General features: G+C 38.2%; 1 protein-coding gene, 1 long non-coding RNA gene and 1 other non-coding gene across 5 annotated transcripts; 2 read left to right on the top strand and 1 right to left on the bottom strand.

Moving 5' to 3' along the window:
* The first annotated feature begins 38,574 nt into the window (after positions 1 to 38,574).
* On the top strand, positions 38,575 to 39,513 carry LOC122910360. Its single transcript, XR_006385218.1, has 3 exons — positions 38,575 to 38,602; positions 38,843 to 39,109; positions 39,222 to 39,513. It is a non-coding gene; the product is annotated as an uncharacterized LOC122910360 (long non-coding RNA).
* A 29,702-nt stretch (positions 39,514 to 69,215) lies between these two features.
* NRIP1 (nuclear receptor interacting protein 1) lies at positions 69,216 to 169,309 on the top strand. 3 transcript variants are annotated; one of them, XM_044251106.1, is made up of 4 exons: positions 69,216 to 69,481; positions 89,092 to 89,172; positions 118,608 to 118,716; positions 161,972 to 169,309. In XM_044251106.1, exon 4 carries the CDS (start codon positions 162,323 to 162,325, stop codon positions 165,791 to 165,793), a length of 3,471 nt encoding a protein of 1,156 aa, XP_044107041.1. In that variant the 5' UTR covers positions 69,216 to 69,481; positions 89,092 to 89,172; positions 118,608 to 118,716; positions 161,972 to 162,322; the 3' UTR covers positions 165,794 to 169,309. The 3 variants fall into 3 exon arrangements, with proteins under 3 accessions (XP_044107041.1, XP_044107039.1, XP_044107042.1); XM_044251104.1 differs by lacking the exon at positions 69,216 to 69,481 and adding an exon at positions 70,361 to 70,515; XM_044251107.1 differs by lacking the exons at positions 69,216 to 69,481; positions 118,608 to 118,716 and adding an exon at positions 70,361 to 70,515.
* Positions 111,655 to 111,761, bottom strand: LOC122910982. The gene has a single exon (XR_006385331.1). It is a non-coding gene; the product is annotated as a U6 spliceosomal RNA (small nuclear RNA).
* Positions 169,310 to 288,358: the final 119,049 nt, after the last annotated feature.

Consider the following 288,358-nt stretch of genomic DNA (forward strand, 5'->3'; position numbering starts at 1 on the left):
CCAGGGCTAGCTCCTCTGTGTCCCCTCGTCTCAACTGATATGTCATCTTGACCATATAACCCAAGGAGCCATCTAGGCCTTCTCTGCATAGTATATGTGCCATCTCTCTGGTTTTTTGTTCATAGGCTGTTTCCCTCTAAGCTCAGCTTCATGAGAACAGGAGCTTATCTGTCTCAGTCAGCACCCCATCTGTGATATTTAGAATGGTGTCTACCCTTCATCAGTTTTTGTTGAATGTCAGAATTAGGGAACCTGGTGAGGGCTTGGGATCCAAATCTTACAGGAACTTTTTAGATATGCACAATGGGGCCACAACACATATACTCCCATCATCTTCAGTCATTGCAAGAGCCATCTGCTACCGCCAAAACCCCCTAGTCCCTTTCCTCCATTTTGATTGTCTCTCCTTATTTCTACCTGTCTCACAGAGAATGGTTGAGAAAATATGAGAGTGGTCTGAACATTCCCCCACCAAAGTAAACTTCGGGATAAGGATGGCACATATTATATCTAGAGGTCTTTGGGTTTTTAAGGAATAAATGGCAGCATATGAATATTAAAGTACTGGAGTTCCTTTAAATTGAAATTTTCATTTTTATTTATCTGTTTGTTAACTATACAACATTGCCACCCCAGCAAAATCCTGTTGCGGCAAAAAGAAGACCAATAGCTCCCTCCCTCCTTCCCTTGAAATTTGTTAAAATGGCATTTCCCTTGGGTTGCATTTCCTGAGACCTGTGCAAAAACATCTCCTCCCAAGATAGAAAGCAATGCACAGCTGTAGGCTTGGGAAGCATAATGCTGTGCTCGGAATATCAGATTTTTAAATCAACCAAAGCTGGAAAAGAGATTAAGAGTTAAGGCTGAAAGTCTGTCTTTAATGTGCTCTATTATGCACCAGGCATTACAGTTAATATGTCCCTTCAGATTTTGATGACCTACTTTTCTGGGCTTACAGATGTGGCAACACACATTAAGGATAGCGGTTCAGCAAAGATTACATATTTCTTTGCTTCCATTGATTGACCTCATACCCCGAATGTTATGGTGCTGTTTTGGTGTGTGTGTGAGAAGGAAAGAGGGGGGTAGTGAAGAAATGGTGAAAGGAAGAGAGCAAGACAAATAATTCTGTACTTTTATGTCCCCATAAATAATACAGCATCAAAAGGGGGAAGCAAAGATAGGCTTTTTAGAAATTGTCCCCTGCGTCTCACCATACATCCATCTTTGGCTGTTTTTCAATATTTTAGAAATATTTCCTCTTTAACTGCATTTGAAGTTTCTCATGGAGGTCTTTATTTTTCCTTTGGCCAGAATTTGCAAACTGGCAGTAATTATTCAGTTGGTCCTCATAGACATGTTTCATTTGGTTCCACCTTGCTTAATTTTTCCTTTTTTACTTAATGGATACACTTTTAGGTAGATAAATATACACTCTCATTCCAGCAGATTCCGGCACTCACTACTCCCTGGCCTCTGGCTGCTTCACACATTTACTTTCCAGATGGTCCTGCACCCCAGTGTAAGGGACCGTGATCTAGTCTATAACTGGTTCACATATGCACCTTGGAACATCTAACTCTATTTGCCTCCATATAGAAGTGCCAGACTGTTTACTTTGTTGTTCCTATTAAGTAAGAATATGACTCATAGATATGGCAACCTTATTTTTCACTGCCCAATCAGGACTTCTCCTGATTTATGAATTTAGGTAGTGGAAAAATCTTCCAAATTTAAAATTCAAATCACAATTAGATTTAATAACATCTTGTCTTTTTTCCAGAAAAGATTGAGGATGGCTATTCATGGTAGTTGTCAAGATCCATGATGAAGTGCTTTTATTTAAAAGCATCAGATAACCTAAAGTCTGGATTATCTTGGAAATTCCTGCCCACATTGATACCGCGTGCCTGGCAGAAGGCGGGCATGAAAGGCTGCTGTTTTATGGAATTTGTTAGAAATGCGGTTTCAAAGTAGGAGACAGATGTTCCATTTTCAAAGCTTTTGACACTATTGATAGACGGAAGATTTCACACTGGGCCAGGCAAGACTGGGAATCCATGCAGCAGAGATCAGCATACATCTGGTTCCAAAGTGAGGCTCACTGAGCAGAGGAGCCCACAAGAGATGATTCTTAGTAGAAAGTGCCAAGTGGAAAAGAGAAAAGCAGGTGGAGAAGGCGGAGCAGGTGTCGAGGCCTCTGTGGTAACAACTACCAGCCAGAGCAGAGTCAGCAGTGACTTGCACGGACAGGAAGAAGAGGAGGTGCATTTGGAAGAGCCAGAAGATTCTGAAGAAAAGCGCAATTCCCTTTCTCTGGAGTCCAGTTATTTTCTCTTTTTCTATTTTCTATTTTTTATTTTCTATTTTTCTTTTTCCACATCCAATTCATTCACTCCCCAATTCAAAGCTCAGGAGATGTTGGGATATACATTTTAAGTCAAGCCAGGTCCAAACCATCATCACCTCTCATCTGACCTTTGCGAGAGGCTATCAGCTACTCTTCTCCAACAGCAGCTAGAGATTGTTTTTTAAGAAAGAAAATAGAATCACATCACACCTTTCCTTACAACTCTTTAATGGATTCTTCATGTTCTTGTGATAAAGCACCATACTTTTCACCTGCTCTTTGAGATCCTTATGATGAGCTTTCTACCCCAGGGTTTCTCCATGTTGGCTTTATTGACATTTTTAGCTGAATAATTCCTTGCTGGGAGGTTGTCCTCTACATTGTAAGATGTTTAGCATCATTCTTGGCCTCTACCTACTGGATGCTAGTAGAGTTACCTACCCCCAGTTGTGACAACCAAAAATATCACCAAACATGTCCAAATATCTTACCCTGAAGTGATCTTTCTGGACCATGCCCTGACTCTGTTTGAATTCTGCATCACTTCCCCAATGCCTCTGAAATACCACCACCCCTCTCCTCTTCTCCAGCCATACCATCTTTCTCCCATCTCTTCAAATGCATTCTCCATCATGTTTTGTCACTTTGCTCTACCATGACAAACAACACAGAGTAGGAGGCTTAAAAAACAGGCACTTATTTCTCAGAGCCTGAAGGGTGGGACATACAAGGTCAAGGTGCCAGCCAATATGTTTCCTGATGAAAGCTCTCATCCTGGCATGCAGATAGCTACCTTCTCTCTGCATCCTCATAGGGAGGAGAGAGAGAGACAGAGAGAGAGCTCTGCTTTCTCTTCCACTTCTTAAGGACCCTAATCCCATCACTGGAGCCCCCTGCTCTCATGATCTCATCTAATCTTAATTATCTCACAAAGATCCCACCTCCCAACCATTGAGGGCTAGGACTTTAATGTATGAATATTTGGGTGACACATTCAGTCCATAGCACACCGTTTTCCATTTTCCGTTTTCCATTTCCATTTTCCATTGTTTTCTATTCCTCTACCCCCAACTTTGGACCATCCAATTCCTACTCATCCTTCCAGGTAGACTCTTTTCTGATCCCAGTACTTAGTTTCCCTACCCCCAAATCTCATGTATTTTCACAATACCTGTTATTCGCATGTGGTTTATCACCATTAAAATTGCTTTTTTAATTAATTCCCCCTGTTATTCTTTCTGCCCTGAAAGTTTCATCAGAATAGCAGCCATATTTGCACAGCTCACAACAGCTCCTAGCACAGAGCCTGCTGCAAGGCATTCCCAAATAAACAATGAAAGATAAAAAAACAATAAGTAAAGATGAAATATTAAAAGGCAGTAGGCTCAAAGAGGGATATAATCACATGTAAGCCCCGAAGCTGCCCACTTGGGGATTCTTTGGTAGATGGTGTTATAATATATAATAATGGCTTTGCCTACAGTAATAATAATAGCTAACATTGATTGAGTGCTTAATTTATGCCAGGTGCTGCACTATGTATTTATTGTATCAATGAGTCCTTAAAATCATCTGACAAAGTAATTGCTATTAGCATCCCCATCTTACAAAGAGGTTAAGTAAATTGGCTAGGGTCACATAGCTACGAAGGGGCAGAGCCAGAATTCAAACACCAGCAGTTAGACCCAAAGGCTGTTATTCTACCCCCCTATGCTATACTGCCTGCCATGAGTTAGGGAGCAGGGAGTTCAATACCTAGCACTTCCTCAAACTGTATGATAAGAGATTGTTTTAATTGTGCCCCAGGTCTACAGGTCTATATTCTCAAGAACAAGGCTAAAGAAATCATTCAAAGCAGAACACTAATTGCTGATGAATTCTTCTCAGTACCATTTGGAAGATGACAGCTGGGAAGAAAGATATTAGGGGAGAGACAAGGGAATAAGGAAGTCAAAGACTGTCTTCCCACCATATCATATCCATTTCAAGTTTCATTTTAATTATCAGACTTCTCTTAGAATTTATAAACCTATTAGTCACACGTACCTTGGTATGAATAATCTTGAGCCCATAAAAAGAAAACTATCTTCTGAAACTATGTGTATGTGTGGGTGCATGAAGGATGGGACTATAATAACTATGGGCCCTGGGGTCCTTCAGTGCAGGGTAGAGGTGAGGGGAATGACTCAGAGAAGAGTTTGTGAAACCATAAGCTTTGCTAAGTCTACTAAACACATGGTTCCAGAAAAGTAGGTGGGAGCAGGGCACTGGATCTGAAGTGGGAGGGGTGCCAAAAGTAATTGCTACCCACTTTGCAATTACTCCCAGGGCCCAGAAGCTGAGAAAAATCATCCTGAGGTCTACCTTTGGCACTGTAAGTCTGCAATAGAGTTTTCATGAATAATTCACTTTGCCAAAGTAGAAGTAACCAGAGTTTGTAGTTCACTTTCCTTCCATTAATTTAATCTATGACTTTCATTTTGTCTCTCTGTAAAAACAAAAGGGATACTAATATTTAGCTGTGAGCCAGGAAAGTGATTTATTAGGTAGCACTTATAAATCATTATTCATGGCACACTAATAATCTTGCAAAAATCTTTTCAAAATAAGATTTTTACTGAGAAACCATTCGGGAGAAAAACAGGAATTCTATAATTCTAGTCGACTGAATTTGTTTCTTCTACAGTTAAAATTTCAACTACCCAAACTTGAGGCATGTACTCAAGTGCCAGGGACGGCTCAAAGTATAAAGTCCATCTGTCTAATGGAGGTTTGGCCTATCAATCAAATTTGTCATTACTTGGATTAAGTTGTTGAGATGAGCAGCTTTTTGGAAAAGAAGGAAGATGGAAATGCCATAACAAATTATGGTAAATTATAGGGATTGGGGATAAATGACCCCATACCAGTAGAAATCCAAGATCTTGTTATTTGGACTCTCTTTAGGACTGATAGAAAGAAAATATTCTTTCAAATGCGTCCCTTTGGCATCCTCCTGAGGCACCCGCTCTTGTCATCATGATGCCATCCCGGGGCACTGGCTATCAATGCCCTCACGACTAATTACAAACTTGCATAACAGCAATGTTAGAGGGCTCAGAGTCCTTTCCCTCTGAAAGCAGGACTTCTGGCTCCACATGTGGGGCTTGGTGCTATCAAGCTAAGCTAATTCTACCACATAGACACAGGCTATTTTTGAGCAAAGCCAACTCCAGTGCCTCTCTATAGTGGGAACAGGGGCTGACCTTGGCTGACCCTGGATGGCCTGGACATCATGGCTTCTCTTGGGAAGTTATGTCATGCAGTTCAGAAAAACAATGTGGAGTGTCGCCTGCACAGTGCATGGTGCCGGATGACCGTTAAAAGTCTAGAACCTTTCCAGAAAGGCATTTTCAGGGGAGCAAAACTCTTGACATTTTTTTTTTCCTTCCTCTTTTCTCCCTCTCTCAGAAGAACAGAAGAGGGTGGTGAGATGTACGAAATGGCAAAAGTGGTTTTGAAGGGGCGGGGGTGTGGGAGGTTGGTTGAGCCTGGCAGTGGGTAGTATGGAGGCACGGATTGCATGGAGCACTGGGTGTGGTGCATTAACAATGAATTCTGGTACACTGAAAAGAAATTTAAAAAATTAAAAAATTTTTTAAAAAAGCTTAATTTCATACATTTTGAACTTGGCATAATCACATGTCTACATTAGGGAAAAATGTAAGCAAAATAATGTTACTGGTATATGTTGTGATTTCTTTCAAAATTAAATATTGTCTTGAAATTTTCATTTATAATTAAAGTAACTTGTAATTTTTTAAAGTTAAAAAAAAAAAAAGTGGTCCTAGGCTTATGCACAATGTAAGCACACTGATCTCCTTAAAGACAAGTTTAGGTACTTGTTTAGTTATTTGGGAAAGTCCTATGTGTCTCTATGTGTGAAATCAACCTTTCTAAGATTAGGAGCCTCTTGAAGGGAAGGGAGTTTCATGCCTAAGTGTGTATGTCTATCTCTCCGGGTCAACATTTAACATGTAAATCTAAATTATTTTACACCCAGGAAGCAAAAGGAAAACAATGTAATTTAGAAACATTTTGCATAAACACATGATTATCAGACTTTCCTGAAAAGTATGTGCCATTTTTCCATGAAGGACAAAGTATAACAGGAAAGAAATGACAAAAGAAAGTAATGAGCTATCACACAATTATTCTTCCTTCTTTCCTTCGGTGAGGTAGAAAAGTTACTCTGCAGCTCTGTCCCAGACCACTAACCCGCCTCATTCCAGGGGCCCATAGAAATCGCTTCCATGCTGCCTGGGGAAGAAATTTAGCAGGCTACTAGCTGTTCTTCCAAATATGTTTGGAAATTCACGGGTCCTGTCCTCCTTAGTTGCTTCACTCTCTCCTTACACCTGCTAACGTAAGCAGAGTGCGGGCTGCAAAGATGACCAGAAAATCTTGAAGTCAGAATGAAAATGCAAGTTCCTCACTTTATTTTTTTTATGTCATCTGTTTATTGTGGAAAGTAAAACTAAGTTATGTTCCTTATAGTTTTAAATAATAGTGAAAAATAATGGTTTTAAAAAAAAACTTTTCAACTTCAACAAATTTGTTAAGACTATTGAGACACTAAATGAATATCAGGACTAGGGTGATTATTTCCTAATTGTTTTGAGCCTGGTGGATTTTCATTATGGATGAAAACAGGTTCAACAATTTTGTTGCATGTGTTGTCCTCATGATATAATTAATTCTCTGTATTGTATTAAATTCTCTGTATTGTAAAATTATTGTATGTCATTCAACAAAAAGAATGGAGCCCCTACTTTGTGTCCTGAACCATGTGAAGCATGGAATGAAATCTGATTTAAAATAAAACACGGTTCCTACTTTCCATGAGCTTCAACTCTGATTCCAGAGAAAAGACATGAATAAATATATGCCTTTTACAAATGTTGTAAGAAACACAGTGACAGGAATGTTACGGAAGTTAAAAAAAGAATACTTTTCCAGCAGCAGCATCGCAGAAAAGTCTTCAGAGAAAATAGCATTTAATACTAAAGCATAAAATAATATTTTGCTCAAGAACTGATTTGTATATGTCTTACTTCCTCAGCTACACTGTAATCTTCTTGTGGCTAGACAGTGGATATTAAGCTTGCTTTTATTTTACTTGTTTATTTTTTTAAGATTTTATTCATTAATCTGAGAGGGAGAAAGAGAGAGAGAGCACAACCAGGGGGAGGAGCTGAGGGAGAGGCCGAAGCAGGCTCCTCACAGCGGGTTGGGTCCTGGGACTCTGGGATCATGACCCTGAGCGGAAGGCAGATGCCCAACAGACTGAGCCACACGGGCACCTCTATACCTGCTTTTCAAAAAACTCTCCATCTTTTATTCTTTTAGCAAGAATCAGCTGCCTAGGAGGACTTTCAGAAATAATTGGTTTTGATATTTACTAAATGGTAAGACAAGAGTCAGAACAAGGGCCCAAAATGACCACTGTACCTTCTAGCTGCTAGCTAGAATTCTAGCTTCTAGATTCCAACAGCTTTAAGTGGCAGATAGTCTAGTTCCGTTCTTTTGTATTATAACTTGGGAAAACTGGATTCTAGTTCTCACTTTTCTACTGGCTTAATCTAAGAAGTGGATCAGCATTCAATGATATCACCTGAAAATGAGCCCACTAGCATCTTGAAGGTTTAATAAGTATCATTTTATGACATAAAAGAACTGTAAGGTTATTGGAAAGACATTGTACAAATACAAGATGCCATTATTACGACCACAACTTGTGTGTGATGTTAAGTTCATTCTTGACAATAGCACAGAGATTTCTTTAGAAGTATGTCATTGCTTTAATTTTTTATTTCACTTTTATGTTTCATTTGGCTCATCTTTTTGAAGTCATTTTCCTTGTTTAAATAGTTTTGTATTGTACCTTTTCTCTCAAACTGGTTTTATTTTGATGGATTTTGCTTCCCGGGAGGAAGCTGAATATGGAAAAACCTAAGAATCATTGAGCTGCTAATAATAATTATCCTCTGCCCTTTTAAAGCCTCTTTTATCTGAGGATATCAAAGGACTTTTCAAACCGGTATCTATAATTACCTTCATCACACAAAAGACTCTGCCAGTGAGGCTGAATGACTTACAGGAGGTTGACAAAGGCAAAAAGCAGAACCCCAAATCCCCTTCCCATTTCCTTCTTTCCTGTCTCCCAGACTTCAAGACCCTTAGGGAAAACTGAGATCCAGTGTAGGCTCTAAGGAGATCCAGGGAGAAAGGGAGCGAGTCTTCATGATACATAGCTCTAATGAAGACCTAAAACTGCGACCCTCTGATGGCTCATAACCTAAGAACATATGAACACAAGTGGCAAGACACCAGTTCAACAGGAAACCAGTGGAGGGAGAGGTTACTTCGGGGCATAGAGGCTAAGAAATGTTAGTCAAGTGGAATTTCAGCCGACCTACCCCAGTGGCCCCTTCTCCACCCTAGTTTGCCTTTGCAATGTTCCTTCTCCCCTGGATTAAAAAAAATAATAATAACTAAAAAAATAGAGTTTATGCTTGGTAGAGGGCAGGGGTTCACTTTTCCCTCAGCAGGCCAAGTTGAGAGCTAGCAGAAATGAATTTCTGGGTTCTCCTTAAGGGTATAATTTAGCCACAGTGTTCGGTAAGATTTAAAGTGCTTTCACAATTGACCATCCGTTCTTTATAACGTTCAGATTTTCTTTCTGTGTTCTATTTGCAGATAGAGTGACATATCTCAAACTGGCAAAGTTCCCCTAAGAATGGGAAAAATGAGTAACGTGAACAGGGGTTGATTAAACATGGGGTCTCAGAACTGGTGGAAGGTCTGGCGCTGACTGATGGCTCTGGGGCCTCCCTACTAAATGGCAAACTAGGGACCATAAAAGAGATAATATAGCGAGGAGCTTCAGCCATCAGGTTATTCTAAAAATGGAGTGGGGCATTTTACACCATGGAGAGAAGGGCACTGGTCGTTATCTGGATATTGCTAATATGTCCCCTAGAACCTAACTGGAATAATTTTTTACTATTAATTTGAACAAGAGTGCCGAGACGCTTTATACGTATAATAAAGCTAATTTCTACATTTAATAGAGACAATTTTATTTTTTAACATTAGTGGAATCAGCATCTTATTAAATTTTAGAAGTGAATAAAACTTTTATAACTTCAGGATTTCTTTCTGGGATCTATTTGGTGATTAAGATGCTCTCATTTCAGGGCACCTGGGTGGCTCAGTGGGTTAAGCCGCTGCCTACAGCTCGGGTCATGATCTCAGGGTCCTGGGATCAAGTCCCGCATCGGGCTCTCTGCTCAGCGGGGGGCCTGCTTACCTTTCTCTCTCTCTATCTCTCTGCCTGCCTCTCTGCCTGCTTGTGATCTCTCTCTGTCAAATAAATAAATAAAATCTTTTAAAAAAAAAAAAAGATGCTCTCATTTCAATCCCTTTAGATTAGACGGAATCGGTGGTGCCATTTGTCTCTTAGACATATCTCAAGTATTCTGGAAATGGAGAATTCCCACAGTAAACTGTTTCATACAATAAATTCATTTTTATATTTGCTCTTATATTATAGCCAAATGCTAATGGTTGGTATTTTCCCGATCAATGAGAAATTGATGATGCTTGATTTCAGGGAAACAGTGGCTATTCCTTATGAAGCATTTACTATATGCCTAGTCTTGGGTTAAACTGCATCCAGTGTCATTTAATCCTTAAAACAGCAACATAAGGTAGACCCTAGTACTATTTGCATTTTACAGATGAGGAAATAGAGGCTTAGAAATTTAAGTCATTTGATCAATGTCCCACAGCTCTTAGGAGACTTAGCTGTCATTAAAACCCAGGTCCCAGGGACTCCAAACGCACTCTTCCGTAGACTCCAACTTTAACCTGTTTCGTAATTGATTCTTAAATTTCTAGTTCTCTGACCTTCACTGTGTCTGGCTAAGCCATCACAGACCATGTGCCATTACTATCTGCTCAAACATCTTCCGCCAGAATGTTGACATATCTATATTTGATCAAGTTGGAAACACCAAAGATCCGTACCCCCGTACCTCACGCCTTATTCGGCTTTAAGAACGCTCTGGATACAGCTTTCAACCTTAATGATTGTAATATTCTCTCGAAAAGAGATGACCTTACCAAGTGTCATTTCTTGGTAAATAAAGCTCTGCTGCTGTTGACTTTTGATTCATCATCACACTGATATCTAGTGTCAGTCCAGAGTGCTGGGACGAGGCCGTGGTCTTGAGCTCTTATAAAGGGAAACAGGTGGCTGGTCACATTGGACATAGTCCCTTTGGCAGAGGTGGGGGAACTGCAACTAGTAGTTAGCATTTTAATTGACGCTGGTGTTTGCAAAACCGCTTTTCTCTTTAAAATTCTTTTCCAATGAGGGGAAACCAAAATAGAAAGTATTTGAACTTCTTCTTGTGTCATGAACGTTTAGCTCCTTCAGAAGACAAGACTTTCTTTGCCTCAAGTGTAGCATTCACAGGCTCCCCGAGCTAACACTCAGTCATCGCCACCAATACACGCCAGTGCTTCACATATCGGGGAGAGTCCATGTTTTCTGTCAACTTTTTTTTTTTTTCCCAATTTATTTATTTTCAGAAAAACAGTATTCATTATTTTTTCACCACACCCAGTGCTCCATGCAAGCTGTGCCCTCTATAATACCCACCACCTGGTACCCCAACCTCCCACCCCCCTGCCACTTCAAACCCCTCAGATTGTTTTTCAGAGTCCATAGTCTTTCATGGTGGGAAGGGAGGTAGCATTATGGACATTGGGGAGGGTATGTGCTTTTGGGTAAATTGGAAGGGGAGATGAACCATGAAAGACTATGGTTTCTGTCAACTTTTTAAACAACTTCCCCACAATCACCGACACTCTCCAAATAGAATCTGCTGACTTCAATGGCCGGGTCAGTGTTACAGAGTGACTCATTGCCGGAGAGAACAAACAAGCTCAACAAAAGCTACTTCAAGATGTAAATCCTGCTTCCTTATTGCCTGTGAAAGCTAGAGTTTTCACCAAATAGAAGGAGAAAGTCTGTGTTTGGGGGTTCCTGCTGTCTCAGATATCCCTGGGCCTCCAGAAATATACACACCCTCTAACAACTCTTCCCCTCCCCTTCCTCTCCCAACTCCTAGAGTGCACCAGATGCATTCAGTTCCTCAGTGAAAATACTCCTGAACCTGATCCAGTCCGGCTCCAACCCACGCCACTTCCCAGAAGCTAGCCTTGCCAAGGTCTCCAGTAACACGCTCACTGCCAAAACCCAATGGCACTTCTCCATCTTGATGCTCCTTGACCTATGTACAGAATTTGACACTGCTGATAACCAATTACACAACTCTCTCTTCTTGGCTTCTGGGCCTCTTTCCTCATTTAGTCTGCCTCTCAACTCATCTGCTTTGGAGACCCTTCACCCCCCACCCCACCCCCAGCTCCCACTTGCCACGGGGCTACCCCACTGTTTCATGTACAGTGCCTCGCTGATGGCAAAGGCAAGGCTTTATTCATGCCGGAACCCCGGGGGCCTAGGCAGTGCTTGCAAAATTGCATGGGAGCAAAAAGAAATGTTTGTGGAATGAATGCATGTATCTCCTAGATCAGTCTTCATATTCGCTTCTGTCTTGGGTGCCGCGTCTGGCCGTAAGACAAGTTGCATGACCAATCTATACTAAACAGAAATATATGGCATGTCTATAACTTTTCCCACGCCCAACATCCATGTGTCAGTAGAGAACACCGATACAAAGCTCCCAAATAGAACTCCTCACTGACTGTTGGTTGTTTTTCAATTCTATTTCCAGTTCCTAATTAAATCTGCTTTTTCAGTCATGACATTTTCTGAATCTGATTTGCCTTCTTTTCAACTCTTCCAATGGATTTTTTTTACCGAATAAATTTTAAAAAGGACTCTGTGTTCAACTGGCATTTGTATAGTAACTACTTGCTCTAATGTATTGCAAAGAGCAGCCAATTATTATTTGTTGAGTGATGGCCACACGAACCACTGGATTATGTGTGCTGTTTCTCAATTTCATCATTAAGGTGGTCCAGACAAGTGAATTAGCTGTTCCATTGTCTGTTTATTTTAGTCATTTAAATGACCAAATTGTATTATCTCAGAGATGATATAATCAAAGTAAAGCAATTTGTTATTTCAATGAAAAATAAGAATTTAATCCTATAAGCTGTTAATTTCATTTTATGGCTAATATGTAATCCTTTACTCCTGCTTAGGTAACCATAGACTCATCTCTCCAGAATCCCCAATTATATTTCTTTCCTTCTTTCTTTCCTCTTTAGTTCTTCTGATGAACTTAACTTTTTCACCTGTCATTTTGATTTCACTAGACTTTTCTGAGACCGTACAATTTTTTTAATTTGTTCTGTAAATTATGTGTAAGATGCTCTTGCTCAGTTGTGAAGTCTTTCATTCTATTTCTTTTAATATCTTACTGTTTTCTCTCTTCTTGTATACCCTGTGATTGAACCACATCATGTGTCTCTTTTCATTTATATCTTCTCCCACTGCATGGATGATGGATGGATGGATAGGTAGATAAACACATACTTAGAGAGAGAGATCAACAAATTCACATCTTACAGATATTAAAGAATTGTTCAATACAATCAGCTAGCACTAAACCCTTACTTTCTAATGACAGATATTTTCTTTTATCCCCTTATTATAAGCAAATCTGTTCTACCTTTCTTGTGGATCAAGGCATTTATGTTTGAACATCGTTGTATTTGTGGTTTTTAGAGTTGTCTCTCCTTTCATATATTCTGTTTTATTTTCATTGTCTCTGATTAAAAACTCTAAAGGGAAGATCTGATATTTATTAAGCATATCCTTAACAGTTTCCAACATTGCAATATGAGGATATAGGTGATTAAAACGTGATTTATGTCTACTAGCAAATGATCGTGTCTGTGTTTAAAACTATTAGGCATCTGAAACTACAAAAATCAATTAATTCTTTCTTCTTTCACCAGTATATTCACTCAACCTTGCTAGCTGGAATATGTAATAAAAATGGACCCTTTACATTATTCGATGGATCTTGTTAGATCAATAGTATTTCTTATTTAGTAAAATGTGATGTCTCATGATTTTTCATAGCAATCTGTATAATTGGACGGGATTCACTTTGATTAACATCAAAGAGTGGTAAGTGATACAAGGCACCATAATGAAATATAAGAGAAGTCTCTGTTGATAATTCTAATCCATCTGAGTTTCCAAAATAGATAATTTTAGGAAACTAAAGAGAGGATCCTTTCAAGTTTCCTGATGGTTATCATTTTTTCTAGTCAATTCTGCTGCTATAAACCATGTACATCCCCAATGTCTTTCTCTGCTTGTTATAGCCACACTCTTTGGCCCAACATTTTATATCTTCAATAAAATATAAATGAGCAACAGCTTCCTGCTAACCACAAATTCCCCTTCTTGTTTTGCTTTGTCTAAATGTTCTTCTTGAATGCCCAAAGGACTTTCTCTTCCTGCTTGGCACAATCCGAAATCAGTTTGAATCATATTATCCTCACAACCAGTGTACCTGCATTACGATTCCAAGGGTAATTTGTGTCCTTTAACCATAGTGTGCTTATCATCAATGCTTCAAGGGACTACAATCTGGCCTTGATCTTGCTCAGTTTACTAAGGCTACTTGGGGGTAGAGTGATTCATGAGTACAATACTGATTTTATTCCTATGACAACTCAGAAATCTATTTCTCAACCAAGGCAGTTATTTTTAACAGTTTTTTTTTTTATTAAATCACATTTATAAGACAATGTTGATACCAAAGTGTGCATCCATTTTCTCCATCAAGTTCAAAACAAAGAGTTCTTTTAACATCTCTCCTTGAACTTCAGTTCTGACCTAAATCTTCAGCCCTTGAGCATCAGCTAAGAATCTCGTTCTGCCTTTGTGTGTTTTTTTAAGTGTGTGTGTGTCTCTTTTTTAATGTCTCATTAAAAGATTAAGCTGTACTATTATTAGTTGAAATAAATGGGTAGACTTTGTCTTGCTTACTGCTCATCCATGTTTTTATCTTCTTCTGGCCAGATTACCTTAATGCTGGGTCACTTGTTCTGCCAAAAAGACTGATTATAGACCTTTGATTTGTGCAAAATTCCCACTGTTTTCCAGGTGTGGTACAGAGACACTCAACCATTCTTGAGCTGTCATAGCGTTCCTATACTTTTTCGTGCATAAACCGACCTACTTTAAGAAATTATTTATGACCTTACAAGTTTGTGTTTGTAGCCAACTATTTTCCAAGTTTATTTCTGGACACTAACCTGGAATCTATCCTGGAATCTATCCAATGACTTCCAGCTCGAAGTCATTGTTACAAGTACCCTGAAGATAGTTAACATTCTCCTCAATTCTTTGAAATTCCTGGTGAACAATATCTTCCCTTGAGTGAAATCTACGTGAACCTCAAACAAGTAACGACAGGGTAGAAAAGTTGTCAAAGTCCTAATCTTACATTTGTGGAAAAAATATGATTTTATGAATTCTACTTTTTGTATGTTAAATTCAGTGAAGTCAGTTTTAATGTGACAACAATACCTCAGAAATGGAGATTTTCATCCAAATTGTGTAAGTCAGCAAGTTGCAGTCACATAAGTTTGGAGGCAGGGGTTTTCTCAAGATGCCAATTCTAGTTCTCACCACCTTATCTAAAAGCTTAGATCTCAAAAGACTTAGAGCTCTAGATCAAGTCTTGACACTCTAACTCACTGGATGACACGAGGGAAGGCAGCAAAACTTCTTATGACTCAGTTCCCTTTCTGTAAAATTGGAGGATTAGATTAGAGCAGCAACTGTCAGTTCCATCTGTCCCGATGGGTCAGAGTAGAGCATTCTAGTTCTAGCGCCAGGTAGGACAGGACCAAAGCCCCAGCCTACATCTTCCAGCATGAGCTGCTGTAGCAGGAGGGAGTCGTGGCACAAAAGTGTTAACCACCATGTGTGCCATGGGAGATGGAGAAGGTTGAGAACACATGAAGCAGAAAATCTCTAAGACACCCTTAGAGGATATAAATTTTCCTACCCAAAGTGAGTCATTGGAATAAAAATAACAATAATAACATTTGTTTTTTTATTTTTTTAATAACAACATTTTTCAGGAGACTGAGATTCTGAAAATTAAACCTATGTATATGTGGTCTATGCCACATAAGAAAATACTACAACTTTGAGGAGACGTGATTATAAAACTCTGCAGATGAAATAATATAAAAAATATTGTCACATAGACCACTTTCACATAAAGGCAGTAGAACAGTGGACTATTGAGACATTCTACTTTGCCAGAGCACAGCCCCTGACTAGTGAAAGCAACACCCATTCTAGTGAAGGAGGCAGACATGTTTTCAAACTATTAAAATGCATGCCCTGCATGAGGTTGAGACTAACCTCACACAGGGGCCAAGGGAGTCACCTGAAAAGGATCTTGGAGCATGAGTCCATTAGGAAAAAAAGGTGGGATGGGATATCCCAGAAAAAGATATAGATTGCACAAAGGGGCTGTTATGTTTAAAGAAAGATGAAAAGTACCCTGAACCTGGAGAATTAGAAGGGTGGGGGTACCATCAAAATAAAGATTGAAGACATGGGTAGAAAGTAGGTTCTTACAGAATAAACTAAGGGGTCGGATTTTATGTAACAGGAATTCTTGGCAATGTTTGTTTCTACAGTATTTATTTTTTTAAATTCACTTATTTTTCTTTTCTAAATGACTACACCTGCCTTCTAAGGAAAGAGGCGGTAATCAAATGGAGAGCCATTTTCTCTGTGCCTTGATGGGCTTAACTGAGCAAGTCGGATGAGCTTTAATGTCCCTGAGGTTTGGGAAAGGGGTAGCTGAATTACTCTGAAAAATGGAAGGAGAAGAATTTGGAGTTATTTGATAAGAAAGAGACTAGAAACAGAGAAATGAAGGAAAGGGAAAACCCAACAAGACAGAGAAAAACAAACAAAACACAGCTTCATAAACATGTTAGTAAATATCCACCACATAAGGGGAAATGAAGGATATTTTAGGAGCGATTAGTTCCCTGCTCCATTTGAAATGACTTGTATTGCGAATGTTTAGTCCACTCCTCAAACTTTCTCCCAGATCTCTAAGTTCATCAAACCTGTATTACGTTAAGTATTTATTGTTTGTGAAAATCAAGGGGTAGGCTGAGTTAGTGACACATATATGACACGTGCCACAAACTGAGGCTGAGATGACTTGCAAATTTAACCCCTGTGGGCATATGGTAAACCCTTGGAAACCCTTTTGATCCAGCAGCCATGGAACTGGGGAAGATGAAGATTTTTGTCCATTTTTACCTATAAGTCAAGTGCAGGGGCAGGGGTAGTAGAGGTCCACCTAATCTCTGCTCATAGTCGGTTTCTCAGTAGAAGAGTGGCATGGCCAAGTTCACTGTTAAGAGATAATTCTGCAGTATGCAAATGGGCAGAGACTATGCAATCTGGGGCCGTGAGATAGTACATCAAGAGGTAGTCCGGATACCGAAGCAATAGAAAATGGCATTTAAAGCAAAAGTACGTGCCTGTGGGTGTCCCCAGGTATCCAGCTTGATAGATCTGGGAAATGGTATTTGCTATAGGGAATCTAGAAGGGCACGGGGTGGGAGGGAGGTGATGAATTAGATTGAGAATATGCTTGACTTTGAATTGACTGTGATAGAGTTAATTAGAAATGCCCATTAGGAGATTGTGTATACACCTAAAGTGAGATCGTACTCCTAGTATTTGATTTAGCAACAATGAAACACAGACAGGGCACTTATTCCCTCTTACTGAGTTATGTGGTTCTCTCCCTCCTTCCTTCCTTCATTCCTTCTTACCTGCCTTCCTCACTCCCTCCTCCCCTCCATTCTTCTCTCCTACTTCCCTCCCTATTCACTCAGAAAACAATTAAAGAAAATAAACACTCTGTCACTTGCAACTTTTCCTAAATCACCATTTATAAAAATTATTTTGCACATTAATTTATTTAAAATTTGACGAAAACATTTGCTCACGTACATATTAAATGAGTTGTTAAGGTTTGATATGGTGAGACCTATTATTTTCATTTTTTTAGGTTACTATTGTTCTTATTAAAAGAATATTGTTCCTGTCATAAATATTTTATATACATCATATTTCCTGGATTCTTTCTGTCTTAATGGGAAAATTATTCTTAAAGCTATTCCTTTATCCATTTCTATCTATTAACATTAATTTAATTTCCTAAAACTGTCTTCTCATTTTCCTATTATTCTTTCTATTTGCTCCTCTCATGTGAATGCTTTCCTATGTCCTCTGACTTTGAACTACCTAAATGTAAATGACTGATTGGATCATGTCACTATGCATTTATGAAGCTTTAATTACTTTTTGGCTCTGTTATAGTCATCTTAGAGTTGTTATATAAATGCTCCATGAGAATCATTTAAAATTCAATTTATTAAGCCAGCCATTTTTCCACAGTTAGAGCAAAAAAGAAAAGCGTGTTAGAACCATTGTCAAAGTGGTTTGAAACCAGCATAATCACTGCTTTTTCTTTAAGTAACAAAAGAATACACTTTATCAACATATTTCAAGTAGAATAGAAAACATCTGAATCTGTAAAAAGCAGTTAGAAATCATTTTTAATTATCTTTTTATGAATTAGGATAAGTTTGAAGATGTGATTTTGTACATATGACATATACTTAGCAAGATAAGAAAATCATGATACTTTAAAAAGTGTGATGCTTGTAAAAATACTAATTTTTGGTGGAAAGAGCGAAAATATATGCAAAAAGTGGTGACTAATGAGGATTAAACTTTATTAAGTAACAATAAAATACTGTCACTCCACTAATAATTAAATACTTACTGGTGTTTCTATTACCTCCACAGAGAGTTGACTTTTAAACACTATACCTCACTTTTTTTAGAAAAAAATTCCTTTAGATGTATTCCTAAGGATGTACTCCAAACATTTATAATACTAACAACTTACACTGATTTTTTTTTCAAACCTGAGAGTACCTAGGGCCTATTATAATACTTGTATCTATTTAGACCTCTAATTAAAATGAGTTTCTTTTACCATGTAGTTGATACAAAAATTGGACAAAGGATAATTGAGATAAATTATCATCATGTAGATTTTAAAGTATATTTATTCTGGAAAAAAATACATTTGAAAATGATAGTCACTACATAGAATTTATCCAATTATATCTTAAAAATAACTAAATTTGAATATCATTTGCTTGCATTCTGTATTTCTTCTGAAGAACTTCAGGTATTTTGTTATATGCATAATATACATCAGTAAGTACTTACTTAGACAATAGATAATCACAGAATACTCAGAGATAAAAATAATGGAAGTGGTTATTCCCATTAAAAAGAATCCTCAAGAAATTCTCACACAAACCCAGCCGTAGAACTAAGAAAAATAACAATACAATAGTCCGGTGTCGTTATCCATGCCTAAAACCACACTATTTTCAAAAGTTTCACCGTGTATGCATAAAGGATATCTAAAATTTCCTCTAAAGTCTTACCATTTGTCTAGGGGTGAATAAATTCTCCAGAATGCAGTCGAAGGCCTTATAACTAGTACCTCTTCCATAAACCCTTCATGAAAAGGTCACTGCCATTCAAGCTCACCTTTCTTTTCCCTTATATATTTATATGTGTCACTCAACGCCCTTCCTCCTGCTTGGAAAGCCATCAAGAACTTTTATCTTAGGAGTCAGTTGCCAGTTCTGTTTAATGAACCAGTCAGCAGGATTCTCGACAGCCATGAGGATAAGCCTGTCTGTGCCCTTTTTTTCTCAGACTAAGAATGGCATTACCTCAAAAGCTGGCCATTGGGAAATAGCCTTAGAACTAGTTAGGCAGCCTCAAAGCCTACCTGGACAGCCTATTCCTGGGTGTACATCCGTTCTGTTTTAATTCTATAGGTCTACTGACTCTTAAATGGGTTTATCAAGGCAATAAGGAATCACTGAAAACTCCTCCTTTTTCATTGTCTATTCTCGGACCCAGATGTGGAGACTGGAGATGTTAACATGTTTTGGTTAGCCTTCCAAACAGAAGACATAAATGCACAGAGCTTTCTGGCATCTACTGCTTCGGTACTCTTCCATCCCCGCCCCCACAATATTATCATATTTGGCAAGATGGGGCTCAATTCCACTTAAGAGGATGGAATTAAACAGTCAGTTGGTCTAATGCTTGGAACCTGCATACTCTTAGAAGCACAGTTAAATTTAATCAGATATTAGGCCATAAAATTAATAGTTCTACATTTGGAACTAAAACAGATTTTTGAGTTTCATTTGACATCTTAAGAGTGAGTTGAGATAAATACGTAGTACAACACCAGGCCCATTAAATCAAAATATGTAATAGTCCTATTTTATATTTTAAGGCTTTACAGTGGTACAAATTGCTAAGCTATATTTCAATTTTAGTACATTTGCATACTGTGTACAAAATAATAGGAAACAAGGTAAAGAAAGCAGTGTGGGCATTTGGAATATGGGAAGAAGTGATGATGGCACAAATAAAGTTTACTGCTAACGAATTAAAGGAAATAGATGGAGAGTGTAGTTGACGGCGTGGTGCATCTTTTTGGAGCTCAATCATCCCTTAAACTGTAATGGGCAATTTCAGACTTTCAATATCAACTTTCCAACAAATGAAATGTGCATGTATTCAAATAGGCTAAACCTTGATTTTTCCTAGATAAGTTAACCATATTGTAGATTATCAACTTTGAACTCTAGAATTAATTCTTTATCTTCCTGCTCAGCAATTTCCTTGATAGTCACATATGTTTTGGAAGGGCTGTCCCTATTCAACAACTGCCCCCACCCTGCCAAAGGCTTTCTATCTTCGGTCCTACCCCCAAATACAACTTTTGCTTCCTTTTGCAGTTTCACATATTTTAGAAAAATAACTGCAAATTTCTGAATCAAAATAATTTTAAAATTAGATTGTTAAACTCTTAAAATCCTTTCTTGCTAATTTTGATAAACACAAAATTGAAGCTAGTTTGTTCTTAACAATTTTTAGTACAATTCCCAATTTCATGAGTCAGCATAGGACATTTACTCAATCACCAGTCATGCCTTTTATAGAGGAAAGGGCAATTGTATTTTCAATCATCTATCGAAATAGTAGATATCTGTATCACTGCTTTCCTCCTCAAATATGGTGGGACTGTCAACATGAACTTTTCTCTTTTTTACATCTTGGCAATTTTCTGGAGCAATGTAACTTTACCTTACATTTTTCTGCATTCTTTCTCCAAAGAATTTTTGGTTTTATTTCTGTATTTTGTTTTTATTTTGTTGGTTTTTGTTTTGTTTTGTATTCCTTTGTAATTGTGTATAAAATTACCATTATTGTTAAGGAAAGAGGGTAAGAAGACAATACAGGAGTTTTATCTTCACTTTGAAGACAGAAAACTTTGGTTTCCCCAGCATATAAAAGATGCAGAGTAGGGGCAACTGAATGACTCAGTGGGTTAAAGCCTCTGCCTTTAGCTCAGGTCATGATCCCAGGGTCCTGGGATGGAGCCCCGCATCGGGCTCTCTGCTTGGCGGGGAGCCTGCTTCCTCCTCTCTCTCTGCCTGCCTCTCTGCCTACTTGTGATCTCTGTCTGTCAAATAAATAAATAAAATATTTTAAAAAAAAGATGCAGAGTATGGAGTGTATAATTATTTATTTTGTAGTATGTATGGAACGAACACCAACCTCTCTATTGAGTGCTGCCCTTGACCCTGTACCAATAGACATTTACATAATCTCTTTTTAATTTAATTCTAACAATAACTCTATCAGGTAATTTCCTGAGTTTTAAAAAATATATGTATATTTATCAAGTAAAGAAAAAAGTTAACAAATATTAAATAGAGAGTAAAATGTCTTTCACTGTTGCCATTTTAATGAAATTTATCTTAATTTACCATTTTAATGACTTTTCTTCCTTTGTTTATTTAATGAATGAATGGATATATAATTCTTATGCAGTTCTGGTGACTTAGTAATTATATATATTAACTCTTCACATTTCCTGAACATTGTAAGTATAACCTACTTTTGCATTATTATATTATTGGCATATATAGTTAAAAACTGAGTGTGCTTTGCTAAGAAGTGGACCTACCATAATTAACTGTTTTTCATGGATTTTAAGTTGTTACTAATTTTTCACTATTACAGGTATTTTTAGAATAAAAAGTTTTTGTCATAAAGTTTCGTTTATTTGTTGCTGTTGTTTGTATTTAGGAATTTTTCTTAGCATAAATTATCAATAACAAAATGAATCAGAACAGGAGTAGTACAAAATGCTAAAAAAATAAAACAGTAATTAAATTTTATATTTGCATTTTAAAAGAACAGAAACAATTACAAATACTAGTTTTACAAATACTACTAGTAAAACTGTTACTCTCTTACTCTCATATGCTACTGGTGGTAACTCCAAGTGGCACAAACAACTCTTTGGAAAACAATCTGATACGTAACTTTTATTTTTTTTATTTATTTATTTTTTTAAGATTTTACTTATTTATTTGACAGAGAGAGATCACAAGTAGACAGAGAGGCAGGCAGAGAGAGAGAGAAGCAGGCTCCCTGCTGAGCAGAGAGCCCGATGCGGGACTCGATCCCAGGACCCTGAGATCATGACCTGAGCCGAAGGCAGCGGCTTAACCCACTGAGCCACCCAGGCGCCCCTGATACGTGACTTTTTAAATCCAATGAGCTAGCGTTACATTCTTGGGAGTCTCCCTGAATAAAATAGTGCAAAAGAGGGAAATATATCTAGCACAACAATGATCATTGCAGCTTTGCTGATTTCTTTATTAGTCCTAATCTGGTGAATGAAAATTACTCCTTTATTATTATAGGAACAATGCGTATTCATGGTGAATGATTTATGCAGTACATAAGAACAAAACATACTCTCCAGTCCCATTCCCTAGAGGCAACTGTTCCTAACAAGCTCTTATCTACCTCTGAATTTTTTTTTTATGTAAACACAGATTTCTTTTTACACAGGTCACACCATACAAATTGCTCTTTAATTTGTTATTCTCGATTACCATAGTATTCCATTTCAGTACGTACAGATCCAACACATTCTTTTGAATGGCTAAATAGTTTTCCATTGTATGGTTGTACTATATTTTGTGTATCTAGTACTCATTTTCGGTTGTATGCATTTTTCTCTATTATAGAATGTTACAGAAAAATATCCTTTTATATAAATCTTTCCACATTTATAAGTATAATTGTAGGACCTTCTTAGCGGTAGAATGGCTAACTGGAGGGTATACGCATTTTAATGTTAGGTAGATTATTACCTAATTGCCCTCCAGAATTAATCACATTTCCAACAACAGATTTTGATAATGCCCTTTCCTCATAGCCCTTGTAACACTGGGTATTTTCAAACCTTTAAACTTTTGCCAACATGATAGCTCTTCATTTTATCCACAAGCATTTGTGCTCAGTAAAGCACCTGGAAGGAACTCAGTAGAAGACATACTACGGGTTACAAGGAGACAAGCAATATAGCAGCAGGTAATACATACATCATGAAATCACACAGTCAAAAAAGTTTGAGTCTTAAGAGTTTTTGGAGGTGATATGGTTCAAATTTCTCATCTATTGTTGAAAACTTGTATCTCATTAACTTCAACACACACACACACATACCCACACACACCCTCTCCCTCTGTCCTTGGGGGATGGCAAACCATTTCAAAACATTTATGTTCATCTCACTGGTGAGAAAACTAAGATCCAAAGAGAAAAAGCTTTCCAGTATCACACAACCATTTCTAGATAAAGCAGGAGCTAAAATAAGACTCCACTACAGGTACAATGTTATTTCCAAGGCAACATGCAAGTATAATGTGTAATGTAGCTTTATATACAATGTAGACAATGGCACAATAAAGCCTGTTGATTTGTCATTTTATCAGTGGAAATCTAACTAGCACAGTAATTAATGAACATCTGAGAAAAAACTAACTTTGTCTTCTTTAGTTTTTAGATTTCATGTGTTTAGTGTTAAATGTATTTTTTTCCAATTATTTGAAATTAATCATAGATGCATGTTAGATTTGGAAACCAGAATGTGAATTTCCAAAGTAATCCCTAACTTTCCCAGATGCAAAATATTTATTGCAAAATTCTGAAAGAAAGAGGCAGAGAGGGGAAAGAAAGTTCTGATTAGGTCTGATGTGAACAGGGTACATAATGTTATGTGTCTTCTGTATTCCCATTTTTTATTACAATATGAGCATTTTCTCAGGTCATTAAATATTCTTTGAATACTTAATTGTAATGCCTATAAAGACATTTTTAATTTATTAAATTCCCTTTTAGGTTACTTTCATTTCTTTATATCACAAGTAATACTGCAAAGAATAACCTTATATATAACCTTTTGTACATAATATAATGACTATTTTAACAAACATTCATAGAAATGGGTTTTTTGAGCCCATGCATATAAAAGCTTTTAAATGTTCAAATGGTTTTCCTAAAAGGCTAATCCCAATTACAATACCTATCAAGAGTGTGTTAGCATGTTTGTTTCACTTCACTCTTCTGAACATTGAGCATTGTCATTACATTGAAAGATTTTTGAAAGGGACTATGGATAATAATATTATAAATCTTCCCATCCCACCCTCCTCCCCATTTTCCAAACTTTATACTTTGTTATTTTATTCTCATATTTAAATGGATTACTTTGGTTAGGCATAGGAGACCAAGATGAACAACAATTTGACAGGTCCTGGAAACTAGAGCAGGAGATCAGTGAGGGAAACTATCAGTTCAATGACAGACTTCAGAGGAGGAAGAATTCAGGTTGGCAAATTCAGGCAAATTCAGAGGAGGAAGAATTCAGGTCGGCAAACAGAAGACAAGGTTGCAGTATAGAAACAGGAGACGCTCAAACAGAGACCCAGAGTTTCAAATGAGCAAAACACCCTCTAAGAACAACTGTTTTGATAAGCTGGATTAAATCAGGTAGGGCCCATTTGATTCTAAAATCGCCTCGGTGGTTTTCTCCTTTAACTCATATTAACTGGATCTCTTTGAGTGGTCACCACCTCCTCCCTCAAAATTATGGAATTAAATATTATCAAGAAAGTGAACAAGAATGAAATAGGTAACTGGTTTAATTTCCAAAACCATATTTCCTATGGCAGGAGACCTCCCGCTCTCTGCAGACCTGTGGTTTGATGAGAATTCTCACAGCCCATTACGCTAGGCCTGCTGATCTCAAGAAAACCCAGCATACTTGAGCTTTCTCAATTTGTTTTTCTGCATTCTTCATCAACACACCACTAGGCAGAATCCTCCCTAGGTTATAGAATCTGAGCTGACAGTTTTCAATTTGGAGCTTCCAATAAAATTCTTTTGCTAAATATATGTTTTTTCTCGGTGAACAGAGGGAAGAGAAGATTTTGTAAGCCTGTTTTTAGAGATTATGTCTTAATTAGCTATCTCAAGTATAGAGTACCCCCCCATCCATCTGTAAACTAGTATTCAAATCTGACCACCTCATTATGTTCAAACAATTAGATTAAAAAATGAAAGATAAAAGGCAACCATCTGGATATCTGATCTACCACCCAAAGTCAGAGTCCTAAAAACACTCTGGGTTTACATTCAGTTTCCTCTTAGGTATTTATTCATGCATTTTTGCATTTTTAAAGACCATGTCCAGAAAGGATCTGTGGCTTTGCACAGTTGGGTTCCCAAGAAGCCCTATTTTACGCCAGAGACACAACAGCCTTTTTCTCACTTCTCAGAATGTAGTGGGATACCCAAGTGTTCACAGAGCCTTTATTTATAATAACCCTAAATTGAAAGTAGACAGAATGTCCTTCAGTGAGTTAGTGGCTAAACAAAGTCTGATATACCCATACAATGGACTACTACTCAGCAACATAAAGGAACAAACTACTGATAAGCCCAGCAGCTTGGATGGGTCTTAAGGGGATCCTGATGAGTGAAAAAAGCCAATCTCAAAAAGGTTGCATACCATAGATTTCCACTTATGGAAAATTCTCGAAATGAGAAAACTATAGAAAAAAAGGACAGACCAGTGGTTACCAGGGAAGAGATGGGGGTGAGGCTTTAAAGAGAAAGCATAAGGGAGAGTCTTTGTGATGAAGAATGCTTCTACACCCTGACTGTGGCAGTGGTTACATAGATCTTTACATGGGGGAAAATCACATAGAACTACATACACACACCCCTTAGCCCATGTAAAAATTGGTAAAAACTGAGTAAGGACTGTAGTGTACTTACTAGAATGATACCACTGTCAGGTTCTGGTTTTCATATTCTACGACAGGCATTCAAGATGTCGCCACTGTGGGCCACTGGTGGAAGGTTCACAGTACTCTATGTACTCTTTTGCAACTTCTTGTAATCTATAATTAAGCCAAAGTTAAAAGTGTTTTTTGAGAAAGCATCCAAGTTATCCTCCGCTGAGACCATTAGTGCCCTGCCTCACCCTTTGAACTCTAACCCTCTGACCCCCACCAGGAAAGTCTTTCTTGGCTCTCCCGATTAGGCTTGTCTCCCAGTGTTACATGTTCTCATGGCTCTTCATAGTTCTTCTTCGGGCCTACCTATTAAATGGCTATTTATAATAATTCCATCAGTGTAACTGACCTAGGGCTTAATACCTGCCTTACACAGACTATTCATTTTTTAAAGGCACTTGGTTCACTACTGTGTCTTTAGTATTGAATATATTCCTTAAAACGCTGTAGGTGCTTAGTCAATACTTGTGGAAAACAAGAAACGAGAATGACACAGCCCATGAGCAAGCATTTCTGTAAGTCACAGCTGGGGAATTTCAGTCCGAGCATGAAGATGAGATCATGGGGAAAGTCAGTACATAGCTAATAGGTAGTTCATCACATTTTATACAGATGTCTGGTACCACAGATTATAAATATTAATGCACACCATGCAAAACAGTCAGTTCATTTAGAACCAATCGAATATGATTATTTGATTATTTCCATCTTGTTGGGAAGAACATTTTTTTTTTAAAGATTTTATTTATTTATTTGTCAGAGAGAGAGAGGGAGAGAGAGCGAGCACAGGCAGACAGAGAGGCAGGCAGAGGGAGAAGCAGGCTCCCTGCCGAGCAAGGAGCCCGATGTGGGACTCGATCCCAGGACGCCGAGATCACGACCCAAGCCGAAGGCACCTGCTCAACCAACTGAGCCACCCAGGCATCCCGGGAAGAACATTTTGACTATTTTATTTGCCACTGGTAAAATCCAGTCTCCACCCCTAGTCTATGTCCTCTGGGGTATATTCCCTACAAAATACGCTAGAATAATCCCGATGATGAGGACATTCCTACCTTTCAGTGGCTTGCAAAGCTATTCCTGTCCCTAAGGCCTCAAGAAAACATCAAGGATATAATGATCACTGACACTCTGATCCCTCTTTCTCCTATCTCCATCTCCTAACATTGAGCACTTCCTTTCTCTCAACTCAAGTAATCCCATTCCTTCATACCATCTTCTAGCTATTAAATACCTTATTTAAATTATTCAATAAATATTAAATACCTTCTAGCCATTAAATAGTGTGGAATGCACATGTACACACTCTCCCGCCAAATCTCAGTATTCATGTCAACTCCTAGGAGGAAAGAATCAGACTACAATGATGAGAGTGATAAGCAAACAGAAAGCTCTGGAACAGTAAAGATATTTTTGAACCGAGGCAGTGGTTCTCTAATCCAACTTACTGTCATCCATTCCACCTCGGATGCCACAAAGACAGAGATTGCGAAGGGAGCATGGCAGCTCGTTTCTGAAAGTTTCCCAACCCTTGGGGTATAAATCAAAGAGAACGTGCAAGAGACATCTGGACATACAAAACTTTGCAGTGCTAGTCTGTGTGTTCTGGAAGCAAGTACATCAAGAGACTTCTGTGAGATCTCAGTGTCTTTCACAAGATGAGTTCTGAGCTACACAGTGAGGATAGGCAAGCTGCAGAAACCAGATGCCGAATAGCACCGAGAAAATTCTGTGGGAAGTCGAGGAAATATTTCTAAGATAAGTTCTTATGTAAGAAAACTTGAGTTTACTTCCTTGGTGGTTTGGTTCAGTGTAGCTAGATGACAATGGCCATTAAGTACTGCTGCTTTGTCTGACAATATTTTAACATCATAAATTGAGCATTTTGTGATGTTTATTTGGTTTGTTTGCAGAAACTATACAACACTTCTGTTGTCAGTTACTTGAGTTATCATTTCAGACAGTAATAGAACCAGGTAAAGCCTAAGTCTAGAGTAATGATATTGTTGATTAACATAGGGAAGAAAAAATAAAAACAAATTTGCTAATTAGAATTTTCCAGAAAACTTTTTTTGTCCAGAATAACAAATTGACTTTTACATTTCATTTCTCACTTGACATTTTTCTTTTGAATGACACAAGGATTACATTTGAAATTATTGCCATGCACTGACCCGTAGTGGTAGCAAATTATGGAGAAAGGAATAGACCATGTTCTACTCTTTTGTTTTCTGATTTCCTTTAGGTGAAAATCTCTTCACTCTAATTTGAAACCATGCAAATTAATCTCTTTTCAAGTATAAACCACCCATCTGTCCGTTTTGTTCTCCCTGAAGTCATTTTGGAATTCACTATTGAAAATAATTAATATCTTTAACCTACGTAATAAGTACATAGGGAAGAAAATGAGTGTAGGACACATAAAGAAAATGAAAACATCAACATTTATTCTCCCGCATTCATGACACTCATTATCAGAACCAGAAAATTATCACAGCAATAAGAAAAATATAGACTCCAACAGGCAAACGAATTGTGCACCAAAAAATTTTATTTGCAACTAGGTCGTTTAGAGCATTAACACCTATAATAGAAATTAAGTTCTACATCATAGCTAGAACCCTCAGGCATTCTATGTATGACAATATGGTCCATCTGTTTAGTCCGGAACTATAGGAACCATCATCAGGAAAGGGCCCCAGGACGAATAAGAAAAGAGAAGGAAGAGAGAATGGAAAAGGAAATGTTTATTCCCCCGTCTGGTATAGATCCAAGCACATTTTTTAATTAATGAAGTTCACTTTTGGTCTCCTCCTACTTGTGGCATCTTCCCCACATTTTGGTTATTTTAGTTTCCAGTATCCAGGCACTTGCACCCCCTGAGATCCACATTGTAGAAATCTAGAGATATTTGACCCCATGAACCATCTTCTCCATGGTAAATATTTCCCCATCAGTTCACAAAAGGGTCCACTCGTTCGGTTAGGTTGTTTATGATGAAAAACAAACTAGGTTAATGTTTGGCATACATTAGGTGATTAAAACATATTTGTTGAATGAATAAATGAGGGATAGTTGGTATTAACACCACGCGAAGGAGAAATTTCTAAATTAGAGAAAATCTCTATCTGCATTGGTTTGGAGTTCTTAGCTTTGCTGGAATTCATCCATAATGAATTTTGTCGTTACTGCATTGTAAGGAACTGATATAAAAAGTTATTCTTTTATCCATAGTTTCATATGGGTAGAATATTGTATTCTGTTACTCATAGTGGCTTTCTCAAATTCTCTTAAAATAATAATGGTAACAATAATGCTAAGCAATACACATGGCTCTTAGAGTGTGCCAGGAGCTTTGCTAAGTGCTTCTCATATCTAAATATATTTCATCCTCTCATTAACCCTAAGGGCATGCACTATTATTATTCCCACATTAGAGATGAGCAAACTACACAGTTTATGAGTCCAAGCTCACTGGCTACCTTAATGTTAGTTCAAGAAGGGAAATATCAAAATACATATAAAATCCACAGCTCTTCTGTCGAGCCAGCAGGCTCATATTTGAGCTCTGAGCTCCTGTGCCATCCTTGGGGTGGTCTGGTCTCCTTTCTTGTTTACCATTATTCATGCCAGATTTAAAAGCTCCTAAGGGCACCTGGGTGGCTCAGTCTGTTAGGCGTCTGCTTTCAGCTCGGGTCCTGATCCCAGGGTCCTGGGATCAAGTCCCACATCAAGTTCTCTACTTGATGAGAGCTTCTCCCTCTCGCCTTCCTCCCTGCTTGTGATCTCTCTCTCTCCCCATCTCAAATAAATAAATAAATAAATAAAATCTTTTTTTAAAATTCCTTATTGAGAAGGGATCATCCCGGATAAATGGGCTACCTTCCATTTGTCAGCGGCAGTGGTTGCATCCTCGCCATACACTGACGATGCCGGTGACGACAGGAAGAAAAGAGAAAAGAAGTGAGAGCGTGCAAACGGGGCCGCTTTTGTCCCACTTTGTAGATTCCATAACACGTTTCTAACACTAGAGACGGAATCAACAACTTTTAACCTCCAAGGCTGATAATTGATTTAGGATAATTTCCTTTTTTTTTTTTTTTTAAGATTTTATTTATTTATTTGACAGACAGAGATCACAAGTAGGCAGAGAGGCAGGCAGAGAAAGAGAGGAGGAAGCAGGCTCCCTGCTGAGCAGAGAGCCCGATGCGGGACTCAATCCCAGGACTCTGGGATCATGACCTGAGCCGAAGGCAGAGGCTTTAACCCACTGAGCCACACAGGCATCTGGATAATTTCCTTTTTAAGTGACATTTTTAATATTGCTGATTTTTGTATCATCAACACAAGCAGTTGGTATGATGACTCTAGTTAAGTTTATTCCTTATCAGTTATATTCCCCCTTCTTGAACTAGCATTGAGGTAGCTAGTGAGCTTGGACTTACAGACCATCAAAGCAAAATTCGAACTTGTTTCTCCCTCTGTGCCTCACCCGGCCCATGTTCTCTCTCTCTCTCTTTCTCTCTCAAATAAATCAATAAGCTCTTTTAAAAAGGGGGAAGGGGGTGATGGCAAAAAAAAAGAAAGAAAGAAAGAAACAAAACAAAACAAAACCAAAATCACTCGTCTAGTAATTTTGGAACCTAGACTATCTGTTGGTTCATTAATTAGCTTCAGTGTCTGCTACCTGATACTTTTCTCAAGTCACAACTCAATTTCATATCACGCTTTTTCCCCTCTGAGAACTGCATGCCAACTTACTGATTTTCTTTCTAGAGTATAATTTTTTCGGCCATGAAATAAATTAACTTGTGGATTTTTAAAAGAATCCCAAAAGGCAACAACAAACAAAAGCATATATATTCATAGGAAGAATAACAGCCTTGCATAGTACTGTGTGAACTCGAATTCACAGAACTAAAGAACATGAGACACTGCTTAATTCCTCCCTGGATTTAGAACCTTGAGCCTGCAGGCACACACTCTCGAGTTATCCAGATACTAGACGGATCGTCCGCTTGGATTGTATAATCATATCTCCGTTTTCCCTCTTCGCCGATATAGTAGGAAAACCAAAAACCATCAAAAAATAGGATGTAGCCATTCTCTTTAGCTTTAGAAAATACAGCGTATGAAGTTTACTGAAACATTTTCTAAGATGAAAATGGGAAAGAAAAAGCAATGCTAGAAAAGAAGGAAAATTGTGTACTGCCCATTTTCCACTACCTTTTACCTCTTAGTAGCTGAGAAATGACACGGAGTGCATCTTAAATCCAAAGACTGAGCCTCTCATAGTACACCAAACCACTCATAGTACAATATGCATATTTGGCATCTAGTTGATGATTTAAATCAGTAGAGATGCATAATATAGATGAGTCCACTGGCTATCGGTCTGGATGTTTATCATCTGGAAATTGGTACCACCTCCAATTCATCTGGTCTATAGAAAAACAAAGAATTAGACCCTTTAGTCAAGTGGATGCTAACATGATGGGTTATTCTACCTTATTTACTCTCTGGACTACCTTATGTACCTCTCTATTCTACCTTACTTACTCTCTGGATCCTTGAGCCTTTCTTTGATGGTGCTTAGCTGGCAGAACTTCTGCGTCAGTATTCCGAGCATCAATATTTATCGAACACCCACTGCAGCAAATGAAGAAGGTGCAGAAGATTAATCTAACTATGAACTGATCACAGGAAATGACTTCTATGGCTTCTGCGGAGGGACTTAAACAACAAATCCATGAGTTCAGTTTGTTTTCTTTGTCAAGTGTGGGATACAAACTTCTCCCAGCTAAGGTTTTTGATAAATCAATTCTGTGCTTCTCTACCTCAAAATGACCATGGCATGCATCTTCCGTTTCAATGAATGAGTCTTTGGTATTGTTTCAATGTTGAAACTGTTTCATGATTAAGCAGTGAAATGCTTTTGGCTGCTGAGGTCATCTATGGTGAGTCCTGTGGTGGGTCTTTTGCTTGTTGTTTAATCCAAAGAGGAATAATGAACCACTTGCTTCTAAAGAGGAATTATAAAATAAATAGAATTTAAACATCAAATCGGAATTTTTTTGTGTCATGAAATTAAAGTTGAATTTGGAAAAAGTTTACCTTGAACCAATACATCAGACCTTTAAATAGGTTTAAATAGGATGTTAGAACAAGTCACTGAGTTTTTACTGCTGCCCTGCGGGCTGCAGAACCAAGCTGTCAGCCTGGACTTTGATCCGGCCCCTTGGGGACTCATATTCTAAATGTTTGACCATTAGTGTGGAGTTTGAGATTTGAAGCAAAGCACTGTAAATGAAAGTCACGAACTGTGGGCGCTGGAAAAGAGATGTATTTTCTGAGGTAATGACTTTTTAAAGTTTTTGTTTTGGTTTGGTTTTCATTTTTGTTGTTACCGCTTCTACCATAAAAGTGAAAACAAATATTATTTCCTTTCAAGACAATGAGTAATTTAGCCTCTTACTTTGGAAATTCTGACACTAATGTGCTGTGTTAAAACAAACGTTTTAGTACTCAAAAGACTCCAAAGAGTGCTAAGTAAAATATGAGTGGTTTATGGGAATTCATAAATTCTACACTAATTACAAAGAAACAGCCCAACTTTTGAATGACAGTGTTTATAATGTTGACTGAGAGACAGAGCAAATCCTTTATTCCTGTCTTTTGTGTTTTAATTTGTAGGTGGGATTATAAAAAGTAAACTGGGCAATTTAGAAATACCCAAAAGATTATTTTTCTGACTTTTTTCCCTTCTTAGTGTTTCTATACTTAACCCATAAAATAGAAAAGATTAGTGTGAAAAGTTACACCAAAGATAACGGTGTAAAAGCCTCTCTAAATTGATACTCATAAAATTCATTTCTTTGGCTGCTATGTAATTTGTAAAACATTTCCAATGGTGTCTTGGGCCAGTCTCTTCAGTATTTGATCTAATGGAAGGCACTGGAAAGATATCTGATCTTGCACAAGCCAGCAGTTTAGGCCCACAGCAAGAGAGTGCATAACGAGAGTGGGTAACGTGTGTGGCAGTTTTGTAAGTGAGCACTGGTGTTTGCAAAGTGGGGGTTGGAGAAGGGGCAGGCCTGAGAGCGGGCCTCAGCCTATGGTTGTCTGGTCTGGGGAGGCAGAGGGCATTCTGCCAAGGGTGTGGGTAGAAGTGAAAGCCCATCCAGATTTCATTCCCCAAGTGACAGCCCAGACCACAGTGCTTTTTTCTAAGTTATACACCCAGAGGGGCCCCTTTTCTCTGAATGGTCTGCCCAGAGGTCTGAAGTGGTGCCTTTAATAATATACACACGAAGGTGTTCTAGCAGCTGTGACTTTGGCTGGTTCCGAATGACCACTTCTATTAGAAACAATTCAAAATGCCTGTTATGAAAATGACAATGGCTCTTTTTTTTCATTTCAAATACAGCACATTTTACTTATTATGGAAAATTAAAATATTCTGTTTAGGCTTACAACGTACTTGAGTCTATTACAGATTGTTCATATGAAATACTGAAAACAACAAATATAATCAAATAGGAACTAAATGTAACTTTAAAACCTTTAGGTAAGTCTATAACTTGTTGTTTTAAAAGGTTCCTGGTAAGGGTGCCCAGGTGGCTCAGCCCATTTATCGGCAGTCTGCCTTTGCCTTGGGTCATGATCCTGGAGTCTTGGGATTGAGTCCCACATCAGACTCCCTGCTCAGCGGGGAGCCTGTTTCTCCCTCTGCTCCTCCCCCTGCTCATGCTCTCTCTCTTTCTCCTCTCTCAAGTAAATAAATAAAATCTTAAAAAAAAAGAAAAGAAAAAAAGGTTACTGTTAGGGGCACCTGATTGGTTCTGTCCATTAAGGGCCTGCCTTCGCCTCAAGTCACAATCTCAGGATGCTGGGATCCAGCCCCGTGTTGGGACCCTGCCCAGCAGAGAGCCTGCTTCTCCCTCTCCCCCCGCTCATGCTCTCTCTCTCTTTCAAATAAATAAATAAATGAAGTCTTAAAAAGAAAAAGAAAAAAAAAGGCTACTGTTAGGAGAGTTTGTAATTTGTTATTTTAAAAGATTACTGTTAGGAGGAGAAAAGGCTACTAGTAACCAGGGAAGTAGTTAAGAATAAAATCACAAGAGTCAGGCCTGGATTCGTATCCTGACATCACCTTTTCTGCTGGCTTGTCACCTAGGGCAAGGAACATTGCTGCCTAAGCCTGTTTTCTTACGCAAAAATGGAACTGACGGTAGTACCCAACTCACAGAGATATTGTAAACATAATCCATAGAAAGCCCTCCACAGGGCACCTGTTGGGCACACATCAAGCACTGACTAAAATGCTGACTGGAAGGAGGAGGAGGAACAGGCAAGGTGGCAGACAGAATTTCTAAAAGTCTCAGAAGATGTCCTACCTGCTCCTTAGTCTCCAGAAACTACGAATTTGAGAAGTTATCAAATTACATGATTATGTTATATTATAGGGGTGCAGTTGGCTCTAAGAAAGGGAGATTGCCCAGGGGATCTTGATCCAGTCCTATGCAACCCTATAGGCAGCAAGCTTTCTCCAAATGGTGGCAGAAGAGAACACCACAGAAACCCAAGCAGGAGAAGGTCTCAGGACCCCACTGTTGGCTCTGAGAGGAAGGGGGCCATCCCAGAAGAAAGGCAGAGTTTTCTGTAGGTAAACAGAGCCGTTCCCTGCTGACAGCCAGCAATGAAATGGCCACATCAGTCCTACAACCAGAGGAATAGGGTATGCCAACTTGAATGGGTTTGGAGGTAAATTCTTTCCTAGAGGCTCCACAATACTGCCCAGTCAGGCCAAGGCCCTGATTTCAGCCTTGTGAGACTCTGAGCACAGAGCCCGGCTATGTCCACATGTTTGCTGACCTTCACAACTGAGAGATAAGTGTGTGTTGTGTGAAGCTGTGAAGATCGTGGCAATTTGTTACACAACAACAGAAAATATAGGCAGTCAAGAAGTGGCTCGACGTCAGGAAAAGGCACCGGTTCTCATGGCTAAGGTGAATTTCCAAAAAGAAAAGGCATTTTTGTGTTTGTTTAGAGATATATCTTATGGGAGAACTTTATTTTATTTTATTTTATTTGGAGAATTTTAATCAATAACTGAAAGTACTGAGGAGTAACATTTTTATTTGATTTTCCTAATAGCATACAAAAGTGATCTACGGTAAAAAATCAAATGTCAACCTTTCCAAGAGTATATAACAGTACTAGCTGGGCCAACAAGGAAAACAAATAAAGAGATACCTCTAGAAATAATTTTCAAAGTGAATGTATGGGGTAAAATCCTCACTCTGAATCCCCTAGGAAAAAAATCAACTATTTTGCATTCATATATTGCTTGTATGGGCCAAAAATGTTAAAAGATAGAGTAGATTAAAAAAAAAAAATCACATTAGGATAGTACCAAGGATATTACTACTCAAGAGCCTCTCAATGCAGTGAACAGTGAATATTTTGGTTTGCCTAGTATTTTTTTTCCTTTGGGGAAACTGCCCATCTTCCTGCTGGGTTGGTTCACAAGGGGCTGTCTCTTTCTCGCAAGGGAGGAACTTGCTTCATGCTAGCCAATCAGAAGACCCCAAAGGGCACATATTAATTTCTGTGCATAATGACTGAGGCAGAGTTGTTCATAGCACCCAGCACCGACCATCAGGGAACCAACCAGAGAAAAAAAGGAAACACAAACCAACAGTAAATACCGCTCGCCTCTGTAGGTAAAGATCGGCTGTATCCTCTATCAAATTCTTGCTTATCCAACCAGTACTTTATCAAAGTTCTCTTCTCATCTCTTTATTTCTTCCTGCAACTTTTTTAGGATTTTACTCTGCGATTATGATCTTGCCTTCTTTTGAAGCTGCAAAAGGACAGGAAAAAGAGGAAAGGTGTATTATTTTTTGTATTGCCATTTTTCAGAGGTGGGTAGTTGGGGAGCGCTAACTTGGGTATTATGTGTGGGTATCCTGCACAAAGATGATTTCTGCATCTCATTCCCAGAGAATTCAAACTGGCTAGGCCACCCTTTTACCTGCTAAGTGAAGTCTCTTCAAACTACATATATTCCAGGAAGCAAAAGCTTGGGGTTCAGCATCTCTCTGTGATTTGGTCACAAGTGAGGTGACTCGTTAATTTGGCGAATTGCTGTTTGAGCTTATTTTCAGTCGAGCTTCTGCTGAGAGAAGAAAGAACAAGCAGGCGAGCAGAGAACATACTATATGCATCACTGAAACTTATTGCTTATCTCTATTGCATTTGAGTAAATGCTCTTTTTTCTGCTGCTGCCAAGTAAGTCATCATATTTTAGTTCTGCACTGAATCCCTCAGCAGGAGACTAGATTTGAATAGATCCAGAGTGCAGGAAATAAAAGAATGCACATTTTGGCTCAAACACTCCTCTCCCCAGCCTTTCCCCCACTGCCTTCATTGGTCCCTTGCATGATCCATACTCATCCATGTGAAATGTTGTATAGAAGCAATAGTGACGTGTTGTGTAAAAGTGTTACTCGAATTGAAATAGATCATTGTTAAATTCTTCTGATTAAGAAAACACATGCTCAGGACGCCTGGGTGGTTCAGGCCGTTAAGCATCTGCCTTCAGCTCAGGTCATGATCCCAGGGTCAAGTCCCACATCTGGCTCCTTGCTCAGCGGGGAGCCTGTTTCTCCCTCTGCCTGCTGCTCCCCCTGCTTGTGTGCTCTCTCTCTCTGACAAACAAATAAAGTCTCAAACAAAACAAAACAAAACACATGTTCATTGTGAAAAGAAATACAGCAATGCATAGAAAAGAGATTTACCTGAAGTTCCTCCTCTCAGAGGTGCATTCACGTTTCAGCGACTAACACATAACATCTCTGTTTATTATACCTTCCTGTATCCTATTATGTAAATATGGTCATAGTCCTAGGATTCTCCGAATTCCACGAGCCACTTATTTTTAATGGAAATATAATCGACATGTACTATTCTATTAGCTTCATGTGTACGACAATGTGATTTGACATTGGTATACGCTACAAATGATCATCGCAATAAGTCTAGGTACCATCTGTCACCATACAAAGTTAATACAATATTATTGAATATATCTCCCACGCTGTACATTGCAACCCCATGACTTCTTTATTTTATAACTGGGTATTTGTATCTCTTGATTTCCTTCACCCATTTCACCCCTCAACCCACTTCCCTTCTGGCAACCACCATTCTGTTCTCTGTATCTTCCAGTCTGAAATTTGTTTCATTTTATTTGTTTTATTTTTGTAGATTCCACTTATAAGTGAAATTATGAGGTATTGTCTTTCTCTATTTGATGGATTTCACTTGGACAGCTTTATATTTTATCCATTATTTACCTCCCCTCTATTTCTTTCCTCTTTCCACACCTTTCTGCAATCATATACAAATACATTACATATTTTACTCCAAAATGGACTCCTATGTCACCTACTTTTCTGTATCTGGCTTTTCGCACCTAGCCACACATTGCTGAAATCCTTCAAGGATGACTAGGATAAAATTAATTTGTTTTTTGTTAATGATTGTGCAATAAACCCTAGTATGAATGTCCTGCAATTTATTCAATTATTCACCTCTTTCTGAGTATTCAGATTGTTTCCAGTTTTGTTGCTCTCACAAATAATGATGCAATAGGCAACTTTAAAAAAAATATTTTATTTATTTATTTGAGAGAGAGACAGTGAAAGAGAGAGAGAGAAAGCATGAGCAGAGGGAGTGGGAGAAGAAACGGCAGACTCCCCGCTAAACAGGGACCCCGATGTGGGGCTGCATCCCAGGACTCCAAGATCATAACCTGAGCCCAAGGCAGACGCTTTACCTACTGAGCCACCCAGGCACCCGCAACAGGCATCTTTACATAGTTGGTGTTTTTGGTTTTATGGAGTAGTGTCTCCCAGGAGGATCGCTGAGCCAGAAAAATGTACGGGTATGTGCACACAGACGTAGATTTGATGCTAAGCGATATTGACAAAGTGCCTCCCAGGATAGCCTGAAAAGTTCACACATCTGTAGGAATGTACAAGGATGGCTTTCCCCACAAGCCACTGGCCACCTGGACCTAAAGCATTTGTATTTACAACTTGATGAACGAGGAGTGAGACCTCATTGCTACTTTATCTATAGGAACTACTGAGGTCGACAAAATGTATTTTACTCCTATTTTTACTGGCCATTTAGGGTGTTCTACTCTGTAAAATGCCTACTCATTTCCTTTGCCCATCCCTGGGCTGCCTTTATTTTACATAACCATGAAAAATCGCAGTGAGTGTGACTTGAAAAACTTGAAGGATACTGTGATCCTCCGGTTTTTCTTTCCCAAGGTTACCCCATGTCCTCATCTCTCCTTACATATGGCACAGTTGGCCAACTGCAGTCTCTTTAGCCATGTTTACTCTTTCTCTGAGAGTCCCGAGAACCTCCTACTGGGATAGCTTGTTTGGGTTCTCCTTGGCTTTGGAGGATACTATTCTATAGCACTTGTCATGAATTAATTATGACAATTATAGCTTTGGAGGGGAGAAAATATTAATTTGCTTTTTTAAAGCAACATCTTATTCCTTCTTTATCCAGGTATCTATTTATAGCTCAGTGTAAAAATCACATCTTTCCCTCAACTCCTTGAATAAGCTGTGAGTATTTCCTTAATACATTCTTGGCCTGGCCCTGGATGGGGCGGGGGGCAGGGTGGTCTTAGCTTGGGTTATTTGAAAAAAAAAAAAAAATGCTGTGTGAGGACAGCGCATGACCCAGTTCTTTACATTTATTCCAGGTCACTGGTAACCAGATGAATTCTAGTTGTGCAGGAAGGTTAGTATTTGTGGAGACGTGCGTTATGCTTCGGGTCTGTAGCTTTGTTTGAAAGCATTAAGTTTCTCAGCGAAGTAGGTGAAAGCTTGAGGGTTAGTGGGCAACAGAAATACGTGTATATTTAGCTCTGTTTGTTCTGGCAAACCTCAGAGAGCAGATTGGCTATCCCGGCTCCTCCTAATGTGTGGCCAGACTTTACCTACGCCTCTGATCCTATTTGAATTTGAATTTATCCATCAGATGCCTCGTTCTCCTCACTTTATCCAAGGGAGCCCTCCTGAAAGACCTGACAGAGTGGCTGATAAATCTTCCGTCTAAATGGCAGATTCCAAACAATAGAGCCAACCCAAGTACGTCAGAGCCGGAAATATAATATGCCCTCTCGTTCTCGGTGCTCTCTTGTAAAAGATGGTACACACATATGCTGACAGCGGAGTGACTTTTAAGAAACTTGGAGCTCTGCATGAGGAAGAAAATGAGGCTCTGGGCTTCCTCCCAGTTGCTCAGGTATGCCACTGAGTCACACAGCAGTTGGCACGCCTGGCGACAGGCCACGTGCGGCCCCTGAATTGTGAAGCTCTCCTAATTTACTCATAAATCTTGATTTTTCTCGAAGCAGTTCTTTCCCTTGAAGGATCTTTTAATTACCATCCTCTGGACTAACCAACCAAGCTGCAACACCCTGAAAGCAGCTGAGAGAGTCTTCCTTCCACGACCGTCAAGTGCAGCCTCAGCACGTTTCTCTGCCTATGGAAGCAGTTTCTGTCAGCCGCTTCCTGCCAAAGCCCTGCGCTGAATGGAGGATGTTGTTTCTGATGCCACTTCATGATCCCAAAGAACAGAAAACTTTAAAGGGAATATCTTCAGAACTGAAAATTGTATGTAAAATAAAAACAGCAGCTACCAGGGGAGCTTTGGGTTAATATCTTTTCCTTGTGAGAGGGCTTCTTTTCTTCTCTAGCATGCTAGGATGTTTCTCTAGGGAAAGTCATGTGTGAGGAAGCAAGAGTGGATTTTCCTTTTTCTAGCTCTACTCCAGCTGGGCCCCTGCTAAGTCAAGGCATAATACCACTGTAAATGGCAGAATGATAAAGTAGCATTGTCCAATATTCAACTTCAGCTCACTGACACCCTACACTAACCATCTGAGCAACAACGACGTCGCTGCTAAACACAGATAAATGCAGAAAGCATTTGTAGATGGATTTAGATTATGTGTTTTTTCCGTGTTTTTGGTCAGTACACAAGGTTCGTACAAAGCCACACTGTCTCCCAAGGAGAGGTAGTCAGCCAGATACCGTCCAAGTTTCATCTCCATTAAAAATTTGCCCCAGTCGCTTCTAGGTTTAAGCTTGGTGAAAGGTTGTGATTACAGTTTGTAATAAGATGAGTCATTGCACCAAACTTAGTCATGAAATAGTAGAGCTAGAAGAGGCTTGTAGATGAGATCCAATTTTTTTGTCTGTCTCCACGTTAAGTTAATGAAACCATCTATGGCTCCATTTTCCAAAGCGCATTTTATGAAACCAAAGCCAAGATATACACTCTGCCAAAAAGAAAATCTTTGAAGGGAGACAAAGAAAGATTCTGGAAAACATGGAGATTCACAATAAATATTATAATATTAAAAGCTTAACTATGACCTTCAATACAGAAAGTGATTCAACTTCGTTTTACCTAGTGAGTCTCAAACAGATTTGACCATAGAACATTCTTTCTCACATGACCCGTTAACACACTGTGGAACCACTCTTACACAAAAATAACACTTTGAATCATGTTGATCAAATGATTGCAATTGCCAGAGGTTCTCCAGAGAAAATTTTAAACTTTCCTTCAGAGAGTTATGTCATTCTCTCAGAAATATTCTGCATTCTTGATTTCAAGAGAAATCTTCTTTTTGGTAAATTGGCAAGGATATTAAGAAAATGGGGATCACTAGCTCCAACTGTTGAGTGGGAAGGACAGTGCTATTACTCCACTCCCCACTATTGTTATAGAGTGAAGAACACTTGAGTTTCCCTTCCTGAAAAGAAACACCAAAGAAGGACACTTTCTATCTCTCTATCTATTTTTACGGTGTTCCTTCTAGGTAAGATTAGGGCAAATCACTGTTCTTGCCTTGCCTGATCTCTTGGTTCTCTCTTTCCCTTGAACTACATGTGAGGTTGATTGTAAACAACCATCGACCTGCGGGTAAGTATCTTGCTTTGTAGACCCAGTGCTTTCCTTGCCTGGGCCTTGAGTAAAGATTCATGGAGTTGAACACTGGAAATAGCACAGTGAATGGAGGAAAGAAAGTAGGCAAAGTCATAGAACTGTACTTGGGTCTCAGCCCCAAGCCACAATCCCCAGCTCAAGAAACCATGACTGTTAAGAGTAGGAAAGCTGACTTTACCCTTGAATTCTTACCTGGTTGCTTGTGTCTGTTCTCAATTTGGTTCTGGAAACTTGAAAACCGGAAGTGAGGAGGAAAAGAATTCGTTGGCACCCTCCATCCCCAACACCTATTATCCTTATAATACCCTTTCTTCAGTTGGAAATGATTATGAGGTCACCCTGCAGCAATTTCTTCTCCAGCTCAAATAATTCCAAGTTCTTTTCCCTTTTGTTCCCCATAGGTCCATTTGCCAACACTAATTATTTTTGTTGCTCTTCTCTGGTTCATTTCCAACTTTCGCAATCACTTAAAAAGTATAGAGCCCCAAATGGGACAAAGACTTCTGTGACTCTGGCTTAGTCTGGGCTTCTAGACGGCGTGTGGGCCACCGCAGCATTTTATGCTTTGTGGTGTATGCAAGTGTATCCCCACATCATCTTAGCTTTCTTAGCAACAGACTGGCAGCAATGGCCCCATTCTGTGGCTTTACTATAATTTACATTTGTTTATTGTGAAGTTGATTAACAACTATGATATTATGACAGTGGTACCGTAAGCATTTCTGACTCTGTATCAATATTGTTCATTTTTTCTAAGTGCTTCACGTTATATACTATTCCTAGGGGATCCTAGTGGGTTTCTTTATAACTCTATCTCAAAAAGATTAAGTTTGTTTTGACTTTTCCTGGTGCTTGAGGCTAGGAAATTTTCTCATTCATTTTAAAATCTCCAAAATATTTAGTCAAATTTATGAACAGCCATTCTAATCCTACATTTGTTACTCAATTTCTATATACTACATCGGTTTGTTAATGCACACTTAACATTAAGATCTCTCCATATGTAATGTAAGAAAAACTTTCTAGCTTTACAGTTCACAGATTGCTTTCACGATACATATTCTCCTTTATTCATTTGCTAACCAATATTTATTGACAGTGTATCAGGAATTGAGTTGGGTACTAATGGGATAAAGGTGAATATGATTTTATTTTATGTCCACTCTTGCCACTGTTATTCAACATAGTCCTAGAAGTCCTAGCAACAGTAACCAGACAACAAAAAGAAATAAATAGTATTCAAGTTGACAAAGAAGTCAAGGTATTCAAACTGGCAATGAAGAAGTCAAACTTTCTTTGTAGATGACATGATATTTTATATGAAAAACCCAAAAGACTCCACCCCCAAACTACTAGAACTCATACAACAATTCAGTAATGTGGCAGGATACAAAATCATTGTACAAAAATCAGTTGCTTTCTTATACACTAACAATGAAAATACAGAAAGGGAAATTAGAGAATCGATTCCATTTATTATAGCACCAAGAACCATAAAATACCTGAGAATAAACCTAACCAAAGAGGTAAAGGTTCTGTCCTCGAGGAACTACAGAACACTCATGAATGAAATTGAAGAAGACACAAAAAGATGGAAAAGCATTCCATGCTCATGGATTGGAAGAATAAACATTGTTAAAATGTCTATACTGACTAGAGCAATCTGTACTTTCAATACCATCCCAATCAAAATTCCACTGGCATTTTTCAAAATGCTGGAACAAACAATCCCAAAATTTTTGTAGAACCAGAAGAGACCCTGAGTTGCTAAGAAAATGTTGAGGAAGAAAAACAAAACTGGGGGCAACACGTTGCCTGATTTCAAGCTTTACTACAAAGCTGTGATCACCAAGACAGCATGGGACTGGCACAAAACCAGATACATAGACCAGTGGAACAGAGTAGAGAGTCCAGATATGGACCCTCAACTCTATGGTCAAGTAATCTTTGAGAAAGCAGGAAGAAATACACAGTGGAAAAGACCTCTTCAATAAATGGTGCTGGGAAATTGGACAGCGATGTGTAGAAGAATGAAACTCGACCATTTTCTTACATCATACACAAAGATAAACTCAAAGTAGATAAAAGACCCCAACACGAGGCAGGAATCTATCAAAATCCTAGAGGAGAACATAAGCAGTAACCTCTTCGACATTGGCCATAGCAACTTCTTTCAAGATACGTCTCCAAAGGCCAAGGAAACAAAAGCGAAAATGAACTTTTGGGACTTCATCAAGATCAAAAACTTCTGCACAACAAAGAAACAGTCAACCAAACAAAGAGGCAATCCAGGGAAAGGGAGAGCTATTCAGAAATGACACTACAGACAAAGGGCTGAATATGATGTTATAACTGACCTCAGGAGGCTCACAGTCTTTGGGTGCAATGGGAACAACTCTGTGCCAAATGGTAAGTACACGGGGAAGGAGGCAGTGCTTTTTCACAAGGGGTGGGTGGAGGATTTGCAGACTGGCAGATTGGCAGGGAAGGAGACCCTGAATGAGATTCAATATACCACAGGGTCAATATATCACAGTACAGTACAGGAGGGTTGGGGGGAGTGGGGGGAGTGGGTAGAGGGAAAGCTAAAACCAGAAAATAAGCACAGATTTTGAAGGTCTTTATCAACTGAGCATTAACTCCGTAGCTGGGGTCTGTATCATCATCAGTTTTACAGATGACAAACTTGCGGGCCAGAGAGACACACAAATCGGATGTTAGAAGAAAGATAATTTCCGGTCCTTTGACTCCTGGACCAAATCTCTTTTACATGACACATCTGTTACAAAAGTGAAGGGAAGACTGCAAAGTATTTACAATTTGGTGGCCAATTTTTCCCCAAAGTTTGTTTTTTATGGTAGAAATTAAACCATGTTTATGGTAGGACATTTGCAAAGTAAAATGAATGAAGAATAAGTAAAAATCCTAGGTAACAACATTTCAAAATATCTCCTCTCTCATACACACACACACACACACACATGCATATATATGTATATGTATTTTATAAAATTGAAACTGATAGGTATATAGTATCTTGTTTCCTGCTCTTTTCCTTGAACTAAAGTCTATGGTAAATATTTACCTCTTGCAAATAAATATGCTTCCATACTATGATTTTTAAGGATCACAGAAGATTCCATTTATGGATCTAATATTCCATTTATGGAATATTCCATAAATATTCCATTTATGGATCTAATGGCACCAGTCTGTCCATTTCACTACTGTGGGACATTTAAGCAGTTTCTAATAGTTTGTATTATGAATAACATTTCCATGAGCAACGTGTTCACACTTCTGATTTTTTTCTTTAAGATAAGGAATCACTAGGTCAGAAAGGCTAGGGCTTTGAAGGCACTTGACACTTACCTGGCAATTTGTCCCAATTTGCCATCCCACTAGAGATGAGCAAAATGCCAGTTTCATTGCCAACACTGTGCAGAAGACAAACAACTTCTTTTTGCAACAAATGGCTTTTGTATTTGATTCTTTACGAACTTTAGAGGACATGTATCTCAGCTGTAACAGGTTTAAGAATAGTACGTTTGTTAGGGCCCTGAGGCAGGGAGTAGACATGGGAGCGACAACTGTATGCACTCTCCCAACCACATTTGCTTTTAATGACAAGAGCCCTTCTATTTCCGGCCATCCTGGACTACTGTGGGAGATGTCCACCTGGCAGATCATACAGAGGCCAAAGTCTGTGCCATTCACACCTTGCTTGTGACAAAAAGGGTCAGCCTGTAAGCCTTCTCCAGTCCTGAGAAGAGGAGCACTTGTCATAGGGCCCGGGGCGAGCAGCAGGAAGTTCTCCTTCTGGGAAGGCTGCACCACCAGAGGCTGGACGCTGAAAAAAAGTGCCCTGCCAGCATCCTGTGGCTATCCGCGCACTCGGCCCTCCCAGGGAGGAAATTGCTCCCTTTATGGGCAATTTCCCAAGCCATCCAGTCAGGCTCACTGGCCAGCCCCACACCACCCACTGAGTCTTTTCTGTTCCCACTTCCCTACCTGCCTTCCAACCCAAAACACTTTAGTCTCCTCTCCATGACATTTTACAGAAAAGTATTGAGATTAATAAAGCAAATGCTCTTCTCGCCACCTCCCCAATGTAACAAATATGTTCACTTTGCCAAATGTGCTTCCTCTGTCGTTTTCTTTCCAAGAAATAGAATGTTATACCACTCCTCATGCTATTCCCTTTCCTCCCCCTTCCTCAGAGATAACCACAAGCTTAAGGTGGTGTGGATCCTTCTATAAACCAGGTAAATCCAAGGAAATCGCCAATTCTTCTTCATTTTTCTGGGTCAACCAGATTTTTTCTCATTTACATATTTGAAGGCACTGAGTTGGGCACTAAAGAGAAAAGAACTGTTTATTTGGAAGAGAAGAGTTGTTTTCTTACATGGATATGGAGCCATCACAATGAAATGACAGGAAGGAAGCTCCTCCACTGGCCTCAGTCATGATCATGGTCAGGAAAACAATAGAGCCGTTAAACATAAAAATATGAACATCAGGGTGTAAATAGTTAGTTGAGGTAGAAGCCTGATCAGAGATGCAAACTTGGAACAGTATTCAAAAAGGAAATAAGTTCTTTTTTTTTTTTTTTTTTTAAGATTTTATTTATTTAATTGACACAGAGAGACATGGCGAGAGAGGGAACACAAGCAGGGGTGCGGGACAGGGAGAAGCAGGCTTTCTGCTGAGCAGGGAGCCTGATGGGAGGCTGGATCCCAGGACTCTGGGACCATGACCTGAGCCGAAGGCAGATGCTTAACAACTGAGCCACCCAGGGTCCCCAAGGAAATAAATTCTGAATGAACACTTTAATGTTCAATAGCAAAGAGATATATAAACAAAATATGGTCAATATTTTGATGATATATTATACAGGCTATAAAACCTTGTTTTTGAAGATGACTTAATAAAGATAGGGACATGCGCATGACCATACTGAAATTTTAACAAGGAATAAAAAAGGAAAAATGTAAAGCGTATACATAGTACTATGTATATAGGCGTATACATAATCATCTATGCAATTAGAATCATGGATAGAGAGAGAGATAGGACAGATAACAACCATTTTGTTTGTATTTGCATGTATATGTGTTTATGCTTACATGTTAGAAAAAAGACTAGGATGAAAGTGAATTAAAATGTTAATGTTTGAGTGATGGGATTACAAGTAAATTTTGGTTTTCTTTTTCTTTTCGCAAATTTTCTTTAGAGTTGTATAGGTATTTCTTTACCTAATGTATGTGTATGTCTGTGTGTGCATGTAAGAAAACAATGAGATTAGAGATAGGTTGAACTTCATTCAATAGGAAAGACATTTTTGGATTCCTCTGGCCATCTTCAAAGAAACCAACCTGACAGCTCTGCTCCACTGTGTTCAGTCATGAAAGCTAGAGAAATGTTAATAAATTTAAATGAATGGATGCAAAGTGGACCTCTGTTTTGGGTTTATGTGAAGGAAAACCTATTTGTAAAAACAAAAACAAAAACAAAAAAAAAACAAAACCCAATTTTGTGATTTCAGTGTTCTTTTCATTCAGTCAGGTTGAATAAGTTACCAATGTGATCAACTAAGCATAACTGAATCACCAAGATAAAAAAAAAAGAAAAAGAAAGAGATTCGACTAAAAATAATTGATCCAATAGCCACATGTAGACACAGAATCAATTTCAGGGTCAAGATAATAAGAAAACAAGGTAAACACTTGTTTTATAAAACTTACTCAAATATGCTTAGGAACAATAATAGATAATCATGATTTTCGATACAGCGAGTACTCTTTTTAAACTATTTGTTTATAATGCTTGAGGACAGACAATATGCTTTTATAGTTTTCATTGTGACAGCTTTTCCAATGTTGGATTCTTTGCTTTTGGATGGTTGTGGACTGCCAATCACTTCTAAGCCTTCGGCATCCCTTCCTTCTTTCCTCCCTCACTACACAAACCACTAGGAATCTCAGCTGACTCAGGAATGCCCTGTTCTCAAAGAATTTTCTGTGAAGAGGGGAGAAGCTATTATCCCACATTTCTTCACTTTATTGTTGTTGAAATAATTTTTGCTCAGAAAAATTTAATTTCTGACTCCTTTCAATGAGAGACCAGACCAGCTAAAACTGAGTGGAAAGAGTTATTCCTAAAATGGAACTTAGGCTGAAAGTCAGAATAAAAGAGATCTCACCTTGGGTGCAAATGAAAATGTCTCAAGAGATGAACACACATAAACACATTGTCATCCACTAACATTATTATCAGGCATTAGCGTGCATTAATAAAAGCATAGTGTCTTAGGGGTGAAAAGGGAGTTAGACATTATCTAATTCAAGTCCTCCCTCATTTTTTATATAAGAAAACTAAAGCCAAAAAAAAAAAAAAAAAAAGTGACCTGTTCAGATTGTAGCCAGTGTTTCCCAAATCTCAATGTACTTAAAAAAAAAAAAAAAGTTAAAATTTCTTCCAGATAGTTCCATGTGGTCATCTTTTGGTTCTGGTTGCACACTGTCTTAATCCTGGGCAGCTGGCAACAGCAGAAGCTTCATCACATAAACCATCAGGGCTTAGTGGCATAGTTGCCTCTTTGAAAGCACCTCTGACCTGGGGACCTTCTGCTCATCCAGACCACACTGCAACTGACCAAGACAATTTAGTGTGGACATCAGGTGAATCTAATGATGTCAAAAAGAGAGAGAGAGAGACCACTTAAAAGCCCATTGCTTTCAGAAGGGCTTCTTTAATACTAGAGTCCACTATAAAACTGGTGATTATTGTATGTCATTATAGGAGGCCAATTTTTATGTGAAAGATCTATTTTGTTGATTAAATGAAATTCTTTTTAGTGCCATTGGGTCACACATAACATATGTCCAGTCAATTATTTTAGGAGTAGTTGAAGATTTCTCTTTTCACAGTAATAGTTTTTTTGGCAATCAATAGAGCTTTGAAGAACCATTTTTCTTGATAATGACCTAGATCTTTTTTACAGGAGTTTCCCCCCGCCCCAAGACGGATAGAACTGGGTCATGGGAAAGGTGGATCATACATGCTTTATTGTAATGTTTTCAGTAAGATCGATGATTTTGCATTCTAAAAGAATGGCACAAAAATAATAGTTTTTGGTAAGTTGGAATAACTAAAAACAAATGTGGGTTTGAGTTGACAGATGTCAAATAAAAATATTGACAGTAAAGAAATAGCCAATTTTTTTCCAGGAAATCTCATCTCTTTTTATCCTACTTAGATCAATAAGACAAATTTAAGCTATATGATGGTCAATAATTTAGCCAGGTAGAAGAATCTATATTAGATATTTGGGAATTGACTTTCAGATTTAATTCTGACACACTGATTTTCTGTGGAACAGTCATTTAACTTTTAATTGCTTCACAAATAAACTATTAGGTTTTAGATATCATTTGTATTTGTGAAAAAAACTTGCATGCTGTCTAAAGGAAATACTTGCTTTTTGTTTGTTTGTTTTTTGTTTTTAGATTTTATTTATTTATTTGAGAAAGAGCGTGAGGAGGAGCACCAGAGGGAGAGAGAGAATCCCAAGCAGGGTCCACACCCAGCATGGATGTGGGTGCAGGGCTCAAGTTCATGACCCTGAGATCATGACCTAAGCCGAAATCAAGAGTTGGAGGTTTAAGCGACTGGGCCAACCAAGTGCCCCAGAAACACTTGTGTTTATATATGGTTGTTTGCTTCCAGTTTCCACTCAGATTAGGATTAGAAATTCAAGGGGTCTGTTGACCTGCTCTTTAGTGACACGTGCAGTTTTACACTGAATAGTGTTTTCTCCTGGAAGGGTTAAAACACTAGTACTGAAAGGCTTAACTGAAGACCCCTTTTTGATATAAACAACGCTTCTATTGACAATGTGGTTAAACATCTCTGCCATTCTTGTCTGAGCACCATTTACCCATTCTGTTCATGACCAGGGAACCCTGTGGACTTACCCTTTCTCCCTCTTTCCTATTCTCCAAGCAAGATTCTTGAAGCTAGAGCTCATCTTCATGCCTGGTACCTGTAGACTGTGGCACTAAAGGACAAAACTTAAAGGTTAAAGAGTGCCTTCTGGCTGCAGTGAAGACGGAAGCAGGCCGGGACTTCATTCATACCTTCATCACACCTTAAGTGAAGAGGACAGACAGATATACTCTGTCCCATGGATTCAGATCTACAAGGGACCCACATCTGATTCTAATCCTGATATACTCAGAGGGATCGAATAATGGCTTTACCCTGCAATGATCCAGTGGACCCAGCAATTTTCCTTAAAAAAAAAAAAAAGAAGAAGAAGCTATTCCTATAGGATTAGGCAATGCCATGAGACCTCAAATTTGGGGAATTTGGTAACACAAACTGGTCATCAGAAACTATTTTGTGCAGCTGCTCCTGCCCATCAAACAGGTTTTTTTTTTTTTTTTTAGCAAGCACTTTCTCTTTGTTCATATTCAAAGATATATAGATAAAGACACGTAATAAAAGTTCATTATACTCCATGGCACCCGTTCTGGAAAATAACAGAAAAGTTGTGGGGTTTTTTTTTCCATCTACATCGGCCATAGCCTACATGAAATTCCCTTTTGAGACCCTTACCTATACTTGAATCATTTGCATGGGAGTTGGGGGTCACCTAACTCCATCTGAATCCAGCATCTGCAGACTGAACCCCTCGATCTGAGAGGATGACAAATGGAAGATGGTTTTCAAACTTCTGGATGCATTGTGATTCCATTAAGTGTTCCAAGAGTTGAGTCTAAGGATTCTGGACCAAAGCAAATTATAAATACTGTCATTTGTTGTATATCAGGAAGCTCCTTTTCACCCTTTCCTAACTAACTGGGACTATTCTAAACATAGTGTGAATAGACCATCTTGGCATCGATACCAGTAACATACTGAGAGATTGGAAAATGAAATTTGTACAACTCTACAAATATTACTAATCATAGAGGAAAAGGACAGTCAAGGATATCCACTAATTCCTATGATTTTCTAGATACAAACAGTGGTTCAAGCCCTACCTTTTCATTCGGACCATCCCAACAAGACCTTCTCGGGAACTGAAACAGGTAATCTGACCCATGGAAAAGCCTTCAGCATTCCAACAGTTGGAAAATGACCCTTCTCCTGACACTGTGAGCAAAGTTCCTTCCACCTTGAGCAAAGCTGGTGCTACAAGAGCATCCTTTCAGGAGAAATCTTAGTGCCCACATCTCTAGAAACTTGGTCCTTCCTGAAATCCCTACTGCTTACGGAACAGGAAATTCTGGCAATCAATGCCAAGTTTGAGCCAGGTCTCCAAGACAAACGATGACAAGTCATCTAAACACTGCGGCCAAGAAAAGCCAAGGCAACCAGAGTAGACAGGGGACATGGCTGTGTTCTTTAAACCTCAACCAGCCCATTGTCTAAATCTTGGGCAGTCGGCACCAGCAGACACAAGCAGACACAAGGTCACACAATACAGCAGGGTAGAGAAGAGCAGACAACTCTCTGAGAAGTCCTCTGACCTGAGGACCTTCAGACCATACTGTAACTAACCAAGACAATTCAGTTGGGACAGCATACAGATGCCTGATCATGTCAGTGTCTAATCAAGGTACTAGCCAGAGTCTTTCCCAGATTTTACAGGATCCCTATTATCTTAAAAAAGTGGCAGCATATCCCAGCAGAACCATTAACAATAGCACCTTCTTCTAGGCATGTCCTGGATCCCTGCCTAAATCCTGATCTATTGCTCTGCTCTTTGTCTATCTGGATCCATTTTCCAGCTTCAGTATCTGTGACCCTTATCATTTGGCAACTGGCCTTTGGCATTTGGGGCTTTAGTTTTCTTCCTGTTGTACAAACATGAGAGAAAGAAGCAAAAAGAAAAAATAAGAATTCCACCTTTCCTTTCAGAGATAAATACTGAAATACCATTTTCATACTATATCCTTACACACACATGCCTACACACATGCTAATTATGCATAGATACGCACATATGAGATCCTACAGGAACAATCTGTTTCCCAGTGCCTGTCGCACAATAGACCACTCTGCGAACATGAGCTATTGTTTGCATATTTGATTTTTAACTTGCTTACATTACTCAGCAACATGTAATGAAGATTCTCCATGTCAATCCATGTTTTTTTTACATGACTTTTAATAAATACAGAAGACGCACCATAATTTAATCCTCTATTGTTGGACACAAGTTGTTCACATTATTTTTTTCCTAGTATAAACACAGCTACAATAAACATTAGCCCATTTAAATTTTTATATTCTGGGATAAATTCCTAACAATGGAATTGCTGGGCCAAAGAATTTGCACAGTTAAAACCTTTCATATGAAATGATAAACTTGCCTGCAGAAGACAAGCTTATACCGGTTTATGCTCTCCCAACAGTAGCATATCCAGAATGGTAATTCATTTATTCATTCTTTTGTTCAACAAATGAATTTCATGAACTACAATAAATGCAACAGATACTTTGGGACCAAACACACAAGGACCGTGCTCTCCTGGGTATGCAGGGCGGGGCGGGGGTGGGGTGGGGGTGGGGGGAACGGACATTAAATAAATATCACAATGATCAATTATAAAGTTTAAAAGTACCATGCCTGTAAAAAATAAGTTTCTATTAGATGTGTATTGGTTATATTTTGATGCATAACAAATTACCCCAAACTATAGTGGTTTAAAACAACAAACGTTTATTATCTTACAGTTTTCGTGGGTCAGGAATCTGGTTACAACCTAGCTGTATCCTCTGAAGAGATTTAGTACGTAGATTTGAGAAGATGACAGGGCAGGTCTTAGTGAAAGATTAAATGTAAATGAAGCAGAGAAATAAATCAGAAAATATTCCCAAGTTTCTGGTCTCAGCAACTGACTATAGAAAATTTAGGTTTCATTGTTACTATTTTATTGTTCTTCTTATTTGCTTCTTCAATAGAGACAAAGTATTTTCTCATTTGCTTCTCCTTTTGCATTTCTTTTTATGTGTTCACTCACGAGAGGGCGTGTTTTGGTTTAATTGTTTTATGCCTACTGTCATAGCAGTCTTCCAAATGGTAGACTTTGTATTAGAAACATGGTCTTTAAGATCTTCTTTTTTTATTAATTATTTTTATTAACATATAATGTATTGCTTGCCCCAGGGGTACAGGTCTGTGAATCATCAGGCTTACACACTTCACAGTACTCACATACCCTCCCCAGTGTCCATAACCAAACCACCCACTCCCCACTTCTGCCCCCAGCGGCCCTTAGTTTGTTTTGTGAGATTAAGAGTCTCTTTTGGTTTGTCTCCCTCCCGATCCCATCCTGTAGTCTAAGATCTTTTTAGTAATTTAACTATTATAAGCCTTCAACATAAGAAGCGAAAAAGTAAGATGCATAACTGTGTGTTCATAAGTGGGTATATAATAAATTTATGTTCCTAGAGGTATCTATGTTTGTAAAGGTTTAGGTTGTCTATAGTAGAATACATAAGAAACTGGAAATAGTGGTTTTTTCTGGAGAGAACTGGATAGCTGAGGGACAGAGAGAGAGACTTATGTTCCCCGTATACTTTGCCTGCCTGTGGACTTTAGTTCCTTATGCTGGCATTACCAGTTTTAAAATATTCTACTTAAAGTCAATAGATATATAAGATAGTTTTGCTGAAGTAAATAGGGGACAGACTTCAAGAACCATTCTTTTGTCACCTCATATCTGTTTTACCAAATGAACAAGATATCCACAGGCCTCCAGGAGAATTCATTTTCAAATACACTGGTTCAAAAACATGGGTTGTATCACTGTAAGAATTGAATGTAAAGCCATTCTTGGTGTATGGTAGCCAGTAACCTGAGACCATTAGTAACAATAGTATTTTGCTCTGGGTATCATTGTCTCCTGTGCATTATCTTCACCAGGTATCAATTATCTTAACACTCACTATTGAGCTTGTGCATTATCTAGACTCTTTGATTCACATCCTTAGGTCCTCTGCCACCTGCCTCTTAATCATTTTCCTGCTCATTAACAGCTCCAGTGGGCATGGTCGTAAAGGGGAGGCAAAACTCGAATAAATTTATTTGTTATTGTTAATTGCTCGTATAAAAGACTTTATGAGGAAAAGGTTGACTTTGGTGATTAAAATTAGATGTTTTGAAAATTTTAATTTTTTTAAATTCTTGATTCTTTGACATCCATACATTCTACTTACTACTAATTACTGGTTTTCCTCTTCTGCTACTAAAAAGTATTATCTGCATAAAAGACTCTTCAGCTGCTTACTGGACGTTCATTCTTTCATTCATTCATTCACATTCCAACATTTATCCGCACACTGGGCAGTATAGAATGAAGTTGCAAATACAATAGCAGGTGTTGAAATGAGCTGTGTCAGGCTGGTAATTGAAGAAATCAGCAACAGAACATAAGAATGCCGTAAAAAGACAAAGTGAAATAGTATGGGCCGATTTAAGATGAATATAGAAAGGCCAGATGTGAGATGACTTTTCAGAAACACACAGCCCCACAGAAAACAGAGACCACCTATTTAACGTGCTTATTATTAATTTTTTTAAAGATTTTATTTATTTATTTGACAGAGAGAAATCACAAGTAGATGGAGAGGCAGGCAGAGAGAGAGAGAGAAACAGGCTCCACGCTGAGCAGAGAGCCTGATGCGGGACTCGATCCCAGGACCCTGAGATCATGACCTGAGCCGAAGGCAGTGGCTTAACCACTGAACCACCCAGGCGCCCTTTACGTGCTTATGAAAAGAATGGGAAAAAGACATGGAAATGGAACAAAATCTAAAGATAAGGGTAGAACAGATAACTGAAAGGGCACTCCAGGAGCCATGACTTGTTTAGTAGGGGCCCAATATCTGTTCTTTCTATTCTGATAACTGTTTCCAATTTATCTGAAAATCTGTTCTTGGCCACTAGACTCAGTTCTTATGGTCTCTGATGAAAAAATGTTCCCTTGACTACAGAACCAACAGGCCACCTGGAGCTGGCCAGTTAAAACATCATATTTCTTTGACAACAGTAATTGGTTTCCAAAGATGCCACGGCCCGCCTCAGAGCCCATGATGCCGATTTGGGTGAATTTTTGTTGCCCTTTGGAGGAATCAGATTTGTCTCTTTGTGTTGGGCTAGGAATTGGGAAATTTAAAGTCAGGAAATGTTTCCACAATCTTTTTTTTTTTTTTTTTTCTGCCAGTGAAGCTCAGAATAAAGCTGTAGATGAAGCAAACACACCAAAAGTTCAGACCCCCATCCTGCTGAGGACAGAGGCAAATCCAGACCAGCAGGATGCCCCGTGAGCTATTGCCTAAACCAGCGCCACCTGAATCCACCTGATCTTGGCTTCCCAGTTACATCAGCTAATTAATTCAAGTTTACCTCTGCCCTTACAGTAGTTTGGACTGAGTTTCCATTGCACAGAAAAGAGCCCTAAATAATAGGTTTTACTCATATAAGGCACTGAGGGAAAGAAAGATGATTCATTTTTGCCTGGCTAATTAGTAGTTTACAGGTAGGGGTCCTGTCTCTATGGAGATAACTTGCCATTCACGCACTAGAAAGACCCAACCCAGGTCTAGCAGAGCCATAGGGAGCAGGCTTTTCTACTGGACAATAGGCTAGGGGTTTCCCTTTCAGAAATTGAGACAGTGGTAGACCCCAATACGGGATCGCTGAGATAATATCTGACAGTGGCTTACCTAAAATTTTGTAATAGGAAATATTGACCTGTGAAAGAATGAGGTTCTGAGACTGAATAAAAAGGTGGCTAAGATTGGGGAGCAAAGAAATGGAACAGTGAAGTTCAGAGTAGAAATGTGGGAAATGCGCCTCCGGCTCAGGGCGTGATCCTGGAGTCCCGGGATCGAGTCCCACATCAGGCTCCCAGCTCCATGGGGAGTCTGCTTCGCTCTCTGACCTTCTCCTCGCTCATTCTCTCTCTCACTGTCTCTCTCTCTCAAATAAATAAAATAAAATCTTAAAAAAAAAAAAATTAAAAAAAAAAAAAAAAAGAAATGTGGGAAATGCAAAATTATTTCCATCCCTAATATAATGGAAATCTCTCTGGAGCTGGCAGTGAAACGGATGCCTGGAAAACATGGTCAGTTTCACCGTGACATTGAAACTTGCTGAATTGAAACCCTTTGCTGCCATCACACTTTGAAATCATCATCCTAGACTTGAACTTTTGGGAAAAGTTGAATAAGATCAAAAACTCTGAGTCACTTCTGGGATAGCTCGATGCCAGGAAGTGATGACCTCCTCGGAATAATGGGACAGTGACATCAGTTTACAGTGGGTCACTAGGTATTATGCAGGGTGGCAAGTTTTTGTGCGCTCTCCAGTAATATGCTTCTTGCATGAAATATGAAGCCAGAGCTCTAATTCTAACAATGTTATAAACAAACCTATGCAATTAAAGCCTGGTGCATGACTGGAAGCAGAGATAAGCTAATAAGATTATAAACCGACTAAATAGATCCTGAAGCCATATGATGACATCATGAAATTTTAGAAGATACAGCTGGCTTCCAGTGATATTTTTGCAGTTGAAAATATGTAGCATCTGGTCTTTCGTTTATCATTCTTTGCTGAAGTAGTTGTCATCTTGGGTTTCCTTTTATCATGTAGATGTGTTAAGGTTAAAAATAAAGTTGGAAGATTTTGATAGAAAATTCTGTATCATTTCAAGGAAAAATTAAGCAAAAATTAATTACTGTTTCATAAATGAGCTGTAAAGATGGGCAGTGTCCTGAGCCTTTGCACATGCATTAAGCTTCTTTGTACTGTTGGAACACCATCAACCTAGAGAATGATTGTCTCTCATGCAACTGTAGAATGTTTCATCATTCCTTCCCGTATGTTTTCAGTATAGAGAGGTAGTATAATATCCTGGGCGTAGGTTTTTTTGGTTCAAATCCCAATTCGTCATTTATTAGCTGTGTGACTTTGAACAAATTATTGGATCTGTCAAGTTCAAGTTTACTCCTCTATAAAATAGGAATAATAGTGTTACTAAATGACACAACATTTGTAAAGTATTCCGCAGCATGTCCAACATATATGTCTCAAATAAATATTAATTATGATTAGTCGTTCACTTAACAAATATTTATCGAGGACTAAATATGGGCCAGGCCCTATGCTAATCCCTGGGAATCCTCAGCCAAGAAAAGAGAAATGGTTTCTTAACAATTAACTTGTGTGTAGGGATCATCTCTGACATTTTAATCTTCTGAAACCTAACTGCTCCATTCTCTGACCCTGGACTAAGAAGATCTTTGAGAAGCTATGTTTCTGACATCCAGTGTTGGAGATGAAAAAGGATCTATCTGGAGAAACAATGTTAATGTTTTATTATAGGCACCTCTATAATAAAAGAGAATGTGTCCTATAATTACATGCTCTTATCAAAAATTTAATTCTAGGTGGTAGCCAGGATGGGAGTGGACACCTGGAAACACATTGCCACATCCAAGTCTGCTCCTGACGGACAAACCTGAGGCCGGTCACACTGACTTCTCCTCTGCTTTCACTTCTGTTACCTCTCTTCTGCTTCTGCAACTCCTGCCACTGGTATGCCTGCTGGCAAGTTTTCCTTTGCTGCAGGCCCTATCTCCTCTGCCACATGTCCTGTCATCTCCATTGAACAACTTTCGACATTGCCTCTGTGGACACGGCCTCTGGTCGCTCCCAGATCTGACGGGGCCCCTGCCTTTCAGAAGCTCACAGTCTAACATGGTGTAGGGCATTTGAAAATTCAACCATATTCAAGCCTAGATGAACTAAGTCCTAACAAAGTAGTTGAAGAAACATTATAAAGAAAGGCAAGTTTTATGAAGAGAGTGGCATTTGAGCTGACTCTGGCTTTTGATGGACAAAAAAATAAAAGGAAGACCATCTCAGCCTACGGTAATGGCATAAGCTTCTAAAAAGGTCATCACTTTGCTGTTCTTTTAATAGTACAAAAACCCAAAACCAGTGAAGGCTTTCAACACGATGATCTAATCACTTATATCTTCTGGAAGGGCATATTTAGGTCAGTTTTTCCAAGTATACATGTGTGAATGATGCCTCTGGTTTTGCAGGATGCCAGAGGAAACAGGAAGATAGCTGTTTTTGTTTTACTTTTGTCCACTAGCTTCTTGCCTGATAACATACTGCAAGTGATAGATGTTAACACTGAGTCCGTTTTAATGTGTGGGTGCTGGGGAGTGATGAGTACTGGGATGTGTACACACATGCACATACATACATAAAATGGAAAATAATAATTCGAAAACAAAAACCCTTTGAATTTTTAAACAAGTAGTCCAATTTCTATGAAACAATAGTAAGTGGTGGGCTGCTGGGTGCTTCAGTTGGTTAAGCATCTGCATTCAGCTCAGGTCACGATCTTAGGGTGCTGGGATAGAGTCCTGAACGGATCTCCCTGTTCAGCGGAGAAACTGCTTTACCCTCTGTCCTTCCCCCTTGCTCGTGATCTCAATCTCTCTCTCTCTCTCAAATGAATAAATAAAATCTTTAAAAAATAAGAAAAATTAAATTAAAAGACAGTAAATAGTGATAATATAGAGTATTTTTATTTTCTACTAGTATTAACTGCTGGCTTTATTTTGTTTCACATACTGGAAGTATTGTAACTATCATAGGCTAATTCAAAAAGCATATCCAGAGTATCTGAACATTAATTACCAGCTCTTTTTGTGATGACTTGATTAATATCGCTAATCCTCATTACTCACCTGAGACTGAGAATCATGATACCTTTGATCCATGAGATATACAGAAACAGGATATGACTAAATGAGACACAGTTCAGGCTTGTGGTATTTAGATATGTCAATGAAAAACCTCCAATGCCATCCCAATACAGTTTCTTATCTCTCCTCACCAGAGTAGAAGACAATAGAGCGTGAGAAATGCATATGCCCAGGTTTTAACAAAAAGCCCATTACCATATTAGACTTAGCTGTGCTCAGTTAACTCTGAAGGATCAAAACAGAGGCAAATGATCCAATGAGTGCACTTTATTGCCGAATGTTGTCCAAATTAAAGAGATTATTTTAGCAAATGTTTCATTAGTGTTTGACTTAACAGACAAACCACTATTTTCCCTCTGAGCATGTTTTAATCAAAATGGAGAAGCCAGCAGATGCCGTCTGATAGTTTTCAAACGTATATCAAAATTTCTCCCACCATCAAACACATTTCAAGTTCCTTTAAAGGTGATATTAAGAATGCTTATGCCCAAATTATATAGCTCAGTTCACTTCAGAGCTTCCTTGCTATTTTATGTCGATTCTCTTCCACACATCATTCAAACAGGATTAAATTATATATGCTTTACACATACAATGTGTTGAAGTAGTGAGAGTCAGCCTAGCTTCCTGAAAAGATTAATTAAGTGCATCAGCTCTTCCCTAGATAAAAAGAACCTATAAGTTTGGTTCTTTCATGCAGGATCGAGCTACTTCCCCACAAAATGGATTGGAAAAAAGTGTTGATCACAGGTAGGGCCATCCTAAAATTAGAATGTCTCATTCACATTATGTAATTGAGGAAATTTGAAAAAGCCTAACTAGCAGAAGACCAATGCTCAAGAGACACAAGGTATGCAATAACACTTTAGGAACTATCAAGTAATACCGTATGTCTTTGATTCTGTGTCATATAATATTGATTCATCATTTGATGTCTAACATCTCTGAAATGGTGAGGTATCTTACACTCATTGTCTGGGGGTGTCAATTGCCAGTACATCTGGGTCAAAACATGCTAAGGGAATGTCAGCAGCTTGGGGAAAAAATCCCAGAGATAGTCATGGAACTCTCTTTTAAGAAATGCTACAGAGCAAATGCTTCTTGGTGGCCCAGAAGATTAAGTTGTGTTTAAAAAAAACAAAACAAAATATAGACAGCAATGATTGAGTCAAAAAAGGATCCTTGACAGACAGACTCAGGGTGAAAATGTTTTAGGAATACTTCAAAGAATGTATTTCACTTATATTGTCCCTTAACTTGTGCATAAAAGTGATAAAATATTTTAAAAATGTATTAAGTGTAAAAGCATTCCTACAATACGTGTAAAATTAAAAATTTATGGGATGAAGAGGCATCATGTCATTGTTTGATTGAAATTTTCTTTCTTAATAGTACATGAAGCAATTGATGGTGTGTTAGAAAGTTGGTACATAAATACAGAATGTTACTATGTATTTGTAGTGAGTTGGAAAAAGGTCATGTACTGACACCAAAAGTAAGGTTGGTGCATTTCATAACTTTGTTTGAGGAAGAGATCAGGGAAATAACAACAACCACTACTACAAAGAGACCTGGAAAGTTCTGATGTGCATGCAAGCCATCTGGGTATTGGAAAAGCAAATTTTAGCTCCCGGGAGGAATCTGAATCTGCTTGAAATTGATAAAATACCAATCTAGTCCTATGTTAACACGTTGACAATCAATGAAAATTGCTGGAAGCATAATAACATCTGCAAAATGTGTTTTGATGACAAGGTATTATAGTAAGTAGCTTTTACAAAAAGCTAATCAGTGATGGCCATGAGAAAAAAAAAACACATTGGTAAATTCATCATTTATGATATAGTTCAGTAATTTCTTCCTTAAAGGAAGAAACCCTTCCTTAAACTCCTGAAATACAAACCAATGCCTCCTTCCCCAGTAACACCCATCTTAATCACATCTTTATAAAAGAATATACCAAACTAAATATTAGCTCTCTCCTCAAATTGGTACCTTAAAGCAAGTAACCATAGTGTGTTCATCTGGTATCCAGAGAACTTGATATAATGTACTACAGGGTACTTAGTGGGCAATCAATACATAATTGGTGAAAGAATGAATATGTTTAATGTATTTTGTGTATAAGATTCACAGGCATTAATTTGTAGGCAGACAGTTTGTAAATAAGATTAATGATGCTGTTACAATATTACAAGTCTTAATTTATGTGGTATAAAAGATAATGACTGTACTACAAATATTAGTTTATTGATCTACTGCACCCATCTTATCCTTCTAGTTTTACTTGCTCTATTCACAGGCTTGGGAACGTCAATCTCATATTTTTTTTCCCAAAGATTTTATTTATCTATTTATTTGAAAGAGAGAGATAATGAGCAGGAGGGAGGGGAGAGGGAAGGAGAAGCAGACTCCCACTGAGCAGGAAGTCCAATGCAAGGCTTGATTCCAGGACCCTGGGATCATGACCTGAACCAAAGGCAGACATTTAACCAACTCAGCCACCCAGGCTTCCCAATCCCTTGTATTAAGTTAAATTTCCCTCACTTCCATTCATGGCTATAGCTGATTAGACTAAAGGTAGATACTTGTCCATAAAAGTAGTCCATTGCCTGGCCAATAGTCAATCAAATTTTCTCTTTGGAGAGTTGGACCAACAGACCGTCTGAACAAGTGGAGAATGAAGATGCATTAGTGGAGCACCATGATGAAGTTCTATGGTCTTCTGAGGGCTAGTGGGGCAACATTTTTTTAGATTCTTTGTGTTTTGTCCCTCAGAGCTTCCTTTCTTTTCAAGTTAACTGGTATGTTTCTCTTCCTTAAAACCAAAGACACCCTATCCAAGTGCAGGTACACTTTTTGTATCCCATCAAGATCAAGATCTAGTATACTGGTTAACACAGGTTGGCAAGCTTTCCAAGAGCTGGACTACAATGAAACATAATTAATGTAAAATGTACCCCAACTTAATGATCCTTGGATGAATTATTGTTTATTTTACCGTCTGAAGTATTTGGTATGCCTCAGAAAGTTTGGGTCTTGCTCCCTACCAGAAATAACCCTTTGGCCGTGCTATCGAATGACACACTAAATACCACTCTAACTTCTTTCTAGCATGCTTTCCTGGATACTAGAGACTAGAATGCTGAATGTTTCATACATTTCTCAGGCTCAGGTGAAGCTAGAGTTTCACATGTAACCTGGTTTCTGCCAGCCAGAGGATGCACCCAGATGAGACATGAGAGGTAGGTATAAACATGGTAAGCAGAATGTATAGGGCTGTTTTAGCAAGTCAGGTGGCTGAGTGTTTAGTTCTTCGATAGAGCCGCAATGGTGGTTCTAATCCTTAGTCTGTATCTTCATTAGTTTTTTAAGTGGCAGGTGGTGGATGGAGTTTCTACTTGGCTGTTCCCATTATGCAGCTGGACCCTCCTCCTATGCATCATGGAAGCTCAGTTCCTGGATCCAAGCCTGATTCCTGGGTCCCAACAGAATTTCGTAAAATTATCTATTATATAATAGATAATTTTGCTGCTTAAGCTAGCAAGAGTTGATTCTGTTTTCTGAAACCAAGAACCATGGCCTCTGTAGTAATTGGTACCAGAAATGAGATGCCACAAAATACAAATAACACTGATTTAGTTAAAGCAGTTGGATAGTGAGTGGTGAGGGTCTAATTTTAAGGTGCTCACCAAAGATTTGCTTAACCTGTCACTTCTTTACCTTAAAAACCAGTCTATTTGCTGACTGAGGCTAAAATGTTAAAAGAAATAACAAAACAAATCTGTAGTGTTGGTAGGGGTTAGTTCATTTTTGCTATTTTTAGCAAAATCTAATGCATTAGATGAACTCAGACTAGAACCAAACCTTCTTGAAGCAGAGGTGGAAGAAAGCAAAGATTTACTAAGAGAGGTAGTCCCTGCCTTTGCATGCTAATGCCACCGATGAAGAGTCCATTGATTCGGGCCATGTAGTGTTGAAAAAGTCATCTGCCTCTGTACCTGACCTTGAAGATGTTTTAAGCTGTGGCCATGAACCTACAGTCTTAGCAAGAGGTAAAACTCTTGCTTTGTCGTAAAGCAGCAGTAGTATTGCTGGCAGTAGGTGATGAATTGTATTGCTTCCCCAACTAAGACTATTATTTCAGATGCTCTCAAGGTAACCACCATTAATTTAAGGGCCAAAGGGATGGGTAGAGTACAGAGCCTAGTAAATAAAAGAGGAGCATCTACAGGCTGAAAAACCATGTCTAGACAAGACTTTTGGTTGGCTATGGTAGTTTATACATAGAACAGAATGGAAGTAAATCAAGTCTATTCAACGTTTGAAGAAATTATCTTCCCAACTTGGTTTATAATAGTCTGTGGTTGTTAAAACTTGAAAACAATCTATGCCCCAGTATTTTAAAGTTCATGTGGTCTCAAGAAGGGCAATCTCCCCTGTGTCCACCTCATATGTATTTATTGAGGAAAATTGGCAAGAAGGAACCTCTAGAGGCAGATCCAGGAGCAGCAGGAGATAAAACATGAAGGGAAACATTCAAGAGAAAGAACCAGGAACTGTCAGGTTGGCCAACCAAGGAACTCCCTGAGGTGCAGGGCAGGGAGTCCTGGCTATTCCTGCTTAGTAGGTTTTGATAATTATATGGAATAATGACTAATGTTTCTCATTCTCCCTTTTCAAAATGGACAGGATTATTGCAATAATCCATTCCTTTTCCAAAACTTAAACGTGCTGATAGCTGAAAACATGTCTTTAACACTAAAGGTTTTAAAGGTTGCCAGCCTACAGGGAGTCACATCTGGGATCCTCGGAGAGGGCTGCATATCATCCAGAAATCTTAGGCAGTAGATCTGAGGAAGTCTCAGAAAAAAGACTTGTGTTTGATTGCCTGGAAGAGACAGTGAGACTGCTGAGCCTCTGAAAACAAAGGTGTATATACTGGTTTAGAAAACCAAAGAGGCATACCATGACAGAAAATGCTAATAGCCTGCTGCCTTGGCTTTAAGCTATGCCCACAAATTATTTGATACCCTTCCCTTCAGGATGACTTTCCTTTTAAGAGTGGAATTAATTTAGTGACTTACCTGGAATTAATGCAATAAAATGGAAGTACTCTGTGTGAATTGGGCGACCAGGTCACAAAGGACATTGTGACTTCATCATTGCTCTCTCTGGGGGGAGTTAGCAGCCACATCGTCAGGATACTCAAGCTCATGTAGCAAGGACCCAAGGTCTCTTGCCAACAGCCATGTGAGGAACTGAGGCTTCCTGCCAAAAGCCTTGTGAAGGAGCCTTCTTGAAATTGGATACTCCAGCTCCAGGCAAGCCTTCAGATGATTGCAGAACCTGCCAATATCCTGATTGCAGCCACATGAGAGACCTTGTATCAGAATGATCTGGCTAAGCTGTTCCTGAATTTTATACCTACCAGAAACCATGAGATAATAGTGTTTCTTGTTTTAAGCTACTAATTTTTGTGGCAGCTTGTTATGCAGCATGAGATATCTAATACACCCGCTCAATATGGAGTCTCATCTTCTTAGAAACAAAACCTTGATTTTCTCTGAGAATTGTTCCTAACTAAAACACTATATACCCCCATACTCTTTCTGGATACTTCCAGTGAAATGCTAGTAGAAGTTATTGGATGGTCCTTTCAGGAAAACTCCTTAAAAAGGTGGTAGGTCATCCACATTCTTTCTGCCAGAAATGCAGACTTGATGACTGGAGCTGCAGCAACCAATCAACATCATGAGGCAATCTTTAGGGTGAAAGCCAAGAAAGAGCCAAAAGTAACAGAATAGAAGCAATCTGGATGCTTCAAGATGATAGCATCATCAAACCAGTCCCAGAAATGCCTTTGTGGGTTTTTTTTTGTTTTTTTTTGTTTTTTTTTTTTTTTACATTGGAAGGAAATTAAACTTTTATCTTGGTTTAGTTGCTGTTAGTGTTTACCTCTACACTAGCAACCAAATGTAGTTACTAGATGAAGGAACTTAGAATTAGATTTCTTGGATATGACTATTAGGGAAATATAATACAGTGAACTACCTAATAAGAATAATCATTTAGCTTTGTAGGAATAGTTATTACTATAAATTACTGAGTTATGTATATCATATAAGCCAGCTTTGTGGGACATGAGCAGTATAATGTAGTTTATCCAGAATCCTCTTCCTAAGTCACCTCTAGAATTCAGTATTAGTGTTGCTGAAAGACGACACACACACACACACATACACACTTAATATAGTGCACACTAAATTACTGACACTTGACCTGATAAAACCTATCCTTCTGTACTGTGTCATTGAAGAATTGTAAAGCAGCCAGAGTTAATTTCCAATGTGTAGTGTTTTGGTTTTATAGATACATTATTTTGCTAATTTCTGGCAAATCATAACCAGCAAAAATAATTTTGAGTCGTAACATTTTTTAAACATTTAGACTTTATTGTTTGATACATGTCAAAGTTTTATTTTCAAAATGAGAAGATAGAAAGGTTCTTTTGTGTTGATTTTTTTTAATATATGATAGCTTTATTTAGATGTAATTCATATACCATAGAACTCATCCACTTAAAGTGTATAACTCAATGGTTTTTGGAATATTCGGAGTTGTACAAACATCACCACAATTTTAGAACACACTTGTCACTACAAAAAGATATCCTATGCCCATTACCCAGTCAATCCCCATTTCTTCCCAAACCCTGCCTCTGTCCTAGGTAATCACTATTCTACTCTCCATCTCTATAGATGTGCATATTATGAACATCTCATATAAATGTGATTACACACTATGCGGTCTTTTGGCACTAACTTCTTTTATTCAGCATAATCTCTCCGAGTTCTTTCATACTGTAGCATGTGTCAGCTTATTCCCTTTTTATTGCTCAGTAGTATTTCATTGTAAGGATAGACCACATTTCCAAATCCATTCATCAGTTGATGGATATTTGCCTTTGTTTCTCTTTTTTTTTATGTTATAAAGAGTACCGCTGTGTACATTCATATACACAAGTTGTTTTGTGGAGATAGAGTTTTCATTTCTTCAGGGAATCTACTTAGGGGTAGAATTGATGGGTCACACGGTAACTATATTTAACCTTTTGAGGAACTGCCAGACTCTCAAAGTTAGCCACGACACTTTAGATTTTCATCAACAATGTAGGAGGGTTCCAATTACTCCACATCCTCCCCAACACTTGTTTTTAACTGTTTTGTTTTGTTTCATTTGTTTATGGACATTCTTAGCAAGTGTGAAGTGGTAAAACATTGTAGTTTGGATTTGCATTTCCCTAGTGACGACTGCCAAGGAGCATCTCTCCATGTGCTTAACTTATATCTTTGGAAAAATGTCTATTCAGAGCCTTTGTTCATTTTAAAATATTGAATAATAGTCTTTTTATTATTGAGTTGTAAGAGTTATACATTCTAGACACAAGTCCCTTATCAGATATATGATTTGCAATTTTTTCTCTCATTCTGTGAGTTGTCATTTCATTTTCTTTATAGTGTCCATTGAAGTACCAAAGATTTTAATTTTATTTAAGTCCAATACACCTACTTTCTCTTTCGACGTTTGTGCTTTTGGTACCATATCTAAGAAGGTTTTGCTTAACTAAGATCATGAAGCTGCTGGCACACAATCATTTTCAGACTTTTTTTTTTAAGATCCAGTTTTCAGGGTTCATTTCAGTGTAGAAATTGAGTGCCCTGGTTTTGCCAGTCCATGGCATTCAAGCCCCACCAAAAGTACAAAGGCTCCAATGTCATTACGGAAAACTTCACAGTAGCCTGCAGACAGATGTCTGAACATCTTCATCTGAGCCCTGTAGACCTTTCCAGTACCCAAGGCTCTGTGGCACAACCTTACCACCGGCTTCAGGCAGGTGACTGCCTCAAACAAGGCTGGTCTGGATTTTAGAGTCCACAAGTAACTAACTGGGCATGGAGGAACTGAAAAGCAAAACCTGGGCTTGCACAGAACGTGCTTGACGGTAACTTGCACAGAGGTAGTTCACAGAAGACTTCTTTAAAGCTTATTCAACCCCAAATTTATAGTGTTTTATTTCTGCCATAAAGCCAGTTTATGTTTACAGTCCACCACCAGAGTTAATAGAAATAGCAGTAGTTGTAACTACTGTATGGTTAATGAAGACACAGTACATAAAACGTAAACTTTGCTGATTTTCTAATTGGCATAAAAGCCTAGATACAAGAAAGTGGTTTTTATAACACAGTATAGTTAAACACCAGTAATCAACACAAATAAAATGTTAAATTTAATAAGACTTAGATTTTTCATCCTATGAGTTTTTTTTAAAGATTTTATTTATTCATTGAGAGAGAGACAGAAAGAGCACAAGCCGGGGGAGAGGCAGAGGGAGAAGAAGAGGGAGAAGCAGACTCCCCGCCCAGCTGGGAGCCAGACACCAGACTTGATCCCAGGACCTGGAGATCACAATTCCAGGACCTAGAGCTCATGACTTGAGCAGAAAGCAGGTGCTTAATCTTCTGAGCCACTTAGGCGCCCCTAAGAGATTTCTTTTAATTGTATTGTTAAATATTTCTTGTGTCCTCTAGAGCTGTTCTGTCCAGTACAGCAGCCATTAGTTGCACATGACTTTTAAACACTTGAATATGACTTATTCAAATTGAGATGTCCATTGGATTTTGAAAATGTAGCGAGAATAATGAAAAATTCTAAGAAATAATGTTTATGTTGTGCATACATTAAAATAATATTTTAATATATTGGGTTAGAATTACTTCCACCTATTTCTTTGTATTTTTTTAAATGTGGCTACTAAAAAACTTAAAAGTCTATATGAAGCTCACATTTGTGTTTCAATTTATATTTTTATTGGGCCGTGCTTTCTCTGGAGGCTAAGGAGATCATAACAGTGTAGCTACACTGCAGTCCCATCACTAAACATTTTTGTCGGTTGTCATAGTTTGTTAGTCACTAATTCATAGTGTATAATGTAGATTCAATACCCCTCAATGTATATTTTTGTTTTCTTTATACCTCTCTCGTGTCCAACAGTCTTTTCTCATTTCCTGAGAATCCGTTTCTTACTTAGCCTATGTGGCAAATTTTACCTTTTAATAGTTTGAGGAAGCATTATCTTCTCTGTAAAAATGTTCCCTAAACTCCCTCCTCCCACACCTGTACCCCAGGTGGAGCTAAACACTGTCCACTGGGCCAGAACAGAATCTTGCCCAGTATCTACTGAATTCTGCTTTTTGGGCACAGGGATAGGTGATGGAGAGATACCAGTGTGAACCAGAGGGATATGGACCCTGACTCTGCCAGCAGTGCTTGCATTTAGAATGGGGTACAGTCACAAGATGGTGTGAAAAGATGCTAATAACAGCGGAGATTAGGGAGCACCTCATAAACATACCCTTCCCAGACTATTTCTCTGTGATGGATAATCATATTAAGTCTGAACTATGAATGTCTGAGGCCATAGGAACCCTGGGTTTATAAAAATACTTTTGTGTTTAAGTATATAAACTGAAGGGCATCTTTTTCATATCACAATTGGTGAAAATGAGTGTTGTCTTCAAAATACAAATTACTGAATAGGCATTCTGATATTATATATATGCCCCGTATCACTGCAATGACTCTCTTAGCCAGGAAACTTAGGTATTGATTTTTCAAAAACAAAGAACAACAAAGGAGCCTCATCACAATTAGCATGATTAAGTAAAAATGAATTCCACAAAAGGTGCTCAATTTACTTTCACTAAGGCACTATCAAAAAAGAGTTCAGGATTTCAGTGATTGGATTTTTGGGGGGTATAGAAGATGGATTAATAAGAGGTGAGCACCTTTGTTAAGTCATCTGACAAATGGTTGTAGACTTTAACACTAGCGTTGGAGGGCAGGACCGATACTCTGCTGGTTGGGTCAACTGTGTAACCTCACTTATTAGAAGGCTGTTTGTCTACAAGCCTCAGTGATCCAAAACCCAGTTAAGAAGCAAAAACAATGCTTTTCAAAGCAACATTTGAGTGGTCTGAATAGTTGTCCCAAAGTCTATGCATTGAGGTTGATGTGTCTTACTCCTTGGTGAGCACATCAGCTTCTTACATAAGATCTATTTAGTTTTACTGTACGGAATTGTGGGAAGTGAAGTTACCTAGATTCCCAGTCTGCACCAGACTAGAAGCTGCTGGTCAGAAGAGGAGGAAAATACCAGAGGCAGGCATGCTGTAGCAATAGAGAATAAGGGCAACAGATCCTCAGTTAGTGAAGGGGAAGAGAGAAACTACAAAAGGTAGAACAAATCATGAAGTCATAGCATTCTAGAGTCCTTTAGCGCAGCCATTGATAGCTTATGCACCTCCTGGGAGCATCTCTTAACACGTGGGAAGAAGCCTGATACAGAAGAGAAAATTGATGTATTTGTTGAATCCACTACAACCTACCACAATAAACACTTTTAATATAATTAACCCTGACTTTTTAAGAAAAAGCCAAATAAAAGAAAGAGAGAAAGAAATCCAATAAACTGCTTAAAGAAAAAAAAAATATATATAACCCATTTTAGAAAATCTTTGTATAATACTTAACAGTTTTTTTTTTTAAAAGAAGTTTGACTTTTAAAGGGCCAGATTCCAATTCTGCTGATCATCACTTAATTGGAACAGTTTGTTTTGCATCAATCCTGGATAAATGATATACTATGGAACAGAAGGTTTTACTAAGTTGCCTTGAACAGATTTCACACTGGTATATACACACAATAAGCCATCATATGAAGTTTAAACAATATAAGATGGCAACAGATTGCACAGTTGAGTCACTAAGGTAATGTAAAATAATTGTTCTAAAATGCACTATCACCATTAAGCAAACTATTTTTACAATGGGCCCAGCACGGTGCTAGGTGGTGGATTTATTAAGCATATTAACCATGGCTTTCATTATTAAGACTTGAAAGTATTACAGAACTTTCATTCATATTTTTAAAGGTTAAATGAGATTTTAAATGTACAATATAGTCATTACATAACAGGCACAGAATACTGTTTCATGACTAGGATAGTGAGTTTTGGGGTTTTTTGGGGGGGGTGTTAAGTGCACCAGCAACTCTATTTTCAAATGTTATAGAATTCTTAAGGATTCGGACACCTCCATGTAAGAATGGAGTGCCTCACCCACGCATTTGTTTGTGTAATAAGTGTTTTAACACGGGCATGCCATTTCTGAGTTAAGGGTGAGGCTAAGCCGTACTTCAGCGTTTTTATATCAAGCAAAAACAATTTCAGCAACAGCACTCATTTCCCCTGGTAATTTTTTTTTTCATGGCGAGTTACTAAATGCTAGATGCTAGAGTCAAAAAGAAACCTGACATCTGGGGAGGTGTTGAAGGGGTGTTAATAGTTCTAGTTAGATGTTTGGGGGAGCATTGAGGATAGGATTTTTAAAACAGCAAATGCAAGGTCGGGGGGGGGGGTCCGGGGGGTGTGGATTATGGTTTCGTAGGACTCTCTTCCCTCTCCACTTTCTCTCGCCACCAATCCATATGCCCCCCAGTTTAGAGGCGGGTGCAGCGAGATTAAGCTGCAGGAAACCGAGAGGCTCCACAGCGCTGCCGCCTCGGCCTCGTGATGTAATTGTTATTTCTTATTCGGAGACAGAACCGAGGAGAGCTGCCGAAGAAGTGGCAGCCCTGCTCTTTTTTGCCTCGTCTGGTAGGGTCACATTCTTCCCGGCCTGATGTCGATTTGCCGACTGACTCCGCCGGAGACTTCGCAGTGACAAAGCAGCTGAAGACAAACCCTGCTTCTGGGTCCTACGTCCGTCCAAGGAGCTGAACGGGGCACTCCTCAGGTCTCCTCCCCACTGTTCCTCTCCGAGTCACTCCACATTTATTCCCGGGCGCCAGCTACGCGCTAAGGCGTGGGGTCAAAGTGACCTGGAGTTAGTGCCCGTGCCCCCCCAAGATCAAAGCAGGACACATACATTGCAAGGTGGTGGAAGCTGGGGGTGGGTGACAAGGAGCCGAGGGAACGCGCGTCTTGGGGGCGGGGGTCCGGTTGGGAGGGGGACGCCGAGGCGCCAGCACCCCGGCGGGACCTGGGCGTCCCGGCCCCCCAGGCTGTGTCCCAAACGCGAGCCCTCGGCCTGGGTGACGAGAACGAGCCCCCGGGGCCCGGGAGGAGCTGTCCAGGCGCCTCCGGCGGTCAGGGGCGGCTGGACAGAGCCGGGAGCCGAGGGGGCCGGCTCGGGCGCGTGGAGCACCCACCTCTCCCGGCCGCCGCGGTCCTCCCGCCGCCTCGGGGGCCCTGCAGCCCCCGCCCGGCCATCCGGAGGGCGGGCAAGGAGGAAAACAGCAAAACCGGGGGGCGTGGGGGGGGTGCTCCTCAGCGCCCGGGATCCGCGGGGACCCGAGCGGCTTCCTCCAGCCCCGGTGACAATGGGAGGGAGGGGGAAAAAAGGGTTAAGAAACTTGGCTGAAGAGCTGAATGGCGTGGAGCGGCGAGGGGAGGGACTGGGCCGCGGCGGACTCGGCGGCGGAGGGAGGAGCGCGGCTGCGGGCGGGCGGCGAGCGAGGCGCTCAAAGTCAGCCTCGCAGACATTGCAGCAGAGCCCCGAACTCGGGAGGCGGCGGCGGCGGCGGCGGCGGCGGTGGAGGAGGAGGAGGAGGAGGAGGAGGCGGCGGCCGAGGCGGAGGGACGACCCGGCCCCGAGCCCTCCCGCCCGCCCGCGCACGCCCGCCGGTGGCCCCGCGGCCGCCCCTGCGCTTGGCAGCGCCGCCGACCTGAGGGAAGAGCTCGCCGGGGCGCCGGGGAGGACGGGGCGGCGGGGCGCCTTCGCGGAGGGAGACTGACGGAGCCCGAGGCTCGGAGCCGCGGCGGCCTCGGGTGAGTGGCGGCCGCGGCCGGGGGCTCCGGGAGCGGCCGCGGGCGCCGCCGGAAACGGCCCGGGAGCGCGGCCCGCGGCGGCGGCGGCGGCGGCGGGCAGGGCCGCGGGGGCGTCGGGGCCGCGGGGATGGCGCGGCCGCCGGCGGGAGCGAACGCGGACGACTGGGTGGGCTCGGCGGCGGGCAGGAAGCGTTTCCGGGGACGTTGCGCCCCTCCTGCCGGGTCCGAACCTTCCCGGGCACTCGGGGGGCCCGGGCAGCCGGGCCGGCAAGTTGTGGAGTTGGCCCCGGGCTCACCGGCCGGTCTGTGGCAGTCCTGGGCCGAGGGGCCGCCGCCGCGTGTCCCCTGAGGCGGGCCGGGCACGGGTGGCCCGGCCCGGGTCGCGCCCCCGCTCGGCTGCCCCCTCGGCCCGGAGTCCGGGCGCTTCTGGCCGCGCAGCTCTCGGTCCTGCTGCCCGGGGCGACCTGGGCGGCGCCGGGCGCTGCTACCCGCCTCTCGCCCGGTGCCTCCCGGCTCCGCGCTCGCCGGATTCCGGGTCGAGAAAAGTGAACAGGACAGGGGACAGCTCTCCGGGCCCCCCCACCCGACCCCCAAGCCTGGCCGATCGGTCCTTGTCCTCCCCCCGCACTCCCCCACGTTCCCCGAGAGCGAGGCTCTTTGGACCCGAGGCCTCAACCATCACTTTCAACCCCCGAGCCCGGAGCGGGGCTCACGTTTGGGGTGAGCCCCGTGGAGGTCCTGGGAGGCTTCTTTTCTCTCCTCTTACATCTCTGCCCTCCTTACTACTAGCGAATATTGTTTTATGAACGGTTTCCCTGGAAGTAGTCTACAGACCCTCCCATCCTTTCCAAAGTAGTTTCCAAATTTTAACCAAGAGTTGGTGTTCAGTCTGGAGGAACAAAGGAATCAACTGTGTCTCAGAGGCGAGCAAGCCCGGACTCTGACACATGTTGATCTCTGAAGCATTGCAGGCGGTTCTACCTTCTATCTCATGAGTGATTTAATGGGTTTCTGAAGATAGTCAAAGAACAGAATGATAAGTACTTTTGCGTTCAGTTTCTTAATAGGACATCTTATTTTAGACAAAAATTAAGACGTTCCTACCTGCAAGGACTTCTCACTCAGTCGGTGGAACTAAGTTGGAGTTTGTCTCCGGTCATGTAAATGATTAAATTGTGAGATGGTCCGGGGCTGAAAAACTGTCTTTAGAGGGAGAAAGACTGTGTATAGGTGTCCAAAGTGAAAATAGGTGTTGGGATATATACCATGAATGCTCTTTACATTTGGGGGAGGGGAGTGGGATTTGTGAAGCAGAGGGCTTTGGTAACTCATTCTTTAAAGCTGTGAATCGCCTTGAACCTACTTATTAGTGAATCATAGGTTTAGCAAGTGGGTGCATCTTCCCGATGGATTATTCAGTGTTTAATCACCGGTTTGCCACCTTCGTGGAAGAGGCCCTGCAATGAGTGGACTTTTTAACCACATCTAGTGCTTCCATTGCCTGGCACCTAACTAGGCTGCTGCCTGGAGTATGTTGAAATGTTTTTCAACTTAGAAATAAGTTGCTTTGGTTCTGCTCGGGGGTTCAGTGATGTTGAGTGGGTTTAGCTGGTTCCGATCATAAGGCTTCATCACCAGTAGCAACTTTTCTCTGTCTGGAATTAGTTCCTAGAGACAAAGAACAATCAGTCAATGAAACAGCTGTGGGATTGTTTCTCTAGTCCACTTCATTCACTCTGGTGGGGAAACACCTCCTTCCACACCTACCCCTGAAAGTGCCCTATGAGTAAATGCGTATTAAAAAAAAAAAAAAAAAAAAAAAAGGTCTGCTCATTGTTAGTTTTACTCAAGTGAGATCTCTGCAGTGCTTTTGAAGCAATTGAAAACCTTGTTTAATGTCTGCGGGAAAACTTGACTTAGATCCATATATTGCATTTGCCTCCAAAACTCTGTAGAACTTGGAGTTTACTAATTGAAACATCCTAAAAGATTGTGGGTCTGTAAGAAAGAAGTGCCTGTAGAAGAGGCTAAAGGGTCCTCTGACTCTTGCAGTTTTAAGAGCAAAACATCATGATAAAAAATAACCTATACCACCACCTAGAGTCTGTTTGTTAGTTTATTGCTCCTGAAGTTTGCTTAAATTGACATGTCTCTTGTGGTTCCAGTAGGGCCAAAAAATGATGAAGAAGTGCTAGCTTTCAAAAGGCCATCCGAGAGAACAATTATTTGTGTAATAAATAACAAGTGCCAATTTAAATTATCCATGGTGCCTTTAGAAGTGAAAATTATGACATATCCAGTTGAGTGGCTATTCTCCAAAAGGTACTAATTCAAAAGAATTTAAAACAGGGAATTTTCAGTTTGTGCTCCAAGTTTGCTCTCTGATGGCTTCGCGACTTTTCTGCATTATTAACCAGAAAGTCAAGAAATGTTACAGATTAAATGTCATTAGGACTTTCTGAGGTCTATTTCAAACAGAGGCAATGATAAAAATATAAAGGAGTGTTAAAAACGCCAGAAATTCTGGAGATTCACAAGGTAAGAGAGAGTGTAGGCAAAGTAGACTGAGGGTTCAGAGCTGTTAAAAGTAAATCAGTGTGAAGTAAAGTGGTAATCTGTCTTGCTGGTAGTTTCTACTTGGTAAAGCAATCTGTTAAATGGGAGACCTGGGGATGGCAGCTTTAGTGCCATGTGGCTTATCACATTGTCTGGAGGAAGTAACGTTCCTTCTTTAAATGGTGTAACCTGAGAGAAAGATGGCCTCCAAGATCTTTAATTAAGTACCCGTTGAACAGAGAGAACTAGAGCACTGTATTAATTCTGTCAAACATCACTATTTTAGAACATTGAGGACAACTAAAAATGAATTAACTCATATCTGAAAGCAGAGTTTTATGGAAGGTGACAGATGAGGCAAAATATGTCAATCTAATGGAACAAGTAGGGAGATAAGAAGATATGTCATCCTTGGCTCTCTAGAAAGATGAGAGGGAAGAAGGTTATTATTAATTGTACAGATTTCCTTGCAAACCAATAATAGGCGGCAATGATACAGCCAGGTGATGTTAAATCAAAGTGGCTTAGGATATGTGATGCTAAAGGGATGAGACTTTAATTTTAAGACTTGCAGATTGTAAGACATTTGAAAGTTCGTATTTTAAGTGTTATTTTGGAAAAGTAGTTTTATGTATCAGGTTAAAAGATAATTCTGCCAAAATAAGTTCAAAACATCCAATTTTCATCAAGAAAGTGTTGTTCAGCTTAAACTGTGATAGGATCAGTTTTGTTTTTCAGACTTGAGATTGCCAGATACCATTAGTTTTTAGAGTGTAGGTTAATAAAGAAGAATTCTTGTTTATCTGTCAGTGCTACACCTCTCTCTCTCTTGCTCTCGCCTCTCCTGCCCCCTTTTCTAAAGTAAACAGCTTCTACATTTTGGGATGTGTTCTTTCATGAAAATGCCCTCATTTGTAGCTTCCCTTCTCAGCTATGGTGAGGGGCAGTTTCTGTACTCATGTGCTTTTTCCATATGCCCCTTCAGGAGGCTCATACACCATCTGGGTGCATTTTATTTTGTTTTAATACTGATTTACTGTTCTGTGGGTGAAGACAAGGGAAAGAAGCATTTGCTCTTTTAACAAAGCCCCTGTACCCACATCTTCCAACTGAGGAAATATTTTTATGAAAAGTGTATTGATCACCAAAAAGCACATTGATTACTATTGAAAAGTCAAACATTCTCAACAGAATAGGGCAGGGGGAGGGACCTCAGGATAATACACTTGAATCCCTGAACTGAATTGTTCAAGATTCATTTCCTTAAGTTGCTGTCTGGAGGGTAATGAACAAACTCATTCTGTAGTATTTAGACACCAGAATAATCACCGAAATGTAATAGGATGGTCACTAAGACTTGAAAAGGTAGAATCAGGAGAGTCAGATGATGGAGCAGACCAGTGGAATGGGACTGAGGATTATGTCCAGAGGTTGGACTGAACAAAAAGTAAATGGAGGAGAGAGATCTTGTTTCCGTATCCTGTTTGCATCTGATGCTGAAGCAGGGACATGAATTGCTGATGGTAATGGATTCCCTTTTATGAGGGCAGCAATATTATATAAATAGTGGTTGTTTGGAGGGGGAAAATGACAAATTCCCCATCTGTGCCTGTGCACACTTTGCTTTTGAGTGTCTCTTAAATCTACCTAAGTTGGAAGATGAAAACTGGGTACCAGGATAGAACCAGGACTTACAGTTTGTTTGGAAGAAAATGAATTCATATTAGATCACCTTCTCTTTATTCTTTTTTAAGAACTTGTGTTTTAAGAACTTGTGTTTTCTAAGGGTATTCCTGAACATGGAAGAGAGTGCTGCATTTGGGAAGTGAACTAGGGACTTCCTTTATAGTATTGCTGAAGAAGATTACTCGATGTCAATTACTACAGAAAGAATGTTTCCTTTAGGCACATTATCAGGGGCAAGGGAAAACTGCAAATAAGAGACATCTGAAGTCTTATCAGGGTTTCTTCACACATTATGTTATAAATGCCCATCTGTTGTTTTTTTGTTCCTTGAAATTTAACATTCAATTTGATGGATATTGAATATTTAGGATTCTAAAAATTAGAGGTCATTTAGAACAGACCTTTCCTTTCACTTTACTACAGTCATGAAGGGCAGTTTTAATTTTTCATAATAAATACAGCTACTGAGATAACATTATACTAACTGTTGCCATTATAATAGTACATTCTCTGCACCAAGAACCTTGAAATTCAAATGGATTCCTGCACTATATGGCAAATATTACAGATAAAGCATTACAAACCTTGTGGTATTTTAGGGTGTCAGTACATCCGAAACAACGTAATTTTTTTTTTTAAGTTCATAGAACATTGAGAAGATCAGAAAAGAGGGAAACGTGATACATTTTACCACCGTATTTGCATTTTGTTAAAATTAATACCTGAGACTATGCTAGGGATAACATTTCGCCTAGAACTCTAGGAGCAATAGAATGAGAGAGAGATTTAAAGAATTCATTAGGAGATTGGCAACTCAAAAATGTAGTTATGAAAAAAAAGGACCACTATACTATATTTACTAAGTAGTATTAAGATTTTTTTCTTATTGTCTTTACCAGATTTTAAGATAGATTCTTCCTGAAGATATGGATAACTACCTGATTTGGATAATTCATCTGATTTGTTTTTTGGTTGAAATAAATTCAAGGATAATTCCAGAATATGTTGAACTTCAGCAATATGTTGAAACCAAAGTTTCAAATATGTTGAAACTTTAGGAGGATGCTTGTGACATCCATCCGTCCATCCATCCATCCTTCTGCCCTTCTTCTCTCTCTCCCTCTTCCCCTCCCCAGCTTTCTCCATCCACCTGTCCTCTTACCCACCCTTCCTTCTGTTTTACCTTCCTCTTTTAATAAATGAGACTGGTGGAGGGGGGAGCATTTTGTTAAGAAATTTGGAAATAGAATTTCTTCTCTGACAGGGTTAATAGTTGTGTTTGAAATTCAGAGCTAGCATGTTACACTCTCCCCAGGAAATTTTTTGACTTGGTGTACCTCAGGGAATAAAAACTCTAAATTAAAACCTATCTTGCCTCTTTAACTTTGTGTCATTTAGCAAAAATGTCTTTAAGGATGAAAGGAAGAGACCCTTATTTGCCTTAAATTCCAGGTCACTCTGTGACTAAGCCTAGTGCTTCAAGAAATATTAAACTAGAAGTCTGCTGGGAACTTGAGTCATCAGCTTAAGATACCACTAAGACCAGGACAACTCTTACTGACCTGATGCTGGTGTTGATTCAGGGCTTTGGTGGAATGGACGGAGTCTCTTGCCCTTGGACTTCTAATTAAGAGAGTCTTTTTTCAGTCACATGTTAAGTGACAGGGCTGATTTTCAAATCTGTAATTTGGTGATGAATTGAGGACAGATCAGGAACTAAGGAATTAGGAGCGTCTCTTGTTATTGGGATGCTTTATTTTACCTGTACCAGCAATGTGAGGTTACTGGGTGAAAAGTCAGGTGATTAGTTTTAGATAGATAAGAGGAATGCTTAAGTCACATAGTGGTTACACTAGCTTCTCTTTGTAGTTGTGGGCTTTTAATTGTTGAATTTGCCCGTACTGTGTATAACGTGTGAACATCTTAAATATGTTACCGTATTTTAAAAAGTCGGATGATAATTTAGCATTGCAGTAGTTAGGAAATCATGTTTATATGCAGTCTTAAAGTGAAAATAGTATTATAATTGTGTTGATTTAATAACATAATGTAGATAAGAGTACTTGCATGTGACAGAACATAATCAAAATTTGAGAATTAGAAGTTTGAGATAAAAAATTTCTCGGGGGCCTGGGTGGCTCAGTGGGTTAAAGCCTCTGCCTTCGGCTCGGGTCATGATCTCAGGGTCCTGGGATGGAGCCCCACATCGGGCTCTCTGCTCAGCGGGGAGCCTGCATCCTCCCCTAGCCCCCGACCCCCGCCTGCCTCTGCCTACTTGTGCTCTCTGTCAAATCAATAAATAAAATCTTTTTTAAAAAAAGGGTTTTATCTTTTAAGGGATCTCTTCAGAATTTGAGAGACAGGAAGTCTTTAAGGGATTGTAACTGGTTTTTGAAAAGCATATTTTCTTAGATTTTTTTTGATTCTTGAATTTATGAATTTATAGTAATCTACAACAGAGTGGTGGATGTATACACTAGAAAAAAAAAAAAACAGATTAAGGGAAGGAGGGTAGATAGAAGAAGGGGACGAACACCAAGAAAAAGTACTAGAAAACCTGTGAAACCCTCCCAGATAGGATATAATAAGAAACATCCTCAAAGGAATTAATCACAGTTTCACTTTTTTTCCTGTAAAAGGAGTATTTGCACAATGGATCATGTAGGCTCAAGTTTGATTTTTGAAAAATTAATTTTTAAGTATTTGTTATGTTATCCCAAATATTCTTTTTCAAACTTAGGATCTGCTACTAAAACAATGTATGATACAGATAATGGGAAAGTCCTTTTGTTTCTCTGGGTAACATCATTAGATTATAGAGCAAGGGAGATTCATTTGACTTCTAAGTTCTGGAATTCTGGTTCTATATATCGATGTATGCTGTTGTCAGTAAACAGTAAAGATTTCAAGCCTATGGTTTTAACAGGAGTAGACAAGGGGAAAAACTTGAAATAGAGAAAAGCTACCTTTTTTTGCATTGTCCTTTTTTATTAGGAGAAAGATCAGGAAAAGGAAGAGGATTGGGGGGGCACCTGCTTTGGCCAGGCAGTGAGCTGGCCCCTTTACAGTTCCATGTGGTATAAAGGTATCATTTTCTCTACTTACAGAGATAAACCTAATCTGAAAAATTCTTGAGGTCACACACCTAATTTCATTGATAATGATTTGCTTTATCATGAGAATATGCCATCTTTATAAGAGAAAACCAGTCTCTATTTGATTTCTAGAATGCCATCAACGATCCTGCTCCCAAACTTGATAGCCGGAGAACTCAAGGAGCACATCCAGTCCACCCAGCCTGGATTCTCAAAAACCAGTCCTAGGAGGAAGTTATTTCCGGTTGATAATTCTGCAGGAGTTATTGTTAATTCTCTGGAGAACTAATGCCCCATTCCCTGTGCTTACCTGAAAACTGTAAGCACCAAGGGCAACCATGCAAGCTCTTTTCCCTCCTCAAATGCTAACCCTTGGAAAGTATACCACAGAGTTACTATAATGTTCTTTGAAGCAGAGAAAGCAACTATGTTTCTCGATATAATTCATTAGAACACCTTGTCATGGTCTTAATCCCGATATTCCCAAGACTAATTATGTTTGTCTACTTCAAGGAGCAGTTGCCACAAATTCAGACCCGGAGCTCTTCCTGGTTGAAAAGTTAAAATTCTTGACTATAACGGTTCTTGACATGAATTTTGTTTCATTGCCCTATCTTCATCCACAATAATTTATTTTAAAGACTACGTTATACTAATAAACTAGGCTCTTTGATACAAAGAGGAAATTAATAATATGTTTGTGAATTTACCAGAAGGAAGCAGAAATAGATGAGTATTTGGCTTCATTTGGGAGTAGACTATTGTCAGGAAAGAGATTTTTGATTTTAGGGAAGTTTGTGGCATATATTATATTTTTAAGTGTACATTAGACATGTTTTTTTATTGTTGAGGTCATGAGAAATGTAGTCCTAAACCTCTTTACCTCTTTTTACTTACCTCATTTAAAATTTATGGAATTTTGAACCCAAAAGAGTCAAGCTGAGGGGGTGCCTTGGTGGCTCAGTGGGTTAAAACCTCTGCCTTCGGGGCACCTGGGTGGCTCAGTGGGTTAAGCCGCTGCCTTCGGCTCAGGTCATGATCTCAGGGTCCTGGGATCGAGTCCCGCATCAGGCTCTCTGCTCAGCAGGGAGCCTGCTTCCCCCTCTCTCTCTCTGCCTGCCTCTCCATCCACTTGTGATTTCTCTCTGTCAAATAAATGAATAAAATCTTTAAAAAAAAAAAAAAAACCACTGCCTTCGGCTCAGGTCATGATCCCAGGGTCCTGGGATGAAGCCCCACATCAGCCTCTCTTCTTGGCAGGGAGCCTGCTTCCCTTCCTCTCTCTCTGTCTGCTTCTCTGCCTACTTGTGATCTCTGTCTGTCAAATGAATAAATAAAATTTTTAAAAAAAGAAAAAAAAAAAAGAAAAAGCCCGACTGGTTCCCTCTACATTAAAAGTTACAGTCAAATTCAAACAACATTGGAGACACAAGGATGAGTAATAACGCTCATATACATAATATTTTCTAGTGTGCTTTGGATTTTGAATTGCCAAGTAAATGTTGGATAAACAAATGGGTTTCTATAAAACCTGTGAAAGAATGTTTTACTATGATGTTTTATTAAGAGGATGTATTGTATTTGGCCAGGTAAGAAAGAAACTACATAAGCGAACTATTGGAGGGGGGCAAACTTTCTAGGGTTCAGATGCATATTTACATATTTCCCTAACCCATGCCTTTAAAAAAAATTTGATTGAAATAGACTGAATCTCCATGAGGCCAGGGATTGAAGACAGAAATTTTGTATTCACCATCTGGTTCTTTCCCAATATCCAGATGTTTGGTGGTGTTGACGCAAAACTCAAAGAATTGCATTGTTTACTTTGTTAATAAAACATTGCTCTTACCTATCCTAGTAATTATTGACTGACCCGAATCAACGTCATATTTTCCTCTTCCTGTTTTGTTTTGTTTGGTTTTCAGCTTTTACGAGTTGAAGTAATTTCATAGAATCCTTAGATTTTCAGATGGGAAGGGAATTCGATAAAACCTAAGGATGCTCCAGGTTTAAGTATATTTGTCCTAGAGGTATTTTGTCCTTCCCATTTTCAAACAAGTTGGTTTTATAGAGGCATCATAATGGAAAAGCACATAGGATAGGTGGTTGGTATAAACTATAAATCAAATAGTAGTAAATGCTACTGTTTAGCCCTTACACTTTGATCTTCCTTTCTCTCTCTCTCTCTTTGTTTCCTCTTCTTCCTGTTTTCCCTTTTGTTTTCTCAATTTCTAACTTGTCCTTGTTTTGTTTTGTTTTGTTTTTTCTTTTTTCTTTATTGCCAGGGTATACCTGTGATGCAATGGGGTAAAATTACTTGCTTATCTTCCAACATTGTTGTTAATGCTACGATATATGGAAATGTGGAATCACTATATTGTACACCTGAAAATAAGATTACACTGTATGTTGACTAACTGGAATTTAAATAAAAACTGGAAAAAAATAAAATAAAATATCCAAAACAGTTGCTTGTATTTTACAGAGGAGGAAATTGAACCCCTGAGAATTTTAGTAAATTTTAAAACTCATCCAGACAGCAGGGGTGCCTGGGTGGCTCAGTGGATTAAGCCTCTACCTTCAGCCCAGGTCTTGATCTCAGGGTCCTGGGATCGGATCGAGCCCCACATCAGACTCTCTGCTCAGCAGTGAGCCTGCTTCCCCACCCTCTCTCTCTCTACCTGCCTCTCTGCCTACTTGTAATCTCTCTCTGTCAAATAAATAAATGAAAATCTAATAAATAAATAAATAAATAAATAAATAAATAAAATAAGGAATCCTGAGCCCCTTTAAAAAACAAAACAAAACTCATACGGATAGCAGTTGAGTAAACCCAGGATAAGAAATCAAGTCTTAATTTATTTCACACTTTGTTTTATTAAGGCAGTCTCAGCAAGAGGGCTATGTACCAGGTGTTAAGAAGTAGTTATTAATCTTTGGTGATGGATCTAGCAGTAAAGTCCAAGCTGACCTCATGATAATCAGAAAGACGGTCTTGAGAAGCACAGTGAGGCAGAGCCAGCTACACCCGCCCCCCCCCACCCCCTACGTCTTTGTAGCCTATTTTCTTCTCCTGGGACTGAAATCTGGTCTTCAGAACAGTCTTATGATTCATGTATTCTAGTAGTTGGAATGTTACTTTCTGGGCTGAGAATTTAAAACAAGTTTTACAGGGGAGCTATGCATCTATTCATGCAGCAGCTTTGTTCCTACATGTTATATACATTTTGAGTTCTACTTAAAAACCAGTAGGGAAACTTCTCTTTGTAGGTTAACAGAGCCAGGTGCCTTTAGTTGACTAGTGGGATCAAAATACTCACAGGTCAGCTCTGGTTATTACTGAAGAGTCATGTTCTAAAATCATCAGTGCAGATAGTTGGGTGTCTCAGTTCAATTGGGAATATAAGGTAAGGTTATGGCCCCTGTTTCAGTGCTCTCCTATGAAAAGGTAACAAGATGAGAGGGCACTGTGTGGACGAAGGTGGTGATGCCCTGAGCCAAGTGTGTCTAGATCCACCCTTCTAGAATGAGAGCAAGAGAAAAAACCTAAGGGTAGCCCAGACTGACCACATTTTAATCCTGGTGAAACAGATTGCGAAGGAATATTCTCACTCCTGGGACAGTGGGCAAGAGTGTGTAGATGCTCACTACAGTCCCCAGGCCTCCAGTAAGATCAGATTTGTCTCTCACAGTTCTCTGTACTCCTTCCTGATTGTAATAGTCCCACTTGTTTAGTGTTTGTGTTTCTCAGTAGACCCTAAGCTCTGTGAATAGGGGCTTTTCATCAGTTGTACTTTTGGTACTGTAGGTGCCTGGCACAGAGAAGGCTCTTATAAACATTTGTTGAAATGGACCGTACCAATCCCAGTTACTGGTAAAATCTGGCTTTGGGGGGGGGGTCAGGAATGGAGTCTTTATGTATTTATATATAACGGCAGCTAATTATTATCTGTAGCTAATTCGTAGTAGCTACTGTTCTACAGGTTTTTTTTTTTTCTTTAGACTATTTAACTTAGGACTTCTGAAAGGGATAATATTTCTTCCTTAAAATTTATCATCATCTTTCTAGGCATATTAATTATGAAGAAAAATGTGAAACTATTGGTGACATTATAATTACTTGGCACTTAAAATTCCTTTATAATGCTAGGTTTCTTAAAAAATACACAAATGACAATATATTAGAAAACACATTTAGCGAAACCTTTGGGGGAACATTTAATTATTTTTTAAGGAAACAAAATTTTTTATAGAGCCTTATAGATAGTCTCCTTAGGTTATGGTAATGGTAAAAACCACCAGCTTGACATATTTAATCGCATTGGATTTGACTGGTTGGGAAGATGGAGGCATTTTGAAATCTCATGTCTAGAATTAATTTTGGTGCTAATTAATCTAAAAGTTAGAGGCCATCAAGAATCATTTGATGATTCAAACCTACTAAGTTGGAGGACTTACGTAGTATATGAAGCCCCTTTGCTGTTGTTTTAACTAGTAACTGCTCTTCTCTGGAGGTGAATCTTCTGTTAGAACACTGCTATGTTCAACTAGATTAATAATGCTAAGGTAGAGAAGAAATTTATTTTAAAATGGAGCTCAGGAATTTCTAAACTAGTCATTTTCAAATGCAAAAGGAAATGTATAGATTATCAGGGATATATATATTTACAACACTGAGATTTCACAAATGCTCTTAAAATAACTTTAATCCAGTTTCTTGCTTTGTGAAGACAAAGTGTTTTTACTAAACTTCAAGCATGCTTGGAAGGGACGTCTTCTCTCATGGCTCGTATATATATTTTTTTATGTCACATGCTTATAAATCATAGTAAAAAAGATATGCAGGCCACTGGACGATTGTCCAAAGTAAGAGGGTAGAAAAGTTATCACATTTACTAATTATGTGATATATTCTACTTTGTGCTTTCAACATTGTTTTATCCTGATTAACTGAAGTATGTTTGCCTTTCATTGTTCCTTAATGTCAGTCGATATGTTAAGAGAATGCATGAATTCTATACATTGGTATAAATCTTCCAAAGTAGGATTCCTCAACAAAGACCCAAACTTAATCTCTATGTTCATAAACTGACTCTTGTAACTAAGACATGATGTGTCGTTTGAATTAACAGCATTTTCCTTTGCAGTAAAAAGGGTGAATAAGATTCTGAATCATTATTTCGCTGGTAATTTTCTCTGCTACCAGTGTTTGTTTTAGTTCTGACTACTCATCCATCCATGTATGTTACATTTTATACATTCTCATATGCCTTCTGATCATGCCAAGTGACACTTTCCTTTGAAGGTGTCATTCTAATAGCATGAACACATCTACTTGGAGTTTTAAACTCTGATGCCGTGTTTTCTTACACCTTAACACATAATAAATTGTCATTGGATTTAGTCATCATTTTAGTACAACACTCGTCTTTCTGTTAAAAATTATGGTATGTTCCAATTAAAGGCATATTACCTTCACCTGTAAGGTTCCGATGGAATGACAGCATTAACTAATACTGGAAATAGGTAAAGTGGGCTTTGGACAGTCAACAATAAGGACAAAATTAAAATCTGATGATTAATCTTCTGAGAATTGAAAATTAATATGCATTTTTTCACAAGAATCCCAGATGAAATCCAAAATCTGTTCTCTGTTACTGATCTTTACATTGTTTTCATGTGTTACAGGGAGAGTAGTAAGAAAGTTTTCTAGCGGGACGAAGAGAATGGGCGAGCAATAGTAACACACATTACTATATGCTACAAGTACCCCAGTGATGACAGCATGTTAGTTTGGACTATATCTGATTTGATTTTACACTGAATTTTTTTTCACTGTAAACAAAAAACAAGGTTTTTTTTGGTCTATATATTTTGAAATTCTGATAGATGTGAACAGAAATCCATATACATATGGGTGTAAAAAAGAGGTATTTTCAAAAGATATCCAGCTATGAATTCATCTGCTGGGGAGAAGTTGTGAGTTGTAATTGCTTAGTGTGGCTTAAGTCCTTTTCTCTGTTGAATACTTCAATGAAGCATCAGGAAAGAAAGAAAAAATTGTATTCATACGTATTGCCTTATATTCGAGTGTCGCAGAAGCTAGCCATTCTTGATGACCATTGTTAACCTTTAAAAAGAAGAAAAGAAATAGGGCGGGGATAGAAAGTTCTGTGTGCGTGGGGAAATTATTTCTGAGGTCCGTTCACGTGCCCACATATTTTGCTTTAGGCCAGTTTGTGCAGTTCGACATGTGTAGTGCATTCTAGAGAATGGGGAACGATCCACATTTGTGGTGAAAATATTAGTATCCCTAACATGCTATCAGTTGGTTTAACTATTAATCAGAGATACGGTGGAGAATAAAGGATTAGAGCCAGAAACAGGTTTCAGTATGGCTCAGCTGAAACTATGAAAGGGACGAGCCATTTAAAGTTCTTCCGAACTCAGTTGGTAAAATAAGGGGGTTGGGCTGGAATCCTAATTTGGTTCTTCTCAACTCCGTAAGAGTCAGTATCACTTCAAAAACGAGGTTTTACTGTTGCATGCGTGGAGTAACGGTGCATAGAACTAAGGGCTGGGAGGGTGTCCCTTATGATTTTTTGAGCTTGGCATTTAATATTTTACAGCAAAGTTTTTAGCTTAACATAATTGAACTTGTACTAGATAGGGTTAATAGGCTAGAACAAAAGGTCAAAGCATAAGGCATTAGGCTTAATTAAGGGAGAGCAGGAGTGGCAGGAGTATGTGACAGTTAAATGGGTTTCCCACAGACTAATGTCGGTTACAGTCCAACCATGCCTCAACTTAAGTGGGTTATTTTGTGCAAAGGGCAGCAGTGATTAGCAGTTTGACATGCCAGACACTTCTGGCCAATCCCATCTGTTTTAGAGGTTAAAAAAGCACACCTTTATGAGCTGATGGATTGATTTGTGTGCCCGTCTGGTAAAGATTAGAAGTCCAAGGCCAATGCAGTAAATGTCAGTTATGGAATATTGTACTTTCTCCGTTGGCTCATTGTTTTAACCGTCAACTGTTTTATAATGGTGGATTACTGCTGTTTATGGAGGTGGATGCAGGCTGGGTGGGGGAACAGGTGAGAGAGGAAGAAAAATATTTCCTAGACAGAATGTGAATGCACATATTCTTAGCAGGTGTTTCGAATGGAGATACGGCGTATTCTAGGCAGATTTGATTTTTATGGAGTGTTTTTGGCCTGTTCCTTCCAGTTTAAGTCACGTTGTGCTTTTCTGAGTGTTATCTGAACAACCCTGTCAGTCCAGGATTTAATTTTACATGCACAATTGTTAAGTTTCTTTATCTAGGTAACTCTTTTTCTGACACATGTGTAGTTTATCTCTGGATCATTATATATACTCAAAAGTGTAATATTTTGTTCATTAACCTCCTGGGGAAGAAGAAAGAAAAAAGTAAAGAGAAAATGGAAAGAGGCATACACACACTTGAACACGCGTGCACACTTGCTTGGTGGGTAGGATTTACTAGGCTCACCTGAGATTGATGCTGTTAAAATAAGTGTATCTAAACCTGGAGTCGGACTTAACTTCTTTCTTCGAGAGCTGGAGGAGTGATGCCGTTAATACAGTTCGTTTTCAGTTCAAGGTTGTAGCCCATTTAAAGATACACAAAGGCTAGTTTGTGGCTATAAAAATTGGCTTTAACGTGTTCTGATATCCAAGGAAAGGAAAATCCCAAATCTGTGTGGATGGAATAGAACTTCGGATGTTGTGATTATAATCAGTGAGCTGCAGGAACATAAGGCACTCCTTCAGTCACTTGGGTAGACAGAGAGAAGTGTTTCAGAAATAACAAAAAGTTGTCATCTTAACAGGGAATTAATATTGTCAACCTGAGATTTGAGTTTAAGTAAAAATGTGACCAAGAAAAAAAAATGTGACCAAGAACACTGGAAATAATATTGGAAGATTCTGATCGGCCTCCATGTTCTTATCCTTGTCAAAGGATATGAACCATGAATTGCCTGTTACATAGTTATACATATTATGTATATTATGTTAGACCCTGAGTTGCTTCTTACAGAAGAAAATTTATCCAAAGAAGAAGTGACCACTGAAAGTTATATGTGGATCATAATAGTAACTAGTACCTTTAGAAATACCTGTATGCATTAATTTTATTAGTAAGCTATTCCAAAGTGAATTGGCTTAACTTACAGAAAAAAAAATGAGATATTTTATTTCTCATTTAAAAAGAATAAAAATGACATTATGGTATTGGAGTTTATTTAGGAATATAGTGCTTAAATAAATATGTATTTATCCTGTGTTCTTTGTGGAGTAGCATCGGTTGAAACTATTTGGATCTAACACAGATTTACATGAAAAAAGTCTTGCCCTTCTGTGAAGGTAGAGAAGAAGGTGAAGAGACATTTTATAATAAGGTTGTTTCTCTTTCACTAACTCAGTTTTAATTACAAAACATTGGCTTGGGGAGTATAAAAGTACGTGGTTAGTTAGTTAATGAAATGTGGGAGGTTTATCTAATTTAATGGACAGAAACTTTTTTTTTTTTTTTAAGCCAGAGAAAGAGAGAGAGAGAGAGAGAGGAGGTGGGGAGGGGCAGAGGGAGAGAGAGAATCCCAAGCAGGCTCCTAGTCCGGTGCGGAGCCCAACATGGGGCTCCATCTTACAGCCCCAAGATCACGACCTGAGCCCAAACCACGAGCTGAACATTTAACTGACTGAGCCACCCAGGCAACCCTGGATAGGAATTACTTAAATGAGTATTCCAGTGATGTTATGTTAAACATAAAACAAATATCTGATACTACATTTTTAAGGTACCCCCGAGATCCTATCTTCATTTCCTTCTCTTTTCTCCAGTAAATTCAAGTGCCAATATTATCTAGTTTGTATTAGAATTTTACAAAACTAAAGGGAAATATTTTTTTGGTTACCTTGTTTTTGTGTGGTTTGGTATATTCTGAAGTTTTCAAAGATATGCCTTGGCTTATAATCTGTGGTAATCAATTTCTGTCTGTTGTATTTCCCTCCTTTTACTAATACTGTACTACTGATTTTGAGACATTTAAAATCTGCTTCTCTAAGCAAAATAATTGAATGTATGCTTGTTTAGGTTATAAAAAGAGAAAGCAGAAACTCTTAATATACTTAAGATCCTGTGTTTGCAGTTCTTGTCATAAAAATTGTTTTAACTTTGTAACCTGAATTTTAGTTGTTAGAAATTTCATGAGAGAATGGAAAAAATAATAGCTCTGTTTCATCTTTTGGTTTTAAATGCTGGTGAATTCTGCTTTACCTCTACTCAGGCAGATTGATTTTAACAAGCAAGCCATAATATATGATGAACTTATTCTAATATATATTCTTAGTATATCTATGTATTTATAGTTATAAAATCAGTGTGCATATGTGTGATATGTTTCAAAAAGAGAACTCTGCACCTGTTGATTGCATTAAGCATTTGGTATCTTTTAATGAGGAGGGAGAAGGTGCTATCACTCTAAGCGGATCATTCCTCCTCAGTAAATTGTATACATTTTACTTTTTTGTATTCTGTGACCTTGCAGTCAGTGACTTCAGCCCAGAATAGTTTCAAAGTCATGTAAATGAATGCAATTAAGGTATTGCTTATCATCTTACATAGTTCAGATGAAACCTTATTGGATAGAGAGATTGTTTGCTTTATGAGGAAGGTCAAAATAAGGTTAAATTTTATTACATAAAATGATTTGGTAATGTTTTTATTTAGCTGCTGAAAAGTAATGTCCTAATAGGAAATGATAATGCTCTTTTTTCTTTTTTCTTTAAACCCCTGGGAGGTCTTTTCAGGGTTTTTGTTTGTTTGTTTGTTATCTGTCTCTAACAGTTATAATTCTATTTTAAGATGATACCAACTGTCTACTTCTAAAATTTTGGGAACATTCTGCCCTTAGTTATGATTCTGGGTATCTTTGACTCATACATGTAGGTGACATTTCCTGCTGCTGATGGAGGGTTGCTTAGGAGCCGCTGATGTATGTGCGTAGAGAATTTGTGTTCATGTGCAATTACCAGGCCAGTTGGTGCAGGACCTCGGACAGCAGGATTGGAGTCCTAGTTCAGAAAGGGGATCTGCCACCCTACTAGGCTGATTGTCTGTAAGGGAAGGGAGAGCATTAATATAGATACTAGAAGAGTTTTGCTGATGAAGGATTGTGTGTGCATGTGTGAGTGAAGTAATTAAAAGGCAAGTATTCCTCATTGTAGTTGGCTCATATAATTACCCTCTTTCTTTCATGGTATTATTTTTACTTCAGCATGGTATATTATTGAGGAAGTCTCGAAGATCCACCGATTGGTGGAGCCGGTCAGCTCTGGGCCTTGCACCGTGTTAGGTGTTGGAGGACTCAAAGATGAATGAGGGGTTCACAGTCACAGTGAGAGTGAGAAGAAGCACGATGCCCAGAAAGTGCTCTGGAAGCATAATGGTCAAAGAGCCTGCTTGGGTAGGGTGTTGAGAAAGCATTACTCAAAGAAATCTGATACCTCTATGTGGTTTTAGGGTAACTACAGACACTGGTAAAATAAAGTAATGATGGAAAGTAGCTACTGTATTTTCGGAAGTTGAAGTTGCCATAGTGGGATCAGGGTGTCTGCGTCTCGCCTTCCTTAGGACCAACTAACTTCACTGTCCATTAGCCTGTTGATCAATATAAAGTCCCCTCAGCTACTGCAGTATTAAAGTACAGCCTGTGTCTCTTGATGGTCAGAAAGTCTTCACCCGCTCCTCTATTCCTGAGGGTATAAACTTGCCCGCACGTTGATGTCATTCTGTATCTAGAAGGCTTCTAAATCTCAGCCTAGCATTTTTTGTTCCTAGTGGTCTAGAGAGAAAGAGAGAGGAAGAAAAGAGGTGTTTCAACTCAGTATTGATTACAGAATACTCCTAGTAGCTTTTCTCTCAGAATTCCTCTTCATTAACTTCTCACCTTGAGAATAGGTAATAGTGTTTATGTAGTATAAAGACAGTGTATTTTGGTAAATGATTTTGTAAGCAGATTGTTATCAGATACGGTCAACAGCTATGCCCGAGGAAAGCATGTAAAATGAAAAATATTTTTTATCTTACATCTTTTTTGCTATTTTTTGAGATAATTCATTTTAGTCAATGATTAACATTTCATTGTAAAACATACCATTGAAATTCTTTGAGATAAGAGGCACTTGAAGTAATATTTATTTTTCTTAATTTTCAGGGAGTTTCTGGACTGTGAGCTATTTCAGACCTCTGTTCTCAGGACCCATTATTTTAACAGTCAGGAGACACACATCGGAAGGTATTGTATTTTGTCTGTTGCTCCATTTAAAAAAAAAAAAATAGAGTTAAGCCTTTCCAATTATAGAAAGAATATTATGTTGCATTTTGTTCTTTGTTTTTAAGTTTCAAATATTGATTAACTAGTTGTCTGATGTTTGTAACAGAGGAGAGGGATATATTTCAGTGTTGGTAATTCTGAATTTTGTGTAAGTCAGTAAAAAAAAGCTGCTTTGGGGGGCTGGCTGGTTAGCACAGTTCATTAAGCATCCCGCTCTTGATTTCCACTGAGGTCGTGATCTCAGGGTCATGAGATCAAGCCCCTCGTGGGGCTCCTCACTCAGCAGGGAATCTGCTTGAGATTCTCTCCCTCTACCCACCCCCACTCTCTCTTTTTCTCTCTCTAAAATAAATAAATAAATCTTGTTTAAAAATCTGGCTTAGTGGGATGCCTGGATGGCTCAGTCGGTTAGCATCTGCCTTCAGCTCAGGTCACGATACTAGGGTCCTGGGATTGAGCCCCACGTCAGGCTCCCTGCTCCGTGGGGAGCCTCCTTCTCCCTCTGCCTGCTATTCCCTCTGCTTGCTCTCGCTCTCTCTTTCTTTCTCTCTCTGACAAATAAATAAATAAAATCCCCCCCCCTCAAAAAAAAATCTGGCTTAGATAGAAACAGTGTTGCCTATTTTAAGCACCTGAAGTATTTACATTTTACCTTTTTTCATACAGGACTATTTTAAAGAATGTTTTCATTTGAAAATGAGATATTGAAGGCACTTATTTATCTAAGGCAGTATGGAATAGACATTAAATTAATCAGGCAGGGCTAAAGTCCTTCCTGCCTCTGACAACTCCACCTTGTAGTATAGGGATCAGCTGCTGTCTACATTTCTGCCAGTCTTTCATCAGGATCCCTGGACACCTGACTCTGCCTCTGTCCATCTGCTAAGTTCCCTATCTGCGTTATCACGTGGTTAGATCAGTGTTGCATAATAATTCATCTGCTTGCAAAGCCTGAGTCTCAGACATGTAATGTATTACTAGGAAGGAAGGAACTTACCTGTTTTATGTTTTTGTCTTTTGTGACCCCAAGACCCCATGTGATTGCACTAAAATCGACTAAAGTCAGTGGTGAAGACAGTTCCCTTTAGCCTTATCCAAAGTTTCCTTCTTAATATCCACCTTTAAACCTCCCCTAAGTTTTGTGTTTTCCTAAACTTGCCTGCTTTCTTGCTTGGAATAGAAATATTTAATAAAATAATGTATTTCTTGAAGTTGTAGTGAATAAGCCAACTTCTTTGAATACATATTTTCTTTATTAATTGGATATTTATTATTTATATTCACATGAGATAATACAGAAATCAGTGTCACAGAGTTTCTTAATCATTTGTCAAACCACATGAATTACTAGGACTGATTACATTTACAGTATTTTATGTTTCCTAGTACAATATATTGAACTTTTAAAGTAGTAACTTTATGTGTTTAAAATTCTTCACCATTGGCAAAGAGACATTTTCTCCTTCCTCTTGTCAGTTATGAGAGGGAGAGTAAAAGTGAGTAAGAAATTTAAATAAGTACATTAGGACTATAAAAGAAATTGTAAGTGAACCCCAAATGTTAACTTTAATTTTGACTATTACCAGTGAAAGAAATGATATGATCAGAAGCTCTGGATTTTGTGACATCTAGTTACCTTTTTATTTTGGGGGAGGGGTTACTAGTATTTATTATTTTTAAATTTAATTTTATTATAGTACTGGTATAATTAACACACAGTGTTATAGTAATTTCACATATACAATGCAGTGATTCAGCAATTCCATACATCACCCCATGTTTAACACGAGTGCACTCCCTAATCCCCATCACGTATTTCGCCCATCCCCCACCCAGTTCTCCTCTGGTAACCATCAGTTTATTTTCTATAGTTAAGAGTCTGTTTTTTGGCTTGTCCCTCTCTCTCTTTTTTCCTTACTTGTTTGTTTTGTTCTTAAATTCCACATATGAGTGAAATCATACGGTATTTGTCTTTCTCTGACTGAGTTATTTCACTTAACATTATACTCTCTAGCTCATCCATGCCATTGCAAATAGCAAGATTTCATTCTTTTTTAATAGCTGAATAATATTCCAGTATATATTATTTTATATATATATGTACAGACATGTGTTCCTCTGTATATATATGGCAGTTCTATTTTCAACTTTTTGAGGAACCACCACACTGTTTTCCACAGTGGCCGTACCATTTGCATTCAGTGAATACCATTTGCACTCACCAACAGTGAAAGAGAGTTTCTTTTTCTCTACATCCTCCCCAACACTTGGAGTTTCTTGTGTTTTGTTTTCAGCCATTCTGACAGGTATGAGGTGATACCTCTTTGCAGCTTGGATTTTGCATTTCCTGATGATGACTGATGTTGAACATCTTTTCGTGTGTGTTGGCTATCAGGATGTCTTCTTTAGGGAAATGTCTTAAAAATGCCCATTTTTAATCAGATTACTTGCTTTTGGGGTGTTGTATACTTCTTTATATGTTTTGGACGCTAACCCTGTATTGGATATGTCTTTGCAAGTATCTTCTCCCATTCACTAGGTCGCCTTTTAGTTTTGTTGATTGTTTCCTTCACTGTTGCAGAAGCTTTTCATTTTGATGTCCCAGTAGTTTATTTTGCTTCTGTTTCTCTTGCCTCAGGAGACCTATCTAGAAAAATATTGCTATGGACGATGTCACAGATCTTATTGCCTTTGCTGTCTTCTAGGACTTTTATGGTTTCAGGTCTCACATTTAGGTCTTTAATCCATTTTGAGTCTGTTTTTGTGTGTGGTGTAAGAAAGTGGTCCAGTATCATTGTTTTGCATGTAGCTGTCCAGTTTTCCCAAGCACCATATGTTGAAGAGACTGTCTTTTTCCCATTACATATTCTTGCCTCCTTTGTCAAGGATTAATTGACCATATGATTGTGGGTTTATATCTGGGCTCTCTATTTTGTGCCATTGATCTGTGTGTCTGTTTTTGTGTTAATACCAGACTGTTTTGATGACTACACCTTTGTACTGTAACTTGAAGTGTGGGTTTATAATACCTCCAGCTGTACTTTTCTTTTGCAAAATTGCTTTGGCTGTTCGGGGTCTTTTGTACAAATTTTAGGATTTTGTGGGGGTACCAGGTGGCTCAGTTGGTTAAGTATCTGCTTTTGGCTCAGGTTATGATCTCAGGGTCCTGGGATCGAGCCCCACGTTGGACTCCCGGCTTAGCGGGGAGCCTGCTTCTCCCACTGCCAATCCCCAGGCTTCTGCTCTATCTCTCTCTCTAAAATAAATAAATAAAATCTTTTTAAAAAATTTAGGATTTTTTTTTCAAGTTCTGTGAAAAACACTGTTGGTATTTTGATTGGGATTGCATTAATGGTATAGATTGCTTGGGGGTAATTTAAACCTTTTAACAGTATTTGTTCTTCTCATTCATGGAAAGTTATCTTTTTAAATTGAAGATAAGAATGTACTATTACAATTAAATATTTGAAACAGACATTCAGATAGTTCATTAGTTATACAGATGCTTGTTACACTTTTCAAGTCATGAATTATCCATTTGTGAAAGTTTATCATTAATCTCAAAATTAAGAGGATGTTTGAATAAAGTTGAACTGGTTATGATATTTTATTAAAAATGCAAATAAATTCATTTTAGTTGTAGGATTAAGTAAATTCAGAATAAGAATGTAAATTCAAAATAGGAATTGGTTTTAAGTAATTCTTTTGAAACTAATGATACTTAAGACCCTTTAAAAAAAAGTTACTTTTAAAAAACAAAACAAAACAACTTTTTACCAAGGTATAACTTCATGTAGTCAAATAGGCACTCTTACTTTTTTTTCTTGTTACACATAAGCATACCCTGCATAACTAACACCCTACTTCAGAAGGTTGTCTTTCCCAGTCAATACTACCTCTACTCAACAGAAACAAATCTATGGCATTTTTGCCGTGTGTTTGTTTTGCCTGTTTTTGACCTTCTTATGGCTGGAATCACGTAATACGAACTCTTGTGTCGGAGCTTTTCATCAGCATCTTGTCTCTGAGCGTCATCGTGTGTGTGTCCTGTGTTTCCCCAGTTGTCTGGATTCCGTTGTGTGATCACACCACTGTTTCTCCTTTCCACTCACTTTAGATGAACATTGAAGAGCTTTCCAGTTTGGGGCTACAAATAAGGCAGCCATGAATTTTTTTTTTTAGATCATTTGGTAGGAATAAGCGTTCCTGTATGCACAGGAGCCGAACTGCTGAATTGTGGAGCATGTGTTTGTCTGACTTTAGTAGAATGCAGACTTGGAGTGCTCTTTGGGATATTTTGGGATATTTGGGAAATGTCAATCAGTGTATCTTTTTGTAATGACAGATTATACTGTGATACAGACTTATTTTTCTCCAATTTTGTGCAAACTCCAAAGTTGTTTTTTTTTTTTTAGGAGGAATGAAATTTTTCCCATCTATTAAAAAGAGGTTGCCTGTTTTCTGATGCCATTATGGCATGTATTTGATCTATGAAACTTAGATCTCTCCTAACCCTACTGAAGGAAAATAGGACGTAAAACCCTCCCATATATATTTACTACTGTGGAAATACTGAAATTTTAAATGAAATCAGACATTTTATACATGAAGCTTTTATCTTATTCTTGAATTTTGGGATACCTCTTGAATATCTAAAATAATACACTCTACAGTCACAAAAACTTACCTTAGCATTTGTGATGAATATTTCTTTCTACTTTTATCTGTGTTGTGTTCATCTTTTTGGTGATCTAAAGTGAAATTATTCATTCTAGAACATAAGTACTTGAGAAAATTTTTGTCAGGTCTTTTTCTCAGTCTTGAGAGCACTGATGTTCATTCAAAAAAAGTATAATGTAAGCTACACATGTGATTTTAAATTACCCAGCAGGCACATTAAAAAAGGAAAAAGAAACTGATCATTTAATAAAATATTTTATTTAACCCAGTATCAGCAAAATATATTTCATTGCGTAATTAATATAAAATTATGAGATATCTTACATTTATTTTCATATAGTAGGCTTTTGAAATTCAGTGTATATTTTCACTTATGTCATTTCTCAGTTAAAACTAGTCATCTTTCCTCTACATTGTTAGAGCTTGGAGTTGAGGCCACTGCCTGGCCAGTGAACTTGCAAGTGTGGGTAGTACTACACGAGGAGGGGCAAATCTTTTGCTCACAAGGGGCTCTGTTTGGCCCAGTCAATGAATGTTATAGTAATTCTTACTGCAAGTGTGTGTGCCTGTAAATATATATAAAAGTAAAATTGAAAATTAAAATTGAAACGATTTTGAAAAGGCAAACTAGTCCCTTTTCAGGTGCTTCATAGCCACATGTATCTAGTGGCTATCATATTGGACAGCACAGCTATAGAATTACATCTTGGGTTTTTAAAAGACAAGGCTTCAGTCAAATTCATATCTAGTTATCCCTTAGGGGCGCTAGGTGGCACAGTCGCTTTAGCGGCCCACTCTGGGTTTGGGCTCAGCTCGTGATTTCAGGCTCCTGAGATCGAGCCCCGCGTTGGGCTCCACAGCCAGTGAGGAGACGCTTCAGATTCTCTCTCTTTCTGACCTTCCTGCTCGTGCTGTCAGAAGCTAATATACCATCATTGAGTGGGTCTCAAACTGCCTGTTTTTCCTTCAGTGTTGAAATAATTAACATTTTCTTTGGTTGAACATCAGATAAAGCAATCCGCCCATGTTTAGGGAACATGTATGAAAAATACATATCTTTAGACCGCAGAATCGAAATCTGTAACAGCAGATGAGTCCTAGCTTCCATCTTACTCTAGGTTATGTGATGGATAGAATTTTAATCTTATTGTATGTTTCTTTTTTCCTTTATTTATTTTTTTTTTTTTAAAGCATGGCTGGTTCAATTTGAATGTGATAAAACTGAGCGATGTAATTCCACTATCTCCCGCATAAAATAGGGCAGTTAAAAAAAGGTTATATTTATACATATTGGTGTACCTGTGACTTTCATCAGTTAGGATATTTAAAGGTTACCTACATTATGAGGGTTAATTAATGTTTCTTCATGCATATATTTGCCAAGTAGGATAAATCAAAACATATGCTACCTCATATGAACTTAGGTCGAATTTTACTACCAAATTGCCTTGCTTTAAGCTTTTTTAGTGTTCAGAATGTGGATAAGGTTCTATTGACCTTTGAATATGGTCACATGTGGAGTTGTTGTGAGGGATAGGGCTCCTTGAGCAATACTGGCCGTAATTGTATATGTTACCTGTTATTTTGGATTCTAGATCTGAGGTAGCCAGTTTACAGTTCTACTCACTAACTTTTTTTTTTTTTTTTTTTAAGAGTACTTAACCTCTTCCTTTATAAAAGAAATCAACTTTACTTTTTTGACATCCAGTTCTAACAGTACAGTATTGGCTGCTTTTTAAAGATGAAAATCATCCTTCTGTTGAAAATCCCTCATCTTGGTTGTAGTAAAATTTAAAGTTCTGTCTTTGCTGACCAGGCCATCACATCTTCTTAATTAGGCCTTACCTGGCGACCACTCCACCCTGAGTGGAGGCCTTCCCTCTTTCCTTTCTCCACTTTTCTTTTTCCGCAGCACTTATTACATTTAAAATTACCAACATAAAATTTTTTTAAATTATTGTTTATTGATTATTTTCCTCTTCTAAAGTGAAAGCTCCCCAAGGGCAGGAATCTTTTTATGTTGTGTTCATCACTAATATGTATGAAAGAAGCAAGAATAATGCCGGGTTTCGATTGGTACAGCTACTATGGAGCAGTGTGGAGCTTACTCAAAAAATAAAGAACTACTGTCTGATCCAGAGTCCTACTCCTGGGCATATATCCAAAGAAATTGAAATCAGGAGATTGAAGAGCTGTCTGCACTCCTGTGTACATTGCGGAAGTGTTCACAGTAACCGAAACATGAAAGCAACCCAGAGGTCCGTCGGCATGTGAATGCATCAAAGAAAATGCAGTATTTCCATTCCTTAAAAAAGAAGGAAATCCTGTCATTTGTGACAACATGGATGAACCTAAAGGACATTACCTTAAGTAAAATAAGCTAACCAGAAGCACAAATACTGCACGATCTCGCTTCGGTGAGGACTCCAAAAAGTCAGACTCACAGAAGCAAAGAATAGAATGGGGGTTACCAGGAATTGGGAGGAAGAGGGAACTGAGGTTTTGGTCAAAAGGTGTAAACCTTAAATTACGCAAGAGGAATAAATCCTAGGGATCTGCTGTATAGCACAGCACCTGTAGTTAGCAATACTGTATTTTATACATAAAAATTTGCTAAGAGGTAGGTCTTATGTTAAGTGGGCAAAAAGAGGTCAGAAAGAAACTTCTCAAGGTGTTGGATATATTTATGGCATTGCCTGTGGCGGTGATTTCATGAGTGTGTGATTACTTCCAAATTCATCAAGTTGTATAGCATTTTGTATATCAGTTATACTTTTAAAAACTGTTGTTGCTTGATGACAGGGATTTAGAAGGAGCTCATAAATATTTATTGACTAAGTATTTCTTGAATGTGTGGACAAACTACACTTTTTTTCCACTCCTGGAAATTTGCCTTTAGGAATTTTCTGGGGGCAGGGAATATTTAAAGCAAGAAAAAAACAAAGATCTTCAGTTGTATATATAATAATTTATTTTGATAATTTGAATTCGTCAAAAATAGTTTATTCATCCAACTGATACATGTATTACGCCTCTGAAAGGTAACAAGTAAATTATTATGGCCAAGTAATTTATCTTTTGGGTATTTATATGTGTATTTTTCCATTTGGGTCATAAAAATAATGTTGGTAATCAGTTAAAGAAATATATTTATAAGATACTTCTTCTTGTGAAATATAGAGACACACTTTGTATTTTGGCATCTTAAAATTAGTATGAATCAAATAGACTTTGATAGTTTTTAAGAAATAATTTATATGTAACAAAGTATAGATTACTTTTCAACTTAGACGTTTTCTTTTCTTTTCTTTTTTTTTTAGTAGACGTTTTCTACTTGTAGTTTTTAAAGTTTTATATTTAGGTCACCTACAATAAATATCTTTAAAATAGTACAAAAATGTAATCAAAGACTTACATTAACAAGTGGTGTATCCTACCTTAAATACATTGAAAGGAGTTGTTATAAGTGGTTTTTCCAGAATGGTGAATGGTATGGTATGTGATTATATCTCAGTAAGGCTGTAAAAGATGTAAAAAATATTTTAAAAATTTTAAAATTAAAAGAAGTTTTTTTTTTCCAAAGTAGAATAGGTAACTTTATGTGATAATTTAAGCAGTTTTTCTTGCAAGTCTGTTTACAAGTGTTTGGTTTTATTTTATGCCTTTATTTATCAACCCATGATCTATCTGACCATTTCAATAGTCATTTTTATGAGAACAGGAAGAATTATAAGTTTTGGTTTATTTCTTTCTCCTTCCACTGCCGTTCTCCAAATTCAAGCATTCATACTTCCTGCTTGCGAGACAGTTACTGCTGTCGCTTTCTAACTGGTCTTTTTGCCTTTTCTTTTTTATTATTCAACCCATTCTACATACTGTAGGAGAGTAAACCTCTCAGAAGAAAGTATTAATAACTCTGAACAAAGGCCTTTGCCTAACAAGATAAAGGCCAAGTTCTATTTTTATCTGGCTCCTACTTCTTATCCCAACATTGTATTCCATTTGCCTGGGCCTCAGAGACATTAACCGCACATTTCTTCTGCGTTGTCTTGTGATCTCTGCTCATTTTCTTTTACCAAAAAACTCTACCTGTCCTGTGATTTGAATAATCACCCTGAAGTGCCCTCTTCTGTTCTCCCTTAGTAGTTGATGAGTACCTTTCACACTGCATTTATTTTATTCGTCTCTTCTGCAACATTGTAAACTTCTGAGGGGAAGGGATCATATGTTTTATAAGTCTGCGATTCATAAAGCACCCAGCTTCAAGCCCTGTGTGTATGGGATGATAAAACGTTGATGAGGTTGATGAGACAGCAGCTCGAGGGTGTATCCTGGAGCTTTAGATACAGTTAAGAAAAGGATACACATTCATCATGTACGGTGCGTAAGGTGCAACAATTTTTACATGTGGCTCGTGTGAAGATTTTACATGTGGTTAGAAATTTGTAGGTTCCAAAGTATGATCTAAGCATTTGTGATAGTTCTCAAACTGTGTTTTGTGGACTTTAAGTTTCTTTGTCTTCATGTAAAATACATAGAATGTTGTTTTAACGTTCCTTACCTGACTAATGACAAGATTGATTTGGTATGTTAGCTTGAATGTTTACTGTAATAAGTCTCTTTACCATTCATCTGAAACAACAAAGAAAATAGAGATGCCTTTGGGAAAGTAATAAATTACCTGTGTGGTGAATGCAACAATTTGAGAGATGAATGAATTTGAAAGTTTTGTTAACAACTTCCCAGAATTGATCTTTAAGTCATTATATTGAATTACATGGAGTAAAAAAAATTTTTGAAGGGCATCATCTCACAGATTTCCATAAGTTTCTCAAAGGTGACCCCATCCCTGCCAATTCTATTTCCTAGGAGTATTTAAAATTAAATAGCTTACCAGGCTAGTAGACGTTCTAAATGGGACTGAAATCAGAATGATGACTTTTTTTTTTTTAAATGGGGATATAGTTCTGGTGCTCAGAACAGCATCTAGAAATGGAGTAAGTTTCTGATTTTTCAGGCATTTCTTTTTTTCTACCCCCTCCCCAAAAAAAAATCTGGATATCATGTATATCTGGGTTATAGCTGTGGAATTAATTCAAAGAAAGAGATAGGTTGAGGTTCCAGGGAGGAAACGGTTTTATAGAACCAGCATCTTGAACCATGAATACAGTCACCACCGTAGACCCTGAAAATAGGTTCCCGTATGGTCTTGTGTTTATGGGATTATGGTTTCTAAATCCTCCTTACTCGTGGTAAAATGTGATGTGCAATTTGGATACTGTTCTTTTGGCAACTGAATAGGTTTGAGAAGTTAACCTTACAGGCCATCCCGGTATATTTTAGGTGGTTAGTATACAAAGCCTTTACTTATTATCTAGGTCATAATAGAAAATAGCCTTTAATTTTTTAATGGTGCTTAAATATTTGATCCTTCAGTCTTTTTTTGTTTGTTTGTTTGTTTGTTTTGTTTTTGTTTTTTATATTGCAGACAAAAATTTTGAAGGAAAGTCCAAGTGTTTACCCTAATAGAAATGGATAAAGCCTGACAGTGAATGGCTGTGAATTCTGGACAGTGAATGTTAAATGTTACTTTGACAAGTGTATTAAAAATATGTGCACGGGGTTTGTATTAATACTGAGTCCATGCTAATTTGCTATTTTCACAATAATTTCAGTAAATAAGAAATAGATAAATAACACTTTCATTTTATTTAAGTACTTCCATGGGTTTCTATTAAGGGTGAATAGTATTTGTTGGAAAGTTGCATATAATTTAAACCTAGTCTGGTGACCACAGAATGCTATTTTCTTAGTTTTTAAGTCTTAGTGTAACTTGAGAGAAGGCAGAAGTAGCTGTTTCTTTGTCATATGTATATATATATATAAAACCAAAGGATAGACAGTTGACCTTTGAACATGGAGGTTAAGGGTACCAGTCCCTGCAGAATCGAAAATCTGTGTGTAATTTTGAGTCCCCAAAACTTAACTGCTAATAGCCTACTGTTTACTGGAAGCCTTCCTGATAACTGTGAACAGCTATGTGTGTTACATACTGTAGTCTTATTCTTAATTTTCTTGTATTTTTAGGCTACATGGTTCTTCCATTTTTTCAAATTGTTGCAGATCTCCAAAAAATTTTCCAATATATTTACTGAAAGACAGTGGAGCTACACAGTTCAAACTTGTTCAAGGGTCAGTGGCGTTCCTTTTACTCCTTGTGCAGATCCCAAGAGTAGTCCTGTCATGGCCACAGTTTAATACAGTGACATGAAAAATGCTGGTCTTAGAGTCGCAGGTTTGACGTTTGAGCTGTAGCTCACCAAAGAGACTGTTTAACTTGAGTCTCAAGTTTCCCTATCTGTAAAATAAGGACATAACCTACATCAGAGGAATATTATGCAAAAAGTAAAGGAGAAAGTAAGTTTGTTGTCACCCGGTGAAATGTTCTAGAAAGATAATGTTTTATTGACAAGACTGTTAATTCTGTATATTCCAAAAGAATTAAAATAGGTTTTTGGATGACTACTGTTTTACTCAATAGCACACCCTTCTAAATTAGGACCTCTCTTCCACACATTATGCATTCTTCTTTTTTTGCTTCTCTTCCACTTGAGGAGTTTTCACAAACCCTGCTCCACGCTTTTGGACGCCTTTCAAGTTTGAACCCGTTACCATCTGCCACCTACTGACCCACTTCTCTCTGCTTCCTTCAACTGTGCTCTCCCCATACGCACTTGCTTATTTTTGGTGGGTGATTAAATTGGCCTTCATTTGATTTTTCCAAAGATCTAGATTAATACAGGGTTATAAACAGCAGCTCCCGAATGTGTGTGAACTGTAAGGCAAGGTAGAGAGGGGCCCGTAAGTAATAATACTCTTTTCTCCCCCTCAGGAAGACAGTTGTCAGAGAAAACAATGGATAAAACCCCAAACGGACTTGTTTTCCCTTTTGTTGTGTAGCACTTAGAGGTTTGTAAAATGATTTCTGCCTGCATATCCAGGTTAAAAAGTTTTCAGTATAAAGTATTAGTTTGTAAAGTGACTCACCACGTATGCAGGCACTTCAAAACGCGTGCCCTTAACTACTATTTGAATTTTTATAGGTTTGTAGTTTTGCTGACTGCAAGAAAATAAAAGGCCTAGTGCCAGTTTTTACTGGGTCAAGATTTATTTTAATGTATCAACATTTCCTCAACGTTTTGAAACTTTAAAAAGTCCTAGAGATTTTCCTGCAAAAAGGCTTCACAGACTTTATTCCAATAAGGAAAATTCAGGGTACTTATGCCATGGTAGTAACAAAAGCAGTATATTTGGTAAATTTGTTTACAGAAATTGCCAGACTATCCTAGAGATGTATTTTTGTTTAAAGAGGAAAGGACTAGTAATTACATTTGTACAGCTCCAGGCAGAGGAAATTTGACCTGTGATTTAAAAACATACTGTTGGTCTTTCATGAAATGATCAGCAGATGGGTTGACCAAGGCAATGGGTCTGACACTGTGGAGGCTTCCTTCGGTCGCGGTTTGTTCGATGTGTTACAGGAGCGCACTGACTGAATTTGAATCCCAGGTCTACCCCATAACTGTTCATGACTTTGGGCAAGTCACTCCATGGCTCTGAAGCCTTAGTTTCTTCATCTGTCAAGTTGAATAGTATCTGTTTTATAGATAATGATTAAGTGAGATAATATGTGACTTAGTATGATTGTTAAAAAACAAAAACAAAAACTGGCATCTGTTTGCCATCTAGTTAATAAAAGTTCATTATAATGGCTGGGATTCAACCCTCCAAATAGTAGTTTTAAAAACTTGCATTTCTGGGGCACCTGAGTGGCTCAGTTGGTTAAGCCACTGCCTTTGGCTCAGGTCATGATCCTGGAGTCTCAGGATTGAGTCCCACATCGGACTCCCAGCTCCACGGGGAGTCTACTTCTCCTTCTGACCGTCTCCTCTCTCATGCTCTCTCTCACTCTCTCTATCAAATAAATAAAATCTTAAAAAAAACAAAAAAAAAAACAAAAACTTGCCTCTCTAACGGGTATACTTTTAGTTCGCCCATGTGGCTCAGTCAGTTAAGTATTTGACTCTTGATTTCGGCTCAGGGTCATGAGATCAAGCCCTTTGTGGGGCTCCGGCTTAGTGTGGAGTCTCTGACCGAGATCCTCTGCCTCTCCTTCTGCCCTTCCCCCATCCGCTGTCTCAAATAAATAAATAAAATCTTAAAAAAAAAAAAAAGTACACGTACCATGATGGGCACTGAGTGATGTATAGAATTGTTGAATGACTATGTTGTACACCTGAAACTAATATAACACTATGTTAACTATATTGGAATTTTAAAAACTTGCTTAAAAAACCTTGCATTGCATGTTGAGAGTCAATAAAGTATGGAAATATATTTAAGATTTCTTTAAAATCTTTAGGAAGCCATGTTAGAGTCAAAACAGTGTTTATGGGGTGCCTGGGTGGCTCAGTGGGTTAAGCCTCTGCCTTCAGCTCAGGTCATGATCTCAGGGTCCTGGGATCGAGCCCTACATCGGGCTCTCTGCTGAGTGGGGACTCTGCTTCCTCCCCCCTCTCTCTCTCTCTGTCTGCCTCTCTGCCTACTTGTGATCTCTCTCTCTCTGTCAAATAAATAAATAAAATCTTAAAAAAAAAACTGTTTATAACTAATAGACTGAATTTGTCGTTTTGGATAAGTGTGAATCCTGACTCTTGACACCTGCTTTGTTGACTTTGGACTAACCATCTTACCTCCTAAGGCTCAGTTTTCTCATCTGTAAAATGGGGATAACTCAGTAGGGCTGGTTTTGAGAATTGAAAGACTAAAACCATGGAAAGCACTTAATGTTGTTCTTGGCACAGTAAGTTTTAGTTATTGCTAGTCCATAGATACCCTTTAAACATGGCCTTTAGTACTTGTGAGAAGTATAGGCTACATTTTTTTGATGTAACAGTTAATGTTGGAATTTTGGAATTGATACTTTTTTTTTCCATTTGTATAATGCTTATCTAGTTGACCTAAGATAAAATACTAAAATATTTTGAATCTCCTATTGTCCAGATAGCACTTAATTTATATTTGGAAAAACACATTTTTATATATCATCTACTGTGGTCGGAATGTTTATTTTCCCCTCAAAATTCATATGTTGAAATCCTAATTCCCAAAAAGATGGCATTAGGAGGTAGAACATGGTGCTTAGATCATGAAGGTGGAACCCTCACAGTGGGATGAGTTTCCATATAAAAAAGGCCTGAGAGAGATCCCTTTCTCTTTCTGCCATCTTTGGTATAGTGAAAAGATGGCCATCTCTGCACCAGAAGGTGGATTCTCCCTGGATACCATATCTGCATGTACCAGGATCCTAGACTTACCAGCCACCACTGTGAGAAATCAGTTTTTGTTGTTGATAAGCCACCCAGTCCATGGTACTCTTGTTATAATCACAGCCTGAATGGACTAAGACAGTATCCATTTTTTTGAACAATTTTATGGCTCTGTACTTTTAATCCAGTCTTTAATCATGTTTCTGCTTTCCTTCCTGCGTCATTGCCTGAGAGTGACCCAAAGGAGAGGCAGGGAAAGCAGGAGGAGGCAATGTCAGTAGATGGTCAGCCTTACCTTGATCAGATGTACTCGCAGGACTAAAGCCCTCAGCTAAATTGATTCATGTATACTTTTTGAAGTATTACCAATAGAATAATTTTTATTGCCTTTTTACTATTGTGGAATATGTGGAGAAGATTTTAAAGGAAATCTCTACTTTTCCCACCATCCTTCAGTGATTTTTTTCAGAGCCATGATTTCATCCAGTAGTTTTTCCAAGTGGCAGCTAATCAAAGATTGGCAATTAAATAGTTACCATAGGGGCCCCTGGGTGGCTCAGTGGGTTAACGCCTCTGCCTTCAGCTCAGTTCATGATCCCAGGGTCCTGGGATCAAGCCCTGAATCAAGCTCTCTGTTCTGCGGGGAGCCTGCTTCCCTCTCTCTTTCTGCCTGCCTCTCTGCCTACTTGTGTCTCTGTCAAATCTCTGTCAAATAAGTAAATAAAATCTTGAAAAAAATAGTTACCATATATTATAGTCATTATATTAAGTATAGAGTTAAGTTTATCCTATATAAAGTTAATTTTTTTTTAATCTTCTGTTTGGTGCCCTTTTTGTTTAAAGGAAGTTGTTTAATGGCATAGGGATTTTACTTTTGTAGGAATTTTCTAAGTTTATAAGACCTTAACAAGGAAACACTATAGTTCAGTAGGTTCTTACAGTGAGAACTTGAAAGAGAGTTTTGGATAGATAAAACTTTGGCTTTGTTACCAATGATTTGTCTTTGAGTTAAAAACCAAAACCTGATGACTGTTAGCCATTGCACTCAAACCATTACTGAATCACCAGATCCCCCTTCCCTGTAAATCTACAATTACTTCATGGATAAAAGGGTCCCCCAGCTGCCGTCCAGTGTGTGTACACACACAAAGGAAGTGTAATTATTTATGTTTAATTCATCATGTCCTGATTTTGTGTGGCCTTGAGACCTCTCACATCCCTCCTTACCACCTAACTTCCTCTCTTTCTCCTTCCTTTTCTTCCTTCCTTTGGATGAGTACTGATAGTTCTGCAGAACCTGGTTAGGCAGATAGTGGTTTAGAGCACAATTCCCTATTTAAATTATTTCAAAGTTCTATATTTAGATTGCCTTTGCTTTGGTCATATGTTTCTTTTCAACTCTTCATTAAGAACGCACTGTTTATAAATTAAATTCCTGTGAGAAAATATGACTCATATTGAGAGATCTTGTTTTATTGTCATATGACATGTTCGGTAGGCATGCAGCATAAAAAAGGCGAAAAACACCTGACATCCATCTTCATTTTATTTGATTAACACATTGCAGGAAACTGTGGCTATTTAAAAACTTTTTCTTTCTGTGTTAATTAAAATACAAGTAATTAAAGACCTAACTAAAATAACTTAAATAATGAGGGATAAATATCCTACCAAACATGAAGTTTAAAATACAGGTACCTAATTAATTGTCATAATAGTGTGATCAGGAATGCACATGCTATTTTCCATTTTTCTACTCTGTTGTCTTGAATGTTCTGGCGATCTTTGGTTACGAGGTAGACATTTTTTCTATACTACTTTTTTTTTTTTTAAGTGAGAAAAACATTTTCTAGTAAACCCCATTGGCCATAATTGCCTCATATATCTGTGCCTAAACTCCTGACTGGCAGAGTAAACATTACTTGTCATGGTGGCTTGACCTAATCAGGATTCAGTTCCTAAGAGGAAGAGAGTGAGTGTTCTGCCAGCAAGTGAGAAGGGGAAGGTATGTCTTTGAGAGGGCTGTCACGGTAGATGATACAGCTAGGGAAGTTCATAGTTCTGTTAATTCTACAGGCTTCCTTATGGGATCACAAAATATAGACAGGTTGCCTTGATTCATTCAATGTATGTTTATTGAGTATCTACTGTATTCTAGTTATTCTCTGTCCTAAGAATAGAGCAGTGACCAAAAAGGGGAAAAAATCACTGCCCCTTTGAAGCTTACATTTTACTGATGAAACAGACAAAGAGTATACAACTGTTCAACTTCCTATGAACTGTGCTGAGAAAAAGCTGAACCAGAGAAGGGAGCTTGGAAGGTTTGTGGCAGGGATGTATGAAATTTTAGATTATGTCCAGGGAACCTTTCACTCAGAAGATGATTTAAGTAAAGGCTGAGTCAAAGTGGTACATACAGCTCTCTGAGGAGGAGTATTCTAGTCAAAGCCCCTGTGGGTGAATGAGAGAGAGTCACAGGAAGTGAGGTCAGAGTGAGGTGCACTAGATGGTTTTGAGCCGAATCACTTTGGCGGTTGTGTTAAGGAGAGCAAAGGGCATTAGAAACAGAAGTGGGGAAAAACCAATCAGGAAGCTGTTGTAATAATCCAGAAGAAATGATGGTGACTTGAATGGGGACAGTGAGAAATAGTTGGATTTTAGATATTTCCAAGGCAAAGACTACAGAATTTGCTGACGAATTGGATGTGGCTTGTGAGGAGAGGACAGGCATCTAGGATGCCAGCCAGGTTTTTAGAATGGAGTTGATATTATCTGAGATTAGAAGGAACAGGCACTTGGTCATTGACATGTTAAATCTGAGATGTCAGATAAACAATTTATAGATGTCAGATGGAGATGTCAAATAAACAGTTGGATATGTACATATTTTTTAAAGATGGTTCAATATATTTTTAATAGGGTAACATTGGTCATTAATATAAATAGGGAATGTCTTTTAAAAGAATATAAATTTAAAAACAGAAACCATAAGAGAGTAAGGAAACAGAGAAGTAAAGTGTATATGGGGAGGGATATTTTATGTTCTGTTGACCAAATATAGGGAGATACTGGAAGGAATCTTAGGATAGACCAATGGGGGGAAAATTTATGCACTGAGCATTTATTTAGTGCCCAATATATTCTAGTTTCAGAAATTGCACAAGAAATATATTTATTCTTTCAACCAGTACCTCATTCCTGAAGCCCCAACCTTTGTCAAAAATACGCATGAAAAGTAAAATGCACCACAAGGACCAGTGGTGTGCATGGGTTTAGTTTTTGCTTGTTCCCTTTATAACATGATGCAACATTTTCTCTAAAGGACGTCTGTTAACCAAGAAGCTATGGTCCCCGTCCCAATTTCCTCAGTATTGTGCAAACTATAGGTAAGACTCAGGCATAATATTCAGTTGTGATCCAAGCCAGGAAAAAGAATTGCTATTATGTACACACACACACACACACACACAGTATATATATATATAATGTATCAGGATGAGTGGCTTTTCTTTTGAAGAGGAATTAGTCCAAGATGCCCTTTAACCAGATTTTCAGTCTGTGTGTATCACATAAAGTGCTGAGAAGCACCTTATAAAATACCTTTTATATTATAGATAATAAATATTTAGATAGGAAATTTGATTTAGAGCATCATTAACATTTCTAACTTATTTTTAAACTTTTAAAAACACTATGCTGCATGAAGTAAGTGTTGCTTGATAATACGTGCCTTACCTCTAATGCAAGGTTGTTGAGGAAATTGAATTATCATGGGTTTTGTCAGATCAAAGTATTGTATAATGAGTATAAGGAATTGTTTATTGGGCAAACAAATTTTGCTCTTTAAGGTGGGTTAGGCTTTTCTCATCACACTTTTGGCCAATCAGAATGAGTATATAACCATTAGCCTATAAGACCAATGAGGGGAAATGCTTAGGATTAGAGGGGAAATACTGTCTAGTCAGAACCTGAAGTATATTGAATTACTTCGGTTTGCCTCTTTCTCATGTTAAGTAATTTTTGCAACGTGACCATCTCCCATGAAAGAGTTCTGCAGATTTGCAGTAATTAAGCAAGCATTTATGCTAGTTTTGAGACCAAATTGACAGTAGATATGAATTAGCCTCATTCTTTGGTTGACCGAGCTCTAAGTTTTTATCTACAAATCTACCTTCCATTTCCGTGGAGTGTATCTCTTTATATGCTCCTTTGCTTTTGTTTTTGAAGAGGAGATTTAGGAAAATCTGTTCCCCAGCAGTTTAGCATTTGTTCATGTGTGCAAGTTAAGATGCTTACCTAAACAATATTTTTATCAAAGTAAAACTCTGTTTTGCTATAGCATGGCAGCTTATTTTTTATTATGCAATCAGGAATATATTTATATTTTAAAGCATAATACTGAAATGATCTACCAAGAGTCCACCAGCTGACATGGAACCAGAACTTGACTAATAAAGTATACATCTACCAGCATATGCCTCTTCTTCCCTGTGGCGCTGCCCTTACTGCCCTCCCTGACCCCCTGATCCCCCAATCATTCTTCAAGTTTGTGTTTATCATTTACTTTTTAATAATACTGCTTTTATCACATGGGTCTTTAAGTAATATGCTATTTAGTTTTACTTTTTTTTTAAAGCTTTATAAAAATGGTAGCATTCTGCATTAGCATTCTGCATCTTCTGAGACTTGCTTTTGTTCTTTGTGTTTTTTTTGAAATTTATTATCATATGTAGTTTGTAGTTCATTTATTTCACTGCTGAGTAATACTTCATTGTATGAATGTATTTATTTTCTTGTTGGTAGATATCTGGATTGTTGTTGCTGTTGGGTATTTTTGTTTGCCTGTTTCTGGGCAACTCTATATTGAGTTTGATGTGTATCTGTATGTTGATACAGATATGTTTTTGCTATTAAAAGCATTGCTAATGTCTGCGTTCTTTTATATGTGTTCTGGAGCACATGTGTAAGACTCTAGGATACATACCTGGGAGTAGAGGTGTAGAGAATTATGAGCATTATATGAGTATATTAATCAATTATGCAAATTAATGCCAGTTGTTTAACATATCATTAGGCCAGTTTAAATACCACCAATAACAACCAGAAGGTCCCAGTGAACCAGATCATTGCCAAACCTTGGAAATCTCAGGCTGCTTAACTTTTCTGAATATAGTAGCTACAAAATGACATCTTACTATTTTGCTTTTCTGTGATTGCCAGTGAGATTGAACATCTTTTTATGTGGTTACTCAACATTGGTATTTTTCTTTCATGAATTTCTCATTTATGTCTTTTGTCCATTACATACTCAAAACTATGCATTAAATATATTTATTTTTAAAATTTTAAAAATTTTTAAATAACACAATGAGGAGGAAAAATTTTCCCCAACCAATTTTTCCCCAACCAATCACCCATTCAGGGTGATTGAGGGGTGATGAGGCATCACCCCTGAATAAATGAGTGTATATTTCCTACAAACAAGGACATCATCCTATAAGCCACAATAAAGCCATCAAAATCAGGAAATTAACATTGATGCATTACTACCATCTAATCCTCAGATCTCATTCAATTTTCACAAGTAGTCCCAATAATGTCCTTTATAGCAAAAGGATCTAGTTCAGAAGCACAGCTTGCATTTTACTTGTCACATCTTTTCAGTCTCCTTCAATCTGGAACAGTTCTTCAGTCTTTGTTTGACTTTGAAGACCTTGGCACTTTTTAAGACTCTGCTGTATAAGCCACTTATTTTGTAGAATGTCTCTTCCTTTAGGTTCAGCTGCTGATTCCTAATGATTACGTGCAAGTTAATGTATATTTGCAGGAATATCACGGATGTTACGCTGTGTCTTCTCTTTGTATCTTGTCAGGTGACACACGATTTTCATTGTGACCCATTACTGTGTATGTTAACTTGATTACTTGATTAAGATGGTGTCTGCCATGTTTCTCTACTGTGAAATTACTCATTTTTTCTCTGTGTTTAATAATTGTTTTGTGCAGAGGTCCTTTAAAACTAAGTGACTGTCTCCTTCCCCATCAAGCTATCATTTAATTAATTAATTTGTATCAGTATGAGTTCATGATTCTGTCTTTTATTCAGTGAGCTCTGATCAGTAACTGTTGTTCCTTATTTTGATGCTCCCCTTGCCCCGATTTAGCGAGAGGGATTCCTTTAAAGTTGGCTTCTGTGTTCTTTTGACATGTCATTCATCAATCATGCTGCTACTACCAATTTCATTCCTACACGAGAGTTTAGTCACATTTTTCCCCTTTCTTTTTTTATATCCCCTTCTCTAACACTAAGAAACTTGCCTATCATTAGCCTAAATGTGTTTACTTAATTTGACCAGTTCCACTGGGTGTCCTCAGTCTGCCATATCCATCGCACCCTCCTGCCCAAATTCTCTTTAAGCTTAGAAGACCCTTCATGTGGAGGCCCCCTTCACCCTGTTTGGATTCCTGCATTCCTACATGCACCGCACAGTGCATCTTTTTATTGGCACCCTCCTGCCCCTGATCAGTCACTCACATCTGCTGTTAGATCACTGGTGGGCAGGTCCTGCTCCAACCCACACCGCTTTGCCAAAGCTTGGACTCTGACTCCCACACCTCACTTTTCCCTCCATTCCAGCATGGTACCAGCTTCATCCTGCTCAGACTCTCACATCCCTAATCAGGGATATGTTTTTGTATTTTTGCCTATTTTTATTTTTATTTTAAAGATTTTATTTATTTATTTATTTATTTATTTAAGTGAGAGGGAGACACTGCACCTGAGCATGAGCAGAGGGAGAAGCATCAGGAGAGGGAGAGAATCTCAAGCAAACGCCCAGCTGAGCCAGAAGCCCTACACAGGGCTTTCTCTGGTGACCCTGAGATCATGACCTGAGCTATAGTCAAGAGTCGGAAGGCTTAACCAACAGAGCTGCCCGGGCACCCTTACATTTTGCCTAATTTTTTTTTTTTTTAATTTTTATTTTTTAAAGCTTTTTTTTTTTTGAAGATTTTATTTATTTATTTGACAGAGAGATCTCAAGTAGGCAGAGAGGCAGGCAGAGAGAGAGAGGGAAACAGATTTCCAGCTGAGCAGAGAGCCCGATGCGGGGCTTGATCCCAAGACCCTGAGATCATGGCCTGAGCCGATGGCAGAGACTTTTGCCTATTTTTAAATAAAATGTTATAGGATACACACACGTGTGCACACACACATATTCCAGGCACCGTAATTATTTTTTTTTTAGGCAATGTGCTTTGTGGTATTGTAGTTAATCTTTTTTTAATTTTTCCTTGTTGTGTCTGTTGATGAATGGAAGTTTTTAATTATAATGTACTTGAATTTATTAATCATATGCTTTATAGTTAGCCCTATTCTGTGTCTTAAGTTTTAAATCTTCCGTACTCTGAATTCAGAAAGGTAGACTCATGTTTTTTTCAAAAATATTAAGGGCTTGTATTCTCAACTTAAAATTTTAATCCCTCTTGAATTTATTTTTTACATGTTGTGTGGGAGGGATTCAATTTCTTTTTATCCCCCAAATGAATAACCAATTCTTTCAGCACTGTTGACTGATTCCTTCTTCCTTCAGTGATCTGCAGTGTTGTGACTTTTGTCAAATATCAACTCATAAAACCTTTTGAATTTCAATCGGCATTGCATTAAAATCAGTTGAATTTGGGGGGAATTTTTCATTTTATGATACTGAATCTTTCTTTGATGAATATGGTATGTCCTCCTGTTTATTAGGTCATATTTAATGTCTTCAGATAAATTTTCAAGTTAACTTTTATTCTTTAGGTACATTTTATTGTTGGATATTTTTTAAATGTTATTTTCTGTTTGTTACTGGTGAGTAAAAGTGCAGTTGATTTTTTTTTTTTTTAAGTGTGGTTTTGTTTGTTTTTGTTTGCAAGATTTTATTTGTTTATTTGACAGAGAGAGAGAATGAGCACAAGCAGGGGGAGGGACAGGAGAGGGAGAAGCAGGCTCCCCACTGAACAAGGAGCCCGATGTGGGACTAGATCCTAGGACCCTGGGATCATGACCTGAGCTGAAGGCACTTAACCGACTGAGCCACCCAGGTGCCTGCAGCTGATTTTTTTTTTTTCTTTTTTTCAGAAAGATCACAGTAGGCAGAGAGAGAGGGAAGCAGGCTCCCCGCTGAGTGGAGAGCCCGATGTGGGACTCAATCCCAGGACCCTGAGATCATGAGCCGAAGGCAGCGGCTTAACCCACTGAGCCACCCAGGTGCCCCTGCAGCTGATTTTTTTAAAAATGATTTATATTTAGCCACAGTGAACTGAACACTAACATACCTGTTTAGATAAATGTTAGACATGCTCAAAAGAAAGTAAGATTAGAAGCCTAGATTTTTACTCTGAAATTACTTTTGATATTTTAATAAATCGTACATTAACAATCATCGTTTTTTTAAATATGGAACGCTTCACGAATTTGCGTGTCATCCTTGTGCAGTGACCATGCTGTTCTTCTCTATATTGTTCCACCTTTAGCATATATGCTGTCTAAGTGAGCATAGTAATCATCTGTTTGAATAGATTTTATTGAGATACAGTTCACATACAATAAAATTCACCCATTTAAAAGTGCTCTTTATAGTCACACGTGTACGCAGCATCACTACCATCTAATTTTTGAATATTTTCATGATCCTAAAAAGAAACCCTATACCCATGGTCAGTCACTCCCTGTTCTTATCCTTCCCCACTCCCAGCTCTGAGGCAGCTACGAATCTATTTTCTCTTTCTGAATTTGCCTGTCCTGGACGTTTTACATAAATGGAATCATACGGTACATGTTTTTTTGTGACTGGTTTCTTTCACTCAGTGTAATAATTTCCAAGGTTCATCTGTGTTGTAGCTTGTATCAGTACTTCATCCTTTTTGTGGTTGGATAATACTTTCTTGCTGAATGTATCCCATTTTGCTTACCCATTCATCTGTTGAGAGACACCTAGACTGTTTCGAGTTTTTGGCTGTCATGAATAATGCAATTATGAGCCTGCATATACAGATTTTTATAAGGACATAAGCTTTCATTTCTCTTCTATTTATACCTAGGGGTTAGACTTTCTGGGTCATATGGTCATTCTGTATTTAACTTTTAAGGAACTGCCAAACTGGTTCTCCTTAGCAGTTGTACCATTTTTCCCTTGCACCAGCCATAGATGAGAGAGGTGAATAGTCGCCTTGAAACTACTTTTGCATTCTCTAAAGAGGAGTTGCTATACATTAGGCTTATCTTTAATTGTGATTATTATTTTAAATAATGGGAGAAATAGCAATTTATTTTAACATCAGATTCATTCTCATAAATGAATTAAAATTCATTTTAAATGAATTGAGAAACACTCATTTATGATTCTATTTAGAATATATCCTTTTAATTTTTTATAGCCTTATTGAGGTGTCGTTTACGTACTATACAGTTTACCCTTCCTTAGCATTCAGCATGATGATGTGCAACCATCACCACAGTCCAGTTGTAGAACATTTCCCTCACTCCAAAGGGGTCCTTCATGCTTGTTGCAGTCAATTTCTGTCCCCTTCTCCTGTCCCAGGATATGATCTACTTTCTCCCTAATTAATTTTGGCTTTAGACATTTTACATATAAATGGAATCATATAAATATGTCTTTATATCTAGCTTCCTTCACTAAGCATTACGTTTCTTAGTTTTATCCTTGTTGCATGAATTATTAATTCCTTTCTGGGGTATTTTTTGTTTGTTTATTTGTTTGTTTGTTACTACTTTTTGCTTATCCCTTTACCAGTTGATGGATATTTGGGTCGTTTACAGTTTTTGGCTGTTATGATTGATACTGCTATGACCATTTACATACAGTGACATATGTTATCATTTCTCTTGGTTAGATACCCAGGAGTGAAATTGCTGGGTCATGTGGTTAAGTATATGAATAGGCTGTTGAGAAACGGCCAAACTGTTTTCCAAAGTGGCCGTGCCATTTTATATTCTCATCAGCAATGTATGAGGGTTGCAATTTCTTCCTATCCTCCCAAACTTTGAATTTTTCAATTTTAAAGATAATTATGGCTATTCTAGTGCGTTGTGTAGTGGAATATCATTGTGGTTTTATTTGTATTTCTCTATTAGGTAATGATGATGAGCACCTTTTTATATGTTTACTTAAATATTAATGCATCTTTGGTGAAATACCTTCATAACTTTAGCCCATTTTAAAAAATTGTTTTATTTTCTTATTCTTCAGGTCTGAGGGTTTTAATATGTTAGACACCATTTCTTTATCATTTGTATGATTTGCACATATTTTCTCTTATTTCGGGGCTTGTCTTTTACCCAAATTATGACTTTTGAAGAATTTGATGAAATCTAACTTTTCCATTTTTCTTGTTCATTTTTTAATATTGCGTCTTTGTTGTCATGTTTAGAACTCTTTCCCTAACTTAAGGTTACAAGCTTTTTTCTATGCCTCCTAGAATTTTTCAAGTTTTAGTTCTATAGTTCCCGCGGTGGTCCATTTTAAGTTATTTTTTTGTATATTGTGAAAGATTGACACTTGTCTATTTTTGCATGTGATTCTTGACCTGTCCCAGCATCATTTGTTGAAATGACTATGAATGTGAGAGCTTATTCTGGGCTCTGTCCAATTTCATTATCTGTATGTCTGTCTTTATGCCAAAATCACACTGTGTGGTTTTTATAGCTTTATAAAGGTTTGAAGTTAGGTAATGTAAGTCCTAAAGCTTTAATCTTCTTTTTCAGAATTGTTTTGGATATTCTAAATCCTTATTTAGATTTTATATATGTCTATATATGATATATAAGATATTTTATATATATATGTGTGTGCATGTATATAAATATATCTTTCATATATATCTTAGAGTCAATTTCATGTGTATCTTAGAATCAGTTTCTACCAAAAAAAAGCTATGGTGGTATTTTGATGATGAACAGTATGGAGAGACTTGCCATCTTTTTTTTTTTTTTTTTTTTTGCTAAGAATGTTTTAATTTTTTTTAATTTTAATTCCAGAATAGTTAACATACATGTTATATTAGTTTCAAGTGAACAATGTAGTGATTCAACAATTCCATACATCACCCCATGCTGATCACGACAAACGCACTTCTTAATCCCCATGCCCCCCGCTCTGGCAACCATCAGTTTGTTCTTTGTAAGAAAGACAAACAAGAAAGACTCTGTTAAGAGTCTTTTCTTGGCTTGTTCGACTCTCTCTTTTTTTTTTCTTACTTGTTTGTTTTGTTTCTTAAATTCCACATAGGAGTGAAATCGTATGGTATCTGTCTTTCTCTGACTTATTTCACTTAACATTATACTGTGTAGCTCATCCATATCTTTTCAAACGGCAAGATTTCATTCTTTTTTATGACTGAATAATATTCCATTATATGGAATTCCATTATATTTTATATGTAGATATATAGATTTATATATTGCAGCCTGTCTAAACTTTCTTAGTAGCTTTTTTGTAGACTTCCTAGAATTATCTCATAGAAGATAACGTTGCCTGCAAAGAGTTTTAACCCCCCCCCCATAATTTATGTGTCTTTCTCTTCCTGGTCTTACTGCAGTGAGTAAACTTTCTGGTCCAATGGTGAATAGTGGTGTCTAGAGCAGGCCTCTTGTCCTTTTACCAGGATTATAGGGCAGTAGGATAGAGCATTCAGTCTCTCACCATGAACTATGGTGTTAGTTGAAGATGTTTGTCTCAGAAAGGAAGGGTTGTTTTCACTCTGAAACAATCAATTATGTAATATATCTTATTACTAGAACAAAAGGAGAGGAGCCTCTTAAGTACCTCAGTAGATGCAGATAAAAGAAAATCAGGGAAACAGAAAACAAAATAAAGAGTTTAAACAAAAGAAGAGGTAGAGGGGAAGCTACTTTATGTAAAGTGATGTGGACAAGCTCCTCTGAGGAAATGACATTAAAACTGATTATCTAGACAACCTGAAGGTCCTAATCAGGCAAAGAGAACATACATGAAGGGTAGTTCAGCATCTGGCATTGTTCTTGTCTTATTCACTTTGTAATTCCAACACCAAGCACAGTGCCTAGCCCCTTACAATTTGTTCAGCTTAACAGATAGTTGAGTGTCTTGCTTTCTTAGCCTCACATTCATTTTGCCGTATCTGTCATTAAATATTATTTGAAATTATGTATTTTGATGATCACATAATATTCTATGGAAATACTAAATTTCTATAATTATAACAGTTACTTAAATGCTTTCTTATTCATAGAAATGCTTCCTATCTTCATGATCCCAAACTTCTGGGAAATATAGTTCCACTGACTTGTATTTAAGACTGATTTACTCATTTATTAATATAAAACAGTCTTAAGATATTAATCTGTGAGAGTAGTTTCTTTAATATTACCTTTTGCCGACTTTTATTTAAGTATTCTTTTAATTTATCTTTCATGTGATCGTGTTGGCTCAAAAGGGTTAAATAGTGCTTTAATAGAAACTAGCCATTAAACTGTTGTAGAATGTGGCAAAATATCAGACACCAATTTTGGGCTCTGGGTATTTTTCTCTTTACATAGAAAGTATAGACTCGTGAACTTCATATACCATTGCCAAGTGTTTTGTACTGCCTGAACTGAGACCACTGTAGGTGGGTTACGCGAGAGAAAAGTCAGATGTCTCTTCCAGAGAACTGCCAAGGCCCCATTTTTGTTGCAAGTAAAATATACCAGAGTTTGAATTCCACTTTAAGCTTTTACTGGTATTTTGATTTGGGGCCATTTAAACTCAGGTTCCTCATCTATAAAGTGGGGTTGATGATAGTCACCTCATTAGGTCGTTTTAAAGATCATGTATATAACCTGATACACATGAAACACTAGCATGTCTGATACACACTAAGCACCCAGAAAACAAGGCTACCATTAATTACCTTTTAAGTCTCTGGTAGTCGTGGGCGTGTTGGTAGGAATGCTAGCTATAAGGGTTCCTAATGCTTCAAGGCCTCATTAGCAGATGCTAACCAGCTTGTTAATGTTGTGCCTCTGAAGATGGTTACTGATATTTTTGTGAGGAGTTGATCATTTTCTTCACTGAGTATACTTGGAGTCATCTGGAGACTGTTTCTTGTCTGCACGTGTCCTCAAAAAGATTTGGCCCCAGAGGTGGTATTTTAAAATACCATTAAGTTAGATCTTTTGACCTCTTGTAAGTCAATGTTTGTAGCATTCATAAATTTATGTATATAGTTATGGTTACTTTCTTTTACCCACTTTAAAATAAAAGGTAATACATTTTCTTTATTTTTCAAGAAGGAAAGAATTGCAACTGAAAAATAAACAATTAAATTCTACTAGAATTTCAGAGCTTTAGTAAATAATGTTGACAAGGGGCAAGATGGGGTTGCCAGGGTATAGCGTCTGAAGTTGGGCCCTGGGGATTTAGGAAATCCCTAAGGCCCCCAGCAGATGCTAATAGGAATACTAATATGATTGCAAACGTGGTTATTTTTAAATTCACATATAAATCACTGCCTTCTAGTTATAAATAATCAGAAGTGATTGTTCCCTGTTTCTCTTAGAATTCCTATCAGAATTTATAGTCAAGGTTCAGTTTAAATCCAAGATTTGTAATTTTGGGACATGACACTTGATTGGCCTTGCTCAGTTGTCTGTTTTCCCTCTGTAAAATGGGATCATGCCTTCTCTGCTCGTTTCACTGAGTGACGAAGATCAAATGAGGTCATGCCCATGAAAGCGCTTTGTAAAGCACGTAGCTTACTAATTATTACTCCAGTTTTTCCTGTCAGACCTGCCCTTTTCTCACGACTGTTTGGTAGGTCACTGGTGGAGGTGACATGATAGCTCAGAGCTCTGTAATGGGCACAGCTCTGAGGAGTCTTTTACTCGTGTAGGGAGTGGACAGTTGTAGGCTGTTGGTATTTTTATCCTTTAATTCATTTTATTTTACCAAAGTAATGTGTGTTTATTATAAAGAAAAAAGAAACTAGGGACTATAAATCAGCAAAAAGGAAAAATAAAAATTACCTCTAAATGCAGAAATAATTGCTACATTTATTTTCATATATGTTGAAAACAAATTCAGCTATACTGAACATAGTGCTCGGTTTCCTATTTTTATCACTCAGTGTATGTTTTATGGAATGATAGCCTATATTTTTTTATATAATATATTAGTGGCTACATAGTATCCTACCATGTAATATGCCAGAATTTATTAAACGTGTCCCAAATTTGTTATTTTACATTTAATGGCTGTTTTCTTTCTTTTTTTTTTTTTACTATTAGAAATAATGTATATTGTCACATCCTTATGGCTGAATACTTCTATATGTCCTCGTTTTTTTTTTCTCATTATGATAAATCCTAGACTTGGCATTGCTACACAAAGGGGCATACAACATTTGAGGAAATTTAATATTTTGTAGCTTTATTAAGTCATAATTGACATCTAATAAACTGCACATGTTTAAAGTTTAAAGCTTGATCAGTTTTGAATGTGTATACACCCATGTCCAACACAGTTAAGGTAATGTCCTTTTGTAATCCTTCCTTCCTGCACCATCCCACCCCTGGATCCCCAGATAACCACTGAAACATTTTCTTTCCCTGTGGATTACTTTGCATTTTCTACAGTTTTATGCAAATGGAATTACAAACTGTGTATTCCTTTTTGTCTGGCTTCTTGCACTCAGCATACTTATTTTGAAACTCATCCGTGCTGTTGTTTATATCAATCGTGCATCCTTTTTTGTTGCTGAGTAGTAAATATCCCATTGTATGGGTATACCATAATTCATTTACCTACTGAAAGGCATTTGAGTTATTCCCAGTTTTTGACTTTTTAAAATAAAGCTGCTTTGGAGATTGGTGTGCAAGTCTGTCTCTGGACGTAAGGCATTTGATATTTATTACAAATTTTGTGCTAGAAGGTTACATAGGGAGTATTTTGTAACAGAAAAAGCTTAATATGAACATCTATTTTTCCTTTTTCCTTTTTAGTTTTCTTTTTTCTTTCTTTCCTTTTTTTTTTTTTTTGAAATATACCTTTGGGAGGATTTAGAATTTTTAGATGTAACTTAATTGGAATAATTTGACAGAAATTTGAAATTAACAGAGGTTAACAAGCACAAGCTAGCAACTGTAAACCTTACTCACAGTTGCCTTGAAACATCTACTTCGATCAAATGTATTCTCTAAAAAGCAAAAGTTACGTAGTTTCCCTTAATGAATGATCCCTATTTCATAAAACTATATTCCTCTGTTAAATGACTACTTCTACATTGAACTTGAACAGAAAATATACTGGGAAAAGTTTACAGAACTCCACAAAAAATATTCCAGAATCTGGTTTTCCTTTTCCTCAGGTGCACACTAGACCGGAGGAGAAACGGGGAATTTAAAGTTTCCAGATGACACCAGAGCTCCTTTTCAACAGCCTTCTCCATTTCCTTTCTCAGAAAGTAGAGACAGATGGTGAGAATATTCTTCCTGACTTCTTAAGGCTTATTTAATCATGGTGATTTTAATATATTTTGGAGAATCCTTTCTTAGTGATAAATTAGCTTGTAATCACCAGATTTATGTTTTGTGTTTTATCTGCGCAAATTATTTCATTAGGCACAACGTGGTTTGAAACAAATAAACAAAAAAGTCGATATTGAATAAGATACAATCCTAAGGAACTTACTGAGAAAGGATAAGTAGAGATAAATTTAATCAAGTAGTAGAAAGAGCTTAAATGCCATAAGAAAGACAAAAAAAAATATTCTATAGAATTCAAAGTAGTAGATTACTTGTGGAGTGGGGGATTGAGAAGCTTGAAATTAGAAATAGTGTTTGTGTTGATACTTTGTTTTTACCAAAAAACAGAGAAAATGAACAGTTAATATAAAACCCGAAATAGCAATCTGATTTCAGATAAAAAGTTAATTATTGTTTTGAGGAAAAATAGAAGCATGCTTGGTTATTGTGGGATTATTATAGTCTAAGTCAATGATTACTTTTTGAATTAGGTAAAATGGTTACCTCTTATAAGGCAAATAGTATATTAGCGTTTTTGAGAAGCGATAAAATGGTCTGATTAAATTAACACAAGTAAGTGGACAGCACAACAGAAAGAGATGGGTGAGTGGCTAATTCTATGTGGATTAACACTCCTGTTATCTAGTAGAGCTAGAACCTAAATGAATTTGTCATATCTTAAGCTCTTGGACTTTGTGCTGCTTACGCCTGTGCAGAGAAGTGCTCCAAATAAACTGGGAAAGGACACAGAGATTAATTATTGTGCTCATCATTAGTTGTGAAGAGTTCACTTTCAATTAGCTAGCTGAAAACTCTTGTTAGAAGAAAGCAGATAGGATATCCTGAACTTCATGGTGTTTTAATGGACCCTGATGTTTCTAAAGGAGAATGGCAACTTTGAATCAAATTTGTTCCTTATCTAAGGTGTCATATGGTTGGCACAGTGATAATACAAATTTCTTTTTCTCTACTATTCTGATTATATTCAGAAAACCTAGTAATTAAGTTATTTAAGCATTCTACTTCTTTCTTATTTTAATACTGTTTATTCTTGTAGTTTAAGCAAGAAAATCTTTAAAACATTTACTTAATAAAAATTACAGTTACTCATAATTATTTGGTTGCTCGTCATTCGTCACATACTCACATACTGGTTTTTTTCCCCTAAATCAAGATTTTAAATCAGCCAGACTTTTATTTGTTCAATGCTGAGTTCTTTCATTCAGGTATAATTATGTGTTAATGACTGATAGTCTGAAATCTATTTTTTATTTGATGAGCTAAGTTGCTACTGCACCCCAGTTCCCAACTTTTAATTTCATTAAAATGAAAATCATAATCATGCGTATTCTTGTGACCCGCAAGATACAATTAGTTTGTTGTTGTTATTTGTCAACGCCTTTGTTGTACCAAGTAACTACCACCACTTTGCCAGTTGGATAAATAAATCATAGATAGCCAGCTGAGAAATTTACTTAGCCAATAAGTTGTCCTTGAAAAATGGTCAGATTTAGATCTTTCTCCCAGATAGAAAAGACAGATTATTTAGAATGTACAATGAATAGTTTGGAAAGCATATACAAATGAGCTATTTGTGATAATCATTTATGTATATTTAAATTTTTTTCAAGATTTGAAAAGGAATATGTTAAGTATATGTTTTCCAAATTGTGTTTTGAATGAGACTCCATGGTCAAATAAATTTGGGAGAAGTTGTCATTATATAAAATATCTTTTCAGTAGGCATTCCATGAGCCAGCCTTTGAATTCTCAGTTTCCAAAAGGAGGGCCTTATTTAGACTAGTATTTGATAGAAAAGCATTTGAAGACTCTGAATTAATATATTCCATGAGGTTTTACTATGGTTTGTCTGTCATACAGCTACACTCCAAGAACGGGTACTTTTTTTTTTTTTTTTTTAATGGAAGAGAGAGAAGGTAGGGGAGAGAAGGGAGAGGGAGAGAGAGAGAATCTCAAGCAGACTTCTCACTGAGCTCAGGAGCTTTATACGGGGCTCAGTCTCACGACCCTGAGATCATGACCTGAGCCAAAATCAAGAGTTGGATGCTTAACCTGCTGAGCCACCCAGGCGCCCCAGTACATCATGTTTTTTAAGTAGAGTAATGTCCTGAATGAGAGGCCAAGGAGGGTGATTAGGAAAAAAGGAGAAGAATTGGATTAAATGAATATCGCAAACCATAAAAAGCATGAAGTATTTATAAAGCTTCTCAGTGCCTTAAGCGAGATCTCCTTTGCTCCCTTGTCAGCTCCTTCTTTTGAACAAAAAAAGTAATCATCCCACATAACTAATAAAATAAAATCACCTTTTTTTGTTTTTTAGAACTCCATATACTTTCTGTGCTCTGTTTATTTCAGAGTGCAGCATTTGTTAGCTGATTTTGGCAAATACTGATAATATTAAAAACAGTGACTGTCTCAGGTAGAATTAGATAGTTGGCCATAAATCAATTTACCTTAAATACTTGAATATACTCATTTTCTCACTAAGTGGAATTTTTATTGCTATATCTCATGAGTTCTCACTGGGAAGAGTTCTTTAATGTATATATTTTTTCCTAGTCCGATTACATTGGTGATAGCTATTTCAATGCACATAACTATTTCAAAACAGTTTTAAGTGCTAGAACTTTTCTATCAGTTATAGAAGTATCTGTATGAAAAGACAATGGCCATTACTCAGTTGGTTCTAACAGAATAGGTCACCAGTAAAGTGACCTATTTTAGTAGGTGGTAAAGTGAGTCTAATCATCTCCATGAAATGCTTTCCCCAAACTTTATAAAACATTTCTTAAAGTCATGTTTTTAATTTAAGAAATAATACTTTGAGAGGCACCTGGGTGGCTCAGTCAATTAAGAATCTGGCTCTTGATCTTAGCTCAGGTCTTGATCTCAGGGTCATGAGTTCAAGCCCCATCTCCACACCCAGCATGGAGCCTACTTGAGAAAACAAAAAACAGGGGCGCCTGGATGGCTCAATGGGTTGAAGCCTCTGCCTTCTGCTAGCTTGGGTCGTGATCCCAGGATCTTGGGATGGAGCCCCACATTGGGCTCTCTGCTCAGCAGGGAGCCTGCTTCCTCCTCTCTCTCTGCCTACTTGTGATCTCTTCTGTCACATAAATAATAAAACCTTTAAAAAAAAACAAAACAAAAAAAGAAAGAAAGAAAGAAAGAAGGAAATAATACTTTGAAAAAGTGTGTTTATGCAAGGTAATCAGTGAAGACCGTGGTACTGGTGAAACCAAGATCAATCCAGAATCTAGGTGTGTTATTTTAGTTGGAATTAATTCCCATAAACTAAGCTATCTTTCTCAGCTGATGTTTCCCTGGCTTTGTGGACAACCTGGGCAAGAAAATTTGGGTGATGGCCTCAAATGAAGTATTGATTTCCAGCATTGCTTCTACCTACTCTTTAGTTTCCTTTCCCACAGCCAGCATCTTGTCTCAGTGCGTACCTCATCTGGGTTGCTTGTGCTGGAAGCCTGCTTACTTATGCCTTGTCTCCACAGCTACCACATTTTCCTAAAACTTCCAATTTGCTTCTGTTACTTCTGTGATAAAATAATTCAGTGATCCCAGTAATATAATGACCATAGGAAAGTGACAGGCCTTCCTTAATCCTATTTCACTGTTACAATGGGAACTGTTAATATAATTAATATTTTGCTGAAATTGATGTCATTAAAGAATTGGCTTTTTTAAAGTCTTTTACTTAGTACCTTAGTTGATACAACCAACATCATTTTGAGAGGAAAATTCCCCACTACACCAAGCCTCCATGTCAACTCAGATTTTTTTTCTCTCCCATGAAAATTTTCAAATGAAATAATTAAAATAATTTTAAAATGTCTTGGTAAGAGTGTCCATTCACTTTCTCTTCTTATTCACACTCTGGTTTTTCTCACTTAAAATAATTGTAGTGAACCTGATTCTCTCCTTGATTCTCTGCGATGTTTGCCCTCCAACCACACGGCCTGAGGTTTGCACTTTGAAGTTAGTGTGATGCTAACAGTACAGCTTATGCATGTTATTTAGATAACCAGAATTTCCTCATTCTAGATCAGAGATATACTACATATACTAGAGTAATTTTCAAACCCCATTTATTTATTTAGTTAGTTAGTTATTTGCATTTACTTATAGAAAGATTATTAATAGGGCACCTGTGTGGTTCAGCTGATTGTGTCTGACTCTTCTTGATTTCAGCTCAGGTCATGATCTCAGGATTTTGAGATCGAGCCCCAGGACAGGCTCCTGCACTGGGCATGGAGCTTTGCCCAACATTCTCTCCCACCTTCTCCCTCTCCCCGCCCTCTTCCTGCCCTGCCCTATATGAGCATATCCTCTCTTTTTCTAAGCAAAATAGATTATGAAACTTTTATCTCCAGTTGTCCTGCCTCCATCCCATCATCCTGCATCTTGTTCTCTAAGGTTCTCAAAATACCTATGGCGAAGGACCAGTTTTTGTTTACACTCCATTTTTTTTTTTTTTTTAACAAATTACTGTTCTTGTATTTTTTTAAAAAGCCACTATCTAGGACAGATTGGAAATGAAAAAAAAAAGGCCTACAAATTTACAAGTCCAAATTTTTCATCATTGACTTCAACTGATATCACATTACATTATCGAATTCTAGAACGTGTCTTCATTACTCACAATTTCTGTGCCTTGAACAGAGGTCCGTTGTCCGTTACTGGAAACTTAAAGTCTCTAAAACGTGTGTGTGCTGTTCCTCTTCCCGCTGGGACCCACGCACCTCCCCCTGCTTGAAGAGTGCTCTTTAACTTCTGTTCCATTTGGCAAAGCTTGATTTTTGCTAGTCAGTTCATGCCACCTCCGTGGCAGAGTGCCTTCACTAACAAACGTGTTGCCTGCCTGTCTTCCTCCCAAGAATTTGCCCTTCCATGCTCTTTTGGCTTTGCGCAGGCCTTTTCTTATACTAGCATCTCACTGGGTTGTGGATTACATTTTTCCTGACAGGGTGAGCCTACCAAGGGCTCGTTTGTTACTTAGTTATCCTTCCGTCTTCAGCCCTCGGCACACACCAGCTTATTTATAAATATTTGTGGATTTGTTATTCTGGCGTGGTGGATTCAGAAGAGTAGTAACCGTGCGTCCCTAGCTTACTAATTTTCTTTTTTAAAGGTCATTTTTTTCTTCCCCCTACTCAGCTCTCCGAGACGTTTCTGCATAGAGAACAGTACTTATCTGGCATAGTTATAGCATAAATTCTTGAAAATTAGAAAGTAGAGATTTTGTTTGAACATTGAAACCAAGATGGAAGTTCTTAACTTTATTAGAGTAGACTAGCAGCCGCTCTTAAACTTTTCCCTTCAGCACCCCTTCAATCTCTTAAATTATTGAGGACCCAAGAGAGCTTTTCTTTATGGGGGTCATATCAACCAATATTTTACCATACTAGAAATTAAAACTGAGAAAATTTGTAAAGCACAAGAATATACAAGGCTATACTCCATGAGCCATTAACACATTAGCCATGACACGTCTCATGGCCTCTGGACAACACCGTTGCACAGTCATGAGAGAGAGAGACAAAATGGGTATCAGATTAGGTTTTGACCTCATGCACCTCCTAAATGGATCGTGGCGACTCTGGGGATCCCTGGACCACGGTTTAAGAACTGCTTTATAGGAATTTACTGTCTAATTGCCTACAGAATATTCTGTATTTTTACTTCAATAATGTATCATAGCTTTTGCATTTGTAGGTTAATAAGTTGTGTGGGGTTTTTTTAGTTTTTTGGTTTGTTTGTTTTTTGTTTAGTATCTACAAGTCTTAACATAGTACCCACCCCCATATTAATATCTAGACATCCAGTGTGCTGGAAACTTATTACCGGTAGGGTGGAGATGCTCAGTCAAGAAGTCATTTTGTTTGTAGATACTTGGGAAGGTCATTTCTAGTTGTGCCCTCTCACTATACTGGCTTTCAATTGCTAGACCTTTTTATGACTTGTGAATCTCCAAATATATCTCCTGTGATGATGATTCTTCCTCCGGAGGGTTTGGAGACTTGGTCATTTCTTAAGGAGTTGACATAGTAAAGTTTGCTTCTTCTTCAGGGAAGTGAGAAGTACTCCCTTCAGAATCTTTCTTCTCTCCTTTGTTTGACCTTCCCCTCCACTTGCCTCAACCTGATCCCTGATGCTGGCTTTCCTTTTCTGAGAGTACAGTCTGCTCTCTGGCAGATAGTTTCTTGGCCCTGGTGACTCCTGTTCTTTTTTACTCCCTACCCTCTTACCTTGGCTGGTACTCTGTTAAATTCTTTCTGAGGTCTTAGCAGGACAGTCAGTCTCCAGAGTATTTGACGACTCTCTTCAAATTGCATGGGTACTGGGTCTTCCCAGAGAGTTCTGGGATTTCTCTGTCAGCTGCCTCGGAATACCAAGATGGCTGCTAGTTGAGAACTAATTCCCTAACAACTCAATATTCTTTTTACTAATAGGCTTTTTATTGTGTAATGGTGTGATGGTGTGAACTATAATTTAGGGACTTATTATAAGTGACACACTAGAAGCACAAAGCTGATAGAATGTTGGGGACTTTTTATTTTTTAATTCTGAGTTCTAAACATAGTACATACTCAATAAATGTTTGCAGAGTTAATTTTGTGCTCATTAGTGTTGATGAAATGCTTCATAATATGGTAGCCTCATCAACCACGTTATGATTTAAGCCAGACATCTCTGTCTTATACCCCAGGGAGATACGCCTTCACACTATTCTGAAAAGGTACATATTGCTGCCTTCATAAACAACAATCCCTACCTGATACTTAATGAAGATTATGGTTTGAAATGTACAAAATTCAAATCTCAATGAATTCTGATTCTGACTGTTCCCTAAATACCTCTATAGGAGTTCTTAGTTATCATGAAACTTTGTACAAATCATGTCAACAAGATGATTTACAAATGTGGGCTTCAGATACAATAATTATTTTCATTATTTTTTGACTTAATGAATTTGCTATTAAAAATACCCTTTTTTACAGCACTATTTATGTCCTATAAATTGCTTTCTAAATATTCAGACCAGCCTTTATTTATTTTTCAGTTAATCTTTTTCTTCAGCATTCCTGCCCCTGTCATATTTTGACCATATTTTCTTCTCTACACGAATTCATCCCAATTTCTCCCCTCCAAGCCATCAACGACTCTACAACTTCTGTTTTTGTTTTTGGCATGCATTTAATCATACCATTGCCTGTAAACCTTCCACTGCCCACCAGATAAAGGCTAGCTCCTTGGCATGGCCTTGATTCAAAGTCCTTGGTCCCAATTGCATTTTCAGCCTAATCTCTAGTCACACTGGACCACCCCCTTCCTGTATCACACTCAGCTCTTCCCTGCCTATTTATGTAACCCAGAGTGGCGCCTTTCTCTTCTCCCTGGCCAGACCTTCCTGGTTTTTTAATGATCACAGACCATCACCTAGGGCACACGTATCTGTGAACGGAAAACCTAGTTACTGCTCACTCTGCATCCTTAGAGGTTTTTTTTTTGTGTTTTTTTTTTGTTTTTTTTTTTTTTTTTTTTTTTAGCACCAAGTTTCTAGCTGAAGCATTTAGCACAGTGTGTGTGTGTGTATATATATATACTCTTTTCTCCCTTTGCACAGGTACTAAAGAAATTCACATGTATGGTTCACTTTCATGCGTTATCTACTTACCTAGGTACTGCTTTACCCTTTTCCTGTCCCAGTCAGGAAAGCCTATCAGAATTCAAGTTAGTGGGAGTGCCTGGGTGGCTCAATGGGTTAAAGCCTCTGCCTTCAGCTTAGGTCCCGATCCTAGGGTCCTGGGATAGAGCCCTACATCGGGCTCTCTGCTCAGCAGGGAGCATGCTTCCCCCTCTCTCTGCCTGCCTCTTTGCCTACTTGTGATCTCTCTCTCTGTGTCAAATAAATAAATAAAATCTTTAAAAAAAAGAAAAAAAGAATTCAAGTTAGTGAAAGTGTCCTGTTACTCAGCATAATCTTCAGTTTACTTAGTCTTTTTCTTTTTTGAAGGGCATGATTTGAAACCTATTGAACCTTAACAAATTCTGTACCTTTTACTAAATGCTCTTTACAACGAATTATGATATACCTTATATCTGATGATGACAAATAGACATGTTACAGGTGCAGAGATACATAAAATGCAGTATCTTAAAATCAGTGTTACAGTGTTTGTTCCCTTAGACTATTGGGAGCATAGCTACTAAATTAAACTTTGAGAGCATTTCCAGGGAAGACTCACACCCTGTGCTGGCATTGATACTGATTTTTTGTAACAAGCCTGACATTGCTTTGTTTAAAGTATGTTCATTTTCACTGTTCTGATTTCTTCCTTTTAGCAGTGTATCCATCATGTTAGATACAAGAAATTTGTAAATGTATGATGTAATTTTCTTTACCTGTTGTAATTTTAGTGAGCTATATGTAATACGTATGAAGCTTGCAACTTAACCAGCTAGAACCTTATTCTTTAAAAAAAAAAAAGAAAGAAAATTCTAGAGATTAACGTTGATGGAAATACTTCCTTACTCTTAACCTATGACTGTTCTGCAAATCTAAGAGCAAACAAACAGAGCTTTAAGTTTTACATTCACTACACTAAAATACAGGCAAGAAGAAAATTGACCCAAATTCTTAAATAAGTGCAGTGGGGAGGTTTAGTTTTGAGGGCTAATAGCTGCCCCATCCTTTGTGATTGCTTGCTTACATAATTTGTTATGAAAGAATGCTTCTAGGTAAACCATATCTCCAGAAAGCTTGTGATTTGTTCTGTTCTGCTCGGGAAGGGTTAAGAGGAGACAACATCCTGTCAAAGACCTTGTTTTTAATTTTGCCTCTCACACTGGCACAGATCCTGCTAAGAGCAGCCCAGATTAGTTCGGAAAACCTTTGAAGAGATTTAAGATGTCCTTCAGCCAGTTTGAAGGTTTTTGTCTTGCAAATCCAGTACAAGGGCGCCTGCAGGCATCTCGACCCTTGCTGTGCCGCTGATGCAGCTCAAGGTCACACTAACCCGCCCTGTGACATTCAACAACAAAAAAAAATTATGCGGTGAAACTGCTTCAGCGTTTAGCCAACCAACAACTTCCTTTAGTGAGGAACTGAAGAAGAAGTCTTTTTTTTCCCCCCTCTTTTTCTTTTTTTGGGGACTCTGTGAATTTTTTGCTGTAGGAAATAATCCCGGATTTATGGTGTGTGTGATGACAAGGTCATTTCTTAATTAGAACACATGTAAAGAACAAAGCTAAATGGCTTCAAAACAGCTTTGTAGTTGATGGAGAGGATTTAAATTATTTAAAGAGATAGTCACCCATGTATGATGGAAGCTGAATTCTAAAGGCATTAACTCCTTCATTCCAGTCTACTTGCCATTTCTTTCTTTGAATTCTTACGTTTGACTTGAGAAGGTTGCCTTCTGCACTAAAGCAAATGTGTAAATGCCCACTTTTTAACAAGGTGAAATGTAATTTACGAATCAAATTCTTGGGTAAACTTTTAATGGAGAAGTTTTCTTCCCATGACAATTCTCTCCTGGGAATTTTATCCAATGACTTGATTTAGGAGCGAGGAATTATGAACTTTTCCCTCTGGCAACCGTGATTTATTTATAATGTGTTGGAGGGGATGAGCGAAGGGCTTTTTATTGCCTCACCTTGTCTCCCTCACTTTTGCCCATTTGTGATTTAGAATTCTAGTTGAGCAATTGGTCCCTGCTTCTTTAGAAATCATAGCACAGATCATTCAGGTTTCTCAACTCAAAGAATCAGTATGGGAAGTTACATGCTTTTTCCTAAGGGAAAGAAAAAAAAAACAGTGTCCGTTTAAAGTGGACTTTCAGAAAGTTGTTTCTAAACATACAGAACTTTTTTAAGGCACAACGACACCATGTCCATGAACACTGAGCCATACTGGATTCCCTCTCCTTTGTGGGGCTTGTTTGCCCATTTTGTTCCTCCTTGGTTGCCTTGCAGTGTGAAGTAGCAAAGACATTCTTTGGAGAGATCCAAGTGAATTAGCTTCCTATGCTTGGGACTTAATGCATATCACACCTAATGCAGAATAAGCCGAGTAATTTATAGTTGGTTTTTTAGATACATATCCTACACAGAAGCACACACTGCAATTACTTCTCTGTACACAGAATCACACCCTGTACAGAAATTTAACATCGGCGTTATGATAGCCACATCACAGTTTTCTCAGAATTCATACCCGGTTACTCTCTTGGAGACATTTCCCTGTGAGTGTGATTAAAGTAGAATCAGGGCAAGTACTAGGTGAAGAGGGATGATGTTTTGAGGGTGATTATTTGAACTGATATTTTAGATTTTGTGGGCCACACTTAAATTTAAGTTTGAGGCAATAGCGTGACATTGTTTAAGAACAACTTAGAGTTAACTAGACTTACTGTTCTGAAGGATTTTCTTCTAGTCAAGAAACAGTTTCTTTGGGTCTTCCCTGAAAAGTAAGAAGGTATGTGTTCTTTGAGGTTCTGGGTATTTTAAAGGATTTTAGGTTTACAGAAAGAAAAAGCTAGAGGGAAAATCTATATGCAAGAAGATGGTCCGTGTGATTCTTCGCGTCCCTGCCCTTGCCCGGAGTCTGCTGTGCCCTTATGTCATGTATGACCCAGGCTCACCTGCTAGTAATTTCTAATTCACTGTCCTAATTCATCGATTTGTTATCACTAATTGTTCTTCATTTACTTCTGTGTAGTTTCCAGTACCTAAAGGGTTGAAAGGTTGCTGTAATTGGCACCCGCAGCTGCTCTTTCTTTTGACAGGGGATAATTTTGCAGCCTATGCTTTGTGTGACAGCTGCCTAATTGGGCATTCTCCCCTTGTAGCAAGCCTGCCTCCTCCAGCCTCCCTGCTGACAAATGGTGGTGGATTATAGATGAGGACACGCTGACCCATTCGACCTTGCTGAGACAGCGGGGAGGGGCCTCCTGCTACTTGAGGGAAGCTTTAGGTCATTTAGAGGACAAGGTCATGAGCCAGGTGGGGAAATGACATGATATCACATGACAGTAGCCTGATGACATGGTCAGTGTGTCAAGGACAAATGCATCAGTATTGATGAAACATTATTGCAAACATTATTGCAATACTTCATTGAAGGCCCTAGTATTTCTTAATTGTTCCTGCTGCCTTTTTTTTTTTTTTTTAAGAAAAGTGTGCAGAATAGGACATGTTTTCTAGCAGTGTTAAAGTGTTTGTGTACATGAAAATAGATGTGGTTTAGGAAGCCTCCTGTTAAGTTTCTTTGATTATCTAGAGTGTTTTGTCCCTAATTATTGCTTCATTTGCAGCCCCTCGACTGTCAGTACTTTTGAGGAGTTTTTTGAAAATTAAGGCAGGCAAATTAAAACGGTAATATGTGTTGTTAAAAAAATATTTATCAACTACTGTTATCACCCTACTCAGTGATTGGCTTACCTTTCCACATTTTGGATAAAAGAAGAATAAGCCAAGTAAAAATGCCCCATAGAAAGGAACCTCAGTGTTTTGAATTTAGGAGCTCAAAATTACCACTATGATACTACCATAATTATAAAGTTTTCTTAAAAATGTTTTCTAAATAATTTTGAGACCTGTAAAAAAAATTTTTTAAATAGCTTGTGATTATACTTTGTATGAAAACTTTAAGATAAATGAAAATCTTTTGAACATCTCTTCACTGTTGGTAATGCACATACTTTTCTTGAAGGAGTAGACATGAGCTATTACTTTTTAGTGCAAAATGCTAAGAATCTTTGCTGAGTCCGTTAACCCTGTGTTAATACTTGAAAGTATAAATCCGTGTAAACTGTATTGAATAGTCCAATTTAGAAAAATGCCATGTTTAAAAAACTGAACAGTATAATGCAGAGAATACTGATCATGATTCTCATTTCTGGAAAAACGTAATTATTGTTGGATACTGTTGCATCTAAGCCCCCAGTCCAACAGGAGGTAATTTTATGCTCCTGAAATTTAAAAAAAAGAAAAGAAAAGAAAAGAAAAGAAACTATCAGTGGTAAAGTGTGCTGAATTAGTTCACTGAAGTAGACACATCTGTATTTTCATGGCATGTGCATGGGTGGGTGTGCGTGTGTGCGTGTGTGTGTGTGTGTGTGTTTCATTTTGACTGTGCTGTGCATGTGTTAGCTGCTCTCAAACCCTGACTCAAGCTTGGTGGAGGTTTAATCCTGTGCCCTTGTACACGTAGACTTGATTAGTAGTTGTGGTTATCTCAGCAGAAGACATACCGCCCTCCTCCTAGTATTGGTCGGGACCCGGGCATTGGGGAGTCAAGGCAAAGGAGAAAGAAAAGAGATTTTACATTAGTATTCTATGAAAGCCTTACTGTCTGCAGAACAAATTGATTGCTCCGGTGTACCTGTGCTTGGCACCACTGCTGTGAAGGAAAGGTAGGGTTGTAATCTGTTTTATTGTATTACATATTGTGACACTCCAGGAATATTTAACATGCGCTCTTTCTGTGGCACGTGCTTTAAGTGTAAGTAAAGAAAAAGGAAATAAATGAATGGAAAGTATGCAAGAACAGTGGGCTACAGCTTTGTTTACTTCCATCCATGAGAGTTCATTCGAGTAAGATAATTTTGCTGAAAGCGTCACGAGGAACAAACCCTGATTGATAACGAAACCCTGTAAAGTGTTCTGAGGCACTAATCTGCTTCACTGCTTGAAACATGTCAGGCAGAGATGAAATTCAAGCGAATATTGTAAGATTTTAACCACAAAACGAATGGGAGAAGTCATGGAGAACCTAGTTGGTTTAGGAAATGATTTTTAATTATTTTCAGTATATTACCTTGTTAAAGGTCCTACATAACGTGCTGCAGAGAATAAGAAAAGAGATTTTCATTTAAAAAAAAAGAGGTAATCACGGTACAGCTTTAACTATATTAAGTAAATTAAGAAATGTTTTATTTACTTTATTCTTTTACTGATTTCATTCATTTATATGAACATTGGACTGTTTGATTCTGTTGTAGGAAATTGAAACATTTTTTCAGGGTTTGTTTATTTTTTTCAATTATGTGACTGTCAGATAATTATAGTGTAAAATTTAGGGTTGTTTGGTATGAATTCAATAAATGTTTTAATATTTCACAAAATGGTTGAAATATCTGTGATTGGAATTTGACCCCTTGCCATTTTCAGGCATTCTTGATATGTTGTGGCTGTACTTTTGAGGTTACGTATAAATCTGTACTGTGAAGGGGAGAGGAGGAATTCCTCTTGTCTGAGCCTCTTGCCACATGTGAACTGCAAGTGCCCTCTGCCTCCTCTGTCCCCATCCTGATCCTTCGATTAGAATCAGAACCTTGATTTCGGTCAGAGGGGAAGCAGAATAGCTCACAGATGAAAGGAAAGTTGTTTTCCATTGTTTACTACAACATTCCTGAAATTAGTATATAGCTTCACAGTTTTTAGGTTGCATTTCACTTCCATTTAAATGTGTAATTGTTCTGCATATACTAATTTTAGTTTTATATCACAAAAACATCCTGATATAGAAGATCAGAGGTCTTGGACATTGGTCTAGACTTGCTCTCAGAGACTTTTATAGATAATGGGTGAATGGAGAAATATTTTTAAGCATTTGTTAAATAACAAATACAAATATACCAAATCCTGATGTGGTTAAAATGTAAGGCTTTATTACCCATGAAGGGAAGGGCTGCTTTCAAAGAACTTTTAAACTTGATGGCAAATTAAGACTACTAGAGATGTTTTCAGATGAATATAAGTCATCCAAATGATTACTGCTATACTCTTATATACTTAGTTTTGTAGTTGTTTTCCTATTGAAAAAATGTAAATTTAGATAACGTCGAGGAAAAATAAACCATGGCACTAAGAACCAGAATATTTTCCAGAATAAAACATCTTTTAAACTTTCTCTAGTTCTAATTTTAAAGATTTTATTTATTTATTTGACAGAGAGAGGTCACAAGCAGGCAGAGAGGCAGGCAGAGAGAGAGAGGAGGAAGCAGGCTCCCCGCCGAGCAGAGAGCCCGATGCGGGACTCGATCCCAGGACCCTGAGATCATGACCTGAGCCGAAGGCAGCGGCTTAACCCACTGAGCCACCCAGGCACCCCCTCTCTAGTTCTAATTTTAGTTTTTAGTTTTGTAATTACTTCACAAACTCTGAAAATTTTGGAATCTTTCACCTTCTCAAAAGAAATTCATGGCATGTGTATGTATAATGTCCAGCCAGCTCAGAATGAGAAGATAGAGAAGGGAATACCAAATAAAAGAAACTGGTATTTATTTTTTCTTTTCTTTTTGTTGTTGTTCTTCCCTTCTTTTGGTGGAGTGGGAGGTTGGTTTTTTGTTTATCAAAGTACCTGAAATTCTTATTGTATCTGGCACATAATAACTGCTCAGTAAATATTTCTTGGTCAAATGAAAAAAAGAGTGCTTAACCAATCCATCCCCCGCCCCAGCACACACACTTTAGTTCTTCCTCTCCTGTCTATTTGCGGTTCAGTTTTTGCAGTGCGGACTAGAATGAGTGCTTAGCATCAGCTTCTCTTCTGAAAGTGTTGATATTTAAAGAGAAGAGAAGCCTTCTCTTCTCTCTGTGTTGAAGGAGTAGGGACTCATTGTTCTAGAACCAACCTAGGGATCGTGTTTATAGAATTATCTGACGGTCAGAGTAATTCAAGTGACTGCTTTATCTTGTTCTTCCTCTGAACACAGGACAAGAAAGTACGAAAATCAGAACTGATCCGTGATGTTGAATTTTTTAAAACTATGAAACCTGTTTCTTATTTAGATTCATTTTGTGAATCTAGGTACATTATGCTTATTAATCAATATCAACAAATTATGTTGAACATCCAAGGAAACTGCATGTTAACTTGGGCCAGAGATTTCTAGGTACATGAAACATATGGAGAAGACAAGCGTTTGGCACGTTATCATGACTATTAATTTAGGTCATAAAATAAAAGTCATTCATGAGGACCACTTTGAATATGTGGGTGACAATTCTCTAAGCTCAGTTAATGAGTTAATGTTTTCATTAGTTGGTATCCATTAGCCCAGCTTAGACCAGAGTTTTTGAGTTCTAAGAACCTTAGAAATCAGTTAATATAAAGCGTACATTTAACAAATGAGAAATCTTATAGCCACAACAAAATTGAATTCATTTCCAAATAGGATATAAATTAAAGCAAACTGATATATCATTTTATACACACACAGTTGTGGATTGCTCCCAATGAATGAGGACCCCCTATATTTTTATACCAGAGTGAGAAAATATTGATATCACTCAAAAAGACATTAAAAACTAGGGAGAAAATCTTTATATAAAATTATAGTGTCTATAGTAGAATAAATCTGTGAAAGGTACAGTCTCAAACACGTAATGTCTGTTGGTATTTAATAATTTATGGCAGTGTTTTCCTTAATAGTGTAATAATGGCTGAGCAGAGAAAGAGAACAGCTAACAGAGACTCTTGTTGGGTAATAGGAACCTCCAAGATGGAGATCCCAGCCACGCATGGCCTCCTTGAAGCATAATTAAATGCTGAATTGACAAGTTTGAGAAATATTCTGATTGTTCTTGGAAATATCGGACTCGTGGGGATGGAGTTAGGGTGTGCACATCGGTCCCAGCAGTACATGTCAGATGAGTATCCAAGTCATAGAATGAGAAAGTCTGTCCAAAATGCGTGCCTGATAGGAGTAGACTCGCCTTCATCTACCTGTGCTGAGATTTATAACCTCATTTTATTTTTAGCAGAGAAATAAGTGAGGAACTAGAGAACTGATGGGAAACCAAATTGGTCAAACATGGAAGTAGTGGAAAACTAGTAGGCATTGGAGGTGTGGTTTGAGGACTTTGCTGTCTCATGCTTAAAATTCAAGTTTATATAAAGCTGACAAGTCAGAGGAATTGCAATAAACTGTTTCTAAGCCTCTCTCCCGTAAGTGGGGGTGGCGGGGGGGGTGGGGTGGGGAATCTCCATTCTTAGCTCTTTGATTCAACAGTTGGGCAGAGCAAAGTTTACCAGCAAACTGTTTCACATCTCTAAACCTCAGTTTGCCCATCTTCAAAATGGGCATTATTAAATATCTACCTTTTGAGGTTACTACAATGAAATGAAAGGACTCGTGAATAGTGCTTGGACCATTATATAATTATTTGATCATTTTTTTGTGTATAGGGGCTTGTGTGTCTCAACATAAGACAGCCTTGCCCTGTGAAGATGTATCCTTTATGCTACTATTGATAACAGAGGCCCTGACAAGATAACCATAATACAATGGGATAGAACTTTTGGCTATTTTAAAATAAATGATACAGTGTTTTCTATGCATTATAGTGAAGCTATATAAATACTCTTATTCCCATTTTTTTTTAACCTGTCCACTTAGTGTCAGATTTCAATATTAAAAAAAAAAAGGTCTGTAATTTTATATTATTCCCTCTCAAAAATACATACTGGTTAGTTATGTGGTATTTATTTGCATTGGCTGTATTAAAATATGTATTAAAAACTGCATAATTTTCAATGACCACCTTCCAATGTAACAGTGTAAAATGCTGAAGTAAATCATGGATCTCAGTTTAGAATTACAGTAAATAATTTAGAAAATGAGAAGCTAGAGGAGATAAAGTTTAATTTGGTTCAATCTTAGCTAAAAAGTTTAGTGTTCTTCCAGTGACACTTGTAGTTTCCACACTTTTCTTTTCTCCCTTTAGTTGTAGGGTCTACCTAGCAATTTTAAGGCTTTTGTAGATCTTTAGAAGATCTAAGTGTACCAACATGAATGCTAAATAAATTGCATTTAACACGATACTTTCTCTGGAAGGCACAGAGAAGAGAAATATTAGAAATACTTCATGATCGATCTGAGTTTAAAATTTAACTTTTTCATTAGGTAGTACTTATAATTTTAAACAAAGTGATTATTTCTTTTGACCTTTATAAAATCATAAAAATCAAAGAATTTCTTAGTGATACTTTTTAAAAACGTCTTTACTTGTCTTACATGATAAATTATTTAAGTGATTGTATATGTATTTTTTTTTGTATATGTATTTCTTATGCTGCAATTTGTTATTCAGTATGAGAGTTGTGTGGTCAGAGCGAAACTAAGAATATGTATAGATCCCCGCTTACTCAGCAAAAATTCAGTGTCTCCGACATGCCTGTGGCAAACAGAATAAAACTAATCCTTGTCCTCCTGGAATAATAATTACAGCATAGTGGTCAAAGACAGGCGTTAAACAAATATTTAAAAAGCAAGGAAAAGCAAGCAAGAAAAAAAAATTACAGAATGAGAGAAATCTTAAGACAACTGTGTTTTCTGGGTACTTTGCTAGGGCGTGAAGCCGTTGGAAGGAGAGGGGACACACAGACTGAGTTGGGGAAGGCGGCAAAGGAGCTGTCAAAGGAAGAGCCTTCTAGGAGAAGGGAACTCATGAAGCGGGGGCGGGGAAAACTGCCTGTTCTGGCACCAAAGGAAGTCCATGTAGCTCAAGTGATGCTGTCCCGTATGGTAGCTGCGAGCCACACAGGCTTTGTCGAAATGGAGATGCGCTCCAAGTGTAAAATATATGCTAATTTAGAAGACTCGGTGTGATGAAAAGTATATAAAATAGCTTAAGAATTTTTTATTGGTATCAAAATATTTGGGGTATATTGGGTTAATAAAATTTATTCAGGTTGGCTCTACCTTTTTTTTAACTTTTTAAAAGGTATGGCTACTAAAAAAATTTAAATTACATTTTTGGTTCTCGTTATGTTTCTGTTGGACAGCGGCTTAGTAGGGTGTAATGAACAAGGAACTAAATGGCTTGAAATAAAATTGGTTCGATTCACCAGAGCCAGGTTATATGGGGCCTTGCGGACCACAGAGAGGAATTCAGACTTGATTTGAAGTGAAATAGGAAACCATTATGGGTTTTTAGCCAAGGGGATTTACCTTTCACAAAGAGCATTGGCTCCAACGTGGAGAATGTATTGGAGGGGAGCCAATTAGGAAGCTCCTACAGTAGGACACACACACACAGCTAATGCAGTTATCACAACAGCTGTCAGATAATGTTATATAAGAAGTCGTGTCTGTCATCGTAAGTGAGTTTCTCAGTCCTTCTGATGGCATTTAGAAAGCTGTAGATGTAGACATGGGTTTAGGTTTATATGTGTAAGAATTTTCTTTTCTCCGTGTTCATGGAATATTAAAATCCTTACAGAATTAAATCTCTGCCAGCTTCCCAGAGCACTGTAATTCATGGAAACGGTAATACCTCCAATCACATATAGCTTTAAAGATTTTTAAGAGTTTTGACAAACCTGAAACATTTCTTAGTACTTTGGGGTTCAAGGAATTACTTGCTGATATGGTGGAGGCTACTGACATCGTGGATGGGGCAGTCTGCCTGTGCAGCCTCGGATCTCAGGCTTAAGAAGCTTCATCAGACTGGACGGCCTTGAATCCTCCAAACCATTCTCCTGGTAGAGCTTGTTCTCCCTCTTGTGCAAAAAGACGCCGGAGACTTAGAGTAATTAAGCAAGCTGCCAAGGTTAGAGGGTAGTAAGTAAGTTTCTGGCCTGAACCTCCGATCATTCAGATAGGGGCTGGGATTTCCTCTTATCTGATTGCTCCTTTTCTGCAGTGTGTGTGTACGTGTGTGTGTGTGTGTGTGTGTGTGAATGTGAGTTCGATTCATCATTTGTTTTGTTTTTTTTTTTTTTTTTGGCTCATAAGCTGCATTTGTAGGACCACTGTTCAACTTACATAATAACATGGGAATGATTCATAACTTTGGCTTTTTACTGTTATTCTGTGATGGTACAGATTTTAGATTATTTTTCATAGTTTTGAAAAAAATGTAAGACATGTCAATATAGTTTGGGGTTTTAGTCATTGTTTTTTGGGTTTGGCGGGGTTTTTTTGTTTTTTTTTTGTTTGTTTGTTTGTTTGTTTTTTGCCTAATTTTGGGGAAAGAATACAGTTTATTTACCACAGAATCTGCTTCCACTTATGAGTACTTACAGGATACCAGCCACAATACTATGTACTTTGCTTGTTTTATGTCATTAAATCCTTTTTACAGCCTTATTTAATAGGTAACATTATTCCCAGAATCCCAGAAAAGTGACTTTCTGAACTAAGATTCAAAGCCCAAATTCTTACCTTCGGTATGTTACCCATTTTTTACGTATATTTGAAACAATCATCTTCTCAGTATCCCTGTTACGAAGCATTTACACTGTCAACAGTATTTTTCACTGTAAAAAGCAAAGGTCAATTAAACTTAAGTTTGTAAAAATCACAGTTCTTGGGGCACCTGGGTGGCTCAGTCAGTTAAGTGTCTGCCCTCATTCAGGTCACAGTCCTGGAGTCCTGGAGTCCTGGAGTTGATCTCCCCTTCAGGCTTGATGTGCTTCTCCCTCTGCTGCTCCCTCTGCTTATGGTTCCTCTCTCTCTCTCTCTCTCAAATAAATAAAATTTTTTTTTAATCTCATTTCTTTAGAAAATTGAAGTTGATGCAGGTGTTATCACTGAAAAGGCTGATACTTTTCAGTAAACTAAAGGTTTTATTTCCTTTAATTAAATGAAAATGGGGGGAGCAGTTAAGGCAGCACTTAAGTTTTCCCTGTACAGCATAAAAATCTAGCAGTTTGCTTTTAATGGATGATCTTACAGAGAATAGGATAGTGGAGTCAGTAGGCCCAAAACGTGATTAAGTGATTTCCTATCACTTAACATACCAAGTCACAGTAAATACATGTTATATAGTTCTACTTTAGATTTCAGATTCTGTTAGTTAGCTATGTCTTATTTTATAAAAGGTTGTTGAAAATACTTGAGTATCCAAAACATTTACAGTATAGTACTAACTTACTTTAGTTTCCACTATATTGATTGGTTTTGGAAAGGACAGTTTTTGCCTAACTAATATAAAATTATGTTAAAACAATTACATAAATTATCAGCAGTATCTACTAGAGAGATAAGTAGCACAAAGAAGGAAACTACGTTAACATTTCTTCAGGACTCGCTGTGTTGGATGTTATGTTTTACATTACTCAGTCTTCACAACTGTCCCTTTCGATGGGTTGATACCCTACATATTAAACTGAGGTGCAGACAGATTTACCCACAGTTGCAGAGCTGGTGGGTGAGCCCCAGTGCCCTTGTGTTTGAAGCTCGCAGTATGTTTTATAAATGAAAACTGGGAGGAATTTTTGATGATACGAATTGTTTGAAGATGTAAAACAAGCTCTTTCCAAAGTGAACTGCGGAGAATCTCTTAAATTTTCTTCATTTTAAAGGATTGGCATTGAAAGCTTTTGCGATTAAAGTGGTATCTAGTCCTGTGAGTAGCCAAGACAGCGTAACAGTTCATGGAGTTTAGTTTCTCAGTCCTAATTTTTTGTTGTTACTCGTCTCCATTTTTGTTGGTTCTGTCCAACCATCTTTTGTCCCCAGGCCCATCACAGATAATGCAAAAGTATAAAGACTTCATAATGCAAAACACAGAGGTGATCTTCTGCCATTGTAGAAGTGTTTTTCCTGTTGACATTTCTTTTAGCAACTAAAAACTGGTATTGAACAGATTTGAAGGAGGTTTAATCATTTTTTTCCCTTTTCAGTCATAATTGTGTACTAAGAAGATTTGACTAGTAGCAACTATCTGATGACCGTTTTTCTTGACTGTGTAGTTAAAAGTAGAAATTCAGGGCACATTCTTACTCAGTTTTGTGCCAGTATGCAGGTTTTAATGTATAATTTTGTTCTTCGATTTTGCTGGTTATACACAACTGCATTTAGCCCCTTTATTCTGACATGTGTTCCAACCAGTTTTACTTCATAATGTTTATACTCTTGAATAATACAGTTAGAACCAAAATATGGTTCAATTTGGGGACTTTTTTTTAATACATCGTAGCTATTTTTAGTATATTGAAGGGTCCCCCTCCCCTTCCCTTTCCTGCTTTGTGTCATTCTTCTAGAATTCTGAAAGGAATACTCTTAGTATTCCTATAGTGCATACCTCTTGAAAGGGTGAAGGGGGCACTGTACTTAGGAAGACAACTTTGGTAACTATTTTATAGCAAACCCGTGTCTGCGGTTAGACTTTTTTTTTTTTTTTTTTTTGGAAACACTGAGTCTTTTCTTTTAAAAGTTTGAATGGCATTCTCTTATGTAAATGGGTACAGAAACTTATCAGCCATTTCTGTGAGTAGATTTTAAACCACTGTCCTCACTCAAGCTGAATTTGTAAGTTAAATTGTTTAAGTGTTAACCTTGCCTCTGGAATTTATTTCCAAAATAGACTGAGTCTCTTTCGGTACAGTAGTGCATTCAGACTAGAGGAGAAAGCATTTGTTAGAGAAACAGGGGAAAGCAAGGGAGAGGAGGAAAAATTCTTGAAGGAAACGAATCCTGGATGCGGTTTCTTACCATCTCAGATGTTAATGGACAATATTTATAGTTTCTTCCACTTTAATACTGGGAATATTTTTGGCTAATCTTTCTCACATGCCTGGGTTCTAGAGTGTGTTGTGGGGAGAGTGAAAGGAGTAATGCATGCCATGTTTACTCTGGTTATGATATACATGGAAGAGTACATTACCTTTTTATTCTAGTCACTTTCTGAAAATTTGGTATCCTTTATGCAAGTATTTGTATTTCCTTTTGAAATCCAGGGTAATTATCTCTAAAGCTCAACTGCAAAACAATTGGAGTGACCCTTAGAAAAGTCTCCCTTTTGTGAGTAAGAAGGAAGATGAAAGAAGGCATTTGATGCCGTCTAGAGTAGGAACACATAGATACTTACCCCCGGAAAGGAGCATCAGTCCTAAAAGATGGAGAAGAGAAAGAAAGGCAGAATGATGGGGCTTAGCTGTACTAAGAACATTCTCAAGGAGGGCTTTAAAATAAGAAGCTAAAATAGCTAGAGCCGAGGGAGATGAGATAGAATCTTAAACCCGATCTTGTTGAGCCTTCTCGTTTTAAATGAGTAGAGTGAGGCACAAAGAGATAAAAACACGAGGTCACTTTTCCCCCCCTTCAGTATCCATTGTAGCTCCAGAGTTCCAGGAATTGGTCCCGATGGCCAAATTCAGTATCTTCCGCAGTTGATCGTGCCCTGGTCCTGTTAACAGGAAGAGGCATTCTACGTGATGTGCAGGAAGGAATCGAGGGAGAAGTAGTCGGAGAACTGTCACAGAGGAACCTTCTGCCTCTTTTCTTATTTATCCCACCACGGAGTAATCGTTCTTTCTGACTCTTCCTTTGGACAGTTAATGCCAAAACATTTTTGGCCGAGGCTGTAATCTAGGATCAGGAGCCACCAAAGTTTATTTAAGAATTGGAGGCAGGTGGATATCCATTAGTTGATGGCAGCCGATGAAACAAGAGAAGCATCTGCAGCCCTTAGGTGCAGCCTGGGCTTGCCTGAGCCAGGGTAACCCAGCTTCCCAGCCAGTCTTCACTAACGAAGCTTGACTACAGGCACTACCCAGTGTGAGGCTGCCCACTGTTAGATGCCGTACCCATGCCCTGTTAGAAATAGGGGCATATTTTTCTAGAGATGGTAGAGGTTAGCTGACTCGAGATCCCCTCATCTAATATTTTGCTATCGAGCCCTCTGAGCAAGAACCATCTGGTCTTTATTTGCTTGCCAACTTCAAAATAACCCATCTACCCACCCTTCGTGCTTGATTCTACTTTAGGAATTCATTTTCCATATCCACTCACACAATACAGCTTGAATACAAGTGTCTTCCTTAAGATTTTATCACCTTTGTCTGATTCCTACTGTAATTCCCTGGCACAGACCCTTACCTTTCAATTAAGAGAAAATACCCAGATTGTATATTGGGTTAAAGACATTCCCTCTAAGCTTGCCCTTTTTTTTTTTTTTTTTTTTCCCTTCCAAACATTCGTTTTCAATGCCTTAAAAGGTTCAGGGGCCATCATCTAGGGCTTGGACAACCCTAGTCTTAGTCATAGTTAGGCATTAATATCTGCAGTGTTAACTATGAATAACCCACCCTGTCCCACTCCCACATCCAGTCCCCAGCATAGAGAATGGGACTTTACCGTGAACACCAGGAACCATTGTCGCTGTGAATACCAGCAACATTGATGAGTGAAACAAGTAAAATTAATTTAAGACTTGAGAATTAAGCCTTAGGCTAGTGGTGATAGAACCAGGATTTGAACCGACTTGATGGATGTGAATCTGACCTTGAGGTCTTAGGACCTGCTCTTGAGGTTAATAGTCCAGATTTGTTGTCATCTTCGCAAAATTACAAAGTAGAAGAAGTCGGGATTGTGGAGAAGGAAATGGGCTACCTGTGTTCTTTCATGGTTCCCTTTTTTCTTGATTGAAAGGAAGACCAATATTCTGTTGCCTGTGAAAAGAACAGTGAGTCTTTATTTCCTTTCCAGTGGCCATGTTTTAGATGAATTGCTTTCATTTCGAATATGAGAAGTCAACTTTAATGTCAGAAAATTTCAGTCCCCTTTGCTCACGCACATGTACGCACACACACAATATGTAATTTCACGTGGATTCAATAACTTCAGAGTCAGTTAAACTGCTTGGCGGATATGAAAATATTTATCAACTTTCAAATTGAATAGAGTGGAGAGAAAATGATAAAACAAATTAAACTGTAAAGTTCTTCAACATCAGTAAGTTTCACACAGCTGCAGGGATAACTCGACGAAAGGACATGTTCAGCCAGATGGCCTGCGCTGGCCTCCTTCCCATTCCCGCAAAAGATATGTTATTCACTCCCAGGGTAACTCAGGGAAAGAGCTGATTATGGAATTAAAACAACCAATGTCCAATTAACCCCTGTTTTGGTCAATGTTTCCTACACAGTTTGGATAATTGGCATACTTTAGTTCCGTCAAGGGAGGCAGCTGGTTTATTGGTGAGTTCAAGCTCCTGGGAATAAGGAATTTGAAATTCTGTTATCAGCTCTGCCCCTACAAACTAAGTATGACCTCGGACAACTTACTTACCTCTTCATGTCATCACATTTCCCCATTTGAGAATTGGAGATACATGTTGCTCTCAGACCATCCAGAGGTGAAGGCACTGTAGGAAAAGTAAGGGAGAGTGTTGATACATTGCAGATAAGACTGTCAATAAAATGGTACAGTAGTAGGGGCGCCTGGGTGGCTCAGTGGGTTAAGCCTCTGCCTTCGGCTCAGGTCATGATCTCAGGGTCCTGGGATCGAGCCCTGCATCGGGCTCCCTGCTCAGCAGGGCACCTGCTTCCCTTCCTCTCTCTCTCTGCCTACTTGTGATCTCTGTCTGTCAAATAAATAAATAAAATCTTTAAAAAAAAAAAAAAGGTACAGTAGTATTATGTAGTATTATTATAATATTATGAGGTTGCTGTAGTTGCACAGAACAGAGGCCCACTCAACTCATGTACGGAGGCTTCACTAGAGACATGCAGTAAGTTCAGGAACCCAGCGACAGGAGTGCGTTGCACCTCCTTGAAACTAGAAAGCCATTCAACAACTCCTGACTGTCCCTTCTTTCTTCCTTTTGCCTTCCTCGTCGTTGCTTCTCTGTATGTGCCTCCTTCATTCCTCTTTTCAGCATACTGATGCCTCCCTATTGTCATCTCTGTGTTGTGGCCTCATTAAAGCAACCCAAAATGAAGGTTTTCCATCTCACTGAATTTCCCATCCCAAGAGAAGAAATGAATCAATCCAGTTTAGGCAGGTTCCGAACCTCCCCACATTTCCCTGTGCCCTGGGGACTGGGAACAGATACAATTTACGAAAAAGATCTAGGGAAGAAAGAAATGATCGCTATCTTTTGTACCTAAACTTACTCTTTGGTTTATGGAAACATGTCTTATAAAATATTAGAAAATTAAGGAATAAATTAGCTAGGTTATTCAATTATTTTATAGATCCAAGCATTTTTTTTAAGTTTTCCAGGATATATAGAGAATATGTTAAAGCATTCAACAGATAATTTTTTTTTTAAAGATTTTTTTTTTTAATTTTATTTATTTGAGAGAGAGAGACAGTGAGAGAGAGAATGAGCGAGGAGAAGGTCAGAGAGCGAAGCAGACTCCCCATGGAGCTGGGAGCCTGATGTGGGACTCGATCCCGGGACTCCAGGATCACGCCCTGAGCCGGAGGCAGTCGTTTAACCAACTGCGCCACCCAGGCGTCCCTCAACAGATAATTTTGAGTGTCTCTAATCTATTAGGCACAGGATACAAACACAAAAGACAATCTCAGTTCTCAAGGAACTTTATGCGGTGATGGGCAAATGAAATTTTTCTTCTTTTTTGCAAAGATCTGGTGCTACAGCCATGACGAATAGAATAGTTAATATTAAAAAATACCAGATGTTGGGGTGCCTGGGTGGCTCAGTGGGTTAAGCCTCTGCCTTCGGCTCAGGTCAATCTCAGGGTCCTGGGATTGAGGAGCCTGCTTCCCCATCTCTCTCTCTCTTTCTCTGCCTGCCTCTCTGCCTGCTTGTGATTCCTCTCTGTCAAATAAATGAATAAAATCTTTTAAAAAAAAAAAAGATGTTATACTAAAGTGTTTTACGTACATATGTCATTTAAGACAACAGCTTCATGAATGTTGGGAACCTCACACCAGCTTTATGAGGTAGATTCTGTGATTCCTGTTTTCCAACTAAAGAATCTGAGCCCCAGGATGGATAGGTGACCGACCAGAGTCACCTGCTGATGAATGACAGAGTCAGGAATCCACAGAATTCTCTGAAACACTGTGCTTTGTGGCCCTTCTAATAAAAACCAAGAGACAGGACAATAGAGACAAGATTTTGGAGTAGAAAAAGTAATCCAAAGTTTTCAGAGTGCTGTAAATGTATTTGCCTTACCAAAATGTTTCCAAATTCACTTAAGCTCTACTGGATGGCAGTTTCACATGCTAATAAGAAAGGCTAGAACCAACTTGGGTTTGGATGAGCTACTTAATGGCCTGTTTAACCACTCACTCAATTGCTCTTAGCTTTACTACCTTTGTTCGTTAAAATGTGAATGAGGATAATATACTATTAACCAACCCCGTAAGAAGAAATGAAGGAAATATATCTTGGTATTTCATTGGAGGAGGAGATGTGGCTTAAAGCACTTGGGGAAAATCAGGGTCTTTTTAATTTAGAGTAAACAGCAAAGGAATCCACAGTTTGTAGCAGAAAGCCCCCAGGAGCTTTTTAGACACTGCTTTGGCCAGCCAGGAATATGTAAAGAATTGTATTTTTGGAGCATCTGGGTAGCTCGGTCAGTTAAGCGGTCAGTTAAGCGTCTGCTCAGGTCATGGTGTCTGGGTCCTGGGATTGAGGCCTGCATTGGGCTCCGTGCCCAGCAGGAAGCCTGCTTTTCTCTCTCCCACTCCCCTGCTTGTGTTCCCTCTCTCGCTGTGTCTCTCTCTGTCAAATAAATAAATAAAATATTAAAAAAAAAAAAAAAAGACTTGAATCTTTATAGCACCCACCACAGACTGGAGCCCGAGAACTTTTGTCTTCTTTTGTTTGTCTTTTTTGTTAGACTCCTGTCAACAATGAAATTTTAACTCTCTTACCTAGAACTTAATGAAGTGCTAGATTTAGTGGAATATGGCAGTTCTTTTCTCGGGTCTGAAGGATAATTGCAGGCCTAGCCCAGTTTTCTGAGGCCTCTAAAGGACCAGCCCTCAGGCTAAAAGGAGACAAGAGGATAGCCCAGTGTAGGGAAGAATTTTTATACTGTTGCACTTGTGCAAATGTGAAACAAATTCTCTACATAATAGGTAACCTTTACTGAGTGCCTGCTCTGTGCCCAGGCACTGTGCTGTGCACTCTGTGAACACTGGAACATTTAGCCCTCACAGAGGCTCGACTAAGTTTTTGCACATTTGTAAATAAAACTTTCAAGAGTAGTTAACGTGCTTAAAGTCAGACAGTTTACTAACGAATTGATAAGAATAGTTTGGTAGGTGGAAGAGCTAGAAATTGAACCCAGAGCTGTCTAGTTCCAAAAGATACCACCTTGGAAGACAGTCCATGGTCACCGAAGGTTTTGGGGAAAAAAACTAGACAATCAGAGTTAGTAAATGGGTTATAAAGTGGCTTAAGCATTCTGTGGAATGACTGGTTAGGCAGACCTTTCACTTCTCTTTCAACCGTTAAATTCTAATCCTGTAGTGTATATAGAATCAATTTGCAAGACGTACTGTTAGGGAAATGATAGCCGGCGGTAGAGTCATTACAAGAAAATAGGTTTCTCTTTATAAAAATTAGCTCTTCTGCCAATTTTATACAAATTCTATAAATTTGTTTTCCCGATATTATGCAGACTATGATGTTGGTCAGTTTAGCTTTAAAAAGAAGTCATGAGTCCAAGTGAAGAAAGTGCCAGGAAAAGAAAAAAAATTATAATGAATGACAAGAGAATTTGATTAGAAAGCTCTGTATCTTTAAAGCCAATGACTAAATAGCTTTTGGAATACATTAAGGTGTGTTTTGTTTTTAACATATATTTAGGAGTGGTTTACTGTACATTTTAGAAACCTTGAGTTTTCAAAATCTTATCCATCTACGTCCAAGTTAATTTTTTGGACTCATGTGACTCCCTCGCCTCCTCAGACCTGAGACACATTATTTAGGCTTTAACACCATACCAGGAAGCAGGAAGAGACCTGAAGTTTACCCCTTCAGCGTGGGTCAGAAGAGTCAATGTCCTGATTTTATATCACTACCAAAAACACCATGCAGATAAGGCGAAAAGTAGAAAAGACACAGCAGTGACAGCTTGATCTCCTGCATCAGTATTCAAGACCTGCTTGGATAATATTTGTTTTTATTGAATTGGTTATTCTTTAGTTTTTAAGTCTTCAAAAAATAATTCAATTACTTTTATGTCCTCTAATTGAATCACTTTGGTAGGATATTGTTTTTATTTAGCCAGACACAGTAAAATCTCACACTTAGAATTCTAAAGGTTCAAATGAAAAAGATTATCCTAAGAATAGCTTTGACCAACTTGATTTCATCTTTATCACATAATTTAAAGGGTTCAAGTTCTTTATGATGATTGTCTGCTTCAGTGATTGATCTTTAAAATGGGCATAGAGAAACAGTTTCTCAATTGTGGTTGATACAGCTGTGAATTAAGGTTAATTCATAAAACCTTTCTTTTCCCCATTTTGTCATAACTGTTTTTTAGGATTTGGTATGTCTGGCTTTGGGGAATAAATCTTTCAATGTATTAACTTCATTTCTTCACATATCTCCGTCATATGAAAATTTAACAAAATAATATTATAATGTTAAATAGGTTTTAATCAATTTTCTGTAAAGTATAGAGTACAGTTTGAAGAGGGGAAAAATGGTAAAAAGCTTTATGTTATCAGTATTCTGAAACATTTCCCCATTCTAGATATAGTCTGTGGGCATATTAGATCTTGTAAATCTTGACTGGAGAGACACTAATTAAAAGAAATTCAATGAGTGTGATCAGTTTTTATATATACATATGTATAAACAGATGTTGAAAAAGAAGATGTTCCTGTGAAAACTAAAATCTTCTAAATATATATATATATATATATTTCTAAAATGTTTAAAAGTTGATGTTTTCTAACAGAATACTAGTCACACTATCTTCCAAACCTAGAACTTTCTGCATAGGACAAAATACTTTATTACTCTGTAATTTTGTGGTTTATTTTTTATTCCTTTATATCCAGAATGAAGGAAAAAAGGGTATCTTGAATTCAGAACCAAACATTATAAATAGCATTATCATACCATCTTAAAAACATTTTTTAAAAAGATTTTATTTATTTATTTGTCAGAGAGAGAGAGAGTATGAACATCAGCTTGAACGGGGGTGGGGGGGGAGCAGGCTGTGGGAGAAGCAGGCTCCCCACTGAGCACAGAGCCCAATGAAGGACTGGATTCCAGGACCCAATGATCATGCCCTGAGTCAAAGGCAGACGCTTAACCAACTGAGTGACTTAGACCTCTCATATCATCTTAAATCTTAAAGTACTTTAGAGTTATGACAGTGGGCCCCTCATTTTATAGACTCAGATTCCAAGAGGCTAACTTGTTGCATGTTCTACTAGGAACACTACCTCTGCCAGGTGTGGGACATGAGGATGACAGAGATGTAATGCTTGCCTCTAAGTTGCTTACCCTCTAGTTGAGGACCAGGCATAAACAAATAAAATACGATTTTGCAATGAGATAATTGAATGATCTACTGAGGGCTGTGGAGTCCCAGAACTGGAAAACTATCCTCAGCCTCTGTAGTTCGGGGAAGGCTGTCCAAGGAAGGGGTAAGTCCTCAGCTGAGGCTTACAGAATAAAAGAGGTGTCTTATTCCTTTAGCTTGAGAGTAGGCAAATGGGGCTTATTTTATGATTCAAAAATGTATTACCTGATGCATTTTAAAGTCTGATACATTTCATGAGACGAGGATGATTGATTGTAGGGATTGTGTGGGTGAATGGGGGAGAGGGCACTGAGTAGAAGGTTCTTTACTCTCTATCCATTATTCTCAAACTATTATGTCTTATTCATGTGTAATGACAAGAATTTAAATATGAAACAAATAATTCATTTTATAAATGCTATAATTGAAAATACAATAAGGACCAAACAACCAAGCAAAATATAAATAGTAGAAAGTATTGATGTAAGGATTTCAGTCGTTGATGTTAGAGTTGAACAAAGTACTAAGCATAGAAGTGATCGAAATAGTGTATATGTGCCATTCCACATATCATCATTCTGTCAAAAAAAGAAAAATGATATACATGATACCCTGAGAATCTCATAAAGCTAGAGTGTGTGATTTTTTGATGTAAAAATGTTTTAATTTCATTAAGTAATGCTAATGGTAGATAGTAGTGGTGGTTTTTAAGGGTCTTAATTGCTGAAGTCAGAGTTGTTCTGAAATGTCTTTGGTCTAATGAGCGAAGTCAGAAAAGCCCTGACTTCTGTTACTGCTGTCCTTCTCACTTCTTCCCCAGCTCGAGAGGAGCCTCTTCCAAAGCCTCCTTACTACCCTGCCCCCCTGGGTCTGTATTTGTGGCTGAGTGTCAGGTACCCCAGCAAGGGCCATAAGTAGACTGTCCCTGAACGCACTGAACAGACCCGAGACCTGGATAGCAGCACAGCTGGAGCTCACGCTGGTAGGCCTGCCTGTAGTCACTGAGGTGATTGCTGCAAACATCTGCTTACGTGCCCAGTGAGCACAAGACAGGTTGGAGGAAAGTATGGGTGGCAATTTCTTCAATAAAAATGAAACAATTTAAATAAATAACCTGTTGACGGTTGCTATGCCAGTAGCTCCATCTTCCTAGTTGAAGAACATATTTTTAATGTTACACTTTAATATTTAAAGACAGAAATTCTCCAGGTACATTGTGCATACTCTCGTTTTTTGTTTATTAATCCCCTGGGGTGGGACCCTGTTGGCTATTGACATCTTTTCCTTACAGATACCGTCATTATGTCTGTCTGCCCAGGGATTGTGTCTATAGTGATGTTTCTCTGCCTCAGGCTGACTAAAACCTTCAATTAGGAAAGCTCTGTATTCTGGGCCAACACAGGCAAGAATGATATTGTGATGTTTACCATTTCTGGAAAATCAAGTCAGAGTTCATGGACCTTTCATAGCAAAGCAGCCCTTTCATCCAGGCAGCACATAAAGAAGGATGTTAATTGGTGAACTGATTAATTGATAGATGATTCCTCTAAATAGACATTAATAGTGTATTTTATAAGGAACTTTATTTAAAAGAAAATAAATGTCAGTAGATTTCTGTCATCAAATTTTGATATACTAATTAGTATCCATTACTAGTCATTTTACTACACCCACATTCTTTTTCTGCCTGGTAAAGGAAGTTCCACTTTTTGTGGCATTTCATTGGATACATCTGTTTTTTATCTTTCTACTTTGTAACTGAGAAACCCAGTCTTCCTACCATAGTACAATTCTGGTATTTTCCTTTAAACCTATTTAATTATCAAAAATAATTTTGCAAAATGAAAATCTGATCATTGAGAACGTCTACATGTACATACATTATAATTTACAAATTATATAAAACTATAGCAGGTGATACTGGATTTAAGAAGAAAAGCTTTTATAGTATGAATCTACCCCCAAAGCATTGTGTGCCCTTAAAAATGATGATTTTTTTAAAATAAATTTTCTTTTTTTTAAGATTTTATTTATTTGACAGAAACCGCAAGTAGGCAGAGAGGCAGGTAGAGAGAGGGGGGGAAGCAGACTCCCTGCCGAGCAGAGAGTCCGATGTGGGGCTTGATCCCAGGACCCTGGGATCATGACCTGAGCTGAAGGCAGAGACTTTAACCCACTGAGCCACCCAGGAGCCCCCAAAATGATGATTTCTTGATCAGAACAGGAACATTCATTACATAACTCTTGGTTCATAAATGTAATTTAATATAAATTCAATACCTTGTTTGAACAGCTAAAACAAAAGGCATGGTTTTGTTAAATAATTGCACTGTTCAATAATATATTCCACTAAGAAACACTTTTATTGCTGTTGTCAGTGACCAAATTTTCTTCTTATAATTTATAATAACTTCTTATAAGTTATCATGGAAGACTTTGGATATGTTCTAAAATTTTTCTGGTTGAACCAATTTTTAGCAGTTAAATCTGTGTATTTGGTAAGAAGTAGCCCAATATTGAGAAATATATGATTAATTTCCATTTCAGCTGGTACAAAGGCATGAAGGGTCGGGGACCAGGGAATGATTCAGGGACCTGCAAGTTAAATTAATTCCAAATTGTCACATGGCAAAGATTGGTAATAACAAATTAATATGCAAGCATACACATGCACATACATATACACAAGTTTCTTCTTGTGTTCTGTGATCAATGCGACATTTTAGGCAGAATATGCTTTATAACAAAAAGTGCACGAAGATCTTGTCTTCATAGATGGGGAACATTTTTAAAACAGAGTGTACCCTGTGAGTAAATGCAGAGTATCTGGTAAGTGTACTTAAAACCTCAGGAGCTTTGATCAAATGCCAGCTGTTACATCAGTTCTGTTGGTAATCTTTCTTACTGATCTGTGACCTTGACCTTGTGCTTGTATCTGTATCTCAAATCTATTTTTGGGATGGGAAGACCATAGTTGAATTTAATAGGATTTATGCTACAATCTCAAAGGATGTCCTGGGGTATGTGTGTGTATACATAATACATACACATGTACACACACACACAAACACACACATACACACACACACACACACACACACAGTGTAAACACTTAATTCTAGGAGGAGAAAGCACCATTTTTCATTATACTTTTATATTTTGATAGGGATTGGAAAATATACTTTTGAAAACGAATAGAAAGGAAGCACCAGTTACTTTGAAGAGCTCTTGCAAAAGGTTAATAGAACCTATACCTTCTATTTATTTTATATTTAAACACTTTTTTCCCACATTGATGTGCTACCAAAATAATGTGTCAGTGAATGTTTTGTGTTTCTTCAGAGAAACTGTTGTTTCCTCAAGAACAGTAGGAGGCAGTGAACAGACATTAATATTAATGCTAAGTAAACATCGTATGTATTCTTTATCATATAAGGATTCTCTTCTAGGTTTTTAAAAGTTGTAGCTAGAATTCATGTTAGCTAAGAGCATTCTAGTTTCCTAGCTAATGCAGCCCAGCATCCAGGAAAGCATTCCATTTTGGGCGTAGAAATTGTCGGGCCGTCGAGCTCTTTCTCTAGCTCCTTTCATTCTGTGAGCCTTTTTTGACTTAAAAACCTCCAGCTTTTTCATCTTAATTTCTATTTAAAATAAATTTTTTAATAAACTGTAGAGGCAGAGTAAAAGGGATAGTGGCTTTTATTGGATCGGATTGTATACATAAGCCTTCAGAACAAAGAAGCTCTTTATTTTGCTATATCAGTTATAGGGGTTATCTGTTTCTGTCATCTGGACAAATAATTGTCCTCTCGCTCATATGCTTTTATCTACGTTATCAAGGATCCTAAATCTTTACTATTGCATTTTATGTAGTATGTAGTCACTGTGAGATAAGCCAAAGCTCCAGTTTGAACATTAGCTCATATTTGGCTTTTAAGTAAATATCTGTTTGAAATTCTGCGCCACCCCCCAAAGACAGCAGCGAAGATAAATAATTTGGGGGGTATTGGATGTGCCAGGTGTATGGCTGTTTCAAAATCATTTCCTTCCCTCAGAATTCACTAAAAAGACTATAACACATCTTGGTCAGGACTATTTCCACAACTTTATGATAAGATTATCATCTTTCTGATTAAAATGCTGTCATGTTCATCAACTACAATTTGATAAATTACTTGGAATCAGAGAAATAAAATTTTAGAGTTGAAGAGGTCCTCCGATACATGTCCTTCTATTAAACACTTGAGTAAGTCAAGCACTAGTGTGTTCTAGGGAATCTCTTTGAACAGGGAATGTGAGTGACACTATTTTACTCTTATGGAAGCAGCTGACAGCAAGTTAAAGCTGATGGACCTGGAAGTTAGGAGCAAATTTGGCCTTGGGCAAAAATATGTAAGTCCCTCAGGTTGTGGTGCAGAGCAATCTGGACACCTGCTTTCCTCACTACAGTGTCAGTGACTTCTGTTAACAATCTCTGAAGACTATTTACATTTAAAATGAGAACGCCTGGGAGAGGGCAAGAAGCTCTTATGTTCTAATTTAATGTTGAGGCCCCCAGTAGAGCAGAGTGTTTTTAAATAAGTTTATTTTCCTAGTACCCATCAAATTGTACAACCACACATCCGTCTTTTGATGACGATACTACTACAGGGAAAATTACTCTCTTGGTATTCAAATTATAGCAAAGGACATTAACAAATATTTATTCCTTTTTTTCAATGAGAAATATATTCTGATAAGTGAAATTTCAGGCTTCCTCTTTGACCATACCCTTTTTATTCCCCCTTGAAATGGCAGCAATTGAATGTTTCTTTCACTTTTTGTTCCTTAATTTTTTTTTTTTTAAACTGACTTTTGCCCATTTCTGCCACTGATTTATTATGCTTCTCTTATAGCGGGGGTCAGTCTGTTAGATTTAGTTTTAATAAAATGATAGTTATAATAATTAAAAGAATAACAAATGATATATATAGTTTTTTAGATGAAATAACTCAGTTTTTCAAATGTTTACAAATACTTAGAATTCCTTTGTTTTTCCAGTTTGAAATAATTGACATACATTACTATAAGTTTAAGGTGTACAGTATAGTGGCTTGATTTACGTATATTGTAAAATGATTACCACAATAGATTTAGCTAACTTCCATCTTCTCATATAAATACAATTTAAAAAAAAAGAGAGAGAGAAGGAAAAATATTTCTTCTCATGATGAAAACTCTTAGGATTTACTCTCTTAACGACTTTCCTAGATAGCAAACAGCAGTGTTGTTTTATTTTTGTTTATTTCTGTAGATTCTACATATAAGTGAGATCATATCATATTTGCCTTTTTCTGTCTGATTTACTATTTCACTTAGCATAATGCTTTAGAGGCCGTCCATGTTGTCACAAAATGGTAGGATTTCCTCTTTTTGTGGCTGAATAATATTCCTCTGTGTGTGTGTGTGTGTGTGTGTACACAGCTTCTTTTTCCATTCATCCATCAACCGTAGACACTTAAGTTATTTCTCTATCTTGTCTCTTGTTAATCATGCTGCTCTAAACAGGGATGCAGATCTGTTTTCAAGTTAGTATCTTTTTTTGCTTTGGATATAGTCTCCGGAGTAGAATTGCCAGATCATATGGTAGGTCTATTTGTCATTTTTTGAGGATCCTCCATACTGTTTTCCATAGTGGCTGTACCAATTTACAAACACACCAAGAGCGTACGAGGGACTTTTCTCTCTACACCCACATTGGCATTTGCTCTCTCATTCTAACAGGCATGAGGTGATGTCTCATTGTGGCTTTAATTTTCATTTCCCTAATGACTAGTGATGGTAAGCATATTTTTTCATGTATCTCTTTTGGAGAAATATGAGGACTATTCAAGTCTTTTGCCCTTTTTAAAAATGGGTTATTTGGGTTTTTTCTATTAAGTTGTATGAGTTTCTTATATTTTTTGGATATTACCCTTTATCAGATATATGGCTTCCAAATATCTTTTACCATCCCATAAGTTATCTTTTCACTTTGTTGATTATTTCTTTTGCTGTGTGGAAGCCTTTTACTTTGATATAGTCTAATTTTTTTTAATTGCTTGTGCTTTGCTTTATTGCTGGGTGTCATATTCCAAAAATCATTACCAAGACCTGTGTCAAGGAGCTTTATTCCTATGTTTTCTTCCAGGAATTTCATGATTTCAGGTCATACTTTCGTCTTTAATTCATTTTTGTGAATAGTATAAGACATGGGTCCAGTTTTATTCTTTTACATGTGACTATCCAGTCATGCCAACACCAATAACTGAAAAGGCTATCTTTTCTCCATTTAGTATTCTTGACTCTTTTGGCAAATATTAGTTTATTTCTGGGCTCTAGATTTTGTTCCATTGGTCTGTTTGTTTTTATACTAATACTATTTTGGTGATTATAACTTTATAGTATAGCTTGAAATCAGAAAGTGTGATGCCTCCTGCTTTATTCTTCTTTCTAGCTGCCCTCCCCCCCCCACCGCTATTCGGTGTCTTTTGTGGGTCCATATAAATTTTAAGAGTGTTATTTTATACTTCTGTTAAAAAAAAAAAAAGCCATTGGGCTCTCGATAGGGATTGCATTGACTCTATAGGTGGCTTTTCGTAGAAGTGACATTGTAACAGTATTAATTGTTCCAGTCCATGAATACAGGATAACTTTTCATTTATTTGTCTTTTTCCTTTGCTGTCATCATTGTAGTTTTCAGAGTAGAGATTATTCACTTAGTTAAATTTATTTCTAAGTATCTTATTTTTGATGCTAGTGTAAATAGAATCAATTTCTTTTTTAGAAAATTTGTTGCTAGTATACAGAAATGCTACTGATTTTTGTATGATTATTTCGTATCTTGCAGCCTTACTGAATTTATTGATTGCATCTAACAAAATTTTGGTTGGTTGAGTCTTTAGGATTTTCTTTTTTTTTTTTTTTTAAGATTTTATTTATTTATTTGACAGATGGAGATTACAAGTAGGCAGAGAGGCAAGCATAGGGGGGTGAAGCAGACTCCCTGCTGAGCAGAGAGCCCTATCCGGGGCTCCATCCCAGGACCCTGAGATCATGACCTGAGCCGAAGACAGAGGCTTAACCCACTGAGTGAGCCACCCAGGTGCCCCTAGGATTTTCTATATATAAAATCATTTAATCTGCAAATGGAGACAGTTTTTGCTTTTTCCTTTCTAATTCTGATACCTTTCATTTCTTTTTCTTGCCTGATTGCTCTAGCTAGGACTTCTAATACCATATTTAATAGTAGTGGCAAGACTGGACACCATTGTCTTGTTCCTGATCTAAGACCAAAAACTTTCAACTTTTCATCATTGAGTGTGTTGTTAGCTGGGGGCTTGTCACATATGGTTTTTATTATGTTGAGATATTTCTTCTGTGGCAAATTTGTTGAGTTTTTGTCACAAATAGATGTTGAATTTTGTCAAATGCTTTTCTGCATCTAGTAAGATGATCATCATTCTTTTCTTTCATTCCATTAATATGATGTGTCACATTAATTGATTTGCTGGTCTTAAATCTGTACATCTCAGGAATTAGTCCCATTTGATCATGGTAAATGTTTCTTTTAATATGCTGCTAAATTTGGTTTACTAATATTTTATTGAGAATTTTTTTAATCTGTATTCATCAAGGTACCTCATCTTTCATTTTTTGTAAGGGTATGACAAAAATTGGTGTTAATTCTTCTTCAAAGTTCAGTGAAACTCACCAGTGAAGCCATCTGGTCCTGGGCTTTTCTTCATTGGGAGATTTTTGAGTACTAATTCAATCTCCTTACTAGTAATGTCTCTTCGGATTTTCTATTTTTTTCCTGATTCAGTCTTGGTAAGTTGTATGTTTCTAGAAGTTTTTCCATTTCTTATAGGTTGCCTAGTTTGTTGGAGTATAGTTGTTGATAATAACCTCTTATGATCCCTTTCATTTCTGTGGTATCAGTAATGGCAATATCTCCTTTTTTATTTATAGTTTTTGTTGACTTGGGTAAAAATAATTTTTTTATTTATAATAGGGGGTTCACTGTAGTCTTTACTTCTTTTTTTTTTTTTTTTTTAAAGATTTTATTTATTTATTTGAGAGAGAGAGCATGAGCGAGGAGAAGGTCAGAGAGCAAAGCAGACTCCCCATGGAGCTGGGAGCCCGATGTGGGACTCGATCCCGGGACTCCAGGATCACGCCCTGAGCCGAAGGCAGTCGTCCAACCAACTGAGCCACCCAGGCGTCCCTGTAGTCTTTACTTCTTAAGGAAGCCCCAGGACCCTCAATCTGAAATGTTATTTTTTCTTTCTTGTTCTGTGAAATTTAGTGTTGAGTTTCATGTATTATAACTTCTCATTGGCCTGGAAAATGTTTGGTGTTACATCCTTTTGATAAATTTTAATAAATAAAAATCTTGGATTTTTGTTCCCTTTTCAACTTTTAAAACTTTCTTTCAAAGTCTCACCTTAGAGAACACCAAGAGTTTTCTTAATTATTTACCTCAATTTGTATTGATTTAATGGAAGTTTCAATAATAAGGACTTTGAAATCTTCCTAGTACTCAGATATTTTTCTTTAAATGCTTAGTGAAACATCTTAATATTTTTCTTAGCCTGTTGTGTGAAGCATTCCTAAAATATTCTACAGTGGAAATTAGGTAATATTGTCCAATAGGAGTTATTCTTGAATGTCACATTTCAGTAGACTTTCAGTTACTTTTGCATTTTGAGGAACCAGAGCCAAAAATTAAAAAGCTCATTAGAGTGATATTGGAGAAGTGCCTTTAAATTCAGTACTCAAACAGGTATTACTTGATAATGGAGAAGAGAGTGGAAGAGATTTCATGGAAACAATTGGAAGTCATGAGGTATTCACTAGACATAATTTTAAAACCATACAAAGTGAATTCATAGGTGTTTAGTCATTGAAATGTGTTTCTAATGGAGAATTTGATGCAAGTAAGATACTGAATCCTTTACAGCTGGAGGAAGACCTTTCTCATTATTTATTTATTGTCAATTAAAAGTAGTCACACGTGCAAGAATTCTATTAGATTCATCTTTCATTTATCCAAATAAAAATCTGTTTTGCCATTTTAAAAAGTGCTTAAAAATTCAGTAGATTTTCCCTTTCCTTAATAAGCCGTTTCCAAATAGGGAATGCAAAATGCATTGCAATGAAAATAGTTTAACTACTTCAAAGAATCAATATAACACTCATTTGGGAACTCTTAACATGCAAATTATTTACAACTATCTTATTGATTAAAGTTCTAAAAAAAAAAACCTTAGACTTCAACATAATTTCATATTTTTCAGGTACTTAAAATGTAGCTTTAAAAAACTACACTCTGAATTCACACATTTTACTAGATAGACATCTAACTAAACTAACCTATATGTTGAAGTTTGAATCTTTCCCCAGTTTTGTGCATATGGTCAAGATTCCATGGACTTTTTTAATGTTATAAAGTAGTTTTACATGAATTTTATTAAATTATCAGGAACTGCATTAATCCTTGATATACTGTCAAGCAGGGTTCTTTGGATCTGGTGTTAGTTTTTGAAACTTTTTTTTTTTTTTTTTTTTACTATTTCTAACTAGTAGGAAGGATTATATTGCATGTCTTTAACTCTTCTTTTAACATTTTAATCAATGTGTTTTTAATAGGAAAAGAACAGTTATCTTGCTATTACTATATGTGCCAAATCAAAGATATGTTACAGAACCTTAGTGACCTTAATTTTCCCATACCATTAAGTATTTTGCCATTTTCTGGTCTTAAGAATTAATTCATTATTTATTTCCAACTGTGCCAATTAAAGACTAAAAAGAATAAGCCAAGAGAAAATAATGGAAGTGCCTAGAATGATGATGCAGTAGTGAAATAAGCCATCATTATATCATCTTCAGTTTCCTTATTGCATAGCCCATTAATTCTGTATCATTTTTCATGAATGTTTAAAAAGTCTGGAGACACTGTCTTTGTAGTCTTCCTGTTCTAAGCCTTTAGTAAACACAATGGAAAATTCAGCATTTTCCATTTTCCATCTGTAATGTCAAAGAAAAGAAAGTTGACCTGGGAAGATGTTCCAATTAGATGAATCAGAGGATGACTGCAAAGAGAATGATTAGTAGTACTCCACACATGAATGGTGATGGTGACATTGACCGTATAAGCCACATCTCTCACGTGGTCTTCAGATGACAACATCCTCAATGAATTTTTTCACACTCAGGAATCAGTGAGTGAACAATATAGTCCAACGTTATAGTTCTTTTATATTTTTCCAGGTTTATTGAGGTATAATTAACATGTGACATTGTGAAGGTTTAAGGTCTACAGTGTGGTGGATATGCACATTTTTGCAAAATGATTCCCATAATAAAGTTAGTAAATATACCCATCACCTCACATTGTTCCCACAACACTATAGTTCTAAAAACAAAAAGGAAATACAGTATTTCATCTGGTCAGTTGACTTCAATAAGAAGGGCTTCATCACTCACTATTTTGTGACAAGAACCTCAACTGTTCTGTTTTGCTCAAAGGAAGTATGACAGTATTCTTCTTTTATGATGTTGGTACGTCCAAATTTATTTGAAATGATCGTTAAGTGGACAAATATTGAAGGCTGGTTTGTAATAAAAGAGATCAGAAGAAAAGAGATGACATGGATATGAAATAATTCATTAGGTTGGTCAGTATAATTGGTGTTAGTAAGTCTAAAAATAAAAAAATACGTATTTTGCAATTATGAAACAAGTAAGATTTCTGTCTTCTTGTCAGCATCATTATGAGCTTTCAGAGTTCGCTAAAGAAACACATTTTGAATTATACAAGTACAAAAAGAAGACTCGGAGGTGATGATAAAGCTTACCTCTTAGACATGTACCAATCTGGAATTGGTACTTAAAGGATGTTTCCAGGTTCTTGCATAACAGTTGATGAGCTGTCAGTTACCATTATCTTTCAAAACCAGGAAGATACAGAATTAAGAATGTGAAAATTCTTACTTAAAATTCTGATTTTTTTATATTATCCCTTCATTCTTACTTTATTAACTATTCATAAATTGACTTAAATATTAATAAAATGTTTGTTGCACTTAGATGGTAATGGTGATGCCTATTTTTCTTGGTACACTGAGGGTTAAACAAATCCATTAAAATTACAAAGAGCTGATTTTGATTTAGAATGATAAATCTAAAATGAAGATTAAGTCACCTCTTGATATATTATAAAAGATTACACAGAACTTTTTTAAAATCAGTTTTTCTAAAAGTTCTGTGGCACCGCCTTATAAAAATGACAACTAAGTTTCAATTCAATCAGCTTTTACTCTATCACTGGGTAAGTTTAATTTTTTTCTCCTTCATATATGTGCATTTTTAGGGTTCATTAAGTCTTTCTTGGCTTTGCCTGTCATATCTACCAACCTAATGTTTAAATATAACATGTTTTAGTTTCTAAACTAGAATTCTTTACAGAATCTCACGAGAGTTACAAAACGTGTGAGGCCTTCATTTGTTACTTTCTTCTACCTTTTTTTTTCCTGCCCCCTCCTTAGTTTTACAAAGCTCTTGGTTTTCTTTTACCTCCCATAATCCAAATGTTGTGGAAAATTCTGTTCCCTTTGCAAAACCACTTAGCAAGTGTATGCTATATAAGTAAAGTCTCTTCTTTATTGTGTTTGTGAAAAGACCGTTGAGTATCTTTAAATAGATACAGGCTCTAATAAATCATTGTCAAAATTATGGACGTGCACGTAGATCCACTGGTAGGCTATTGAATCACAGTAATTTGTAAAATATTCCAGTTTTAAAATATATTGCTTACCAATCTCTCAAGAAGCCTAATTCTTAATAGTGTGTTGACATTTAGTTATTTTTAACCGAATATGTGTGTTAAGCATCTGGCAGCGTTCTTAAGTAACCTGTATATAAAATAAAAAAGCAAACAAACTCTATGTCAAAGATTCAAAAATAATGTGATGGGGCGCCTGGGTGGCTCAGTTGCTTAAGTGTCTACGTTTGGTTCAGGTTATGATCTCAGGGTCCTGGGATCGACTCCTGCATGAGGCTTCTTGCTTAGCAGGGGGCCTGCTTCTCCCTCTTCCTTTTCTTCTCCCCCTGCTTGTGCTATCTCTCTATCTCAGATAATTTTTAAAATCTTTAAAAAATGTGGTTGTCTTTTTGCTAAAAGAAAATGAGTCGGGATATTATACTAACTACATGATTTTAACTTTAAGAAGTTTATTTATTAGGCGTGGTAATACTTTACATTATATCCTAATATCTGCAGTCTGGGAGAGGTACCATATTCAGTCACCTTGCCTCCTCTTGTTTCTTTTCTAAATTTGTCAGTTAAATTGTATTCTTTATAATGGAAATATGAAAAGGCAAGATTTGGGAAAGCTAGGAAGGGTTGTTAATGATTTCTCCTGCTTCAGTTATTTAAAGGAAAGAAAAGGAAGTTATCAGAAAGTATTTGGCTCACTCAATTCCCTGAAGAGTTTTTAATAGTAGGATCTGAGTGAATTCAAGCCTTAAGTAGTCTCAGAATTCCTGCTTTCTTCGGCATTTCATTTTTGCTAGCATGATGGTAGCTATTGCCACTGAGTGCCTCTTGAAGCAGCATCTCAGGAAATACAGCCTTTCATTTACAGATTCATCGTATTAAAAAACAGATTTCCTATTAAAAAAAGTTCTTTCCTCCCTGTTTCATAATGGTGCTGTTTATATGTTTTCTTTCCCAAAAAAATTAATGAAAAATAACCACATTGACTTAGAATTTTCTGGAAGCAATTATTCATCTTCCCTTCAAGCCTATTCTAAATTTGTTTCCTACCCACTTTCTACAGGGTGCTGTGAGTGCCTCTTGTATACACATGGTAATGTTTACACATATTATGGTAACCACATTTTCTCAACTAAAAATTGGTACAAGTGCCTTGACACATTTTTCTAGATTAATGATTTTTATTTTAAAAAATCTTATAAATTTTTTTTCAAATCACGTATAATAGTTTATTTATACTTTATTTATACTGATAATGAAGTCACACAAAAAGAAATAGCATTGGTGGGGAAAAGAGTATTTTCTATGAGGAACATTCTAGAAATTGAGAATTACAGGTTCATCCATAACCTGTCTTCTTCATCTGCTAGGAATGGACCTCACATTAAAATTTTTACCTAGAGCAATGAGTGAAGATGTAAATTGGATACATTAAACCTCTGATAGACTTGATGAGCATGTAGAGAATCACTCTCTTCTGGTTTAATAGGTCATGGTAAAAACGAAGCTTTGATTATGCTTCAGTGTTTATGAATATGACTAAGACTGTCCCACTTTGCATAGGCCTGTAAGATACTTAGACTTGTCAGTCTTCCATTTCTTTGAAAACAGAAATCCTATAGATTACTTAACAGAATTTGCGATGTTTCAAGGATGCTATCAGAAGTAGTACTCAACCCTACACCCAGCTCATCAGATGAGTCCACGTCACATGATCTCTTTTCTTTTCTGCACCTCTGCTTCTGTTCCCTCATAAGCTCCCAGTAAAATAAGAAGGCTAATTCTAGCTCCCTTATAGAGCTACATCACTATAAAAGAGACTTAGCATTTATATTACTCTGCAAAGTGTTCATGAAAATTCAGAAACTTGGTGTGCTTTGGAAGACAGTTACATAATGCCAAAATATTTTCTCTAATTGATTTGCAATGTGGATTGATTCATAGGATTTCCAGTGGCAAGTTGCAGTTTAATAGGAATGGCAAAATATGTTACCAAAGAACTGTCTACAATGCATATATGTGTATGTACATTATGTTTTACGTATGTAAGTATGTTTTACACACACATATGTAGAAACTTACAAATACTAGATTCTTTTGCTTATCGATAGCATAATACGAGTTCTGCCCCTTCTTAACTTTTTTATTTATTTTTTTTCTTCTTCTAGAACACTGCTATTTGCATTAATTGGACACAAAAGATGAAGAAGGAAAAGCAGTATATTCGCTGAGGATTCTATGTGCTTGCTGCTGCAGACCTATGTATTGAGGAATTCTTCTGCTCCTTCTTGCTTAGGAGTTGATCAGCCCTGTGGTCAGGCTCCTTTGAAATTTGCCTATCTTTCACCTTGTCATTGCCAGAGGAAATCCTGGTTGGAATGTCACAGGGCATCTCTGCCTGATTACTATGGAAGGTGATAAACTGGCAGTCACTTATTAAAGTTACATCTCACTCACCCCCAGAAAACCATTCTTTAACGTGAATAGAAACCAAGCTCTTGTGAACACTTCTATTGAACATGACTCATGGAGAAGAGCTTGGCTCTGATGTGCACCAGGATTCTATTGTTTTAACTTACCTAGAAGGATTACTAATGCATCAGGCAGCAGAGGGATCAGGTACTGCCGTTGACAAAAAGTCTGCTGGGCATAATGAAGAGGATCAGAACTTTAACATTTCTGGTAATGCATTTCCCACCTGTCAAAGTAATGGTCCAGTTCTCAATGCACAGTCCTATCAGGGATCTGGCATGCTGCATCTCAAAAAAGCCAGACTCTTGCAGTCTTCGGAGGACTGGAATGCCGCGAAGCGGAAGAGGCTGTCTGATTCCATCGTAAATTTAAACGTGAAGAAGGAAGCTTTGCTAGCTGGCATGGTTGACAATGTGCCTAAAGGCAAACAAGATAGCACATTACTGGCCTCTTTGCTTCAGTCATTCAGCTCTAGGCTGCAGACCGTTGCTCTGTCGCAACAAATTAGGCAGAGCCTCAAGGAGCAGGGATATGCACTGGGTCATGATTCTTTAAAAGTGGAGAAAGATTTAAGGTGCTACGGTGTTGCATCAAGTCACTTAAAAACTTTGTTGAAGAAAAGTAAAGCTAAAGATCAAAAGCCTGATACCAATCTTCCCGACGTAACTAAAAACCTCATCAGAGACAGGTTTGTGGAGTCGCCACATCATGTTGGACAAAGCGGGACAAAGGTCATGAGTGAACCCTTGTCGTGTGCTGCCCGATTACAGGCTGTCGCAAGCATGGTGGAGAAAAGGGCTAGTCCGGCCACTTCACCAAAACCTAGTGTTGCTTGTAGCCAGTTAGCGTTACTCCTCTCCAGCGAAGCCCATTTGCAGCAGTATTCCCGGGAACATGCTTTAAAAACACAAAATGCAAATCAAGCAGCAAGTGAAAGACTTGCTGCCATGGCCAGATTACAAGAAAACGGCCAGAAGGACGTTGGCAGTTTCCAGCTCTCGAAAGGAGCGTCGAGCCATCTCAATGGTCAGGCAAGAACATCGTCGAGCAAACTAATGGCGAGCAAAAACACGGCCTTCCAGAATCCAATGGGTGTCGTTCCTTCTTCCCCCAAAAATGCAGGCTATAAGAACTCACTGGAAAGAAACAGTATCAAACAAGCTGCTAGTAACAGTTTGCTCCTGCATCTTCTTAAAAGCCAGACCATACCAAAGCCAATGAACGGACATCACCAGAGCGAGAGAGGAAGCATTTTCGAGGATAGTAGTACGCCCACAACTATCGATGAGTACTCCGACAACAACCCTAGTTTTACAGATGACAGCAGCGGCGACGAAAGTTCTTATTCCAACTGTGTGCCCATAGACTTGTCGTGCAAACATCGAATTGAGAAACCGGAACCTGACCAGCCTGTTTCTCTCGATAACTTAACTCAGTCCTTGCTAAATACCTGGGATCCCAAAGTCCCCACCACCGTAGATATCAAAGAAGATCAAGATACCTCAAGGAATTCTAAGCTAAATTCACACCAGAAAGTAACACTTCTTCAGTTGCTCCTTGGCCATAAGAATGAAGAAAACGTAGAAAGAAACAGCAGCCCTCAGGAAGCACCCAGCGATGTGCCCAAGTTCAGTACTCAGAATTACACGAGGACTTCGGTCATCGAATGCCCCAGTGCCAACAGGACTACCCCCGTGAGCACTCCTCCGTTACTTGGCTCCACGAAACCAGAGTCTCCTATCAATCTCTCCCAGCACTCTCTGGTCATCAAATGGAATTCCCCCCCATACGCCTGCGGCTCTCAGTCTGAAAAGCCCGCCAACACCGCATCCAGCCACTTGATGGACCTGACAAAGAGCAAAGAGTCGCACGGAGAGAAGCCCGTCCAGAATGAAGGCGCGCAAAACTCCGCAACTTTCAGTGCCAGTAAACTGTTACAGAACTTAGCCCAGTGTGGAATGCAGTCCACCTCAGGAGACGAGCAGAGACCCAGCAGGCAGCTGCTAAGTGTAAACACAGATAGACCCGTGGGCATGGTTGACAGATTAAACAGTCCTCTGCTGGCAAATAAAACAAACGCGGTGGAGGAAAACAAGGCGTTGAACAGCCAAGCAACAGGTCCCGAATCAGGACTTTCTGGTTCTGAAATAGAAAATCTGCTTGAAAGGCGCACTGTCCTCCAGCTGCTCCTGGGAAACCCCAACAAAGGGAAGAGCGAAAAGAAAGAGAAGGTTTCTGTGCGAGACGAAAGTACTCAGGAACACGCAGATAGAGCTTTAAGTGAACAAATACTGATGGTCAAAATCAAATCTGAGCCTTGCGATGACTTACATACTCACAACTCAAATGTGCACTTGACCCATGACGCCAAGGGGGCCCCATTCTTGGGTCTGGCGCCTCCCGTGCAGAGAAGCACAGCTGCCTTACCCGTGTCCGAGGACTTTAAATCGGAGCCCGTTTCACCTCAGGATTTTTCTTTCTCGAAGAACGGTCTGTTGAGTCGACTGCTAAGACAAAACCAAGAGAGTTACCTGGCGGAAGATCTGGACAACAGTCACAGAAACAGTGAACTGACAATTCTAGAATCAAAGAACCTTTGCATGGTCCCTAAGAAAAGGAAGCTCTATACGGAGCCTTTGGAAAACCCATTTAAGAAGATGAAAAATAACATCGTCGACGCGGCAAACAGTCACAGCGCTGCGGAAGGACTGTATGGGTCCTTGCTTAACCAGCAAGAGCTGAAACTGAGCAAAAATGATCTTGAACTTAAGTACCCTGCCAGTCATGGTGCGGCCCCCGAAAGTGAACATAGGAGTTGGGCCAGGGAGAGCAAAAGCTTCAATGTCCTGAAGCAGCTGCTTCTCTCAGAAAACTGTGTAAGAGATTTGTCCCAGCACAGGAGTAACTCTGTCGTCGAGAGTAAAAAGAAAGGACACAAAAATAACGTGACCAATAGCAAACCTGAATTCAGCATTTCTTCTCTGAACGGACTGATGTACGGTTCCCCTCAGCCCGGCGGCTGCATGGATAGCAGGACATTCCCGTACCCAGGAGTAGTGAAATCTCCTATGAGTCCCCCTTTCCCCGAGCACTTGGGCTGTGCAGGGTCTAGACCAGAATCTGGGCTTTTGAACGGGTGTTCCGTGACCGGTGAGAAGGGACCCATTAAGTGGGTTATCACAGATGCGGATAAGAATGAGTATGAGAAGGACTGTCCCAGGCTGACCAAAACTAACCCGATACTGTATTACATGCTTCAGAAGGGAGGCAGTGCTGTTACCAGTCGAGAAACGCAGGACAAGGACATTTGGAGGGAGCCTGCACCTGCCGAAAGTGTCTCACAGGTTACAGTCAAAGAAGAGTTACTTCCCGCCGCAGAAACTAAAGCTTCTTTCTTTAATCTAAGAAGCCCATATAATAGCCATATGGGGAGTAACGCCTCTCATCCACACAGCGCCAACGGAGAAGTTTACGGACTGTTGGGAAACGTGCTAACAATAAAAAAAGAATCAGAGTAAAACGTACCTGCCATCCAGCTTCGGATCTTTTTAAAACTGCTTAGTATGAACTTGCGATCTGTATAAATAAGAGCATGATTTGAGAAAAGCATGGTATAATTGAAACTTTTTTCATTTTGAAAAGTATTGGTTACTGGTGATGTTTAAATATGCATACTGCTTTTTGCTTTACGTTAGATGTCATGAGGAAACTACTGAACTAGCAATTGGTTGTTTAACACTCTGTATGCATCGGACAACAACTGTGAGTAGCCTATGAATGAAATTCTTTTATATTCAGATAACAGGCATAAATGAAAATGTAAATCTCCATCCATAGTGGATTAACGCATTTTGCTGCCTTTATTAGGGTACTTTATTTTGCTTTTCAGAAGTCAGCCTGCATAACACATTTGTTTTTAAATCCAAATTGTTAAATAACTCTTGAAATGTTAATTATTGAGTAAAAAAAAAAAAAACCTAATTCACTTCTCATTATCTGATTCAGAACCAAATTAGAAAAAAAAATGCTTACATTTTTCACTTTTGCTAAAAAACATATTTATTTTTAACTCTTGGAAGGGGTTTTGTGGTTCCCAATGTGTCTGCCCTACCCGAGTCCTTTTCAATATCTATTTCTTTAAACCTTGTACTACTTAGTAAAAATTGATTACAATTGATGGGAGTTTGATAGATCCTTCAAAAAAGGCAGATTTCCATTTTTGTATTTTAGCTACTTTACTAAATTAATAGTTCTCCTTTTACAGAATTAGGAAAGTTAACCATTTACCTTCAGGTGGTTTCCTGAATAGGTGAATATTTAAGAAGTTGTTTTTAACAGAAGCAAAATGGTTTTTCTTTGGACAGTTTTCACCATCTCTTGTAAAAGTTACTTCTCACCATTTCTGTGGTACCTGTGAGTCTTACGACCAGGGTTTCTTAAAAGCTGGACTCAGACCACCTGCATTAGAATCATCTGGAGCCCTTGTTTTAAAATGCAGATTCCTAGGCAGCATCTCAGATCTACAGATCAAGAAGCTCTGCTAAGTGAACCGGGGAATCTCCCACCTGCATCTTAACACACTCCCTAGATGTTTCTTCTGCATGCTGAAGTTTGAGAACCATTGCTCATGACTTTTCTCAGAACACAGGATTGTAAAAAAAAAAAAAAAAAGAAAAAGAAAAAAAAAAAAACTATTTGATGCCTATATTTTCCCCAGTACAGTTATACATCAACTCAAAATTTGCAATATTGTAGTTCATATATAACCGTTCTGTCTTTGGAAAATCGGGTTCGAAATACTTTTTATGACAAAAAAAAAAATTGGGTGGAGGGGACAACTTTCATATCTGGCTCAACATCTCAGGAAAATCTATGATTATTTATGTGTTCTAATGAGTAACATCTACTTAATTAGCCTTAGGGATGGTATAACAGGGCCACTTACCAAACTCAGGTGATTCCAGGATGGTTTGGAAACTTCTCCTGAATACATCCTTAGTTTCTATTAAAATCATGTCCTAAGATCACTGCTGACAAAGATGAAAACATTTCAAACCCAAGGAAGGCACGAAACTCAGCTTGACTAAACAGAGAAGTACAAAGGGCACATAGACATGACAGAGTTGTACACGATCACTCCATTGGACCTATTATTTTAAAATTGCAATTAGAAGTAAACATTAATATTATCTTGGAAGAACTTATTATTGAGCCACATGGTGTTTTGATCTCAAAACAAGTCCATATGTTTAAGTTCAGCTTTCATTGTCCACAATTCACTCACCAGATAATATTTTTGTTTTTAAAAGTGAACCAGGTTTGCAACTGACCTATCAACAAATTGTTATATAATCAACTGTTAATTAGAAGGAAATCTATTTGAAGTTGTTCTACTTGAAGTTGTTTCTAAGATTTTTATATTAAAAATGGGCGTTATTTCCTAATATGAATTAAAACCCAAAATGATTATTTTTTCTCAAAATGATTTGTAAATAGTTACTGGATTATATTATGAAACAATAGTCAGGAGTGAGTATTATGCTACATCATGGAGATATGAAGGCATACACTTATTCTGAAGTGAAAATCCCACTGGCCAGTGAATATATTCTACTCCATCCCATATTGACTTTGTGACAATCTTATTGTCTACATCCTATAAATAAGCTTTTAAGCAAGTCATTTTTTTTCCCTGCTACATTATGAAAGGTCTGGAGCCTTAGAGGTATGTTAGAAAAATTGTTGGTATTCCCCTTTGGTCGGGGGAAAATGGGCTTTCACAAGGGAGGGAAATTTAGGTCAGGGGAATGAACATCAAGGGCCAGCATTGCTATATTTTTGTTTGTTCTTTTGGTTGGTTGGTTGGTTGGTTGGTTTTGTTGTTGTCGTCATTCACAGTTAAAGGAATGAGGATATATAATATGTAGCTAAACATGACCAGAAAAATGATGTTCTGATTTACTAGAGAATGTCCCAAATTTGAATTTAGGGTGGTCTTAAAGAACAGTGAGAAAGGGCACACATCGATAAATTCACTTTGTTTATGCATATGTAGATACAAGGATGCACATATACACATTTTCAAGGACTATTTTAGATACTAGATAATTTCTTCCCAATGAAGTCATTTGTGAAAGGGTACTACAGCTCTCATTGACAACAGTAAGGTAGCATTGCCTGTTTATTCTCTGGCACATGTTACAGAGGAGTAAACTGGTGAGAGTATATATTTTATATATATATATATATATAATATGTATATATATATATATTGACTTGTTACACGAAGATGTTAAAATCAGTTTTTAAAGGTGATGTAAATAGTGATTTCCTTAATGAAAAATACATATTTTGTATTGTTCTAATGCAACAGAAAAGCCTTTTAATCTCTTTGGTTTCTGTATATTCCATGTATAAGTGTAAATATAATCAGACAGGTTTAAAAATTGTGCATGTATGTATACAGTTGCAAGTCTGGACAAATGTATAGAATAAACCTTTTATTTAAGTTGTGATTACCTGCTGCATGAAAAATGCATGGGGGACCCTGTGCATCTGTGCATTTGGCAAAACGTCTTAACAAGTCAGATCAGATGTTCATCCCAACATGACAGTATTCCATTTTTGGATATGACTTCTGTGGTTTAAGCTTTGTGGAAGAATGTGCTTTGAATCCAAGGGTCTTTAAACTTTTTAAAATCAAGTCAACCACTTTTCAACATGACAAGTTCACACAACTACTTTCATGAATTTTTTAATCCCATTGGAAATGTACTGTTCTACCAGGAGTATCCCAGTATGCTGGAATACAGGCACATTACCACTCATGAGATGAATTCTGGGGTTTACACAACCAATTTTGATGCGATCTGCTTCGTAATATAATTTGTCATTTTTATTAGAAATTTAATTTCTTCATGTGATGTCATGGAACTGTACATACTGCAGTGTGAATTTTTTTGTTTTGTTTTTTAATCTTTTAGTGTTTACTTCCTGCAGTGAATTTGAATAAATGAGAAAAAAAATGCATTGTCCTTGGTTTCAAATGACTGTTATTTTGTGGGCTTTCTCTGGTTTTTAGGTTTTCCATAAATATAAAACTCCCTGGTCACGAAAGTAGCAAGTCTTCAAGGATACTTTACCCTTCTCAGAAAGAAAAAGAAGAAGAAGGTGGCCAGTGAGTTAATGTACCTAGAGGCAGGGCAATTGAAGTGTAGCTCAAAGAGGCAGGCAGCCTACCTTGCCTCGATTCCGTTGTTTGGTGTGTAACTCAATGATCACCACAGATTTTCAAAGTGCGAAAGAATTTGTAACAGGTTCAGAAATAAAAAGATTTGATAAACATTTGTTTTAAAATAAGATTTTATTGGGTTTTATCCAATTTTCAATGACTGTTATATTCATTTTAAATTAAAAAAAAAAAAAAAGGTCAGGGCGCCTGGGTGGCTCAGCCTGTTAAGTGTCCGACTCTTGATTTCAGCTCAGGTCATGATCCTCAGGGTCATGGGATGGAGTCCCCTGTTGGTCTCTCTGCTTAGCTGGGACTCTGCTCCAGATTCTATCCCTCAACCTTTGCCCCTCCCCCTGCCTGCTTGGTGTCTCTCTCTCTCTCTCTTTCTTTCTCTCAAACTACATAAATATTTAAATAAATAAATACATGTCTTCAGTCATCTTCCAAAACAATGTATATACACGTGTGCCCAGGCATCCATATGTAAATATATACCGTATGTATATAGGTAACGACTAGTTGACAATGATAAGCAAAATATGTAATAAGTAAGGTAGACCAATTTATTTAGGAAAAAAACAATTCCTGTGATCCGATGGCCTGGGAACTTTTATTTTTTCATAAGTATTATTAATGATAATTTAGGAGGAAGACATTTTCCCAAAATGAGTGTCTATTTTCTGGCACTAAAATAAGTCTGTTACAACAGTGAAAATGTTGCTGCTACTCTCCTAAGAGGTCTATAAGCCTTTTCTGAAAAACAACCAAGTAGCAGAAATACATTCAGCTATTCTACATCATCAAAACACTGAAGTTATACTTTGCTATAATGTATAGCAAATATATAGATGTATAGATACCGTCATTAGAAGCATAGCCCTGTTTATTGATTTATATTCTGAAAATACATAATAAGTGTACTGAGTAATTAATTGCCCAGTAAGGAACTTTTTTTTTTTTTTAGTTTGTTTATTTAATCTCTACACCAAGCGTGGGGCTTGAACTCAACAGCCCCAAGATCAAGAGTCTGCATGCTCTTCCAACTGGGCCAGCGAGGCACCCCAAAGGGATTTTTAAGAAGAGAACTAGTTACTAATTCTTGACTACAAGATAGAGCCCATGACTTAAATATGAAGAGTCTTTAATAATCAGAATTTTTTTCCACCACTGATAGCACTAAACTGTGTCCTATTTGGTTTTAGATATAGATACAGAAATAGATATAGATATCATCTATAGATAATTTTTATCTATATCTCTATATATAAATATATACTACTAAAGTATACTACTTTATATATACTACTAAAATATACTACTTTAATATATATATATGTATTAAAGTAGGTTTCAATGTTTGTTATTAAGCATGTCACTTTGTGTTTATTCCATGAAGCTAAGAGAGGTATCAAACATGCACCTCATAAGGGCTGGTGGAGGGAGCTATTGGTATCATTTAGCATGAACTATGTTTCTCTCAATGGTTGGTAAAGTAATATTTACAACATTTTTAAGATGGCATCTTGGTAAGTTAAAGACTCCTCTGAAAAACCAGAATTAATGTATTCTTTAGTTTTAGCAGAATAATTGGAAATAAAATCTGTATCTTACAAACTTATAAGTAAATAAGTAAATAAATAAATGAAAACTTATAAATCAGTCCTGAGGAAGTGCTGCTGCACTCAAGAGTTCCCCTGAGTGTCTGACAATAACTATACAAACCCAGGTTTTATTTTTTTTTTCTTCTTTTTTTCTTAAAAAAAAAAAACCTGGTTTTTAAAATAGTGTATTTCTGCAGTCAGAGCAAGAAGATTTTTGAGTCATTCCAAGCAGTCTTACAGCCTTTTCAGTGACTCATATACCTAGACAAATTCTGTTTTCCAGCCTTTGTTTTCACCAAGTTTCATTGGGAGGTGCTCTAAACTTTGAGAGAAGTTTTGGACTGTGTGCTATAGTCATATCTGCTGATCCAGCATCCTCCTGTGAAATCACTTCTGGAAAAGGATGTGGCCTCTCCCAGGTGGATGCCCCTCGCCTATATTTTTCTAAAACCACCAGCTGGACCACAGAGGAGAGCCAAAGAGCGAATACACGGAGATTTTATTTTCTCTTAGCTAATTAACATGAAATAATTTAAGGATACAATAGTTATATGGTTTTCTTAGAAAACCGCAGGTTTCTCTAAAGACTGAAAGCGTTGCCTGCGGCAGCCATTATAGCTAATCTTACAATCGAGCTGAGAATCCTTTTAAGACTGTCAGCACCCCGCTGGGTGTGCCACCCAGCCCTGTTCCATCTGGGAGCCTGCCTTCTGACTTCTGGCCCTGCCTGCGTTTTCCCATTCTTAGCTTCTTCTCCCACCAGCTAACACCTTTCTGCCCATCATCACAGAACATTCCAATGTTCATACCTTCCCAAGAAGAATTCACTATTCAGGGAACACATCTATCTGCCTCCTTGGCATCAGCGCCTTTCAATCATATAACATTGCCTAAAACACCTCCCTCCTTTGCCCTTTCGTCCCCACCCCCGGCTTTATAAACTTATACTTGTCTTTACAACTTAAGAGATATCACCTCCTCAAAGAAGCCCTTCGTCTGCGGCTCCTCTAGGGCAGAGCCCCTTCAGGCCTCTGTAATCCCATAATGCTTTGTGTGGGCCTCCTTTGTTGCAATCCTTAGAGTACTTGCCAACATGCCTTGTATTCTTCCAAAGGCAAGAAATGTGTCTTCTAAGTCTGACATTCAGTAGCAAGTCCAAATCCCGATACAAAGCAGCTAATTCAATAAAGGTGTACCTCATCAGAAAACGAATGAAATACAAAAATACATTTTTTTGCCATACACACACACACACAAAATGAAAGGCTGCCCCCCCCACCCCCATGCACCAGTCTGAGACATGAACAAAGTTATTTATGTAGGGACGGGTCCATTTCCCTGAAACAATGTCCAGCCTCCTCAGCCACCTTTAGCCCCAGAGCTCGTGATCTCTGTGGTCCAACCCATGTCTTCTTCCTTCTGCCTTCTCTAATCCACAGAAATGTGACCTGCTAAGAAATTCCTGATAAAGAAACTGGTTCTTGAAAGCAGAATGGAAATTGGGGGTTTGACCAGTAAAAGTCTAATAACCTGTTGTACTATACCTCCCTCCAAAGAGCAGGGAGCATCTTAGAAGTTGTGCCTTGTAGCCAAGAAGCTCTCAACGCTACCAAGCACCGCTCTGCTGAGATAGGCCTGAGGCAAGAATTCATGGCTTCTCCTGCCAGTCATGAATGTGTTTATGTTCCAGAGGGCTACATTTGTCCGAACTCTCGAACTCTACAAAATCAAAGCCAGGCAGAACATGTTGTCTTGGGGAGTGTGGTACAACTAACTCCTTGATGCTGAAACCCTCACCAGGGAAGGAACTGGAATTAGTATTAAGCTATTTCCAGTTCTCAAGGCAGTCTGGCTTCCTATGGTGTGGAAATGCAAGAAACCAGGGCAACATATGAACTAGTCCATCCAAATTAATATTCATACATCAGAGTGCTTTGATGGTGTCAACTCAGGTATAAGACCAAATCGCCAGGTTTTAAGAGTTTTGTAAAGTAATACATACATTCAGTGATTTGTTAGGTGCTGAATAAAAAATTGTGTTATACTGATGTGAAAGCAGAAGTTCATCTTTCATGTCTGGAACTGGGCAGATGCATGTAAGTTCCTTTTATTCAGATATAAAATTAACATAATAAACATTTTAATTTTTAATTATTGCAGTTTATTCAGAAAAACTACATTGCCTGTTCCCAGCCCCAAGAGAAGAAATAAGGTCTCAGTTTAAATCATGCTTGTTGTATGTCCAAATGGCCTTAAGGATTAGCAGAAGAGTATTCAAGATGAAGCGATCACACTATACACTCCAGGATTTTCTTTTCCTCAAAACTGTGACTGATAGTCATCTGAGGAAGGTTCCAAGAAGCCAGGGTCTTGCAATTGTCAAAGCATCACTTCCTAAAATAATGATGACATTGATGCCAGTAGGTGAATGGGATCATAGAGAACTTAGAGCTCCTTGTGATCAGCAAGTGAACTCACTCAAGCAGGGATATAGGCCAGAGCATCCTATTCTTATATTTATCAGATTGCTTTCTCAATCTCTCTCCCTCTTTCTAAAATATAATAGATACATACTGTACAATCACATACTGTGTAATAGACCAATCTGAAGTATATAATTCAACGAATTTTAGTATATGTATAGTCACTATAATCTCTAGACACATTTTCCTCACCCCCCCAAAAGAAACTCCATTTCTTCCCATTGTGTTAGATTAACTGCTAAATCTAGTTTCCGTCTCTGTAGATTTTTATATATCCCAGACATTTCATATAAATGGAACCATATATGATCTTTTGTGAATGGCTTCCTTCACTTAACTTAATGTTTTCAAGATTTATCCATGTTGTTGCATGTATCAGTACAGCATTATTATTTTTTTTTTTTTTGCTGAATAATTTCCCATTTTATACATGTCACATTTTATCTATTTATCAGTCACTGGACATTTGGGTTGTTTTCCTTTTTAGCTATTATGAATAATTGTGCTACAATAGTTGTTGCTGTAGTCACTCTTTCAAAAAGAAAATGGACAACCAACTAAAATTTGGCTTGGACATAGCCACATATGCACATCATTACAGTATAAAGTTAATTGACCATAAATGTGACGGTTAATTTCTAGACTCTCAATTCTATTCCATTGATTTATATGATTATCCTATGAAGTAACACACCATATTGATTACTGTAGCTTTGTGGTCATTTTATTTTTTTTAAAGATTTTATTTATTTATTTGACAAAGAGAGATCACAAGTAGGCAGAGAGGCAGGCAGAGAGAGAGAGGAGGAAGCAGGCTCCCTGCTGAGCAGAGAGCCCGATGCGGAACTCAATCCCATGACCTGAGCCGACAGCAGCGGCTTAACCCACTGAGCCCCCCAGGTGCCCCTTTTGTGGTCATTTTTGAAGCAAGTATGAGTTCTCCAAATTTGTTCTTCTTTTTCTACATTGTTTTGGCTATTGTTGGTTTTGTAAATTTACATACCCGAATTTTAGAGTAAGACTGTCAATTTCTGCAAAAGTGATTGGTGGAATTTAGATTGCATTCAATTTGTAGATTAGCTTTGGGAGAATATTATCCTAGCAAGATTAATCCCTCCCATCCATGAACATGGGATGTGTTTTCATATATCGCAGGCTTTAATTTCTTTCAGCACCAGCACCCTAGAATGTTGGCTTGAGCAGGACTCTCTTGGACTCTTTCCCTGATCTGTTAAACCGTCCGTTTCTTCTGGTGTCACACCCAGCTGTTAGGCTCCACTAATTGCTTGATCCTTGCTCTATTGTTTTTGACAATGCCCTGGGGCATAAATAGCTCCATTGTCTGATCTAATTAAATTTGGGCCCTTTTGCAAGAGTAATTTTTGAAGCCAGTCTTTGAGATTTGTTCTGTTCCCTGGGAGGGCTCTTCCTAGCAGTCTCGTGCCCGCATTCTCTCTGGTAAACAGCTGGTTTATGGCTTCTTGTTTCTTGTTCTCATGGAGCTACCAGCCTCCGATGGGTTGCTCACCACCAAGATCCTCATTGTTTTCAAGAACTCATGATGCTTGAACTTCTTAACTCTGTTCTAAATGAAGGGAGACTTTCAGAACTCTCTGCCCTTATGGCTTGCCTCTTCCCCTGGGCAAAATTTCTGAGCCATTATTGTTGCATTGCTGGGCCAGAGATAGCGGCCTGCTTCTCTCAGTTAACAGTCTTGCTTTAAAAGCAGGGTTCTGGGTAGAAATGATAGTCGTTAGGGCTCTCTGGTCACCATTTCTGGTGGGAAACATCTACCCCCTGAGTGAGCAGTGGTTAGGTCAGCCAATGCCCACCATTCCTGGCCCGCCACACCAAGGGTAGACTTTCTTCCCTTAGAGTGGAAGCCATGTAGAGGAAGGACTGTGTAGAGTCAAGGACTGGTCCTTGACATTTGGCACTTGCCTGAAATTATGCTTCTGTAACACAGAGCATTGTGGAGATGAGAAATGCTGGTGACCTGGCCCTTCCAAGGAGATACACTTTTATTACTTTTTTTAAAGATTTTTATTTATTTATTTGACAGACATAGATCACAAGTAGGCAGAGAGGCAGGCAGAGACAGAGAGAGGGGGAAACAGGCTCCCTGCTGAGCAGAGAGCCCGACATGGGGCTCGATCCCAGGACACTGGGATCATGACCTGAGCTGAAGGCAGCGGCTTTAAACTACTGAGCCACCCAGGCAGCCTGGAGATACACTTTTAAAGAGGAATTGGGGAGGGGATCCTCATCTTCTCAGCCATACCCAACTTGAGGGTAGTTTCCATCCCACTAAACCGTGGCTGAGGAAAAGGCGCAGATCCTGGTTCAATGCCGTAGACTCTCACTGTTCTTACCAAGATTTAACAGAGATTTTTCTTATACAAATGTCTTCTTCATTTGCTCACTGCCCTTAGGAAAATTTTCAGAGTATTTAAAAAAAAAAGTCATCAGTTTATATTGTTTTGCTTGGGAGTGTGGGTCTGTAGGGTGCCTTATGCTCCCACTTTCAAAGTGGGTCCTTACCACTGACCTTATTTCTAATCACCAAATTATTCAAAGCCACATTCTTCAGAGTCACTTGCTTAAGCAATGTTGAGCTACAGCTTTATTTCTGTCCATAAGATGGCACATTTTTGGCACATACTGTTTTGAAAGACTCTTTTCCTCATTCTCATTGTCCATAATTTACCTAAATCTATTCTCTTTTCTCCAAGAATTTCATTTATTTCTTTTTTTATTTTTTCATATCCTGCCAGGACAATATTCCTGGCCCATCAAATGTTCCACAGTTGAATCCACCAGACCAACCTCAACACAACAACCTGCCAACACTTTCATATTCAACTTATAATAATTTAAATAGCTCTTTGGAATTTAGTTCAATAAAATTATTCTTAATTTTCTTTTTTTTTTTCCCCTCGCTGAATCTTTTGAGCAGTTTCAGGTTTACAGACTAGATCAGAAAGTATGAGCATTCCCCCATATTAACATACCACACTCCCTCACTCAGTTTCTCTTATTATTAATACCTTGCATTAATACAGTGCATTTTTACAACTGATGAACTAATATTGATATAGTCTTAATTGTCGTTCATAGTCTCCGTTGGGGTTCACTCTTTGTATTATACCTTCTATGGGTTTTGACAAAAATATAATGACATGAACCCACTGTAATAGCAATATACAGAGCAATTTCACTATCTTAAACATTCCCTATGCCCCACCTATTCGTCCCCTCATCCACCTTTGCTTCCATCCACCATTTTCCCCTGCAACCGATAAGCAACCAATGATCACTTTACTGTCTCCATGGTTTTGTCTTTTCCAGAATGTTGTAAAATGGGAATCACACAGTATATAGCCTCTGTGAATTGGATTCTTTCACTTAGCAATATGCATTGAAGTTTCCTTTTATGTCTTTTTTGCAGCTTGACAGCTCATTTCTTTTTATCATTGAATAATATTCTGTTGTATGTATATATCACCATTTGCTTATCCAGTTACCTACTGAAGGGCATCATGGGAACTTCCAAAGTTTTAACAGTTATGCATAAAGCTGCTATAAACATCAATACACAGGTGTTTGTGTGCACTTTCTTTTGTTTTTTGGTATGTGTTTTCAGAGACAGAGCTTATCTTCCGGTGATTTAAATTTCCCACCATTCCTGTGCACCAGCAGGGCTTAACAGTCAATTCCAAGCCCATCGATTTCATTGGATGTATCAGTTGGCTCGGCTGAATGATACTGCAGTATCACACAACCCAAGCTCTCAGTGCCTGATAACCACAGTTTATTTCATATTCTTGCTACGTGTCTGACTTGAGTTGGCACAGGGCTTTGTTTGTGGTGATGCTTGCTTTGGGACCTGGGGTGGTGGAGCCGTCACTGTCCCGAAAGGTCAGTGGTTACCATGGCAGAGCTAAAGAGCATGGTGAGCTGAGCACCAGCTTTGAAACGACCTAACACTTCACATTACATGAAACAAAGCTTCCGCCAGCTTAACTTCAGGGGTGTAGGAAATACAGTTGCATCCTATAGCTAGAAGAAGAACCAGAAATATTGATGAGCTTTCAGCAATATCAACTTTTATTTTACAATTTGTGTGAACATAGAACAATAATCTTTTTTTAGAACAATAATCTTTTGATTACTGAATTTAATTTGATTATATTTTAAAGTTCACTTTCCCTCTCCAGACTCTAGGTGATAGGCTAGAAGATAAAATTAATTAAACTTAAGGGCTCAAACAATTTACTAATTTACAATTTACTAATCCAAACAAAAGTGTTCTGGTTGTAACACAGACTTCTATAGGCTCACTGTAAGGAAGACATCACAAGACTCAGCACAAATGAGGATGCGTTCTTTTCACCAAGGCTCAGTGTAACAACAGAGAGATATTCACTTGTGGTATCATGTAACTGTCTATTCATATACATTGACTGATATTATTTCAGGTTGTATGATTTTTAATGTTTTATGTATTTACTTTTTTTTTTAAGATTTTATTTATGTATTTGACAGATAGAGATCACAAGTAGGCAGAGAGGCAAGCAGAGAGAGAGAGAGGAGAAAGCAGGCTCCCCGCTGAGCAGAGAGCCTGATGCAGAGCTCGATCCCAGGACCCTGAGATCATGACCCAAGCCGAAGGCAGAGGCTCAACCCACTGAGCCACCCAGATGCCCCTACTTTTTTTTTTTTTTTTAAGTAGGATCCATGTCCAATGCAGGGCTTGAACTTACAATCCTGAGGTCCAGACCTGAGCTGAGATCAAGGGTCAGATATTCAATGGATGGCGCCAACCATGCAGGTGCTCCTTTTAAAAAAATTTTTTAACTTTGTATTTGATTTTGCAGTTTGTATGATTAAATCTTCTCTTCTCTTTCCAAAATGGGATGCTTCATTTGAACCTAAACATACCTTGAAGCAAATTTCAACTCAAAAGAGTTTTGGTTTAGGTCATTGTAAATTTATGTAATTGCTCTTGAATTCTTTAGTAAATACCTACTTTGTTTGTTTTCAGGATTTACTTACAATTTCTGATTTACCAGCACCCACCTTATAAAAATGCTTTATTTACGAACAGCTCCTGGACCTGGGCACTCCTTTACCAGTCCATCCCCAGAAACTTCTCCTCTGCCTTCCAGAAACACCTTGTGATTATGCTTAGGATTTGGAAATGAGAAGATTATCACAGATTATCCAGATGGGTGTGAAATATAATCACAAGAGTTCTTAGAGAAATATAATCACAGAGAGGACATTTGACACAGGCAGAAGAAGAGAAGGCAATGAGATCATGGAGTCAGAAACTGGATTGCTGGAGTCACAAACCAAGGCATGCCAGTAACCACCAGGAGCTAGAGGAAACAAGGAACAGATTCTTCCCTAGCGCCTCCGAAGGGATGGCAGCCCCGCTAACACCTTAATTTTGGCCCAGTGAAACTGATTTCGAACTTCCGGTCTCCAGAACATTAAGAGAGTAAGTTATTGTTGTTTGAAGTCACCAAGTTTGCAGTCATCTGTCCCAAAAGCCCTAAGAAATTTAGAAATCCTGTCCTGCTGCCTAGAAAAATGAATGAAAGACAAAGAAATCAATTTTAATGTTCTGCAAATACCTTTCCAGGGCAGGTGCAGACTCCTGTAAACATGCACAAACTACATGAGAGATCTCTGTCTTGTTTATGTGTGTGTGAAAATTTAAGAATCAAGTATTTACTGGCCTGAGGGGAGTAATAAAGTAAAGGTAAATTTCTCAAGCCTGCGGTATATATATTCTAAGTAGAACACACACACACACACACACACACACACCCCTTTAGCAGAGTACAGAGCCCTGTGTTTTCTCAAAGTCCACCTTGAGGTACACACTTTGAAATATGTTAGAATTCAGAACACATAAACATGAAAGTGTAGTTTGAATCCTCCCCCTTTGGAGATATAATTGCAGTCGTGGAAAGGAAAATAACAAGGAGTCGCAGATAATAGGGCCCCAAAGATCTCAAAGAAATAGGTTAATCTCACTGTGGATCCTAGCATGTCATAAAACATCAATGTGCACTAGCTTCTCTTTCCCTTCCTTGGTTAAAAATGTCCCTTTATCGTCAAGGTCTAAAAAAAGGCAAGACATAACAAATGAATCCGCAGTGATGTTTGAAAAATACACCCTGACACATTTGGAACATACCCACTGTTCAAAATCTGCCGGCTAAGAGAAGCTGATTAGAACCCCTGATGGCCGTGGGAAGCCCCGTCCAGGTGCCTGTTACCTGCTGCTGCCAGCTCTGCCTTGGGCCAGCGTGGAGCCAGAGTAAGTTGCCTCTCATCTTTATGTAAACACCAGACCAGGAGGCAGCCACTGCTGTGGATACCAACATGAAGGGAAGGTTGTGCTGACTAGCAAAGAGGACGAGGCCCCTCTCTTCCTCTTCCTTGGCATTCGACTTCAGTTGGGTCTCTGTAGTGATGAAAGCTCATCTTTTTCTTTATGAGATGCCTTGACTTTGGTAGTTTTTGTGTCTCTCTTCATTTGAAATCAGAAAAGATGCTCTCTACACAGTCTCCCTTGAAGCTCCCAACCAAGAGAGACTTAAAATGATCATCTCTGTTGGTATGTGGATTTAAAATCGAAAGGACAATTCTGAAGTTGGCCAGAAGCCTTGGATTCCAGCCCCACATGGTGGATTTTCAGTGTATTTATCATCCACATTTCCTTTCCTTCCTGAGGGGGAAAAAAAAAAAAAAAACCCACCCTGCCAGAATTCATTTAGCATGTATCATTTTTTATACTACTATATATTCTGAAATAAATCATTAATGTGATTATAAATAATAAAGCATAGGAAAAGTTTTCTAGGAATGAAATAAGTCAAAATGGAACTACTGGTGCTATAAGCCATAGACAAAGCAGCCATGATCCACAGTATAAAGAAAGTCTCATTAGGGGAAAAATGGTTCATACATATATTTATTCATTTAACAAAACATTTATTAGTGCCCGCTCTATAACATCATTTTGTAAGCTCCTAGAAACACAATGAGGAATAAGACTGATCGTGTGTCTGCTCTTAAGGAATTTAAAATCTAATTATTTTCAAAACTAACAGGAGAAACAAATGGCAGTCACCACTTGGTTCCCTGATAGGGAGCAGAGGAAAGCATCTAACTTCAGACTTGATTGGTCATAAGCCTTTGCTGTGGAAATAATATTCTCCTTGGAACTTCGAGAATGGAAACAACTTGAGCAGCAACTTGAAGGTAGGAGATAATTTGAAGTATATTAAAATACGTAAGTAGGATCACAGTGGCTGGGAGATGAACTCTGAAGCTACAATCCCTCAAAGGGGTCTTGTAAATAAAGACGGCGGAGGTTATTAAAGGACATTAAGCAGGTTAGTGATGTGATCCAATTTACCCTTAAGAAAAGCTCTGTATCTACAGTATACAAGATGGCTGCCAGAGTCATTTTGGGGAGAGGCGATGGCGGCCTAGGCAGTGGTAGCGATAGTGAGGAAGCAGATGTAAGTGGATGATCCAAGAGATATTTAGGAGAGATAAATTTGTCAACCTTGGTGATTGAGTAGGCAGGAGGTGAAACAGGAGAAGGCTAAATCAAGGACAAATCCTAGCTTCCCAGACTTCACCAAGCAGCAGGTAAAGTTAATGGCTCAGTTTCAGACAAATGCATCGGAGATGTCTAAGTTGTGTTCAAGGAAAGATGTTCAGCAGAGAGTTGGATAAACGAGTTATTTCAGGAGAGAGATCCAGGCCAAAGGTATGATTTAGGAGTTGTCAGCAAGTGGTGGATTATTGAAGCTATGGGAACCACAGAGGATACTTCGAGAACCTTCTAGATTTAGAAGAGATGAACACCTGGGACAGAACCTGAGAAATATGACGTCTTATGGGATGAGAGGAAGAGAATCTGGCAGAAGAAACTACAACATAGGAGAAAAACTGGGGGAGTATATATCATGGAAGCCAAAAAGGAGTTTTTGAAGGAGGATGCCATGGTCCCAAATGCTGACTGTTGCCTTGATCAGTATCCCATGTATTTAATATCGGGGCAAGAGTCCCTGTTTCCTATGATGAAATTATTTGTAGTCATCATCGGGTGAGATCGTAATGGTCTTTATTTTCTTGATTTGTTAAGGTTAAAATGGGCACAATTTTAAAGGAATAAATTTTAACTTTGAAGGTACTATTCAAACTCAGATATAAAAACAAAGTTAAAATTAAAATGAAAAATAAATAAAATTTTAAAGAATTAAAAAAGCCCTCAGTAAATTATTTCATCTACAGATTAAAATTTATACTTACAAAGCAAGTAACACCTCAAAGTTCATACAGTTTTGCTGTTTCCAATTTTATTTATATATTTATTTATTTGAAAATTTTATTATTATTTTTTAAGTAATCTTTACACCCAATGTGGGTCTGGAACTCACAACCCTGAGATCCAGAGTGAGCCAGTCAAGTGCTCCCTAATTTCAAATACAAATAAAAACTCCTAACATGTGGTAACACAAAATGACAGAATTAAAATAACTCAATTTCTGTTTCTTTGTCTTTACAATCCCCGTGTTGTCATGGCTTATTTTGAAGCTACTGATTAAACATGGGAATATGTATACCGTATGGCTGGAGACAAAAACCATGCCCAAAGCAAGCCCGAATGATTCTGAATCATTATGGATTTCCTCTTGAAATAAATATATGTAGCTGAGCCCATATGTGTCTGAGGTGAGCTGCAGACTCCTGAATATGTTATTTGCTAAAGGATAACTAATAAAAGCACTCTTATTTTAATTTTACACACATGCACATTTATATATACAATATACCATATTATAATATACATGTATAGTAATAATATATATTATTGAAATGAAGCAGAAAGTAGCAATTGCATAGAACTTAGCTCAACAAAAGAATTTTGGGAAGGAGGATTTTATACTTACATTGCTTGGTATTGCTGATGCATTGTGATGATAGTAAGACTTTCATAAGAAAGTCATCGGTGACCTTGGCAGACATAGTTTCAGAGGAGTGGTCGGGGGGTGAAGCCATTTTACACTGGGCTGAGAAATCACTAGGTAGAGAAGCAGTTTAGACAGTGACCTATCTTACTGGTCCTCCAACTTCCAAATTCCTGGTTACTTTTTATCTCTTCCCTTTCAATCTTGCCCATGCCTTCTACTTCCCAGGCATATTCAAATTTTCCACTCTTTCTTGAGCATAGCAAGACCTGTGCTAATTTTCCTTTGCACTTACCATTCTGCTTGCTCGGAATGCCTTTTCCTCCTGATTAATTCCTTTCTTTCTTGCCACCCCTTCTCAATGTCAGTGATCCAAGCAGCGTCTTCTCAACTCTCCCAGGCAAAATTTCAGTCTGCCCCCCTGTCTCTGTACTACCTGGTTGTGTAGAATATGTTTTCTTTCACATCTCCAACAGTTACCATCAAACCTGCCTGTTTTACTCATAAAGGTTCATTGGGTGGATAAATGAGGAAAGGAAGAAGGAGTAAGAATTTAAATGAGCGAACAGGTGAATGCATCAATACAAGTCAAGAAAATCTGAGCCCTTTAATTCTTCATGTGTAACCACATGAAGGCTAAGTGGCCTGATGGCAGTGTGATGATGGCCACAGTTACAGGTGAAGTTGGTCCCTGGCAGATGAGTTCAATCTGAAAATGATCATCAGACTTAAATCAGACCAGTCGGTATGTGGTCCTATCTCCGGCTTTGAAGCTCTGGGTTCTTCCCATCTACTAGAATTCCCCTGATCCTTCTGCTGTGATTCTCTGGCACCATAACCAAGAGGGACATTTCAGTTCTCTAGGTGCAGGAAGCAAGGGAGGTTTCTGCAAAAGCAGTTGTTTTTTTTTTTTTTTTTTTTTTAAGATTTTATTTATTTATTTGACAGACAGAGATAGTAAGTGGGCAGAGAGGCAAGCAGAGAGAGGGGGGGAAGCAGGCTCCCTGCTGAGCAGAGAGCCCGATGCGAGGTTCGATCCCAGGACCCTGGGATCATGACCTGAGCAAAAGGCAGAAGAATCAACCCACTGAGCCACCCAGGAAACCCTGCAAAAACAGTTTTGTCAGCTCAGTCTTAAAGCTTAATTGAGCAAAGCAGGAGTTATTGTTGCCCTAATGTGTCCCACTCGTGCAGGAAAGGCTCCATTGGGTTTTCAAAATGAATGATTCAGATGCATCTAAATATTTACATTTGTTTGAGAGAGATGGAGATTTCAGAATGTAAATGGACATGAGCCTTTCCCCCAATTCGTGAACTCTTCTGTTCCTGTGCTTTAAATGTTCAGCAGCATGAAACCAGGTAGTACTTGACTCTGAAGTAACTTTCAGCAGGTCATTGTCAGCTCCAAAGTCAACAGTGTGCCTGAGGTCAGGAAGGAAAACTGGGTTGTTCCTAAGACCCCTCCCCTCCCCGCACCAGTTTCTTAGTGCTTTTTCTTGTAGTTGTTAAGTTTATAATGGGGCTTTTCCACGTCTTGAATTCACAAACCACCAACGAGGACTTAGAGAGACTTGTTGATAATGGAAACTTGAGGCTGGAGTTCAGGATGTAAAATTGGGCTCTTTATTCTGAATATTTGTTTTCAGACTGTGTCCATGGAGCTCCTCAGCCTACTGGGGGCTGATACACTCTGTCTCTAACAAAAGCCATTTAAATATTTGCAGTAAGGTTCTCCTCTGTGAGTTCAAAGGAATGAATAGTTGAATAAATAACAAGAGGGTCAATTTCTGTGAAGGAACAGTAACATTCAAGAATATCTCTTTAAGTATGGTAACCTTTATGACTTTTACATATTAGAAAATCTTAACAATGTGTAGCTGGTGAGTGAATGCCCTTTTGATAATTGAATATTTTTTCTGGGATACAAAGCTCTAGATTTAACAGATGTCCAGTCAACAGTGAAAGCTATACTCAGTTGTGTAAACACTGACCTTTTCTTATCCAATTTCCCCCCTGAGTTTATTGATACACATCTGAGCACTCTTTTTCACAATGGCCTATCCAAATCTTGAACAAATTTTCGTTATTTACATGCAACTCAGCTAGAGCTGGACACAGTAAGACCAGGATGAGAATAATAGGATCTTGTTATTTGTTGATAACAAATTGCTATTTGGTGATTTTTTTCAAGGGCAGATATTCATGCTAAAATTAAATTCAGGAAATGTAATGATGCAATAGAAAGATCCTGTTGTAGTCCTGTCTTGGCCATGAAAGCTACCATATGACCTTAGAGAAATCAATGAACATCTCTGGCCCTCAGTTTCTTCATGACTGTAATGAAATCATTGGATTAGATCACTGGTGTCCAGCCTTATTCCTAAAAGCCCCAAAGCCTCTCAGGACATGTCAAGTGCCATATGGTTTGTTTTCTCTGTGGTTTTTCTTTTTGCCATGTTTCTGTAAAAACTGGCACAAAATCTTGCCATAATTTTACATATATATATATGTATATCATATATATGTATATATGATATACACATATATCCATATATGTATATCATATGTATCAGTTTGATATATATATCATATGTATCATATATATCATATATATGATATATATATCATATGTATCAGATATATATATATATATATATATATATATATCATATGTATCAGTTTGAATTTTGTCTCTGTTTATGATGGAGTTGATATTCTGACTTCCATGCCCCAGCCCCACTCCTGCTGTCAACGTCATGTCTTTCTGAGGAGGCTTCTCCTTTCCAAGGATGAACTCCAAGAACTCCCTCCTTTACAATACCTTGATTGATTTATCAACTCATGTGAATTGTTTGATTTCCCTGAACTTCCATGAAGTAAACACTTTGTGTCTCCTTTTCTATAGTTTTATTCTCTCTGCGTTAACTCCAGACTCAGCAAGTAGAGTGCAGATTTCACGTGAGCACGACTGTGGCAACCTCTTAGTGGTCGCCCCCATCCCTTCCCTTTAGGCACAACTGAATGGATCCTCTGACTGTGTTCTTATTTAAAACTGGAGAGTCATGATTGGTCTAAATCAATTACAGAAATCCTGTTCCCCTTTCTCAGGTTCTCTACTGCTGAACTTGAGCCTATGACCTAGTTCTGATCAGCGATATATAAACTAGTAGAAGTCCACTGGGGAGATAAGGGAAAGAAAGCTTTTTTTCTCTTGAGGAGAACTATCCTTTTTTGCTTTCTCATTCTTCCTGCCTCAACCACAGATAACATGCCCCGAATAGCAACAGCCATGTGGAAACTGTTGAAGCAACCAAGATTGAGGGAAAGACGAAGGAAATCTCAGAGACACAGGACCCTGATCTTGGTAAATGACAAAATCAATAACATAAATGTACCTCTGGATTTTCACTTTTTGAAAAACTTTTATTTAATTAATGGTTAGGATTTTAAATTCATTCATTCATTCAATGAGTATTTATGATGAATCTATCATATCCCAAACATAGTTCATGAAACACGTTAGTAAACTAATATAAAAAGTTCATACCCTCACAGAGTTTACCTTCTAGGAGGGGAGAAGAGACAAAAGATTAGCAATACCTATAATAAATACCCCTCATGTCTTTCTGATTTTAATATAGCCTCACATTTTCCCATATATATAATTTGGAAAATGCTACATGTTATGGAGAAAAGAAAAGATATGTGTACTAGAAAGTCCACACTGGGGGGTGGGGGGTCAGCTCAGCCCCCAGTAGGTGGGAAGCTCCACAGGCACAAATAAGATAGTAGGAACTTGAGAAAGTGATATTTGAGCACAGACTTGAAAGAGGTGAGAGATTTAAAGGATAGTTGGAAGGCACGTAGGAAGGGACAAACTGTCCACCCCTAAACCCTTAAAAGGATTTTACACCACCCTGGAGAAACCTTCTACCCTTTCCTATGTGATAGATCGGTGACAGAAACCTGATTGGATGACAGGTGCATGGAGGGCTCATCAAATTGAGACAGCCCGCCAACAAGCCCATAAGAACCCCTAGACTTATACATTCCAGAAGCAGCCCCTTCAGGTCCCCTCCCTCATTGGGACCCTTGTGCTATTGCTTTGCTATCACTCAATAAAGTTTGTTTTGCTGCCCACCCCTCTGTCTGGTCTACCTCTTCGTTCTTTGAAGTGGCGTGACAGAGAACCGTGGGCACGGACGGAGAAAAAAATCCTGCAGCAGTCTTGGGGGAAGAAAAGTTCAGACATGGAGTATAATCAGTACAAAGATTGGAAAGCTGGAGCACACTGAATCTGCCCAAAGAACCGCAAGAAGACCAGTGTGACTGGAGGGAAGTGAGCGAGGTAGACGGGAGCGTGTGTGTGTGTGTGTGTGTGTGTGTGTGTGTGTGTGTTGCATTTTACAGAATCGTATAGTTACTGTAAAGACTTCGTCTTTTCATGACATCTGTATCTTTGGGGTAAATATCCAGGAGTGCAATTGCAGGGTCATAGGGAAGTTCTATTTTTAATTTCTTGAGGAATCTCCACACTGTTCTCCAAAGAGGCTGCACCAACTTGCATTCCCACCAACAGTGTAAGAGGGTTCCCCTTTCTCCACATCCCCTCCAACACATGTTGTTTCCTGTCTTGCTAATTTTGGCCATTCTAACTGGTGTAAGGTGATATCTCAATGTGGTTTTAATTTGAATCTCCCTGAGGGCTAGTGATGATGAACATTTTTTCATGTGCCTGATAGCCATTTGTATGTCTTCATTGGAGAAGTCTTTGTTACCCCAATGTTTATAGCAGCAATGGCCACGGTTGCCAAACTGTGGAAAGAACCAAGATGCTCTTCAACAGACGAATGGATAAGGAAGATGTGGTCCATATACACTATGGAGTATTATGCCTCCATCAGAAAGGATGAATACCCAACTTTTGTAGCAACATGGACTGGACTGGAAGAGATTATGCTGAGTGAAATAAGTCAAGCAAAGAGAGTCAATTATCAAATGGTTTCACTTATTTGTGGAGCATAACAAAAAGCATGGAGGACAAGGGGATTTAGAGAGGAGAAGGGAGTTGGGGGAAATTGGAAGGGGAGGTGAACCATGAGAGACTATGGACTCTAAAAAACAATCTGAGGGTTTTGAAGGGGCGGGGGGTGGGAGGTTGGGGGAACCGGGTGATGGGTATTGGAGAGGGCACGGATTGCATGGAGCACTGGGTGTGGTGAAAAAATAATGAATACTGTTATGCCGAAAATAAATATAAAATAAATTAAAAAAAAAAAAGACTTCGTCTTTTTTCTGGGTGAAATGAGTAGTAACATGAAGGATTTGAACAGAAGTATAATAGGTCTGGCTTGCATTTCACAAGATTACCTGATCTACTCGGATGAAAATAAATACAGGGGACATCATGGGTGGGAGCAGGGAGAAAGACTAAGAGATTATTACGGTGATCCAGAAGCCAAAGTGTTCTTGCCTGGATTAGAAAAGTAGCAACAAAAGTGCAAGTGGAGGAAATTTTCTTCTTCTTCTAAATATATTTTAAAGGCAGGAACACAATTTCCTAATGAATTTGAGTGAAAGTGATCAAGCCTTGTCAATTTAGGATTATAAATACATGTTAACTGTAAAATAAACACTAAATATAAAGTTCTAGTTTTTAATCCAAGTCAACTGACTGGAACTTTGAAAATCAGTTACAGAAAAAGATCTTATCCAATAAGGAAATGTAACATAGCAGGCAATACCCTATAGACAAACCATGTTTATTGATTTTTAAGAAGCTATCCCATTCTTCTCTTTTAACCCTACAAAAATTACTTCCTGAGTAATGAGAGGAACTTCACATACTTAAGATTCACTTATACAACTTAAATACAACAGTGTAAAATTAACTCCCACTCTCCATTTGCTCTCATCTTAAAACTAATTTGACTGCACTTAAGTGAACTTGTAGTGGCAATAGCAATTATTTTTTTTTTTTTTTTTTTTTTTTTTTTTTTAGAAAAGATGTGGAGGAAAGTGGAAGAACTCAAATTCATAATTTCAGGGGCAAAATACTTGCCAAAAAGTAGGTAGTAGTTGTTCACATTTGACCTAGTAACTTTGCAGAACAACTTTGAACAGTTCTTAGTATCCAATCATTGGTCATCTTTAATCTTCAAGGTAGTAATGGTGTGTGTATGTGTGTGTCCAAGTTTAATGTTGACAAATCAAACTGGGTGAGCTGTCTGCAAAGCGTAGGTGCTGGTGAGACATGGGTGCTCGTTGCAAAGAGTGCATGTGCCTAGACAGCATTCTAGCTGTCTGTTGTCTTGTGTGAACTCTGTCTAGAAGAAGAAGGACAGTGATGTAATAACACTTATGTGTGTGAGATATATTTATTGGCAACTCTCAAGCTATAATGAATTAAATAAAAACTGTTGGAGAAGCAAAGGCATTTGAGAGCTTCATAGAGTCAAATCTCTGAGAAGAAGGACTCGCTATTCAATCTGTAAGGAAGAAATAGTTTTCTCTCGACCCTGACAGGGGTCTGGAAATTAAATTGACAGACACAAATTAGTAAGAAAAGTATACAAATTTTATTAAATTTGTACATGTACATGGGAGCCTTCACAAAAGAATGGAAAGTTAAAGACGTGACTGTAGCAGAAAACTTTTATACATTTTAGACAAAGAAACACTAAATTTGCAAGCGACTGTTAAGAGAGAGGGGGTTTGTGTTAGGAGTAGTAAATGGTGAAGAAGTAACTAGAAAAATAGTGTTAGTTTAACAAGTTTGTTTGTATAGATTTCTTGGCCCCCAATTCCCTCTCTCTGGTGATAAGAATGTCTTCCTCCCTCCTGGTACAGGGAAGTTACCTTTCACATGGGAGTTTAATGACCCGTTTCAGGCAAGAAGGATGTCGGGGCTGTGTCAGAGTGACCTTCCTGCCATTTTCTCAAACTCCTTCAGCTTAAGATATTCAATATATATGAAGGTGTCACATTTTGGAATAACACGTCCTGAACCCTACCAGATCTTTCTCAGAAAATGCCTAAATTGTCAATTAAATACTTCTGGCTCTTCCCTAGTTAGTGTTCTCAGTACAAAGCTTCTCTTTCTGAAAGCTTTGGTTTGTATTTTTGTTTTTGTTTATTACATGTGTGAAATATTTTCACATTGCCAAATATCCAACACATATTTAAAGAGTACCCATGAGCGCCAATACCGCACCTGCAGGGATGACTAAGATGAACACCATCCTTCTTCTCAAGAAATTTTTATTCTATTCAAATGCTCATGGAATTTATGGAAACGTCCACACAGGATGTAGTGAGCTCGAATATCAGTGTTAGATGTGGAAGAAATCGTTACCACTTACAGAGGATGAAGCGGAGGCACAAAATGAAGGACTTGGCCTTCATCATGTGGCAGCAGAGTCAGGGAGAAGACCCAGGTTTTTCAACCTTCCATACTCCACGCACCACCATAGACTTACAGTTGTTTGGGAAGAGTGGATCACCAGGGAAGATGGGAGATATCTTTTAAGTGAATTAGCTAATTCTCCAGCAGGGAAAGTACAACTTCAAGATTAATTCCAATGACTACATAAAAGTTTAAATGGATCTTGGGACTGACCCACCTTATTTTGGGGACCTGGTTTAATGGTGTGACCCAGCATAAATATTGTGACTCTCATCTGGACACGGTTCAGTACTGTAGAGCTCATGCTCTGTCCTTACTCTAAGACACAAGGTACAAATCCACATTATGGCAGCTTTTATGGTGCTGAACTGGTTCCCATAGGGGGAAAATAACAAGTGTTAACTCTCATCTACTTCTTAAGGACTAAATTATGTAGTATGTGTTCGACAGCCTTGCAGAGAAGCTGTTTAGCCCAGTGAGAGATAGTGGAGTGGCAAAACTGTAGGCCTGTCTTCTGAGTTTAAGGTTTGGCTTTCCAGATACTAGTTATGTGAACTTGAATAACTGTCTTAACCTCCATGAGCCTTAGTTTTTGCTTTGTTTTTGAAGATTTATTTATTTATTTTAGACCGAGAGAACCTCAAGCAGACTCCCCACTGAGCTCAGAGCTCTACCTGGGGCTCGATCTCATGATCCCGAAATCACGACCTGAGCTGAAACCAAGAGTCAGATGCTTAACAGGCCGGGCCACCCTGGTGCCCCTGGGTCTTAGTTTTACTGCGAAAAAATGGGGATCATAATACAGCTTTCTGAAGACTGAGTTAATATGAGGAAATCACTTAGAACAGCATCTGGCATCTAGGAAGATCTAAATAGTTCTGTTTTTGGAATAACCACAAGCATTTGTGAAATATGGACTGGGGCTCCTGAGAGATACCAGTGAGGCAGCATCGAGCTGTATGCGTGTCTGTGTTTGTGTACATGGCAGAGCCAGTGCCTGAGACAAACCAAAACCCTCCAAAGTAAAGACTCTCCAAAGTAGTCATTGTTTTCCTCAATTTAAGATGGCCATTTTCCATCAAAGAACTGTTCAAAAGCATAGGTTGACTGTGTACGACTGGCTTATTTTCACAAGTTGGCAGCCCTTACATAATGCTCCTGCTTTATTCAAGAACCAAAACCAAAACCAAAGCAACAACCGACCCCCCCAAAACAACAACAACAACAAAGTAGCAAGGTGTTTCAAGCATTGTATGACGTGCTATTAAATCCAGAATTTCTGGTTTTCTTCCCCGCACAGCAAGAGGTCTCACGATTCTGTCCCCTGTGAGATCACTTACATGGGTGGCTCCCCCAGTCCCTGTGGTTCTCACATGGGAAGTGCTTACACAAGTGCCCGTGTCACCCCATTCAATCGGTCGTTACCACCTACCTCTGCGCTTTTGATCTCCAATGAAATTGTCTCCGGCTATAGTAGAGGAATTAGGGCTCAGGAGTGGGACTTGGCTACAGTTTCAGTAACTGGGTGTCTAGTCCTATCTCTTCTTTTCCAAGGACTGGATTCAATGTCTGAAGCATCTTCTATTGTGGAGGGTTTCTGGGTGCTGCTGGGCTAAACTGAGGACTTGCTCATTCTTGCAGACTCTATATTGTCAGTTTTATTGAAGTAATTCCAAGCCCTCATAACAGCCAGAGTAAATGTTGGCTAGAGTTCCTCCACACGTGTCTGAAGCACATCACAATGGCTTCCTTAGATTTACTAGATTAAGTCCGCTGGGGAACTTTTGTATTTTGCTCTACATGGATTTCATAAAAAAACAATGCAAATTATAGAGAAATTGGAACATATCATTTTGCCATTCACAGTGTGCACATGAATGGTATCCATGAATATTCAGCTAATGAACAGCTAAATTTACTAAAATATCAAATAATGGTCTGATGATAACTTCAAAAGCATACATCTGTGGAACAGAAAACCACCTCTAAAACTTGGAGGGGTGCCGGAGTGGCTCCTTCGCTTGAACATATGACTCTTGAGGATTTCTCTCCCTCTCCCTCTCCCCCTCTCCCCACTCACTATCATGAATGTGCACGCGTTCTCTCTCAAATAAATCTTTAAAAAAAAAAAAACCAAAAAAAGCAAAAACATGACCTTGAAATGTGTCACTGTGTCAGGAAAGGACCCAGGTATGATGCACTTAAATGAACAGTATCCCTGGGTGCCACTGTTTTTTTTTTTTTTCAAGTTCACTTTTGTCCCACCTTCGTCAGGACCCTTCGCTGGACAAGTAAGGAGAGACAAGCTCCTTTTGTAAATAGCTGCATTTTATGATGTGAGGCGACTGAAACTGTCTGTGACTTCCCCTTCCTGAATTTCTTTTTCTTGTATCTAAATGGACATAAGGGAAGACTAATTTCTTTTATTTTAAATATCTTATTTATTTATTTGAGAGAGAGGCCAAGTAAGCAGAGGGAGAGGGATAGGCAGACCTCCCACTGAGAGAGGAGCCTGATGCAGGGCTCGATCCCAGGACCCTAGACTGCAACCTGAGCCAGAGGCAGACGCTCAACTGAGTGAGCCACCCAGGGACCCTGAAGACTAGTTTCTACCTATCAGGATACATGCTTCATCTATGAAAAGCATGAGCTACTTATCTAATTGGAGTTCGTTATGCTAGACTGTATGAACTGTACCTTTGCAAAATCAAGATGCTGAGCTAGAGCCCAATACCCCACGGAGGGCTGGGCTAGCAGTTCTTCTAGACATTTCTCAAGTGCATCTAGTGGAGTCACCGATGACACTGAGTCAGTTCGAAGAAAGGCATAGACACATGGCAGCCTGTCCGGGATGGATTTAATAATCCCCTTTAGTTTCAGAGAATTGTTAGTTGTCAGGGAATTCTTGGCATCATGACATGATGTGGCATATATTGTAAAATAATATACTAATAGACAAATAGCTAGAAAACATTTCAGCAAAGGTAGTGCATTCTTGGCAGAAGTGACTACATTTGGCATTAACCTCAGAGGTACAAGAGGAAGATTGAAAGCAAGAGATTTTCAAATTCATATTTTTTCTAAGATCCACTTATTTTTACACTATGAGTTAGAAGCTATAAATCCTATTTGTGTATTGGACAATACACTCTACAATTTTAGGACACTTTTTAAAGCTTATTTTTTCTATTTGATGTCTAGGATTAAAACTGCCTGTATCTGTAGCCCCAAAAGGATAATAGTCTTCCTTCATTTTCATGTTCTTCCTCACTAACTCCGGCACCTCCCATAGTCAATTTAACTGAAATTTTTGCTCCAAGTGTTTATTATGCTTTGGGTTTCTGCACTGTGCATCAACAATTATTTTTGTATTATGAGGAATGTGCTACTACTACTCTTTTGTATATTTGAGACTATATCATGCCCTTTTTTGTCATTCATTGCTTATTTGTGGCTGTGTTTCCTCAACTAAGTTTTTCAGAGATTGCTTAGCTTGGTAAACACTCAGAGCCTTTGACTTTCTGAATATTTATTTATATTATTTTTCACTTTAATGCCAGCTTGGCTGGGTATAGGATTATAGGTTTGAAAGAACTCTTCCCTTTAATTTGGAAGATCATAATCTCTGTCTCCTAGCATTGAATTATGCTCTTGAGAAGTTATGCTGATGGCAGGCTGATTTTTCAGATTTTTTTTTTTTTGGTTGCCTGTTTTTCTCTTTTTTTCTTTAAAAAGACTCAGGATTTTATTAATCCTTGCAATTCTGAAATTTCACAATGATGCCTGTGGCTTTGGCTCTTTTAAAGTCTGGCTAAGCACTTTCAATTTAAAGATCTATCTTTTCTTCAGACCAAGAATTTTTGGTTTGTATGGATTGGATCACATTTTCTCTTTTTTCTTATTCTGTAATTTCTATAGTCTAGATTTTGGAATTTCTGGATCTACTCTTCGTATTACTGAACTCTATACACTAACATTTTCTCTCTTTTTATCCGTATGTCCTGCTCTGTGTGAGGATGTCTCAGCTCAGGTTTTTCAGCCCAGTATTTCACAACACAATACATACCATAATTGCCTCTGCATTGAGATTTTCATTTCTGTTTCTTTTTTATTCTCAGACCTCTAGGAAATACATTTCATAGATGCAATGTTCTTTCAAATTTTTCCAAGTATATTTATATTTTCTCTAGTTCTTTCTGTTAGCTTTATTAACTCTATGTGGGGGTGGGGGGGTATTCTTTTTCTTATTGCCTAGCTGTCATATTATTGATTTTCTTAAAATGTCTAGTGCTTCTTGACTGCTTATAACTTTGAATTTGAGACTCAGCACTCGTGTGTCCTTTGTATTTCCATGATTTGTGTCGGTGTATGGAGAGGAAGCATTTTGAATGGAAGCTTGTCTTCCAGGTGTTAGTTTCCATCGTTTCTGGAAGTCAGTAACTGCTTGACCACCGCCAAGACTTCTCCAACCCCAATACCCCTCTGCAGCCAGTGGTTAAAGCCAATGCAACCCAGAAGAAGGAGAAAGGAAGGAAACTGACTAGCTTGCTGTTCTAAATGCAGCTCTCCAGTTAAGTCTCCTTTTAAATGCCCAGGGTTTTCCCTTAATTCTTGGAATTGTTGACACTGGGCTTAGAGACCTTTAGACCTCTTACCTGCACAGCAGGTTTCTCCTACATGTGTTGGAAACCTGTGGTTTCCTCCAGTTCTGTTTTGCTGAAGATCTGCTGGTATATGCCTTCTAAATCCCAGAAATTCTAAAAAATCTGTGGTTCATTGATTCTACTTTTAATACTTTCTAAATATTTTCTGTATTTTTACTTCTTCATTGTTGTTTTGTGTATCTGGGAGAGGGGAATAGAGGTATGCTAAGTCCATCCTGTCTAAGAAATCATTCTTACAAGAAGAGCTTACAAAAGTAAAATTATTTTCCTCAAGTTCAGAGGAACTACTTCAGTTCAAGAGTTTAATTTGCTCTTCAGTACAGGACTTTCCAAATAGGGGCATGATAAATTATATACCACAAGCAATCTTGGATCAAAAATATTTTCTTAGGTCTTTTTGTGAGACAATAAGGTGAAGACAAGGTCCTTTCAATTATTTTTTTGACCTTATACCCTGCTATTTGGGGATATTTTTTCCCTAGCAATGTTCTCATTACAATAAAGTTTCACCACAATAAATGTGAAATCTCCTTACAGTTTATTGTAATTGGTGGAGATATTAATTTTTAATGGAGTTCTCATGAGGACAAGGAGACATCCTTTGGGATCATGTGGTGGTTTTATCCTTAGAGAAGATGAAGTCATTTTGAATATAGAGCATCCTTTAACTTGCTTAATGGGATCATTGACCAATAACTTTCTATCAGTGACCTGACTTGACTTCAGTGCAGAGTTGTCGAAAATATATGCAAGACTGTGACATTTAATTACAACACAGTTTTCGGAAATAGTATCATTACATGTTAGCCACTAGATCATGTACTTTTGGCAGTGGATATGGGCTAATTTCAACAATGCAAACTTCTTATTTTAAACTGCAGTTACAGATAGAGTGCAGAAACTCTCTGTGCTACTGTATGTGACTATAATCCTAGAGCAATGAATGAGAAGGCATGGCAGATGGTTGATGAAATAATGCTGGATATGAACTCCAGAGTAATCTCCCTTCCTTCTCTTTTTATTTATTTCTTTCTCCCAGCAGAATGTGAATAGCCATGTTGTGTGTCTTTCAGCAGGTTTCCACATTATCATATCACATTTAGTAAAGTTTGGGAGATCACTAGCAAATTACCAATAATAAGAGCATTTCAGGAGTCCACTAGTCTTCAGTTTGATTAGGTGTTTCTGCCACCTTTTTTAGTAACTCAGACTGACTTAATGCTTTCTTATCTGTAAGAAGATGTGCCTGTAGTAGAAAAATGCACATACTTGCTGATTTAGCAATTGATTCAACACTATTGGACTCAAAATATGAGTGATAGAGATAAATCTAAAAAGAATATTTTTGTTTTTCTATAGCCAAGTTGACTTTGCCTTTGACATTCAGTTCAACAAGAACACATTGGCCTTTTTTATATGCATGTTAGCTCTTTAATGTTAAGTGACTCCTTAATATAACATGGGAATAATGATTCTTACTCTATTTTAGCAAAGAGATGAAGAAGTTCAGTAAGTTCACCCAAGTCATATAGTCAGTCTTTGGTAGGTCCAAGGTTAAACTTCAGGAATTCTGGCAGAAATGCAAAGAGAATTTTCCATTGACTCAAAAATCTAGTAACAAGGCTGTAAATCAAAAAAGAGATGGACCTTTGTTCAGAAACTCAGAGGCTGCATGAATATTACAAATACTCTCCAGAGTATCAGTGGCTCTGAGAGTCCCAAGCACAAATGAAGGGAAATTCCTGATCCCCTTCTCAAATAATTTGAAGCCACTGGTACACTGAGCCTAACTAAACCTATAAGAATGTCCAAACACAACTAGATTGTGGTTTAGATGGACACAGCACACCACACTTACACTCTGATAGAGGAAAGGGTATGATTTTTCTGTGGAAAATAATGTTTTACTTTAGTCTTTATTGTTCTTTTACATACTATGTCCAGAATACAGAAAAAAAAAAAAAAAAAAAAGGCGACGAGGAGCATGGTGAAAGGAGACATAATCCATGTTAAAGAGAGGACACAGTTAATAGAAGCAAATACTGAGATGCTTCAGGTGGTGGATTACCAGGCAGGGACTTTAGGGAAACTATAATCAATATGTGGAAAGGATGGATGATGTGGGGGAACAGAAGGGGATTTTATTAGGGGGTGAACTTTTTTTTTTTTTAAGATTTTATTTATTTATTTGACAGAGAGATCACAAGTAGGCAGAGAGGACTGCTCTGCTCTGAGCAGACAGCCCGATGCGGGGCTTGATCCCAGGACCCTGGGATCATGATCCCAGCTGAAGGCAGAGACTTTAACCCACTGAGCCACCCAGGTGCCTGATGTGAACATTTTTTAAAAGGCAAATGAAAATGGTAGAAATGAAATATATAGAAAATTAAGAATTTACTCAGTGGATTTATTGACAACTGGAGTGGGCACAGAAAAGAACTGGTGAGGGGTGTCTGGGTGGCTCAGTCATTAGGTGTCTACACGCTTTTGGCTGGGGTCATAACCCTCGGGTCCTGGGATCAAGCCCTGCATGGGGTTTCCTGCTCAGTGGGAAGCCTGCTTCTCCCTCACCCTTTCCTCCTGCTTGTGTTCCCTCTCTTGCTGTCTCTCTCTCAATCTCTCTCTCTCTCTCTCTCTGTCAAATAAATAAATAAATAAATAAAATATTTTTTAAAAAAAGAAAAGAACTGGGGAGCCTGGGTGGCTCAATGGGTTAAAGCCTCTGCCTTCAGCTCGGGTCATGATCCCAGGGTCCTGGGATCGAGCCCCCCATCGGGCTCTCTGCTCAGCAGGGAGCCTGCTTCCTCCTCTCTCTCTGTCTGCCTCTCTGCCTACTTGCGATCTCTGTCTGTCAAATAAATAAATAAAATCTTAAAAAAAAGAAAGAAAGAAAAGAACTGGTGAACTTAAAAATGGGTCAGTAGAAATTATCCAAAATGAAATAGAGAGAAAAGAAACCCAACAATGAAAGTAATGAGGTACAGTATCTGAGATCTGTAATTTAATGATTTAATACATGTGTAATTGCTATCCCAGGAGAGGAGAGAAAGAATGAGGCAGAAAAAATATTTGAGGATACAATGAGAGTTTTCCAAAGTTAGTGAAAGACATGAAGAAGTACAAAAAATCCTAAGTGGAGAGTGTATGAAGAAACCTTCACCTAAGTCATATTTTTAAGTATTTTTAAAATAGAAAAATAGGGGGGCCTGGGTGGCTCAGTCATTAAGCGTCTGCCTTTGGCTCAGGCCATGATCCCAACATTCTAGGATGGAGCCCCCTCATCCAGCTCTCTGCTCCGTGGGAAACCTTCTTCTTCCTCTCCCACTCACCCTACTTGTGTTCCCTCTCTCACCATCTCTTAATAAATAAACAAAATCTTTTAAAATAAATAAATAAATAAATATAATAGAAAAATAAAAGAGACGATAACAAACAGGGGAACCATGATAAGAACAATGGGTGCCTTCTTATCACAAACAGTGAAGGCTCGAAGAGAAAATAATTACATTTAATTCTAAAATAAAATTCTAAAATCACCTGAAATTCATATCCTGTAAAAGTAGCCTTCAAAAATGAAGATGAAATTAAGGCATTTTCAGAAAGGAGACAAGGTTGAATTCATCTGCAGCAGATCTGTACCATGGCACATATTTAAAGAAGTTTTTTTGGAATGAAGAGAAATTATGCCATGTGAAAACTAGGATATGCAGGAAAGAAGTAAGAGCACCAGAGAGAGAAATTCATGGATAAATGTTAGAATGGCTGTCGCTACTTGTATTCTGCATTGTACCAGAAGTTCTACTTACTATAACAAAGCCAGAGAAAGAGAGAGAGAGAGAGACATAATGATTACAAAGGAACAAATGAAACTGTGTGTGTAAAACTCCATGGAATCCACACATATATAATAATTACTACTGAAACTAGTAAGTGAATTTAGCAAAGTCTCAAGACACAGTTTCAACACTCAAAAATGAATTGTGTTGCTATTGTATTCTATCATTAAAGCTATAAAATGAAATTTTAAAATATCATTTGAATACCCTCAGAAAGCCTTAAATACCTAGCAATCTAACAAAAGATGAGCAAATTTAAAAACGTTATTGAAAGAAATTTTAATGAACTTAAATAATACCATATGCATGAATTGGAAAGCTCAATAGTGTTAAGATGTCCATCTTCCCTCAAATTATTCATAGATATGATACAATTTCCATAAACATATCAGCAGGCCTTTTTGAAGAAATTATAAGTTAGTCTAAAAATGCAAAAGAACTGGGGCACCTGGGTGGCTCAGTGGGTTAAGCCTCTGCCTTCGGCTCAGGTCATGATCTCGGGATCCTGGGATCGAGCCCCATATCGGGCTCTCTGCTCAGCAGGGAGCCTGCTTTCCTCCCTCTCTCTCTGCCTGCCTCTCTGCCTACTTGTGATCTCTGTCTGTCAAGTAAATAAATAAAATCTTTAAAAAAAAATAAAAAATAAATAAATAAAAATGCAAAAGAACTGAAGTAGCCAAAACAATATTGATAAAGAACAAAGCAGATGCGTTTACACTACTTCATTTCAGAGCTTAAGACAATGTCACAGTAATCAGGTCAGTATGGTATGGGCATAACAATAGACAGATTGACGGAACAGAATTTAAAAATCCAAAAATAGGCACACACACAGTATATGATATGTACACATCATAGAGCACAAATACATGTATATGATATCTATGTCCACAGATATTTGGTATCTGACCAAAGTGGCAAAAGAAATCGATGATGAGGAAGAGATAATTTTGTAAACATGATGTAGAAACAACTGGATGTCCCTTTGAAAAAATTTTGTTGGTCCAACCTCACTCAATACACAAAAATGTTATTTGGAAATGGATCACAAATGAAGATTAGCAGACTATGCCACCCCAAAATTTGCCTTGTTAGCTTAAGGATTATTTTGAGTTCAAGATGTTTGAAAAACAGCAGGTGAAGAACACTGTGACCTTCCTTTTTCTTCCTAAAAGTAAGAGGTGAAACTTCCAACTGAAAGATGCCCTTTTACACCAGGAGGAAAGAAATATTCTTATAACCAGAGACAAGGGCTTGAAGCCAAGAGAAATCTGTACAAACAGACCTTGTTAAAATCATTCTTATCTTCCTTCATTTTCCCTATACATTTACTTTTTACAGTTGTCTCTCTTTGTTCAACCTTGTATGTAAATACTTAGGCCTAACCAATTCTCTGGGTGTTCATTTCCCTATGGGGTTCCCCCATCTATGTAAAAATCTGTATGCTGCTTTTCTCCTGTTCATCTGTCTTATGTCAATTTAATTCTCAGAACTAGCCAGAGACCCTAAGATGGTAGAAGTAAAGTTTTGCTTCTCCTACACAAATGAAATATAAAAGCTATAACAAAAAATCTTCTAGAAGAAAACAAGTAAGAAGATCTTTGCCTTCCTGGGATATACAAAGATTTATTAGACAGAATTTAAAAGATAACACCTATAAAAGAATATTTGAGTTTCATCAAAATTAAGAAGTTTCTGCTCATGAAAACAAAAGAAGTAGACAAATAACAGTCTGGGAAAATATTCTTATCATTTCTATTTCATGAAGAATTAAGATCCAGACATATAAAGAACTTTTACAAGTCAATAATAAAAAGCTAAATGCCTAATAAAAATGTGAAGAGACTTGAACACAAACTTCGTGAAAGAAATTGTAAGAATCCCACATAGGAATGAGGCCAATGACCACATGAAAAGATACTCAGTATCATAAGTCATCAAGAAGATGCAATTTTAATACAATGAAACAGCACTTCATACCCAGGAGGATGGCTAAAAGACAGACAACACCAAATACTAGCAAGAGTGTAGAGCAACTTAAATACACATTGTTGTCAGTAGCAGAAAACGTTGCTACTGTTTTGGAGAATCATTTGCCATTGGTTAAAAATTAAGTATTTACATACTAGGAGTTCCATTCCTAGGTAATTATCCAAGTGATCTAAAAATAGACATATACAAAAATGCTTATATAAGAATGATTGGAGGAAAAACTGGATGTTAAGTATCTATATTCAGGAAAATAGATGAGCAAATTATAGTACATTCATACAATGAAATATTATGCAGCAGTGAAAAGGAATAATCTAGTACTATGTGTAACAGCACTAATGAATCAAAACATAATAGTGAGCAACAGAAGTCAGATATAAAACAATGCATATGGTGTCTTACTTCAAGGAGAGGCAAAAATGACCTATGGTTAGAAATCAGTACAGTGGGATCTGCCTAGAGGGGCAAGAGGAATATTTCTGGAGTAACTGAATGCTTTGTATCTTGTTTTTGGGTGGTATTACCTTGGTGTATATACCAGTTATCAAAACTCACACAGTGAACAATTAAAATATGCTCATTAAAATTTTGAAATTCCATAATTTATAAAAGTGTAAAGGAGAAAAGGGGAAAAGCATCATGAGCCCTATGAACTGTCATTTTTTTAAACACTTGGTTTTCATCTAATCAATGTTTTAAAGCAAGAACTAGGGGGACTAGTGCAGGATTTGCTGAGTATTTGCTAAGGTGGAAGGAAAAGGTCAGGTCGGCACCACCTGTTTCTGGCACTTGTCTGACTAGACAGCAGATTGCCTCCTGGCTTATTCCAGCTTTTCTGAACACAGGGAGAGTCACAATAATACCAGGGAGCCTTCTGCTTCCAAGATGGACACCATATGTTTTCACCATCCGTTCAGAGTTCTTCTCCTCTCTCTCCTTCTTCTGCCCTTTTACCATCGAGATCCGATGACCCCAAGAAATTTAATATGAGAAGACACCATGAATGAAATGTTAACATTTTTTTAATCAAACACAAAGGGAATGCTTATATGTATTTATTCTTTTCAACCTTCCAATAGCTGTTACTTATCAAATCACCACCCAAACTTTCAAACTGTGTCTTAAAATGAATATCCATGCTTTGTACAGCTAATTGTGAACACTTATTAAAAAATCCTACACATATGACTTAAAGATACCACTTACCCAGGATAGGAATTCTAAATAAAATATAGTAAATGTCAGAGAAATAGCAAAATGTGGCAGAATTTTCAGAAAAAGTAACTAGTACTTGAAGACAGGTAAATGTATTACTTTTTTTTTTTTAAGATTTTATTTACTTATTTGTCAGATAGAGAGTATAAGCAGTGGGAGCAACAGCAGAGGGAGAGGGAGAAGCTGGCTCCCGGCTGAGCAGGCAGTCCCATGCGGGACTTGATCCTAGGACTCTGGGATCAAGACCTGAGCTGAAGTCAGATGCTTAACCGACTGAGCCACCCAGGCACCCCAAGATATTACATTTTTTAAGGTGGGATTGTGATGCGGCATTGAGCTGGGTCTCTCTCTCTTTTTTTTTTTTAATGACCAGATTAGGATTTAAACACAAATTAATTTATGCATAACTGCAATTTGAGAGACTATAGCTGTTAAATATAAAGTATACATCTCTGCCTCTCTTTTGTTCCATTTGCTTGCATGCGGAAATATTTATCCATAAAACTTTATGCTTTGGGCCACAGGTTTCCATTTACAGTTCCTTGTCCTGGAGTTATCTGAGGTGCCCAGAGGAGGAAGGGGACAAAGATGTGTGTGAAGGATGATGTTAGTGAGAATGCACAGGGGTGCAAAATTTGCAGACTGGTTCTGCGAGCTTACCTGTTTTAGGATTTAGCTCGACCTGGAAGTCCAGAGAAACACAATCCTGTTGGCTGTAGTATGAGTCTAATTTCTCCAAACGGCCCCTTATTTGTGGAGCGAATTTCTACCCAGCCACTAAAAATAATTACTTGCCTCTTGAGACACATATTGTAGTAATAAAACAATGTAATTTACTTCCGAGGAAAAGAATTTGTATATAGTTTTAATGTTACATTTAATGCCTACAGTTTCAGAATCTCTGGGAAGGAGTGAGGACTGTCGGTCCCGGTTTCTCAATCCGCTCCCATCTTTGGTGCTGGAAATGGACCTCCCCTAAAGCCTTAGGAAGTAGCTTCTCTCTCCTATTCAATCCACAGAAATTACCTCCTTTCTCGTTTTTTTATCGCTTTATCTGATCTCTTCTATCTGCCTCTCTCCCTTTCTCTCCAACTCCTGCATGTTTTTCAGCTCATGCTTACTTCCCACCTTTTGATGTGTGCGAATGATAATGCTCAGCTTTGGATCCATCAGTTACAAAATATGCTGTAGCCAAAAATATTTAGTAGAAAAGCATATTGCTGCTGCAAAATGACAATTGTTTGGAGAAGCAGTATTGGGCCATTGAGAAAGGTTTCCGGGTCTCAGTTGCAAGTAAGATGTGATGGTGATTCAGATGGAAGAGTAAACAGCTAAGGATGTGGTCATCCAAACAGCCCACGTTTCCCCTGCTTCTCCAGTGACCTGCGTCTCCCAGCTGGAATGTCAGAACAGCAGGGGTCACAAAGCTCGCGTCCACACGTACCGCGAGCCCGTATTTCTGACCCTTGGTAAAGCTGTCTTCTCAAGAGCTTGGAGGTTGTCGGGAGGATACAATGTAGATGACTCTGGTCTTCGGCCAGTTTCCCTGTCCCCAGGCCCTGCAAACTTTCACACAGTTCACGGTGGCCTTTATTATACATGAGAAGTGCTACTTACTGAAACATCAAGCGTAGAGTAACTGGTTTTGTGTTTGCAAAGCCAGAAGGAGCGTGTCTGTGCTTTGTCGCTCCGTAGGATTACCGGCATCAGGATTCTGCTATGGGCGTGCATCAAGTGGGCATGCGTGGGCATTTTATTTATTGATTTGCTTTTATTTGCTTACTTTTATTATTCCATTTTATTAATAGTATGGTCTTGTACATTTCTTTAGCTCCATGAGGACTTTGATCTCCATACTTTGGATTCATGAAAAAACTCTCCGAGTCGTCTTCAGTGTCTTCCATCAATGTTTGATGGTTTGCAATCTCCAAGTCATGCATCCCTTCCGTGACGTTTATCCCTCAGTATTTTATTCTTTAGTGCGATTGTAAATGGGGTTGTTTTCTTAATTTCTCTTTCTGCTGCTCTGTTGTTTGGGGATTTTGTCCTGAACAGAGGTTGTACTTTGTCAAATGATTTTTCTGCAACTATTGAGATAGTCATATGGTTTGTTTGTTTGTTTTTAAGATTTTATTTATTCATTTGTCAGAGAGAGAGAGAGCATGTGCACAAGGAGGCAGAGGCAGAGAGAGAAGCAGGCTCTTCACTGAGCAAGGAGACCGATGCTGGACTCGATCCTACGACCCTGGGATCATGACCTGAGATGAAGGCAGCGGCTTACCCGGCTGAGCCACCCAGATATCCCAATAGTCGTATGGTTTTTATCCTTCTTTTGGTTACAGGTTTTTTTGTTTTTTGGGTTTTTTGGTTTTTTTTTGTTGTTGTTGTTTAACTTCCAGTTCATTGTATTGTTGTTGTTTTGTTTTTTTAAGATTTTATTTACTCATTTGTCAGGGAAAGAGAGAGAGCACAAGTAGGGGGAGGGGCAGGCAGAGGGAGAAGCAGGCTCCCGGCTGAGCAAGCAGCCTGATGTGGGACAGATCATGACCTGAGCCAAAGACTAACTAGCGAGCTAACCAGCTGAGCCACCCAGGCGTCCCAAATTCCAGTTCGTCAACATAACGTGTAATATTAGTTTCAGGTGTAGCACACATTCATTTTTAAAACTCACTGATCCTTCCTGGTTGCCAAGGAAATTGGAAGGCCACTGTGGGCACCTTAATTCACTTGCTATCGGAGTTTGCACTTTGTTTAAGTGCTTGCTTTGCTCCCGAGTTAGTTTTATGTTCCATAAAACCTGCTCCTTCTTGGACCGAAATTTGAAGTTTGTCTTTTTTTGTCACTTGCCTACTAGACTCCTGGGGCTGAGCAAGAATAGACCCGAAGCTTCTGCGTAACATACAGAATCAGGCTTGTTTTCAGAGTATTTGAAGTCTTACCAGGCGCCCACTTGGTTAACTCAGACCTGTGTTTCTTGCAAATGCTATCTGACTGGGAATATTTTAACTGCCTCCAAGGGCTGCCTCTCAAATCTAATGAGCCTTGCTTGCTTGGGCCTGGCCTATAATAATCTAAAGGTATTTCGGGGACCACTTCATCAATGGTAATTCTGACCCACTTACTCTACAGCAACTTTTGTTGCCATGAAATGCTGCAGACATTTGAGATACACTTTGCAAAGCTAGCATGTGCTATCTTTGGCCATATGAAATGTTTTCTTGTCTGTAAGCAGTGCACTTTTCTTTTACGTGCGACCATTTGGGGCGACTGCAGGAAACGTAGGTATAAACCCAGGTTCACAGTTTAAAGAGAACTTAAGAATGTGGGAACATAGTTGATGAGAATTTATGTTACACGGATCAGGGTGTTTTTTCTTGACCCTAAGCTACATGTGGAGAAACACTAAACCAACACGAATAATAAACGGCATAATGTCAACCTTCCGTAACTTACTGTCAGAAACGTCTTCTAAATATCAAAACAGTTGCTCTGAGGCAGTGATTCTCAACTTAGGAGTGGTGAGGAAAGAAGATTCTGTCCCCCCCAAGGGGGGGGGCACTTAACTATGCCTGGAATCATTTTTGGCTGTCATTTTTGGGAATAGCAATATTAATGGCATCTAGCCGGCAAAGGCGAGGGATATTGTGAAACATCTTAGAGTCCCCAGTACAGAATCCACTCCACCCTCAATAAAGAATTTTCCGGCCCAAAGTGCTGGTAATGCTGAAGTACGGTGCTCATGCTCTAGCGGCAACATCTCAGAAAAATGATATCCTTTTATGTCTTTTGACAAAATCTCTAGATTAAATTTCATTCAATGATGAAAAAAAGAGAACTTAGTCTGTAATTCTACCTATGTTCGGGCTAGCCTTTGACCCCTTTCTCCATTGCCTGTACTCACGTATTGCAATGTTGGTATTCCTCCTGCTTTTTTTTTTTTTTAAGATTTTATTTATTTATGGGGCACCTGGGTGGCTCAGTGGGTTAAAACCTCTGCCTTCAGTTCAGGTCATGATCCCAGGGTCCTGGGATCAAGCCCCACATCGGGCTCTCTGCTCTGCAGGGGGCCTGCTTCTCTTCCTCTCTCTCTGCCTGCCTCTCTGCGTACTTGTGATCTCTCTGTCAAATAAATAAATAAAATATTAAAAAAAATTTTATTTATTTATTTGACAGAGAGAGAGATCACAAATAGGCAGAGGCAGGCAGAGAGAGAAGTGGGGGAAGCAGGCTCCCCGCTAAGCATAGAGCCTGATGCGGGACTCGATCCCAGGACCCTGAGACCATGACCTGAAACGAAGGCAGAGACCTAACCCACTGAGCCACCCTGGTGCCCCTTCCTCTCGCTTTTTTAACTTCCGTACGGTTTGACTTTTGAAACATATATTCTGTATTTGAGGAAGCAAGTTAAATAGGTAGGAAAGACATCAGATTCAAGCATGACCGTGGTGAGGTTGAAAGAGAGTGGACTCTACCTCCTAGTGCCTCTCTAGGCTTCAGCGATTTGTGCCCCACATTCTATAACCTAATATCATATTGAATAATTATTTTAGAAGCTATAAAACACCCAGCTCAGCAGTATTTGCCAATGAGCACAGTGGTAGGGAGAAACATTTTGCATAAATAAGTTTCATTGAGTTGATATAATTTAAAGCCTGGTAAGAATGATTTTATATCGAATTCAAGTTCTAGAATTTATAGCAAAACGTTATTTTACTGCATTTAGTATCAAGAATTTCCCATATCAGTCATAGGGGGAAAATGTACAACCATTAATAGTTCTGAGGAGCTTATGAGAGGTTATTAAAAAACATTTTCAAAAGGAGAAAAATCTTTAATAAAATATGATACTATAAACCGTATTAAAATTCCTGTCAAAGCATCTTTGCTTTGCCAAGTAGACCTTTACATAGAAGATGGAAAGAATTTGCTAGAAGTAATCTCATCTTTTGATGTATCTTTTTATTTTTTAATTTTTATTACTTTTTCAGAAGATTTTATTTATTTATTTGAGAAAGAGGATGAGAGAGAGCATAAGCTGGGGGAAGGGCAGAGAGAGAGAGAGAAAGAGAGAGAGAGAGAGGAGCAGGCTTCCCGGTGAGCAGGGAGCCCAAACAGGGACTCAATCCCAGGACCCCAGGATCACGACCTGAGCTGAAGGCAGATGCTTAACCAACTCAGCCACGTAGGCACCCATTGATGTATCTTTTTAGAAGTGTGTGTTTGACTTAGTTGCAAGTGTTCTGCTTAGTTACCAATGGTAGATTTAAACTATATCTGGAGCAACATTTTTTTCCCTTGCTAAATGTAAATGAATTCTGTAGATTCTTTGCTTTCACTGTGTGATGAAACAAACATACACACATGTAACCCATTTTCTTTGTCAGGAGCAGAATTTAGGATGTTACTGATTACGAAAGCAAAAGCAACAAAATTATCTCCAAAAAGAAAGTGTGAGATGTAACAAAATAAGGTGAATACATCTACGAGCTTATCCAAAATTCAGCTTACCTCCTTATGATATTGCCCAATTTAATTATCTATCATCTTAAGATTTGCTTCTGACTTACTTTTGGTTATTTATAAATCACATTTACACTCAAAAGATGAAGCTACATTATCATAGAGACATTCCGAAATTGTGGCACAGAGAATGAAGGCCATCTTCAAAAAGGAACTCCAAAACATGTTTAGAATCATCCCTTTATTAATTTAAGTATGCAGCCTTCTAAATGGATACTTCAAAAGCAACAGTACACACTTGGATATGTGAATTCTGATTTTTTTATTTTTTTTTTTTAAGTCAGACAGGTTTGTGCCTGACAGTCTTGCTAGGGATACATTTCTTTCTTGGGAATGTTTATAGACCGAAGGCTGACTGTTACCTCACCAGCGAGCCTGCTTGCACGTACACACATACACACACACACACACACACACACACACGCACGGAGTTTAGAAAGGACACTTTCTCCGTTGTAACTAGGCCAACATAATATTGTGATGCCTTGGAAACATCCTTAGGTATTCACTCCGAAAAGGGGATGGCATGGATTCAGACTCTGTGAAAGCAACAGAACTTGGTGATCTGGTTTGCTTAAGATCTCAGTCATTCTTCAGTCAGTTGAGCGGAACTTTGCATCTGGAAGTTAGTAGGTAAGTCTCACAACTCTAGAAGGATGAAAAACAGAATGGACTCCATAAGATTTGGTCTTTAGAGTACAGATCTGTCTCTATTTTGGAAGTAATAATCTATTTACTAATTACCTATTTTGAAACAACTTTCCTCTTGCTTCAATGATTGAGGATTTCCAGAGCATACTTTTGTCCTAAGTCAGCTTTGCCTTTCTGGCAAGCAAGCTCTTGTTTTTCAATACACAATCTTCTTTTAGGCCCTTATGACCTTTTCTCCTTCAAGCTTCTCTCTTTCTTCCCTATTTTAGCTCCCACGTTGGCAGCCCCCTATTGGGTCGCTGCTTCTCCTGGGTCACTGCTGGGTCAACTCAGGTTGTTGAGTCTGAGGTTGTTTTCCTGTCTTAGGATCCCGAGTCCTGTGTCTGAGTCAGTTCCGGCCCTTCCCATTGGAAGCTCATTTTTTTTCTACCTCCAAGCTCCTCGTGCTGTATAAACCATGCATAACACCAGGTGACATAAAATTATCCTGGTAAAACGGATTCTATCTTGATGCAGTTACAAACCACTTCAAGCCCTCTCTTCCATGTCTAACACCTATTAATTCAGACAGCGGAGCTCCCAACGTGTGTTTACTCTACCGTTTTTCTCTCTTCTTTCTCTCCATGCCTATTCCATCTGTTTGTCACAATGGAAAATCTTTCCATCTGCCATTATTTCCTGTGAACAATAGCACATGCCACTTGACCTTGCCAGCCCCGAGTTTTGCTGCTACTTCAGCACATTTCCCCCTCACATTTTTTGGCAAGCTAGGAAGAACCATGATGTCCGTCCTACTGCAAGTACAAAAGACGGAGGTATAAAGGTGACTCTGTATCTCATCTTTATTAACTATTGTAGTCTGGCGTCTGAAAGGAGCAAATGTAGATGTAGATCTAGGTCTTTTCTTAGCTAAAACTGAGAACAGCTTTTTGGATTCAGCAATTCTCCCAGGCATATATTTGTATGTCTGATTTGCATTTGGAGAAGGGAAGAGAGAGGGGAGGAGGAAGTCTTGTGTCTGAAGCCCTGAGAAGGATTTGGAAGCTGAGAACAAAGGAAATAAAGAGGATAACGGGGCATCTCATTCCTGGGCCAGGGTGGCAAGGAACGGTTTGAGCCCCGTGAATTCAGGGATTAGAAATCTTTGCGCCATTTCCAGGGAAAAGCAGGGTGGACTGAAGGGAAGCCCGGGCCCGGATGGCATCGCAGTGCTACGAGGCACTGGGGACACCAGGAACCCTGTGGGGGAAGGTCATGGTCTCTGTAAGGATCCCAAGACAGGAAACACACAGCTGCCCCACGGACCATGGCAAAAAGCCAGGAGAATCTGAAACAGCACAGCCGGTTGGTTTTCAACCCTCAAAATGCCCAGAATCTCTTAAGTGCAAGGAAAAACTCTTCGGAGCCCAAGATTCCTTCTAGGTAGGTATAGTAGGGAGAAGCCTGTAACTCAGTGGGCAGATCTATGCCTTCGTTTTGGTTGCAGACTGAGGCCTGAGGATGTTGAGTGTTTATAAATAAAGAAAGAGAAAGAGAATGTCAAATACTATTACATGGAGGGACAAAGAAGAACAACCTGGAAATCTGTCAATAAGCAAATATTTAAGATGAGAGAACATACTTTTTTAAATCTCTGTTCTTTGTTTCCTGTGTCCTATGATCTGAAGCCAGAATTGTGAGTTACAGGTATTAGTCTCAATTTGGAATTAGATTTGAGTTTCAAGATCCAATACTTTTCCTTTTTTTTTTTTTTAATATTTTATTCATTTGCAAGAGCAAGTGAAAGAGAGAGCATGTGCATGGGGAGGGGCATAGACAGAGGGAGAAGCAGACTGCCATCCGAGCAGGGAGTCTGATGCAGGGCTCGATCCCAGGACCTAGAGATCATGACCTAAGCCAAAGGCTGACACTTAACTGACTGAGCCATCCAGGTGCCCTGAGAGCCAATACTTTTTAATAGTTCCAAAGCTTTTCAATTTTTCCTCTGTATTTTTTATAAATTACTGCATTTTTCTGGGCCAAATCTGATGTGCTATAGGGAAAATTAAAGATGTGATTTGGGCTCTTTCTATGTATGTAATTATTGACCAAGGCATAGACACCCCTTTTGACGGTACTATGGACATTTCGATCTACCTTTCCTCTGAAGAGTTTATTTGCAGTCTTATGGCTTGAGTTCCAGCAGGAAACCTTATGTTAACCTACTCATCAAGTGGTTTTGCTAAATCTTCGTAGACATTTTCCAAGAACAAGACTATCAAACTTTTTGTCTTCTATAGGTGACGAGGTCACCAAACGATCACTTACAATCTTATTCCTCTTAGCATGAGCCTCTCTTAAGTATAACTGGTAAAAGGTCACACTCCTAGAGATTTTTGTCTCTTATCCCAACACTCTCTAGGTGTAAGTTAGAGCTCTGGGATCTATCTCCTTCATGAGCATGTATTCTGGTGCCTTCTTTTTTAAGATTTTATTTATTTATTTGAGAGAGAGAGAGAAGAGAAAGAGCACAGAGTGAAGAGAAGAGGCAGAAGCGGACTCCTTGCCTACCAGGGAACAGATGTGGGGCCCTGGGATCATGACCTGAGCTGAAAGCAGACACTTAACAGACTGAGCCACCAGGTGCTCTCTGGAGTGAAGAATGAAGCCCTCCAGGCATGAAGAACAGTGAGCCCCTGGAAGCCTGGTATCTGCTGGGTCTAGCTTCAAGGACCTTTGGGAGGAAGGTTTGAGTGTTCCACAGGAAATAGCTTCAGATCACCAAGATCATTCAGATGACTGAGATGTACAAATTAAACACTGTACCCAGGGGCAAAAAAATAAAAATAAAAATAAAAACACCCAATAGCTAAACACATACCAGGAGTTTAATTTTTAAAGTGGGAACCCCCAAGCTGTTTTAGCAAAGCACTTAAAAAAAAAAAAAAATCACTGGGAAGTTTGGTCAACTATGTGAAGAAAAATTCTGTTTCATCTTTTTCTTGTACTGTGGATATGAATGCCTAAATAATTCATTTTAGAACTTTTCCTATGGTGTTCGGACCTTGTATAAATGCTAAATTTGCTAGATTCACACAGAAGCCCCATAAAACTGATGAAATATTTTGTCTCAATAAATAAATTTCAAGACTAGCTTAAAACACCCTCCTCAGAGTTATAGATGACATTTTTGCATGCTTAGCTCGATTTATAACAATTGGAAATATTTGCTTTTAAAAATTTGAGTGGAGGGGCGCCTGGGTGGCTCAGTGGGTTAAGCCGCTGCCTTCGGCTCAGGTCATGATCTCAGGGTCCTGGGATCGAGTCCCGTGTCGGGCTCTCTGCTCAGCAGGGGGCCTGCTTCCCTTCCCCTCTCTCTGCCTGCCTCTCTGCCTACTGTGATCTGTCTCTGTCAAATAAATAAATAAATAAATAAATCTTAAAAAAAAAAAATTTGAGTGGAAAAGAAACTCACAGAAGCAATTCATTAGTCTTTGCTCTCAGAACGCTGTAAGATTCTATGAAAATGTAGGAACTTTCTCAGCCTAATCAAGTAGTTAAAATGGCTTTAAGAACTAAGTTCCAAGCCAACGCTTATACCATGTAATGCTAGGTAGAAACAATATTAGCAAATTAAAGTGGGAAAAGGAATAATAAGTATTTGAATGGGGCTTTTTTTTTTACTCCTAAGAAGTAGGAACTAGCCCAAAGTCATTTCATTTAAGTGGGAGAAAGAGGTCTCTCTGGAATCCAGATAAAACCGATCCCGGAAGTGACAGGACTGATTAGCCCCTTCTCTGTGAACAGATTTCTTCTCTCTCAATTTGTCTCCCTTTCAAGGACCATGTTTTTCCGGACATTGCTTCTTAATCTGCTTCTATTCAAGTTCTCTTTCTATCCCAACTGGCTGCTTCTGCTTTTCTTGCACAGGGTCTCTGATGACTGCCCAGGCTTTGAACTTGCATGGCCCCAGGCTCAGAAGCAAACAGTTAATCTGTCAATTGGTCACCACCCACTGAGTGTTCTAGAATTAATTCCTAAGAAGGAGACTCTGACTGGTCACAGCAGGTGAATCATGGCAATTTGAGCCTCCAAGACCACCCAGTTTTAGTATATGTGCTGCCGAAGCAAGCACCTCCAAGACCACCCAATATTATCAAGAGGACAATTGTGTTTTCCACCCTTCCATCTTTTCCGCATAAGGTTGACATAGCTTCTATCATATGTGTGAAGATGGAAAGGTACGTAGAAGATGGAGGTGAAAATTGAGATTTTATTTGGGGGAGACACGGACCAAATGCTGGACATCACCTTCCAGGATCCTAAATGGGGTTAACTTCTAAAAGCAGTCATTCATTCATCATTCATTCATTCATCCATGCATCTATTCATTATAGCTTTCAGTTACCTCTCAAGTATTTATTGCATGTCTAGTATGTGCTGGACATTGTGTGAGGCATGGAATTGCCTCTTGTCTCTAGGTCATTTGGAATGGGTTCTATGCAGTTTAGTAATTAAGAGATGCAGTATATCATTGATTCCTGATTGCTAGTCTTGTACCTATAACTGGATTGTTTGTTTCTCATGGGCATGGGCTATCATAATTTACACTCTAACACAAGATGAGTGTACATCTAATAAATAGGAAAAGTCCTGTCCTGGCTCTTTGTCTATCTTCTTTGCTATCTTGCTTTCAAGATTAAAACCTTGGGAAAAATAAGGTGCTCAAAAGAAAGTCTGGTTACAATTCCTTAGAGAAGTGTCTCTCTACTTTCTTTTTTCTCTTCCCTTTCTAGAAAAATTTTCTAGAAAATTTTTTTCTTTCCCTGTTTTGAAGTCTGCAATGAAGAATACTATTTTAGTAAAGGTCATATGGTATTCCATCTTGAATTTGACTCTAAAAATTACGTCAAATTTTGTTTGACTTTGAAAGAATTTATTCTGGTCTTAGAAAAATTATCATAATGTTTTGTACCATTCTATAGAAAATGGCATTTGGGAAGGTTTCTTTGCACATAGTATTTATCTGAAGCCACTACAATCCTTCATGGATATTTTCTTTCTCTTTATCATGAGGAGACATCTCTGTGGACCTTCTACTGGGTATAAAGGTGGTGTGGAATGGCATGGAAAGGGAGCCAGCTACAGAGGGTAAAGTCCTGAGGACAACTGTTAAATTTACAAATCATAACAGATATTATCCAAGTTATGGTTTCATCCATGGCTGAATTCATCAAATACTTATTGAGCATCTATTGTGACCTAAGCATTGCTCTGGGGAAATAGTAGTGACTGAGAGAGAAAAAAGTTCTTTTCCTCATGGAATTCATCTTCTAGAAGGTGAAATTCTGAAGCTTTTCCGAAGAATATATGACATATTTTAATGGCTAGTCCAAAATAAGACTCAGGTTTCTGTTTTTTCTTTTTTTACTTTATTTATTTATTTGACAGAAAGAGAGAGAGAGATCACAAGTAGGCAGAGAGGCAGGCAGAGTGAGAGGGTGAAGTAGGCTCCCTGCTGTGCAGAGAGCCCAGTATGGGGCTTGATCCCAGGACCCTGAGATCATGACCTGAGCTGAAGGCAGAGGCTTAACCCACTGAGCCACCCAGGCGCCCCAAGACTCAGGTTTTTAAAACACTGTATAGATGTCCTCACACAGATGTTTAATATCGAATCTTTTTTTTTTTCTTTTAAGATTTTACTTATTTATCTATTCGAGAGAGAAAGCACCAGCCAAGGGAGAGGCAGAGAAGCAGACTCCTTGCTGAACAGGGAACCCAATGTGGGACTCGATCCCAAGACTCTGGGATCATGTCATGAGCCGAAGGCAGACAGTTAACTGACTGAACCATCCAGGTACCCCAATCTTTTTTTTTTTTTTAAGCATATCAGTGATTTTTTATGCACAGTTCACATTGATGGGCATCTAATATTTTATTTACCAAGTACTATGTCCAGCCTTAAGAAATGCAACTTTCATATGGTCCAAAGAAAGTCTGTATCCAATTATGCTGTTAGAATTTTCTTCAAAGCTATCTGTCCTGGTTTTTAATACACATTCACACACTTAACTAAAACTTGGGAGATGGAGATGGGGGTTAGGGGGAAAGGATACCAAGTCTCTTTAAAATTAGGTACTTTATTTCTTTTATGTATGCCTTTTATTTATTTATTTATTTTTGATCTCGGATTTAGGCTTATTTTCATTCTGAAATAAATGGAATGTTCTCAGAATCTACAGATGGAAGAAGTTTCATGGGTGCTGGTACACAATGTTCTCTGTTATCTAGATTTTTTAAAAAATTTACCTTTGCATCATTGCGTGATGCTAAGTTTTCTGTTCAATTCACTGTATCTAGTGACCTTTTGTGGAGTCCGTTCTTACAAAACTTTTGAGATGGGAACACACGGCATACTGTGTTCCATGTCAAGTCAATCATTGCTCTCTTTGACTTTACTTGTGTACTCAAGTCAATATGTTCCAGATTAATGGGGCATTTCTTCTTAATCAAGAAACGATTTAAGAATACACTTTTAATTTTAATGACTTGTTTGTGATGAATTGTTTCTCCATGCCCTTCTCATATTTAAGGATACTTCAAACCTGTTGCCTTTTTTTTCACAGTTCCCAAACATCTGAACACTGGTAGTTGCTATGACCCAGTGACCTCAAGGGACTGAACAAACAGGGTAATCGATTTCCTTCAGAAATTCATTCAAATAGCTCCCTTAAATTAAAAATGTTTCCAAATAACAATAATTTTTAAAGGCGCTGTTAAGCAGACTGTGTGGTTATACGTGATATGTTTTTAATGTTCCCTTTAAACTCTATATCTAATGAAGTCCTACTGTTTTATGAGGAACCATGTTAGAAATAATTTGTGAAGTAAACTCACTTTCCCAACTGATCTATAATATGCCATTAGCTGATTTAATTAAAATGTACTCTGTTGATTTATGTTTTATTTTTTTATTTAAATAACTATCAGATGTGTGTATGTACATGCATATGCTTTATTTGATGCTACAAAAACAAGTGATTCATGGCCTCAATAATAACAGCTAACATATATTGAGTGCTTATTATCTGCCAGGTTTTGTTCCCAGTCTGTTAAATCTATTAACTCTTTTATTATTCTCCACTGCCAATTTGGGAACCCTGTTTTATTCCTGTGTTATAGATCAAGAAACTGAGACACCAAGATGATAATAATTTGCCCAAGGTCACATATAAATTATATGACAGTTTAGAGATTGGAAACTTAGTAGTCTGGCTCCAAAACTCAAGTTCATAAACACAAGGCTATACCCCTCTAGACATAAAGAAGCTTCCGGTATTGTCAATCCCTTTTTAGGAACTTTAGTTATTTTGTACTACCTGAAATGTATTTGTAAACCTTACTTATCTGAGGTCATTATACTAACTTCTTGGTCCTTTGGTCCTTCTTTTATAGATGTTAAAGATGGAACAGATGAACTAGGCCCTTCAAATTCATACATTTATTTACCAGACTTATGTTTTTTTTTTTTTAAACAGAGTAATACTGACATTTTTAGAGATTATCAACAATTCAGTTGAGAAATGGAAATGTGGATTGGCAGAATTCCTCTGTGTCCCCATGATGGCTTTGAGCATACAGAAGACATACTAGTCATTTTGTGATAATACAAATTGTGTTGTGCTTGTTTAAGTAACTGACTTTTTTTTGGGTTTCATGATGAGTTCATTCCATTTCAAAGAGCTGTAAGAGAAATATGTCTCACTTGGCTTTTAAAGTGAGGATTTAGTATAATTACGTTTCACCTGGTTCCATTCAGGATTCCATGGGGTTTTTTTGTTTTTGTTTTTTTAAAGATTTTATTTATTAATTTGACAGAGAGAAGTCACAAGTAGACGGAGAGGCAGCCAGAGAGAGAGAGAGATAGGGAAGCAGGCTCCCTGCTGAGCAGAGAGCCTGATTCGGGACTTGATCCCAGGACCCCGAGATCATGACCTGAGCCGAAGGCAGCGGCTTAACCCACTGAGCCACCCAGGTGCCCAGGATTCCATGTTTTAGAATTATTTAAGATTCATTGTTGTTCCCAGTTTAAAGCCTAATGGGAATAATGGGTTTAAACTTTCCTACCACTGAAGACAATATCACAGAAATAGAAAATCAGAGTCACTGATAAGAAATGAATAAGCATGGTTGGAATTCTTCTTTTTAAAGTCACTTTCTACATATTCCTGATAAGTCCACTGATCACTCTGAGGCTTGGCTTCCCATTTGGTAAGTTCAGATGGTGGGAATTTTATTCATCAGGAACTCTTTGGTTTACGTGTGACAAAATTCAACTAAAACAAATTTGAGCAAAGTAGAGAATTTAGAAGACTCAAGAGTAGAAATCCAGCTGGATGTGAGGCAGAACTGGAAATGGAGACCTGAGCACCATTAGGACTCTGTGTAGCTATTGCCTCTGACTTTCTGGGGTATGAGCTTTCTTTATTTTATTTTATTTTTCTTTCTTATTTCCTCCCTTATTTTGTTCCCTATGACAGGAAATATGGTTACTGGTACTTGGCCTACTAGTTTTACACATCATACTTCGGGCACCCAAAGAATGACTATCAGTTCTGGATAAAACATTCTCAGGATGGAATTCCAATTTTTCCCGTTTGTTTCAGGTGCCTGACTGAAACTTAAAAGTTTTGGCTAAGAATATGAGGTCTGGGATAGGGATTATGATAAAGTCTATGATAAAGTCTATTATTTTGAGTCAGTGTCTATTCCTGAGCCAATAAACTGCCCTAGAACAGCATCTATGATAACCTCATGAAGGGGGTGAGGAAAACGGGCATTTCCCCAATGAGGAGGCTGGACAGATAACCCCATGTGTGTCTGCTGCACTTAACACCAGTTTATACATAATAATAGGCCCTTTTCTGTCTTAGGTCATAATAAATGGTCTGAGAAGTCTTTTTTTTTTTTTTTTTTAAGAAGATTTTATTTATTTATTTGAGAGAGAGAGAGAGAATGAGAGGGGGAGAAGGTCAGGGGGAGAAGCAGACTCCCCGTGGAGGTGGGAGCCCGATGTGGGACTCGATCCTGGGACTCCAGGATCATGACCTAAGCCAAAGGCAGTCACTTAACAAACTGAGCCACCCAGGTGCCCCTGAGGAGTCTACTTTTGATGGGTATAAAATATTTAGCCCCAAGCCTACTGTACATATATAAATTCTTTTATAAAACATCTTTGCTATGATTTTCCTATAAGTGGATATGTGTTTATGTATTCATTGATTAGAACTAAACTTTGGGGTTCCTGGATAGCAATTGTTTAACTGATCAAAACCGAGTTTTGGGATTCAGGGAGAGTTTGGAACAAAAAACAGGGATTGTACGAAGTGCATTAAATTCTGGGTTATTACAAATGTAACTAAATAATAAATAAATAAGATTCGGAACCAAGATAAATAATTGAATTGAATAAAAAGATAGAAGATTAATTGAATCTGGTAGATTAGAAGGAAAGAAGTGAAATTAAGAGTTTTTCATGAATGCTGGAAACCAGTATGAATTCATAGTTTGAGTTTTAGAACTCAGATGGACATTTTCTGTTTGACAGACTTATACTGGGAAGGAACCAGACTTGGATGATGAAAAGAAACCCTGGATGGAATAATTTAAACATAAGAGGCAAAAGGCAGAATGCTTCTTTTTCAAGTATCTGTCCAGGTGTGATATGGATATAGCAACATTTCTTACTTTCCCCAGTGTGGCTTTGTAGGGCTCAGGCTAATTGTCAATGTTTTGCCAGGGAGGAAGGCTAACATGAAAGCTCAACCTCTGCAAGTTCCTGGTGGCAGGAAGAGTGATGGGGAAGGTAGGCACCTTGCACTTGACACTTCATTGTACCCTGTTCTCAATAGGCTTTTAATTTTGTGAAGGAGACCACTCAAAGTTCACAAAGGATCAGAGAGCAAGGCTGTGTTGTGTGCACTACTCTTTCTGTTTAGTGCATTTTTCTCTCCTGGGTCTGGTGTCACCTGGCATCTGTCCAAGACTGTTTTATTTTTTTTACTCTTTCTTGCCATAGAGGTCATGTGTTGTAATTTGGACTCTGGTCTGCAGTTCATGTTACTGCATGCACTGTAAATTCAGTCAGCAAGGCTTTACTGAAAAGAAAGTACTAGAAGCACTGTGTGGAGAACCCCGAACGAAATATTTTAATTGGGAAGGGTCACTGACTAGTAGAATAGTTCTCATCTTTATGGGCTCCAGATCATTCTGTCTCTTCGCACTGGGTTGGGTGGCAGGAGGTTGCAGACCAAAGCCTGGGAGAATTTCAGACAAAGCTTGCAGGAAGGCTTTAGACCCACGTGGGTCTAAAATCCCAGGCAGGCAACACAGATGAAAGCCATGGGAAAAGACACTGAGCCAGTGGAATCAGGAAACAAACACAAAACAGTTATAAATAGCAAGGGACAGAAGTTAGGTAAGGAAATGGGTTTAAGGAAATTTAAACACACACACACACACACACACACACACACACACAAAACCAAGAACTCGCTAGTCTAAGGGCTGGTCACTTTCAGGTGGAATCTGGGACCCCTGTCAGCCTGCGTCTCTGGAAGTTTCGAAGATATGAGTTACCGACCCACAGACCGAGGGGCAGAGACAGATTCCATCCTTGACTTCCTTTACAGCCCTCTTGGCCTCATCCAGTTTTAAAGGAAGACTGTGTTTTATTCAGAATATTTTGGACAAGCTTTGTTTGGAACTCCTCTGAACTTTGACCACGGCTGAGACCATCCTACCCCTTAGGACATTTTTCTTCCTGAAATAGCAGATGTTTCTGGATTGGTTATAGTGGGACTCACAGATGAAGAATAATTGACATCATGGATGTCAGACACTAAACCGTGTGCTTGCCATGTAATAAACACTAAGTCGATGTTAGAGATGATGGTCATATGATCATGTGATCTCCATTCCTTTGTTTACTGCCTCCCCTGGAAGATACTGCCACACACAATGCCAGTCATCTGGGAGTCAGTTGCCTGCAGCTCTCACAGACCTTGTAATTATTTTTTTAAAAATGCATCTGAAATTTCATTTCATCCTCACACCAGATTCCAGGAACACTGTAACCAATCTCTTTTCTTTGACCTAAGCATACATTATAAATGATTCTGGTTTCTTTAGCTAGCTTTAGATCCAAAAAAAAAAAAATCTATTTCTTCATCTCAAGTCTTTGGAAAATCCAAGTGCATAGCCTTGCTCTAGAGTCGTGATCAATTTTAAGGTTGGAAAGTGAAAATTCCTGTTACTGCAGAGACCGTGGGAGATCTCCGTCCCCAGATGTCATCTGGTACTGTCCTCAGATTTTTTTCCCCCCAAATATTAATCCTAGCCCCAAGACAAAGTTCACTTGTCTGAATTCCCAGTATTTCTTTCGGTTTTCCTTTTTTTTTTTTTTTAAAAAAAGACCGCTGTGTTAGAAACTGGACAGTCTTCAACCACAGTTGCTATTTTTAGGAACACGGTATCCATTCTCATCAGTCTCTGCTGTTTCACACCTTATTTGCTTCAGAACACTCAGATAAATGCCATCTGGCCTGAGTGCTTTATTGAACTTTGCTTTCTTCGATTGCAGCATCTCTTCTTCTAATCTCTGTCTTTCTTGTGAAAAGCGTTCTCAGAATTTAGAATTTCCCCATCATTTCCTAGAGTCGAGTGTTGCCAAAGAACCAAACAAAAACACCTCTCTGGGCTTGTGTTCCTATAACCTTATTATTCTCTTCTGACCACTTATAACATCATCCAGGTTTATATGTTATTCTATTATCTGTTGTCTGGCCATGCTGGATTTCTACGTAGAAGACTGCCTTTGATTCACAAATGCTTTTTCTTCTTTTAGAAGTGGTTCTGTTCAGTCTTCTGCTTGTCCTTTTTGACTGTTTTCTCTGATGGACAACCTGTTAATTTCTTGGATTACTATTTTGGGCAAGAAAAAATAAAAAAACATCTGAGCTCCCTTTGGCCCCAGATTCTATAATTCTGTAACTTTTCAATTCACTTTCTTTACTTCTGTCCAAATGGTCTTCGTCGAATGGGAATAACATTCCTGGTAGATTTTTGTATCACGGAAGTAGATCATATGGTTGGGGGTGCCGTCTTTGATCCTTTATAGTGGTATGCTACTGGCTGAATTGTTTAGATTTAGTTTTCTTATTTATAAAATGGGGGTAATAAAACTATCCCTTCTTCGAGGCTGTTATGATAATTAATGTATCGTGTACATTAGGAGTTAATAAACATAACACGCCTTGAAGGTGCCTGACACATTGTAACGTGTAACAACTGTTAGTAGTGTGCTATTCCCCTTGATTCAGTGGATGTTAGATGAGCCACAATATCAAACAGCACCTGTCACAAGGCCGACACATTAAATGGAGGACAGAACAATGTCATGGTGAGAAAGGAAAGTCATTTTGTCCAAATCTGAAAAGGAAATCAGACATACCTCACAATATTATGAAACATAGAGCATGATCAAGAAAATTTGGCAGAAGTTTTCAAACTTACAAGACATGAAAAAAAAATAATGCATAGGAAGGCATTATTTACAGTACTGGTAGGTAGTAAGTTACCCTAAGACAGCTTATCTCATAACATCTGGATTTCATCATGAGTAAGAAAATAGGCTTAAATCATTCCTTGGGTGATAAGAGGACAGTCCCCCTCTGCTCCATGCTGACCATGTACCCCTGGGCAAGTCCTTTGACTTCGTAGTTCTTTCTGATAAGGCAAATGCATCATTTTGGCAACAAACCAGGACTTTTGCCCTTTGGGGACCTAGAAGCTTATAGAAAGGAGCTACCTGTGTCTATTTTTAACCTATTCTCTGTTGGCATGGAATCTTTGGTTACATGGAGTCTGGTGTCCCCGGTCTTGAGGTGTGATCGTTAGTCCAGCATGGTTAGTGTGAGAAAACAAGGTTTTGAGAGTCTGTGGCTGCTCCTATGAATGTATTTGAGATCTAAAACTCACTCTCCGGGTGAGCCAGTGATTAGGAGAATAATCCATGGACTCTGATTTACAAATTATATATAATCAGTCCAATATATACGATGAAATGCCTGTAATAGAAAGATATATAATAGAAAAATGTGAAAAACCAAGGTTGTCAGTCTGGGCTACTGGTCTAGGCTAATCCCACAACTGGTTTAGATGTTTGAACTATAAGCTAGGGCTGCCCAGTATCCCTCCAAAGCTAATTACATAAACTCCCTTCCCTGCCCTTGGGACTATAAGACCAAAATATCTCGGGGCAATCTCCCTAACACTTTCCATATGGTGCTTGCTTGTCTGATAATCAAAGGACCCTTAATTTGTTTGATGGGTGAATTATACTGTACCTATTTGCAATTAAAAAGCAACTTGAATGATTGTATGTGAAAGTTGTCTATATAAGGAACATAATTTCCCTGCCTTGACTTTGTTTTCTCTACTTCCATTAATAATAAGAAGGTGACCACAGATGTTTAATGGCTGGCTGGACAGAGGATCTTAAAATCTTTGGCAATACCAACTTTAAGCTCCTGTACTGGGAATGGGAAGACGTTTGTTTCCCCAACCCCTTTGTGAGCATATGACCGATATTAATATTTTAATGAAACATTGTATTTGGGGCTTGCATTAATGTCTGAACATCATTTCTTTTTGCAAGGTTTAGAAACTTCATAAGGAGAGCAGAAATATCTCAATACAATGGCTCAAACAGCCCAGACATCTCGGGGTTACTGGGTGGATAAGCACAGAGTTACTCAAGGTCTCGGGTTCTTTCCATCTTCTTGCTCTGCTCACTTCCAGGATGCTGTTCTCATCTGCATGGTTGAATGTGTGAAATATTATCTCCAGGCAAACGTGAGTCTAGCTTGAGCTTTCTTACTATAGAGGAGAGTGCTGCTCTGGGGAAAATCTGGCACCAAAACGTGTCCTTTTTTTTTCCCTCTAGTAAAACTGGCAACTTCAACTTCCATTATTTCAGAAGTACAGATTGGCTTTGCTAGTAGGACAACTGAGATGTCCTAGCTGAAGCTCTAATAGGATTAAAATTTGGTTTTGTGAGGAACTGTTTGTACTGATTGGTTACCAACTGTCTGGGGTAGGGAAAATGAGAAAAAAAAAGGAGTTTTGTGTACAGGTGCCAAGAAGAGGGTAAAGGAGGAATAAGAGGCTGGGGAGATTTTGTGTCCCCTCCCCAGATGGCCCAGGCAACTGCCATTAAGGCCCAATAGAAAGAGAGATTAGGAGGGGCTCCTGGCTACCTTAGTCAGTGTAGTGTGTGACTCTTGATCTCAGGGTCGTGAGTTCAAGACCCACGTTGAGCATGGAGCCTACTTTAAAAAAAAAAAAAAAAGATTTAGAAAGAGGGGTTAGGAGCAGGAGCAGAAGAAGTTACTCAATGAAAAACTACAGTGGTAGTGATAAGAATGATGAAGATAAAATTAATAATATCTATACCATTTGCTCAGTGCTTACCAACTTCCGGCTCTATGCTAAGCACCTGGTTTTATATATATATATATAAAATGCTGAGTGAAATAAGTCAAGCAGAGAAAGTCAATTATCATATGGTTTCACTTACTTGTGGAACATAAGGAATAACAGGAGGACATTAGGAGAAGGAAAGGAAAAGTGTACTGGGGGAAATTGGAGGGGGAGATGAACCATGAGAAACTGTGGACTCCAAGAAACAAACTGAGGGTTTTAGAGAGGAGGGGACTGGGGGAGATGGATGAGCCCTGTGATGGATATTAAGGAGGGCACATACTGCATGGAGCACTGGGTGTTACACGTAAACAATGAATCTTGGAACACTGCATCAAAAACTAATGATGTATTGTATGGTGACTAACATAACACAATAATAATAATAATAATTATATATATGTGTGTATATATAAAGTAGTCCTTTTAAAACTCAGATAATCTTATGAGGAAGGAACTATTATTGCCACCCTATTAAAGAAGATAAAAACAGAAATTTGGGTTCAGAAAGTTTTTTTTATCTTGCTGAAGGACAAATACATAGTAAACAGCAGGGACAAGTATGGAAACCAGATGTGATTTTAGAGCCAAATTCTATATTCCAGCCTACCTCTAATGAAGTATGACTAAGAAGCTGAGAGAGTTTATTCTTCTGTTTTTCAACAGCTTCCCCCTGCCTTCCCTTCCTTTCATTTTCTCAATCCTCAACCCACACACCCATGCCCCAGAAAGGCTCTTGTGCAGCAGTCTTGAGCTCTTCCACAGAAAATGGAGGTACAAAGGAAGGACTCTTCTTAGAGAAAGGCCCAGAACAGGACCTGGTGAGAAGTGGCATTGAGGAAGGGGCCAGGGACAAAGAACATCAACTGACTTGTTTCTGAGGATACATGAGGCCCCTACAGGACTTTTTGGAAATAGAGAAGACCTTACAGGGGAACTTGAGTTCCTAGATAATTGGGGAGTTAAGGTTGCTGTTTCCTCATCAGTCCTCCTGTGCTGATGAGGTTTAGAACCATCTAGTTATAAGGCTAATTGCCAAAGACAATCCATTCCTCAAAGTTTTCCCAAGTGCTTCTAGGTCTGCAAAATGGAGGCATTGGATGAGATGATCCCTAAAATCCTTTTTGACTCTCAGAAACTATGAACCCATAATTAACTTCCAGCTGGAACCCAAATTGGGAGATGGGAGCAAATGCTTTTATACTGATGATGATTCTATGAAGAAGAACCCAAGGCCAGTGGAAAGGAAAAATGGAAAATGATGTGGCTAAGGGTTAAGCAATCATCTAGAAAGTTAGCATTTTTGAAACACAACATAACTAGAATCTTATCTAGAAAATTATCTTATCTGGAAAATTCTAACATGACCAAGGAAATTATGATTATAATCCTTCTTCCCGGGGCCGCCTGCCCCGGGCTGGAATCTCTAATGCCTGCTATTGGTTCAGGCTACTGGGTCTCCAACTTCTGGAGATGAATATGAAATAAATATTATAGGAGGTTATTGTTCCCTCTTCTCAGTGATGAGTACCTTAAGAATCCCCCTTAAGGATGATGGAGGTAATTTACATAATCATCTGTTTGTCCATCTTTGTATGTATCCTTCATCCATTTATTGAAGAGCTATACAGTCTGCACCCTCCATATGTCAATACTGTGCTGGATATTGGGAAAAGTTGGCACCCTTACTTCCTTTGGGAATCGAAAACAATTCAATGTAAGTCACAGACAGCTAGTTTCAGCCAAATTGTTGACTGCTACAACTGACTGGTGAATCAAGTTGTGTACATTGTGGAATAGGAGGCTTTTATAAAACCAGTGGGACTACGAAACACATGCAGAGAAGGACCAGGTTCAGTTGGGTCTTGAAGTAAAACTGTGAATTGCCTGCAGGAATAAGGGCAAAGGCATTCCTGGAAGCAGGAAGATATGTGAACGGTTTTATACGGCCCACTGAAGCAGTAGCAAGCAGTTTTGTATGATGGTTTTGCATGACTTGGCAAGCATGACATTAATGAGGACGAAGAAAAAGATGGGATCATTTAATGAAAGATTGGGGTAATATGTTGGCTAGCCAAGATGTTTGATTTTATCATGAGGATAATAGAGAGTTGTCAAATCAGGTAAGATGGGAGAGTGAGTTATTCCTCAAAAGAATTGGGAAAAATAAGGTGTCCGTAAACTGATAGTCCACCTGTGACTCCTAATGCCAATGGTGACTTCTAGAAATGATTCCTATTTAGAAGCATCTAACTGTGCAGCTGCCTTCATCCTTAAGTTCTTGTCATCACAGCTACACTTGAGAGCATTTAAAACCCTAATGGCAGAGTGCCTGGTGGCTCAGTCGGTTAAGAGTCCGCCTTCAGCTCAGATCATGCTCCCATCCGCATGGGATCGAGGCCTGCATCAGGCTCCTTGCTCAGCAGGGAACCTGCTTCTCCCTCTCCCACTTCCCCTGTTTGTGCTCTCTCTGTCAAATAAATAAACAAAGTCTTAAAAAAAAAAAAAAAAAAAACCTAATGGCCCAGCTCCATCCCAGTCCAATTAATTCAAAATTTCTAGGGCTTATGGCCCAGACATGAAGGATATTTTAAAGCTCCCAGGTGATATCAAAGCACAGCCAAAGCTGAGAACTGCGGTGCTAGTGGCAATCCAGAAAGCTGGCAGGACGGTGGGAGTCCATTCTCTTGTATACCCTGTTGACTTTCAGCTCACCTTTGCCAGCCATTAAGGATTTACTGAATCCTATTCCTGTCAACTTTCATTCTGTATTTCTGAAGAAGGGCCCTCTGGGGGAATTACATGGGAGTTTTCTCCCTCAATTTGATCATAATTTATTGTTGGAGGCAGAAAAGTTGACCAAGCATTATCATGTGGGTAAGGGAGTTACTCCGATGCTATTCCTTGCATGGATTGCTCTGGAAGGGACACTTAAATTCAGAAAGGGAAAGGGAGATGAGGTATGGGGGAAGAGCAGTATTTAGGTGGAGTGCAGGGTTCCAGGGATCTAGGAAGAGAAATCAGAATGTGGAAGGCAAGGAGGCGTAGAACAAACCATGGCAAAGACTCAGGGTTCTCACGGCACATGTTCATACCACTGGTAGTCCACTCTTCACGCTGTGGTATACAGTGGAGTCTATATGGCTCCAGTTTTCTTTCTTTTCTTTTTTTTTTTTCTAACTTTATTTTATTTTTTCAGTGTTCTAAGATTCATTGTTTATGCCTCACACCCAGTGCTCCATGCAGTACATGCCCTCCTTAATACCCACACCAGGCTCACCCAACCCTTAACCCCCGCTCCCCTCCAAAATGCTCAGTTTGTTTCTCAGAGTCCACAGTCTCTCATGGTTTGTCTCCCCCTCTGATTTGCCCCAACTCCCTTCTCGTCTCTTTCTCCCAACGTCCTCTGTGTTATTCCTTATGCTCCACAAGTAAGTGAAACCATATGATAATTGACTCTCTCTGCTTGACTCATATCACTCAGCGTAATCTCCTCCAGTCTTGTCCATGTTGATACAAATCCAGTCTTATTTCTATCCCATGAGGACATCCAGGGTAGGTATGCCCAGAACACAGTCTTAACGATATAATAGCCTCTTAAAAACTGAAGAGGTTTCCAGAAAAAGAAGAAAGCTAATCAAGAATTTAGTCAGACACTGGGCGCCTGGGTGGCTCAGTCTTTAAGTGTCTGCCTTCAGCTCAGGTCATAATCCCAGAGTCCTGGGATGGAGTCCTGTGTCGGTTTCCCTGTCTGAAGGGGAGCCTGCTTCTCCCTCTCCCACTCCTCCTGCTTGTGTTCCCTCTCTTGCTGTGTCTCTCTCTGTCAAATAAATAAAGTCTTTAAAAAAAAAAGAATTTAGTCAGAAAATTGAGAGAAGGTTGAAAATAACTAGCTCAAATACAATGAGCTGACTTAAAAATAAAAAAGAAGAAACATATTCACAGGAGTATATTCTTAAGATGAACTGAAACCAGAAGTTATTCTGAATGTAATATCAGTCCAAGCGTCTCAGTACTGTCCAAAACCTCTTCACCTCCTAATCTGACTTAATACCTGATTTTCCCTGAACACTCTCCTATATGAAGTGACTTCCTTTGGTCAACATCCTAATCAATATGATCACATCTCTCAAATATTACCCCTCACTTTGAAGTCACACTTTGACTCATAAGGAACTTCCGCCCTTCCTCACAGCTGTTGAGAGGGGAGTCCTAACAAGAGGAAGTAGCCTAGTGTGCTGTCCCCACTTCCTTCCTGTGGCTGTGTCAGTCCTCAGTCTGGGTCATCCAGCTGCATCCAGGAGTCTCAAAGGATGCCACGAAAATGAGTCTAGGTCACGACCTCTTCAAAGCCATATCTTCTAACTTTGATTTGTATTATAATTAATCAGAAAGTCCAAGAACTGACTTTGTCAAAACTGACAGCAGTGAAAAGTATTTATGATGAATGTATTTATTGTATATCTTTATTTCAAGGTTCTCACCGTTTTGTGTTGTTTTCTCGCTAAGTCTTACAAAAATTATTAAGGTAAAAAAACAGGTAGTATTACCCTCATTTGGGTAGATAAATTGTGACAAAGGTGCTTTCTTGAAAATTTTTTGGAACAAATGTTGGTAGTTTTTTTTTTTTTTTTTTTGAAAGTAGACGCATTCCTAATAGGTACGTGTTGAAAAAATGGACACACAGATCATTTAATTTATTAGAAAAGGACACTTAAGGGTTGTATGCAGTAACAGCTTCATTTGGTGGTGGTCCAAGGAGTTGTTCTAAGCAAGATGACTGGGTTGAGTTAATATTCAGTGAATATCCTTACTTTTTAAATTTGCCACCATCACTTCAAGAAAGCTAGTCTTGCCTTTATTAAGTACATATATAGAGCTCTATAGCTGTCCTCTTGGCTTCACGTTTGGACTTTATCATATGAACATCTCCCTTGTATTCCTTTCCTTATTTCTATGTGCTTCATTGGGTTCATTCATCCATTTCTCTATTCTCTCCAAAACCCCACCATGTTTCGCAAACAACTCTTGACTCCACAGTCCTTTAAATTGCTCTGATTTGGGCGCCTGGGTGGCTCAGTGGGTTAAGCCGCTGCCTTCGGCTCAGGTCATGATCTCAGGGTCCTGGGATCGAGTCCTGCATCGGTCTCTCTGCTCGGCGGGGAGCCTGCTTCCTTCTCTCTCTCTCTGCCTGCCTCTCTGCTTACTTGTCCTACTTGAGATTTCTCTGTCAAATAAATAAAATCTTTAAAAAAAAAATTGCTCTGATTTTTGCCACATTTTGTGGTTCTTGAGCTCCTCTTTGAGCAAAACAAATAAATGAACATAAATGGTGTAGAATTGGTTACAGAAAATGCCGTAAGAGAAGACTGTAAACACAACTATTTAAAAATGTCTTAGGTTTATCTTTTCCAGATATGCCGATCTCAGGACAGAGGTACGTGAGGAGAGAGCTTTTTTGTGACCGCTCTTGCTCTGAGATTGAAAACATAAGAAAATACATTCTGATGTTCCCATCCAAGGCAAGTGATAAAGATCAAACACTCATTTTACTACAATATTTTTATTTTTATTGAACAGATTCACTTTGGATCTTGCTTCCATTTGGAAAGTTTACTTTTTAATAAGGGATCTGTTTAAATGTGGATCAGAGAACAAGGGTTTCTGTTTTACAGTTCAACTTTTGACCTTGGGGGATGAATGGGCGGAGGCTAAGAGGAAAAGTCCACTGTGTTTCTACTGAACTTTTTACCCTTAAAAAAAAAAAAAAAAAAAAAAAAAAAAGCAAGTTTAAAGTTCACACAGTGCACAAGAGGTCTCCACTGGGGATTTCTGGTATTATTAACTTCCTGACCTCAGATAATTAAAAAGAAAGAGCAGAGCCACCTCAGACTATGACTCAACTTTGAACTTTTAACCTTCCAAGTAAAGTATTTAAATTGTAAATGGTAGACCCTGGAAGCCTTCTTATTGCTATTAACTTCCTTCATCTCTGGTCACAAAGTTATAATTTAGGCCAAAAGCATGGCCCGAACTTTCCTTTTTATTTACTTAACCTCTTCTAGCAGAAAGAATCGAGAACTCTATTTACCTAGAAATGACAGGTATGTGGGAGAAATTAGTGAAGCCTGAAGGATCATCGCTTCTTGGAGTGAGAAGCAACCCTCAGTGATCTTTCTGGCCTGCTCATTTGTGAAGGAGAATACTGAGAACCAGGGAGGTGAGTGATTTCCTTAAGGTCAGACAATTAATAGGAGAACCAAAGAGCATCCCTGATTCATTAGCTGTACTTGTTTCAGTAGTGGAAGGATTCAAACATGACTGCGAGGAAGAACTATTTCCATATGTCGCAAAGGGGTTGAGATTTTTACACTAAAATTCATAAAATGGAAAAAAAAAATCCCTGGATGGGGAGTCAAGAGGCCTGGGTCCTGGTGACCCTTTTACCTATTGATGATATAATCTTAGGAACTCCTTTAACTTCTCCAAGCCATAATTCGTGTGGTCATAAAATGGAATGTAACTGGGAGGAGGTGATAAGCATCCAAGACTGTCCTGTTAGAACATTTTTGGTTTGAGAATCCTTGCTGTGATGCACATTTAAGCGCCGTATAGATATACAATGCTTAGCAACAGCTGGGCTTTCTTAACACAGAGGACAGTGCTAGATGGCTGTGATTTGGGGGTCATTAGCTTTATCACTCTGGGCTTGACACTGATGATGAGGCTCTCTGTAAGAAAAGAAGACAAGACAGAAATCCCAAAAGAAAAGGGGAATGGCGTGTAAAGAAGCCTAAGGGACAGGGAGAAAAACAAAAGATCCGGGGCAAAGAAAGGAGCTATGGGGCAGGGGGTGGGGGAGGCATTAGAAACGAAGGTGATAGAGAGTCAATAGCTCCCTCAAGCCCCCTCTGTTGGATGGGATCCAGCCAATGCTTGTGTTACCCAGAAAGTCAATGAGCACGTGGTGAACTGCCAGAGCCACGTGCTGTTAATACTCAAGCCCGAGAGGCCACTCTCCCTGGCGCTGGAACAACATGCCATGTGCTGGAGAGCCAGCCTTCCCCGCCCACGCTTCCCTCCTGCTGTTTGCTAACACCTTTATTGCCTCCAGTGAGTTGCTCACACCCTCTCATTCCCATCTGTCAAGGAAATTTCCCTCCTTTTCTTATCCAGAAGAGACCCTCCCGGTGCAGCTTGCCCAGCACGGGCGCTGGTCCTGAGCTGGACGTGGCAAGCTTGGAGTCGGTGAGCCACGGTTTTCTTGCTTCCTGGCTCCAAGAAGCAAGGGAGATGACCATAGGATCCTGCCTGAGACCCTCCTGTGGACCCAGCTGGACGGGAGGGAGAGCGTGATGGCCGTCCCATGGAGGCTGTCTGCTTGGCCTGGAAGCAGAAGGTCCAAAGTCACTGCCTGGCCAAAGTGCTCACGGCTGTGTTTGACTCCCCTCTCACCACAGATATTTACCCTCCTAACTCCTCAACCACTCTCAGCTGCTTTAAACTAATTTACTTCTCCCTTACAACCTCCTCTGTTCCTTCTACCCCTCCTCCTGCCCCAGGCCAGCCAAGGCAGGCAATTAATATTTGAGCAAGGGACTGCCCTGATTTGGGGATGTCTGAATAGGTGATTAAAGTTGCAGGCATGGGATGCCTGGGTGGCTTGAATGGTTGGGCATCTGTCTTGGGCTCAGGTCATGATCTCCCGGTCCTGGGATAGAGTCCCGCATCACGCTTCTGGCTGGCTCAGCAGGGAGCCCATTTCTCCCTCTCCCTTTGCTTGTGTGTTTTCTCTATTTCTTTCTCACTCAAATGAATAAATAAAATCTTGAAAAAAAAAATAAAGTTGTAGACGGGTGGGCTGCAAACAACTATCTGTCCCAGATTCAGGTGGGCAAAATCACCCAGTTTTTTCTCTGTTCAGTAAGCCCTATTGATTCATTAAATTTCTTCCACTTTTTCTAGCCTCGAATGCATTCCTTCCTGAGTAGATGTCCAGAGTACAGTCACATTAACCTCAAGATCCCCTGAGGAAAGAGGTCGCAGGTCACCAAGCAAAGCATGACTGTCCTGAAATAAGTAATACTGCCTCATTGACACTTACCTTCATCAACATCTAGAAAGGGAAGGAATAAAGGACTGGGTCTTGTCTGCCAGCTACCCCTGCAGTGGAAAACATCAAAATGTGAATAAGATAGACTGTGCTTATGAAACTTAAAAAGAAAAAAATAAAGGTTTATGCCCCTATTCTCAGTGACGGGCTACTGCAAATTCTAGGTGGCTTATTTAGGGCAGTGATGATAATTCCGTTTTTTAAAATTAATCTCCTTTTTTTTTTTTAATCTTCTGTACCGTAAGGTGATGGGAGAAGCATAGAGAGTTAAACACAACCTAGAGAGCCAGTGATGAATGATTCAGGAGGTAAGTTATCTGCCATGAAGACTCTCCTAAGCCAGGCCCAATAATCCCCCCTGCAGGTAGGAGAGTCTCAGTACCTCTCAATACCTCTCTGGTACTGAGCCCCTCCTCACATTTCCCAGTGGCCCTGGCCCCACCCAGGGTAAACAGAAGAGCTGTGTGTGGTAAGTAACTTTGGCCCATTCTGTGCCCACCCCCACATCCCAGCTTAGCCAAGAAGCTAAGACTTGGCTCCAGAAGCAGCCAGAGGCTGATGGATCCTCTGCAGTTGTGTGTTGTCCCTGGAAGTATTGCCTCTGTTGGCATGAACATCTGAATTGGTGATAAAACTGAAAAAAAGATTGGAAAATCACACCAGCGAAAAGGCCCTCTTCTTTGGTTTCTTCATCCATACATTTGGCTAAAATAGATCCCTTCTATTTGTCTGGTATTATTTCTTTGGTTTGATGTTCCCAGCTGGCAAGAATAAGTCGTCTTTGGGTGATTAAATTTAGTTGAGCCCCAGGAGCTCCAGAGCCCTTAATGGAACTTCGGGAGGCAAGACAGCAATCATTGTACAGCAGGTACTGTGTAAATGGGGGGCCAGGAATCCAAGGAGCTGCAGTCTTCTCCTTTCTTTTCACCAGAAGCTCTGAAAGTGAACAGGTATCTAAATTAGGTGTTATTTTAGATGACGAATGGGTCCCCCCTAACAGAAGTAACACCATCAAGCAGACAGATGAAGTTGGAAATTGGTTGGTATCTAGGGATGGCAGTTGTTGGCTTGTTTATTTATTCAGTTGGTCAGTCAAATGACATGTATCACAGCCATCAAAAAGATATGTCAGTCTCTGGACACAGGGATCTTCTGGTGATCTCTGAGATACAAAAGAGCAAATTAGGAATGATCACTACACAATGCCTGTTTATCGAGGACTGCTAGGCAGAAGGCATGCCCCCAGAGGAGCTCTGACATGTTGTGGCCCATAAAAAAAGAGAATTGATTCTTCTTGTCCAGGGCCAGAGAGACCAATCCCCTTTACTCCTGAGAAGAAAATTAAGAGGTTCTCTGTAACTTTATGGTAGCCATATGGATAGGGTTCCCTTTTACTTCCCACCACCTTGAATTGACGGAGATACAGTTGGGCCAAACTTTTAGAATTATTGTATTGAATGTCTACCAAATGCAAGGCATTATATAGGATAAAGGATAAATTAAACATGGGCCATACTTGATTCAAAAGGAAAAATCTTTTCATACATAATTGTAATATAAGGGTAATTCTGGAAAAGGCTATATGAGAAAATGATTAGTTTCTGGTAAGTTGTTTAGGAGAATATCAGAGAGAAAAGCTATTCCTTGGACATAAAAAATGGATATAAATGTACATTGAAAATAATAACAATGTAGTATTTTTTAAGTCAGAGGCACTGCTTTATAAATACTGGCAACCAATTAAGACAAGAACGGTTAAAAAGATGGATTAAGTTCATGTGGTAAATAATTCCTTAGACTCATGAAAATGGTAGTATTTGAAGGTTCTGTGTGTGTGTGTGTGTGTGTTTAAATGAAAGATTCCAGGAAGCCAGAGACTTCTGGGTAATGTTTAAATCATTGGGAATTGATCTGACATTTAATGGCAAAATGTTGACTCTCTAATGCCGTAACAAGGTCAATGGGTCAAGGGACCTCCATTACCTAACCTTCGCTGTTCTCTTTCCATGACATATCAGAGTATTGATCAGAGCTATTATGCGGGATTGGGCATAGTGTTCTATATCCTTTTTATAGTATTCTTAAGAACCGGGTCTAGCCATTATATTATATTCTGCTATGATCTGCATTTTTGTGTGGTCCCCAGGAAGGGGGCTTGCTCTGTTTTTGTTTATCCTCCTACTTTGATTTTTCTGTACTCCCTGGACAAAACTTAAATCTTCTAAATGTTCTGTCGCCAGGGTTCATTCCCTGTTGGGCTTAACATTTTCTGGGATTCCACACTATATTTTACCTTCAAACTTCATTGATCTTCTAAACTCAGTGATGCTATCAAAATGGTAGGCAATATTGGTATTCTTAGAACTATGACACTGGATGATTAAAGTCAGATTCATACCACCTAGTCATTATATTTTGATTATGGAAATGTTGGGCACTTAGACTAGACAAAGACTGGTTTCAGAGGGTCAAACTAACTCCTTAGATTTGAACAATGAAAGAATAATTCAGTTTTATTTCTAACACTGTAGACCTATAATACTTTAGTTTTTCTAAACAGTTTTAAATATTCTCTCATTTTATTCTCATAACACATATGTGTATAATAATTCATAAAAGGACCCTAACATTTCATCAAGCAAATACATTTCCATTGCAGATGACTAATGTAAGCTGTAGGAATAGTTTGTTGTCCAAAGGCTCCAAGACAATTGATTCTTGAAACCTGGTTGTATCCTCATGGTTCTTAAGATATGAAAAGGTTTAGAGGATATGGTGGAGATTGCAAGTTTTCCACCCAACTCTGTGTTCCACTGCTTTCCATGGTAAGATAGAATCATAACTGAGTCAAAGCTGCCCAGGATGGACTGTATTTTCCCACTCCCTTACAGGTAGTTGTGGCCTTAAGACTAAGCTCTCTCCAGGGAAGTATGAACAAAAGTGATAGATGCCATTTGAACTTGGCCTTGAAAATTTGCGAGCTCATTCTTCTTCCTCACAGCTGAAATAGCGGTGACAAGACAAACTTTAGAAGCCATGTGTTGACCGTGGAAGACCTACCCTCATTCTGGGTTGGTTCCTGAATGACTGAGTGGAGCCGAACCCTTTCACTGCTTCAGTCCCCGCCCTCCTGCCCCCTCCTCCACCGCCTCAACTCAGATTGTTTCTTGAGAGATAAATCCACTTCTATTTTATCTCAGCCATTATATTTTCAGGATATTTACTTTGGTAGGTTAGCGTGTTTCATTGGTATGGATGGCTACTTGTACTAGGAAAAATTTCAAGAGCCTTCAAGCCTCGATTGATGATGTGACTGAACGTTATCCAGCCCAGACTTGATTCCCTCTCTCCATCAGGTATTTGATGGGGAAGCAAAGGGTAGGAGAACAGGAGAAAAGAACAAAAAAGAGGTAGGTCAAGGCTAGAGGAGGCAGCTGTGGAGACAAGAGTTGTGCTACAGAGATGTTTACACCCACTCTGAAAGGAGGGTGGAATAAAAACGTTAAAAAAATTGAACGAGAAAAATCCCCCCCCTTTTTATTACATAAAGCCTTAATTGAGTATGCAGAACTCACTGGATATCACCAGCTAATGAATTCTCAGTTCTTCATGTTTGATTTGCTAATCATTATAGTGGATTAAACACAAAGAATACAGCAAGGGTTCTAAAAGAAGCATAGCCTACCAGTCACCCTCGACACATACTTCAGAAAGTAACCTCTGTGTTTTCTTTTTAAATATTTTCCAATCAAATTGTGTCTTTTCTCTTTAACACTTGTCACTTAGATCTTTATCTTAGTAGGTCATCTCAAAAGTCTCACATGCTAGAATCCAGAGAAAGAGAGAGAGAAGCATCGCAGACATTTATCGATGATACAACTACTTAATATCCTCCAGAGTGGCTCCCACATACCCATTCACATGAAAACAGGACCCGACAGGAACTCTAAGAGGATCTCAAAGGAGAAGCCATGGCTGGTGTGTGTGTGCAATAACCCACAGTCATCACTGCCCTAATAGTATCTGATCTGAACCTGGCATAGCTTCAGAAAAAGCCATGTGTTCAGGCTAAAACAAGAATGAGAAAAAAGGAGAACGTTGCTTTCTTCTAATGTGGTAAATAGGGCATGAAGTTTTTATAGTTTGCTGGTAGAACCGGTTTTACAAGTTTTCTACTTACCCATAGGGCTTAGCCTTAAGGGAGAAAAAGATTTTTTATTCAGGAAATAGCTTAAGACTTCTGGTAGAGTGTTTAAATTCAGTATACAGAATAAAGATCTATATTAATGTGGTTGTGTCTACATTTATTGGGACGAAGTTTGAAACTGAAACTATTACATTTTAAAAGTTTTTCATGAGTGCCATACTTCCCACTTCTGTATTTGACATGAGGAAGTGCTAAAAGAAAGCTTCCTACTTTTGTATCCTTCTTACGGGCCCCCTTGTTATGAAGTTTTGGTGGATTCCTCAGATTCATTTCAATTGCTCTCCCAGATGGTTTAATATAAATGTCAGGAAATGATCATTTGATGGATCCAGGTCTTGATCAGTTTGGAGAAGAAATGGCTTTAAGTAAGAAGTCCCCACACGGTATCAATGTGTGTGCACCTCTCGGTGAGCGTGTGTGAGAGAGGACCAGGCCGACAGCTAGGGACAGAGAATGTGACACAGGGAAAAGAGGCAAAGAGACCTTAAGGCAATGATATCTTAAGGCAATAAAATGTTCAACATGTTATATTTGTGCTTTTAAATTTCCTTTCCTCTCCAGTTTCAGTATCCCTCAACGGACTTGAGGTGTCTTCTCAGTGTGGCCGCCTTTGTAGACAGTACTGGGGGGAAAGCAGAGCAAGGGATAGATGAGGAGAAAAGGAATACATGTGTGTTTGTAGGTCAAGTTCATCTCATTCATACCTCTCTCCTAGTTCAGTTAGTGCAAAGTGTTCTTATACTGATTCTTTCATTTAACAACTTGTCTGCTTTGACGAAGACAAATCAGCTTTGGCTTTTGGTGACCCCTAGGGAAATATTCTATATCTAGTGGTGAAACTGATTGATTTTATTAAATCTCTGTGAAATCTCTGCTTCCTCAGGAAGAAAATTATATTTTTCTTCACTGGAGATTGAGTAAGAGAAAATAATCTGAATAAATATTATATGTCATATTCAATTTTTAAAGATATAAATAGAGTACAGAGATTGCCTTTAGACTTCAAGTTTGGAAAACTATATATTATATATATGTGTGTGTGCATATAGTGCACATATTCTTAGTGGAGAATACTAATGCAATCATAAAGACTTAATAAGTGAGTCTTTTATCCACTCACAGATTAAGAGTTGTTTTGTTTTGTGTGTTTTTTGTTTGTTTGTTTGTTTTACATTTAAACAACTTTTTCTGAATCAGGAGAAAAGTGCTTTTGTTCCTTTTTTCATCTGAGGAGCTAAAATTTAATCTTGAAAATTTGGCTATGCAGCTGATAGCTGCTGGCTTAAAAAAATCTCCCTCTCTTCCTCTTCCACAAGGACCTCTCTGATACTTCAGTTCAATCCTGTCCAGCAGTTTTGAAGGTCTAAAACAATTACAAAATTTTCTTGTCTCTAATGATTTTTGGAGACTGTGAGAGTTCAGGTATGCCAGAAAGGCGTTTGAAAGGAACAAGAAGTACAAGCGTTGGCTTTGTTCCATTCAAATTAGGGGAGCTGCCTTACTGCTGATTTTTTTTTTTTCCTAGTAAAAGCTATTTCTCCACATTTTCCCTATCCCCTATGTCTTAGCCTTTTGGATCACAGAAAAATGTGACCACCCTATCAACAAACAACCCATAGTTTTGTTAAGTCGGTGGAGGAGAGTAGAACTGATTTCTTACTACTGAAAAGAAGCCGTTGTCAAAATAAGTGATGTAAGCAAGACGGGGAAATGAGCCTGTTGCTACCATCACTCAAGCCAGGCTTGTCCTCGGCATCAAAACTAAAGGGAGACGCGGCTGAAAATGAAAACTCTTTACATACTTCGTTTTACTGAGCTCTTCTTTCAACTTCTTGGAAGGAGAGCTTGTTTTGTGTTTTGTTTTGTTCTCTTTTTCTAAGCAAGGAGCAGCGGGGGTTATCTTTTCTTGGGCAAGCTACGATCCGTCACGTTGTCAGAGCAGACAGATGAGGCTGAAGAGGACTCTGCCTCCCAGAACCAGAGAGCAGGGCTGTGATTTTTTGCTCACAACAAGACCAACAGGTACTCCTTGGGGGAGCAAGCAAATAAGTTGCCATGTCTTTTGCTGAACTAGAAATTAAAGCACTGATTTAAAAATTACACATATGACTTCTGGAGCCATGCCAAGAACCCTTTTCTCATTTTAGTGTCGCTCATGGTTAGTTTGCTTGTTATGTGTCATTTTTTAAGAGCCATGAAACCAGGCAAAGAATGGAAAGACCATAATGTGGTCCTGTGGGGATACCGCTGCCTCAAAAGCAAAGATGTGTATTAAATATGTATCAGCAGGGATTAGAAGGAGTCAACTATTTAAAGCAGAAGGTGTATAATCGGAAGTGTTTCTATGTGTCTTTTCTCTCCAACTTCTTATTTTGAAAATTTAAAAACATTACAGAAAATCTCAAGTATGGTACAATAAAATGCATATATAGATCTGAGCTAAGAGGGTAGCCACTTCCCATATGTGGCTATTGGCTACTTCAAAATTTGGCTAACCCAGATTATGGTGTATTGTTTTACATGCCTTTCCCAAAATAAACACCTCCTAGAGTTTTCTGAAAAGTGAATAGATACCCGGGTTCTAAACCAAGCAGATAAAAATTGCAAACACACACATAGAACATATATATTATACACACACACACACACACACACACACACAATATAAATTCATACTAATATTTGTGAAGAACACATATTTGTGTATCTCTGTGTACGTATGTTTAACTGTGGATCTAGATTTCAAAGCCTGGAGAAGAAAGTGATTGTTTGGAGAGCTATGAGATGAGGTTTTATGTATCCAGCTTCTAAAAGGTGCTTGATATTTCTCCTAAAGAGTGGACCCAGGCCCAGTACACTTATTTATTCTCACATGAAATAGAAGATGTTAGAAATAATAGAGTCTCTGTTTTTTTGGCAAAATAAAATAAAAGTAGAAGTTAAAAACCAGAAATCTTAAACATTAATGGCTATTTTTGGTGCTTATGATTTTACAAGACAGCTTATCTCTAACACTTGCCTGTTTGAAGGCTTCTTTGTTTTTCTACCTATTCCAATGAAAGCTAAAATATAGGATTATTAACATTTATTTGAGATCAATTCTAAATTTAATAATCAATATCTAAAGATTCACCATTGGCAAATCAATGAAGTCACTAAAGAAAGGTCAGTCAGTGACTTTGAACCTCTTTTAATCTGTTCCCATATAAAATGGAATTAGATTGTTTAATAAGTAAACAGAATATACCGAAATGATGGATGGCCTTCCCTTCTGAGTAGTCTCTTCCCTTGTAAGGTGATTCTTTCAAGAAAGTGTTTTTTTGTGGGGGTTTTGTTGCTTTGTTTTGTTTTCTTAAGTAGGCTCCATGCCCAGCTCAAAGCCCAGCTCAAAGTTTAATGCAGGGCTTGAACTCATGACCCTGAGATTAAGACCTGGACTAAAATCAAGAGTCAGCTGCTTACCCAACTGAGCCACCCAGGCACCCCTGAAAGTGCCTTTTTCTCCCTCAAAAAGCACATTGCTATTATTACCCATAAAAGTGCTGTACCATGCTTCTTGGTAACTGGCTTTGAATCTTGCAAACTGGCAGACTTGGTTAAAACCAAGTAGGATGATAAGATTGATAAAACTTCCTGTATTAGTCAGCTCAGGCTGCCATAATAAAACAGCATAGACTGGGTAGCTTAAACCACAGACATTTATTTCTCACAAACCTAGAAGTTGGGAAGTCCAAGATCAAGGTGCTGGCAAGTCAGGTTTCATTCAGAGGCAGAGAGAGAGAGTGCGCTCACTCTTCTTTTTAAAGACCGCCAGTCCTATTGAATTAGGATCCCACTCTTGCGACCCCATTTAACCTGAATTTCCTCCTAAAGGACCTATCTCTAAGAATAGTTACATTGGGGGTTAGAATTTCAATATATTAATTCTTTGAGGGACACAGTTCAGTCCATAGCACTATCTGAATTTTCAACCCCTGAAAGGCAGTAATTATAAAAAGGCTACTTTTATGCCTGTGTGCTTATGGCTTAAATAGTCCAGAATATACTTCTAAATAAAAGCTTTAAAAAAATGTTATGTTGTGCCAGCCTTGTTTGAAGAAATAGGTAAACCACTTCTTTGTTTTTTTAATTAACAAAGAAATATATTTCCTTTGCAGAAAACTGGGAAAATGAAAAAAAGAATGAAGAAGATTGAAACAATTGTATGTTACTAAAATTCTCAGAGAATCACATCTTCCCAGTATCTTTTCTTTCTTTTTTTAAAGATGTATTTATTTATTTGAGAGAGAGAGAGAGCTAGAGAGCAAGAATGTGTGCAAGCTGGGGGAGGGGCAGAGGGAGAGAGAGAATTCTCAAGCAGACTCCTTATTGAGCATGGAGCCTGACCCAGGGCTCAATCCAGGACCTTGAGATCATGAGCTGAGCTGAAATCAAGAGTCAGTTGCCTGAATGATTGAGCTACCCAGGTGCCCCTCCCAGTCCATTAAAAAAATAATAATAATACAGAAACTTGGAATCAGAGGCTCCTGGGTGGCTCAGTCAGTTGAGTGTCAGATTATTGATTTCAGCTCAGGTCTTGATTTCAGGGTCATGAGTTCAAGCCCCATATTGGGCTCCATAATGGAGCTTACTTTAAAAATAAATAAATAAATAAATAAATACAAAGAAAAACAAACAAAAAAACAAACAAGACCAAAAACACCTTGGTATCATATAGCTGAGAAATGTTATGTGTCCTGATCTTTTCCATTTAAAATTAAATCCTGAGCATATTCCAAATTAAATAATTCCAAAAGCAATAATTCCAAATCTCTTTGAGGGATTTTTGTTACTCTCACTTCTCATTGTTGTATATAAGAGCCCATTAATCTTTGCTTTTATTTATTCATCCTTGTACATAAATATTTGCTGCTGGTCTGTGTATTTCCTTAGGATAATTCTCAAAGAGAGAAATTACTAGGTCAGAAGATATTAATAATTGTTAGACACTTGATTCATATTGCTGAATAGCTCTCCTACAAAACTGTATCACATGAAACTCTCACATGATATTTGAGAAGAACAAGTTCATTTGCCAACACTAGCCATTATGCTTAAAAACATCTTTCTCAATTTGTAAAGGAATCTGCATCTGGCTTTATTTGGCAAGTAAGAATGGACTATTTTTTTGAATCTGCTTATTCATCCTTTTCTCCTTTTTGTGAATTGCCTATTCCCATCCTTTACCTGCTTTTCCTTTGAGAAAGTCCTTTTTCTCACTGATTTTTTTGTTGTTGTTGTTGATGTCTTCTTTTTCAACCCTTTGTTCTGTAACATTGTAATATGCAATGTATTACATTGTAATATGTTACATATGTAATATGTAACATTGTAATACATGTAATATGTATTTTCTTTGACTCTTGATTTTGTGTGTTTTATAAAAATATCTATATCGGGGTGCCTGCCTGGGTGGCTCAGTTGGCTGAGCAACTGCCTTCGGCTCAGGTCATGATCCTGGACTTCCAGGATCGAGTCCTGCATGGGGCTCCCAGCTCCTTGGGAAGTTGGCTTCTCCCTCTGACCTTCTCCTCTCTCATGCTCTCTCTCATTCATTCTCCCTCAAATAAATAAATAAAATCTTAAAAAAAAAAATCTATATCTGCGTAGTAAATCTATCCATCTTATTTTGCCTGGAGTGGTTCTTGAATTTTCTACAGAATGTCTCAGTGTGTTCATTAAAACACAGATTCCTGGGCCCTGTCAATTGGGGTTATTATTCACTGATCCTCTCGGGTAGCCCTGGCAACTGTTGTTTCCAAGTAACCCAGCTGATTCTAAATGAATTGGTTAATAAACCACACTGTGAAGCACTGCTTTGCAGGTTCTTGCTTTGGATTGATACTTAGTTTCTCTCAGTCATGTCATATAAATAGCTAGGTATATTTTCTTCTATTTCCTCACGTTTTCATTTTCTACATCTGTCTGTTTGATTCAGCTGGAATGTACCTTACTATAAGCTTTACAACAAAATAGTGAAGCATTTTTCCTAGCACAATTTACTTACTAACAACCCAACATTTCCCTAATAATTTACAATTCCAACTTTACCGCTTTCTACAATTTTATAGATATTTGATTGTATTGCTGAGCTTGTTTTTTCTCCATTGATTGATCTCTCTATTCCAGCATACTGTTTTAATTATTCTATCCTTTAAGTAGTTCTAGTACTATGAGAAAATGTCCTCTCCCATTACTCTTCTCATTCAGAAATATTTTGGCAATTCTCACCCGTATAATTAAAAAAAAATAGTTTGGCAAATTAAAATAATAAAACATTTTTTCTGGACTTGTAGTTAATCTGTAAAATAATTTGAGGAAACATCACATTTTTTCAACACTGTGGCTTCCCTAAAACGTATATTTCTATTTATTTATAGCTCTTCTTTTTTGCTATGGTCTGAATGTTTGTGTCCCCTCCAAAAGTCATCTGTTGAAATCCTAACCCCCAAAGTTGATAGTAGTAGGAAGTGAGACTTTGGGAGGTGCTTAGGTCATGAGGGAGAATAGTGCCTCATGAAGAAGAATAGTGCTTTATGAAGAAGGGCTTATGAAGAGAGAGATCCCTTTGCATCATGGGAGTATATACCAAGCCAGCTCTGAATCAGGAAGGGGCCTCCCACCAGAAGGCATGGTATACATATGTAATATTCAGATACTTATCCAATGGGTAAAGATGGGTCTCATTACTTTAAAGCTGTACCATTTTGATATCCTAGTAATGATAAAAAGTATCAGTAACTTAAAAAAAAATTAAAAAAATTCAATAGTAGTTTAATAATCTGTTTTTTTCCTTCATAAAATTCATGTTAGTCTTTGTTCAGACACTGAATTTACCAGTTCTCCTGATGTGTAGGACTCAGAAAGAATGCTTCTGTTTTTACCTAAAACGCTATTTTCTGGATACCAAAACATAGGAAAAAAAATTTTTTTTTTTTAGTTTTAGCTGGTTTGGGAAACCCTCCTAATAGAGAGCTGGATTATATCTCAATGTTCTAGTTTTGAAAAATTGTCATGGTTGGCACTGCCCTTAAATCGAAAACTGGTCATTGATTTCCCTCTATCCATTTATGGAAAAAAGCGTTCACTTAAAAAACTGTAAATAAATAAATACAATAAGATGTTTTTCTTGATAGTTCAGAACTTCATTATACTGTTAAAGTTGTTCCAAAGCAGGATAAAATTTAGTTTAAAGCTGAAAAAAAAAAAAAAAGAGAGGAATTTGGGATGCTGAACAGAGGTGAATCCCTTCCTGGTGGCCTTCACAGCAGACACTCCCTGCTTTGTTCTGTTTCCTCATCTTAGTCTGATCTGTAGCCTTCCCATGGGCATCTTCGTCTGACTGGTTTCCTACCCTTCTCCTGTGGCCAAAGAAAGAGGAAGAAAGGCTTTTTCTCAGATTGAGGCCCCTTTGGAAGTAATCCTGGACTGTAGGCAACGTCAGACTTCACCGCCAGGCAATGACAGCAATGGAAGAAGTGAAAGGAAAACATGGCAAAATGGAGTGTTCGGGGCTTTTCCAACTCATCTTTGGGATGGTTGGGATGGGGATTTACAAAGAGGTTTTCTTATTCTTAAGGATATTATAAAAACAAGAGGAGGTAAGAAGCCTTATTGCAGACCTCCAAGGGAACATTAGCCTTAGGAACATGGATGAAAGAATGGTTAACTCTGAAAGGATAAGTGAGGCTTCTGAATATTGTTGAGTTTGGTGTGTGGCAGGGAAAGATGGCCAGTAGGTTGGCCCATGGAGCTTTCGAGAGGTTCCCACTGGAGACATGAACTAGAGAGGCTCTGACAAGGAACATTAGAATGTGAGAAACAGTGTGAAGGGTCCTGAAAAGTGTGTGGGAGGAGTCCTGGAATAATACGGGTGTCCAGTAATACTGGACAAGAGCATTTTAAGAAAATGTTGAGTGAAGACTAACGGTTTGCTTGATAGCATCTAGATTAGTTTCCTATGGCCGCCAACACAAAGTACTGGGAAATGGGTGGCTTCAAACAACAGAAATGTATTATCTCAAGGGTCTGGAGGCTGGAAGTCTGAAAACAAGGTGTTGGCAGGCCTGTGCTCCCCCAGCAACCTGTAGCAGATTCCTCCCTGGTATCTTCCCGGCTTCTGGGGGTTCACTGGAGATCTTTGGTGGTCCTTGGCTTATAGCTCTATAATTTTAATTTCTGACTTTGTTGTCATGTAACATTATCCCTATTTATGTATATGTGAATATATATGTGTGTGTGTGTGTGTGTGTATTAGTATTTATGTCTGTATCTGTATTTATATATAGGGAGAAACACACAGACATATATATGTGTGTATCTATATATAGATGTAAATACCAAATTTTTAGTAAATCAAGATTGTTTTCTATTAATATAAATTCCTAAGCTATTAATATAAACTCCTAAGCTATTCCAATCAGTGTGAAGACACTGACTAGATATAGGCTAATTAGATTCTCTGTATATAGGTTTACATATATGTATATATGGAAATATAAAAATTTTCCCATGTTTTATGCTATTTCCTCTTAATATTATGCAGTTACTAAGGCAGACAATATTCTCATAAGATGAAGGTCTGAAATGAGGAAGGCATCTGCAGTTTATAGTCCAATATATCTTTTTCCTTCAGAGTTTAGAAAATCATCTTATTTGCTTTTTCTATGACTAAGTAAATCTGTTTTATTAAAATCCTATTTCTCCCCCTGAACTTTCCAGCATAATGAAAACCTCTGAGAAATTTAAGATTTTCTCCACCAAATGTACTGCCTGTATTTAAATATTTGTGAGTATATACAGTCTATGTACCCTCTAAAACACGCATAGAATGTGTTTTATTATTTATTAATGACTATTTTGATTAATTAAACAGATTCTCGAATTGTGCATCACTTTAAGGTTGTTTGATTTAGAATAGTATTTGGTTTCACTGATAACGTGCATCATGAAAAAACTTGAAAATGTGATCTTATTTCCTTCTTGTAATCTCTCCTCAGGAAAGTAAACAGGAACTGTCAAAGACATATCCAGTGTGTCTCAGAGGCTACATCACTGGCTCCGTCCAACTCTCAAGTGTGCCGGCATTTTTCCTTTTAAGGACAGTGAAGTCATCTCTATAAAGGCCACTGTGTCAGGCACCGGGAAGGAACCGCCAGGAGGAAGGAAGCCATTCCCTGACCAGGTTCAATATTGCCCCCAGCAGGAGCATCTCTGCAATGGAAGGTTTCACTTAACCACCCAGCAGTTTGAAGAACAGGGATGCGGTCCTTCCGGAGACAGAAACTCTATTTTCACAAACAAGTGAAGAAAACAACAGAAGGATAGAAAAAAATTCTTATCCTTTGTCAGGAGACTCCAACAAATCCTCTCGGATTTGACTTGTAGATTCTAGTTGACTTTCATGTTCTTCCTTGATGTCCTTTCCACCGGGCCATGAGGCACTTTCTGTTACCCTGTGAGCCGGCTGCTGGGACTTTTCCACAGGTCTCATGACTCTTAGAGAACCTTCGTTTTCATTTGGCTTTGAGCTGGGCAGGCTATGGTTTCTCAGGTTTAGCTTTGGGAAGGTGCCCCCTACTGGGCTTTGGGCGATGGAAGAACTTGAGGACCCGGGAAGGGGAGCTGCAGTAGCTGCCCATGAATGTAACCTGGACTTTGGAACCTTCTGGATGACACAGTTGCTTACCCGTCTTGTTATCAATCTGGAAATCTAGTCAAGCGATACATTTCCAGTCCCCTGACTGTCTCATGATCAGCTTGTCGGTGTTAGGTAAAGTTTTGTCCAGAAGACTGCCATAAAGTTGTTGACTGGACCCAGTGTCGGGAAAAGTCGAGCGCGTTCGGGCAGCTTTCGTCACACGCCACCAACTCCGAGAGGTCAAGGGTATTATGGAGAATAGTAATGTTCTTAAAATTGACTCATAAGGGGCACCTGGGCGGCTCAGTGGGTAAAGCCACTGTCTTCAGCTCAGGTCATGATCTCAGGATCCTGGGATCGAGCCCCACATCGGGCTCTATGCTCAGCGGGGAGCCTACTTCCTCCTCTCTCTCTGCCTGCCACTCTGCCTACTTGTGATCTCTCTCTCACTCTATCAAATAAATAAAATGGACCCATGAGCTTGCCTGTGAGTAACCAACTCATCTCTGGTCTAACAGAGGATGTCAAATGGCCCAAAAGGCCCTTCCCGAGAGTCAGTGACAAGAGGGATGGAGAAGGGGTCAGTCATGTAACAGAAAGTCTGGACAAAGGCCAGATCAGTACCAACAAAACGATCAGTCTCTCTGCCCTTTTCCTACTTGCCCCAAAATTTCACTCAGTAGAGATTGGAGCAAAATGCAGAAAGTGTTATAGTTTGTTCTGAAATCACTGTCTGTCACTGTCACAGGGCCCAAGCTTGCCATGAGAATCCTTGCATTTCATTCATCGTGCTTTCTTTTGAAAATGTAACTCAGTGTAAGTGATGTCATTTCTACTGCTGCACTTACAAATGGGCTTTGAGTATTTAATTGCGTAGGCTAGATGTTAATATTTCGGTGTGGCTTGTAAGAGAGGTCATTATGATATGCAATGTAGCAAAATATTTGTTTTATGTTAAGAGAGAAATACTCAATCATTTTTATTTACATTCTTGTGCAACTTGGGTCAGGCTGCCCTAAGGAGTTCTATTTTCTAAAGAATAAGACTCTGGAATGACTTCATCAGAGATTCCAGTTCAGGAGTGAAACAAATATAGCCTTAGGACTTCTGCTAGCATACCACCCTTAATTTTCTAGAACACGGGAAAAAAAGTTATTATATGTAATATTGACTAAAACTCTGATCTATTATTTTATTTTTAAAGACATCCATGAGTTTGAAATAATCAACAAAAACCTTTTGCTCTGATAAGACACACATAACAAAAATAAATCTACTCGTGATGTAATTTTAAATGCAAGTTTAAAACAAGTGATATATTTTTTTACATATTTGTTATGAACAAAGAGCAGTAAATTACCAAACTGCCTTTAGGAACTTATGTTGCTATGTGTGTATTTATTCCAATTAAAGGGAGATATAATACATCAAAAATAATGATAGGAAGCTAAATTATGTCTTAAATATGGGTAAGGAAAGAGATTTTACTTTTTTTTTCTTTTTTTTGAACATTTTATTTATTTCTTTTAGAGAGAGACAATGAGTGAGAAAGAGCACATGCCGGGGGCGGGGGGCGTCAGAGGGAGAGGGAGAAGCTGACTCCCCACTGAGCAGGGCTGTATCCCAGGACCCTGAGATCATGACCTGAGCCGAAGGCAGATGCTTAACCAACTCAGCCACCCGGGCACCCCAGGAAAGAAGTGTTTCTTCCTTATTCTTTTTTTCAAGAATCAAAAAGGGGAGAAAGCAAACAGGCTTTCAGTTCTGAAATGGGTAAGTCATAGGCATGAAAGGCAGAGCATAAGGGATAGAGTCAATGTTATCGTAATAGTGTTGTATGGTGACAGATGGTAGCCACATGTGTAATGAGCACAGCGTAATGAACAAAGATGTCGAATCACTGTGTTGTACACCTGAAACACATTGGGTGTCAACTACACTTCAAAAATTAAAACAGAAACAAATCCAAAGAGGGTAGAAATTAGAGTGGCCAGCAGGGGGCTACTTTTAGGTTTCTTTTTCCTTAAAGAGCTAAGCCAAAAATAAATTTTACTCTTTAATTTTATAAATCAGGTATAAAGTCTAAACAAAACAACTTTTTCTTCTCTTTCGTGTACTCCTCTCTTCTACTTCCTTTCCCACCACCAAGACCGGTAACATGGGATCCCAGATGCCTGGCCACTGCTGCCTCTGAACCCACCAATTAAAATTCTATCTTTGAAAACTGCCCAGGGGAGGATTTGGATGATGGGCTTCCTACCAGACAAAAATTACAATTAAATTAAGAACAAAGGAGCATATTCTGGTTTGATGATTTAAATGGTAGTGACAGAAACCTGGTATCACCCTGAACCATTTGGGAAGAACTTTCTGGAACGATGGGCTTCAACAATAGTATAAAAAGGCAGAGAAATGGCCATGTAATATGTCATTTTATAGTGCGTGTTTTCCCAGGAATTTGAGAGTGTGTGAAAGGCTTCCAGGACCAGCAGGCAAATTTTGACCCATTTTGGAATATAGTTTCAAATCATCTTCCATTTCTTTGATTTGTGTGAAGCCTATCCTCCTATTTACCTCCTTCTTTGGGCCCATTTCTTAAAGGTAAGAAATGTAGGCTCAGTGAGTTTAACAACAGCGCAGAATAATTCTCCAGGTAGTGAACTGAAAGGTAAAATTTTGGCATTCGTGTTATCCAGGTGAAATCTCAAGAGAAATTGAAACTGACCTCATGTAGCATTTCAAATAAAATTGGGTTCTAACAGAGGAGGCAAGCAAGATAGTCCTAATAACCTTGAAGTCAGTGATTCTCGATTCAACACCCAATACATGAAATCATGTTAGGATTTTGTTTTAAGTCAAAGAAATTGAAACTTTGACTGTAATGATAACTCACAACAGACTGGGACACATAGCAGTGAGACATGGGTTACTGAAACCCCAGGAAGGCCTGCAGCTTCTTGTTGTGCCAATTTACATGAGGACTTGGAATAAAAGATGAGTGATTTTGCTGGCAAAAAAATATTCAAATATTCTTATGCTACTTTGATAGGGCTATATTATGAAAGAGAGTATAAAATTCAATGATTCATCTAAGATAAAATATGACCCTTTAAGAAATTTTGAAAATGCAAAGGCCCACTATAGTTTGAACCCCCACTCCCAACCCCATCCTAGATATATTAATTAGATAAAAGCTTTGGAAGCCAAACTACCAGATTTCTCATCATGGCTTAGTGGTTGATTGATGTCATTTAAGTTTTCACGTATCAGTATAATTGGTCCCAGCTTTGAACACAGTTGAAGAATTCTTAGAAAATAAGGATTATAGAGTTGAATATTGCCTTAAACCATTCATGTGGATAAAGCTATGAACACCACTACTGATGTGTTTGTTCAAAGTCTTTGGATCTGAGAGGAAAAGGAGGAGGTGTTGGAAGCAGAGATATCACAACAATGATGAGAACATAACTGTGAATTATATGTGCTTGCATAGCTTTGTCTTTCATCAGACCTTACTTTTCAGGGTTAGCCATCAAAACAGGGAAGAAATGTATTTTTATTACTGGATGATTTAACCAGTGTCCAAGATTATGACTTATAACCTTGAATTTTAAGACTGTCTAGAGGCATAATTGAGCCTAAAATTTAGTCGTTTCCTTCTCTGGTTCTAAAAGAAGAAGTCAGTCAGAAAAGAACTCTGTTATCTAGTTATGGTTTATAAAATAATTTTTGGGAATGATATCACAATACAATTTATTTGATCCAAATTAGTCCTCAGTAGCCATCACTACAACTGTCCTAAGGAAAAGATGCCCTTTGGTATTATAAGGAGCCCCTGATGAGCATTGAAGGAAATGTGCAAAAATAAAGTCCCCTTTCTTTTAAAAAATGCTATATCATTCTCCCCTTCTTTTAATTTTTTTATTTGCTCTTTTTATTCCTTTTCTTTTGTGAGTGGGGATAAAAAGTGTAAGTTAATGTATGTAATCATGCATTCATTGAACATGGCTGTCTCTCGAATTTTTCTTGCCTTGTTATTATATTGTTCTGGAAAACTTTGACAGAAAATATTAAGAGGAAAATGAATGAAAGATCAGTTAGTTGCATGGCACTAACTTTTTCTTTTTTTAAAAAAGACTTTATTTATTTATTTGACAGACAGAGATCACAAATAGGCAGAGAGGCAGGCAGAGAGAGGAAGGGGAAGCAGGCTCCCCGCTGAGCAGAGAGCCTGATGCAGGGCTCGATCCCAGGACCCTGAGTTCATGACCTGAGCTGAAGACAGAGGCTTAACCAACTGAGCCACCCAGGCACCCCATGGTACTAACTTTTAATTAAAACATTTGTGGGCTATTCATATCCAGTTACACAAAGATTTAGTGTCAATGAAGAGGTAGCTAGTTTTCTTCCTTCCATATTCCCTCTTCACCCTTGGTATATTTCCTAGCAGTTTGTCCTGGAAACCTCTTAAGAAAAAAAAAAAAAACAAAAAAACTCTATACTCAATCAATTACATGCTGAAAAAGAGCCTTAGAGATTAATGATAAATTGATTATATTAGTGACTCGAACTTTTTGTGGAAAATTATTTCATGCCTTTTGGAAGTGACCTCCCACCCTGATCCTAACTTGGCTGGATGACTTACTTTGACCAATGGACTTACAGCTGACTTGAGGCAAGCAGAGGTTTGAAACACACTTATGCATTTCTGTTTCCTTTAGTGAAACCCTGCCACTGCCATGAGAATATGACCTGGCTCTCCTGCAGGACAGATGTGAGAGGAGTCCAATGAAGGAAAGCCAAGTTTTCCTGGTGATGCCATCAAGATCGGCTAACTGCACTGATACAGTTGCATGAATGGGCCTAGCTGGTATCAGCCAACCCCTTAGTTGAAAGAAAGGAATAAGTGAAGTTTGCTTCAGCCATTAAATTTGGAGGAGTTCCTAAGCAGCATTAGCAGAGCCATACAGGACATTTTGCTTCAGACTTCCATTGTAGAGGTGAGAAAACTGAGGCTTGGGTTTACATTTTCTCCAGCTTTACAGAGCTATTAAATCCCCCATGTGTTAGAGTTGATGGTGTGAACTCTAGCCCCACCTTATGTAAAAGCCCAAATACCTAATCATTGATGGACTATTCAATCCTCAGCAGATAATTCCAGTTAATAGCATAATAAACAATGCTGCCTAGAATAGTTATGGTCATTATACGTAAGATTAAAGATTCTGTCAAGACTAAGTGATGTTTTTCTTTGCAGAAATTGTGATTTCTGAGGAGTTATTCTCTTGTACAATGGAACAGTCTGTTAGTGTCGGAATTTGTAGTTGCATTTGTGCTTAAGGGGTAAACCCTCTGAAGCACGTTACAGCTGTCATCTAGAGACTGGACTGGTTTCCAGTTGATTTTAAGTTGCAATTCAAATTGCTGTCTTTCATGTATAGCAACTATATTGTTTTAACTCTTGACTCTCAAAAGCTACTGGAAATAAATTTCTAAACTTTGGTACTGGAAGAAATGTTACCCTGGAATATTTGTAAAGGTAACAGCATATGAGTTAGGATGGTTCTTTTCAGTTATAACTCAAGCTTTCAGATCTAAACTATGAAGCATTCTACTGAATTATAGTTCTCTTATGGCAATATATTTGGATTGAGAAGGATAGATACAGAATGGTTTTCTCTTCTGATAGTTTGATGTTTAATGCCATTTCCTTTTATTAAATGTATTCCTTTAAATTTTCTTTAAAATTCTTAATATTTTGATCTAGTATATTATTAACTACAAAATTTTTCTTCTTTTTGGTTCAGGAGGTAAGAGATGATTAAAACTCCTTTCATGAATTTTTCTTTCTTCTGATACTGCCATGCCTTTGAGGACTAGGTTTTTAAAACTTACGGCACTGGAATTGATTCACTCTGATTTTCATTTATTTGTTGAGTCTGTGCCTTTGTCCCAATATTGCAGAACTCCTTAGCATACCACAGTAAATCTGTATTTATGCTTTATATTAAATGTATAAATTAAGTTGATTTCTCTAATCTTTCTCTCTGCTAGCTTAGGTTAGTTTTTTATGAGTGTGATAATATTTAAAGAATTTAAAGGGAAAACATGTAAAAAAAAATTCAATCAAGAGGAAATGTGAGGGCACCTGGGTGACTCAGTGGGTTATGCCTCTGCCTTCAGCTCAGGTCATGGTCTCAGGGTCCTGGGGTTGAGCCCCACATTGGGCTCTCTGCTTGCAGGGAGCCTGCTTCCCCCTCTCTCTCTGCCTGCCTCTCTGCCTCCTTGTGATCTATCTGTCAAATAAATAAATAAATAAAATCTTTTTAAAAAAAGAAGAAGAAAAAGAAATGTGCCTAAAAGTTTAAAGACCAAAGCTTTCTGTCACCAAAATCCAGAGGAGACCACATTAATATCACTGTAATTATTACATTCTTCCTAATAAGTTATTGAGTGCTTCCAACATAAAAGATGAGGAAAAAACCATAGAATATTAGTTATCTAATAAATACAATAAATTATAATATATATAAAATACACAATAAATTACCTAAAACTTTTTAAAAAATATTTTATTATTTATTTGACAGACAGAAATCACAAGCAGGAAGAGAGGTAGGCAGGGGGTGGGGGGTGGGAAGCAGGCTCCCTGCTGAGCAGAGAGCCTGATGTGGGGCTCAATCACTAGAACCCTGGGATCATGACCCGAGCCAAAGGCAGAGGCTTCAACCCACTGAGCCACCCAGGCACCCTACGTAAAACTTTTAACAACACAAATTTAGTATCTCAGTTTCTGCAGGTCAGGAATCAGAAGAACTTAACTGGGTCCTCAGCTTAGCATATCTCACAAGCCACTGTTAAATGGTGTCATCTGGGGCTGTGGTCTAATCTTGAAACTCACCTGAAGAAGGATCATTTTCCAAGCTTAGTCATGTGGTTGCTAGCAGAATTTAATGGCTTGCAAGCTCTTGGCAGAGGGTTTCATTTCCTCACTGACTGTTGGCCAGAGGTCAGCCTCAGTTTCTTAAACACATAGGCCTCTTCAACATGGGACTTACTTTGTCAAAGCCTGCAAGAGAGAGAATCTGCAACCAAAACCCTTAAGTGCATCTCATCACCTTTGTTATGCTATACATGAAAGCAGATCACTAGGTCCAGCCCACATTCACAGAGTTCACACAGCAGCATGAGATTGTATAGGTGATAGGAATCATTGAGGAACTTCTTAGAAGTCTGCCTAGCATAACTGGAGCATCCAATTGTCTTAAGGTTGTCTCCCTTTCATATATCCATCTTTAAACTTAATTTTTCTTAACTACAACATTTAATTGCATATACTCTAACATCACGGACAATGTGATCATCATATTATACACAAAAAATTATATAAAATTTTCACGAAGTGGTCGAGCATTTAGTTCTGGAGTAATCTAGCAGCATTAATTAATGCTAGTAATCTAGCAGCATTAGTGAAAATGCAGAGTATTCAATAGTGTGCTAGGGTGCTGATTTCAGGTTTCATTTTACCTGTGAGTTGTTCACTTCTATAAAAAGAGTGAGTTCTATCTTTTTGTTCTGCTCCAGTGTGGGTCCAATAAAATACAGAAAATAATACTGAAAAATAGATGCAAAAGACCAGCGTGATCTGCACTTACAACTGCTATTTCACACAATATTGGAGAAATAAGTTTCTTAAATTCTCACTTGTGTATCACTTTGCAACAGCTGGAACTACAGAGTTAATTAAGTTTTTTTTTATGACATTTAGATGTGAACAGTTTCAGATATTGAGAATTCTCTGTAATTAACTATATAGGTTCTGATAATATAAGGAGCTAGTCATCCCAACATAAACTGGCACAGAAAAGCAGAGCAGAGTCTATATTATGAAGGAATCTAAACCAGGCCAGGCAAGATATATTTTTCTTCTCCTCAGTTGATTAGGGTTTTTCATAAACTCCCTAGTATAAGGTTGAGGCAGACATTACTAATCCTCATCAATATCCAGTTCTTTCCCTCCAACCTCATGGAAAATTAGAACTTATAAAAGTTTGTTCAGTTATGCAGGATCATGTGATTTTCTGGCCAAAGGATCATAAATCTGACCATATGTGTCACTTTCTAAGCCAAAGTATAGAAGAGTGGGTCTGAAATCTTCATGTACTCTCTTCCTTCTGCTGCAGCAACCAGTGATTTTCAAATGCTGCAGTCTCTGTCAATGTGAGTCCTTGACTGACCATATAAAGGAAAGGCCATGCACCATCCAGTGATGGAAATGTGCTATGTCTAAAATGATAACTTTCTTTTCATGTTAAGACCCTTTTTCTTAATGTTTTATTGTTGCTGTAGCAGATTACTAAGCAATGCAATTTATTATCATATACTTCTAGAGGTAAGAAGTCTTAAAACCAATGTTTTGTTAGGGTTGTGTCCTATTTTTTTTTAAGATTTTATTTATTTATTTGACACAGAGAAAGAAAGATCACAAGTAGGCAGAGAGGCAGGCAGAGAGAGAGGAGGAAGCAGGCTCCCTGCTGAGCAGGGAGCCCAAAGCGAGGCTCGATCCCAGGACCCTGAGATCATGACCTGAGCCAAAGGCAGAGGCTAACCCACTGAGCCATCCAGGCATCCTTAGGGTTGTGTTCTTATCAGATGGTCTGGGGAAGCATCCATATCCATGCCTTTTCCATATTCTAGGGGACATTTACACTCCTGGCCTTGTGGTCCCTTTCTCTACCTTCAAAGCTATCAATAGAACATCTTCAAATCTCTGGTCTCTGTCTCTGTTTCTTTTTTTCTTTTTCTCCCCCTGTTTCTGCTTCCATTTTCACATTTCCTTATTTGACTTTTATCCTCCTGCTTTCATATTATAAGAACTCTTGTGATTACATTGCCACATCGAGATAATCCTGTGTAATTTTCCCATCTCAAAATCCTTAACTTAATCTGCAAAGTCCCTTTTGCACATAAAGCAACATATGCATGGGTTCTGGAAATTAGGATATGTACATAATTGAAGACATTTAGCCTACCATATCTTTGAATTTAGTGGTTTATGTGTTATGTAACATAGCTTAGTGTATGCTGAGTAACACAGAAATCACTGGAAGTTAATAACAGAACTTCATTGTGCATTAACTGTAGTATGAGAATACTTAAATTAGCTATTTAGTGGATTCAACTAGTCTCAATTTTTCTCTATGAGCTTGCAAATGACACAACTTGCTTATAAAAATAGGTATAAAATGTACGACACTGATAATTGTGTATCACTTTTAGATTTCTGGTTTCTAGAGTTGTGAGAAAAGATAAACACCAAATACAGAAAAACAAACTTTATTCCGATTTGTATTTTTACATTACACATTATTTTTTATATAACTATATTTGAAGGAATTATAATGTAACAGGATATTATGTAAATGATCTGAAATGATAGTGAAAATATGGTTCTAAAGTCTATTTCATGATTGCAGTAACCACATTTTGTTTATTAGGTTGTTCTCCTATCTGGACAAAAAGGCTTTTTAGTCTGTGCATGATATCTTATGATTTGCTCCCCATTGTGTAATTACTTTCAGCTGTATTATTATTTCTGTTCTGATAGGTGGAATATTATGATATGGAAGGCCTCATTAATTAATTTTTTTTTTTTTGCATGTGTGGGCAGTTATGTTTAAGACACAGGTACATCAGGAATGTGATTAGGGTACATGCAGCAAGACTGCAAATGGAATTTTATGGGCTCAGACCTTATCTCATGTAAGAGAGGAACTCAGTGGGAATGGAGCTTGCCTCAATTTTTATCATTTCAACTCCAGAAGATGTTGCTATATTTTTTGAAGATCTATTTATTTATTAAAGAGAGAGAGTGAGTGAGAGTACCAGTGAGAGGAGGGGCAGAGGGAGTTGGGGAGAGAGAGAATCTCAAGCTGGCTCCATGCTAAGTGCAGAGCCTGATGCGGGACTTGATGCCATGACATAGAGATCATGACCTGAGCCAAAACCGAGAGTCAGATGCTTAGCCAACTGAGCCACCCAGGTGCCCCCCAATTCCAGAAGATTATTAATTCAATGATTCATTTATTAATTAATTCACCCATTTATCCTTTTGACATTCCTTCAGTATCCACTAGGAAAAACTGTAGTTTATTTGTAAGGATATAGGCTTTAGAGACAGACTGACACTTAAGCTTTAATTTCAGCTTCACTACTTACAAATTGTATCCACTTGGGTAAATGTGGCCCCTCTGACCCTTAGTTTTGCCATTTGCAATTATGATAATAATGTCTACACTTAAGGATGAATGTGAAAATTAGAGATAATGTACATCCACACTTGGTAAATTATAGGCATGCAACAGGTGGTAATAGGTTGTTGAAACAATGGTTGTAATCAGCCAGAAACTGGGATGCAAAGATGAGAACCACATAACCCCTACCTTCAAAAAACTACAGAAGGAGCAAATAACCACAGTGCAGAATAGGGGTATGATCAAGCTATGTATCAGAGAGAAGAGAGTGATTTAGTCTTTGGGAATGTCATGAAAGGGCTCACATGATAGGTTACATTGGAGATGGTTAAGAGAAGTGAATTAGGCATCTGAGAGAATAGACATAAGAGCAATATGTGTAGTTACAGCAAATGCGAGAGAGCAGGGAACATACAAGAAACCTCAAGTGATTTGGTTTGTCTAGGGAATAGGACTCTTCAAAACTCCTCCTTCACCATCTTGCTCTTTCAAAATTCAGGTGTAGCATCACCTGTCTATGAATCTTTTCCTAATATAAATGGACTCGGGAAAATCACCTACTCTTTCTCTCATGCTCCCACTGTACTGAATAGATACCCCAAACACATAGTCCCTTCCATTTTTAAAAAATTTTGTTATTTGTCTTTCCTCTCTACTAGATGGTAAGTATCACAAGTTCATTGAAAAAAAAATAAAGATTAAGTAATTATAATATTACTGGAGTCAATGAATAAATTAATAGTGGGGCAATGGTAGGAGACTAGAATAAGACTGAACAAGTTTGCTAAGCTAGGAATTTTAGATTTCTTCCTATGGGTAACAAGAGGCATGTAAGGGAGGAGAATAAATTGAGGAGGGAAAGAATGGGTTTTAGGGCATTGTAATGGGAGAATGGTGGAACTTGGGAAGAGACATATTCAAGACACATTTATACTTAGAATGACAAATCTTGGAAGTTGTTTGCTAATGAACATAATGCAAATTCCTGGCAGAGGAGAATATTTGGATAAATACTCCATATGAAACATGTTGAGTTTGGAGTTTCCATGGAACTCTGGTCAAGAAGCAGTTGTAAATATTTTATAGTACATAGTCAAGAGAATGGCTAGTGCTAGAGAGAAACATTAGGGAACATAGATGAAATGAAACTATAAAGATAGTTGAGATCATCAAGGAAAGTGAAGACTGGGAAGAGAAAGTAATCGAGCAAAGAACCACAAGGAACATCAACATGTAGGCAGTGAAAGGAGAAAACAGCTAGAAGAGCAGACTGAGAAAAAAAAAATTGCAGGAAGCGAAGAAAATTTGCAGGATTTTGTATAACTAAAATTAAGTGAGTTTTGGGAAGGTGGATGTCACTAAACAAAAATAAAAAGGAAAGAACATAATATTTTGGAAAACATCTCCCAAAATTAACAACTAAGAAGCTGGTGATGACCTTTGTTGCCACATTTTCTTTTTTTCTGGTTGTAAAGGTGAAGCCAAATTAAAATGCTTGAATAGACTCTTTTTCAAAGAAGGATTCTGCATAAAGGGTCTTCTTTAAAGAACACTCTGATCTGGAGGATGAAGATAGGATAGTTATTATAAGATGAGATAGGGCCAAATGTAGGCCAGTTTAGCATATGTGAGAGACTTGAGCATAATTTTTGGCCTGAGAGAAAAAAAACCAGTATAGAACAGCTGATTAAAAATACAAGATAAATACAGGATTACTGATAGATTAAGTTTATGAGGAAATGGAGCAGGATAAGTGGATACGCTGGACTTCTCCACACGCCTAAGGGCATGGGGAAGAGATTATACAGTCAACATTGGTTATGAAATGGTCATTAAATGTTAACTCTGTAATATTATTTTGGGCATTTACTTGGAAGTATCGCTCATTTTTGTAGTAAACATTTAGTGAGGATGTACTAGGTGACCAGCACTGGAATAGAAGTTCTCACATTTATACCATCATTTAATCTGAAGATAGATCTTTGATCCAAAGTAGAAGTCTAACAGAGAGTTTGGAAAGCAAATATAGGAATAACTTTTTGGAAGAAAAGTTCTTAGAATTTCTTCAAACTGAACCATCTAGAGTTGCTTCTTGGCCTATGCATAGACTGGCCTGTCTTCTGACATTAGGAAATAACACACCCAGGGTTATTTTTACATATGATGTGGTAGTGGTGGAGGACTGTGTGGAATATTCCTGTTTTGTGGCCTTCAGGTCACAATAATTGCCTTTGCTTCAGGGATTTTAGATTTACCATTTTTGGAAGCCCAATGTGTTGACCTTTTCAAGTTGATTCTGGAAAGCCACCCATGCTGTCAAAGTGCATTAGAAAATAGACATTTAAGTTGAATGATGCTTGTACTGTAAAAATAAGGACCAAGGTTTCTTATTCCAGGTTGATAATTCTTTCCAAGAGGTCATAGTCATCTTCATATGAGATGTAGTTTGAACATGAAATCAGAAAACTTAATTTGTATGGGAATTTTATTCTGATTGTGTAAGAACAGTAACAAATACTTGAAAACTTTCTCTTTCATACTCTTTTGAAAGGAATTAAATACAAATTAACTAAATAATGTATTTAATAGATGAGAATTCTATTCCCTTAATAATGTTTGGTTAACATAAATTCTCATTCCAATGGTCTGTGTAAGATAAATTAATTTATTTTCGTTTACTGAACCTTATCCTGCCATATTTATTTATGTAATGGCTAATCTATAATCTCATTTTAATATCAACCAGAGTGCTCTGTTTCTATTAATCTTTTGCCTTTTCTTAATTTCTCCCCTGTTCCTCTTCCTCTATTTCTTCCAGTAGACATCCTCATTTATTTGCTACCTTTAAATCTGTTGACCCTGAATTAAAAGTTTAGCAACTGTGGTGGGGGAGGGCGTTGAGGGGTGAGGAGGTCTCCCTTTCTTCACTTAGGTAAATGGCCAAAGTTAGGGACTCATCTGCCTAACTTAAAAGGAAAAAGGGAGGGGGAGAAAATAGTTCTATGAGAAGAGCAAATGAATTTCTTTAGAAAACATAAATGGAGTCTTTGAGAAACAAGTGGAAAATAAGAAAGTTTGTTGTGATAATGTTTATTTAGACAGGTGTGAGTGGTCTTTTTCTGTCTTCTTCATGGCCATAAAACTCCCCTAGAGAAGGGATTTATGACAGCTTAATTCCTTTGGAAGGCTCTGCTTTTAAGCGGATAAGAGGAATTCAGGAAAAGATTCTTTACATTGCCATATTCTGGATCCCTTAATTTCTGTTGTCTGAAACTTTCTTGTAAGTTTCACAAATAAGACAGCTAGAAGAAAACAAAAATTGTCCCACATCCCATTGAACCCAGTCTCCCAATCCTAGGTCTAGCCCACTCTATTTAAATGGTTATGTTTCATTGGCAGTGGTGCAGATGGTGATTGGGCATCCACCAAAGTTAGGGCTTTATAGGGGGCTAACAGTTAGGCATTTGATGAGTAATATTTCTACAGAAACAAAAGAAAAATGAAGATTAAAGGCTGGAATACACTATAAAACAAGGTTGTTGGAGTTTCTGTTTCTGTTTTTGTTGGTTTTTTTTTTTTTCCAATTTATTTATTTTCAGAAAAACAGTATTCATTATTTTTTCACCACACCCAGTGCTCCATGCAAGCCATGCCCTCTATAATACCCACCACCTGGTACCCCAACCTCCCACCCCCCCCGCCACTTCCAACCCCTCAGACTGTTTTTCAGAGTCCATAGTCTCTCATGGTTCACCTGTGTCTTTAGATGGTAGAGTGAGGACAGTCATGGCTGTGTCACAGTCATGACTATTTCCTAGAGCCAAGTATGAAAGATGTAGGTGTTCCAGTAAAGTTTCTGGGTGATCCACATTGTTATGGTGATAAATCCTTTGCACTAAGTAATCCAGCTTACACTGAACTTAAGCAAATAACTATCATCGTCCTGTCACAGTCCTTTCTGAAAGTCTCTGAGGCAGTATTTTTGGTTGAGGATGAAGTACTTTGACTGGTAGCTGATTGTAAGAGCTTTCAGAAAAGCATTAGAGTAAAATAATAACTACCTGTAAATGACAAAAGACTTAAAATAGCTGTGGTTAAAGATCAAATGAGAGTTCATTATAATGTAATTGAAAAGGAAACTTGGTTATCTGTTACATATAACATTTTAGGAATTTTATCATGACTGATAAAATTATACCAAGATATATGATGGATAACAAAGACATTGTAAATTTCTAGGAACTTTATATATAATTTCTGAAATACCTATATTAATAAGATATACAGATACAAATATAACCCAGGAAGTTTAAGAATCTCTACTTATTTGACAATGCTTCTTATGTAATTTAGCATATCAAATTTAATCCTAATTAGTTTGACATCTTTCTTTTTACAAAGTGAATGAACAACTCCTTGACACTTTTTTTGGGTCCCCCTGGGAAATCTCAAATTCATTTCAAGGTCAAGAAGATTCATTTAAAATTTGATTTGAGGAAGTTGTCAAAATGTCAGAAGGTTTGAATACTTGATTTAACAGGATCATAGATCACTAGGAAATGATACCTAGTTATCTATTTAACCAAAGTGATAATAAGAGACCTTAAAAGTAAATATAGGAGGTAACATAATTTTAAAAAATAGCTCTTTTAACATTGAGAGAGGTCAAAAAGATTTGGTCAAGGACAACATGATAAAGATGACATAAAGCCCAGGAAATTATTCAACAAAACACAGAACCTTTGTTTCCTAGGTAGATTACTAAAAAGGTAAAGAAAACATTTTGCAATCTCTTCTTAGGAGCAGAACAATAACCCAAGAAATCTTTGTCCCTTTAACAGAAAAAAGAAACCAAACTTTAGCTTTGCATTGGCACACTATTAATATTAAAGCTCATTTAAAAACCTTTATAATAAATCCATTCAATCTTGGCTAGTCTAGTCTGACCCCATGAGGTATTCTCACTTGCTTTCTTTTCTGTCCTATTTCTTTTCTACTAATGCTTTATCACTTTTTATATCCATTCAGGCTTTTGTCCTTCATTTTCCTCTTTCTCATTTTGGAACAACCTTTTAAAACCTCAAAACAACAATTTTAGGACAAGATTCCCCTCCTTTTTTCTTTAATAAAAACATCCTACTTTCTTTGAGTACTTTGCATGGAGTTTTTTTCCCCCTTCAATCTTATTATTCTTAGTAGTTTCATTTACATATATTGATTAAAATTCTTAAACTTCAGTAGCTTTAATTTGTAGAAAAAAAGAGGAAGTAGACAATATGAACTGTCTGTCATAAATCAGCCCTCTTTGCAGCAGATTGGAAAATTTATGAATACATCATTTCATAACTACTTTACTGTAAAAATTTTTAATGTAGCAAAAAGAACCTGTTTATTAATAGGCCCAAATATCTCTATTATCTCTGTAAAAATAGGAAGCCAAAGTAGATAAATTTAAACCTTTATTTAATAATTAATTAATTTAATACTTAATGTTTCAGTATTTTATCTTATATAGAAATGTAGATATTTGAGGGTGCTGGGTGGCTCAGTTGGTTAATCATCTGCTTTCTCCTCAGCTCATGGTCCCAGGGTCCTGGGATCAAGCCCTGCACTAAGGCTCAAGCCCTGGGATCAAGCCCTCCCTCAGCAGCAAGTCTGCTTCCCCCTCTCCCTCTCCCCCTCCACCAGCTCATGCTCTCTCTCTCATTTCTCTCAAATAAATAAAATTCTTTTTTTAAAAAAAGAGGCGTAGGTATTCAATAGATATCAATAGTTTAACTTAACCCACTATAACTTTAAGTTTCCAATTTACCAAAAAGAATTTGGAAACTACTTCTCAGCAGCTATATCATAAAACGTAATTATTGTTGAAATAAAGTCTAAGAGATCACTGACTCAGTTTTATTAAAATCAAATCTGTAATCTTAAACATCTAATAGATATAAATAAGCTTACTTGACTAGTAAGCCCAGGCAGAATAAGAGTTGTATTTCTGCATGTACATAATGCTGACACTTCTGAAGGGAAGCAATTTTTATTAAGTCAATATTACCAAACTAGTCTTATTTAAAATTTTTCCAAATCATGAGACCTTCATAAACATTTGCGTTAGTTTCCATTTGTGAGAGTTTTAGGAATATTTAATTTATAAGTGCTTTTTTTTTTAAGTAGGCATGGATGGAGTGGGAGAAGAAATCTTTTGTGTTGGCTGTCTGCAGTTTTTATAGTTCAAGATTGAGACCTAGCTGAGAAGACTTAGAAGAGTCCGATTGAAAAAGCTGAGGCCTAGTGGGTTACTGTTTAAATTTTCCTTTCTCTTAAGTACAAGATAGTCCTTTTCTCAAGGTCCTAGCTTTTTACACTATCTACAGTATCTTGAGATGAATGGGGAAGGGTTTCTGGTTGGTAAGAAAAATGAGTGGGCTTTGTTACTCCTAGAGTTATATTTCTGTTTCTACAAAGACTCGATTTATATGGTAAAGATTATTGATTTTAATTTCTCATTTTTATTGCTTTCTTGCAAGCAATTTTCAAAGACTCGGTTGGCAGTCTCAACAATAACACAGAGGGGCTGACCTGCCCATCCAAGCATTATTATAATTATTACTAGATTTTTTTTTTTTAATTTCAGGAAGAAGATTTCCAACTATTACAGAAATTAAAAGATTTCTGTGTTCTGAGGCTTCTGGATTTAGAGGTGTGTGTCTTTGGAATGTTTGTATATGTCATTACAACAAAGGCTTTAAAATATATTTTCTCCTTTTGCATACATAATTCTACTTTCTCCCAACTAACATTTGAAGGGAAAACTTGTAAAATAGCTCCTGCCAGGGCCTGAATATTGCCCATAACTAGGTCAACTACTGATTTACAGAGGTTCTGGAAGAGAGTCTGACTATTTGTTATTTTGGTGAGGAGAGTTTTTGACTCATTACATAACTACAGTAAAACTGTGGGTGGGAGGGTTTATGGTGGGTTTGGATTTAAATTTTTGTTCTAAATCTGATTTCTGCTCTTTAATTTTGTCAAGGGAGTATTTTAGGCCAGACATGGTACTTTTGTCCTTCTTTCAATTTGATCTCCTCATAAGTACCAGTAAAACATTGGTATAGCATAAGAGATCTTTGCCCTTTAAAAATTCTTTTAAATATAAAAGTTTTGGGGGCACCTGGGTGTCTCAGTCAGTGAAGCAGCTGCCTTCAGCTCAGAGTATGATCTCAGGGTCCTGAGATCAAACATCCACATCGGGTTCCCTGTTCAGTGGGAGGTCTGCTTCTCCTTCTCCCTCTGCTGTCCCCAGATTTTGCCCCCCCCCCAAAAAAAAATAAATAAAATCTTTAGAAGTTTTTCTAAATTAAATGGTATGTTATCTGGCCATTGATGATTTAGGGTCTCCAGAGGTATAAGTGTTCCAAAATGTGACTCAAACCAATAAGACTTATACTTAACCATGGACACAAGACACATCCTCCACAAGGATGCAGAAGGTACAATCCTCATGATTCAAAGTCACTCCCAAAGATAATTTAAGAATAAGAAAGAGACTTAGATGAACTTGAGAGCCAGCAATGGTCTGTCAGACACCAACTGCAAACGGAATGCCTAGGCCACCCACATTTCTGGGCAGCCAACTATAAATTCTTAGGGCTTCCCAATCCCTTTGCGCACAGCCCCAGGATGCAGAAAGTCAGAGGGAGAATGCTCTCATGGATCCAAGTCAAGCTATCAGGACACAAAATAAGACACAGAGAACACAATAGCTATATCTGGGAGGAAAAGGATCAGTAACAAGAGTACTCAAACCAAGAGTCAAAATGCCCAAAGTACTAGTTCCTTCAAGTGTTTTCTCTTGCTAATCAAAAGCCTGGAAAAAAAAGACAAAGAGAGGCTCTTACTGCCCTACCCTGACTTGACCTTTAGCAGAGTTCCAGAATTCTGACTATTGAGGAAATTTACCTTTTCTGATTTAGAGATCCCAAGGTCTCGGCTGCAGTCTCCAGAGTGACTGATAAATCCCAATCATCCAATCCTCATTACCAAACTGTCAGAGAGGAAAAACTTTTCCTCTACTCAACTATGTGCCTGAAAATTAGCCTGACAAAAGACAGACTGGCAAGGAAAAAAAAAAAAGTTTATTTGTATTGATATGGAAGCACACACAAAAAGTGGCTCACTACATGACTGAAGTTAGTGGCATATATATTTAAATTAAAACGTGAGAGGGAAGGGTGAGAAAAGGATTCTGGGATGAACAGATGAGTTTCTTTAGGAAAAATAAATGGTTCTTAGAAGAACAAATAGCAGATAAGAAAACTTATGATATTGTTTGTTCATGCCAGTGTAAGTGGTCTTTTTTCATCATCTTCATGGCCATAAAGACACCCTGGAGAAAGGATTTATGATGGTTAAATTCTTTTAGGAGGCTCTGCCATTAGGCAGATAAGAGGATTTTAGAACAAGGTTCTTCACAGTGCTATATTCTGGATTTCTACCACAAACCCATTACAGCTATGCCCACCTTGACTCCCATGATTGTCCTGTTCTTTAATGCAAGACATAATTCCCTAAAGTCTCATACCTAATGACAGTGAGGTCTGATGTATTAAATATAACTTATACTATGTATATTTTAAACTACTGGGTAGTTGACCTAACTAGATTTTTCAGTTATATATATTTATTTTTAAACCATTATGTGCTACAGGAAATACAGAAAAGACAAAGCAGTTCAGTTTAGAGTTTCTTCCTTGAAATGTGTTTCTTCTTTTCTTATGTAAAAAGAGGATAACAATACCATTCTTACAGGATTGATAGAAGATCATGAGATAAAGAAGGATGAAAGAACTTGGCACAGTGCCTGGTAGGTAGTAGGTATTCAATCCATTGTCAGCTGAATCTAGATCTAGTTGAACCCAACTTCTCAGCATGGCAATAAAATAATACGTTATGTTTTGTTTTTGTGTCCATCCATGCCTTGGTTTACTTTTAACATAGTTTTAATTATAGCAGAGATATAATAGTGCATTAGTATATTTTAATTTTTTCACTTAACATTATTTGATATATGTTTACACTGCATTAGCACCGTGTTATCCCTTTTAAGGTCATTACCCTATGTTGTCACTAAAACTCAGTCAAGTGGAATCACAGTCATTTGCAAGTGCTAGTTATTTGTTTGGCAAGGTGGAAGCTTATACTTTTAGACCATAAATTAATGACCAAGTTAATCTCTCTTTTTTAATTAAGAAAAGTCAACTAAGCATAAATGCTGATTAAACAGACAATGGTACTGAAAGCAGCATATAGATAATATATGTTACACTAATTACTTAGCCTGTGTCTTTCCAGGAAGAGTAAAGAGCGAATCAAGGTGATTGTCCGAAATGTACAGGCATAAAGTCTAAAAAAACAGTATTTGCCTCAAACATATCTGTGAATTTTTGAAGGAATTATCCATTTAATTGGTTCAATAATCCGCTCGGCTCCTTAAAGTTTTAACTTTTTTTTTTTAAAGATTTTATTTTTTTATTTGACAGACAGAGATTACAAGTAGGCAGAGAGGCAGGCAGAGACAGAGGGGGAGGCAGGCTCCCTGATGAGCAGAGAACCTGATGTCAGCTTGATCCCAGGACCCTGGGATCATGACCTGAGCCCAAGGCAGATGTTTTAACCCACTGAGCCATCCAGGCACCCCCTTAAAACTTTCTCTAAACCCTCTTTGTTCAGTTACTTAAAAAAAAAAAAAAAAAAAAAATCATTGTTTTTCCCTTCGCTATTTTATACATGTAAACACTGAGAAGATAAATAACAAAGAGTTGACTACTAAGCTCTTTATAGGAGGTGCTGAGAATAAAGGCAAAACACCAAAAGAAAATTTCAAACTGCTCACCTTATTTTGGGTGGAAATTCTTTAATTATTCTTGGTCAATATTTCTCAGTCTTGAAACAAACCTTAAGGAATCAGCATCCTAAATTATTTCTGTAGGGTGTAAATTCATCTGCTGTTCCTTCACATTAAGTTATTTATTTTTAGAGAAAAATCAATTTTGAAGTTGAGATTTAATCAGGCCAAAAGGCAGTTTAAATCCAGTGATGGAAGTGCTAAGTCTCATTCGCACTATCAGTTTGAATTCAGGTATCTGTGATCCTCTAGAATCTTCGCTTTTTCCCTCACATCCCAGCTCTCTTATGGTCAAAAAGGAAAGGGGTATAACGTTTGTTGTCTAAATGCCAAACATCAATTGAATCATTTAATGGGTATTGATACTAAAGAAAAAGAATAAAGAGGAGGCGTTTCAATCCTCTCAAAGAATAAAATAGCGTATACTCCATTCATTTGGTATTCGACTACATTTGACACTTACTCTTTTTCTTCTTGCTTTCACTGTTTATGTTCAAACATCTAAATGCATTTATCAGGTTGCCTTTGGAGACTGCCTGGGAGGATAGGGATTTGCAATCCGTTTCAAAGATCACAGCATCTTGTTACAGAAAACATTCATACTGTTATGAAAAGAAGTAGTCTATGCTAAAAATACACAAGTGTCACTTGAAATCTAAGCTTTTAAATAAGAACAAGGATATCTGGCCATTCTCCTGGTCCCTGAACTACCACAGGTCTGGAAATGAAGAAATTTTCCTTAGCAGGTAACCAAAAAAGTATGCAGTATAATAAAACCTAGCTAACTTACCCTCCCTTGATTAAAAGATGTAAAACCATTTTCAAGAGCTGAAGTTCAGTTTATAGTCATTGATTTTGTAATACAAACTTGTAAGAGTTTAGAAACTATAAATAAGGGTTAAGTGAACAATATCTTCAGAGGACTTTTGCAAAATTTCTTCAAATATGAAATAGTACACAGTATTTTAAAGGATTTATCATTTTGACCTGCTCATTACCTGGGATAGATGTCTCCTTCAACCCAGTCTTGATCAGCTCATATTATGAAGGATTTTATTATACATTCTATCTTCTGCCAGGAATGTTCTTTTCCCAGATACTCATGTGACTTGATTCTTTATTTTCCTTTAAGTCTTCACACAAATATCACCTAGATCAAATAGCATCCCTGCTGTCTCCAGGGCACATTCTAGCTCTCACCCTGTCTTATTATATTTTTTTCTCCTTTACTCTTATGATGTATTTGTCATTTTGTGCATTTGTTTATTGCCTCTCAACTTCCACTAAACTGTAAACTTTATAAGAGCAGGGATTTCACTGGTTTTGTTCATTCTTTGTTCCCACTGCCTACAGTAACTCCTGGCACAGAGGAGGTACACGAGTATTTGTGGAATGAAGGAACAAATGGAATTTGCTTGACTCTGATGCAAAAAAAATTGACTAAGGAAAAGACACCCATTCATAAATAACTGATAGAACATTAACACAGAAAAAGACCCTTTCTATTTGTGCCTGATGTTCTTAAATCTATTTGTTGTTTGTTTTTTGCTGGACTTGAAATGTAGGCATCCAGCCAGGAGCCTGCCTGCTGACTAATGAGAAAGAGATACAGATCTAACCCAGCAATATTCATACATTCTATATGCATTCATTTTTCTCTAGTGACATTTTAATATATTTTGGTAAAGATATTCCCAAGATAATGAAGATATGTCGAGGGAACATTGAAAGTGATGAGTCTTTTTTTCCATTATCAAAGACAAATACAGGTGTGTAATAAATGCAGAGCATTGAAAGTAGGGAAAGAAAATGAGAGAATCCCAAGTAATGAAAAGAAATTAAAGCTCTCCAGTAATGAAAAGGAAGGCCAAACTGAAAACATAAATCTCTAGACTCAGCAAGGTTTTATGCTGATGTGGAGTGAGTGGACCAATGGCTTTCATGATGTGATTCATTTTGAAAAAATGTCATTTCCACTGCCAAGTAGAGTTCATGGTTTAGTGAAAATTTCATCTTCGGTCTAATCACACGAGCCAAATTCTGGCCCCTTTTATTCTGATATGAGGAATGAACTAATTCCTGGGCTTATTTGTGAGATTCTAGGAATAATAACAAGGAGGGGTGGTCACAGCTAAGGTTAAGATCTTAGTATATTTATTTGTACTAGGCCTTATGCTATACACTGGAACTTGTGGGCAATATGACATTAATAACACAAAACCCACTTAATTCAAGACTATTTTATACTTTTTCTAAATGACTGAGACAGATATCAACTCACTTACATTGCAGTCCTGATGGTCAGCCTGTAGGATATATGACCATGCATTATTTATAGCAGAAGCTCATAGAATAGCAGCATAGGGGAGAATGTAGACAGGTCATTTTCAAGCAAGACCAAATCTGTGTCAATTTAGAGAGATTTTGCCAGGTTTTGGGATTGGGTTTTAAAGAACCGCTGTCATTGATCCAAAAAAATTTTTTGTTTTAAATTGATCATGTTAGAGTAAATTAAATAGGACATATCCTCTAATATTGGATATATAATAGCAAAATTAGGGCAAGTAGTTCACACAGTTTATACCTGAGGGTATTGATGATTAAAATGAATCCAGCTATTTTCTTTGGAGGAGGTGAAATCTCTCTGGTTGGTAAATTAGGTAGAAGTAGCTAATTAAAAAAAAGGACGAATGGATAAGGAAGATGTGGTCCATATACACTATGGAGTGTTGTGCCTCCATCAGAAAGGATGAATACCCAACTTTTGTAGCAACATGGACTGGACTGGAAGAGATTATGCTGAGTGAAATAAGTCAAGCAGAGAGAGTCAATTATCATATGGTTTCACTTATTTGTGGAGCATAACAAATATCATGGAGGACAAGGGGTGTTAGAGAGGAGAAGGGAGTTGGGGTAAATTGGAAGGGGAGGTGAATCATGAGAGACTATGGACTCTGAAAAACAATCTGAGGGGATTGAAGTTGTGGGAGTGTGGGAGGTCGAGGTACCAGGTGGTGGGTATTATAGAGGGCACGGATCGCATGGAGCACTGGGTGTGGTGCAAAAATAATGAATACTGCATTTCTGAAAATAAATACATTGAAAAAATTTTTTTAAAAGTCATATAGTGTAGGCCATCCTACACTGGTCTGCTCTATCTTGGGTGTCACGTATTATGCAGTAAAATTTGACTTCAGTATTTTTCCAAAAATTAGGGATTGGCTATTTAATTCGGTCACTAATAAACTGATTTCTGATTCTTGTGGCTGGAATAAGTAAATATTCACAGAAGTAAATAGAAAAAATGGAAGCCAAAGAGTAGATGTAGATATATATGTACAGGACTGCAATAATGTTGGTTGTTTTTGAGCTGAGATCTAGGTCAGAATTGGGACTGCTTAGTACGGTCCCAGGTGACAACAGCCATTCAAAACGTCTTCTGCTGAAAAATTGTCTACCCTATCATCTGTGGGAAAGAACTAAAAGCCATAAAGTTGACTCAGCAGGTATTTCAAAACTCAGTAGGTAAAGTTATTATACTCAATATTTTAACATTGTTATAACCAAAATGTCCTTCTCTGGAGAGATCCTCTATATGTATATCTGCCAATAAGTCTCTCAATTATTATTGTTGATTTACCCAGGTTTTGTTTGTTTGTTTACAGAAAATGGTACACATTGATTTAGGAAGACATCCCTTGTTTCAAGCTTTAATCAGTATTTCCATTTGCTTTAGTTTGAATTCTCCCAAAGTGCTCAAATTCCAAAAGCAAACATAGAGTATGAAAGAATGAATCAGGACCTAAAATGCAATATATATTTGAAATCTTATTCTTCTTATCAAATGATAAGAAGAATCAAATTCATCTTATCAAATGAGTAGAACTTCTGCCAACATAAATAGAATGTCTTCCAGTATGATATTTGATCAATATAGTATTCTTTCCTTTTTAAAGCTAAAATTAATTTAGCTATATTGTTATTGGAATGAAATATGCAGAATAGAAAACAAAATATAATTAAGCCTCAATAAACTTTCAACACGACTTTCTCTAACAGTTGCATATGAAAAGAAAAAAAAAAAAGCAATATAAAGGCTTGTTTTCCTGAAACACCATCTGTTATTTTTGTTTGAATCAAGCTCAATGCTCAAAAGGTTGTGGATACTGTGCAGTAATTAGCAACATTATGGGAAATGTTGTTACTTCTATGTATTGGACTTTCCCAATTATACAAATACAGAATTCCAAAATGATCTCTTTTATCAGAGGTATAACTAAATTCCTTGCTTGCACTGTAATATCAGCAAAGTTAATATTGGATTGTCAGTTTGTGCGCTCTGAGATGCAAATAAAATACAAGCTTGTTTTGCATATTTTCCATCTAATTGTTGTTTTCTTTATGTCATATATAGGGAGACTGAAGAAAGTGGTCATGAAATTGCTATCAAGTACCTATAAATTATATTGATTTCTCTACCTTAGGGAAATTAGTTTTCTTATAACTAATAAGAAAATTAGATTCCTTTCCCCAAGGGGAGGCCAACAAATTTCAAGTACTTTTATATATTGCATAAATATCAGTAAATGCTTTGTATGTCATCTCCCCTCTGTTCTTTGGGAATGGTAGTCCAGAAATATCTAGTGCATGGCATGTGGTTATAGATATTATACATGAAGGCTATATCTGTTCTTTAGCTTACAATTCAAATGACGAATTTAAGATTCATCGTTCTCAAGCATTGCTCTTGTGATATTTTTTAAAAAATTAATCTTGAATCAAAACCAGATAGAAAACTAAATGGGGTTTAATCATAGGCCGAAACCACTCAGATTAGGGCTTTTACCCTATGAATTCCGAGAGTCGAACGTTTGAAAGTTCGCAAGGCTCTTTAGAGTGCAGCAGGAGTCTGGCCATGAGTTTCATCAGGACCACTGCCATATCAGAGATTGCCACCTGGTTAAGTCATCTCACGATAATGATGAGAGCTAATGTAAGTGTAGACTTGGCATGTACTGAATGCTTTATTTAAGTAACTCATTCAATTATGATAACAGATTCCTTAAGGTAAGGTGCCATTGTTATCTCCATCTCAAAGGTGAGAAAAAGGAAATAACATTCTCTGTGGTGCCAGGATGTAAGTGGCAGATCAGAACCATGGCAACCTGGCCTCAAGGTGAGTCTGTGCTCCTGGCATCTACCCGGAGATGGTGGTTAGCAGCTGAGGTTTGCCTTATGGCCATCTTCATGGGCAGACATCATGAAGGAAGGCCAGTGTGTAAGTCAGGGCCATCTCTACAACAGTAGTAAGCCCTTAGATGGCACTAGCTCTACACTGAACACTTTACATACATCAGTTCAATCTTCAAAACACTCCCCCCATCAAGAGTAAGGAATTCCCTTAACTTTTACTTTATAGTTGTAGAAAGTGAGATGCAAAGAGATGGAAGAGCTTGGTTATCTCTGCACTATAGTGGCAGAGACAGGCTTTGAATTCAGGCAGTCTGATTCTACAGTGTATATATTCTTTGTCATTATGGGATATTGTATCATGTCTTGGACATTTAAGACCTTCAGTAGATAATGGGTAAAATTCAATTTGTGGGAGTTAAATTTAGAAGAAAGAGGAGGAAACATGAGTGCCTTTTAAAAATTAATATTGAAGAAGCACCTGGGGGCTCAGTTAGTTAAGTGTCAGCCTTCGGCTCAGGTCGTGATCTCAGGGTTCTGGGATCAAACCCCACAACTGAACCCCATAATCAGGCCCCAGGAATCAGCTCCACATCTGGCTCTGCATGGCTCCCTGCTCAGCAGGGAGTCTGCTTCTCCCTATCCCTCTGTACCCCTCCCCCAGCTATTGTGGTAGCTCCCTCAAAAATAAATAAATAAAATATTTAAAAATAAATAAATACAATAAAATTTAAATTTAAGGAAAAAAAAGGAAGAAATACATACAGAAAATCAATGAGAGTAATATATGGGCACTCTACAATTTAATCTACATTTACCCTCATTTTAGTACTTGTTACAGGTTGAATTGTATCTTCCACAAAGTTGTATGTTGAAAGCCTAACCCTGAGGACCTCCGAATGTGACCTTATTTGGAGACAGGGTCTTTGCAGAGGTAATCAAGTTAAGGTGAGCTTTGTAGGATGGGCCGTGATCCAATATGACTGTTCTACGATAAGAGAAGGAAATCTGGACACAGATACACACTGAGGGAAGACAATATGAAGACATCTAGAGAGAAGATAGCTATTTACAGTAGAGAGAAAGAAGTGTGGAACACAAAAAGCCCTCAGAAGGAGCCAACCTTGTTGATTACGTTTGTTTCAGACTCCTCCTCCCTGGAACTGTGAGATAATAAATTTCCATTGTTTAAGCCACCAGCTTGTGGTACACTGTTAAAGCAGCCCTAGCAAACTGGTGCAGTACTCTTGGATCAAAATGAGCAGAAAATCATTTCAAACATCTTAGCTAAACGATAGAATTTCAGAAAGGATACTAGGACATCTCGTGGACTCCAGGAAAGTATGACATCCAGCCTCCAGTGTACAGAGACTGGAGGGTCCCAGAACTCTGGCAGCATTTCTGAGTCTCATTCTCCCTGCTTCACAGGCTATAGCATCTCTAATTTTTCTCTTTTTTCCTTTTTCCACACACACATGACTGCACCAAAACTTACAAGGGTACCTGTCCCCCCAAATTAACAAAAATATTTATTAATAAGTTGAAATCTCGATTCTGAATACCCAGAAGAGATAGAATCTGATGGGCCTGAGCTGAGTAAAGTGTCCATCACTATTTCAATATCCACTATAGTCAGGTGGCAGGGCTGTGTAGGGTAAACACGGCTTTTGGGAGCAGGGCCCCATTATGTTTCTTATGGGGTCTATTCACTTTTTTTATCCCTAAAAAAATTTATTAAAAATTATGTTTTATGATCATAGCGAGATGGAGATTATTGTCAATTAAACATTTTCTTTGACATGAAATTAACTTTTTTCTTTTTGATTTTAAAGAATGAAGACATTTTCATGGTTCCCAGAAGCATTGTGGTCCCTAAACAGTAGGGCTATTCTGCCCAATACTGCTTTTTTGATGAAGTAGTCTTCTTAAAGAGGAATCTAGATAACTACACGTTCCTATTTAGCTAGTCTTTCTTTTTTTTCTCCTTTTTTAAAAAATTTTTTTCTTTTGTTATTTTTTATTTCACAGGGAGAGAGATAGCAAGAGAGAGCCAGCACAAGCAAGGGGAGCAACAGGCAGAGGCAGAGGGAGAAGCCGACTTTCCACAGAGCAAGGATCCCAGGATCCCAATGCGGATGCGGAGCTTGATCCCTGGATTCTGGGATCATGACCTGAGCTGAAGGCAGATGCTTATCTGACAGAGCCACCCAGGCACCCCCAGCGAGGCTTTTCAAAGTCTTTCCCAACACTTTTTCAATAAGACACTTTTAACTTGTGTTGTTGATTATGATACAACCAATACTAATGTTGGAGAGGATATTTTCCTTGTATGTTCCTCAATGTAAATGCCCTTCAGATTTATAACCAAAAGTTTTTAACTTCCAACACCTGATTCCTATATGGTCTCAAGGGTGTAGAATAATCTTGATGCTTATGAATGGAAAATACTTGGGGTAAATTATTTAAGCTCTTGGACACAGCTGAGTATTTTCAAATCCCTTCTCCAATACACAGGGTTATATTTTATTAGCTATATCCATGATAACAATTCACTGAAGCATATGCCATTAGTCCATCTTTCATAAGTAAAATAAATCAAGAAGTCTATTTATTCACTAGGAAATACATATATCTTGCCTTTAAGATGACATTTAATTATGGGTCAAATTGAACAACTATAGAGGTATATTTTCTATGCTAGAGGCATGAAGAGGCTTCTAAAACTTGTTCAACTTCTCTAACTATTATGTGTCACTTTCGAGTCCTTTCATCTATGCTAGCGATAATGATAGAAATGAAATAACAAAGACAGGATGATAAGTGGGCAATTATTTTCTGAGTTTCAAATCTAATAGGTTGCTCGTATGACTTGATTGAGGATAAGCATTTCACCTAAGTGACTATTTCAAGAGGGACTACTATCATGTGACTTGAAATACCAGGGAAGCACATTTTGAAATACCCAGAAAAACCATCACAGCTCTTTTAGAGTTGTGGGTTACAGAAGAGACAATAGTTTCACAGAAATTGGGTGGCCTATTTTGAGAAATCAAATCAAAGTAAGGTTCTGTAAAATGCCACTGGAGTTATACCTTGGAGCCATTGCGGGTGTTAGCAAGTGTTGGTTACTCAGTGCCTTTTTAGGCTATATGCACAAATGTACACTGCATTCACCTTGACAGCAGAGGATCATCCTCTACAATAATAAGTATGAAAAGGTAGAGCAGAATTATCATTGCCTTGAAGTCTTACTCAGTCTGGCACCACGATGAATTATGAGGGTTAATTTTATATGTTAACTTGACTGGGCCACAAGCTCCCGGATATTTTTTCAAATATTATTTTGGGTGTGTCTGTGAGGGTGTTTTTGAATGTGAGTAATGCTTGAGTCGGTAGACTGAATAAAGTAGATTATCCCCTTTAACGTGGATGGACTTCATCCAATCAGTTGAAAGCCTGAATCGAACAAAAAGTCTAACCCTCCCTCCCACCAGACTGTTTTGTGCCGGGGCATCAGTCTTTTGTTGGCCTTCAGCTTCAACTAAAACACTGGTCCTTCATGGGTCTTGAGCCTGCCAGGTTTCATACTGGAACGGAAGCATCAACTATGCCATCAGCTGTCCTGGGTCTTCAGCTTGCAATCTGCAGATTTTGGGACTTCTCAGCTTCGGTAATCACATGAGCTAATTCTATATAATACATTCATTCATATATAGATAAGATATATGTCTGTCCGTCTGTCTATCTATCATCTCCTATTGGTTCTGTTTCTCTGGAGACCCCTAATATAATGAGTACATATTGAGGAAAGCTCAGTCTAAATTCCTGCCTTGTAACCTATGAAATACTCTTTATAACTTGGCCAAAGTGAGACTAGCCTATGGTAGGCTATTGAGAGGATTTATTAAGAAAAAAAAACAAAAACAAAAAAAACAGTAGTTACGACTCCCATGATCAGGCATTATTTCAGAGCAGCAGCTTTTGCTTCAACCTAGTTTATAGGGTACCATGAAAAGATGAAACTCCAAGGGTGCAGCTGAGAGGCAGCGGAGAAGGTGGGTCAGGGACCGCGCACCTGCTCTGAAGGCGTCCACCGGAAGCAGCGTCCTCCTGCGTCTACCGGAAGTGGGCCCTGTGCAGTCAGGGAGGCGCCATTGAATGGCGCCGCAGCTGAGGGAGATGTGTGTGTTAACCAAGGTAAAGCTGGAAAGCGAGCTGAATGAGTGGGAGGCTGACCGTGCCCTGGCTGGCATGTAAGGTGCCATGGCACTCCAGCTACGAGGACAGCGCCGGGATGTTGCTGGGAGTACTTCCTCAGGAGCTGACCAAAGGAGATAGCCTCTCTGGGTTCTCCCAGTATGGCGAGATCGTTAACATGAATTTCACGCGGGCCCGGAAGACAAGTTTCAAGTTCAGTTTTACCCGCTATGAAGACCAGTAGAGTACAGTTTTGGCCGTTGGCAATTTTAATGGACGCAGGTCCCTCACGTATTCCGTTAACAGCCCCCCTCAGCTTCAGAGGGTGTGGGTGACGTGACCAGAGAGCTCTGGGGGAAGGGCTCTGGGGCTCAGAACCCCCTCATGGAGTCCATCTGAAATCTCCAGTGACGAAACACTCTCAGAACAGCACAAATTAGAAGAACAGAAAAGAAGACTGTTAGGGTCCGTGATCAAAGGAACGAGACTGATACAAAGCGAAGGTCAAGCAAAACTTTATTTCGCGCCAAGCATCAGGAATCAAACAACCAGTCAGAGCTACCTCTTACGAAAAGGCGGTGACGATGAACCCAACAAGGTCACTTCCAAGAAGGCCACTCTGGACGAGGCCGCTCTAGATGACGCTGCTGCTCCGCAGATGAGGCCGCTCCATGATTGGAGCCGTTCCCAAGAAGAGGCCACTCCCAAGACAAGGCCACTGCTCAATGAAGTTGCTCCCCGGACAAGGCCGCTCCCAAGAAGAGGCTGTTCTGGACAAGACCATTTCCTGGATGAGGCCACTCCCAATGACGAAGAAGCAACAATGACAAGGAGGACAACCCAGGTGACACAGACTCTGCTCCCCACGATGCTACTCTGACCAGGCTTCCACCCGGAGGAAGCCACCACTGCGGACAAGGCCACTTGTGGTTCGGGGTGGCGAGGCATTTTGCAGCGAGGCTGCTGGTGTCTAGGGGCCGTTGGCATCTCAGGGCTGCTTACGCCTCCAGACCGCTGGCATCTAGGGGCTGCAGGTGTCAGGACCGACTGCTGGCATCTAGGGTCTGTAGGCATTAGGACCGCAGGCGTCGAGGGACCACTGGCAACTGGACCGCAGATGTCTCAGGACCGCAGGCGTCGAGGGACCACTGACAACTGGACCGCAGGCGTCGAGGGACCGCTGACAACTGGACCGCAGATGTCTCAGGACCGCAGGTTACAACTGGACCGCAGATGTCTCAGGACCGCAGGCGTCGAGGGACCGCTGACAACTGGACCGCAGATGTCTCAGGACCGCAGGCGTCGAGGGACCGCTGACAACTGAACTGCTGGGCCGCCGCCGGAGGCTGGAGGCTGCAGGCGGCGGCGCTCGGGGCCGCCGGAGGCTGGAGGCTGCAGGCGATGGCTCGGGGCCGCCGCCGGAGGCTGGAAGCTGCAGCCGCGGGTAGCTTACAGCAGTGTGCGGAGCGGGGGGCTGAGGGAGGAGAAACCAGCTTGGGAGTCCAGCCGGTTTCCACACGCTGGAGGAGGAAAGGGGAAGAGAGCCCAGGTAGGGGCAGAGATGGAAGCTCAGAGGCATTCTAGAAGGAAGCACAGCCCCAAACATTCTCCAATCCCAGGGACTTAACCGCCAGACCAAAGCTGTGGTCTGCTCAGTTCTTCATATTTTTAAAGGAAACATGACATTTAAAATATTATGGGCTGGAAGTTGTTATTAATTTTATAATTGCTGTAAATAAAGTAACTGGGACAGAATTTTCTTAAATTTTGAACCACCACCATCCCCTTTTTTTTCCTGGAGCCATTTAGAATTTTACAATAGTTGTGAAATTACCTTACTGAATTTGTATGGCTTTTTTTGTAAGCTCCTCGAGATTTTTTTTTTTTTAAGATTTTATTTATTTATTTGAGAAAGAGAGAGTGAGAGACAGCAGGGGCAGAGGGAGGGGCTGAGGGAGAAGCAGGCTCCCTGCTGAGCAGGGATTGGGGGGGGGGCTCCCAACAGGGGACTCAATCCCAGGATCCTGGGACCATGACCCTAGCCTAAGGCAGATGGTTAACTATCTGAGCCATCCAGGCACCCGCTCCTGTAGATTTTGCTGCCTAAGATTTTTAAGAGTGGTGACCTATAGTTGTTCACCATGCAGGAACTACTCCCATGGTATCCTGCTAACATACTACCATTTTCTGCAGAAAAGGATTTGCAAAAGGTTAAAAGCACTGAACCAGATAACCTCTGTAGTCTGTTATAGTTCAAGCTTCTCAGGCTACAGTGGGAGAATTTCAGCCAACGTAGAGGGGATTTACTGCATCGTACAGTTTTTCTAGTAAGCAGTAAAAAATATTTAAAATATTTAGGGTCCTGCTTTTATATGATTTTATGTTTTTAATAGTAATAGTAGGGTTGTTTTTTTTTCCCCACTGTAACTTTAGCTAATGATAAAGGGCAATGGAAAGGAGTATCATTTGAAGTACATAATTAATCATGGGGGATTGAAAGTAGATATCTCTCATGGCACATTCTTGCTATTTTCTACTTCGTATGTATATATACATGTATATACATATACATACCATTTATATATATATAATTCAAGAAAGTATGATATTTTATTCTGTCTCATAAGAAGTTGTTTTATCTGCTAGAGATCTTGGGGTATGTAAAGTGATATAGCATAATTGGAAATGCAAAATGTTCCCTGGATTCTGTTAGTATTTGATGTTTGATTGATGAGTGTTTCATTCCCATTTGCAATTTCATATTCTGCATATGGACAGAACTCCGTGTATGAACTTGCAGAGGTTGCTACTTCAGATGGAAACCTTAAGCTAACCTCTTGGAAATTGCCTGTCCATTTTAAATAAGAAAAAAATCCCCAAATTCTTATATATCTTGAATGATTTTGAATATTGCAAATTTGGGTCCATCATTCTTTATACAGGCATACCTAATTGTGTTCATAAATACTGTGTTTTTTAAAAATTGAAGTTTTGAAGCAATCCTGCACTGAGCAAGTCTAGTAGCACCGTTTTTCCAATAGCATTTGCTCACTTTGTGTCTCTGTATCAAATTTGGAAATTCTCACAATATTTTAAACCTTTTCATTATTATTATATTTCTTATGATCTGTGACAGTGATTACATCTTGCTGAAAGCTCAGAGGATGGTTAGCATTTTTAGCAATAAAGTATTTTTAATTAAAATATGTGCATTTTTTAGACATGATGCTATTGTATTTTTAATAGACTACAGTATAGGATGAACTCGCATTTATATGTACTAGGCAACCAAAGAATTTATTTGACTTGCTTTATTGCAATATTTGCTTTCTTGCTGTGGTCTGGGGACCCACAATATCTCTGAATTGTGCCAGTTTAAGAAATGTGTTTGGCCTACAGATTTTCTTTAAAAAACTCTTAATAATTTTGCATTACTATATTCAGAAGTTACCAGTACTATAAGCAATGGCAGCATTGCTAATCCACATTTATTCATGAATAGAAATTTCTGTAGTAGACATTTACTATGGATTTTAAAGATCTTTTGTTTTTATTTTATTTTTTCATAAAACTAACTAAAAATAGAAAGATCAGAACTCTTTTCATATTTCCACATTTTCTTCTAGTATTTTGCCCAAATATGTGTGTATTTTATATAGTTGCACATCCTTCATTTGTTCATTTATTTGTTCATTTGTTCATTCAAGAAATATTTAAGTTTCTATGAAATACCAGGGGCTATAATGTTGTGAATATGAAAATAAATGTGACACAGTGCCTGGCTGCAGGGGGTCAAAATACAGTGGAAGAAGTGTACATGCAAGCAATAAAATTAGAAGTATGTGAAGAATATGCTAGAATTGTGAAAGGGAACACAGATGAGTGACTGGGGCAAATTAGGTGAGAAAAGACATTGTGGGCAGGGATTCTAATATGTGTAGAATCCAGGGAAGTTACAAAGTTCAGTGTAAGTGGTAACACGGAATCCTACACGTAACAGTGAGAAATGAGGCTGTTGAAAAAGGGATACAAAAAAGTTCTTGCATGCTACACATGCTAGTTGAGCTTATCTTACTTTGAAGAAATCAATGATTTTAAAGAGAGTAACATGATGAGAAGTAGATTTCTGAAAAAAACACATGGTAGGAAGGTGGAGGAAGAATTAGGTTGGGGGAGGAACTGGAAGAAGGAAAAGGAGTAGGAAGGCAATTGCTATAGTTTAAGGGAGAAATCATGAGGGTCTCAACTGTGGCAGTGTGGTACAAGAGAGGAACTGGGGACTAATACAGATTCTAGGAGATAATATTGCAAGGAAGGGCAAGACTCCCAAATTTATGTAATATACAAGCAAAGTATGTGTGGTAGGGAGGGAGTGGAGGCATGCGGGGTGATGACAGAGAAGGTCATGTTCATTTTGCTTCTTGTTGAACTCCGCGAAAATAATGGCTTGATAGTGGCACAGACTTAGGTGTGCCTGGGTGGCTCAGTCTGTTAGGCATCTAACTTTGGCTCTAGTCATGTTCTCAGGGTCATGGGATCAAGCCCTGAATGGGACTTCACGCTCAGTGGGGGAGTCTGCTTCTCCCTGTTCCAATCTCTCTGCCCCTCCCCGCATTGTGCACGTGTTCTCTCTCTCAAATAAATAAATAAAATTGCAAAAAAAAAAAAAAAAGAAGAAAGAAAGAAAGAAAAGAAAAGGTGAGAGGTAATCAAATATAACAGCAACTCAAATAGTATCTTTTGGTTGATTTCATATATATATATATATATATATATATATGGTGGTATAGTACATGTTACCATAACTTTAGTAACTACGTAATATGCCATCTAGTAAATGCAGAATAATTTAGCAAACATGTAAAAGTATTTTTGCCCTAAAATAGCAGAGCATTGAATACATTTGTGCATATGGGGTTTTGGTGGTGTTATGCTATTTTTATAGGATAAATTCTTAGGAACTGCATCATTGGGTCAAAGAAAATGAGTGGTTTGATCCTTTTGGTTTTTCTAAGCCATTTAGCATCATTTATATGATATTAGGGAATGGATTCAGAAATAAAAAATTTAGCAGGTGAAATAAAATAACAAAATTCTGAACTGAAATTCATAACCTTGGTGAATGTGCCTAAGTTTACTGCATCTTTTGATTTGAGGTTAATCATTTTTCTCAAATATTCTTTCAAAATTAAGGTGGTTCTAGAGTTTGACTTCCAGCAAAAGACATTTTTTGACCTTATAATATTCCTGCTTGGGTGGTATACTTATTTATCTTGTTATTTAAAGTCTTTTTTTTTTTAAGATTATTTATTTGAGAGAGAGAAAGACTGATTAAAAGAAATAGTGGGGCAGAGAGAGAAACAGACTCAATGTGGGACTGGATCCTAGGACCCTGGGATCATGAACTGAGCCAAAGGCAGATGCTTAACCGACTTGAGCCACCTAGGCACCCTATTTAAAGTCTTAATAGAAGGAAGCAAAATACTGGTAAACTAATTTTATTCTTAAACCTGTAAGAGGAGAATATAATTGACTATCATTTGAATCTTCATGTGTGGGGTCTTTGGTCAGGAGCTGCCTCTGGTTAGAAGAGCGAGCAGGTTATATTTTTGGAGCTCTGTATTCAAATGGAGGAGTCCATTCATTGTCTAAAATATGTAACATTAAGTAACCGTAGATACTAAACAGAAGAAAATCCATGAGTTAAGTAACAATATTTGTTATCAAAAATGATCACTTTATAGAATACATAATCTAGGGCAACTCTGTTGCATAAAATTCAGTAATTTGTGCTGAAGTAATCAAGTTACCTTGACAGGCCTATTGTTGATTTTACTGTCTTCTTGCCTCCAGTGTTTTGCTTTTCATTTGTAAAAGATGAAGAAGACACATAATATGAGTTTGGCTCATGTGTCTGAATATGGCTCCACAGGGAAGACTTGATACAGCTGAAGCTATTGCTTTTTAGAGACCTTTTATTTTGAGCAGCTGCCTTAACAGCTTTCATCTTGTTATATGAGCTATATCTCTGCAATGGGAAGAGATAGATACGACTGAGCAATACTTTTGGACTAAAACTTAAAATTGCAAAATCAAAAACAGCGATGGATGTCCCTGAAGTTATATTTTTATAATATGTGACAGATACACAATTTTCTTATCCAGTTTTAAAGCATTCCCTTAATCCCCAGAGATTTTTGTTTTGTCTCATTCACACAAGCTATTTGCCATAAACTATTGCATTTTGGTTTAGTATTTTGAGTCCTTATCCAGAAGGCATCTCAAAGGGCTCATCTACAAAAATAGATTCCAGAGCCACTCATGCTGAAGGACAATTCAGTACTTCCTTTCCTCTTGTGCCCCTGTATATACATGAAAAACCTCAGTTCATAAGCTGTTCTTGTAATATGAGAAATGAATTATGCTTGTTTATCTAATCGTGCTTAACCAGAGGACTAGAATGGAGTCAACCACAGCTCCATTTGTGAGATGTGGCAAGAACGGCTTTTAGTTTATAATATCTAAGTCAGCTAGGAATCTAGCTGATGGCAGTGTCAGCACCTCTCAGACATTCTTCATGCCTGTGAGTTTAGAAATGTATATATTCTCTAAAAGTACCAGTAACATACAAAAATATCACATATCACTCCAAGCCACCTTTACAAAGTTGCAGTGGGTATAATTAATAACAGTTACATTAGTGTTTGTTTGACCCCTTATGGCTGATGGACTCAATTTACTAGTTGCTTTGGTATATTCAAGCAATAATCCAAATTTTCTTCTCACTTCAGTTAAGGAACTAGTCAGGGAAATACACTTTGATTTGTTGGGAGGCAGAAGTTCTCTCTTAAGTGACAATCTGCTTGGCCTTCTAAACTAAAGCCTAAATTGAACTGCAATATATTTTCTTGATACTTTGCTTCATTTGATCCTTTTACTCTTGAATTGAAGGTCAGTTTTTTACTATAAATGCATAGAAGATAAAAATATATTGAACTTGAGTCTGGTCTGCTGAATGAGTGAGGACTTCAGATTTTCCCTTAAAAAGTTTTGAAAGAATAGCAGGCGATAGATACAATAATAGAAGCCAATACAGGGGATATCTGGACTGCAACTCTGAATAGATATTAATGATACCCTATTGTCCAACACAAATGGCTAAGCAATATTTCAGGGATGTGGGCCTTTTTTGGGGGGCTTATTCATTCCAGCAAGATGGATTAAGAAGACAAGAGGGCCTAGAGAATTCCCCTCTGACAGGGCTTGTCTTTGGGGTCTGCTTGAAACCAGGTTTGTTGGTAGGAAAAGCTTGAGTGACAGGATTAAATGTCAGGGTACTATTTCATATTTAAATTCTGAAAAATTTGATATGTTTAAATAGGCTTGAACATAGATTGGACTTGTACAGTGAACCATGTTGGAGGAATAAAAGCACAGAACAGAAACAGATTTGGCTGTGGTATTTTTATATTTTATATATATTTTTATAAGAAGTAGTCACTTCTCAGGGTTAGTATTCTATTTCATTTGATTATGTATGTAATAACTAATATTAAGAATAAAGGTCTTATGTTTTTAAACTCTTTAACTGAATGTTTTTATAGGAATGGGCCATCATTTTTGTCCTTAGCAGTTTTAATTAGTAAGTAATGGTTAGCAGACACTGTGGTAATTGTTGAAATATTGTGGGAGTGTCAGTAACAAAGCCTTCTCTTAAAATGCTAGGAATTTATTGTGTAAAGGGTTCTACATTCATTATTGTAGTTTTCTTTCCCATAGTGTTTTTGAGACATTTCTGGCATGTTACTTCATCTTTTTGTTTGATTTCTGTCAAACAGGACTTTTTTAGTATTTCTCTTAGCAGTCATAAGAAAAAGCAAATCATTGTTAACATTAAAATGTTACTTGATTTCTGATTCCATACAAATTTTAGGATTATTTGCTCCAGCTCTTTGAAGAATGCCGGTGGAATTTTGATCGGAATGGCATTAAAAGTATAGATTGCTCTAGGCAGTATAGACATTTTAACAAAGTTTATTCTTCCGATCCAAGAGCATGGAATGGTCTTCCATCCTTTTGTGTCTTCTTCAATTTCTTTCATGAGTGTTCTATAGTTCCTCAAGTATAGATCCTTTACCTCTTTAGTTAGGTTTATTTTCAGGTATCTTATGGTTCTTGGTGCTATAGTAAATGGAATCGATTCTCTAATTTCCCTTTCTGTATTTTCATTGTTAGTGTATAAGAAAGCCACTGATTTCTGCACATTGACTTTGTATCCTGCCACGTTGCTGAATTGCTGTATGAGTTCTAGTAGTTTGGGGGTGGAGTCTTTTGGGTTTTCCATATAAAGAATCATGTCATCTGCGAAGAGAGAGAGTTTGACTTCTTCATTACCAATTTGGATACCTTTTATTTCTCTCTATTGTCTGATTGCTGTTGCTAGGACTTCTAATACTATGTTGAACAAGAGTGGTGAAAGTGGGCATCCTTGTCTTGTTCCTGATCTCAATGGGAAGGCTGCAAGCTTTTTCCCATTGAGGATGATATTTGCTGTGGGTCTTTCATAGATAGATTTGATGAGGTTCAGGAATGTTCCCTCTATCCCTATACTTTGAAGCGTTTTAATCAGGAACGGATGCTGGATTTTGTCAAATGCTTTTTCTGCATCAATTGAGAGGACCATGTGGTTCTTCTCTCTTCTCATATTAATTTGTTGTATCACATTGATTGATTTGCGAATGTTGAGCCATCCTTGTAGCCCAGGGATGAATCCCACCTGATCATGGTGGATAATCTTTTTAATGTGCTGTTGGATCCTGTTGGCTAGGATCTTGTTGAGAATCTTAGCATCCATATTCATCAGTGATATTGGTCTGAAATTCTCCTTTTTGGTAGGGTCCTTGCCTGGTTTGGGGATCAGGGTAATGCTGGCTTCATAGAAAGAGTCTGGAAGTTTTCCCCGAAACGCTAAGGAAATGTTGAAAAACAAAAATAAAGCTGGCAGCATCACCTTACCTGATTTCAAGCTTTATTACAAAGCTGTGATCACCAAGACAGCATGGTACTGGCATAAAAACAGACACATAGACCAGTGGAACAGAGTAGAGAGCCCAGATATGGACCCTCAACTCTAGGTCAATTAATCTTTGACAAAACAGGAAAAAATATACAGTGGAAAAAAGACAGTCTCTTCAATAAATGGTGCTGGGAAAACTGGACAGCTATATGTAGAAGAATGAAACTCGACCATTCTCTTACACCGTACACAAAGATAAACTCAAAATGGATAAAAGACCTCAATGTGAGACAGGAATCCATCAAAATCCTAGAGGAGAACATAGGCAGTAATCTCTTTGATACCAGCCACAGCAACTTCTTTCAGGATATGTCTCCAAAGGCAAAGGAAACAAAGACGAAAATAAACTTCTGGGACTTCATCAAAATCAAAAGCTTCTGCACAGCAAAGGAAACAGTCAAAAAAACAAAGAGGCAACCCACGGAATGGGAGAAGATATTTGCAAATTACAGTACAGACAAAAGGTTGATAACCAGGATCTATAATGAACTCCTCAAACTCAACCCACACGAAACAGGCAAACACATCAAAAATGGGCAGAAGATATGAACAGACACTTCTCCAATCAAGACATACAAATGGCTATCAGACACATGAAAAAATGTTCATCATCATTAGCCCTCAGGGAGATTCAAATTAAAACCACATTGAGTTATCACCTTACACCAGTTAGAATGGCCAAAATTAACAAAACAGGAAACAACATGTGTTGGAGAGGATGTGGAGAAAGGGGAACCCTCTTACACTGTTGGTGAGAATGCAAGTTGGTGCAGCCTCTTTGGAGAACAGTGTGGAGAGTCCTCAAGAAATTAAAAATAGAGCTTCCCTATGACCCTGCAATTGCACTCCTGGGTATTTACCCCAAAGATACAGATGTCGTGAAAAGAAGGGCCATCTGTACCCCAATGTTTATAGCAGCAATGGCCACAGTCACCAAACTAGGGAAAGAACCAAGATGCCCTTCAACGGATGAATGGATAAGGAAGATGTGGTCCATATACACTATGGAGTATTATGCCTCCATCAGAAAGGATGAATACCCAACTTTTGTAGCAACATGGACGGGACTGGAAGAGATTATGCTGAGTGAAATAAGTCAAGCAGAGAGAGTCAATTATCATATGGTTTCACTTATTTGTGGAGCATAACAAATAGCATGGAGGACAAGGGGTGTTAGAGAGGAGTAGGCAATTTGGGTGAATTGGAAGGGGAGGTGAACCATGAGAGACTGTGGACTCTGAGAAACATTCTGAGGGGTTTGAAGTGGCGGGGGTGTGGGAGGTTGGGGTACCAGGTGGTGGATATTATGGAGGGCACGGCTTGCATGGAGCACTGGGTGTGGTGAAAAAATAATGAATAATGTTTTTTCTGAAAATAAATAAATTGAAAAAAAAAACATAGATTAGGTTATGCTATTCCCTTTAAAAAAAAATGTTACTTGATTTCAAAGGTGGAAGCCATTATCTTTTCCTATTTTTCCTTATGCTGCAGTGTTTGTAATGTAGTGTTCCCAAAATAATAAGCAACTTTTGGGAAATAAATTTAGAAAAATAGCCAACTAATTTCTCACATAAAATAAACAAAGAAAGGTAGTGCCATCAGATTAAGCTATTAAACTGTATTTACATAGTCTATATCTATAAACTATAAACTATTAAGCTCTATCAGTACAACAGTAACTATCCATTATATTGACCAACCAGAATCTATCCATTTTTGCTCATACTGATCTTGCTTTCAGGATGGAGTGAGATAGAGAGAGATTTTCTTCCTTTTTCTGTTGGTTGTGAATGGAAGTCATCAATTTTTTTTTCTGACTTTCATCTTAATGGTTTGAAATAAAGAGATGCATGGCTTTTCAATTTCTTTTACTACTTTATTTTATTACTTGGTTATTTTAAGGTCAAAAGATTTCCATTTCCAAAATACATAATAGAAATAATAAAGCAGTAAAATTTGGACTTAGATAGTATGGACATTTTTCTTAAAAGTGTCAACATGATTTACAAATGATTAAAAAGGCAGTAAAATTTGAACTTACATAGCATAAACTTTACCTTAAACTGTCAGATACATGATTTTAATGTTACTTTTTTAATCTATCATTAATAATTATTTTTCTTATCAAGAGAGAAACTGAAGTGAAATCTAGTTATCTAAGAAATCGTTAGAATTGGAAACATTAGATATTCACGTGTTAATTCAGTTTCATTTATCTGAAGTTTATATTTCTGCTGTGTTACTGGAGATCAATTGTATATAATCAAATACCTGAAGGAAAGGTGAGGGTTTTCTAGTTGAATCAGGCTCCAAACATCATTTTTATATAAGTTACGTGGAGAATTGACAAAAGTGGTTTCATTTAAAGGCTATCTGTAGGAGATAATTGCTTCAGTTTTCCATTTAGCTAGAATAATCCTGACCATGTCCTCTTCTGTTGAATTTTCTTCAAAGTAGGATTCCAGAGTCCCTATAAAATCTGAAATAGTTCTCATTTGGGTAACTTAGCATCCCTACAGAAATCCTGTCATAATTAATTTGTAAAACAATACCTTTACATATCTAAAATAGTTTTTCATGAGAAGAATATTCCGTAGGAAAAATAGTTCCAAGTGAAAATAATTGGCCTGTCCCTTGGAGAAAATGCTATTAAATAGTATATTAAGGGTACAGATAACATTTTCCTTGTCGTTGTGATCTTTTTTCAATATAAATTTTGGTTTAAGAGATCAGTATAAAACAGAATATACCAGAAATAATCAGTCCATAAATGCTTCTTTTGAGGACTATTAAATGAAAAGATACCAAAGGAAGCACTCCTCCGTGTTTATAGAACTGTTTTCCTCCTGAGGAGGCTTGTAGCATTTGTTATTTAAGAAGGTATGGCATAAGGTGCTAGAATTGTGATTTTTGCCAGCTAATGTTCCCTAATGGCAGTAGACCCTCCAGAAATTGAAAATTAAAAGTGATAGTAATATGTTCTATATATCATCAGTATATTCTCTAATATTTATTGTTAAGTATACATAAAGTGTAGCCAGTTGTGATAATCACTACCTTATTTGATACCTGTTGTCAAAGATCTTTGAAAACAAAGCTTGTAAGATTGGGGACCAACAGGAAGATATTCCTTAAAATGATGGGATTATTTTAAAAATATCCTCCACCAGTCCATCCCAGTGGGAGAGTATCTACATGGGTATGAATATTTGGGCAAAGTGGGTGAAACATTAGAACATAGCAAAATGGTTTTGAAATGTTTTCTTGTTCAAAATGCATTTGTTGCCATTACTTGTTGATCATTTTATATCCCATTCCCAAGAGTGTTTAAAACACCATATTACAGGCTTCTGATTCCATGTTGGACAACTTTTAAATCCATGTGTAGGTAGTGAATGAGCTGATTAGTAGCATGGATGACTTCTGGATCTCCCCATCCTTAATGGACAGTTCCTTTGTAAAGCAAAGCTAGTCCTGTAGTCTGGTAATAAAGACAGGGACTTCTCTGTTCATGAGGCAGTACAATGGGTAGGGTAGCTATGGAAAGGTACTTGCAATATATTCTCTTTGCTCAGTACTCCTACAAATACTGCTATCCCTATGTACTTGAATCAGTAGTGTATAATAGAATACTTAGAGTCTTCAGTAGGTTCCTGTGACCTTAAATTGGTGATTATGTCAGATAATAATTGCCATATTAGAAATTGCCATCCTCATCTTTTGCAATTATTTTAATTTTCAAAGTTACCATCCTAGTACTTTTAATATTTTGACATTTCTTTTTTTTTTTTTTAACTTCACTTTTTAGTTGAATATCATTATTCATCCCTGGAGGATTCCTCATGTTGGGGATTTCCAACTACTCCCCTAAAATGAATGCTTCGCTGGAATAGTTTCATGCCATTAAGAATATGGGAAAACAAGCAGCCATTTATCTCTTTTGGTTTTAGCCAAAAGAACTTAAATGGAAGAAATAAACACAAACTAATCTGGTGATACATGAATGCTTATAGGTTGTTGCCATCAGCATCTCCATCAGCATCTCCATCACCATCACCATCATTATCACATGTAGTACTTCCTATGTGCTCAGCACTGTTCTAAGAGCCTACCCATATTAACCTAAAAAGAAGCCTTTGAGGTGGGTACTGTTATTATCCTTTCTTGGGATAAGGGAGACCAGGAGAACAAGGAGGCAAGACTGGTTATGAAACTTCCCCTAATCACCCACTTAGAAGGTGCTAGAGCTAGAATTCGACTCCAGGCAGTTGGGCTTCAGAATCAACCCTTAGTAGTTATGCATGTTACGATGTCTTATCTCCAGGTTTTTTATTTTGTATAACTTTGGGTGGGCAAACATTCATTTGAACTTCCCTATTTTTTAATCCTTTATTAGGGCTTTGAAATTATTTTTTTATTAATAAAACATTAGAGTTGCTATAAAACTCCCAGAGCTCCTAACTTTTGAGTTGTTCCAAGCCTTCATTTGTTTCTGCTTGACTCTTCTGAATCCTCACTCACAAAATGAATAAAGCTGGTCGTATAATACTGCCATGTTCAGCTCTCCAAAAATAACCCTTGTGGCACATGACCTATCATTCTTATGGATCCTATTGAATGATGAGCTCAGCTCCTTGTACAAATCATTTTATTTTCCTTCTCCTTTAATACTGTCTATCAGCAAATCAGGAAGAACTATTTCCTTTTGTGGTGTTGCTCAAGATAGGAGGATTTTTTTAAAAAAAGATTTTATTTATTCATTTGATAGACAGAGATCACAAATAGGTGGAGAGGCAGGCAGAGAGGAGGAAGCAGGCTCCTTGCTGAGCAGAGAGCGCAATGTGGGGCTCAATCTCAGGACCCTGGGATCATGACCTGAGCCGAAGGCAGAGGCTTTAACCCATTGAGCCACCCAGGTGGCCCAAAATAGGAGGATTTTGCACTTGTAAAATGTCCTTTCATATCTTAGCCCACTGTCTATTATAAACAAACCCAATAAAAACATGCCATGTTATAACTATTTCTAAATCAGAATTATTTTCCAGATCAGTAAATGCCATGTTATCATTGTCATTGCCTTAACAATATTTTAAAAAACTGAGTTAAGGAAGCCTGGGTGGATAGAATTTAACAAGTGGTAAAAAGAAAAAAGTGACCTTTGATTGTTAGATCAAATGCAGTTGAATTTTGACCTGCATGCGGTGGCCTTGTCCACAGTTAATAACTAAATTGATCTATTCTTTGTTGATTTGGTCTTTTCTTGTCAGCTTTAATGATCAGTTGTTGCCTTATTGCTCAGGTTGTCATGTAGTTTATTTGTTTTTGTCATTGAAAGATAAAGAATTACCCA

Source organism: Neovison vison, chromosome 6, assembly GCF_020171115.1.
Source record: "Neovison vison isolate M4711 chromosome 6, ASM_NN_V1, whole genome shotgun sequence".
NCBI lineage: Eukaryota > Metazoa > Chordata > Mammalia > Carnivora > Mustelidae > Neogale > Neogale vison.

Excerpts from the sequence above, each read along its gene's own strand:
- NRIP1 (XM_044251106.1), top strand. The coding sequence starts at position 162,323 with ATGACTCATGGAGAAGAGCTTGGCTCTGATGTGCACCAGGATTCTATT.